Source organism: Mus caroli, unplaced genomic scaffold, assembly GCF_978045245.1.
Source record: "Mus caroli unplaced genomic scaffold, Mus_caroli_1 scaffold_14, whole genome shotgun sequence".
NCBI lineage: Eukaryota > Metazoa > Chordata > Mammalia > Rodentia > Muridae > Mus > Mus caroli.
In genome coordinates, this window is record NW_028227269.1 from 32,076,938 (window position 1) to 32,365,295 (window position 288,358).

The following is a 288,358-nucleotide window of genomic DNA, read 5'->3' on the forward strand; positions in this document are numbered from 1 at the left end:
GACAGTAGCATCAGTGTTTACTTACCATAGAGTAACAGTGTAAGCATCCAACCTCGTTTCAGAGAGAACAGTTGCAAGTTCAAAGTTGTCTAACACAACAAAGTCTAGTTTACTTTGTTGCATAGATGGCATTAATATTCAGCTTTGACAAAAATGAGGTTCTCAGATGAGGTTTCAGTGAAACTCGTTTGCATAATTTGTGCTCCCGGCATATGGATGAAACAATGCTTTTCTTCCACGTTCTTTACTAGTCACACTCAAAAAGCCAGAAATCGATGAGTTCCTGGATGAGAGGAATAAACAAAACAAAACCAAACAACCCCACCGGTATTCCTAATACAGAAGGCAAGCCTTTATTGTCAGAGAGGGTGCAAGGTTTTTTTTTTCCAAACTTTTTATCTTATGCATTGCTCATATAGAAACCATAATTTAAAGAGCAGCCAAGAAAGAAAACTTCCAAATTTTAAATAAAATCATTTAGTCTGAATTCCTATTATCTTGTGTTGAGATTATTTAACATTGTGTATTTTAAGCTGGTGGCAAGTTAAGAAAGGAGCTATTTCATCTTGTTATATAATGAAGACCTGGTTTGTGATGGTTTGAGGGAGTGTCAATGTTCACGTAAACCATTCTGTCAGTGCTTTTCCAGCCTAGAAGTCTGAAATGTGTAATTGGAAATCTTTAATTTAATTGATTCTGATTATCCATAGGCAAAAACAAACAAACAAAAAACAACAACAAAAAAAACCCCACAACCAACAACAACAAAATAAACAACAAAAAAACCCAACAATAAAAAAACAAGAACACCAAACATATGTGCAAAATTACATGGTTTTCTTCAAGATTGTAACATTGTCTCTTATTCCTGCTCTAATAGTTAATTGTTATATAGGGTAGAAAATATATATTGAATTTTAATTAAAATGTTATATTACAATTATTTTACTTTAAAATAAGTTATTTGTTATATAAGCTATGATAATTAACCTAAATTTATACCAGTATATCCTCCTGGGTTGAATTTAAGGCTTTATATCTCTTTAATCTGTAATGTAAAACTAAAAGTATTTAAAGTCTTGGAATCATAGGCATACCTTGGTGCATACTGAACTGCATCACCACAGTGGGAGAAGTGCAATATTGAAATAATTGCCCTTGAACTGGTGTTTTCTGAACTGAAGCATGACTGCTAGTCCTTGGATACTGTATCACGTCATTTAGAGCACTGCTGTTTCCTTTTGTGTGAACAAAGAGAAAAGTGACAATTTTGATATGCACCAGTTACAAGTGTAACCAGAACACTAAAGATAAATTGTGGAAGTCACAAATAAGCTGTTTTTAACTTAAATAAAAGAAAATTACCCTTTTTGGGGTGACTGTTTCCCCAAAAACATTTGTTTTAATTTTAAAAGGAACTCTGTTTCAAAGCTGATTATAAAAAATGAGGCATGTTAGACTGTTTTACTTAAGAAATATCCATTTAAAGCATAGAGTTTTATTTATTAAAACCTAGTAGTTTGCTTGTATGTACTAGTAATTACAGAAAATACTAGTAAAATAAAAGGCATTTAATCATTTATTAACTAGCAGTGAAGATTTTTATTGGTAGGAAGTGATTAGGTTTTGCATCATAGAAACATCATCTGAATCTTTATATCTTAGTTAGCAACTAAAATCTACTTTTCTATGCTTCAGTATAAAAACATTTAAAATTTTGGTGCATAAATATTATACAATATTTCCAGATTCTGTATCTAAAATATATTTTCTCACATTACATATTCAAATCCCAAGTTGATACAGGGTTAAAGTTATATGGGTAATAAAGTTATTGAACCTATAAGGCCCACTTCTCCATCCCCAAACATAGAAATAACATTACTGAGGAAGGAAAAGAGTATAGGACCCAAAGATGTCATTAACACACTTCTAATCCTTTAACTATAGATGCTTAAAAAGTGCCTCTTTACCAGCAAGGAGTCTGCTGTTCTATTCTGAGCTAAAAGGACATTTGACACATTTACATAGCAAACTTAGTCAATGTTTGGAAATGCTTTGTAGTGGCCATAGGCTGTGCATTTCCTTCTGTTGACCCGATTCTCTTCTTCAAATAAAGCAAATTAATAGAAGATGCACCACACAGGGTTGCTGCAGATGTGCACACACTGCACAGCTAATTGCTCTTATTTTGCACAGTCCAGTCCAGCACATGCTTTAATTTACATTTGCCTGAGTTAGCTTTTCAGTGAATTAGCGGCACTCTGCCACACACTAGATAGTAATGTGCTTGCATCACCCGATTATCTCAGATACATTATTGCCTTGAATCCATGCTCCTCATTTCCTTACCACCCACACCCATCCCTTTCCTCTCTTTGGAAGGCTGATTTGTGTTAAGAAAGGACCACCAAGCCATTCACTCTAGGCCATAACTAGCATTGTGTGTGGAGGACGAAACTCATGATCATATCACATTAGCTCTTCCTCCTGCCCTCTCCTTGTTTCTCTCAGTGCTTTCAAGAGGCAATAACTTCAAATACCTCGCATGGAAATGATAAACTGCCTGTTGTGCCTTTTCTTTGAAGGCGTTCTCCTGCAGAGTATCATATTTAAATAAATTGCCATTGAGTTTAGCAAGCAGCACAATCATGCCCATTGAGGTAGAGTCTTTTGATCATATTTGGTAATGCAATCAAGGATCACATGAGGATTCTCTAACAGGCCAGCCTTGCTGTGTGCTAAATAGGCGACAGGAGACAGGAGAGAGGGCATTAATTGCTCTGAGTCCCATTGACATAACAAAGCACACCTGCCTTCCATATACTCCGGCCCCTAAGGCAATCGGTCCATATACCACCAAAGACATTTTTTTTTCAGCTGATTGATCAGTAATTTTATAACAAACTACTCAATTAAAAAAAAAAAAAGCTGGAGTAGTCTTGCTGAAAACAAAGAGCAAGTGTACCTAGACACACACCACTGTGTGCTTTTATGCAAGGGAGTGCTCTTAATGGTACAGGACCCATAAGCTCTGGGTCTTCCTCTTTGCTGATTGACTACCCACTTACCATCTCCCCCATTGGTGTTCTGTCTTTCATCCCACTAATGGAAACAATAGCTGCCTACTTACTGAAACGATTGTCTTGAGGATCATAGGAGATAAGAGTTAAGAAGACCTTTAAAAGCAGAGCTCTCAAAGCATCTTACAAATGAACTGTTCTTACCGATTGTAGGACCATGTGTGGCACACGCTGTATATAAATAGTGAATAGCAGCCTGTTCTCATTGTCTCTTTGCAAGTGTTTTTGTGGTATTACTCTTGCTGAAAAAAAAAACAAACAAAACTAGAGCTTGGGTATCTTTCATCTGTAAAAAACACAGGGTCGCTAGTGGGGACTTGCTTGCTGAACATTAATTGAGGAAACATGGGGACAATGTTGAACTACAGCAGATGGGCTTAGAAAGAAGCAACAGATGTGGAAGAGGGAGCTTGGGAAGAATTTCCTGCTGTAGAGTCCAGCATTCTGACTTTCTGTTCCATCCTGAAATATGAATGAGACCGAGCTAACTGATGGTATTCCAAATCATTTCCTGCTGGCAGACACTTTGATGACCTCTTACCCTGCTAGCAGCTGCCACCCATGCTTGATAGGACAAGAAAAGTGAAAGAGAAATTTAAAAAAAGGAAAGAGCAACTAATAAAGATTTCTTTTCAATCCCTGCCGCCATCGGTTTGCGGAGGTTCCATTTTCCCCGCAGAATGATCCAACCCCGAGCACTGTTCTTCCTTCGAAAGGAAATGTGGAAGGTTAGTTCCAGGCAGATTCCTCGATTGTTTGTCAAAATGACAAAGAACTAAGGGTACAGAAAGAGCACAGCTTTAGTCCTACACTGAGAGTGGTGGTTGAAGTTATTTTTATAAATATTAAACAGTGCTTATTATCTATACATTCTTTTTTTTCATTTTTTATTTTTTAATTTTTTGGATTTTTGAGACAGGGTTTCTCTGTATAGCCCTGGCTGTCCTGGAACTCACTTTGTAGACCAGGCTGGCCTGGAACTCAGAAATTTACCTGCCTCTGCCTCCCGAGTGCTGGGATTATCTATAGATTCTTACTATGAATGGATACTAATATCTCTATTCCTTAATGGTGTGAAATATGCACCCACCATTGTACAAATAAGACAGTGAAGGTTAGAGAGGTTTAAATTACCCAGAATCCCTCATAATTAGTTGACAAATCCAGTGTTCAGTCTAAGTCTGTCCAGTTGAAAGGAATGTGTTCTCATTCCTACCCAAAAGCCAACAGTCAAAATGGTCCCTGTAGTGGAGGCAGAGAAAGCAAGCAAACTACACCCGAACAGCATTTGTATACAGTCTGCTAGAAGAGTCATCAGAACCCCACTCTGCTTACACTTCAGGCAGAACAAAAATAATAAGCTTTTGTTCTAAGTACAGCATGTGTAATGAAAAACTGGGTGGCATTTTATAAAGGAAAGAAAAATTACATGTCTTTTCTCAACTGTTTTTCTCATAACTTGACTTCAACTGACCTTATTAATCAGGACAATGAGGAAAACTTCACAAGGCCCATGAGTCAGCCCATTCTGGATTCTCTGTGTCAGCAAATAGCCTCAGAGCACAGCCACAGTATTTTCACACGGTGCATCTTTGGCCATTTATTGCAAGGGAGGTGGGGGGAAGAAAGGCAGCGTGCTTTGTTGTGCATTCAGGAACAGTTAAAGCCTGCATCCCCGGAGGCCGCTGGGCAGTTTTGGGCTTGGTGCCCACATTGTTAAAACTGTGTTTGTTCTCAAGTCTCTAGAAGGATTTTTTAATATTTTAAATATTCGTGTTTCTTCATGTTCCTTCTCTATTCTCTAGAGAAATTGTTTAAATCATTTGATTGATCTATTTTTAGGGAGCAACTCAGTTGTAACTCATTAGCAGAGAGACTTATTTCCCTCCAACTTTTATATACTTTATGTAGGTCCTCTTAGTTATGTTCCCATCAGTTCTAACAATTCAGAGTCCCACCCTCACCTGATACTTAAAAAGGCCTCGTCAATTAAGTAGTTTGTATATTACTAGGAGTCTTTTTTTTTGTCATCTGCAAAATAGTAAATGCTAAAAATAAGCTAATCCCTGTTCTTTCCTTTTTATGGTCAATTTTAGTGATTGAGTTTTAATATTGGAGTTTATGATTCTTATTGTACACAGAAGGCTATAAAAGATTGATGAACTGAACTAATGAGCAGGCTATGTGCACTGTCTTATTGCCCAGACCCTCGTGCATTGTAATTCTTGTTTCCTCGTGACAGCTAAGCATGTGTTACTATTATGCATGGAGATCAGTCATCTTGCAGTTTTCACACTTGCTACATGAGTAAGGAGGACATTTTCTATAGAACATGCATGCAAAAGAGATTACCTAGCTCTGTGATTAATCTTGTTGCTTAACTAACCCGTCTTATTCTGCTTTATTTCATCTCAGAAAATGAGACTATTACCCTTACCTTTTAATGAAAAGAAGGGACAGCATTTATCTGAACGACTTCACTAAGTCCTTTCCCAGGTACAGTTCAAGTTACAAAGTGTGTGTGTGTGGTGGTGGTGGTGGTGGTGGTGGTGGTGGTGGTGGTGGGGAGTGGTAAGTGTTGCAAGGCTAGAACTGGAAATAACATTGATTCCCTGGGATGAGGGTTTTGGGTTTTAGCTGTATCCTTTTACTTGGTACTTCTTACTTAACATGCAGTGATTCATTGCAAGCATATGGGAACTAAGGGTGGCACACGGGGACTAAGGGTGGCACAGAGGGACTAAGGATGGGCATTTCTCAAATGAGAACAGGGTAGCTGATTCTGCTTTAGTAGTAGTTAGAAGGTTTGTATTAGGTCAGAGGGCAACTTGCCTGGCCTACCTCCCTCATATTTAGGGACAAGCAAGCATCTCTCTATTGTTTGCTGGTGCTAGTGCTGGTGACCATATATGCATTTTACATTACTGAATTCTCCAGGACTTTTAGGCTTATAAAAAAAAAATAAACCCTCATACTTAGGAGTAAATCAATCTCTGGTTTGATTTAAGAATCTTGGCAAGTTTTAACAAATGTTTTGTAATTGTTGACATGAAGGAAAGACGTAGAGGAAGAGAAAAATAGAAGGCTTTGGAATACATGTGTGCGTCACTCATTTCAAGCGGGGACACTTCTGTTGGCTGGCAATATTCCTGGTGCTTTTGTGCATTGATTTCATACTGTAGAGCCAGTCAGTAGAAACCCTTGTAGTTCCTATCCTTCCTGGCCTGTGCAGGCAGTGCACACGTGGCCGCCTCTTTACTCCCTGTGATTGCCCAGCCACTGCAAACAGAATTAGTGTAAAGCATCCTTTGGGTGCTATGTATTGCCTTACATATGGCCCAGACTCCAGGCACTTGAACCTGCTATCTCGCTTATCAGTGTCACATGTAATCTACTCCATCACTCAAATCGCAGGAAACAATATGTTCCGCATTTGTACAAAATGTCGGGCTCCCCTGCAACTCCTGAGATCTGAGTTTGGAAGTGGAAATGACCCTTTCCATAACGAAGTTAAAACTAATGTTGTCAAGCACAGCATTATGGTTCGGAGAGAAAAGAGAAAAACATCCGACCAACATGCAGCAAAGAAGAGATTTATCAGCCCTCTGCGTCACCGAAGGCCTCCTTAGGAGCCATGTTGTTGAATCACATACCAGAGAATCAGGAACAGAGATAACTAACCTGAGTCTTAAAGGGAAACACATTTGACTGTTTATCCATCCAGGTTTCGTAATATTGTTAGACTCTGTAGTGATATGTCGAAAGCAGGATTTTTAAAAATGTTTTGTTGTGAAACAGTTCGCATACCTTACCATTCACTCCTTTACAATGTACAAGTCAGTGGTTTGTAGTGTATTGTCACAGTTTCAGAAGAGCTCCATCGTGTCAAAACCTATTCTTATACCACTTAACTATCAACATCTGCAACGTCAATTATAGGTCTATTGACTGGATTACCTTGGTAGTAAGTAAAGCATTACTTCTGGGTATGTCTGTGAGGATATTTCCAGAAGTGATCCACACATGCATTGGGACCTGAATGAGGAAACTAAGTCTTCAGTGCAAGTGGTTATCATCCCAAAGGGTGGGGACCCTGTCAGAAAAAAACAGTTAAACCAGAGGATGAATTCACTCTAATATGAAATCTCCCTCATCTCCGTTTGAGTAACCTGCTACAGGCCTGAAAGAGCAGAACTTGAGATTGCCTGGTCTTTGGACCTTTTGTACCAGCTTCCTCCTGTGTCTCCTGTACCATTGAGACTCCTGGTTCTCAAACCTCACTAAGACTGGAACGTGTTACTGAAAGACTTGTTTTTCAGACTGTGTAAGGCCTACTTTGAAACTTCCTCTAATTAACAATCTCACCTCTGTCTAACCACCTACTTCTCTATATCATTCTCCATTAACACACAGAACCCTAATCTTTCTCCCATGTCTCTTTTCTTCCCAACAACAACAGTTTCTATTGAATTGCTTGTTTTGACCATTGCACACAAATGGAATTGGGGTGTGTGTGTGTGTGTGTGTGTGTGTGTATTTGATAGCTTTCCCTTAGTGTGGTTTCGAGTTCTATCAACACCACAGCATAAGTGGTCCTGCAGTGTTTTCATGGCCACTGTTTGGATGGATCATAGTTTGCTCATTCATTTGTCAGCCAGTGCTGCTCAGTGTCCCAGAAGTGCTTCTGTAAACATCTATGATCTGTCTTGTTATTCCTCTTGGGTATATACTTAGGAGTGGGATTACCGAGTCTTATAAATTCCCTATGTTTAACAACGTGAGAATCTGCTAGAGTGTCTCCCAAAGTGGCTACCTCATTTTATATCCCCCAAAGTGCTATGTATATGAAAATTCCATCCCCCTCATTTCCTTACTAATGTTTGTTCTTCTGTGACTTTTAAATTCTATGAATTCTAGTAGCTATGAAGTGGTTGAATTTGCAATTGGAGGCTTATTATTTAAAGCAACATTTCCCATCTTTAGTGATTTTTTTTTTTTTTGCATTGAAGAAACATGTTTTCAAATCCTTCAGTCATTTTTCAGTTTGATCACTTGATCGACTACTGGGTTGTACGACTCTGTATGTGTTCAAGATATAAATCTCTCAGCACAGGTGTCCAAGGACAGCGCAGGTATCCTAGCTTGTACACGCAGAACGACTCTGTATGTGTTCAAGATATAAATCTCTTACACAGGTGTCCAAGGACAGCGCAGGTATCCTAGCTTGTACACGCAGAACGACTCTGTATGTGTTCAAGATATAAATCTCTCAGCACAGGTGTCCAAGGACAGCGCAGGTATCCTAGCTTGTACACGCAGAACGACTCTGTATGTGTTCAAGATATAAATCTCTCAGCACAGGTGTCCAAGGACAGCGCAGGTATCCTAGCTTGTACACACAGAACGACTCTGTATGTGTTCAAGATATAAATCTCTTAGCACAGGTGTCCAAGGACAGCGCAGGTATCCTAGCTTGTACACGCAGATGATTTTTTTTCTGGTTGTCTGTTTCTTTCTCCTTTCTTTATAGTGTCTTTTAAAATATGAAAGTTTTAAATTTTGAGCCTGTCTAATTTACTTCTATGTTTTTCACACTTATAACATTATGCATTTGTCATAATCCAAGGAAGATTTACTGATAAACTTTCCTTAACAAGTTTTTATAGTACTGGTTCTGATCCCAAATGTTCAATTTTGAGTTCAGTTTTCTATGTGATATGAGGTATAGAACCAAATTCACATACAGCTATCAGGCTGTGCTATGTGGAGAAATGTCTGATCATTATTATTTTCCTATCAAATGATCTAGAAACTCCTGAAAACCAGTTGGTGATAATCAACATTTCCCACTCATTTGATAGATATGACTATGCTTAAACCAGCTTTGCGATGTCTTGATTAATCCTGCTTTGGGTAAACACGAGTCTTCCCACTTGGATCTTATTTTTAAGATTGTTTTGTCTATTCAGGTCTCTTGACAAGCATTGCTGAAAGAAATCAAAGTATATTCAATAAATGGGGGAAATCCTACATACTTCCCAATGATGTACAGATTTCTGTTAGTTTGCTAGTAGAACCCTAGATGTACTCTTGGTAGAAATTAACAAACTGATTACAAAATCTTTATGGAAGATTTTTGGGACCAGAATAGACAAAACAATCTTAATTGCTTGACTGATTTGCCTTGCCATTGCATGCGCGAATGCACACACACACACACACACACACACACACACACACACACACACACAGAGGGGAGTGCATGGGGGAAGAATTTGAGATGATGACTGACAGCATCTTATAATACTAGATATGGATATGTAGTGCACAGACTCAAGATGAAAGTAAGTTGCCCAAGCATGATATCTTCTGTGGATGAAACAATAGTCAAAATTGAAACGTTTCAGGAAGTCTTTTTATTTTTAATTTACTGAATTTATTTTTTTCTAGGTTTTGCATAGAATAGAATAAGAAATATTATACAAAATAATGACATTTACTCTTTGGCTTCATGGAGTAGAAGAAAGGTGACAGTATATTTTGTGGGTTCTGACATTACATATTTTACTTCTTAAATAATTGTATAATTTATAGTGTCCATGAAATTAACTATTTTGATACAATTTTTTGTTGAAGGAGTTATCTTTGAAAGATTTCTTTTACATAGCAGGTGATCAGAAATTGTATGGAATATTACAAATATTTTTAACATTAATTATTAACTACGTGGTTATTTACAAATGAAAAAAAATTTAGTAATCGTAATTATTTCTACAAGGAAGTAACATAATTCTCCACAACATTAATTGTCTATATATTGCAATGAGAATAAATTATATGGTTAGCTTTCAACTTAGATAGAAACAATATTAAAGGTGGTTTAATATACTGGGTAGGAAAAATAGGCAAAATAAGAATGCATTGGGATTCCTGTAAGCCAGGAAGACAGGCAATCTGAGGTTAATAATTAGCTCCTTGAAGTCTGAGGTGACCACATTGTGATGTGTGTAGGTAGCAACTGGCAAAGTCTCTAGCTGGGAACACTAGAATAGAAAAGTGTGACTTTATGAATAAACTGAGTGATGGCTTGAATACTGAGGCCAGAGGACTGTGTGTTTGGGAATTAGTTTTTTAAAAAAGTACAAACCATGTATTTGACAACATCAGCGAGAGCCTAAGGAACAATGGAAAATATAGAAATCACATAATTTTTATATTTTGATATGATAGTACATATTCTTGGAGGGGAGCAAGATATAATTGTCTTAGTTCTTCTAGTTGGGCTAATAAGTTGCTATTAACACAGCAACTAAAAAACCAGCAGAATAGTCCAGTAGTCTGCATTTTAAGACCATTTGGAAGATGAAGAAAATAAAATTTCACAAATCTGAAGAGTGGCTTTTTCCAACACACGAGTGACAAAAATGAGAAGTTCAAAGTTTAGCAGGAAAGAATTCCTGCCTCACTGCTACACATAAGCAGAAAACTGTACAAATACAGGAAGCAATCATTGTCAGACATTGTCCGGCATCAGGGAAAGACTGCAGTCTTTGGAAAGCTAAATAAATAAAAGGAACCTTATAATACTTCCAGCCTCTGACTGAAGGAATTTTCTGGACATTGGGACAGGGGAGTGGTACCCACAAGGAGGACGATAGTCTTGCTGAATCCAGGGAAAAGAGATGAAAGCTCTGGGGGTGGGGGTGGTAGGGAACTAGCATCTATGTGGGATGTCTGATGTCTGTAAGTTATTACTAAGCTGTGCATATGAGATGAAACCTCATGAAGTCAGGCTGTGACATAATTCCTAGAAATCACAGAGGACAAATCTGACTCCCATCTAACCATGGAAGAAAGACCCATTGAGCATCTGGGTATTCAACACTAAATATTAAAACAAAACAAAACAAAACAAACAAATTGCACCAAAAGAGCAAAGATAAACTAAATGCCAAGTAAAAATCATGACAAAGTCTCACTCTTTATCATTTAATACTAATGGTTGAAAATCTGATGTGCAGCTAATCCAATTGCCAATAAAGTTATAGTTCAATACTTCATAAAGGAACAGTATGTTCATCAATGAAATAGCATTCGCAGCAGAAGGGGAAAGTAGAAGCGTACAGCTGGAATTATTTTACTTTCCATGTGCTGTTTTACAACACTACTTGAAGACAGATGACAATATGTTGAAGATGTCTACTGTAAACTCTTGAGCAACCGCTTAAAAATCAAAACAAAACAAAAACAAAGAGGTATTGCTGATGAGACAAATGCACAGATTATTTTCAGAGCTGAAAAATCATTTAAAACCAATTAAGAAGTAGAAAAAAATGAGTAAATAAAAGATAAAAGGAGAAGAGATGAATGGACATAAGTTCCACCATATGGGTGACTACATTCTCTAGAAATGCTCTCACTTCAAACGATCAGACTGTGAATATCAACTAAATGCACAGACCTAATAGCTGTGTGCACACTCTGAGAAGTTTCCAGCAATAAATGATGCTACTATGGTTGCTTTGCTTTCTCAGACCAGGGTTTTGCCTTTTAGTATTTAGTATTTTAGTTTTCTTTGTAAATCTTATTACTAATACACAATTTGTGAACTTCACACATACACACACACACACACACACACTATTGACATTTAACTTAATTAGTAAACCTTTCCCCTAAGTTTCTGGAAACGAATAGACTGCCATTTCCTTCTTAATCTGTAAGACATGTGTGTTCGTCCTGCTTAGTGTTGGAGGTCTTCATTTCTTTGAAATATATCATGTAGTTTGAGCATGGTCACCCCAAGCCTTCCTCTTCTTAATCTTCTCAAATGTCCTCTCCCCTTTTCATTCACCTCACTTACCATCATCTCCCTTCTCCTCTCCATCTCACTGCCTCCTTCCTTCTTCCTTCTTTCCATCTTTATCTTTTACACACGCACACACATACACACACACTTGTATGCATCAATCAAATTACAACTGTGAGAACACCTACAATATTTGTTTTTGTGCATTTGACTTTTTGGCTTAGTGTGATCTCTAGATGTGTCTGTTTCCTAGCAAAGAACACAATGTAATTCTTTCTTATGGGAGAGCAAGTCTCCATTCTGTACATATGCCATGTTTGCTATATCCATTTATCTGTTGATGGATATTCAGGGTGATTGCAGTACTTGGGTTTAGTGAATAGTGCTCCAATAAACATGTACATGAGGGTATTTAAATGGTCATAGTACCCTAGCATTCTTTAGGCATGCACCTGGGAATGGTTTACCCTCTTCATATATTAGTTACATTTTTAAGATCATATATATATATATATATGATAAAATATATATATATATATATTTTAAGATCATATATATATATATATATATCCCCTTGGCCATTTGTATTTCAGTTTTCTTTTTTCTTTCTTTCTTTTTTTGTTTTGTTGTTGTTTTTGACTGTTTGTTTGTTTTCAAGACAGGGTTTCTTTGTGTATCCCTGACTGACCTGGAACTCGCTCTGTAGACCAGGCTGGGCTTGAACTCAGAAATCTGCCTGCCTCTGCCTCCCAAGTGCTGGGATTAAAGGCATACGCCACCACTGCTTGGCTCCATTATCAATTATTATTGAAAAGTAGTATTAGTTGAGGTAAGTTGGTCTCTATAGTGGAATTTTATGTTCACTGCTTACATGGATGGTGGGGCTTAATTCCTCTAGTGTGCGTTCATTCTCATCTCTGTTATCACCTTTGCACGTTCTTAGGACGCTTTCTCAGAGAGTCTGTGATCACAGCTAATGTATATGTTACAACCATTTTGTGTGGTGGAAAGTTATGATGCAGGAAATGAGTGTCCTATTACCTTATGGTTATATGTTAACCTTGTAATGGGTCTGTGCATCTGAGCTATGACTTCATGGTAATCTCTCAGTGGCTTCTTCCATCTCCTAAGGCAAAGCAAGAAGTAAAGAGGGGGACAGAGGGGTAAAATGTCTTTCTCTCAGTCTTTTCCTACAGAAGAAAGAGAATACACCTTTTTTTTTAATTCAAAGTGTATTTCACAAAGTTTACCCATTACCTTCCCTGCCAGAGTCACAGGAGACCAAGAGACCTTTGTCTGCTTTCACCCATGAGAACCTGGCTCCCAGGTTTAAACCCACAAAATGAGAGGATCCTCCAGACTCTGCCTCCATGGTTTCTCATCCTCATGATCTGCCACATTCAGACTCCTGTAAACCATCAAGCTCATCATTGAATTGTAGCCAAAAGTTCTTGCTCCAATAGTTTCTGCTTCAGACATATATAGCTCAGCCATAGCTTAAGGTTTTCATGTCTTATCAGCCTTAGTGGTATGCTTTGCTTTTAGCCATAGTTCTGCAATAAGTCCAAGAAAAGACAATGATTTTCAAATTATTATCCTTTATTTTACAGATAGGAATGATGATTTAGAGATCCTTTATACATTGTATATAAAACTAGTGACCTATTCACTCGAATTTTTGGCAGTTATTATAACCTTTAATTCTAAAATTAGTATTTGATTCCTTTCCTTTAATTGTAGTTATCTCTTACCAATAATTTATTTCAAAGGTAATTTGCAATATGATGTGTAGCTTACAATCCTCAGATCTAACACCTCTTACTTTGATGTTTGTTTTTCTGCCTACGTTTGAAATTTCCTGAGCGTTCACGTGACAAAAGGGATTTGACTGAAACCTGAACCCTTGGGCTCTGTTATTGCTACAAAATTCATTATTTTTTAAAGCATGTGTGTTTTAAAAAATATATTTGTATAAGTGTTTTGTCAGCATGTATGCTTATGCATCATGTGCACACAGTGGCCATGGGGTCCAGAAGAGGGTGTCAGATTTCCTGGTACTAAAGATAAGGACAATTGTAAGCCACCATATAGGTGCTGGGAATCAAACCTGGGACCTCTGTAAGAGCAGCCAGTACTTATAACCACTGAGCCATCTTTCCAGCCCCAATCTTGTGTAACTGTGAGCCTCCTTTGTTGCTGCTCCATTAGGAAAATGTGTATCCTTATTATCACTCCCAGATGTAAGTGGCAGTTCTATGTTAACTGTAGAGAAGGAGGGTCCACAATGATTGCACCCACTCACAGTGCTCCTGGCATTGCTTAACTCTGTGTTGCTAATAGACTTGATTTTCTTGTATACATAACACCCAAACTTTTATTTATTTATTTTTTATTTTGAGGGCCCTTTACTTTAAAAATATAAAAATTATATTTAACTTTCCCATTGTCATTACATTTGTTAATTTAAGCATGTGCGTGCAGAGAATATGATGGGTGAGCCACATCTGTTCTGTTTGTTCTTTGAGATAGAATCTTCCTATGTAGCCCAGGCTGGCCTAGAACTCACTGTGTAGCCCAGGCTGATCTCTAATCCTGGTTACTCAGCCCCTGGGGGGGCTGGGATCACAGGTTTGCACCATCACACCAGATCTGACAAACCTATTTCTTTGCTAAGTTACCACTTTAGACCTGTTTGGCCAGTTTCGCTGTTCAGGTTATTTTTTTTTAATTAGATATTTTCTTTATTTACATTTCAATGTTATCCCCTTTCCTGATTTCCCCTCAGAAAACCTCCGTATCCCCCCATCCTCCTGCTCACCAACCCGCTGCTCACTCCAGCTTCCTAGCCCTGGCATTCCCCTACACTGACACCCAAACTTTTAAATTATTTAATTTCCAACCCCCCCAAAAAAGTTGATAACTTATTTATGAACTCAATAGAACCATAATAACAGAAGGTCAATTATACATTAATATATCCTGATGAACATAGATATAAAAATCCTTTACAAAATATTAGTAAATTGGTGTATGGAAATTGTAATGCACCATCTTTATGAAAGGCAAAGTTAATTTTATATTTGAAAACTTCATCAATACTCTTTGTCTTATAAGCAGATAACCCCCAAAATCTGATTTTCTCAGACTGTACCCTCCAAAATCCATTTGATAAAATTAAATATTGTTCAATAATACAAACAAACAAAAACTAAACTAAACTAAACTTCACTAAGCCGCCCCAGGTTCTCCCTTGCTCTGACAGGACTGTGTGGTCCAGGAGCTACTTGGCAGGCACATCTGGCCCAAAAGGAAGAGTCTAGAAGTTGCCCTCCATTGGTGGTGGGTTAGCTAGCTGAGCTGTGTTTGGAGGCTCGACCCTCTCTGGAAAGACAAGTTTTGGGGGATTGTCCCTGCACCAATGTGGAGCTCCTGGCAGCAAGAGCTATGCCTGTGTCCTGCAGTGGGGGGTCCTGCAGGGATGTCTTCCCTTCCTTCACAGGCTCAGTGCCCTCCTCCATCCTATCTCCCTGGCTGGTAAACCATTAGTCTTCCTCCCTCTTCCTCCTCCATCTCTGTTATATCTGATGCCCTAGTTTATGATACCCTCTTCCTCCATGTCTCACTATGCTCACCTCTCATGGTTGGGGGCTCTCCTGCCTACTCCTGGCCACCTGATACAGAGAAGAAGACACCCCAAGGTGTAGGCAGGTGGGTGCCTCTATGGTGAGCAAGTATGTGCTGGAGCATTGGGAGAGAAAGAAGCAGAATGGTTTGTGAACTATGAAGAGAGGCAGAACTGGAGACTAAAGGGTGATAAGGAACAGCCTGACGTGAGTAGCCTGCATTGCCATCTAAGGCCATGGTGATAGCCTTGCTCTTGCTGCCTCTGAGGTCATGTCTGTGTCTGTGGCCCTGCAGCAGTAGGGGTCTGTGTCGATGGCTATGGCCCATGTTACCACCAAAGGTCACGTGGATCCTGATGCCCCAAGACTGTGTAAAGTTGATTCTCTCCACATCCCCGGCAGCACTCAGGAGAATGCCCCAACCCCTTGCTGAATGTAGCACTTGGAAGACGGGACACTGCACCTTGCCTGAGTAGCACAGTAGAGCTGGGCCTGGTGTCATGGGCACAGGAGAGCTGGCAGGCTGACCAACTCAGCTACCACCTAGGTTCAGGGCTTGGAGTTGGCCAACCCCAACATCTACCCCATCTATGAACTACTGGAGCATGTGAAGGGACACTAAAGCTGCAGGATCTCCATGATACAGGGCAACAGCAGGATGTCCTGAAGGAGTTGTGAGGATCCAGCTTTGAGAGTGTAGCAGAAGCCAAATGAATGACTCGTTGCAATGAACATTGGCAAGTAAAGCTGTGTGGGCAAAAGGGTATATTGTGTGACACACTGTGACTACAGCTTTCATGGCAAGATATGTTTTGTTGTTGGTGGTGGTGTTGGTTTTATTGGGTGTTTTCTATTGAGGGGAGGTTGCAAGGGTGGAGGGCGGAGATGGAAGGATGGGGAGATGAGAGGTACTGGGATGGATGATGTGAATTCACAATGAATCAATAAAATGTTTTAAAAAGTCTTCCACTAAGTGGTTATAGAAATCTCTTCAATCGTAGAATAGTGTGTGTTACAAAGTTATAGCTGATGTACTAGTTACTTCTCCATTGCTGTGATAAAATACCATGATCACAGCAATTTACAGAAAGAAAGCTTGTAGTTCCAGAAGGGTAGGCATCTGTAATGGCAAGGATGTGGCAGCACGCAGCTGACAAGGCAGTTGCAGTGTAAGCTGAGAGCTGGTATCTTGAACCACAAGCAGGAAACAGCAAGAGCATCCTAGGAATGGCTTGAGTCTTTATCTCTCAAGGTCCACTGCCATTGACATAACTTCTCAAACAAGGCCACATCTCCTGAACCTCCACAAGCAGCACTGCTAACTGGGGACCAAGCATGCAAATGTCCAAAATTATGGGGCCCATCTTATTCAAACTACCACAGAAAGCAAGCAAGGATTTCTGCCATCAGGAATGTGATCCAATATTATACTAAATACCTTAGAAACTGAAAAACAGCAAGAAAAGGATGTAGTGCATATCAATTAGAACAAATGAGTGTCACCAAATAAACAAGTAAGCCACAAACTGAAGAAAAAGATGTCACGAATATATAACCAAAGCATTTGTATTTAGCATGTAAATAATTTGTATACTTAAACTGGAAAAAAGTTGAACACATGTTTTACAAACGATTTATGCCTCAGTACAGGGGAACGCCAGGGCCAAGAAGTGGGAGTGGGTGGGTAGGGGAGTGGGGGTGGGGAGAGTATGGGTGACTTTTGGGATAGCATTGGAAATGTAAATGAAGAAGATACCTAATTAAAAAAAAAAGAAAACAAAACAAATCTTGAAATGCACAAAAGGATACTGAACTTCATTTCTTACCAATAAAATATATGCAAATTTAAACCCCAAAGAAACATTTCATTATTCATTAAAAAAGAATTTGATATAAATTTTTATATGTTTTATATGTTTTTATTTGATTCTTTGATATTGCATACATGTACTTGGATCATATTTATCCCATATCATCTCTCCTTGCATCTCTTCTCAGACCACATTACCCTTCCAACTTCATGCCATATTTGTAAATTAACATTTTAAATAACCCACTAAGTCTGATTAGTGCTATCTGCATGCACTTGGGTGTACGGTTGTTCACTGGAGCATGGGCAAACTACCAGGGACCATTTTCCTGGAGAAAACTGACTCTTCCTGCCCAAATATTCCTAATCTGGGTCTTGCTGAGTTCCTTCTCCATCTATGTGGGAATTTAGCTGGCTTGATTTTGTGGGGAGTCTTGTTTGGGCAACGGCCTGCTGTGAGTTCATGAGTTCCATGGTCACGTTGTTTCCAGAAGACCAGGCTTGCTTGCAGTCCTCTCTGACCTGGCTCTTACAGTTTGTCCTCCGTCTCTTCCATGGTATTCTCCGAGGCTTGAAGGAATGGATGTAAAGGAATGTGATAAAGTTGACATACACCAGTACCTATCGTCTGACCAGTTGTGTATGTCTATATTACTTCTCTTCTACTGTAAAAAGAAGCTTCTATGACAAGAGATGAAAGCTATGGTTTGTAATGGTACTATACAGTAGTAATATAAAAAAACCCAAAACTATACTATCCATATGTAGAAAAGCAAGATACATTTCAACACTAATTGTAATGACTAGTTTTATGTCAACTTGACACAAGCTACAGTCATCAGAGGAGAGAGTGTCAATTGAGAAAATGTCCTCATAAGATCAGGCTCTAGGCATGCCTGTAGGGCATTTTTAAATTAGTGACTGATATAGGCAGGCCCATTGTAGATGGTGCATCCCTGGGTTGGTGGTTCTGGGCTTTATAAGAAAGCAGACTGAGAAAGCCATGAAAAGCAAGCCAGGAAACAACATCCCTCCACGGCCTCTACATTAGCTCCTGCTCTCAGGTTTCTGTCCTGTAAAATATAGTCATTAGAACCTTACATCTAGAATTGATTAAACTATAAATTCATTTGAATTGTAAAAGGATAAATTTCATGATTAATACCTGTTTGGTTGAGCAAGTGCAATGCATTCTCATGCTATTTTTAAAAGTTGTTTTGTATTTAGATGTGCTAAAAATTAAAAACAAATTTCCTGTTTTGCTTTTCCCTCCAGCACTGCAGAACACAAAGTCCCCCCAATGTGAAGGAGACAGGAAACTCTTTGGAATTATCTTTTCAAGATGACAGAATTTATTGTTTAAAAATTTTCATGGAGCATTTCTCTGGGTGGATACGACTTAAATGCTTTTGTGCTGCCAGCTCTTAGTTCTTGACATTGCTTTTTTGTTTTTTTGTTTTTTTGTTTTCTCTACCCTTTAGAAATCCTAGTCTATAGTCAGCATGGAGAGCAGTTTCTGTTTAGTTTTCACATTGTGGCATGAAGTTTTCGCATGTAGGCATGCAGGGTAAGTTCTCTAAATTGTCACTACAAAATAAAATTATTTTACATAAAAGTCATTGTTTGAACTGATGAAAACACCCATAGTATGAAAGAAAGGACTTAAAACTTATTGACGTCTTATAATATTGTCTTTAAATATTATTTCAAAAAGAAGGAAGCATAAAGAGCACAGGATATATCATACTAGTGTGAAAAGAGGGGGTACCCTTCCCTTTGAGTCACTGCAGCTTTACAGACCATGAGTATTGTTATTTTCACGTGAAACACTATTTATTATGATCAGGAAAGGATGCTAGAGGAAGATATTACAGATCTTCTGAGAACACATGTGAGGACGCTTGTCAATGGAAGAGTCAAATATGCAAAACTAGAAATCAAAACGATGTCTACACCAGCAATAAGTGCTATTTTCACTCCATTTCCTGTTTGCCTGCAAGGTGGCCTGCACATGGGCCATCTGTGCCTATTCTATTACTGTGAGGCTTCAGAGCTGGCAGTGTTAATCCCTAAACCACATTAAGGGTGGGTGTCAGGTATAGACTGAAAAGTTCATAAAATACGCAGTGCTCTGCTAGTATTTAGCTCAGACTGGTTGGCCCCACCAGGAAAGAATTCTTCCTTTACTCAGGAGCACATGAACATAGCACTCATGTGCCGATCGGCACAGTAATTCTGTGCTGGTGATTGAGTATCCCATGTGATCCCACGCAAGTGACCATTAGAAAGCATTCACTCTCAGGTACAAATATCCAGTAGTAGCTTGTTTTACTTACTATTTAATAGTGTAATTGATTGGGGAGCTCACTGATAACATGCACACCAAAATCATGTTAAAAATACACAAGTTCCATAAGACTCCATGCATGGAAGGAGGAGACTGTAGAAGAGTCGTAAGTCTATGGAATACAAATCACAGTTCTTCTTTTCTCATAGTATTAACCTTGTGTAGACACCCTCAGTAACTTTTACTTTCTTCTGTGCAGTTAGTTCTCATCACACCTGCTTGGAGAACTGGATAGATGATGCCAGTCTGAAAGCATCCAGGCATTGGGGTGATGGTGCACACCTTCAATCCCAGCAGTTGGGAGGCAGAGGAAGATGGATCTCTGTAAGTTTGAGGCCAGTCAGATTTACATAGTGAGTTCTAGGCTAGCCAGAGCTACAGGGTAAAACTCTGTCTCAAAAAGCAAGCAAACAAACAAAGAAAAAAGAAAATAAAAGAAGGTAAAAGGAAAAAAAAAAAACAGAAAACAGGTCTAAATGAAGTCTCTATTCTGTATATTTTAACAGGTATCACATTATCCATGCTTCTAAAATATTCTCTTGGAAGATGAAACTTTTATGAAATTAGGAAAGGGAAAATGTGCAATTGGGTGTGGATAATTAAACTAGAGCAAGGGAAAGTGAGCTGATGAGAGACTGACTTCATTTGTTTGAAGAAAGTGTTTGAAACATAATGATGTCCATGTTTAATGTTAGCAGAACATGAACAGAGAACTTAAATAGTTCTAGTGTTAGTCACCATTTCCAGTAATCCAAACCCCCTTTCCTTGTTTCATGTGGACAATCAAGAGTTTTCCCGGATTACAGACAGTGACCTTGAACACAGAAATAGATTAGCATGACTCTGAAGCGACCATATTGTGCATGTCATAAACAAGGAAAGTAATAAATTTAAGGGCAGTATGTGAACTATACTATGTAGAAAAAAGAAGGATCGCTGCAGATAGAATTAATGGGATAGAATTTAGGCTATACATGCAGATGTTTGATAGTCTTTAAAATATTTTGTTTGAAAAAGACTCTTTGTTTTGTATAATCACATACGCAATGAACTCAAATCTAGCTTCAAGAAAATTTACATATGTATATATATGTATACATGTGTATGTAGTGTATATTATGTGTATACTATGTATATATGTATCATGAATGTATTATATGGGGAGATAAAATATGGAATGTAAAAAAATAAATTAATTAAAGACAACACTCAGCCATTAACCAAGAAATGTTGTTTAATATTTCTTTTTTATATGAAATCTATTTTTGTCTCCATTCACATATGTGGTGTTTAGCTCTACTGTAAATTTTTAATGAAGACTCACCTGGACTGATGAAGTTGACTTACTTCCTTTTCTTTGCAACTCTCCTCTTCTGCTCTTTTTTCTCAAGTTGTACTTTGAGCACACTCTGTCATTATCTCAGTTTTTCATGATTTAATGCTTTGCTTGAAATAATGCAAAATAAATGCTCCATTCTTGCAAAATCTCTAAAACACTGAGATTAAAAACATGACTGGTCAATACTGAGCAAGTTTGTAAGCCTATCTCGGCCTATTTTGTCTTTCTTTTTAAATATGCTTTTACTTGAGTAAGAATAATTCACATCAGTCTCCCGTTATTTTTTTTTGGGGGGGGGGTGTTTGGTTTTTCAAGACCGGGTTTCTCTGTGTAGCCCTGGCTGTCCTGGAACTCACTCTGTAGACCAGGCTGGCCTCGAACTCAGAAATCTGGCTGCCTCTGCCTCCCAAGTGCTGGGATTAAAGGCGGGCACCACAACTGCCCGGCCCCTTCCTTTTTTCTTAATACCTTCTTCCAGGTTTCTCTCCTCCAAAGTCTCCCACTACCCTTCACTCTCAAGTTGATAACTTCCTTTTCTCTTATTATTTGTATATATAATATGTTATATAAACTATATATGGTTTTCCTTCCAGCAGTATTTTTAAATATAGCATTTAAATTAACTCTTTGAGAAATTCACACATTTATATGATATATTTTGATCATATATAACCTCAAGTCTTTTTCATTACACCTCCAGAAGCCATTGCTTATTTCTCCTCCCTTTCTCCTGAAAACTGATTTTTGTTTATCTCAATTTCTTGATGTCGGTCAGGGCATTCTTCCTAGAAGTGGGTTGGCTTCTTTAATATCTGTCAATATGATCAAGACTATGCACAACATACTTACAAACATGCCAACCCAATTTAGACAATCCTTATTAAGACTTTCTCTCCAAAATATTCAACATTGTATAAAGCTGATATTCAAAATTATCACAACTATAAAGAAGACTAAAATAGATTAACACCTGAAATCCATTGGACATTTATATTTTTAATGTTTAGTTTTTACTTTATTTTTGATTATAGATTAACAATGGATAGTTACATGTCATATATAGGGCTTGAAATTGATACTATACAATACAATGTAAAATAAGTCATTGAAGCTACTCAGTCTATCACTTGATCTTTTATCTGTTATGCAATCACAACCTAGTTCCTTAAACTCTCACCTTTCAATTTTCACTTGTAAGGTAGGAAAGCTCCACATGTGAGGGACAAGGACATGTCCCACCTAACATAGCACCTAACGCTCAGAACATTTTATGCTTACTGCCTTCTCTTATAACTTTCCAAGATAACATTTCAGATAGAAAGAGTCCTAATCAAATTGGTCAACCACTCTTAGTTGCAATTTCAGGAAAGCAATAAGACCAACTCCTTAGGAAGCATCAACATTATAGAAAGCAAGACTTTAGAAGAGTGAAAACATAGTTTCTTAGCCCATGGGAAAATGACCCTCTTAATAGGAAAGCGAAATCACTCTCCTAGGTAAATGTTATTTCTGGCCATTATTTATCACGTTTAAATGTAGTATCTGGAAGCTATTTCAGTGCAGCATTTCTCTCAATTGACTGTGTCCTATAGGTTAGCAGGAATCACTTTCTCCTGCTTGAATGATGTTATTTACAAAGCAAACAACAAACAAACCCCAAAGCTGAAGCACTTACGGGTCAAATGACTCCTCTCAGTCAACAGGCTTCTGTTTGACATGATTCCTACATTGTCCATCTTGATGAAGGTCAGTAAAGATGCTCTACCTGGTTTCAGAAAAATCTGGATAAATGAAGCCAAACCAAGTACAGAAAGGCATGGGATAAGCCAAGCTATCCAGAGTAACTCAGCGTATTTATAGCATTATGTTAGGAATTCATAGAGCAATTCACGTCTTTAAATACATTTGCTAGATTGGAGAAGAACAAATATCTAATGATGAATTCTGGAACAACAATGAATATCCATAAAGATTGCTCATTTTAAAAGTCATCTTATCAGTAGTATGAGGCATTTTGTACTATGACAAAAACATCCAGATATTAGAAAATATTGGCTGAGCATGAAAAAGTTTATGAGCACCCCTTGGCTGCTGCTACTCTTGTCTGCAGGCAGAGGGAAGCCTGGGATTACGTACAAAATAATTTATACACTAAAGTTTTGGATGCATCTGAGAGTAGAGCTAGTGTCTGCCCAGCTCTCATTTCCATGTTGTGCTGCTTTGTTCTTGTGACACGCTGGGAAGAAGCCACGGAGAGCAAACACTTCCTGCTCATCCTGATTTATGCCACTTTCATTTATCTGGCTAAGTGAATTGAACGTTTTCCAAGACTATGGCAGATGAACCTTTGCTTCAGAAGATGCTGCTTCTTGGCAGGCAGCCTCCACAGCTCAGCCCCTTCAGAGTTTACTCTAGTTACAGACAATTGTTTGGCCTGACCTCATGCCCTGTTAGGCATGTGGTATCTACTGTCTCATACAGGTATGATTAGAAAAGGTTGTTCATTTCAGGTCCAGTTACACAATTCTGAGATCCCACTGTAGGGTTTGTAGATCCTGTGTACAGGCATCTTCCTGCCTCTTGCTGCCTTTTCCTAGTCCATTGTGTGGGTCTCGATCCCTAAAACCCTTAGCTTATGCTTCCAGAGAACCTAATTTGAAACAAGCTTAATACAAATGTGCTGACTCTCTAGGTATCTCTATTGCTCACTCACTTTGATGGTTTATTTATTAGTATTTAATAGTGCCTGTTAGATAGAGTTGAGTATCTTGAGATGCTATTCTTAGTCCTTTAACACATTTGACAAATTTTATGTTCTAAAGCCAGAAGTTTTGGTTGTACAGTGTCATTATCAGAATTTCATTTTAGGTAACTTGCATATATGATGCACTTTTGATTAAATTACTCTACAGTTATTTAATTTTTTTCTGAGACAGAGTCTCATGTAGCCCAAGTTAGTATTAACATGCTATGTAGTTGTGAATGGATTTGAATTCCTAATCCTTCTGCCTTGTCTTCTTGAGTGCTGGGATTACAAGTATCTACCACCATGATCAACTTTTACTGAATTTATAATGAGAGGAACTTGACTATATTTAAATGTTAAAGCTACCCAACTTTCTGCTTAGGATTCTATAGAGTCTGGAATGAAGCTACTTATATATGTAGGGCAGTGTACATGCTAAGCACATATTATGCCACAGGGGAGACATACCTCCAGCCCTCATGGAACTGTAAAGTAGAATACAGAGATACAAACATCAATTTCAACAAAAACAGTAGAGTAGAACGCAACATCAGTGCCAAAGAATCACTGAGTGTCTTGTGCCAGCAGGAACAAGGACAGAGAAACTCTGCCCGACCAGAGGCTGGGATCCATTCAGGTCTGGGACAGCCCAACCATCTTCTGCATGAACCCGGCTGATGGCATCTAGGGCACCAGAGAACTCTCCACTACGCAGGACCCCTAGCACACCCAGGACCTCCTGATCACCTGAGAGCACGTGGGCAATAGAAGAAACAGAACTTCTTGGTCACGGTTCTGTCGGGCCTTCATCCTTAGCCATGAGGCAGAGCTGAGACCCAGATCCCTGGGCCCCTTTCTTGCCAGAGGAGAGTCAGCCTACAGGGAGGGTTCTGAGCTCAGGAATCAGGAGGTGGATCAGAGCTCCATACTTCTGGACACCTGCCCTGCAAGAGGAGAGCTTGCCTGCAGAGAGTGCTCTGACCACTGGAACTCTGGTGAGAGTTGGACTCCCAGGAGTGCTGACAGAGGCTAACAGAATCACAGAAGGATCAAGCTCCAGCCAGAGACAGATCGAACATTAACACCAGAGATTTCCAGATGGCGAAAGGCAAACGTAAGAATTTTACTAACAGAAACCAAGAACACTGGGCATCATCAGAACCCAGTATGCCCACCACAGCGAGTCCTGGATACCCCAACATACCTGAAAAGCAAGACACGGATTTAAAATCATATCTCATGATGGTGGTAGAAGATTTTAAGAAGGGCATTAATAACTCCCTTAAAGAAATAGGAGAACACTGCTAAACAAGTAGAAGCCCTTAAAGAGGAAGCACAAAAATCCCTCAAGGAATTACAGGGGAACACTGCTAAACAGGTAGAAGTCCTTAGAGAACTATCGGCAAACACTGCTAAACAGGTAGAAGAAACACAAAAATTCCTTAAAGAATTACAAGAAAACAAAGAAACAGGGCATGGAATTGAACAAAACCATCCAAGACCTAAAAATGGAAGTAGAAACAATAAAGAAAACCCAAAGGGAGACAACTCTGGAGATAGAAACCCTAGGAAAGAAATCAGGAACCATAGACGTGAGCATCAGCAACAGAATACAAGAAATGGAAGAGAAAATCTCAGGTGCAGAAGATTCCATAGGGAACATGGACACAACAATAAAAGAAAATGCAAAATGCAAAAAGATCCTAACTCAAAACATCCAGGAAATCCAGGACACAATGAGAAGACCAAACCTACTGATAATAGGAGTAGATGAGAATGAAGGTTTTCAACTTAAAGGGCCAGCAAATATCTTCAACAAAATTATAGAAGAAAACTCCCCATCCCTAAAGAAAGAGATGCCCATGGACATACAAGAAGCCTACAGAATTCCAAATAGACTGGTCCAGAAAAGAAATTCCTCCAGACACATAATAATCAGAACAACAAATGCACTAAATAAAGACAGAATATTAAAAGCAGTAAGGGAAAAAGGTCAAGTAACATATAAAGGCAGGCCTATTAGAATTACTCCACACTTCTCATCAGAGACTATGAAAGCCAGAAAATCCTGGACAGATGATATATAGACACAAAGAGAACACAAATACCAACCCAGGCTACTATACCCAACAAAACTCTCAATTACCATAGATGGAGAAACCAAAGTATTCCATGACAAAACCAAATTCACACAATATCTTTTCATGAATCCAGCCCTTCAAAGGATAATAAAGGGAAAACACCAACACAAAGATGGAAACTACACCCTAGAAAAAGCAAGAAAGTAATCCTTTAATAAAACTAAAAGAAGACAGCCACAAGAACAGATTCCCAACTTTAACAACAAAAATGACAGGAAGCAACAATTACTTTTCTTTGATTTCTCTTAACATCAATGAACTCAATTCCCCAATAAAAAGACATAGACTAACAGATTGGCTACATAAACAGGACCCAACATTTTGTTGCATACAGGAAACCTACCTCAGGGACAAAGACAGACACAACCTCAGAGTAAAAGGCTGGAAAACAATTTTCCAAGCAAATGGTCCGAAGAAACAAGCTGGAGTAGACATTCTAATATCGAATAAAATTGACTTTCAACCCAAAGTTTTCAAAAAAGACAAGGAGGGGCACTTCATACTCATCAAAGGTAAAATTTACCAAGATGAACTCTCAATTTTAAATATCTATGCTCCAAATGCAAGGGCAGCCACCTTCATTAAAGAAACTTTAGTAAAGCTCGAAACACACATTGCACCTCACACAATAATAGTGGGAGACTTCAACACCCCACTCTCACCAATTGATAGATCCTGGAAACAGAAAGTAAACAGAGACACATGGACACTAACAGAATTATGAAACAAATGGATTTAATAGATATCTACAGAACATTTTATCCTAAAACCGAAGGATATAACTTCTTCTCAGCCCCTCATGGTCCCTCCTCCAAAACTGACCATATAATCGGTCACAAAACAGGCCTCTACAGATACAAAAATATTGAAATTATCCCATGCATCCTATGAGATCACGAGGGACTAAGGCTGATTTTCAGTAACAGCCTAAATAATAGGAAGCCAACATTCACGTGGAAACTGAACAGCACTCTACTCATTGATACCTTGGTCAAGGAAAAAATAAAGAAATTAAAGACTTTTTAGAGTTTAATGAAAATGAAGCCACAACATACCCAAACTTATGGGACACAATGAAAGCATTCCTAAGAGGAAAACCCATAGCTCTGAGTGCCTCCTAAAAGAAACTAGAGAGAGCATACACTAGCAGTCTGACAGCACACCTATAAGCTCTAGAATGAAAGGAAGCAAATTCACCCAAGAGGAGTAGACAGTAGAAAATAATCAAATTTAGGGCTGAAATCAACCAAATGGAAACAAAAAGAACTCTTCAAAGAATCAACCAAACCAGGAGCTGGTTCTTTGAGAAAATCAACAAGATAGATAAACCCTTAGCCAGACTAACTAGAGGGCACAGGGACAGTATCCAAATTAACAAAATCAGAAATGAAAATGGAGACATAATAACAGAACATGAGGAAATCCAATATATTATCAGATCCTACTACAAAAGGCTATACTCAACATAACTGGAAAACCTGGATGAAATGAACAACTTCCTAGACAGATACCAAGTACCAAAGTTAAATCAGATTACCAATCTTAACAGTCCCATTTCCCCTAAAGAAATAGAAGAAGTCATTAATAGTCTCCCAAACAAAAAGAGCCCAGGACCAGATGGGTTTAGTGCAGAGTTCTATCATAACTTCAAAGAAGACCTAATTCCAACTCTACTCAAACTATTCCACAAAATAGAAACAGAAGGTACTCTACCCAACTCATTCTATGAAGCCACAATCACTCTGATATCTAAACCACACAAAGATCCAACAAAGAAAGAGAACTTCTCACCAATTTTCCTTATGAATATAGATGCAAAAATATTCAATAAAATCCTCACAAACTGAATCCAAGAACACATCAAAACGATATTCCATACTGACCAAGTAGGCTTTATCCCAGGGATGAAGGGATGGTTTAATATACGGAAATGAATCAATGTAATCCACTATATAAAAAACGCAAGCACAAAAATCACATGGTCATCTTGTTACATGCTGAGAAAGCATTTGAAAAAATCCAACATCCTTTCATGATAAAATTCATGGAAAGATCAGGAATTCAAGGCCCATACCTAAACATAATAAAAGCAATATACATCAAACCAGTAGCCAACATAACAGTAAATGGAGAGAACTTGAAGCAATCCCACTAAAATCAAGGACTAGACAAGGCTACCCACTTTCTCCCTACTTATTCAATATAGTACTTGAAGTCCTAGCCAGAGAAATTCGACAACAAAAGGAGATCAAAGGGATACAAATTGGAAAGGAAGAAGTCAAAATATCACTATTTGCAGATGATGTGATAGTATATATAGGTGACCCTAAAAATTCCACCAGAGAACTCCTAAACTTGATAAACAGCTTCAGTGCAGTAGCTGGATATAAAATGAACTAAAACAAATCAGTGGCATTTCTCTACACAAAGGATAAACAGGATGAGAAAGAAATTAGGGAAACAACACCCTGCACAATAGTCACAAAAATTATAAAATACCTTGGCATGACTCTAACTAAGGAAATGAAAGATCTCTATGACAAGAACTTCAAGTCTCTGAAGAAAGAAATTGAAGATCTCAGAAGATGGAAAGATTTCCCATGCTCATGGATTGGCAGGATTAATATAGTCAAGTTGGCTATCCTGCTGAAAGCAATCTACAGATTCAATGCAATCCTCATCAAAATTCCAACTCAATTCTTCACTGAGTTAGAAAGGGCAATTTGCAAATTCATCTGGAATAACAAAAAACCTAGGATAGCAAAAACTATTCTCAACAATAAAAGAACCTCTGGGGGAAATCACCATGTGTGACCTAAAGCTGTATACTACAGAGCAATTGTGATAAAAACTGCATGGTACTGGTACAGCAACAGACAGGTAGACCAATGGAATATAATTGAAGACCCAGAAATTAACCCACATGCCTGATCTTTGACACGGGAGCTAAAACCATCCAGTGGAAAAAAGACAGCTTTTTCAACCAATGGTGGTGGCACAACTGGCAGTTATCATGTAGAAAAATGAGAATTGATCCATTCTTATCTCCTTGTACAAAGCTCAAGTCTAAGGGGATCGAAGACCTCCATATAAAACCATAGACACTGAAATTTATAGAGGAGAAAGTGGGGAAAAGCCTCAGAGATATGGGCACAGGGGAAAAATACCTAAACAGAACAATAATGGCTTGTGCTGTACGATCAATAATCCACAAATGGGACCTCATCAAATTGCAAAGCTTTTGTAGGGCAAAAGATACTGTCAATAAGACAAAAAGGCCACCAAAAGATTGGGAAAGAATTTTTACCAATCCTAAATCTGATAGGGGACTAATATACAATATGTACAAAGAGCTCAAGAAGTTGAACTCCAGAAAGTCAAATAACCCCATTAAAAAATGGGATACAGAGCTAAACAAAGAATTCTCAACTGAGGAATACCGAAGGGCTGAGAAGCACTTGAAAAAATGTTCAACATCCTTAATCATCAGGGAAATGCAAATCAAAACAACACTGAGATTACACCTCATACCAGTCAGAATTGCTAGGATCAAAAATTAAGGTGACAGCAGATGCTGGCGAGGATGTGGAAAAAGAGGAACACTCCTCTATTGCTGGTGGAATTACAAGCTTGTAAACCACACTGGAAATCAGTCTGGTGGTTCCTCAGAAAACTGGACAAATTACTACCAGTAGATCCAGCAATACCTCTCCTTGGCATATACCCAGAAGATTTTCCAACTGGTAATAAGGACACATGCTCCATTATGTTCAGAGCAGCCCTATTTATAATAGCCAGAAGCTGGAAAGAATCCAGATGTCCCTCAACAGATGAGTGGATACAGAAAATGTGGTACATTTACACAATGGAGTACTACTCAGCTATTAAAAACAATGAATTTATGAAATTCTTGGACAAATGGATGTATCTGGAGGATATCATCCTGAGTGAGATAACCCAATCACAAAAGAAGTCACTTGATATGCACTCACTGATAAGTGGATATTAGCCCAGAAACCTAGAATACCCAAGCTATAATTTCCAAAACACAAGAAAATAAAAAAGGAAGACCAACATATCAATACTTCATTCCTCCCTAGAATAGGGAATAAAATATCCATGGAAGGATTTGCAGAGACAAAGTTTGGAGCTAAGATGAAAGGATGGACCATCCAGAGACTGCCCCACCTGGGGTCCATCCCATAATCAGCCACCAAACACAGACACTATTACATATGGCAGCAAGATTTTGCTGAAAGGACACTGATATAGCTGTCTCCTGTCAAGCTTTGCCAGAGCCTGGAAAATACAGAAGTGGATGCTCACAGTCATCTATAAGATGGAACACAGGGTCCCCAATGGAGGAGCTAGAGAAAGTACCCAAGGAGCTGAAGGGGCCTGCAACCCTATAGGTGGAACAACAATATGAACTATCAGTACCCCCAGAGCTCGTGTCTCTAGCTGCATATGTAAGAGAAGAAAGACCCCTTGGTCTAGCAAAATTTATATGCCCCAGTACAGGGGAACGCCACGGCTAAGAAGTGGGAGTGAGTGGGTAGTGTGGAGCAGGGCTGGGGGAGGGTATAGGGGAATTTTGGGATTGCATTTGAAATGTAAATGAAGAAAATATCTAATAAAAAAAGAAAAAAAGACAGAAGGAAAATACAAAGATCATTTATATTCTATACATAAGTACCCAAAATTATACAAATGCACCGCTATGTTGGAAAGTTACAATTCTTTTATCTTGGTAATTGATTTTTTTAAAAAACGGGTTTGAACAATACAATAGCATATTTAGTATAATACCAATCCATAGAATGATATATAAGAAAAGCAATATATTTTTTATACTTGTTTGGGAAAATAATAAAAACAACTCTCAAAAAATAATTATTGAATTATAGTGAAATGAATTTAGAAATAAATGGAAAAGAGGATTTTAATATTTTGAAATGACACACAGCTTTATTAATTTAGAGATTAAAGAGGATACATAGGAAATGAAAAAATATTCCTAAATAGAGTTAATGAGACTTTATGTATCAAAACATGTTGGATTCTAGGAGTGAACTATAATTTACGTAATATTTTTGTGGCAAATTTAAAAATAAATAAAGCAAAACTTAATAAATTGTGTAATAGGTAAGCAGTCTTTGGAAGTCACAGAATATCCTCAAAGAAAATACAAATAAATTGAACAGAAGGGCAGAAATAAATGTAGGTGTCAGCAGGCTATGGCCTGTGGTTTATAAAATGTCAGTTGTTTATTCTTTATAAGTAAAGTTTTATTGGTGTACAGGTCCACAGGGAGCAGACTTTATGCTATAATGTCAATGTTTAGAGACAGTGTGGTCTACAAGGAATATTTGGCACTTAACCTTTTATAGAGAAGTAAATGACTATGATTCCGAAATATAAATAAGTTTTAATCTCTTAAATGACCAAAAATAAACTATTACAGAGATTAATAAGAAAATGAGATAAGGCATAGATAAATATTATTTTAAATAATAACATAAACATGGATAGTATGAGACTATTATGGAGAACTAATATTAAATTTGAAAAATTAGTAGGAATGAAGAAATCTCTAAAAAGTAGAAATAATTTAACACATACCTATAGTCTTAACAAGTGTGTAAAGAAACTGGGCTCATAGTTAATTTTTCCCACGAAGAAAATACTAAGTCCAGATGTGGGTCACAAGCAAATTCTGTGAACACTTAAGAAACAATCCAGTCTGTAAACATTAGTGTATACATTATTCCAAAATAGCAATGAACAAGAAACACTTTCTTACATTTTTAAAAAGTTTCATGTATTTATTTATGTAAATTATGTGTGTATGTGTGAGAGGGAGGAGGTTTGTGGAGATGAATACAGTGCTCTCAAAGACCAGAAGAAGATGACAACACCCTGTGAGTGCTAGCCATCAAATCTGGGCACACCATAAGAGCAGAATGTCTTCTTAACTGCTAAGCCATCTCTCCAGCCTCTCACTTACCTTCTTAAGGAACTCAAGTATGTATGTACCCAGTCTAAATAAGAACATATGAAGAGCACATTACAGGCAAATCTACTTGGTAGCATACTTAGAAAAACTCATGTATACAAACACAATCTATGAGGTAAAATGTAGCATTAAATTAGTACGCACAGTAGAGTATGGGAGAAGGCTTTTGGGCAAAGAAGCGTCTTCTTGAAGCAAGTACAGGTTAACATAAAGACCCAGAACAAACACCAAGAATGGGTGACTATGGACTGACTAGCTGTAGGCAGGCCATCTCTATCAACTTTCTAGGGTTTGGGACATATTGCAGCAGAGAGGGAGGAAATGATGTAAGAAGTGTTCAATTTATTTGTATTTTCTTTGAGGATATTCTGTGACTTCCAAAGACTGCTTACCTATTACACAATTTATTAAGTTTTGCTTTATTTATTTTTAAATTTGCCACAAAAATATTACGTAAATTATAGTTCACTCCTATATGGCCAGGAATATGCAAACAGTGTCCTCTGGAGATGACATTGTCATTGTGTCCACAAAGTCACTTTGGCTGTGGTTACCTGTACGAGACCTATAGAAGACTGGACTCTTCCCCGTTTCATCACACAGGGGAAAGAGATTCTGAAGCTCCAGCCATCACTGAGGGACCATGTGTAGTTAATGGATGTTGAGAGTAGAGAAGGGGTGTGTCATTTTCTTCAGTGGAATTACCACTGATCACCTGTGCATGTTCTACCAGATAATCCCCACTTGTGCTCATGCAAATAGTCATAATTAAACAGATCACACGTGCACAAAAGATTTTAAGTCAGGAGGAAGACTTGTTGGGAGGAAAGGTTTCAATAGAAAAGGAAGGTGAGATAAGAGAGGGATTTAGGGTATGGAAGTGACCAAATTTCATCATATATGTGCATGAAATTGTTTAAAGATTAAAAATATTAATAACATTTTTAAAAAGTGAGTTACCAGCTATATGTTAATATGTAATAAACAGAAAGCCCAGATCATATGAATAGTTGGATGCGTTGGTTAATTTGGTGTGTCTTCTTGAAAGGGATATGGATTACCCAGATAGTTGGTCAACCCTTGGCCAAGAAAGAGTATACGATTCCCTGGAACTGGAGGTATAAGAAATTATTAATCACCACATTTCCATGCTGGGAATGGAACTTGGATCTTCTGGAAGAGCAGTATCTTAGTTTCATTGCTGTGAAGAGACACCATAACCATGACAACCTTTGTAAAATGAAGCATTTAACTGGGGCTTATTCACAACTCATATGTTCAGTGTATTATGATGTGTAGTCAGACATGGTGCTGGAGAAGAAGCTAAGAGCTCTAATCTGGATATTCAGACAGAGAGAAAGAGAAAGAGGCACACAAGGGTGATAACCTGGGCCTGGCTTGATTTTTGAACCCACCAAGCCTACCCCAAGTGACACACTTCCTACAACAAACCACACCTACTCCAACAACTTCCTAATAGTGCCACTCCCTGGTGACCAAGAATTCAACTCCATGAGCCTATGGGAGCCATATTTAGTCAAAGTACCACTAGAAGCAAGCACTCTTAGCCAGTGAGCTTATGCATCACTACAGTCTTCAGTTCAGTGTCTGGATTTAACAGGAGACACTTGTGAGCATTAAATATCCAAATAAAAGGAGACTACAAAATGCTAAATGTGTATTATAAATCATGATTATGGAGAGATTCTGTATTGAGGAATGGGCTCTGGGTATGGGAAGAGAAATGGGATATATAATTTTGGAAAGACTGGGAAAAGACCAGAGAGGGAGGATTAAATGGAGAGGCAGATGGAAGAAGGTGGAATGAAGGATATATGGGGCCACTTGAAGGGTCACTATGGAAGCCTACTACTATAGAAGCTTCCTAAATATATACATATATGAAAGAAATCTAAATGGAATCACCAAATATCAGAGGGGATAATGCCCCAACTACAAATCCTTCACCATCAATTTGAAAACCCAGTGCTAGAAATATAAGTTGTATTTAGTTGAGTCATTGGCCAAAGAAACCCTATTGAAACCCCCAGATAACTCAGGGGACTGGCAAAGCCACTGATTAGTCTCCTCAAACTTATGGTAGGGCTCTATTGCTGAAGACAGCACTTAGCTATCTTATGGAACATGGAAAAGTGGAGCTGGTGGCTAACTAGAAGGTACTCTGTACCCTACCAGAGGAGAAAGGTGACAATTGAGCTGCAAACAGTGTGGTTTACAACAGGGACATGCCTGTCGATATGCATGTAGGTTTCATAGTAGTATACATGTAGTGTGAGTAACCAAGTACCTCCTGTTTGGATTTAACGTCCTCTCCAGGAGAAGGGATGCGTGCTGATGCTGCTGGTGTGACCAAGAACCCAGGACTAGGTAAGCCATGGATCCAGGGGAAAATCAAAGTCCTATTGTTCTGCTAAAGGAAAAATGACTTCTAATGTGATTCTGCTCTACCCCTAAATCAGTGCGTCACTCAACCATCACCAGATATGCTTCGTCTCACAGTGTATGGTAACATTCACCTTACAGTATATGTTAACTAAAACAGACACTCACAATTAGACAATGTGCAAGAAATGAGAGACTTGGGAACACTCATTCCTAAAATGGATTGTTTTCATCAGACTCCTTCCATCAGGCCTCAGAGAGCTATGTGGAAGAGGAGGCTGGAAAATTGTAAGAGCCAGAGGGTAAGCATGACTCCAAGAAAACCATGCTTCAGAAAATGCCAACACAACAGGACTGACACAATATAAACCAACAGAGATTGTGGCTGTAACCATATGGTCTGTCCAGCTTCAAACAAGATGGATTCTCAGTGCTGGGAGGGTGAAATGACCAAAAGGACCCATGCTTAACCAAGAGGCTATCTTCAACTGACAATTGCTTGCAAAGGAAAAATTAGTTTTCTCCAAAAGAGTCTCATTGGGTATATTTACTACACTTAAGGGTTTTATCCATGCCCAGCAAAAGATGGCCAACACTGAACAGTGTTATTTTTGTAGACATTTTGTCTCATATTGCTTTGTTTGGAGGTTTGTCATCTTATTGATCTTTTGCTTGTATATTATAATTTCTGATTTAGTGTTTGCTCTTGTGTGTGTGTGTGTTATGTGTTTGTCTGTTTTCTAAAGAGAGAGAAAATTAAGAGCAAGGTATTGGATGGATCTGAAGGTGCAAGGATCTGGAAGGAGTTGGGGGTGGGAAGTGTGACCAGAATATATTGTATAAGGAGAGGGAAGACCAATGGGTGGATACTTCATTCCTCCTTAGAATAGGGAACAAAATACCCATGAAAGGAGTTACAGAGACAAAGTTTGGAGCTAAGATGAAAGGATGGACTATCCAGAGACTACCCCACCCTGGGATCCATCCCATAATCAGCCACCAAACCAAGACACTATTGCATATGCCAGAAAGATTTTGCTGAAGGGACCCTGTTATAGCTGTCTTGTATGAGGCTATGCCAGTGCCTGTCAAATACAGAAGTGGATGCTCACAGTCATCTATAAGATGGAACACAGGGCCCCCAATGGAGAAGCTAAAGAAAACACCCAGGGAGCTGAAGGGGTTTGCAATGCTATAGGTGGAACAACAATATAAACTAACCAGTACCCCCAGAACTTGTATGTCTAGCTGAATATGTAGCAGAAGATGGCCTAGTTGGCCATCACTGGGAAGAAAGGCCCCTTGGTCTTGCAAACTTTATATGCCCCAGTACAGGGGAACGCCAGGGCCAAGAAGCGAGAGTGGGTGGGTAGGGGAGCAGGATTGAGGGAGGGTATAGGGAACTTTCTGGATAGCATTTGAAATGTATATAAAGAAAATGTCTACTAAGTAAATAAATAAATAAATAAATAGACAGATAGATAGATAGATTTAAAAAGAATATATTGTATAATTTTTTAAATAAAAATAGAGTACATAAGCCTTTGCACATTTCTACAGTCTTGGTCATCATGAACGTAATCATACTGGAAAGAAAGTCTCTGAGTGTAAACAATGTGCTAGAGCCTTTCTGGTATGAGCTCCTCTCAGAACCTACAAAACTCAAACTCAGGTAACACAAATAACAGGAGTTTATTTTAATGAAGCTGCTGCTGGATCATGACTAGAGAGCATACTCAGAACCTGATGTTTCACCTGTAACACACACACCTCCTCACTGTGAGACAGAATGTTTTAGACCTGCCATCCCACAGTAAAAAACTTTTACTCAAAATTGTTCCTGTCTGAAAGAACTGCAGGAATGAAAGTGGAGAAATGGCTGAGCCGAAGAAGGTCTAGGGACATGCCCAAATTAAGATCCAGCTCAACGGATGGCACCAAGTTCTGACACTATTACTGACGCTATGATGGGCTTACAAACAGGTGCCTACCCTGACTGCCCTCTGAAAGGTCCAATAAACAGCTGAAAAAGTTAGATGTAGATATTTACACCCAACCAATGGACAGACCCTGGTGACCCCTGTGGTTAAGTTAGGAAAAAGCTGGAAGAAGTTGAGGAGGAGGGTGACGCTATAGGAAGACCAGCAGTCTGAACTAACCTGGACTCCTGGGATCTCTCAGACACAGATCAAACAACCAGGTAGCATAAACCACCTGATATATAGCAGAAGACTGTTGAGTCTGGAATCAGAGAAGATGCACCTAACCATTAAGAAATGTGGGGCCCTGAGAATGGGGAGGTCTAGTGGGATGAGGGGTATGCATGGGGACATCTTCTTGGAGACTTGGGTAAGAGGTGTAGGATGTGGAACAGTTGGAGGGTGGACTGGGAGGGATATAAAGTCTGGATTGTTAAAAAAACATTAAACAATGAATAAATAAAAAGGAAAAAGAAAATTATATACATATACATATACATATACATATACATATACATATACATATACATATACATATACATATACATATACATATACATATACATATACATATACATATATATATATATGGGGGAGACAAACAGAAAGAAAAAGAAAATAGAGTACTGTGTGATAAGAGGAAACTGATTTAATGTGTTTAAAATTTTATGAGCATAATTAATTTTGTTTTTGATACATCCCAAACTCACACTGATTGATAGAGAAATCTTTAATAAATATCTGTTTTGAGCTTTTAATGAAGAGCAAATTAAAATATTTAAGACAGATATGACTTTTAAAGCAATAAATGTAACGCTATCACTCAACCAGCTTTTAACATCCATCATTAGGATGTTTACTATTGTTCCTGGATTAATGTTTGTAACTTGTAAAAACTGATTCAGATAAAGATTCAGTGTGAAGCAGTGTTAAATCTTTATTTAGTTTGTTTTCTTCTCATGTCGTCTGAAATCACTTTCTGCCATAGCTGCTCTCCTTTCTAGTCTGTTTCCCCTTTGCTCTCCTCTTTTGTCTGCTGGCGTTGATGGGTTCCTTTACCAGCTATTGTTTCTTACCTGCTTATACTTTCTCCTTTGAAGTGTTATCCAGTTGTTGGCTCTATTTGCATCCATATTTTGCAACTCTAAGTTGCATGGATTTAATTGAAATCTTCCCAATGTCGAGATGCAGAGTTCAAGCTGTGTTTGGATATTTGTACACATATATATCTACTAGACATTTCTAGTGTTCACTGAAGACTAAGGATTCACATCTTATCCATCTAATTCAAAGATGAGTAACTCATGCTTCTTCTCAACCTCTATGCTTTTGCATCAGCATTTGGACATCATACTTGAGTACTATCTTTCCTTCCCACTATAGATCCCATCTAAGAGGGAAAGCACATGGCTATAATCTCAAAATTGACATAGAACTATTGAATCAGACTTGATGCCAAGATTATTTCCCTTTTTAAAAATGTTTTTCTCCTATAACCTGTTCCCAACTAATTACCCTAAAGGATCCTTTGAAAATGTAACTCAGAGAATGTGTCTCTTCTAACTGAACGCTGTGTAGTGGATTCTTTTCCATCTGGGTACAAATGAAGTCCTTGAACAGATATGAATGGCTTTTATAGACTGGATCCTTCCTTTTCCATCTTCACCTCTCTCTTGATCCAGCCGATCCACCTGCTTGCTGTTCTTCATACAATAAGGAACTATCTTTTCAGTGATTGTGTGACCCTTTCCCAAGAAATTGCCCTGCCGATGCCTTTATGTGCTTCACATTTTTTGGTCAGCCTTTTTGTAGGACTCTACTTTTACCAATGGGGGACAAATACTAACTACTGAGCATATTGATAAGCTATTATATGAACCATTGGCAACTTGAAAATGACTGTGGTAGGAGTATTTATCCCACGACATAATCTCTCTCAATTATTCACTTGAAATTGCATTGTTCACATGCTGTCCCCTCACTCCTGACACTCTTCATTCTACTCCATCTTTCTGTTTCTGTAGCATGCTCTATCAAACCACACTGTGTAGTGTGCTTGTATATTATCTGCATTATTTGTTGGCCAACTCTGCATATAGAAAATAAGGTTTACTAGGACAAAGGCCTTTAGCTATCCTTCTAGTACATACTAAATATCCAGTGAATATTAAAAAATAGCTATTATATACCTATAAGGTTAATGTGCTATATATTTCTATGAGATCAGTTACACTGTGTATTCTCCCTTGAAGATGGAATGGTTCCTGTCTAGTCAGGAATCTGTCACAATTTCCTTTTGTAGAGGACTTCATAAGAGATATTTTTCTACTTCTATCATGTTTAATGTTCCAAATAGATTTTAAAAACTGGTTGAGTGCATATTACCTTTAGCTTCAGAAGATATCATGCATATTTAAAAGGCATTTAACTATTATAAATTATTCTGATGACTTAACAATGTCAATACTCAGTTTTATATTTTAAAATAAATTTTATTAGTTTAATAAAAAAGAATGACAATAAATTTCAGTTGAATAAAAATGTAAAAAACTTTTAAGTAAAACAAAAACAAAGTAATTTAGTATTTTTATACCAGTAACTAGCTTATTTGAGATAACAAATACTTGAGTGAGTGATAAAATAAAGATAATGACTTCAAATTTGTACTAATAGCAAAATATTATCTTTAGTAGGAAATGTTCACTCATTGGAAATATAGAAAAGTAGTTGAGAAGTATTGAGACTATTTCATAAAGAAAATATTATTTATAAAAAATCTCAAATTTTGTCAAAATTCTAGACAGACAATGTAATATATATTTAGGTAATTATTCTACAGGTAGCAGTATGCACTTAGTTCATAACAGCATACAGTATGATAAACATCACTCTTGTTTTATTTGTTATTTATACTTTGTTTAAGGCAAATAATTTTCAATACCTGTAAGTACTTAGCTTCCTTGGTATTTACTATTTCAGACATGTAAAGTCTATAAAGTTTAAATAAAATCAAATTTTATAATTTCACTAATTAATTGATGGTGTTTTCACAAACAAAGATTAAAACAGATGTAATGTTCATTGTAGATAATTTCATGTAGGGCCTACTGAAAGAAGTGTGTGTGTGTGTGTGTGTGTGTGTGTGTGTGTTGTAGGTGTTTGTATGTCTGTGTGTGTGTGTGTACATTGCATACATTTCAACGATCTGTCCTCTGAAGTTATTTATTTACTACCAGCAGTTCTCAGTTTCAGTTTGTCTAGGTTATACACCTTAACATAGGGTTTAGCAGGCTTCTGACACTCGCTTCAAACAGGTTATTTAGCTTTTAAATAACTGTGGGCACATAGACATGACTAAGAAAATCAAGAGTGTAAAAGGCTGGTAAAATTCATCCATACATTTTAAAGCATGAAATAAATAAGAACAATCTGTCTATATTACTATTTTTTGACTGGGTGTCATTAATTTGGTTCCTGAGTTAGTAGAAGTGGCCTCTCTTTGGAGTGTGCCTTTAAATGTTTCCTGTTTGTCTTTCCTATGTTCCTTTGTGAAAGTACTGATTAAAGTCTTTTATACTGTAATTTTAGGTATCGTAAAACACCACATTACACACATCTAAATGACTAACATTTCTCTAGCTACAAATGAGAAAGCAAACATACCAAACTCACAGTACTCACTTTGCCTGGGCTCACATTTATGCCTTCTCCAACATCAGATTTGGGGATTTTTAAGCATGCAAGTTAACATTTTTCTTGTGGAATTTGTCTACATAAGCCAAGAAGTTGACATGAAATTGAAATGGCAAGATGATCTTTGAAAAAGACAAACAAATTAACATACCTAGCTTTTTCTTCCAGGTCCTTTGAAATTCAATAAAATATCAGAAAATGTTCAGGATTCTTAAACATGTTTCTCAGAGCGGGTGTAGTGATAGTCCCAAGATGGCGCCCGGGACTGCAGCCAAGTCTTATGACTTGCACCTGACTCCCTCATACACCTGAAAATAAGCCGTGTCCATCGTGAGAGCTGCGCAGGTGCACCATGATGTAAGATCAGGCCATTTGACGAAAGCCAATGAACTGAGATTACCCGGACTGGGCTGATGGGGCGTGGTTGAGGGGTTATATAAGGGATTGCGATTGGGGGCTAGAGAGAGATTCCTGCTTGCATGTTGAAAGGTTCTTGAATAAACTGCTTTGAGAAGAATGCTGTTTCGTCGCTCTTTTCTGCTGGTCAGAGACAGAAGTGACTCTAAATCTAGAGATGTAATCCCCCATTGCTATGTTCTTGACCTATTATAGTCACAGTGGGTAAGTCTTCCAGATGAATTCAGTCAGTCCCTGTGTGTAAAGGCCTATCAGGTCACTCCTCGAAAATGGAACAGATTGGTAAAAAACAGCTTATTTCTCATATATTGTCTCATATACCCAACATAAGTAAGTTATACTCTGCACAGAACTTCACTTCAGGATTCTCCTGTTTACAGAGCTCCATGGCTAAAGCTCTTCCTCTGATTACCTTCCATCGTTCCTGCCAGTATTACTACATACTCCACTTCTGAATGCTTATTGCTCTAAAGTATATCACAAAAATTTAAATCCACCCACTCTCCCAAGATCTACAGGATGTCTTATAAACAGATGCAGCTAGTTTTTAGACGTCATTGCTTTGGACTTTCTTTCCTCCATATCTCAAAGTATTAAGTCTAGCCCGAGACATAGGCAGAAGAACTTTAAGTTTGTTGGTGCCCATGATTAGGGCCAGCAAGCTTGGTTAAACAGTTTGTGATTTGGGGTGTGATATTTCAAAAGCATGTTCATGTTGTGGGTCATTTTCTGAGAATGATCAATTAGCATCAGAGCCTGCTGCAAATAAGTGAAACACATTCCTATAGCAATTACCTGCCTGACAATGCTAACCTTGTAACATAAACACCAATGCAGGTTGCTTGGAGTTGATGCTCACCAATTATGTCTGGGATATAGGATCTCTCCTCATCCCTTGACCATTACCATGATTCCCATGTTGTTTTCTCATCTTCATGCTTCTCATTTATTGATTATTATAGAGGTGGTATATCAGCAAGGATTATACCCACACAGTAGGCATGAGGAATGAAAAGAATGCAGAAACCTGTGTTGGCTAATTTTCCCCTTTATTGAAGAAAAAAAAAAATCCCTTCTAGAGTCCAGTCTAGCAGACCAACCAACCTTCTGTCTTATTTTGTTCTATCTTTTGCCACAAGTCTAGTTCCAGACCAATAAAATGAGACCTGTCCAGAGGGAAAGAGAGAGTCAGAAAAGTATTTAGGCAAACTCACTGCAAGTACCAAAGTCTCTGAGAACAAGACACTGAAGCCAATGTTTGAACAATGTCAGGTAACAGAAAAAAGATGGTGGATGTTGTGCAGGCAGACAAGGAAGCTTTGACCTCCACAGTTATGCTCAGTCCTCTTGAATTGTTTTTTTTTTTAATTAGGTATTTTCCTCAATTACATTTCCAATGCTATCCAAAAAGTCCCCAATACACTCCCCCCCCAGTCCCCCACCCACCCACCCCCACCCCTTGGCCCTGGCATTCCCCTGTACTGGGGCATATAAAGTTGGCAAGTCCAATGGGCCTCTCTTTCCAGTGATGGCCGACTAGGCCATCTTTTGATACAAATGCAGCTAGAGTCAAGAGCTCTGGGGTACTGGTTAGTTCATAATAATGTTCCACCTATGGGGTTGCAGTTCCCTTTAGCTCCTTGGGTACTTTCTCTAGCTCTTCCATTGGGGGCCCTGTGATCCATCCAATAGCTGACTGTGAGCATCCACTTCTGTGTTTGCTAGGCCCTGGCCTTGTCTCACAAGAGACAGCTATATCTGGGTCCTTTCAGCAAAATCTTGCTAGTGTATGCAATGGTGTCAGCGTTTGGAAGCTGATTATGGGATGGATCCCTGGATACGGCAGTCTTTAGATGGTCCATCCTTTCTTCACAGCTCCAAACTTTATCTCTGTAACTCTTTCCATGGGTGTTTTGTTCCCAATTCCAAGAAGGGGCACAGTGTCCACACTTTGGTCTTCGTTCTTCTTGAGTTTCATGCGTTTAACAAATTTTATCTTATATCTTGGGTATCCTAAGTTTTTGGGCTAATATCCACTTATCAGTGAGTACATATTGTGTGAGTTCCTTTGTGAATATGTTACCTCACTCAGGATGATGCCCTCCAGATCCATCCATTTGCCTAGGAATTTCATAAATTCATTCCTTTTAATAGCTGAGTAGTACTCCATTGTGTAAATGTACCACATTTTCTGTATCCATTCCTCTGTTGAGGGGCATCTGGATTCTTTCCAGCTTCTGGCTATTATAAATAAGGCTGCTATGAACATAGTGGAGCATGTGTCCTTCTTACCGGTTGGAACATCTTCTGGTTAGATGCCCAGGAGAGGTATTGCTGGATCCTCTGGTAGTATTATGTCCAATTTTCTGAGGAACCGCCAAACTGATTTCCAGAGTGGTTGTACCAGCTTGCAATCCCACCAACAATGAAGGAGTGTTCCTCTTTCTCCACATCCTCGCCAGCATCTGCTGTCACCTGAATTTTTGATCTTAGCCATTCTGACTGGTGTGAGGTGGAATCTCAGGGTTGTTTTGAGTTGCATTTCCCTGATGATTAAGGATGTTGAACATTTTTTCAGGTGCTTCTCTGCCATTCGGTATTTTTCAGGTGAGAATTCTTTGTTCAGCCTCTTGAATTGTTAATACTAGCCAATAGCACAAAGGCAATGCTTAAGGTACCATAGTGAATGGATGAGAACATACTTGAACCTCTACTTTCATCAGTTATTTAAGTTTCAGTTAGAATGAAAAAGAGATACATACAAACATTGATAACTTGATTTGTAAGGGAGCCTTAGTTCCACAATACAAATGAAAGTATAATATTCAGATCTTGGCTTTGATTCTTGGTTCTAGCATCTTTGAGCTATGGGACTTTGCAGAACGTTAAGCAGAGCTCAATGCAGTGAAGGAACACCTCAGTAAGGACCTATGCCATACTGTGATTGAAATAAGAGGGTTAGTGCAGAACCTGACATTTTAAAATGTTTGCAATTTGGGCCTTCTCATTTTCATCACACATCTATTCCAGGGCTGAATAAGTGACTAAAACAACCTCAGTTCATTAAATGTGTTGTACTAAAGTGTAAGGAGTGAGGAGAAACCATAGCATGCCATGTTCAAAAATTCTCTCTTCAGTTTAGATAGTAGCTAAATTAAAAAAATATATCACACAGCTCATCTGTCATATAATTATGATCCTTTGAAGTCAGTCAATACACATTTTCAATACATTTGAGACTTTATATGAATTAGGACTATTCCAGGAAATTTTGGGCATCTAGAGGTAAATGGTCCTCCTCAGGTCTTTGTCAAGCAATTGCATTCCAAAATTAAATTTGAAAACAAAAACCTACAAATAAATCTGTAAAGACCCCCACCTTTAGTCCATTTTTTTTAAAGGCCAGTCAGTGCTTTAACTCAAAGTTAACATATTCAAGAATGTCTAGGCAATCATTAAGGCACATCACAGAAACTGGTCACAGATGTAAGATAAGAAGCAAAAGCAAAGCAATGATTGAAAGAGCCAAAGGAGCAAAGGAGTTATGAGTTACATTTAGAGAGATGTGTGGTGATTTGAGCTGAGTGGTATATGATATATTACCTAAGCATCATCTATGCATTTTTTTGTTTTCCATTTTTTAAAAATACATAATAGTGTTGGTGCTGTTGTTCAGTGGCAGAATATTATTTTAGCATGAGTGAAGCCTAGTATTTAATGTCTAGCATTGCAGAAATGTGTTTGGGGAACATAAAATAACCTTTTAAATTAAACATACCTTACTATAGGAATTTTACTCATTAACATATGTGTGCACATGCACACACATACATATACACAAACTATTGGGACAAGAGTTTAAAACAATCAGGAAGCCATCATGTAGCAAAATCTGTGAACACCTATTACAAATAAGATACTATGTAAAACATTCTATTTACAAAACTAATACTAGGTATATAAGTTGCCTTCTCCCATCAATACTAACATGTGAAGTCTGCTGACCTTTTTGTAAAATAATTTCCTAGTGACTGTAAAAAGAACACAGTTGAAGGTCTAGAACACTTTAAGGGTAGAAGACAAAGTGCTAGAATTTTACTAAAATTAGAAAATTCTAATTATTACACATGTAGAAATATGAGCATATTATGGCATGGCTTTACAGCATTTATTACTCAGCATAACCATGTATCTTTACATAAATTATACTCTTGTCATCTATAACACTCAAGTAATTCATATGATCCCCATTTGAGAATCTTTCAACATCTTACCTTTTCTGTATAAGTGTTTCTAGTTCACTCATGGTTGCTTTGTTTTTGCTTTTGTTTTTGTTTTTGTTTCCAGTACTATTTTGCTACTTCCTATTATATCCTGAGACATCATTACCACTTGACTCTCTGTGACATCATCTGTCTTCAATCTTGACCCATCAAAAGGTTCTTTGTAAACTTGTTTTGGGGATCAAGGATAGCACTATTTCGGATAACTTTAGTCAAAAGTTGATTTTCAAATCTCTTCCACATCCAGCAATTACTGCTCTCAGTATACAGAACTCTGGAACCAGCCAATTCTGTCAGGCCATGCCTGCCCAACATCAAGCTACCCACCTATTCATTAAACCATCATGATAAATGCTGATTTTTCCCCTTATTGATATTAATAATTCTTTTTTTTATTTTGCTACTAGACTATCAAGGAAAAAATTCTTATTGACTTAATGAGCTATATATTGTTTTAATCTTCCCCATAAGGTTTTATATTCTTTTTATTTGTATTGGCTTGTCATAGCTTAAGCATAAATTAGCTGTACTGTAGATGGTGTACAAGGCATTTAATTTTGAAACGGCACTTGGATAACTGTCTGATCACCCAAGGTTGTAATCTTACATACAGAATTTTGAACAAAACAAAAATAGAATATTTTAAATTACTGATTAATGATGAATTACTTTACCATCTCTCAGCTTATTTATCATACATAGTTATTTTCATGTACTTTGTTACTATTAATATTGCATCAATATTGTACTCATTTAATATAGGTTGGTTTTACAATCAATTCTTATTTTGGGAATCAGTTGGCATTGTAGGGACCCTGTACTGAATACTAATGATCAACCCAAACTGACATAAGGCATTTAAAGTTTTGATGGGCTGGAGTCCTGGTTCATTGGTTAAGAGAAATACATACTCTTCCAGGGGACCCATGTAATATCTCATCACCACCTGAGACTTTAGTTCCCTAAGACCTGACATTTTTTTCTGTTTCATATATACATTCAGGCAAAATAACCATTCCAAATAAAACTAAAACTAACTTAAAAATTAAAAATATATGTGAAGATTTGACTTGCTTGGTTTTATTTGTTTTATTTAATATTTTGCTTAACTATTATACTGTATTTCTTTAAGGAAATTTAAGGAAAGTCAACATTCTACATGAGTTCGTTTCCACAAGTAAGAGTATACTGTTTGTACAGAATGCAGCGTTTCACATTTAGTACCGGTCATGACCCCTCAGCAGGAACAAGAAAGTGTTTCATGTCCTTGCCCAACGCCCCACCACCACCACCACCACCTTTCCTGGTCTCACAAAGGCAGAGTATGTCTCAGATTTTGTCCTTGAGACTTCTGTTGTGATTTTTCTTAAATAACTTATTTTGAAAAACAAAAAAATTACTTTTAAAGAAAGATCTTTGCTTTTAAATAGGAATATATATCATCTGTACTGGTAATATGCCTGGCTGTCATATCTAGGCAACCATGATGCTGTTAGTCCAGGGGACTGAGACCTGAAGTTGTATTGTATAACCTACAAACCTCTGTGACAACATTTTCAATAATATCAGGCTCCTGAAGATGATGAGCGTGCCTTTATTTCCACCCTGGGGTGCTATCTGTTTCAGAAAAGGGGCCAATTGACCTTTGTCCAGCCGTATAAGAAGTCCCATGTGGAAACTTTAGTTAACTAAAAAAACGTTTTTTCTTTCTTTCTTTTTTTTTCTTTCTCTAAAACTGCTATTTTAGTGCCTTTTACATTTGACTCTTAAGGCTGCAGCAGGGACCAGACTCCTCTCAGTCTAACTTGGCTCTCAGCAGTCACAGCTAACAAGTTAACATTCCTGACATCTCTTCCTTGGAGGAAATCTTCTGGGGGCAAGTGCTAAGGGAAGAAGCATTTGGTAGTCACGCCCCCAGCTAATGCACAATGGCTCTCTCTCTGGCACAAACTCACCTGCACAGGTTCCCCAGCTTCTGAGAACCTTGAGAAACCTGGCCGCTGCTTTCCAGCATTGTCTGCTTTGAAGGAAATCAGTCAGTGGTCCATATCTTCTTCTCATCTGAGAGGAGTAGATGGAAGTGGGAGTAACTGTTCTGTGATTGTTTTTCTATAGTTTGGTGAAGTTAAGAAGGAGAATACAACTTTCAGTTTCTAACAGGAGAAAGGTATAAATTGTGTCTCAGGTAGTAGGTATCCCTTCTTTGAACGTGTTTTTTCTTCTTCAGTGTTGTTGTAAAGAAGAAATACTTTTAGGTGAAGGACTGAAGGAGTGCTAAGGGTTTGCAATCCCATAGGAAGAACAATATCAACCAAGCAGAACCCCCTCCCCAACCCCCGAGTTCCCAAGGACTAAACCACCAATCAACGAGCACACATGGAAGGACCCATGACTCCAGCTGCCTATGAAGCAGAGGATGGCCTTGTCTGGCATCAATGAAAGAAGAGGCTTGGTCCTGTGAAGGCTCAATGCCCCTGTGTAGGGGAATGCCAGGGCTATGGGGCAGGTGTGGGTCAGTGGGTAGGAGAGCACCCTCATGGAAGCAAGGGTGTGATGGGAGCCTGTGGTGGGGAAACCAGGAAGGGAAACAACATTTGAAATGTAAATAAATAAAATAAACAAAAAATAATTTTAAAAAGACAAAAAGAAGAAGAAATATTTTTATTTTCTCCTGAAATGTTTGATGACCCATCTCATGGCTTTCTTTTGACACTTCATTTACATTTCTACCTTGCAGATTCTGCTTGCTGATACAATACTGCAGATAGGTTTATTTTTTACTGGATTCATGGCTTTTCCTTAAGGTATTTGTAGCATTGTTATAGGGTAGATAATTTTCTTATGAAAATGCAAGTATTCTCTAAAGCTGAGAACACACGGAGGCTAGAGGACTATGTAAATTTATCAGACTTGCCCAGTAGACTTTCCTGGGGAAACTGTATCCAGGAAAATAACAAGGCAAAGGGAAACATTAAAGTGTGGTGAGACGCTGCCTGTAGAATCCAGATCCAGCCTGGCTGAATTTCTACCAGATATGCCACCCATACCATTAACGGCTGTTGCTTTATTTATGTTCCCAGCTTCATTCTGAAAAATTGTTATGATGTTTATACACAATTTGCATATAATAATGGCACAATAAACAATTATACTTTGTGAGGAGTATAAATAGAATACATTTGTTTTCACCTTCCGAACTCCCAGTTCAGTGTCTTAGAACGATGACTCTTTTGGAAAGTCGAGTTACAGCTTGAACAGATATATGTCAGTAAGTTACTGGCAGCTGAGTTTTTCCAGGCCATACACCCTCAGTTTCCTAGCTACCTTAAGCATCTTCTAATTGCAGCCATTTTTGAAAAGTTTCAGTAAAACACACAGTTTCAATGTTGCATAATATATGTAACATAAAATTTAATCTAATAAACTGAATATTTTGCACATACTGTCCCCTGGGATGAAATATATTTAAGTTGTTATATATTATTGTAAATAATCTCTAGGTTCTTTTTCCCCCCATTTCTCCCTTCTGGATTTCTCTATACATTCTGCAAGAACTTCCCCTCTTATAGCTCCTCCCAACCATGCTCCTACACAGGTGTCTGTGAGTTTGACTACTCTGAAAACTCATTGAATTATACCATATGCATCTCTTTGACTGGCCTATTTAGTTAGCCTTAATATCCTTAGGAATTATTTATATCTAGTACTTGTCAAAATGTTATTCCTTACCAAACATTTTCATACCTCATGAAAGCCACGTAACAATCCAATTCATGGTCATACCATACCTCGTTTACTCATTCTTCTGCCCATGAATGCTTTGGTGGCATCCCCATTAGCTATTGTGAGTAAGATGTTATAAGCATTAGAATATGACGTCTTTGACATAACTTTATAGAAGTTGGTTTTGTGACCATTTCATGCATGTATGAAGCGCATTCTGACTCCTGTAACCACACAATCTTCCTCCAACTCCTACTAAACACAGACCCTCCCTACAAGAACCGTTCTCACATTTATATCCCTTTGGCTTTGTTTTCTTTTGTTAGAGACTGTTCTTTTAAATCTTTTAGGTCTGTGTCCAAAAGTGGAACAATTGGATACTATCACCAGAGTGTTTTTCACTGGTTACCCAAGGCTGCGTTTCCATCAATGTACAAGGCTTCCAATCTCTCTCCACTTCTTGGCAATACTTAGTACTTTCTCTCTTGGAGTATTTGCTTTTAATAATAGCTGCCCTAAAATGTGCAAAGGGACTTGCATTGCTTTGATAAACACTGTTGATAAGTTTCTTTACATATGTTTCTTGGTCAATTTTATACTGTATTTGAAGAAATGTGTATTTAAACTCTTTGCCTTTTTAAAAACAGTTTCTTTTGTTTTTGATGGACTTGGTGGAATCATTACATTTGGGGAGAGCAAATCATTATCCGATATTGACAAGACACAGGCTTTCAACAGCCACTAATTTCAGCAGTCCTGGAACCACTGTGTTCTACAAGCCAGAGTAGGAGGTTGTGGTGACCTGGTGACTAACAGAGTTCTAGCTTATATCTCTTTCATAATGCTTCATAAATGCAACCAATATACTGAGAGTTAGACAAGCGTCTATATTTTTTTCTTGACCTGTAGAATTCAAGACATGGAGGGGGACACATGAAAGCTCAGGAATTGGACCTACCTAGGAGGACTGTGGAACCTTCCTAAAATACAATCATATAAAGATAAATGTGCATTTATGAAATAGTTTTAATAAAGTCACCCTGCAGTGTTGGGGGTGGGGGAGGGGGCAGAACAGCAACTAAACACTGAATATTTGTATCACAAATATAGATAAATCCAGCTGGTACTGACATGGAAGCTTCCTCTCTGCGGGTTAGCTTGCACAGTGCTGGGAGGTCTATGTATGCCACTGAAGGAGAAAACTGATCATCAGTCTCCCCCAACTGAGAACCCTGCGAGCTACAGTCATGACTGACATGAGCAGATGAGCCCCTTGGTCCAGTGGCATGAACGTTATAGAATCAACTAACTACTTTCTGATAAAATCTAATCTAAATAGAGTTCATGAGATGGAACCTATTACTGAAACCATTTTGGGGAGAATAGTCAGATAATAGACTGTATTGGAGAAATTAATACTATTATTCTGCTAAAGGAGCATACTTTAAAAACAATTCCTAATGCCTAACCATTGTATTCATGGGTCAGGGCATCCTTCACCCCTCAGCAAATAAGCTTCCGTTTGCAGTAGACGGTGAAAAAGGAACCAGCAACTCCTCGACATGCAAATAAGAAGTGACTCACGAAGGCTCAGCGCAAAGAGGGACATTTATATCACACACTTTCCCAAGTCTCAAGGGTCTTTGCCAAAAATGGGCCAGAAGGAGTAGAAGAGCCACAGGTGGTGGGGTAGCTGCAATGGAGCAGTATTTTCCCAGCATGACGAGGCAGATAGCTACACACATGCACACCCAGCAACAGTGGTAGTATGCACGAGACCCGTGCAAGCTCAAGCCGGACAGAATCCCAGCAGACGATGCCAGGGGAGGGCACTAAAAACTGTGAGATGAAGTGCTGTTTGGATTTGATAGCTGCAGGAGGGAGAGAGGTGGTTTTTTCTTTAGTGAAACTGGTAGACCAATCTCATTTCAGGCCAGGCTCTACCATGAAGAGTTGGGCAACAAAAATATGACTTGATGTGTTCTAAAAAAAAAAGAAGAAGAAAACCTTGAAGTTGGGTAAGTAGGAAGCTGAGAGGTGAAAGGGTGGAACTGTCTGGGGTGAGTTTGGAGATATAGCAAATATTATCAAAACAAATTGTTGAAATTCTTTTTTTTTTTCTTGAATGAAGACATTTTATTTTGTTTTAGTCACTGTCTCTAATGTTAAAATGAAGACATTATTCAACCCGAGGCCTCCCCCCAGGTTATATTCTTCCCATGAGATATGAATTGACAGCCTGCAGTCTGGTTGGGTCTAAGCTTTCAGGTGCTCTAAGGTGCATTTGGATTCTGTCAGTAATTCCATGAAAGGAATTGGGTCACATCAATCACTCAACATTTAACAGGGTAAATTTATAAAAAATTTCAATAAATAACATATATAAAAGGTCCAAAACCTAAAATAACTTCATAGAAACTTGAAAAGTAGACAGAATGATCCCCCCTTTTTTAATGAATATTTTTTAATTAGGTATTTTCTTCATTTACATTTCTTTTTTTTATTACGCATTTTCCTCAATTACATTTCCAAAGCTATCCCAAAAGTCCCCCATACCCTCCCCCCACCCCACTTCCCTACCCACCTATTCCCATTTTTTGGCCCTGGTGTTCCCCTGTACTGGGGCATATAAAGTTTGCATGTCCAATGGGCCTCTCTTTCCAGTGATGGCCGGCTAGGCCATCTTTTGATACGTATGCAGCTAGAGTCAAGAGCTCCGGGGTACTGGTTAGTTCATAATGTTGTTGTACCTACAGGGTTGCAGATCCTTTTAGCTCCTTGGGTACTTTCTCTAGCTCCTCCATTGGGGGCCCTGTGATCCATCCAATAGCTGACTGTGAGCATCCACTTCTGTGTTTGCTAGGCCCCGACATAGTCTCACAAGAGACAGCTATATCAGGGTCCAATTCTTAAAGGACTAATAAAAATACTAATTTATTTTAAGTAAAACACCAAGATATTTTTTAGCACATAAATATAGATATGAATTTGTGGAGCACTCACTTGTCTTCTGCAGATCTTTGGCTGGTTTTCATAACTTCTGACAAGTTGTCTTGCGATATTTGCTGCTGTTTCTTTCATATGTGTGTAAGAAAGCTCCTAAGACATTTTCTCCTACTATCAAGCTTATGTGACTTTCCCCCACATTTAAAAGGTTTATTTTTAGAAACAAATGGATAATCTGTAACAATACTATATGGTCCAACGTGAATCCAATTCTTTACTCAGAACTTCAGTCAAACATTTAATGAATATGCTTGACTAATCCCAGTAATAAATTTTATGGAAATATTTAATATCTGCCAATTTGTTGACTTGACTCCACACACAAGTATATCCAGTCTGGTATCCTGAAGTGTTTGCACTAATGCCAAGCTGTGTGTCTAAGACTCTGTGCTAAGCATACACATAGAAACATTCTATAGTAATTATAAAATATACATTAACAAACATGTTATTATTCATATGTAGCAAGTGCATTATTTCCTTGTGCCCAAAATGGAAAGCTACAAATTACATCCAGGAACTCATCAAATCTGCTAGATGAATTATGTAATTCAATTTGGCAAAATTTTTGCACACAGCACAAATACTTTTCTTTGGTTTTCTTGGATTCTGTTCTGAGAAGGAGGTAGCTGGAAAAAAAGTGAAAAATTACAGGATATGATTCATAAAAAAAAATCCCACATCTTTTTTTGTGTGTGCTTGTACATTCTTTGTTGAGGGGAGATATTTTTTGTTCCATAGCAATGATTCTTTTTCTTCTTCATGAATTCATTTAGGCAGAGAGATATCTATACATGTTCTATACATAACACTTAAAGAGGAGAAGAAAAGAAAAGCTGGAACTAGCGGAAGAGGCGAGGCATTCGGCAGCTCGAACATGTAGCATATTCATTAAGTCTCCTTTTCACCAGAAAGGAATGCGAAGCCTAAACTTTAACATGGCCACAGCATGTAACTCAGAGCAAAGAAATGAAACCTCAGCTCTGTGTGCTCCTGCCAAGCTTTGGCCCAGACCTTTTACTCTCCAACAAGTAATGGGTAGCTGTTTTCCTGTCATATTTGGAGAAAGAAGAAAGTGATGTCAATGCAATCTCATCCTCGTTTCTGAGTTTAAGACAAGTAGCATTGCTTCCCTTCGTTTGCTGCCAACAGGAAGATTAAATGCACCCCTGCCCCCGTGAAAGGGCTATCACACTTCTCTTGGCAGAGGTAATCTTCATAGGATGCTATAAATGTCAAATAATTAGCAGTCCAATCAGTAGCTGCTTATGTGTTTCTGACTTTTGGTTTCTCTCTCTGATCCTCATTCATCACTTTGGTTTTTATGAAGAACTTTTTTGTAAATAGCTCTACACACACACACAGTGACACACATAGGCACACAGAGACACACATAGGCACACTGACACACACACACAGGCACACAGACACACACACAGGCACACACACAGACACACACACAGACACACACACAGACACACACACAGACACACACACACAGGCACACAGACACACAGAGACACACACAGACAGAGACACACAGGCACACAGACACACACACAGACACACACACAGACACACAGGCACACAGACACACACACACACACAGACACACAGGCACACAGACACACGTACACAGACACACACACACAGACACACAGGCACACAGACACACACACACAGACACACAGGTACACAGACACACACACACACACAGACACACACACAGAAACACACAGACAGACAGACAGACACACACACACACACACACACACCACACACACAGGGGTTAAATACAGATTCTGCTTATAAGATACAGTGAAATATTTTGTCTTTCTCAGTCTGGCTTGTTTTACCATCATGATCCTTAGGTCCACCCATTTTTCTGAAAAAAAAAAAAAAAAAAAAAAAGGACACATTTTGTTAGTCATCTGTAAACACATCTTCTTTGTCCATTTGTCTGTTGATGGGCATCGAGGTTGGCACTGTATTGTGACTTCTGAGGACAGTGCTGCAGTAAGCATGAAGTGAAGTGTGCACATCCCTTATGGTTTGCTGACGGAATCCTTGGGGTGTTGACCCATGGAATATGTGAATCATGCAGTTGTTCTTCCTGTTTTTAAATCCTTTGTGAGGCATCTTCACATTTCTTCAAGGACTGTGAGTTACATTCCTACCAGCCGTGCATAACAATGTGTTTCTCCTCACACTCAGGACAGAACTTGGTGTCATTTGCTTTGCTGATGATAAACCTATTGACTAAGAAAAGGAGTTTTAATGTTAATGCAGCTTGCATTTCTATTTCCCTAATGGCTAATAATGTTGAATCTTTTTTCATGTATGTTTTGTTCTCTTGTGCTTTTTCTTTTGAGAATTGCCCGTTCAATGAATTTTTCCATGCATGGATTAGACAATTTTTATTTTGCTGTTCAGAACTTTTTTTTTTTTTTTTTTTCGAGACAGGGTTTCTCTGTATAGCCCTGGCTGTCTTGGAACTCACTTTGTAGACCAGGCTGGCCTCGAACTCAGAAATCCGCCTGCCTCTGCCTCCCAAGTGCTGGGATTAAAGGTGTGCGCCACCAACGCCCGGCTGTTCAGAACTTTTAATTTTAACCACCTTGTCATAATTTCTTGCTGTGCTTAAAGTAAGCAAACGGTTCCCCATTCTGTAGGTTCTCTCTTTACCCCGAGGCCTTTTCTTTGCCTTTTCCAAATTATTACATTTCAGTTGCATTGGACATTTATTGCAGTTATTTACTGAATTATTGGAATAATTTTCAGTGTGTCCATGCCTATCCCTATAGTAGATTTCCCTGATATTTTCCTCTATTCGTTTTAATGTTCCAGATCTTAATATTTTTTATCCATTTCAAATAGATTATCATAAGGGGGGAAGTAGGGATACAGCTTTATCCTTTCAGAGGTGGGAATCCTAGTTTCTTCCACCATTTCTAATTTTTCCGCAATGTAATATTTATATTGATTATTTGGGAATTTCATACAATGCACCCAGATCACACTTCCCATTCTTCCAATGTCCACCATTCCAAACCCACCCTTACATCTCCTCCCACCCAAATCAAACAAACCAACCACCAAATCCATTTGTATTACCCATATGCTCATTGGAGCATGATCAAGCTCCCAGTGCCCAGTCCATTAAAGAGAACTGAGTCATGTGTTGCTGTCCTCCCCCACTGCCCCCAGTCAACTGCATCTTTATCACTGTATCCTTATCATTAGCATCTTTTTCAGTTTCTAAGGTCTCTTTTCAGTGGCTTCCCTGTCTAGACTATTTCTTAAGTGCTGTGTATGGTGGTAGGAGAGGGGTTGTCACAAAAGCCTTCAATTTCTCTCATTCTCAGTTATGAGTCTGCAGTCATCAATACCACCTCAAAAAACAAAACAAAACAAAACAAAGCAAAGCAAAGCAAAACAAAAACCTCTCTTGCCTATTACAGCTGGAGTCAGCACTGATCATGAACACCAGCTGGGCTTCGGCAGCATCACTGAGTATGGAAGTCCCTTGGGGAGACTCAATCCAGAAACGAACCACTCTTTAAGTCTAGAACGTCCTGGTGCTGCTCAGAGTCTGGGTGATTGTGTCGCGGGGCAACGAGTCTGGGTGCAGGGACCTAGGTGAGCTCCAGGCTGCTGCACACCACTATTCCCTCAGCAGTTCTGCCACTTCCCTGGCTATGTTTGCATTTTGTGTTTGCAGCCCAAGGGTAGCTCTAAGGCCCGATGTTCTCATCCTCTCAAACAGGGGCACCTCGAAACTCCTGGTATCCCAGGGATTAACTCTACTTGGCAATGACAAACTACTCTTGTGCGTGGGAAGCACACTGGAACCTCAGACCTCCTATCCAGAGGCAGCACTGGCCTAAGGGTGGCAACAGGGCCAAGCAGGTCTGCTAGTGGCCTGAGGACTGACCTCACTCAGCAGTGATATGCTCCTTTGTCTGAGGTAGCAAAATCCCCACCCCTGTCGCCACCTCTGCGTCTTTAGTTCCAATTCTCTCTGCTCCCTTTTCTCCAGTTCCATGAAACCCCTTTTTAAAAGCATCTTACATAAGACTTGCCTTTAAAAAAGCTATTGCAGAGCTACTCAGTGCTCTGCAGCCTCGTCCTCTGCCGCTGCATCTACCTTTGAAGCCTCTGTGGGTCTTTCAGACTCCTCAGAGTAACAATGTGGTTAGGTGGGGGCTGGTGGCCACCACCATCTTCAGTCTCTCTCTACCACCATTTCTTAAACGAGCTGTCTTTGCTCCAATATATGAATTTGATACCTCAAATTGTGATGATTATAGCTATGTGAGTTTAATCCTGGGTCCTTTACTCCACTGGTTTACCTGTCTGGTTTTATTCCAATTATCTCTTGTGTGACTTTTCCTGGGAAGAGATGTACACATGTCCGTTTATTCGATTCAGGGTAATAATGATAGGCCAAAGAAAGATTATACTGAATTTTACCTTTGAAAAAGTTTTTTTTTTAAACAGTGGGTTAGCAGGATCCCTGAATATGACCACCACTCACTGCAAGACTGTGTCAATTGGTCTTGGAATTTAACACTATGACACAATGTATATTTACAATTTAATTTTTAAACTTTTCATCAATTGTATCTAAAGAACGATGTGGATGGAAGGAAGGTATTTACCAATCTAGTCTGCTTTATTCTATAGTCATTTCTATAACTCACACCACCCTGTAGTCATAGTACACTGCTATGGGGATGCTTTATCTCATTTCCCCAGTCCTGCAGGGCTCAAAATGCATAGTGTGCACTGGTTATCCCTCCTTGGGATGAAAGGGGTGGTCAGTACACACTCCTGCCTACTACACCTGCCATTAGGGGTCTTTTCCTGTGTTTGTTTGTTTGTTTTGCTTTGTTTGCTGTTGTTCTGACAGGCTGTGCGACAGTACTGCACCTGTTAACTCTATGTATCAGCCATACCTGGCTACCCAAAGGGCTATGGGAGGAACAAGCAATTTTGACTTTGGATTGGTGGGGACAGTCACTTTTCTTAAGGATTGGCCACTGATAGTCATCTATTCACCAGTGGTTGGTTCCATTTGCTCAGTGGTAATTGGGCTCAGGGCTCTATTTTGAAACCATCATCACCAATGACAGCATACTGGGGCTTGAATTCAGGGTATCAGGCTTGTGTAGCAAATACAGTGAACTGTTTAATCAAGTCTTGTAGCAAATTCCCCAGCTGTATCTTAGGGAAATGTTTTAAACCTGTGTCCCCTAAAGGGATGCCAGGAGGTCTGGTTCCTTATCTCTGCTGCTTAGCTTTTTTTCTTCTTTATAATTTTTAAACTAGTTCTTTGAGATTTTCGTACATGTTGGTTATATTTACTTCTCCATTTCCTCCCATATTTGCTTCACCTTCTCTATCCAACCAACATTGTGATATCACACACACACACACACACACACACACACACACACACACACACAGCGAGTCCAAGTGATGCTGGCCTTTTATATTTGGATGTGGAGCATGGTGGATTGACCATGCCCCTAAGAAAAACTGGCTTTTTCCTCTCCCAGCAAGTATCAATTGCCAATAGGTCCTTGGCTAACATGGAACTATCAGGCCACCTTCCCTCTGCTATGATGGAATGTTGAACCCACCTCCCCTTACCAAGCTGGAATTTTTTCTGGCTCCAGCTTGCACAGATGTTGCACATACTGTCACAACCACTGTGACTTCATAGACGTAGCTGTCTTGAAAGAGAGAGAGAGAGAGAGAGAGAGAGAGAGAGAGAGAGAGAGAGTAGTCTTATTTAGGGCTGAGAATTTTGCATTCTCTTATTCTCTTTACCTTGGCCAGTTGTGGGTCAGTGTGTTCATAACTACCATTATGGATATAATTTATAGATATAATAAGACAGTAGGGTTCAATTAAGTCTATAGGAACTCATTTAGCAGAATACTACTAGGAAGTTTTGCCCTAGTGCTTATGACCTGTCTAGGCACAAGCTCTTCTCTTAACAGGTATGGTACCTGGTATGGGTTTTATCTTGTTCAAGATTTAAGTCCAGGTAGAAATTCTTGGTTACTCCCATGATATTCAAGCTACTATTGTTCTAATGGGGATGTTTTCCAGATCAATCATTTCTGTAGCTCACATGGTTCATAGCAGAATAAAATGATTAATTTTCTCTTCTTTTGTCTCATTTCATGGTTGTAAATATTCAACTCACGACCTTGTGAAGGTTAGCTAAGTGCTCTCTATTACTGAGCTACGTCTCCAGCCCTTTGTAGGAATTATATACTTTCCTTTAAATGTTTATCTGTGTGTGCATTTATATGTGTGTGATTGTAGATCATTAAAGCAGAAAGAAAGTCATGCGAAGGGCAGAAGAAATCCTAATGGAGATAGGAAATGAAGGAAAAGAAGGGAGAACTGAACTAAGGAAGAGAGGAAAGAGGCGGGGCCAGAGGTGGGTAGGAGGGGAGGAACCATTGAGTATAGTGACAGCTGCCATGGTGAGGCTCAGTCCATCCTATGACAAACTATCAAGCAAAAGAAAAGTAGAAATTTAAAACTGAATTAAGTTAAAAGGAATTTCAAAAATACAAATTTCATTGAGCATTTAAGCTTTGATTTGATGATGTTTTAAACTACTCCCCTAGCAATATTTCTGTGAGATTTAAATTAGAGAATATATATTAGCTTTTCTACTTTATTATTTTTAGAATGCATAGCCAAGAGAAAACATGAATATAAAAGAAGAAAAGCACAACACACTAAAAAGAATGCGCTCATAAAAGAAATTAAGCAGGTATAAAAATTTTACAATTAGAAAGCCATCATAAATATTACCTTGTTAATTTATTTTGATATATCGCTAAAGGATTCACTGTGATCACATCTTACAATTTTGAATCTTATTTTTTTTGTAAAATTAACAAAAGGAGATACATAAGGGGGTTATGCTATGTTTCATTATTATACCACATACCCTTTCAATTTGGAGTTCAATGTGATTTTTTTTTTGATATACTGAGAACTTTCCATCTTTTCCCCCTTTTCATTTCTTTTGCTCCCTGCACATCAGAAAGAAGATTTCTTGGCCTCTTTTTCTGAATCTTGCTTCTTGTTCTTAATACACTTGCTAGAAGAGTTTTCTTTCCTTTCAAAATAATTATTAAGGCATGTATAGAGGGACCCAACCAGGAGGAACAGTCAGAATTTGTTCTGCTAGGATCCCAGTGCTCGGAGTAACGGGAGTGTTTGGAAGGACTTCTGTCAACAGCACTAACGAGCACAAACACAAAGTGTTAAGTAATGAAAGAGAAGCTGTGAGCTTGTATTCTCAAACGGAACTGCTCATTAAATGAGTGGAGCCCTGGTTCTTATTCTTCTACTTCACTTTTGCTGTTGCTCTCTTTCACCATAGAAACTTAGAAGAAACAAAGAGCAATGAGATAACATTTTCTATTTGACAATCTGAGTAAGACAAAGGTGCTTACCATTGGCTACTCACTACATCTCAAGTTTACTTTTGTTAGACAAAATGCCTATATTTTCCCAGAAGGAACCCAAACCATTGTCCATTGGAAACAGTTATGTTTTGGAATGTTAAACATTACAAGGGGTTATAAATTACAAAAATAAGTGTTGGTCCTGAACTAGATTTTAAAAGTTTTGGAGTATGTGTTCCCAAGACAATTTAGAGTTCTTGTCTAGATTAAAGTAAGATGTTGAACACAGGAAGAAATATCTCTTTTGTAAGTTACTATACATCTATAGCCATGATGATCAGATTCAGTTAACTCCACATTTAATAAAACACCCAAGTTAGCAAAGGCTGAGCACATAGCCCATTCTAAAAGTTAGATTTTTCATTGAAATATTCTTAGGGTACCATCTTTTATGATTAGTAGATGAGACTAGGGAAGAATATAGACTTTTTAAAGCTGTAAAAATGTTGATATATCCTACTGGCTATAATGATGCTGAGCGTGTTAAATTTGTTTTCACCTGTAAATAGCCCATATAGTATTAGACTCATGTAACAGATAAAGAGAATTCTAGCACATCGTTCTGTAGAGTAACATGCATTTGAAAGGTTTTATCGCTCTTCATCTTGACAGTCAAACTACAATCAAACTAGTGACTGTAATTTGTTGTGTGAGACGGGGGTCTTCCACAATAGCCTAAATTGACTTGAAACTCATATGTAGTCAGGTTGGCCTTGAACTTGTGACAACCTTCCAGTCTCAGTCTCCAAAGTTCTAGAATTACAGGTATGTTACTAGCATGTCAGGTATTAACATGTTTCTGATTGACATTTTCTTCTTCTTGTTGTTGTTGCTATGAATTCTCATTTTATCCTAAGAGGTAATTGCAAGCAAATGTCCCCAGCTTTTAAGTAAAAAAGATTTATTTTTATTTTATATGCGTATTTTACCTTGCACGTATGGGTATAGATCATGTGTGTGCCATGTGCCTGAACGAGCAAGAGCAGAGTATCCAGATCCCTCGGAAGTGGAGTTACAGATAGTCATGAGCAGCCTTGTGGACCTGGGAAATAAACCCTGGTCCTCTGGAGAAGCAGCCAGTTCTCCCTCCCATTGCTGTGTTATACATATTTTTAGCCTCAACTCTCTGCAGTGCAGAAAAGTAGAGTAGTGTATATCCCAATACCTCATTAATAATTAATAATACCTCACAATTAATAATAATTTGTATATCAACAATATCTGTCACATATTTGTGATACACATTTTAATGGCAGGTGCCTAGGATGTAGAAACTTTAGGACTCAATTATTTCAAATAGCTTTTATTCACATAGGACTAGAGGAAATCAGTAGAAAACACAAAACAGGCATCATTGTTCTTCTGAAGGCGTGGTGACACTAACAACATCAGCCACCCTTTGGAGCATGATACTGTGTTTCCAAATACAAACAAAACAAAACACAACACAACAGAACAGGAGGGAAGCGGAAAGGAGGTGAACATTCCAAAGGCGTGTGCAACAATGGTGCTGTTATTATTTCTTCACTCTTTATTAGGCACTAGCTTGCACATCTGGGCGCACACCACTGGCAGAACAACTTCATGTTTGGCAATGCATACTTTTCTGTTCTGGATGACAGATTTTGATGAAAGTCAAAAAAAAATTAAGGGCAAAACAACTTGTTCACAGAGGAGAATCAATTGATCTTCTTACGTTAACAGATACAAGACCATGATACAAAAGACACATTCACATTACAGGAACCAGAAACTCCAGGTTATCAGCATTCACTCCAGCAATCCTGGTGTAGCATTTAATCAGCAAAATAATAAACGTTTTTGTTGCATATTTGCCTGAAGAGTCCAACTGATTTAAAATGTCAGGATATTAGTTTAGAATGACACAGACTGCCTGGCACATATCCTACACAAAGGTCTGTCATTTTGGATGGTACACTTGCTAAGCCCAGCTACCACTGGAAAGACAGTCTCATCTCACCCAGCTTCTGCACTGAAGTGAAGGTCTGCACTGAGGCTACTTATCCAGAAAGAGTTTGAGAACCTTCAATTTAAAAAGAGATAAGTGACTTCTTTCTCTCTCTCTCTCTCTCTCTCTCTCTCTCTCTCTCTCTCTCTCTCTCTCTCTCTCTCATCTCTCTCTCTCAAAAAAAATCTCTGCATACACAAAGAAGTAAAATTTCTCTTCAGATTATAAAGTTTTTAAGCCTTTTGTTCTTTTCATTTTTATTAAATGTTAGGTTAATAAAGGCATCAATTGCTGCAACAGCCATGTCTTCTGTTACAAAATGCTATCTCCATCAAAGAGCAGGGTGTACAGCAGTGAATGTAATGGCCCTTGATCCCAGTATTCTGGAAAGCAACTGACCTTATTTAGCACATGTGGATATATATATATATATATATATATATATATATATATATATAGTCATTTCTGCTTGCTCTCTCTCTCTCTCTCTCTCTGTCTCTCTCTCTGTCTCTCATAGTGAGCACATTATTTCACTTCCAAAGGCAGAAAAAGAATGTTAAGCCTAGAACAGACAGTGTGCCACTTTGACAGGAAGGCTGTTTTTAAGTTCAGAATGATCCACTTTCAGGTTTCTTTTGGACTATTAGATTTTAAAACATGCTTCCACTGAGACAAATAGAGGAAAGTCTTAAATGGGAAATAATAACAAAAACCAATTAAATAAATTGCCTTAATTGTAAGTGATGGAATAAAATCTATAAAAGCTTAAGCATGCTGAGTGGAGAAGGCTTTTCTTCCAGGAGACTCTCGGGATCACTCACATCACTCCCCACATGGTGTCTGTAAAGATACCCAGTGACCTCGCAAAGCTTTGTGATTGGCCTCTAGAAATAAAACAAGTCTGAACTATTAGGAGATACCAGTCCCATCATTTTTGAAGTTTTTGTGGGAAGAGATGCCTTATTTTCAAGGCCTCTGTGATTTCAGTTAAACAAATGAAACTATCCCCAGAGGGTCATAGCGAGAACGGAAGGCACCATTTCTGTTCCTCCCCCAGGGTTCTGATACTTTGCATTGCAGTTAGTTAGGCTGTTGTCACATGGTAGGAAGGAAGTGTGTGATTAACTCTTTCATATGTATTTTTTAAATCTAAACTACGACAAAGATGTCTGAGTGACTTGGCTTTGTCCGAGTGACAAGTCACCCTCTGAGGCCATGCCGTTGCTGGGGCATCAGGAGAGTCGTATAGTTGTGCTGTTTTGCTTCAATACCCGACTTCTAAAATGTATTTGCAAAGACTGAAGAGCAAGCATGGGGACCTGTGGTTCTGTAGCTGATTTTAAAGTTTCACAAGTGTACACCTTCTGAAGTATGATAACGTTTCCCCCTTTAAAAGGAAAAGGTCTTTTGTAAGCCTTTGGTATTTTTAAAGTAACTTCGCTAATTAAACACACACACACACACACACACACACACACACACACACACGAAAGAGAGAGAGAGAGAGAGAGAGAGAGAGAGAGAGAGAGAGAGAGAGAGAGAGAAGAGAGAGCTGGCAAATATAATTGAATTTCTCTAAAATATCAAGAAAATGGAATTTACAAGAAATTTATTACAATTATGCATCTAGATTGACTTAATTCTTATGCAATGTAAGTAATTTTTACCTAATACTAAGTTACATTCCATTTCAGATTTCCTATTTCAAAGGGTATCTCAGATTTCTAAGATGTTAAATCAAGTACCAAGCCATTTTTGTATATGTAATAAAAGTCTTACAAATTAAAATGGTAATCCTAAAAAAACCAAATGCATGAAAAATGTGGCCTGACTGTATAACAAAGGGGAGTTATGTGACTCTACGTGAGTGAGATCTTTCATCTTTGATTTACAGGTTGGAGTCCTCCCTAACTCAAACCACATTGTTCCATGTCTTTCATATCTTAGCCTCCCCTAAAACCTTGTTTTAATTAAGGTTTCTTTCAGATTTCGGAATAAAAGCATGACAATCTTCACTTATGGCTTTAATATATCCTTTGAGTTAAGAAAAATACATAAAAAAATCAATGTTCAAAAGCACTGTCAGATATTAAATATGCAAGGTATTCTACCTCACTGTCTTTAGGTGTTTTGAGTTATAAACTGAAATACAATTTTCAGAGGCAGGGGCTAACTTGTTTATATTTTACTTAGTAAGCTGTTTTTAATCTCAGAATTAAATGTCCTTTATTTTGAACCTTTGTTGGAAATACTACCTGTGCAAAGGTTAAGTTCTGTGTTAGTTTTCATGTGAAGGCACAATTCTTAGCTTAGCCCCATTCAAAAGGACTTCAGACCATTGTCATCTTCATTGACATGTTTCTAAGACCTGGGAATTCAGTGGCATCACTTAAACTATACCCTCTAAAATCGTTCCACAGCAGAAGATAACACGAGTGGGTTCACCCGAAAAGTAAACAAAATAAATAAAATACTCAAATCGCCTGAGTAATGGGGAGGTTGGGGTGAGTTTTCTAAAAGGGTGACAAGAAAGGCTGAGAAGGAAAGAGGAGAGAATGAGCGCCAGATAGAGCCACCCTTGAGAAGTTCTGTGCTGTGCAAGGGCTGCATGGCTCCCAAGAGATTCACTTCCAGAACCATTGTCCTCAAGGTGGCGCTGCATGGGGGTGGTGCGACCTCATTACCTGTCAAGACTGCAAGCTCATACACTGTGAGAACCTGAGACAGATGTAAATTTCCAGTAAAAGTAGACACAAAATACTGCCACATTGCCCGTAGTGTGCAAATTCCTTTTGAACTGTCAGATACACTGTAATATTTTTTTCCATCGAGAAAAAAAAGCCTCGTTGTTGCTGGGTGCTGGCGGTGCATTCCTTTGATCCTAGAACAGAGGCAGGAGGATCTCTGAGTTCCGAGCCAGCCTGGTCTACAGCATGAGTTCCAGGACAGCCAGGGCTACACAGGGAAACCATGGCTCCACCGCACCCCCCTCCCCCCTCAAAAAATAAAATAAAAGGGAAAAAGGAAAAAACGTCTTATCCCAGGTCCCTTCTGGACTTTTGCTAGGAGGGATTGAAGTGTATTAGAACAAAGGCAAAAAGTTCAAAACAAAATAAAAGTGTAACAAAGAGAAAAAAAAAACTCCCTACAACCCACAGCAATCTGTCTGTAATTCCCAGCGACTCACAGCTGAAAAGAAGTCCTGTAAACAATTTAAGTCTACTTGACAGTAAACTACACAGTAAGACACTGGTCAGAATGTCAGGAATGGGTACGTCTCAGGTTTTGCCCCAAATTTCACTGGCTGTCATAGCTTCTGAAATGAACACGATCGAATGCTGTATTGAAGGTTTCTAGCTCACACTTTGTATCTGGGAGTGGGTCATCAGCAGAAAAGCATGCTGGAAACAGTTTCTTCCAGTCCTGGTTACTGTAACTTTAGATACACAGTGGTTACATTTCAGGAATCTTTAATGCCCTTTCAAGTGCATCCAGAGAACCAGGGAAGCTGCTGTTCAGAATTTTGTGCCCAGTGTTTATGTTCCATCAAACTGTGCCACCCAGGCAGCAGACATGTCTGAGGGTGCTGGGGTTGTGTGTGGGGGGATACACAATGATGTCACACACAGGAAATATCGGGGGAGACTTGGCACTTCACAAGGCTGGCTCCTCTTCCATGGGCTCACCAGCAGTTCTGTAAAAATAAACAGGCAATCAGAATACGGCCCAAGAGTACACAATGGCATTGTAGACTTTCATGCACAATCAAAGCTGATTTTTCAGCTCTCTCCCGTGTTTATTTGTGTCATTCAGTTATCCATAAATAGAGTTTCTTTCCTAGGCAGTATAAACAAGTGTCAAGTGGAAAAACATTTTAGACCCAAGCAATCACTGGAAATGTTCCTGTTTATATTAAAACATGTCAGAATATTTTATAACTCTAGATTCCAAAATGTACATGTTTTGTGTCTTGGACAGTCCAATAATTTATTGAAAAAAATTAGCTATGATATCCTACTTTAGGAGTGATTGCAGTGATTTCTGGAACCATTTTTGCTAAGGCGAGTGAAAGATCCAGCTAGCAGCTTCTGGAGGAGGCTCATCCAGGCTCTGGGCTTTGCTTCTGTTCTTTCATAACTGGATTGGCCTTCTGCCGGAGGCATTTTAAATCAAATTCTGAATTTGATTAGCAAATTGCTGCTACAGACCTAACATTTTTATAAGAAACGCACTATGGTAGTATGTAAATCGTTTGTATTCGGCATCTTAAGTGGGGTGTTCTGCTCAGCTAAAAACCAAATCTAATTGCTTGAAAATTTATACTTGAGAGCTAACCTTAATTTACTAACACATTGAGAGCATTCTAAGGGAAACTTTTACAATGACTTTTAATTCAGTTAAAAGAACAAATTGTAGCAGGAATCCAAATACATTTGGCAGTTGGGTTGTCTAGGGAAGTTGGATTAGCGGGATTTGAGATGCTGAGATGACACGTTGAGTCTGAACTCCACAAGCTAATTTTAGTACTACAGTCTGTGAAACCCCAGTTTCAGGTATGAACCATGAAGAGCAAAGTATTCCTGACAAAGCTGGTGAACAGCAAAAACAGCAATCACAGCAAAGGAAAGTGCAGTCAACACCGGAATCCTTTGGACTCATCCCTTCATTATGTGTCATGCACATAACACTATGTCAAATGACACACAAATACAGTGCTATGCCTATGGCACCAGCAAGAATATAATTAGCACTCTGCAGCTCTCTAGGTGATAGGATAATAGGTAGGCAAATTGTGTTCTCTTGTCTACTCACTGGCTTTCTATAATGGATCACTTTCACATCAGGAAAACTTAGTAGGAGGGATGTGCAGTGATTACTGAGACAAGCTGGCTAGTTAGGCATGCTGGTTTTGCAGGCACAAAAGGAAAAGAGCCAAGATTTTAAGGAATCGTGAAATAACAGTGGTTCTTGGGCAATGTAGCATTCTTATTTTTAAATAAAAAAATTAAGAAAATAAGATACATTTTCCTTAGAATGGCAATCCAGACATTTTTAAACACATTTTTTTTTTTAGAAAACAAAGAGTAAAAATTACTCAGCATTATCTAAAACACCAAGTTCTAAAAAAATCCTTAAGTAGTCATTAAAAAAAGAAAAGAAAAAAAAATCGTTTCTTCAGAATGCCCAAGAATGTTCAACGTATAGAACCTGAGGATGTTTAGATGTGGTCTTTAAGTGAGAAAGACTATCAAGATGAGTCACAATTAGCATTTATCTCTATCTATACAGGCTAGTGCTTGAGAAAGAAAAAACCAAATTTAAAAAATATTTGAAAAAAATGATATATAAATATACAGACTTATTTCAATGTGTTAATTTGTGGATCAAAACTTGAAGAATAATCTAATCCCATTTCTAACCTAAAGCCACAGAGGGCTGATCTTTTCCCTGGATGAGTCCTAGACACCAGGACTCAGTGTGATTGGAATTCCATAGAAACGTCCCCCCTCACCAGAAATAAAAGATGCTTGCTGACTCTTGGTGGAGGAACATGCATTCTCCACAGGTCCAAAGGAGGCTTTGTAGATGTGAGCAGCCTTTTCACACTGCAATCTAATTACTGGCAAAAACTTCAGGAGTTCTCTCCTGAAGCCTAGAGATGTGTGAGTAGAATATAAAACTGTCTATTGGAAGAATCCTGTCCCTGGATACCTTTAAAATCATGTTCTACTAACTTCTTTATCAAAGATACTGTATTTATCACTGCCCATATTTTACTATGTCTGCATACATACAACTACCCCATCTCCCTTCTGTTACATCACCATGATAATACAGTACCTCACAAGTTAAAAACTGTCTTCACCTTCAGAGGGAATGCCCTGTGTTTAAGTCTTTACTCTGTCAATTTCTAAAACTTAACACTGAGTAACCCTGTCTCTTCACTCTCAAATCTCTTTTTAGAAAAAGGGTACTTACTTGTTTTGTCCTCAGGGCCCAGGGAAGCAAATGTGTTAAAGTAAGAGAACATGCCTTATAAACTGCTGAGCACAGAGCAATTGTTTCTTCTGCTCACAACCACCCTGTCTCAGCCTCCCTAGTGTTGAGATGGCAGGAATGTACCCTCACCCTATAGGTGTTATCTTTACCAAATCCTTGTCCCTAAACAACTATTTTATATGTTTGCTTTTTGAGCTTTAGCAACAATTAGCATGTGAGCTAGTGACAGATTGTCAGGCTTTTTATTTGTATGTTCCTTTGTTTTGCTGTGGTTTTGATTTCTGTTTTTTTGAGACAGGGGTTTCATGTAGCCCAGGGTAGCCTCAAATGTGTTATGCAGTTCAGGCTGGCCCCTGAGCCTCTGATTCCATGGCCTGAGTGCTGGAATTACAAATGTGTGCCACCATGCCTTGTCACAGTGACAGTGTTGAGAAGTGAAGCTTTGGAAATATGAGGGCTTTTCACCTTGGTCATCCACAGACATGCACATGCACAGTGTATCTCAACTAACAGTTATTCTCCTGGGTCCTATGGCCTATCCAGCCATAGGTTCCTGACCCTTTTAACTATGCTAGTTTTGAATTCTGTCTCATTGAGCAGACCTCAGATCCTTAGATCCTATCAGAAAGTGGTTGGCTGTTCCTATAACATTCATGTTTCCATATACCAGTGGGCATATCTTGTTAGGGTAGGCAGCAAGTCCTTGCCTCTTTGAATTTAAGTCCATTTTTCATGCAACAGTGTAGTTGGTTGATAGAGGTACCTCTACCTCTGGCAAGGTACAGAACAACGATGGGCTTTGATATTCAAGGAAGGAGTCCTTCATTCAGTCCAGCATCTCAGATTAAGAAATTTGCAAGGTAAAGAGAGGAAGGAAAGAGTAGTCTTGAGATCAGATGTAGTGAGTCTAAGTGCCCAGGGCTGTGTGGGCAGTGAGCACAGCACTGAACACCACAGACCACAAGTTCTGGCCCCTGGAGCGTGCAGCCTGCGGTCCTTCGTACAGTAATGAGTTCAATGTATGTAAATACATTTAATGTATGTAAAACCAGAATCCTACTGCTAGCTAGGTTTACATGCCTTCATTACTACTGAGCTGTGGCATACTTTAAAGTGGCCGTTCTCAACCTGTGGGCCGTGACCCTTTTTCACAGGGGTCACCTAAGACCATGAGAAAAATGCAGATATTTACATTATGATTCACTAGCAAAATTACAGTTACGAAGTAGCTTCAAAATAATGTTATGGCTGGGGGGTCATCACAACATTAGGAACTGTATTAAAGGGCAGCATTAGAAAAGTTGAGTACCACTTATTACAATTGCACAAACTCAGAAGACCCCAGTTTCTGGCAAAAGTACATGCTGTCGTCTCGTCTCTTCTGTCCTTTGCAACAGAATTGTGCTTCATGAATTCTATTTTCTTCCACTTCCACCTTTATTTTTCTTTGTTGTTTTCCTTCCCCAACAATTTAACACAAATAGGAGATATTCCATAAACCCTTTGAAATGTTTGGTGTCAGCAGGGCTGGTTTAACAGTTTTTTTTAAAGAGATATAACAATATAGCATTCTAAATTAAGACTAAAATCAGAACTTCAGCAAAGAACAAGTGTTCTGGAAATAGTCTCAATTTAAACTACCAGCCCACACATATCGCACAGGTATGTGAGAAAGATAGCAAGTTAAACAAGAAGGAAGGCCCAAGCAAGGAGGATTGAATCTCTCTTAAAAGTGGGAATAAAATACCCAGAGGAGGCAAAGAAAGAGAGAAAACTGGGTGAAAGAGGGTCAGGGAATGGGGGAGGGTGCAGGATCATGTGTGGGGAGAGACAGGAGAGAGAACCACAGAGACAGGAAAAGGACCAGAAATCTGCAGCTGCTGGGGTGTAGGGCACGATGGGCACTGATTTTCTATGAAGTGCTAGAGGCCTGGAGTGGAGTGGGGAGGTTCCTAGGAGTCAATGCTGGTGACCTTAGCCCATATACATAGCAGTGGGAATATGGAACCTGAAGAGGCCACCTCCTGTAGCCAGGCAGGACCCCCAGTAAAGGCATAAGGACACCAACCCACCAGCAAAAGTTTCAATCCAAAATTTGTCCTGTCTAAAAGAAATAGATGCAAGGACAATGATGGAAGAGAGACAGAAGGAATGGCCAACCAATGACTGGTACAACTTGAGACCTATCCCATTGGGCAAGCACCAGTCCCTGGATCTGGGTGTGAGGAGAAAGAGGGAAGTTGAATAATGGAGATAGGGTTTGCTTTTTGCAGAATGAAGTTGTAGAAAGGAAGGCAAGGCTATGTTTCTATTATTCACACTGCTGCATGGTACACTTCAAAACCATTGACATAAGTACATTTTACTTTCACCACAAAAAATAAAAATCATAGCAGTTTTATTCCTAATAGTCCATTATTGGAAGCAAGCCAAGTACCAATTCACAGGTAAGTGGATAAACAAATTAGGATATGTTAATATACTTGGTCTAATGTGCAGCTACAAATGGGAAGAATATTGATTGTCAAAGACATGGACAAATGTCAAAAATATTATTTTTAGTGGAGTGAGAGAAGCCAGATTACCAACTAGCATGTAGCATTTAAATGAAACTCCATTTAAATGAAATTTAAGAATAAGGAAAATGAGCAGATGGTGTTAAAGGGTGTTAAAAGGTTAAAGGGGGCTGACTGGCTGGGGAAGCAGTCAAGGCTGGGTAGAGTGATATACACATTCTCCATTGATCTTGCTGTGAGTGTTGTTTATATGAGAGTGGTATAGGTGACAATATCACCATTGGGCAATTAAACGATCACACGAAACATATAATTCAGTTACAAACTGTTAGGTTTCAAACCTGGGACAGACAGCTGCTCTCCACTGCCAGCTTCTCCCTCGATTCCTGGTCCCATTCAGTTACAGGGCCCTCCTGGCTGGCATGCCCTGACCCCTACTCTAAACTTCTCTAGCCCAGAAGCTGGGCTGGCCTCCTGGAAGCTGTTCTTCCCTATGTAATTCAGCCTTTGTGGTGACCTGGTTTTTTGGTCTACTCTGATTTGGGCCTCCTGGCCAGTGCACCTGGTTCCCTTCTCTTCCCTTTCCCCTTACCACTGTCCAAGGCGCAGGGTCATGTCCTCTCTGCACTCGTCCAGATGTTCCCGTCTCTGGCTATGCTTTCCCTTCTAGTCACAATAAACTTTCTTCTCCACCATTTTTAGAAGGCACATCCTTTCCTTTCTATTTTTTCTTTCTTTCTTTTTTTTCTCATTCTCTAAGTATACCAGATAGTTTTTGGAATACAGAGCATAATTCAAACAGAATAAAGTGTTAGGAGTGAGGTTTAAACTTCTAAGAGGGGTAAAATTACAGTAGAAGGTGGTCTTTCCTGTGCAGTGTGAGATGGAAGGCACTGAAGGACTTCAGCAACACAGACAGAGTTTGCTCTTACAGTTTTGTGTTTTAAATAACTTTCTTGTTAGTGCACAGAAAAAGGGTCAGAATGGAGACTTGAGAATAAGCAAAGTACTGGAAATATTTGGATAAGAATTAAGGTAGGTTGGAAAATGTGTTGGTAGTACAAATACAGAAAACAAAACAAAACACAAACTAAAACAAAGAAACCCCGAGTTATAGCCTCTATCTTAAATGTCACCCATGTAAGTCCTTTACCACAGAAAGTCTTGCTCAGTTGTAGTCAGAAGGACTGAGATGACTGAAGATAGGTTGCTACAGACTTTCAAGAGAAAGGAAGAAGCCACGGGCCAAAAAATGTAGACAGCCCCTTGAAGGGGGGGACAGGGGAAGGGAGGGACAGGATTATTTGGGATTTTTCCCAGGAACAACCAACCAACCAAACAAACAAACTAACTAACTAACAAGTGTGGGGAGGGGAACCTGCTGACACTGGCTAAAAGTGTGAAGCCAGCACCAAAATTAGACCTACTGAGTCTCCATCTTGTTCTAAATCATTAATCTTTTTGCAATTCTTATAGAAGCAGTAGAAAACTGCAAACTAACTTGGTATACTTGGCTGTGAGCACTTAGTTAGGCATGTATAAAATATTGAAATTGGGTGTCTAAAGAATGAGTGAACTCTAGGTTCTTCCCGCTCATTCTACACATCAGAGGACATCCTGTTATTACCTGTGTCACTTCCATCTTCCCTTCTGCCTTTAGATACAGTCCCAATAAATATGGCTCTTGAATTCCTTAAATATAACTCTCCATTCACAAATATATTTTATACAATAGCCTGCATTATATATCTTAGGTACGCTGTCTTTATGATTTAAGACTAATACAGAGTTGGGCTAGTCAACATGCTCACAAAATGGGGACTGCCAATTTAAACTAAGGAAAAAATATATATATTTGGAAAATGCAATATTTATTTGCTTCAGATGTCAGCAAATAGAAGGACTAGTGTTACTCAGGTACTAGTATAAAATGCTTTACTATTTTAAGGGTCTCTGTCCTCCAAATGACTTATTTATTTATACAGGAAATATTATATATGTAATATTTAGATACTTTTTGAGGTGGATTAGCTGACCACACATTAGGCAACAAAGTGAACTTACTACTAAGTGCTTATGCTTTGTTGATCTCCTGTTTTTAATAAAGCATAGTAGAACCCACAGATGTCTAGTTGTTGTCTAGATATTCTTACAGGTCACAAGATTATAAACAATCTTATTAGGGGAAAAACACATAGATTAAATCAAAAAAGAATTAAGAGGAAGGAAATGGTCAGATATAACCTTTGTTGGGAGTTTCCTACGTACCAGGTGTTGTGCTAACTTATTCACATACGTTCTTTAATCTCATGCTCATGTGAATCAGCTTCCCACTCCTAGAGCCAGGCCTTTCTCTTCCTCTAGAGGTGACAGCCAGAGTGAGCAGGAAGAAGAGATAGAACTCCAAGCTCTCGATGAATCCCAATATCCTCAGGGTTCTATTTCATTTTGTTTCCTGTCAATAACCTAAATGCTATTTTATAAAGGATGTAGACAGGACTCTAAAATTCAGAACTGGCACTGAATTTATTCCATGACATATTAGGGTAGGTTTTACTCCTGCTCCATAATTGTATAATGTACTGAAAACACATAACTGAGGCATCCCAAGAAGACAAGAAACGGGAGGGCATGTGCACAAATTTTTCCTCTTTTCACTAGGAAATTTCTAGATTTGAGCCCTTGTTTTGCGTAATGCTGTGTTGAACTAAGAAAACCAAAAGTGAAATGTATTTTGGAATGTTAGTCTATTTTAGATAAATTGGTTCTTAAAATAATGTGTCACAGAGTAAAACCAGAGAACTGCATAATTTGTCCCATGTCAACTCCTAGAAGCCTTAGAGAAATACTCCCAATGTCCAGGAAATTTGAAAGCCGTGTTTCTGTGTACATTAGATATGAACATGCATTAAACTGGCCTATGTGTTACATAAATCATCCTGTCCTCAGCTCTGTGGATGAGCTATTCAAAGTGAAGGGCTTAGATTTTAGTGAGTTCTCAGCTTATTGTACTGTATCTTCACAGAAAGATAGTTATTCCACACACTTCAAGCCTCTGAAGCAAACATTTCCTCATGCTGCAAAGATGATAGAAAGGAGCCAACAACTCTGGTGTAAGCCTCCTGTTTTACCAGAGGACAAGCCAGTACCCATCCCCCAGGTAAGCACCTCCACCCTGTCCACAGACCACCAATAATCCCTCAGTGCCCACTCAGGCTACTCCAAGACACACTCCCTGTCCTTGTCATCATATCTTGGCCCACAACTCTGGTGGAAGTCTTTTACCCCATCAGAGGCCAGGCCTGCTGCCTGGACCCCAGGTAGGTTGATTGCTGGTGGACTGCCCCTACTTCCTCAGTGCTTGCCAGCTCTCCTTTCATCATCACCACATGCCAGGCCCCAACTCTAGTAGAAGTATCCTTCAGGACCAAAGGATATGGCAGACACCAAAATTGCAGGTAGTCAGTCTACCTCAGCATTGTCCAAACTCTGTGCCAAGGCTACCACCACTGTCACACCCCTCTGCATCACTATGTCATGCCCCCACAACTCCTGCTGAGGACCTCTGGCTGAACCAGAGGCCACACCAGCTGCCAGAACTCCAGCCTCCAACTTGGGTAGAGACCTTCTACTCAACCAGAGGCCACTACTGCCAGAAGACCAGAGAGGAAACAGAAACCAGGTGGGGAAAAAACACCCATCCAATGAAGACAAGCTAAGAAATTTGCACCTAAACTTGTAATACCCAGATGCCTAGATATTAGTGTAAGAACATAATCAACAATGTCCTGAGCAATATGTCACCACCTGAGCCCATCTAGCCTACTACAGCAAACCCTGAATATTGCAACTCAGATGAAGCACAAAGAGACCTTGAAACCAACTTTATGAAGATAATAGAGGTCCTTAAAGGGGAAAACAAATAAATCTCTTGAAGAAACCCAAGAAAAATTAAACAAACAGTTGAAGGAAATGAATAAAACTGTTAAGACTGGATGATGAAAAAAAAAAAAACAGAAAAACTTAAGGAGTCCTGGAAATCTAGGTAAGAGAACAGGACCTTTGGATGAAAGAATCACCAACAAAATACAAGAGATGAAAGAGAAAGTCTCAGGCATTGAAGATATGATAGAAGAAATAAATACCTCAGTCAAAGAAAATGTTAAAGCTAAAAAATTTCTGACACAAAACATAAAGGAATCTGGTTTATCATGAAAAGGCCAAACCTAAGAATAATAGTAATATATAAGAAGATTCCTAGCTCAAAGACTCTGGAAATGAATTTTTAATGAAATCATTGAAGAAAAATTTCCTAACCTAAAAAGACATGCTTATAAAGTTTAAAGAAGCTTACTGAATACCAAGTAAATTGGAAAAGAAAAGAAATTTCCCTTGCCACAAAATATTCAAAGCACTAAAAACACAGAAAACAACAGCAACAACAAAAAATCATATTAAAATCTACAAGAAAAAAGGGCCAAGTAACATATAAAGGCAGACCTATTAGAATTATACCTGACTTCTCAATGGAGTCTCTAAAAGCCAGGAGGGTCTTGACAGATGTAGTGACTCTAAGAGGCCACCGATACAGGCCAGACTACTATACCCAGTAAAAGGTTCGACCACTATTGATGGAGAAAACAGGGAGTTTCATGATAAAGTCAAATTTAAATAATATTTATCCACAAATCCAGCCCTATAGAAGATATTAGAAGGAAAAGTAGTTAACTATACCCAAGAAAACACAGAAAATAAATAATTGCATACTAGCAAAACAAAAAAACAGACAGACACACAAACACCCACACTCTACCACCACTATCAACAACAAAATAATAGTAATTAGCAATCAGTGGTCATTGATATCTTTCAATATAAATGAACTCAATTCACCAATAAAAAGACACAGACTAACAGAATAGATACAAAAGCAAGATTTATCTTTCTGCTGTATTCAAGAAACACACTACAACATCAAAGATAGACATTACCTCAGAGTAAAAAGTTTAAAAGATATTTTCCAAGTAAATGAACCTAAAAACCTGGTGTAGGCATCCTAATATCTAACAAAATAGAGTTCAAACCAAAATTAATCCAAAAAGATGGGGCAAGACACTTCATAATTATCAAAGGAAGATTTACTAAGATGATCTTTCAGATTTTAACATCTATGCACCAAATGCAAAGTCATCCATGTTTGTAAAGGAAACACTACTAAAGCTTAAATCACACATTAATCCTACACACTGATAGTGGGAGACTTCACAAAGCAAGTCTCAACAGAGCCAATAAAACTGAAATCATGTCCTGTATCTTATCAGATAACCATGGATTGAAACTGAATTTCAACAACAGAAACACAGGAAGCCTACAAATTTATGGAAATGGAACAACTCCATACCGAATGATTGCTGGGTCAAGGCAGAAATAAAGAAAGAAATTAATAATTTCCTAGAATTCAATGAAATGAATACTGTAAAGTTATGGGACACAATGAAAATGGTGCTAAGATGAAAGTTCATAGCATTAAGTGCCTACATAAGGAAACTGAAGAGATCTAGCAAGAGTTGGAAAATACTAGCAACTCATCAACAAACTTGAGAGCTCTAGAACAAAAAGAAGCAAGTTCACCCAAGAGAAATAGCTGTAAATAATCAAACTGAAGGCTGAAATCACTAAAATAGAAACAAAAAGGACAATTAAAAAAAAATCAGTGAAATAGTTTGTCCCTTGAGAAAATCAACAAGGTAGACAAACCCTTAGCCAAACTAAGCAAAAGGTGGGGAGAAAATATCCAAAGAAAGAAAATTGGAAATAAAAAGGACATAATAAGAGACACCAAAGAGATACAAAGAATCATTGGGTCACACTTTAAAAACTAATACTTGACAAAATTGGAAAATCTAAAAGAAATGAATAATTTTCTTTATAGATGCCACTTACCAAAGTTATATCAAGATAAAATAAAAATGTAAATAGACCTTTAACTCCTAAGGAAATAAAAGCAGTCATCAAAAGTCTCCACCACAATGCCCCCCACCCCCCAAAATTCCAAGGACAGATAAAATTAGGATAAAATTCTACCAGGCTTTCCAAGAAGAGTTAATGCCAATATTCCTCAAATTATTTTACAAATAGAAACATATAACATTCATTTTATGAGGTTATGGTGGTAATCCTGATACCAAAACCACACAAAGGTTCAACAAAGAAAGAGAATTACAGACCAATTTCCATCATGAAGATAGATGCAAAATACTCAATAAATACTCTCAAACAGAATCCAAGAACATATCAAAAAGTCATCCACTATGACCAAGTAGGCTTCATTCCAGACATTCGAGGACTGTTCAATTTGCACAAATGAGTCAATAAAATCAAACATAAACAAACTGAAAGAAAAATACACAGCCATCTCATTAGATGCTCAAAAAGCTTTTGACATAACCCAACACTCCATGATAAAAGTCTCGGGAAGACTAGGGACCTAAGGAACATAGCTAAATATAATAAAGGCCATATATAGCAAGCCTACAGACAACATCAAATTAGACGGAGAGAAACTCAAAGCAATTCGATTAAAATTAGGAACAAAATGAGGCTGGCCACTCCCTTCATATCTATTCAATATACCACTTGAAATTTTAGCTAGAGCAGTAAGACAACTAAAGGAGATCAAGGGATACAAATTGAAATGTAAGAAGTCAAAGTATTGCTTTTGCCAATACTATGTGGTTTTTATATTCACAGAGGATACGATAGTACACATAGGTCACCCCAAAAATACTACAAGCAAATTCCTACAGTTGATAAACATCTTCAATGAAGTGACTGGATACAAAATTAACTAAAAAGAAAGAAAAAAATAATCAATAGCCCTCATATATACAAATGGCAGATTGAATGAGAAAGAAATCAGGGAAACAACACCCTTCACAATAGCCACAAATAATGTAAAATATCTTTGGGTAACTGTAACACAATAAGTGAAAGGCTTGTATGACAATAAAACTTCAATTCTTTTAAGGAAAACAATGAAAAACATATCAGAAGATGGAAAGTGTTCCCACATTTAAAGATCAGTACAATTACCATGGCAAAAATGGCCATATTATGAAAAGCAATCTACAGATTCAATGCAATTCCCACCAAAATTCTAACACAATTCTTTACAGATCTTTATAGAATAAGTCTCAACTTCTTATGTAAAAACAAACAAACAAACAAACAAATCCAGGACAGTTACAACAGTCTCATGCAATAAGAGAACATCTAGAGCTATCATCAATCCTGATTTCAAGCTGCAGTATAGAGCTATGGTAATAAAAACCACATAGTATTGGCAAAAGCAACAACAGAAACCAGCCAGGTTGCTCAATGGAATCATAGTGAGGATTCAGATATAAATTCAGACATCTAGGGATACATGATTTTTGATAAAGAAGTCAGAAATACACAGTGGAAAAACTGAACTATCTTCAAAAATGGTTCTGGTCTAACTGGATGTCTGCATGTAGAAGAATACAGATTGATCCATATCTATGATCCTACACAAAGCTCTATTCCAAGTGGATCAGAGACCTGAACATAAAACCAGATACACTGAAACTAATAAAAAGGAAAGTAGGAAATTAATTTGAACATACTGGCACAGGAGACAACTTCCTAAACAGAACACCAATAGCACAGACACTGAGAACAAGAATCAATAAATGGACCTCATAAAACTGAAAAGCTTAAATTGAAGGAATCCATCAATAGGACAAAACTTCAGCCTAAAGAATGGGAAAAGATTTTCATCAATCCTATATCAGATCCAAAATATATTTAAAAAACTCAAAAACTAGACATCAATAAACCAAATTATCTAATTAAAAATTGAGTAGAGATCCAAACATAAAATTCTCAATAGAGATATTGGAAATAATAAGAAGTGTTTAACATCCTTAGCAACTAGGGAGATACAAATCAAAACTTCTTTGAGATTCCATATTATAACAGGTAGGATAAAAAAAAACACAAATGACAGGTCATGCTGGATATGATGTGGAGCAAGGAAAACACTCCTCCATTCCTGGTGAGAGTGCAAACTTATATAGATACTATGGAAATAAATATGGTGGTTCTCAGAAAATTTGGAATCAACCTACTTCAAATCCTAGCTATACCACTCTTGAGCACATACCCAAAGGACAGGCCATCCTACCACAAGGACACTTCCTCAACTGTGTTCATTGAAGCTTTATTCATGACAGCCAGAAACTGGAATCACCATAGTTGTTCTTCAACTGAAGAATGGATAAAGAAAATGTGGTACATTTATATAATGAAGTATTACTCAGCTGTTAAAATGATGACATCAGGAAATCTGTAGGCAAATGGACAAAACTAGAAAATGTCCTTATGAGTGAGGTGACCCAGACCCAGAAAGACAAACATTACCATGTACTCACTTATAAGAGAAAATTAGCTGTAAGGTAAATGATCATGCTACAATCCACAGACCTAGAGAGGCTAAGTAACAAGGACTTTTCAAGTTGGCATGACATGAATCTCCCTGGGAAGTGGAAATAATAGATATTGGGGGGCACATAGGGGGTTGATGGGGATGGGACAAGAGCGATCCAGTGGGAGAAGGCTTGGGGGAAGGAGGAGGGAGAGTACTTAAAGAGGCAACAGGATTTGGTGCAGTGTAGTGCAGTGGAAACTCCCCGGAACCTACAAAAGTGACCTAGCAAGGCATCATAGTGCTGTGAGATACAGAGCATTAGCTGACTATCTTCTACAACCAGGCAAGGCTCCCAGAAGTGGGATTGGGACACCAACCCAGCCACAAAACCTTAGACCTACAAATTGTCCTGCCAGCAAGGTGTCCTGGGGTTATGTTGGCACAGAACTTGTAGCCAACCAATGACTGGTACAACTTCAGGTCCACCCCATGAGAAGAATCCTACTCCTTATACTGCCTCAGATGGCTCAGAGAGCCAGGATAGAAAGAAACATGGCTGCCAAAAAAAAGTCAATGAAATGATTTCCAATGATATTCAGTATACTTCAAGATCAGTGCCTAGCCCAATTGTCATCAGAGGGGCATCATGCAGCAACTGATGGGAACAGATGCAGAGACCCACAGCCAAACACTATGTAGAGCTCTGGGAACCAACCCTGCTGCCCTCCCAGAAGAGGGAGGAGGGTGTACTATCAAAGCTAGAGGGGCTAAAGACTTCAGGAGAACAAGACCCACAGAATCAACTAAGCAGGAATCATATGGGCTTAATAAAGAGCCAGAAAGAAGCAACAAACATGGACCCTGTATGGGTCTGATCTAGGTTCTTGGCACATATCTTATGGTTGTGCAGTTTGGTGTTCTTGCGGGAGTCCTAACAGTGGAAGTTGGGGTTATCGGTATCTGTGACTCATTTGCCTTAGCCTGTGACCCTTTTCTTCCTAGTGGGTGTCCTTGTCCAGCCTTGGTATGAATGAGTGTTTATGCCTAGTTTCAATGTAACCTATTATGCTGTATTCAGTGATATCGATGATATCCCTGGGAGGCCTGATTTTTTTTTAAGAGAAATGAGTAGATTTGGAGGAGAAAGGAGGTGGGGCAAGATACTGGGAGGAATGGAGGGAGGGGAAATGGCAGTCAGGATATAACATATGAGAGGAAAATAGAAAGATCCACTTATTTCTCTCTCTCTCTCTCTCTCTCTCTCTCTCTCTCTCTCTCTCTCTCTGTGCAGGGGCTGTAGAAACTACCTCAGAGTATGGATATGAGAGAGAAAGACCACTTAAAAGTCACTTTTAAAGGCAGTCCTAACAGATCAAGACTTGGTTATTTGACAGAAACATTTAAAGCCAGCAAAGCCCTGAAAAGATGTAGCAAGTTCTCAAAGAGCACACGTGTCAAGCCACAACATCCCTCCCAGAAAAGCTATCAAACCGAAGGAGAAATAAAATTTTAAGTTTTTCAGGGCAGAAAAAGATGATACAAAGGCTTGAAACTACCTCTTTCATGAGAAAGATAACCAAATGTGGAAAATTAAGTGATTTTTCACTGGCACAACAGACTAAGTTCAGATAATTGAACATGACTCGCAACAGCTCAGACTTTCATGTGAACATCTAGCTTTCACTTTTTGTTTCCAGCTGAAAAAGGAAAATGACTAGGCCAAGAATTCTGGAGTGCCAACATGCTCCTAACACTTAATAGCTGGTCATCCTGAAGTCACTAGGGGCAGACCGACCTTTCCTCTAGGATAAAGTTGAAGGCTGCTTCTAACTTTCTTAAAGTCAAAGCATCAAAACCCAAACAGCTACCAAAGCATAGCACAGATCTTTCAGGCATGTCTTCTTGGCAAACGAGAGCTAACACTCAGCACAACCTGCCTCAATCAAGCCGGGCCTTTTATTTTTTCTTTGACTCCCTCTCATGCACAGGATCTGAGCCTTGTTTTCCACTCTCTACTGACCCGCCCATCATTCCCTTCCCATTTAAGTCCTTGGCCACCTAAAAAGGACACATGACAGCTGTGTATCTGGGAACTATTCCTCGCATGAGCTCCCACTGGCCAGTTTCCCCTAATACTATATTTTTCAAGGCCCATAAGTGTGGTCGTAAAGATGAAATGGGTCACCCCACCCCCATTCAAGAAAATGAAGAGAAAATACTTAAAATGGTTCTTAGCCAGGAGCATTTTATCCCTTATTCACTAGTGGTAAATGAGTCAGATATGAGTTGGCCAAGAAAAGGGCCGCCTTACCCAGAATCTGAGTTTGAAATGAGTCATCTCACTCCAAACACCAATATATCGTCCAAAATAACTGGCAAGAATTTCCTATAAAAAGAATTTGCCTTTGCTCTTTTCCATCCATTTAATTTTGATTTTTTTTTCTAATTTTTCAATTTCCTGTGTGATCACAATATTGCATTCACAACAAAAGCCCAGGGGCATTTCCTTTATCTTTGCCTGCTGAGCAGGAAGACAATTCTGATAGCAATCCTTGGTCAGTCACTCCATCCCCCACCCCACCCCCATCTCTCCATCATCTCTTCCATGTGGGTCATACACAAATTAACTGAAACACACGATCTGGTTCTAGGAGATTTTTTTTCCTGCTCCTTTGTTGAATGAAATACAAAAACATAAGTCAAACCATTTTCCCCCTCACAGGAAAAGAAAATTCACAATTGGTATACTCTGTCTCAAAAGAATAAACAAACATGAAACTGGGCTTCCCCTCTGCCTTCCTGCTCATCATGACACTGGTACTCCCTACATGCCATCAGTGGAAGATTAGAGTCACTGTGGACCAAAGCTTGGTTCATTCTTATAGATTATCAGAGCCAAGCATGTGATTTACCACAGAAGAAGCAAATATGCTTGTAGAGGCAACTCCTGCCAACGTGCCAAGGTTTTTATATTGCTTGGGGTTCACAACATCTCATGTTATTGTTAATTATTCCAAGCTCTGCAATTTCATGGGCAGAAATACTTAGAATTCACTTCACCCAGGGTGGAATTCGCCTCATTTTTCTGTATTAAATGGCTTCTAAAGAATAGCTTCGCTCTTTTATAACCAACACTAACAGATGTTAGTTTCCTCAGTTTTATGGCCCTCAGATGACAGACAACTAACTGGTTTTGGCCTTGGGAATAATTGCAACACCTTTGGATTATGAACTTGGTTCAGTTCTTAGCTGGAAACAGCAGGGAGCTAGTTCATAATATCAAAAATGTAAAATACGTTTTCCCTTTCTCCAGATACTGCAAGAGAATGCCTTCTAATTCAGCAACACATCAATGCTCCCCACACTGAGAGTCTCCTCTTAAAGTGCTTATAGCAAGAGAAAACACAGACATACAAGTGAAATCTCTTATTCAATTTATCAACTATTTGGGCCCAAACAAGATGTTAAATCCATTATACTTAGAGTACCCAGTGACGGTAAGGAATCCAGACTGTTCACACTGGTGCATTTGGGGAGTGACAGGCTCCATGTAATTAGCAGTGCTGTTAACTGGTAGAAGGAGTTGGAGTTCCTTCTCAGCTTAAATGTGAGTGTGAGCCTCAGAGTTTCTTCTGTGTCTTGCCTGAAACATGTCCTGAGAAAGGATGTCACCTTGCAATCAGCTGTGGAAAACACCAGTATGGCTTATCTCGTGCAGTACACTGGGCAACTTACATTGTAAGGAAGTATTGAGTGAAGTGTGGTCACCATGATAAGAGAATGGGTAGGAAAATATTACCAACTCACCATGATTTCTTTAAAAGTAAATAAGTAAGTAAACAAGTAAACACCCTGATTTATTATCAATAAGTGTTTGATGTAAATCTATTTTATATCTCTTAAAAAGACAATGTGAAAGAACCCAGATGCCCCTCAACAGAGGAATGGATACAAAAAATGTGGTACATTTACACAATGGAGTACTACTCAGCTATTAAAAAGAATAAATTTATGAAATTCCTAGGCAAATGGATGGACCTGGAGGGCATCATCCTGAGTGAGGTAACACAATCACAAAGGAACTCACATAATATGTACTCACTGATAAGTGGATATTAGCCCAAAAACTTAGGATACCCAAGATATAAGATACAATTTGTTAAACACATGAAACTCAAGAAGAACGAAGACCAAAGTGTGGACACTGTGCCCCTTCTTAGAATTGGGAACAAAACACCCATGGAAAGAGTTACAGAGATAAAGTTTGGAGCTGTGACGAAAGGATTGACCATCCAAAGACTGCCATATCCAGGGATCCATCCCATAATCAGCTTCCAAACGCTGACACCATTGCATACACTAGCAAGATTTTGCTGAAAGGACCCAGATATAGCTGTCTCTTGTGAGACAAGGCCGGGGCCTAGCAAACACAGAAGTGGATGCTCACAGTCAGCTATTGGATGGATCACAGGATCCCCAATGGAGGAGTTAGAGAAAGTACCCAAGGAGCTAAAGGGATCTTCAAACCTGTAGGTGGAACAACATTATGAACTAACCAGTACCCCAGAGCTCTTGACTCTAGCTGCATATGTATCAAAAGATGGCCTATTCGCCATCACTGGAAAGAGAGGCCCATTGGACTTGCAAACTTTATATGCCCCAGTACAGGGGAACGCCAGGGCCAAAAAGTGGGAGTGGGTGGGTAGGGGAGTGGGGGGGGTGTATTGGGAACTTTTTGGATAGTATTAGAAATGTAAATGAGGAAAATACCTAATAAAAAATAAAAATTAAAGTAAACAAGTAAGCTGTACATGACCCCCAATCTATGTACATAGGAAAAGAAATTAAGAACATTGTCCTCTTACAGAATAAAACCAGGCTCAGTTCTCCTTCATTAGCATCCCCATCTCCTTGACAAACATCTTCCATCTCTATCCTTATGGACCTCAAGGAGACTCACATATGTATAAAATGGCTGGCCCTTGACTAACATCACACACAGCTTCTGCCTTCCTGTGTTCCCTTTGTTATAGCAGAAATTTCAAATGTTGAGAGAAAGAAAGGGAACATCTGGGAAAACAGAGATAAGGAGGAGGAGTTAGGTCCCCAGGCAACTCTTTCCACAGTGGTCTGCACTAAATTATCCAACAAGGAGTGATATTTCTCACTCTCGATCTCAGCGCCTTTCTCTGGGAACCATGTCTGGGGAACCACGTCCTCCAGGTTTGTTTTCCCAGGAAGAACGAAACAGTTGAACTCGCCACAGCCTGTATCATACACTCTGCCATCTGTGGCTTTGGAGAGAACAGGTAGAGGAAGCAGAAAGAAAGTTCCAGAATGCCAGCAATGAGTCTGGACATCACTGACCACCTCATTCCCTCATGCTGGATCCATACCTGCCATCTTCCTGAGCAAATGGCTGTTCCACATCTACCGTCAGGGAGGCTAGTGCAGAAACGGTCTCTGTCTCCTCTTGCAGCTGAGAAGCAGGCAGAGCACCGCCCCTTGCAGCAGCCACCATCTTGATCGACTTCCAATACTTGCCTAGAAAAAAAATCACATATTTTTGTAGAAACTTTAGTTAGATAATAATCACAATATGATTACAGGTTCAAGTCCTTTCATTATTGCGCTATAATTTGGTTTTTGAACTGCTGTGATTAAGTCCTTTTCAGGGGATCTAAGAAGGACAAGTGGTGAAGTACTCACATTCCTAAGCCAAGATCTGTGCCTTGCTTGGGAAACAAGAAAGAAAGGAAGAATCCATGGCCCAATGAACTTGTTAGCAGAATGACAGCTGTCCCTACAACTAAATAAGACTCTAGGCATCACTCCCTTTGGGAAACCCTCAAGAGACCTGGAAGTAGGATTTCTCCTGGAGAAAAATGAACAAAATAGTCATGTTAAAAATTGCTACTTTAAAAACCTTTAAAAAAAGGTTAATGAACAATTAACTTTTTTTTTTTTTTAAATGAAATGGGAATACCATAGAAAAAGAAAAACCCAGAGATGCTAGCTGAATTGAACGGCACCTTTGCCAGAACAATCAAGTCTGTTAGTCCTGGATGTTCTTTCCTTCTCAACCTCAGGGCGTGTACTAGAACAATAATTCATCTAAAACTTTATTATATGTTCTCGCTGATGTTGGAATTCTCTCTCTCTCTCTCTCTCTCTCTCTCTCTCTCTCTCTCTCTCTCTCTCTCTCTCCTTCCTCCCTCCCTCCCTCCCTCCCTCCCTCCCTCCCTCCCTCCCTCCCTCCCTTCCTTCCTTCCTTCCTTCCTTCCTTCCTTCCTTCCTTCCTTCCTTCCTTCTTTCCTTCCTTCTTTCCTCCTTCCCTCCCTCCCTCCCTCCCTCCCTCCCTCCCTCCCTCCCTCCCCCCTTCTTTCCTTCCTTCCTTCCTTCCTTCCTTCCTTCCTTCCTTCCTTCCTTCCTTCCTTCCTGTTTTTGGCACTGAGGAGAGTGGGAGGAGAGTGGGTCTTTTCTGGTAGACAGGCCAATTGGATAAGTTTCCTAGAGCAGGGCAAAGGTTAACAGCTACCAAGATTCATTTGATTTTGCTGATTTATGTTTTTTTTTATTATTGTTAAGTGTTGAGTGGTCTCAGAGACTCTTCCCAGACTCTAACAAGACTGCACAGTTTAAAAATCTTTCTGTGGGCTGACCAATGAGGAAAGAACTTGGCATGCCAAGGGTTTGCTTCTTTTAAAACAGGAAAGTATTGCTTGAGAGCAGAAGGCAGGCTCACACTGAACTGCAAAGTAAGCTCACAGATCTGGGTCCAGCTGTGCTTTGGGACGTCCTAACCATGTGTCTAAAGCTTACTGGGATTTTGTCCTTTGTTGCTCTAAGATATGGAAGAAGAATCAGTCTCTTTATCCACTCCTCACACTATCAAGATCTTCAGATGTAGGTACCCACTACTGTTATACTTAGTGTCAGCACAATTCTGACTACAGTCTAGGGAATCTCTACGCTTTTAAAACTTACCAAATGACAAATCTGCCAATAGATTCATAATCACACACACACACACACACACACACACACACACACACACACACACACACACACGGAAGTTAATGCTGCACCAGATTTCCCTGACTTCACATACCAATTCTGTACGCTAAAAGCCTCGGAGATTACAAAGAGGAAGAGAAAAAGCATAAATACGGTGATGGCAACATAAAGGAAAGCTGCAAGGGGCAAAAATGATGCTTAAGAAAAAAACCTGGAAACCAAGCAGAAGTCAATTTAACTAAATGGAAGAAGGCAGGATGCTGAGTGTCCCTGGCAGAGGACACAGGATGTTGAGTAGGTCCTGACAGCTCCGTGGCTTATTGAGGATCATTAACTGCTAGGTACAACTATGACATAGGGTGACTATTGAGTTTAATGAGTGAGACCCTTTGGTAGGAAGTGGCTAGTTAACACACTGTCTTAAATAAATCTGATATAGAGAACTTAGTTTTCTTTTTAAAAGGTGGCGCTGGAGAAACCATGAAAGACAGATTGACAGATATAAGTACTAAAAGGAAAGCCAATTTCATATCTTGCCAAAGTAGAGATGGAAAGGATTTCTAGAGTCAAATGAAGCTTTGGAATACGACAGAGGAGGTCCTGACAGGACCTTAAGAAGGAGGGTGCTTCAACTATGTCTGGGCTTATTCTTCAGCATCTATCTTTCAATTTTGAAAGTTATCTCTGATTGACAGTTCCAGTCTAAGTCTTAAACTTCTCTATATTACCATGTCATTATTATCTCACCCAAGTCAGAAATTACATATTCTACCACCAAAAAGATAGATCTGTATTGAGTCTCAGGAAATACCATCATTAAGTATTATTTTAGTACATGATATCTATGAAGTTAGTGTCCCACACATTTAAGTATAGACAATATGCCATATCTACAGTATCCAAGGGCTTGGCTTTTATTGCCAAACAGAATACATGTTTTTTCAAGAAGAGGGTTCTTGATCATGAAAGAAACAGACATATTTACATCTAGCAGAGGATGAAGAAAGACAACATGAACAATTATAGCAACTTTTTAGGAGATTTGCTGATAATACTGGTCATTTAAATGTTACATACATGAGTAGTGCCTTAAAGTGATGAGGCCTTTTAAGATGGCATTTAACATGTATAAAATATTCTGAAAAGTTAAGATTGAAGTTTGGCTTTTATCTAAATATCTGAGTTGTTTATTCAGAAATAACCCAAAATGTTCAATCTAGGCAAAGTATACAAAAAACAAAGGAAATATCACCATTAGTAATACAATGATAGGCCACTATCTGTATTCATAAAAGAGAAAAGTTAGAACATAGGCATATATAACTCAGACAATGAAATACATAGCTAGCTCCAACCATGTAAATGATGGGTTATGTTTTCACATGATGTATACATTTTTTCTCTTCAGAACAGATGTGCGAAAACATCATATCTAATGGCATGGGAGTAATTACATCATTAGCACATAAGAGAAATGAGCTAAGGTTTTGGAGTTCTCAGGGACCTGCAACTACTGGGGTGCTCACTCCTGTGGCAATAAAACTGGCAGAAGAGAGGGGTTTTCCATTAAAATTGGAGGAACACCATCCTTTTTTCAGTCATATCCTTTATCCTTATTCATTTTCCCACCATGTAAATCTTGCCACTTTTCAGCACTTAAAAAAAAAAACAAAACTATTTAGCCTTCACCATTCCGAATTTTTGTTTAATCTGGCAAGAGGAAAGTGAAGAATGAATTTATAATAAAAGAATAAAGTAGACAGAGGAATGCAGCCAGGCCAGAGCGGGAGGTAGGAAGTGCAGACAGCTTTTCTGGGTCACAGAGGATGCCAGGAGGGTCTTGCAGGGATTGTGTGCCTGGAGGAAGGGCAAGATTACTCTGGGTATTGGTCAACTGGAATTAACTGTGGTGGGAGTAACCCACTGACCTTGAAGCTTCTCCTATCAGAGCCCATCTTCAGTTTGAAACTTCTGGACCTGCCAAAGCTCCCCCTTCACATTGTGCTGGAAACCTTGGAGCTACTTGGGCATAGATTTAGATTTTACTTTCTTGCCATTTGGATGAGAGCCCTTCACCTTTACACACTATGTGCTCCTAGGGAGAAAGCTGGTTACTGACTTTGACCCTATCAGCATTTAAGGTTTATGATTGGCCCAGAACCATCATCCTCTGTACCTTCTTCTTTTCACTTGCAAGTTCTCCATCACCTCTTAATACTTATTAAACACCCGCTTATTATGGCTAACTGGGGAATTCTAGGAGTATCAAAAATATTACATAGGTATCAAAATATACTCTTAAAATTTGCCATATGAATTGAGTGACCAGTTAATGTTTCATACAAATTGGTACAACCTCATTAATGGGTATAACCCCTATTAATTGGTATAACTCCTATTAATGGGGAAAATTTTTGAAGCTAAAAAAGGACAAAAATAAAAATCCTATTTTATATGTCTTAATATTCATTGGCCAAAAAAAATTTTTTATGTGAAAGACCTAAAAAGTAGTGCTATTCAATTATAGATGGACAATTAAAATTCATTTGAAGAAATAAAATTTATGTAAGTCATATATATATCAAAGCAGAGTAACCGATATCTTTATTGACAACCTGAATATTAACAAATAACATAAGTAAAATGTGGTGCTTGACATAAGAAATGGTGCATAGGTTTGTGTATTTGCACACTGGATCCTTGGCTGGTAGTGCCATTTGGAGTGGTTTTAAAATTTTAGAGACTTTTTGCTGTGGTTATGACAGACTCTATCTCTCTTGAACCAAGGACCCAAATAAAACTGTTCTTCTTCAAGCTGTTTTTACCAGAGTACTTTAGCACAGCGACAGAAAAATAACTGACTCAGACTTATACTTCCTAGTAAATATTTACATTGCTGCTCCATTTATGGAGAGCATTTCTGTAAGGCTCTCTCCCTCATATAGTTGCTATCTACCAACACTGTTAGGAAGAATATACTTTGTGTTTTGATGGATTGTGGATATTATAGGCTGCTTCGCAACATTGCTTGCAACACTCCATAGCATTAAATGTTATAACTCTGAAGGTTTTTTTTTTTCTTCACTGCTGGATGCATTTGCTTTAGAAGGTTTACTTTCTATGCATTCATTTGTTTAAATGAAATATGATCATTCACTTGATACTCAGTGTCAGTTTATTCGCATTACTTTGCTAAGATATTCTGCGTTCTTAGATCTGAGGATTGACATAGTTTTCTTATTGCAAACACTTTCTTCTATTATGTCTTTAAATATGTTTCATCACATTCTACTTCTTTGGAATTACAAACCAGAGACATATTAGACCTGGTAAGGCTGCTTTACAATCAACACATCTGTCTCTTTCTTCTGGAAGGTTTACTCCTAATATTTCTTTAACTTCACTGCTTCTATTGAGTTGTTTTGTTTCCTGTAGTCTAATATCTGTATCAACACCTTGTGTTGCATTTTCTATTTATTTTACCAAAGAATGAATATATATGTGTGTGTTGTGTGTGTGTGTGTATACATATACATATATATATATATATATATATATATATATATATATTAAAGTCATTAGAATAATGAAGATAAAGCCATGGTGAAATTTCACCATGCACCCTTCTGTATGCAGATAGCCCAAAGATACAACACCAATTAATGGGAATGCCACCACCTGGAAATTCTGTTCTAGTGGCAATGCAGAAAGGCACAAGTACCGGGAATTGTGCAGTGGTTTTTAAAAGAGTTTATAATAAAGTTTCCATAAGATTGATAAATCCTATTCCCAGGTATTTACTCTAGAGAACTTAAAACTTGCACTTACACCAACATCTGCAGGTGAATAGTCATAGACCTTCTATATAGAGTTGCCGAACTAGACGTGACCCTGATATTTCACAGTAGGACAATGGATACGTAAACTGTGCTTTATCTGGACAATTGATGCTACTCAACAATAAAATAAACAAAATAATGATACAGTCAGGAAGAGGCATGGAGTTTGAATGGATTCAACAGTAAAGAAATAAAAAATAAAATCAGATGCAAAAGGACACATATCATACTATTTCAATTATTTTTTTCCCTCTGGGAAAGCTGAAACTGTAGAGTATAGAATAAGTTAATGGTTACCATGAATTTAGCATGATGGATGAGATGACAGTATACAGACAATTGTGGAAAGATTTTCAGAGAACTGCTGAGTTAATGCTATGATCCCCCACCCCCTCCCCTCCCTGCATTTGTGTGCAAGGCCACCTGCTTTGTCACTCCAACCACTGATCTGGAATTCAGGAGACTAAACTGTTTCTGTGTTATGCCTTACTGAGTGATCAATTACCTGTTTGCTTATACCTGCTCAGATCAGTGCTTGGGAATATTGAATACAAAACTAAATAAAATATGGCTTTTCACTCCATGTAGAATCAAAGGAAACCTATGCTCATTGATATATGATTCCACACATTTACAAATAACAATTATGCATACTTAGAGTGATACAACTTATTTGTTAATAAAAATGTAGTTTACTGTTTATAAATTTCTGAAAAAAAAAAGAACTAGGGTATAATAGGGAAACTCCAAATGGAAGACAGATGATGATGTGACTAGTTATATTATAAATGGAAAAAAGCATGCTGAAAGAAGAGTAGAGTTAGCCTAAAGAATTTTAAAAATAATAGTTTGAGTAGATGGTATGAGCCAAGGACACAAAGACTATCCTCTAATTTGTATAATGTTTGAGATGGTATAGATTAGCAATTGTGAAACTGCTTCATATGCATATGAGTTATATAAGTTGCTATATGACCCAAACTTCTCATTTTCAGGGTAAGGCATAGTAAATATGGAAAGATAAAAGGTGAGAATGAAATATATATATATATATATGTCATGGGGACATTTCTGAAAGAGTGCTGTTCTAAATAGCCAGAGCTATACTGATTTGAGTTGGGAGGATAATATTGGCTTATAAGCCAGGGACTAAGTATCTATGGGTTTAATAAAATTAGTTTTCAAATAGGGTAATGTAAGTGCTACAGATGACTAGATGTGAATACCTCCATGCTGGGGTGGTTCTGTTCAGGGATGTGGGACTATGACAACACAGATAACTAGGAGTGGAACATTCGTGACTTTGGAAAAGTGTGAGTTTTCCAGAGTTTGTTTTTAATGATGGGAGGAATTATATAGTGTTTGATTGTGGATGGAAGCAATGTCTCTAAGAACACAGATGGATGGCTGCTATTTATTCTAAGGAATGCTGCTGATATTTGAGGAATTGGAGTAAAGGTCAGCCAAAGGATAGTGAACATGGAAAGGCTGTTTGAACGGCAGAAGATAAGGCTGACCTGAGACACAGGGGATTGGAATTGGTTCACTTGAGTTTCATGAACAGAACTGTACAACAAATCCATCTCTTGGACACCTGTTTGTTTGGGTGCTGCAAATAGTTATTTGTAGAACTAATCCAGACTTCATATATTCTTAAGTTGTTCAGAGAGATGGACAGAGCTGTGGCGATGTAGACTGAAAGGTAAAATGCCATCTCATTTTAAAGAATATGACATTACAGCTATTCAGAGGACTCAGTGAAGGAAAGATCGGGATGATGAAAGAGGAGGAACAAGGACTTAAAAACTAGGAAGTAGCCCAGAGTCCTAGACGTGCAGTTCAAGCAGGGCATGTACGTGGCCTAACACAGCCATGTATCCATCTTTAGCAGTGACATGGTTGCCAATGCTGGTTTGTGATTCAGTTTTCAGTCTTCCCTCCCATTGGCTAAGACAATAATAGATGGTCATGTGTTGTTCTGCCCCCTCTTAATTCCTTTCTCATTCTCTATTTCTGCTTTCTTTTTAAAAATGTGGGGTGGGCAGAAAAGCCAGATTATTATTTCAGTAAGGCTTTATGAAGCCACTCACCATCCTTTGCTTTTATTATTATATCCTTCATATTTAACATTATAAATAATGCTGGATCACTCCATTCCTTACCTTTGCCTGCTCTCCCTACTGGTATGTGTCCCTATGCTTTAGATTTTATGAATCTAAGTGGGTTGTTTACTTAGTTAAAGTTCATACTTTGTTGAACCCAATGCTCCTGTGCACTGAAGGTTTAAGTGAGGAATACTTTCTTCCAGAAAAGAAGGTCACTGTCACTGGTTTCTTGTAGAAATAAAGACTTGAACACATAAAACCTTGTTTAAGGTGCACTAAATGCCTATCCCAACTCTTGCAAAGGACCCAGGAGCTTGCACATATGTTGGGTTCCATCATGTGCTCACATACCTTACTCTTTGTCTCAGTGTCACTGTCCACTGCTCCCTGGTATATCTCAATTTAGTCTGTTTTCCTTTCTCTATTCTGTTTACCCATGTCATAGAAAGTTCAGTAATATATTAAAATTTATTGTTTTACCATATAGTAACTCGCTTTAATTTTTACGTAGGACCTGTTAAAGATTCTTTCTCTTACACCTGAGACAGGAAGTTTTGCGGGTTCTGATTTTACTTAAAAAACAGGGTAGAGACAGATAGGTCAGTCACAGAGATGGTTAGATAGGATGAAAACAAACTTTAAGATCACAGAGCATAAAATCTTAGGTTTCCTGTTTCCTAGGAAAAGACCTTCAGCAACATGCCTGGCCTTGTGAGGTCTCTAGTGGCTATGGATGGATTGCATTGCAGAGGTATGTGGGGACCAGACAAAATATATGCAAACTCACAGCAAGTGCTCTTCCCTCAAGCCTGACCTTCCAGTGTTTTGCCTCAGCTAATGGGGTCCTAAAGGAATGAGAAACTCACCTGCTTAGAAATAGCTTAGAATGCTTTCTTTCCCAGAACACTCCTGATGTTAAAGACGGTTCAGCTCAGAAACACACATGATTTTATTTATTCTTTTGGTTTAATTAGTTTTGACTTGAAAAGAAAAAAAAAGTGAATGAAAGTTTTTGTAACTGCAGATGCAATTAGAAACCAATAAATTACCAAACCAAGTTATATCTCTAAGTGGACAGAAGTTTTTTTTGTTTTGTTTTGTTTTTGTTGTTTTGTTTTTGTTTTTGTTTTTTATAATTTGGGTGAATTTTAGTGATGGGGCTCCTCCACACAACACTCAGACTTTCAGTGTTTCAAGAGAATGGTGAATTAGAAAGTCAGGATCAACTTTGAAAGAGTCATGTGAACACATTTGACCTGGCTGTGATACAAATGAAGGTGGGTGGGGTTACCAGTGGAAGGATGCCTAACACTGTTTTTCCTCAATGAAGGTCTGCCTGGCCCTAGCTCTAACATCAAGGCCTCTGTCTAAAGCCAAAGGCTCTATGACAAATCACAGCTCACACCTGACAATAGTCAGGGCTTTAAACTCAACAGGGCAGGGACTTGAAATTCTGCCAAGTCTTGCATTTTTTTCTGATTAGATTTGTTTTACAAGTTTACCAGGGGGCTCCAGAGTAGACCCAGAGCTCTCTGGCTCCTTGGAATTTGGGACTGGGCTTCCAGACCTGAGTGTGGCTCAACCTCAATTAGTCTGGACAACTAAAATTCCAGTTTCTAAGTCAAAGTGATCCCGCCCCCACCACCACACACACCTAAGTATGTCACCTTTAAAACAGATGGGGAAGTGGGGGACGTGCACACAGAAACTGAAGCAGGAGGAGTGAGTTTACCTGTGAGCCAACAGAACACAGGCTTGGCAGGAAGAGTGTGGGACAGATCTGCTGGGTTCATGATCTGGCTTCTACCTACTCATTATTTGTGTGACCCAAGGGAACTAAGTAACGAATGGCCCTCAATGTCCTTAAAGTGGCAGTGAGATGAGTCTCACCTTACTGAGTTGCTGGGGAAAGTTAATTGTTAGATGGTGTTAGTGAGAGTCTGAGGAAAGCATCTGGCAGATAATGAACACTTAATAACTGGTATTTGAACATTGGCTAATAGCTTATAATATTTGCCTTGTATAAGCAATTTCATTCACTGGCCCTCTATAATGTCACTGTAGAAAATAGATGCTTGGAACAAAGCTAACATTTCCCAACACTCAAGACTCGGCAAAACTTGTGTCTTTTTTAAGCCAACTTTCCTTTGTTCCCTTTCAAGCCCCACTTCCTAAACTACTTTTAATTTCGTGAGGTAAATATTGACATCTTTTGCTTTTAGAATCAGAAAAATCTAAAAATCATTTGTTGTCTCCATGCCAACTAATGACCTTATGCTAACTCTATTTTAGAATAGAACCAATCAATAAGCCCCGATCTTAGTATAGGCACAGTAATATTTTAAGATTTACCTTTATTAATTTAAATTATGTACAAGTTTGGGTGTATATGTCTGTAGGTGGGTATGTGGTTTTGAGCTGCCTGTCATGGGTTCTGAAAACTAAACCCTGGTCCTTGGGAAGAGCAGCAAGTGCTCTGAACACCCCAGCCATCTGTCTAGCATCTACAGTCTTATAAATGGAGGCTGGATGATGTGTCATTCTGGCTTGAAATCAAATTTTACATCCCTGAAGGTAAAAAGTCCCTTTCCAACACTGTACCCTTTCAGTCTTCTCCCCTGGATCTCAGAAGAATGAAAATGGAGGAGAGAGGAAAAAGAAAGATCAGAAAAAAAAAGAGGAAGAAAATCAAAGGAAATAGGATGGGACAATAGCTCAGTGGAAATTTTGAGCGAGAGCAGGAATGTGGTATAAAGTCAAATTGCGAATCAACTACATGATGATTTACTAAGGTCATTGGAAATGTGGGAAAATGGCTGTGTTCATGAGCCCTTGAGGTAAATTATTAGGTAATTTCTCTAACATTAAGTGATATATGCAAATTCCTACTAGATGAGAAACAATCTGAATTATCTCCTGGATGTCTGATGGAAATGTGTCTTCCCTGGGGAAGGATGAAGTAGAGTATCTCAGAGATGGGAAAGGGCAGCTGAGATGGCATTGCAGAGGAGTGAGGTCAGTGGTTGTTACCTTTACAGCAAGCCTGTGCTTACTTTAAAACGCCATCTTCATTTCTTACTCTCCAGATATCTTTTGAACTAAGAGACCTGAATGGCTCATATTCTGACTATTCTCACGCACGGGCATTGGTGTTTCTTATTTTGTCAATTAAGTGTCTCTTATTGGAAACAATGTAAATAAAATCACCTAAATTAGCCTTCTTTTGTCACTGTCGATTTATCAGTATCAATGTTTTCTTCTAAGGATAGTTTTCAGAACTAGAGTATGAGCCAGAATAAGAAAAAAACAAAACAAAACAAAACAAAACAAAATAAAGGAACAGGAAAAAAACTTTAGAAGAGCAAGAAGAGGTGGGAGAAGTTCACTCAATGACACATGTGCCTAACAGAAAGCAGAAGCACTTATGATGAGGAGGAGGCATCAGGCAAACTTGCCTCATTGAACAAAGTCTGTTTCTTTCTTATATCCCTAAAATACAGAAGAGTGTGTGTGAATCTTTCTTGCCACACTGCTCAAGCACATACTTATTTTTACCATTCTCCTGCCTCAAAGAAAATCATCTCCCTTTACAAACTGGCTTAAAAGTTGGGTATACTTGGAGAGCGATATCCGTACTTTTTATTGTTCCTAAATAACACTCCACAGTGTGTTTCTCAAAGCTAGATAATAATAGCAATGTCTTAGTTACTTTTTCTTGCTGTGATCTGACACTACGACAGAGGCAACTTATTAAAGGCAGAGTTTACTTGGAACTTATGGTTGTAAGGGATGTATCAGTGACCATCACAGCAAAGAGCATGGCAGCATCAGACCTGCAGGACACTGAAGCACTAGCTAGGAGCTCACAGCTCATCCCTAAGAACCAGGCTAAGAGAAAGAGCTAACTGGAATAGCATGGACTTTCAAAACTTCATAGCTTGCCCCCAGTGACACACCTCTTCCAACAAGTCCGCATCACCAAATTCTTCCTAAACATTTCCATTGACAGAACACCAAGCATCCTAACACTGGGTCTATAGGGCTGTTCTTATTCAGACCAAAGCAGCAAGATTTACAGTAGGAGACATGAAAGTTGATCTTTTATCTATGTGATGTATTTGATAAGAACATATGGCAAAATTACAAAGACTGTTCCTTCCTTATTTTGACTTTTAGCAAAATAAGAAATCCTACTAAAACTCAAATTATCCAACACAAGAGAATGCTTATAGTGGAGAAAAGATAAAAGTGAGGATTCAAGGAGAAATTTCCACATTTCTTGTATAATTTTACTTCTTATTCTCCTAACCCCTCCCTGCTAGTAGCTCCAATTAGAAAGCTCCGATATCCCTCTTGAAACCCGAGGAAGTGGTTTTCTCAATGGTCACATGATTGGTGAACAGAAGAGAGGATTATAGAGGGATTCATATCATTTTAAAATTCACCACTTTGTGTTTTTCAACTTGTCAGCTCCAAACCACTAGATGGTGGCAGCAATTTTGTAAAAGAATCCCCAAATCCTTATGCACACATATATTTTCTTGATCCTAAAATCAAAAGACACTATGATTATCACATAGGAGGTCCACAAAGTTGGTTGTCACTTACAGAGGGTAGTCTTACAAAAAAATTAAATGAGAGGAGATCGTGTCTCTATACCTCAACTTCTCATATTTTGGGGTTTCACACATAAAAATCAGTATCACTTGTTACATGTTTTTAGAACTTAAAATTATACTCTTTCAAGCTGAATAAATTTAATTTTATGGAAAATTCAGCTCATGGTTTTCCCAGCCTAGTTTCAGTGAAGCTGTTGTCATGGGGCAGCATCACTATATAAAGAATAGAATTGGAAGACCCTGTGATCTAATGTGCTGTGGAGAAGCAAGGGAGATTTCAGGGTCACATTAATGCTATAAGCATGGATTGTGGGAAAGACACACACACACACACACACATACACACACACACACACACTGCACTCTTCTGCTCTGACCTGACTCTTCCCAGGCAATGCCTGTTTGTTATTTTTGCTGTGCAATCAACGGCCAGACTCAGGTCTGAAAACTGTGTCTTCCAAGACTGTCAGTGGAAAGATTTATACATATAAGTAGCTTGTGTCTTCAGAGCAGGGCTGACTCATCCTTGTGGGTTGTGAAGTAGGAAGAAAGGGTTTTTTGGATGTGCCTTGCTTGCTCTTCTTCATTTCCTTGTATGGTTGGCGGGCATAGTTATATTAAGCTACCTAAGAAACCTGATGTGGTCTAAATCAAGAAGAATGGAACAAGAAATTACTGGTAAAATAACTAAGTTTTTTTTTTTTTACATATTTGCAAAGCACTTGTGCAAGTCAATCATTGCAAATATCAGTGACACGATTTGTGCTGTGAATAGATATAAAGCCAAATAAGCACATATTATGGGGGCTTCCTCTTTAAGTCTGAATGTTATTCTTTTGTCTCTACGTCTCACATTTTTTATCTGTTTTTTCATTGTTAGACATGCAGGTTTTGATCCTATCTTTTGGCTATTCTGAATAGTGTTGTGATGAATACTTAAATGCTAATATTTTTATATCCCTTTAAAATTATTTTTGATAATATTCAGAAGACAAATGACTGGATCATATATATGGTAATTTTACTTTCAACTTTTAGAGGACAAAGAAAACTTTTTAAACTACATTGCCAGCCATATACCCCCATCTCTTTTCAAAAATAGTTGGTTCTTATATTTTTGGTTGTGAGCCTAGCCTTTAACGGCTGAGCCATCTCTTCAGCCCCACTTGGTTCTTATATACCATTAATTATCATGAGATATAAGTAGCCTATATAATCTATAGGGGGTGGGTGTGTTCCACCTGTCAAGATAAATGGATGCCCTTCTGCATGTTTATATCATTTTCGTCTTCAGCCGAATGAACAAACTAAGCAAAGATAGGACCACAGGGATGATCCTGCCGCAAAATACACAAAAGAAGCATGTGGCCAGGCAGTGGGCCAATGCTAATCAAAGCATCCAGCACCTGCATACTCTCAGCTGGGGGCTCTGTTCTCAAAAAGAAATCCACAGAAGGCTTGTCAGCACCTTGTTGTGTGTCTTGGGAAAGGACTCTCTAGGAACGTGCCTGAATGTTTCCCACATGCTAAAACCCACTTCTCAACATTTACATAGCTCCAAAGTGCAGCACGGAATCCTTCAGAACCTGGGCTAGGAGGTGGGATAAAACTCATACACTTGCTTTAGCTGAAAGGAGGACCCTTGTGGTACTCAAAGACACTTGTGAAGAAGGGTGCACATGTTAAAAGGAAGGCTACTTTTGTGGCCCATTTCCTAGGAATGAGGTTCGTGGTCTCAGAAGGACCCCATGCTTGAATCACTTTTCTGCTGTGAGCATCTCCAAATTCTTAACATAGTTCTAATGATGAGGGAGTCTCGTGTTTCTCTCTCTCTCTCTCTCTCTCTCTCTCTCTCTCTCTCTCTCTCTCTCTCTCCCTTGTCCAAAAGTTATATAGCCATGCTTCATTCTTTTCCATGCAGAACCAGAAATAAAGATTCTGGTCAAAGGTACATAGTACTCCAGAGCAGTTGGCATGAAAGAGTGGGATATGGATCACGGAGAACTAGAGGAAGAATACAGTCATGTTATATAAGAAAATTGAGTATTGTGCATTGAACTCGAAGCCTGTCATTTTACCTTTCCTAGTCAATATGAAGTTTCACACTTTAAAAGAGCCACTTTGCATAGCTGTTCCATGGATTTTCCTCATTTCTTTTCTTTATTTCAGTTTGAAAGAGCAGCCTAAAAGACATATACATAAACTTGGAACCAATAGAAATACAGTCCAGTGTCAGAGCACAGTGCTGAAGGACTGAGCCTGTACTAATTTTCACTTGTCCCCATGATCAGAATTCACTTCCAGAGTTATGTCTGTCTGACTGTCTGTCTGTCTGTCATTTCTCTACCTTGTCCTACTACCATTCATCCTCCTGCAAACCACAGTTTAAATCCGAGTTTGGGTGATACTTCTACTACTCTTTCTTAAAAGGTTTTTTTTTGTTTTTGTTTTTATCAGACCAACACAGGATTGGTTATATTGCTTGCCAGGCTCTGGACAAAAGGAGGGCTACTTATTCAAAACTTCCTATGAATTTTAAGGCAGCAACAGCATGGACCGTCCTAAGCAAGGGATCTGCATGTCCACAGACCAAAGGGCCCTGAAGCCCAATCATCCATGGCCAGACTATGAAATATAAGCTTTATTTAAGTAGTCCCTGAGGGACTGAGAGGGAAGGGAGAGAGCCTGGCTTTTGCACAGAGCATGGGGCTCTTGCTAGGAGTTGATGAAAACATTGGTTCATTATAACATTGAAGAATGTGACTCCAGTATCACCTACTCAGATCTACCTACTCTCAAGTTCTAAGCTTCCATTCACCTCAAGCCTCCTCTTTGCTGAAGAAGGAAGCTGTTTCTTTGTCATTGCCTCGGTGTCTCTAGAGAACATGAAGTTGCAGTTAGACATTGGATTCTCTTTCACTCACCAACTGGACTATAAAATCCATGTGGCCAGAACCTCCTCTACCCTCTCTTCTTTGTCTTACTCTCCCCGCTCTCCACCCTCTCTTTCCCTCCTGCTTTTCCTAACCTTTGTGCCTTGACAACTGCTCAGCACATAACAAAGCCATTCTTAAGTGCTGAAGACACACAAGAAGTGGTTCCTGTGAACACTCTGTGTGTAAAATGGCAGAAGAAAAAGAAAACAGCACACATGAACACTGAGTTCTCTTTCTAGTGCCAATAGCGTGTACAGAGACATTGGATCAGATCTGGATAAACCTGAGAGGGTTGTCATAGATCATCTAAAGAGTCCTTCTGAGGGATCTGAAATGGCACTTCCTGGGGTCTTCTGATTGACTCTCAATATGAAAGTCACAGTCCTGAGCAGATTGTCTATTAGAGCAGATGAGCATTCCCAAGCTTGTGTTTGGAGGCAGTCGGTTCCTTTACCTTAGTTTCATCCCAGTAACTTTGCTCTCTAATATTTAAATATTTATTTTTCTGTTCCTGAAAGTGTTTGGTCTTGAAAAACCAAAAAAGAAATTATCATCTATTCCATAGTTATATGTAGTTAATAAGCATCTAGTAGATGCCTATAGTGTGAGATGTAAGTAGAGGTTTATTTGAGTTTGTGTATGACATTATTGTCATCAATAGAATATAACCATTCTTTTCAAAAATCACACCCTCACACTCTCATCTCCTGGTTGTCACAGTACAAGAGAAGACAGGGACTCTTAGACATGGCAAAGGTTTCTCAGTGGTGTGGAAATTATGCTTCTATGGGAAATCAGCAAAGCTAAATTTATTTTGTGATCATCCTTAGAACCCACTTTTACCATTATGCATTTCTCTTTTTGATAAACTTCAGGTCAATCTATAGTGGGGGATGTTGACATCTGTGAAGGTAACTGTCTAATAAAAATGTTTGCCTTACCATGTTTGCCAAAGTGGGACTTTGTCATGATGACAATGTCTCATTCATTTTCCTTCCTTGCCAAACTTAAAGCCAAGACATAGTTGGCAAAGCCACATTTAGGAGATAACTTACTCTTAGTTAAAACTGTACTACACAGTCACATTTTCTGAATTTATTTCATTGTTTTAGATCACTGCTCAGTGGTTGAGATAATTTTAAGTACATAGAAAACTTAAGAAGTACAAGATTCTAAGAGTAGGTTCTGAGTTAGGATATCAGATAAGACTATCACAAAGCATAGCAAATATTTCAATAAAATATTTGTACAAATTAAAATAATTATGTTTGTACTTTTATTCCCAATATAACTTCAATGAATTTGACCTAGTTAAAGGTGAAGAACAAATGGAAGACATACTTTGGATGTCAATGGTCTTCTGTAAAGAAGCAGCTGCATTCGTATTCACAGACTGGTGGAGAACATCTTCCTCAAGAGGACCAGGCTGCAAGAACAGGAGGAGAGACCATGGCAGAACGTGAGAACTTCATAGTAAGTAGCACAGAAACAAAGCAAGTGAACAACCTCATCCTCTGCAGCCTGCTCCAAGAACTGATTAGCATTTTGCTGACATCAGGTCCCCAGGTGTAGTTGGTTATATTTTATGTCTTGTATCCATATAATTAAATTCCAAGGAGTTTTTCTATTGGTCTCAAGATTAATGTATAGAAGCCCTGAAGCAGGTGCACATCTGTGTGTCAGTCATTTAAACTCTAAGTTATTTGTATAATTTTCTAGGCTCCTCACAAACCAAATTCCATCATGATGGTATCAGCAGCTAAGGCCATGAACAAACTCTCAGGGAAGTTGTGTCAGATAGAGTGGACAGTCTATTATCTGTATTTCAGCAGTGCTTTTACATTTAATTGTCATAAACGTTAAGTACTTCCTGGTTGAAAGCCGTGAGACATTTGTTCCTTGAACAAAGAAGAAGCAAAAACTATATTAAAGAAGCCAGAGGAAAGAACAGCACAGCTCCGTGTATCTTCGACTTTATTCAAAAAACACACTCATGTCAGCCTCATGCATGGGACAAATTCCTTCTGTGCAAATCTATCATGATCTTCTGGAATTACACCGCTTTTTTTTATGGAGGAATTTTGCAAACATTGCCAGAAACGCAGGAGAGCTTCTGAGAATTTATGAAGCCTCTCTGTCTGATATCACAGATCCTAGACACATGGCTGAGTGTACTGTGAGGTGGAACAGTTGCAAAGAAAATAACCATCTAATTTTGGGGACACAGAAAGCAAGCAAACAATAGCACCAAGACATCAGACCCTAAAAAGCTGTTTTCTTAGAAAATTCAAGTTAATATCCTCAAATAAGATGTGGGCATGGCTAATAAGCACTGTGGCATGTCCAGGAACTGCTGTCACTAGACATACCAAAGAATAAACTCATCCAAGTTTCTTCATCTGGAGGAAGAAATAAAAACCCTAAGTGATTATAAACTTCCACTGCATATGTGAGTGAATCTCACCCCCAGGGTCTCTCTGAGTTGATTATTCTATACTTCAATCACAGGATTGAAAACAATAGCACCTTTCTTCCAGATGCCACGGGATAACAGAGTAGCTCAGGGATATTTATACATGAGTAAATTCACTAAATATAACTTTGTAGAGTGTTTTTCTTAGCTGCCAAAGAAAATGCTTTAAAACATCAAAAGGTCTGAGTGCAACACAGTTTAGTGAGGGGGGAAACACCACTGTACCTAAGTCAATGTCAACGAAAGGTTGTTAAATCTTAAATGCTTGTATTTGGTTAAAATCTTTCTTCTTTCTTTCTTTCTTTCTTTCTTTCTTTCTTTCTTTCTTTCTTTCTTTCTTTCTTTCTTTCTTCCTTCCTTCCTTCCTTCCTTCCTTCCTTCCTTCCTTCCTTCCTTCCTTCCTTCCTTTCTTTCTTTCTTTCTTTCTTTCTTTCTTTCTTTCTTTCTTAAAGCAGGGCTTCATATTGTATCTTTAAGAATATGTTATCCTGGTACCGCCTCTCATCTCAGAGGAATGATTGAATCCTAAGCTGAAATTCCCTTGGAAAATGCGTTCTGAGGGATTAGGTAGTCTTGAGTGAGCCACATTGCTCCTACACAAATTTTCCTTCCATACATGGCTTTCTCAGAACCTAGAGAGAAATAATTTTTCATAGCAATAAAACGTTTCGAAAAACCACTTCATGTTAGAACTTATACACAAGATTGGCACAATTAGTTCTTTCAAAAAACCTTCCTGAGACTTCAGATAGAAATGCTGATAAACAGAACTGTGTTGGATAGGGAGAGAAAACTAGAGGCAGATTACAAATAAATGTAAAAGCCCAGCTTCTGCAACTGGAGCACCCTGAGGTCTGTGGGCTTGTTTTTAAGTCCTGGGTAATATAGAAAGTATATGTGGTTCAGCATGTTGAGTATGAAAACACAAACACATATAAAACCACAATTTGGAGTCTTCAGTTAGAATCCATGAAGTTGTACCTACTTGTAAAAGCAACTCGAGAATTAAGGAAATTAAATTGATCATTTAAGCCTCTCAAACTATTTCCTCGCATGTTTTAGGTGAATGTCATTTGAGGGTTTAACCTTCAGTAAATTGCACCAATTTGTTTCATTTTGAATATGCTCGCACGGACAGGGCTGGATTCAGAGTGTGTGCACAATGTGGGCTCTTTATTTTCACCCAGTAGCTCTGCAGAGACGGCAATGGGCAGGACTCTCTCCATTGGCAAGGAAGCAAGCAGCATTTAGGGCTGTTTTCCTAAAATTAAAACCTTGTATGGAGGGACCACAGAATTGAGTTGTGTTCTTTAGAGAATTTGTTGACTCAATCATTCAGAATTATGGGTACTAAAACCATCTGATTGAAGCATCCACTTGATAAATATTTATGAATATTGGTCATTATTAGTAATCTAATAACTAAGTAATGAAATAATACTAAGTAAATAGTAATTTTTAATAAATTTGGAGCCAACGTGAGAATATAAAGTAAAGCTATGTTAAGTAGTTTGACCAAGAAGATGTAGCCAAAAATATTAGCTATTGAGACTGATCAGAATTAGTAAAAAAGATAAAAAAGAAATCTAACCAAACAGACCACTTCTGCATACAAATGTTTCAGAAAGATAAAACAGATCCAGGTGTAAGCATTCTTACACACCTATCACGGTTCCTGTCAAACAAGATCATTAAATAAAGCTAATTTTCATAAAGTTATTAAGATAAATTATATAATTTGACTACAACTCCTGGGTACACAATGCTAGTTATCATCTTTATTATGTGTAAGATATAATCATAACTATTCCTTACATGAACTTAGGCTCGGTGATAGAGAAACTTACGTTTCTACAACTTGGACATAAAATTGAGGTATTGTGTAGAAAAAGCTAAGGCGTTTGTTCAGTTTCGCCTGCCTGTCACATGATTTCAAAGGACTGCGACTGTTTTAAGACACCAGCTACAGACAATTAGCTAGTGAGCAAGGGAGACTTAGAGGCCATGGACCTGAGCTGTGCTCAGGAATGTCTGAAGGAATATGGGAAGGGCTGGACAGAGGAGAGGGAAATGATGCAATTATAGCTTAATTAAAAATAAATTGATAAAGAAATTTTAAAATGTTTTAAAAGCAATAGCAGGAATACAAATAGAATGCGAGTTTTAAAAGTACGGCAATTAAGCTTTAGCCCAATTTGGGGCAAATGAAATCTACACAGTGGGAAACATCAAAGTCACAAACATTGATTTAGGTGAATACTTGTTAATATGTCTAAAAATGTTTTAAATTTTAATATTCTGGTTCGTGACTTGGAATTATTCTAGATATGTGGTATATTTGATGATATATTTATAAATTATCTCTGTGTTTATTTATTATCAATTATTTGATTGAATTTTTTTTTTTTGATGTATGACCTTAGTAAAACTCAGTCTGGCCCTGGATTCATGAGCCTTCTACATTAGTCTCCCTCCCTTGGCATTATAGGTGTGTGCTACCATACTCAGATCTAAATTTATTTTCAAAATCTTTTGTAGGTAATTTTAGCTTTTAGAGACTTTTAAAGATTATTCAGAATTTTTATAATATGGAAGACTTCATCCAGGTTCTCCTCATGTTGACTAGTTACATAAAATCTATTTATATTTCTACTTTGTTCCCTATACTACTCTTCATATAAAGAGATATAATTGGTTTTTTTTTACCAACTTTTCAAGTAAATTTTAAATTTTCACAGATTTTAGTCAAGTTGTAGTTAACATTAACCTTGATAAACTTAATTAAACAGACATTAATAAAAATATTTGAATAGATTTGTTGTATACACAATCATATATAATACTAAGATATTTCTCATTCATCTTTAGTCTGTATGGTGTTTTTGTTACCTCACTGTACTGTCTAATCCTCCCACTGTAGTTTTGAGATAAAGAGTGAGAATACTGAGCACTTGTCATTTCAGAAAAATGTTTTTATATTCAGTCATTGAAACACAATTTTTAAAAAGTTTATATCTATTAAACATCGTACAATTGTAAATAAAATACACTAATCTCCTAAAAATTCTCTTTTATAAAATATAATTCTTTATAATGGTACAAATGAATAGGCTATAGTTATAAACAATGATAGAAGGGACTCTCACAAACATGATTATTTAGAAAAGGCATTCTATAATATATATGTATACACACACACACAACATTTCCTCTTCATAAAGTTTATAAATTGGGAATTAAAATATGGTGTTAGAAATTCTAAAATCAGTTACTTTTGCAAAGGAGAGAAGAGAGTGGGTCTGGATCATTACGAACTTAGATTATCTTGGACCTATTCATGTGATGTCCTTGTGATACTTCATTGAATTGTTCATATTTGTGCAGACTTCTGCATGTGTATTGTATTTTACTCTTTAAAACTTCCTCCAGAAACTTAACAGGAGAAAAGCTCTCTGATATAGGCAAGCAGGGACACAGACTGACTCTTCAGACCATGTCTGTTCCATTGTGCAATGATGTTCCTAAAAAACACGGTGAGAATGTCATGCTGCAACAATGTTATGCTCTTAGATACAGATCATAAGTTCATTGGCAAAGAAAACTGAATGTTTGCCTACAACAGTCAAACAACTCAGATGAGATCCAAAAAGTATTTGGTTGTAAGGATCAAAGGGATTATGGAAGAATGTGATGGCCAAGACCAAGAAGACAAGGGAGGCAAATCAGGACACACACTTGACCTTCCATGCTGATGAACAATTTATTATCAATTCCCCTGTGAGGAGGGATTGATACTTAAAACCCTCTCTCTCATCTAAATAATTGCCCAAGAATGACTGCAATTAGTTGTATATGTTTAATTTGATTGCATAAGTAAATCTGGTTATAATTTTATCCATACTGTGAATTATGAGTCAGTTATTTTAAAAATAGCCATTGTTATTAGTTTGAAGTCACTCATAGTTTTCACCTAATAGAGTTGGAGGGGTCGGAATCAGAGTGGATTCTGTTGACAATCAAGTCAATAGACGGGCAGGCTTAACTCTAGTGTGCTTAACTCTCACCTCTGAGTGGATAATCGAGGGTGAAATCAATACAGCACTAAAGAAACATCTCTGAACAACAGCAGACCCCATCAAGTCTTGTAGGAATGATGGTAGGACCAGGGTGGAAAGGAGAAACTGTGGCTATTCAGTTATTGATGCTAAGAGTATTCCTCAACATTACAGGAAGCAACAGTGGACTGGACTGAGATTAGTGGTGGCTAGTTTTTAATGTGTATTCTAAGTTTTGATCTACATATTTTATTTTTTTTTTGGTGAGTTTTTGCTATGTAGCCTCAAACTTGTAACCCTCTGCTTCCTGATTCCAGAGTTGACAGGCACTAAGCACCATCCATAGCTTCCTTTGAATTCTATTGAAGAGATTTGTTTTCCATGTCACATCAGTGATAGGCTGGTGGTATTCACCAAGTGAACAGCTTCATTTGGCTAGAGATGAGATCTGTGATAAATGTTCACCATGGTCTGTTTCAACCTGTCCCTGTGATGCCACTGAGCTCAGAGTGGAGTAGAGCTCCCCACAGCTGGTTTTCATAGTCCATCAGGAGATGTATAGGTTGTAGCATCACTGAGGAAGGTACTCGTTCACTGACAACATGAGCCAAGTTGCTCCTAAAGATGCTGTCCCCAGCAACTGAGCTTCTAACGCCTCCAAGTCTCACTTTAGTGATTTCATCTCTTGTTTTTATTGCAGTCACTGTTTTACTCCATGGTATAGGCATATCCACTAAAACCTTTCATATTCTTCACAGATATCCAATTGTGATGATAGTCTATTTCTCTTGCATAGCTATGTTGTTTGTTTTATTCTTCTCAACTTGGCCTTCCTACCATCAGAAACAAAACTAGAACATCCATTCAGAGTCACTTGCAAAATTCTAGGGAGCCCCACTGTCTTCATGTATGCTTTCCTATTATATAACATATCTTCTCCTTAGATACTAACTTGTCAAAGCCGTACTTTTGTATCCAAGGTCAAGGTTAAATTAAGCTCTTCTGTAAAATATTCCATCCTGCAGATAAAATAAATATCCCTGCATTGCATCCCTAGGATCTTTGATAACATTCTCATTACTCTTCTCTCATTAGTATTTCTGCTCACACAATAGATGTCTAATAAAAGGCAACAAATTAATGGACAGATAAGAGCATTCCATGATGTTTGGTTCCTTACAAAAATGCTTTCTTTTATTGGTAACTAAAATCCATGACGTGTTTAAGCTCACAACCCATATTTCTTTTAGCTTTATCTGAAAAACCCAGACAGAAATAACTCAGATGATTTGCAAGTAGTCTTGAGTTATCTGGACCGCAGAGCATTTCCTGAAGCAGATGGTTCAACTTCTCATACTGATCACTGAATATAAGAAACCAGTCTCACAGGGCATATCTATATTGGAAAGAATCTTCAAATAATGTTTTTTCCAAAACAATTTTATTCACTTTAGATTATCCGCATGACTACTTTTGGAGTACAGACAGGTACAAAATCTAAAAGAAGAGCATGATGGGAAATGTCACTCTGGCACGTCATACACTTTTTCTCATCCTCTACTCACGAATTGCAACTATTTAGGACTTGTAAGCATTCCCAGATTCACACCAATTCCCCAGTGGACTAAGCCTCAGTCATACATAATCTAAAAGATGAAAAAAGATGGCAAAACAATGTCTTCATGTAAAAAGCCAATGCAAACAACCCCCCCCCCTCAGTGAACAACTTGGACATCAATATCTCAAGGTTTCACCTTTGGGGTGGTTGTCAACACCCACTAGGAATCAGTTAAAGATGTCTATTTTTTTTCAGTGTCTTAGACCTCCCCATCCCCCAATTCATCTTTAAAAACAAAGGCAATCTCCACATTTAGCCACTGTGTGTGAAATCCCAGCCAAAGGGGAATGCAGCTGGATATAGTTTAGAAGAGACAGTAGTTATTTAGAAAAAAAAAAAAGAGGAGGAGGAATGGACAAGGAAGTGAGTGAAGAAGAAGGATGGATGGAAGGCAGTGAGCAAGGAAGGGAGAAAGAAAGGAAGAAGAAATTGAAAACAAAGTAGAAATCCAGAGCTAATGAGCAAGGGCAGTCTAGAGCCTCCAGCATCATCTCAAGAGCTTCTCTAGTTCTGAAAATATGGGTTTGCGTTTTTAAAAAAAAGTCCTCTCTTTCTCATGAGCTTGGTCCCACTATTTATTCTTGTATGTTCTGTGGCATTTGTAAGGTCCTGTTCTCACCTCATGACCCGAGCTTCTCACACTGCATATCCTCTTCTTTCCTTTGCTCAGTAGAATGTTTGTTTTTAGATTGGATTCCATAGGGATGAGAAATCCCTAAAGCTTTTCTCACCTCTAGGGAAGATTTCTTTCAGGGGAAGCAGCCTGAGGTGCTGCTAATTGGCTTTGTAGAACAGTAGTTGAAAGTGGCCTTAGAGAAATTGAGTATGTTTGCCAGCCAGCTCCAATACAGATGATTGAAATTAAAGTCTCCAAGGAGTATCACTGTTCCTGCCTCTAAATCTAAAAATGAGGTGGCTGTTCCCAGAGTTGTACCTGATGCTTTTCAAATCGATTTTTTTCTCATGTAGGTGTTTAATTTCTCATAAATTCCAACCTGGTGTTTTTAAGGGCTTCAGTTAAAAATATCTACCATGATTTGATTAGACTGATGACCCTCAGTTCTATAACGAAGCCAAGAAAAAGGATAAGTGAAAAGAGAGACTTCCAATAGGATTTCAAAAATCAGCCTCCTCCAGGAATTTCTTATACCATACTCAAATTAGTTTTAATCTAATAGCATATTATTTGACTGACCTTGTGCAAATTTCTTAAAAGAAAAGTTAGATATTTTGCTACGTGTATTTTTTTCATGCTGAAAGTATTTAAAAAGAAGAAAAGCCTGTTTGAGGTGTAATGTTTAAGTAGCATTTTCTTAAACAGTGATTTTTGGTACCCATTTTTGTCTACAAGTTTATGCAGCTAATGGTTTCAGCTGAACCTACAATTCCTTGTGGTTATATCACTTATTAGTTTGCTTATAATAAGATAGAAGAAGAAGAAAAGAAGAAGAAGAAGAAGAAGAAGAAGAAGAAGAAGAAGAAGAAGAAGAAGAAGAAGAAGAAGAAGAAGAAGAAGAAGAAGAAGAGGAAGAATTGTTTTGTTTTGCTGTTTTGACAAGGCCTGGCCAAGAACAGCAAGAAGGAATAGCATTTTAAAAGCTGGCAATATATTTCTGAACTCTAATCCTCTACACATGAATAAATACATCTGACGAAGTGCAGAGTCCCTCACAAAGGCCCTCTTGACCCTTCTAATTTGAGCTCAATTGCATGCTCATGGTTGGGAAGCTAGTTGGTTCTGTCAGTGTTTTAAGCTCCAGCTTCACTTCATTGTGTTATTTGTAACAGTGAAATCCCAGATAATAAGTCATAATTGCTCTATTAATCACTTGCAAGGGGACTTGGAGGGAAATTGGGATTTTTTAAATTGCAGTAATTGGCATCTGAAAGATGTCGTTTTTATTTTCTTATCCAGAGATTACCACATAAAACTGCAGTGGAAATTGCATGTAAGTTCTTCAGTTAAATGGTGAGGTATACTCAATATGCCTTATATATTATTTTTTTCTGCAGAAATGAAATTTAATACTTCACTGTAGTCACAATGACCTTTGACCTGCCAAAAAGCATTGAAGGCAGGCCTTGGATTATAAATTATATTGTCAATGAAAGTGAGAACTCTTTGTTTCTTGGGTTGTTTCAAGTATTACATTTTCATTTCCTCTTTCCAAATGAATTATAATGTACAACACACTTGTGCTTTTCTTCCATTTTTCATTTAAAAAAATCCTTCTTTCTTTTTGCTTTGTTCTTCTAGGTGTAGAGAGATCCACTGCAACGAAATTTACCTTTCATTGTTCAATATACCAACTTCATTTGTCATTCCTTTAGTATCCCATGGGAAAGCTATATCTATGACTATGTCCCTAGAATTTTTAGTAGGAAAAAACTGAAATAATTAGACTAAACTACCCTTTCCCTTTCTTTAGATTAGGATAAACAAATTTTAGACTTTGCTTAAGCAATTGAAGATGGCCAACCAAAGGAGACAAGATCTTAGCTAGTATATTATAATGACAAGATAAAACTTACTAAAAGACATCCAAAGAATTCAAATCGGTTAAATAATCACTATAGCACCTAAATAATTTCAGTCATCACTTCCTGACTTTTATTTATCAGCCATCTCTACAGCCATGTAGACAGATTAAGAGTGGCGAATAATGCTCTTATCTATAACGGTGTATCAGAGCCTAGTTTTCTTTAAAGTAAAAGATCTTTGGAGAGATTACACCATCTTCACCAGAGATGCAATTTTAAAACTGAGAATTTGGTTATATACAGAGATTATCAATAGTAAAGAGACCCATTTGAATGGGTGTGCTGAGAGAGCCACTAAATCTGTTCATCTGTGGGGTCACAGTGCACAGCTCATTCTGTTTTTTTGGCAACACCATTCTGAGACCTATCAAAGTCGTTAAGATTACACAAGTGGAGCCAGTCATGGTGGTGCACACCTTTAATCCCAGCACTCAGGAGGCAGAGGCAGGCGGATTTCTGAGTTCAAGGCCAGCCTGGTCTACAGAGTGAGTTCCAGGACAACCAGGGCTATTCAGAGAAACCCTGTCTCAAACAACAACAACAACAACAACAACATCAAAAAAACAAAACAAAACAAACCAACAAAAAAAACCCCAAAACCAAAACAACAACAACAAAAAGATTACACAAGTGATTAAAGAGCATGCATGATTGTTCCAAAAAACACTATTCAGTGGGCAAGCAGTCTAAGCTAACCATCCCCCAAATAAATACAACATTTTTGATACTCCTTTGTTGCTACCTCCAAAAAATCTCCCATTGTGTTTGACACCATTAGTTTATAACAATCACAAAAGGCTATATTTTAGACCTTTGATCCTGTGAATGAAGGGTGATTTGAAAGAGCAGCCTATTGTTGATGATACTTATTATGTCCTTAGAGCCTCCTAGCTAATGCACTTTCTAAAATTACACAACAAACAGCGTTAGGCACTTTGTCAGTCCTGCAATTATTTTTTTCAAATTAAAAAAAAAGATATGTACTTATGCAATAAATATGGTAAAGTAATTGTGTTGAAGCACTTTAGACTCATGTGGTAAGTCCAGCAGTGAAATTTATGCATTCAGTGTATGAGGGAAAAGCACAATATTTCATAAATACATATACAATATCATAAGTTTTTGTTAAATGACATAAAGCAAAGGTTTCAAGAACGGTTCTATGTATTGGACTATTTACTGGATGATAGTAATCAATATATACAAGCATTGAAATAGTTGCTGAGTTGCAATGAATTGACGTAAAATCTTGTCCTGACTTTGACACAAATGTCCAAGGGAATAAATAAGAAGCCTGCATAGTGATTAGCAGTTTGTGCTGTATGTTAGATTTGTGATGGAGACCTTTGACCTTTTAGATTCAAGTTCAGGTCTTAGATCTCCTGCACTCCAGCTGTATGGCAATTGTGGGAAAGATTCCTTATCACTCTCAAGAAGATAGGATAAAAAAAAAACTTAAGGATGCTGTTTAAATGGCTTTATTTTTCTGACTTAGCAACCCTACAGGAAATCTCCGAAACTTCTAGAAGTTTGATTTCATATTAAATGATTCAATATCCATTTGATTGGGTCAGTAGACAAAACAGTCTTCTTTCCAAGGGATTTCATTGCTCAGTTTTCGGCTGTGTAAATAATTTGATTGAAAGGAATGCAATGTGGATACTCTACCTGGAAAGAGAGTGTAGCATGTCAGTCAAAGCACAGAAAATTTTTGTGCCTCTATCCTTCATGGTGAGAGCTACAGAGAACAATTTACTTTCATAGATTAAATGATAAACTTTAAAAATACACATGCATATAAGTTTGTCATTTACTCCTTCTGTTCGCTACTGTTAATTTTTACCTCATTTCCTAGAAGGGCATTTATGCAGGCTTCCGATGCATCACAAATAGCTGTCAGATCATGTCCTCCTTCAAGAGCCAATGCCACACGTCCATTAGCCAATGTCATCAGTTGCTTTGTCAGATGACCAAAGCCTACCATAATAAAAACAGAACATTTCAAAGTGTTACATAAGGAAGGAAGCATGTTACTAGTATGTAACAGTGACTGAACGTTTATTCTGTTAGGGCGACTTCTTAGGATTTTCTAGTGCTACTTCATTTAACACCCAGATTATGATGTCAGTGTTGCATACCAGGGCACTAATGCCCAAGATCCCACGGATAAAAAACATCATGGGACTTGCACTGTTTCACCTGTCTCTTCACCAATAGACATCAAAGGCTCACTTAACAGGATGTGTGCCCATCAGATCCAAGCCTTGAAGAAGCTGTTAATGTGAAGTGGTGGTACAGCGCTTGATTAGGATGTCTGTGGCTCTACATTCCCTTCCCCAGATTCCACATGCACATGAGCACGCACAGACACACAGACACTGGCACGAGCACAGACACACACAGACACATGCACGCACGCACGCACACATACACACTCACACACACAGACTAATGCTAATGAGGTAAACTATCCCATCTGTCTGCCACGTGCTTCTTGTCTTCATGATTAATCTTTATAGTAAAAGGAAAGTTTCTAGCAGTACTTCATTACTGTTACATATGGCTCAACTTTTATAGTCTTTTATTATAAAATATTTGATAAATGCAAAAATGTATAAATGGCATCTATACATTAGTAGGCTACAGATGATTTGATAACAATTTCACTTGTTTTTCAAGAAAAGTGTTGTTGGCACTTCTGGTGAAACCCTGAGCATGCCATTTTCCAACAGCATTCGTTCCCCTCAGGTGTCAGGAGTCTGAATTAGCTTTTATTTTTGAAGAAGACCATAATATTTATTAGATATACAGGAATGTATTTAGCTTTTCAAATTCTATTGTTTAATTTGCTTGCGTTTGAACCATACACAAACAGCTCCATTTATTTGCAGCTGGCTCTCTCTATGCATCGTGTTTCTCAACTATGTTGATACATGACACTATAGTTCTTTGCTGTCTAATAGACCAATTTCTTTCACGGAAGAGATGGATTACTGGCATGTCCATTTTTCTTCCTATAGATATTTGTTATTGTTGCCACAAAACTTTTAGTTTTTAGTTGCTGTTATTGCAAACGATGCTGCCAGGAATATCCTTATGAAAGTCTTCTGGCGCACATATGTAAGAATGGAATGAAGTTGTGAGTTAAAATCTGTTAAGCAATCCCAGATTATTTCCAAAGGCCTATTACCAGCCCCCCACACTTAGATGCGGTCATGAGAATTGCAGATCTGCCACATCCTTGCCAACTCTTGGGAGACCTTTCTAAAAGGGTGGATGGACCAGGCCTCATTATTATGGCTTTGTTCTCTATTAGGGAGGAGCTATCCAGTTCTAGTTGGAGTTGGAGTTATCATTTAAACAGCTGTGGAATTTTATTTAATCCTCGACAGGACTGGGCTTTTCCTTTCTTCCTACAATTTGGAAATATTGTGTGTTAGAATGCCTTCATGAGTATTTCTAATATTAAGACATCTTTGCACTTATGCCATAAAGTAAGATGGCTTCTGATATATTAGTTCTTTGTATGACCTTAACAAGTAATCTAACTAATTTTCCTAGGAAGTTTGACTCGTGTTCATGAATGGGAATAATGTTTAGTTTCCCTTTCTTGTGTTGGTTATGATGAGTTGTGATAGAGCTAAAGTCCTGTCTTTGTTATCTGATCTAGAATGCTAGGCAGGTAGTTTTTCAAAAGTCTTGTAGGCTTGAACTCTCTGTGGCGAAGGCTTTTGACTATTGATTTAATTTTTGGAGGATTATAGGACTCCTCATGCTATCTGTGTCTTCTTCAATTACATTTTCTTGCAAATTTCTTCTATTATTTGTATGTTCAAGTTTACTTTAAAAATATATATTTTTATCTTTTATCATTTTCCAACTCCAATGGGATGTATGCATATCTTGTCACCGATATCTGTTAAATGCTTCATATTTTCCAATCTCTTTCTGTGGGATATTTTCTCTTTTTACATAGATTTTTTTTCCTTCATAACTATTTTGCCACCTTTATCTTTTCAAAAATTTCAAGTCTGTTTAGAACCTTTAACTTGAAGTGTTTAATCTCAGCAGTTCTATTTGTTCATATTTCATAATTCCAAACTATTTTCATAGTCTCTTGTTCCTTGCTTGTGCCTTTTATGACTGCATATTCTCTCCAGCATATTTTATTTGCTACATCTGAAATTTAAACCCTTTAAGTTTAGTTGGCTCTTCGGTTTTTGTATCAATTTATCTCTATAGCTCCTTGAATTTGTCTATTTCTGTTGTGTTTCCTTCTGTTTTTATTTTTCATCTCTTGAGCTCATATACATACAGTCTTATAGATGAGACATTTTTGACGTCTGGTGCAATGGACTGAGTGTCACCATACTAGCTCTTTCCTCTTGTTGATATTTTGGTATCCTAATTACCTTGGGCAGGGTGGAATTCAGCTGGTGGTATCAGCAGGTGGCATTAGCAGGTGGGCTTCTTGGTAATTAGGCAAAAACCTCAAACTTTAAAACACTGGAATCCAAAGTGTGCTCTAACAATTTTTGTTGTTTTATTTGTTTGTTTTATTGTTGTTATTTTTCCTGGCACTTGAGGCTACTAGAAGTTGTGAGTATGGGACCCTTCCCCAGAACCTATCCATGCTGGCTTTGTGCTATTGGCTTGGCAAACTGATTAAAAAATCAGTTGCCATTTTAAGCCAACATTCTATTTTACTTTATCGTCTCAAACTTAACTAAGACACCTGGGTTGAAATCCACATCTGTCCTTCAAGTCCAGTAGAGTGTAAGTGTGCGTTCTTCTGCTCAATGCTTGAGATCCTGTCATCTAGGATCCATTTTACTATCATGGATTGCAGAGCTGATTTAGGGTTTTGATTTGGCATATTTATCATAAACATCTACTGAAAGGCCTGATCACACTCACCCGGAAGTTACTTCATTTTTCACTTCTTCCCTTTCTCTTTCCTTCCACTTCTTTTTCCTCTTTTGGCAATGATAAATCAAATAGCCTTGTCTTTTTCTTTTTCTTTCTTTCTTTTTTTTTCCAGCAGCAGTTTTTCTCTTACATGCCCTGTCCTTTTGAGCTGGCCTTCTGTTGTTCTTGGTCTTGAGTCATATCCCTACCCATTATAGGTTCACACTCTTGATTGTTCTAGCATGCAAGAAGCATGCTCTGAAAAGTGAAGATTTGGGGATGGATATTCTAAAAAGACCAACATTTTGCCAAATTGGGACTTTCTCATTCTATATGTTTTTAACTCCTCATATACAAACCTGTCCAACTGCAGAAATAATTGCATAATAAATGCATAAAAATAAAAGTTGTTTCTGTTTGACACTTTATTTTATGTTTTCTTACCATAAAGAAGAAATACTTACTTTTAAACCAAATACATTTTTAAAAATTAACAAAATTTATTTTTCAGAATAGTCTGAAAGTTACCAAGAAATTGAGAGACAGTAACTGATATTCCTATCCTTTCCCTATCCTTTTATTAACTGATTTCCTATCCTTTTATTACTAGTTTACATTGGCATTTTACATTCAGTATAATTTCTAATTGAATAATGATGCATTACTGTGAACCGAAGTCGATGGTCATGCTTCCTACTTTGTGTGAAGCATGTCATATGTTCCCCGTCATAGTCATGCAAGAAAAAGTTACACTTGCCCGAAGGTCCCCACATGCTCCACCTCTTTGACCTTCCTTTCCGAAAGTTCAACTCACTAATCAACGGTCTTCTAGCTCTTCAGTTTTGCCACCGACTTGACGCTTGCCTGAACTGGAAGAACTTTCGTTTATTGTATTATTACTCTTTCTGAAACAGACAACACCTGGTTTCCCATCCTTGGACGCATACAGCTCATCATATTGGAAACACTCAGATTGATCTGCACATATCAAAGCCTAGACACTTGGAAGAGCAAATGTGCACAGAAGCTCAGGCTTTAAGGCATGCCTGGAGTGTTTTCCAGTCTGACACCTGTACTTCTCTAATGTATTACAGTCTTATATGTATGCATAAAAAGAAATTCCCAGAAACTAGTTGGCAGAGGAGAGCAAGACCCGATGGAATGGTCAAGTAGTAAGAACATGAACTTAAGCAAAAGCTGCTTCCATTTTAGGACAAAATCATAACAAACTATATCATCTAGAAGCTTAGAATGAATTGAAATACTCTATCACCTACCGTACAGATTTTCAGTTGTGGCCTAGCATTTGCTCTCAGCTATGAGCCATATGACATGGCTTCCTGGCTACCTCTGTAAAGCACTGGAATACTAAGCACTTAACTACAGTTTGGATGCAAATCAAAACAGTCACTTCATAAATGTCCCATATTCTTATATAGTTGGCAAAATTATTTTTAAGAGTACAGGATAAACAAGTCAAAATGGCAGTCTAGCTTTTCAGTGTCTCTTACTTCCTGTGGAACAGTTGATTATTTCACATAGGACACTTAAGAATGAGAATGATAGAATGAGAAAGATGGCTCAGCCATTATATGCTAGGCTCACAACCAAGATACAAGAATGAGAATGATGCCTGTGGCCTGTACCTTGTTACCCGAGGAGTGGCAAAGGATGGTAGAAGCACAGTGCTTAGAAATATTCTCTGCCTCGGTCAACATTAACAACACATAGTAATTCATTTCATTGTAGAAAAACTTTTAAAATATCCTAGACATGGTCACAGTTAGTGGTATTGTTGAGTATTCTAAACAGCGTCTTCTGTAACTTAACCAGGTCTTTGTTACCATTTTCAAAATAGACTTTTTTTAAAAACCCATTCAAGTCCATATAGTATATATTTCATTCTGAATGCTCATAGAAGTTGAGAATTCAGTGATAAAACTCCTGCTGAGCAAGTCAAATCACATGTATTTTGTTCAAACAGAGACAGAGAAATCTGATTTAAGCTCAGTTTTACCTTTGAGAATATAAGAAAAGTCCCATAAAATGCCAAATTTAGATGGGATAGTAAAAAGCCAGAGGAAACAGTGGAATGAAGCTAATCTTTGATCTCTGTCCAAATTCCTCTTTCTTTTACCTACAGGCTTTGTTTCCACTTACATGCTGCCCATGTGATCCCTGGAGTCAGAGATGGAGGCAGCTGAGCTTGGGTGCTTATGCATGAACAAATCAGCAGGCACAGCACAGAAATGAAATTCGTACTAACTCTCTGTCTAATCTAAGCCAGTAATTCAAGAAGAATCTCTCCGTCTTAATATCCCAAGTTCTTCTGTGTCCATTTCTCCTGTACAGGTATGAGACATCAAAATGCCAGCTGAACAGTGACCAGTGCCAAGACATCACTTTCAGGACAGGAAAGCTTTAATAGAATTCAGGCCTGTGCATATGAATATGTATCTGTTTGATTAGAAGCTAGGCCTTAATAACTATCCACGTGACTTTTGTGTCACCATGTTACTTCTAGATTCACCAATGATACAAGGGCTTTTCTCACTTTCTCACTTTTCAGAGCCATTTAGAGCTGAAACTGTATCTTAAAAGTCCTTCCTTGAGGAAAAGGGAGTACCCTGCATGGAGAGGGCTGGTGGGTTGAGTACTCAGATGTAGAAATTGGACAATATAACAAGGTATAGTGGGATCAAGTAAGCAAGGGCTACAGAGGTGAATTGGAATCCCACGATTAACCTGTTGTATTGGAAGAACTACAGAATTGAGGGAGAAACAACCAGAAGAGCAGGCCCAGATATTGATACCCCTGACTGTAACTAGCAAAGGCAGCTCCCTGAGACTGGCATTCATGAATATTGAATTCAATGAGAAAGATGAACTGTGAGTGTGTGTGTGTGTGTGTGTGTGTGTGTGTGTGCTTGTGTGTATGTGTGCTTGTGTGTGTGTGTGTGTGTGTGTGTATGTATGCATCTTTTCCAAGAGAGATTGGACACTACTTCTTTGGAGGTCCTCTTGTAGATAAAGGCATGACTAAAGTATTTAAAAAATACTATGCTATATTCTACACTATATCACTAGACTGTATATAATATAGACTGCATGTACCCTGGCTGATGTTTTTTAGAAAGGATTAACATAGTATGAAATTATAACTGCCAGAGTGAATGTAGTCTGAAACAAATCATTTCTCATAATAACCAGACACAGCTGGCTCAGTTGCTGTTCGCATCATTGACAGAATACCTGACAGGAGCACATTAAGAGAAGAAGGATTTATTCTGGTTCATGGTTCAGGAGCACAGTCCATCACAGCCGTAGAGGCAGAGTGGTAGGAGAGTGTCCCACAGAAACACGAGGCAGCTGTTTATGTGTGTAGGCTGTCAGGAAGCAAATAGCTCCTGCCGCAAGGCTAGCTGACCTATGACCCTTTAGCTCTGCCCCCATTGCCCTTTGTCTGACAGCTAGGGCCCATGTCCAAAAGGTTCTACAACCTCCCCAATCAATGTCATAAACCAGAAACCAGGTATTCAAACACAAGAAGCTGTGAGAAAGACTTCTCACTCAGTCTACAACAACTTAACTGGAAAACTACAGAAACCCAGCCATGACTGCTGAAGGGATTTGGAGAAGTACTTTTAATATAAAATCCTGTTTGGTTTGGTTAATATAGGAGAAGCAAATGTAATTTTTTTCTCCCTAAAGAGTATCAAATGAGCTGTAAATACGGGAAATTTTTGAATTATCAATTTCTGGGAGATTTCCTGACACTCTATGAGTCTTCACTTTGCCAAAGAAGTCATTTTGTGTCAGCATTTTCATGAGTTCAGAAAAGTTGTTTGAAATGGAAAGTTGCTCTTAAAGATCTCAAAGATTAAAACTTACATACATAATTAATAGCTAAGGTGTGAGACATCACACAAGACATCTCTCCAGTTGGCACAGCTCAAAACCATCACTCTCAGGCTTTCAGATCTTTCTCAAAATGTAGAGGCAGCAAAGGGAAACAGCCATAACTAGCTTTATTTTAATTTTCTTTAGAAGAAAACCAGTTTGAAGACAAAAATTAGTATATTTATTGTAGATCATTTGAAAAAAGGTAAAAAAGTAAAATAAAGTATCACTGCATAGAAGTTTAATACCTAAAATTCATGGCATATGCTATCATTTATTCTATAAAGATTGGCCTCTCATTAGATAAATAAATTAAATAAACAACGGCAGTAACACAACTTTATATAATAATAAACCCATGGTTCCACCAACCAGTGATGGTCAGTTCTACTTTTTTTCTTGTAGTTCACTGATGTTTATTTTATAAATAAAAGACAATCATATCAGATTTTCTAAACTGTTAAAATGTTACTATACTGCAAATACATCTCATATCTCAATGTCATTTCATATATATTAGTAAATCAGCCAATTTCGTTTTTATAGATATTTGTTATCACTGTTAAGTTTTATGTGATTAAAAAGGCAGCTCACATATAATAAAATTTGGGTCTTTCTGTGATGATTGCTGAGCTCCTGTGTATGGCTTGGGCCTTTCTGGGGTGACTCCTGAGCTCCTGTGCATGGCTTGGGACAGGCTTGCTCTTTTGCTTAGTGACCTCTCTCTTTAAACGAGGCTGTGGGGTGGCTATCATGGCTGAATCATGTGCAGGCAAAATTATCATGAAGTGCAGTCAGTAAGTCTTTTCTAAGTCTTATTCTTTAAGGATATGTGTGATGTCTGTTTGTTGTAAACAATTTGTATATTCTTGGGAGAGCTCAAAAGATACCCAAGAACCTCCCAGAAAGTTTGTTTTTAACATGACATTGTAAATGGCACTGGAGGTTTCTATGGAAGTCAAACCTGAGGGAAATGTACATAAGGCTGAAGTTGGTATTCTTTCCAACCTGCAATGTAGTTTGCATTTCTATCTTGCTGTACTGTACTAACAGAGATGGGAGGTGAGAGTCACCAGACAAACCCAAAGAAAGCACACCGTGCCATGTCTTGTTCAATTAATACAGAAATAATGACATGAAGTTAATACTTAGATAGGTCACCGCACTTAGTACTTACAAGGCTACAACTTTGCTAACACTTGCATCCCGTTCATTACAAGCCTTTCTTAGCTATTTGTGGGAAGCCGTCCCTATTAATCTGCAATTGCCATTACAAGATGGCACCGGTTTATGCTGTGCCTACATGGCCTAACTGGTAAACAAGCAATATGCGCATGTGCAAGAGTGTGTTCGCTCCAAGTCACTGTCCATCCTGGGGTGTGCTGAGAGAGCAGCCAATCAGGTGTGGACACGCCGCACTGAGGTGTATATAAGCAGCGCCTTTTGGGGCTCGGGGTCTTCCTTTTCATGCTGAAGCTAGCATAATAAATAATTGCTGCAGAAGGATCCGGTTGTTCGCGTGTGTGTTCTTGCTGGCGAGACAATAGCGCGCGAGAGCTATTGTTTTCTGAGGCTGTACTACAAATATATCAAATTAAAAACCCAAACCAACATGCTACTACAGCTAACCTTCCTCTATTCCGAATACTGCCATTTACCAGAGGTACTAGAGTGAAAGTCAGCAGTAGTGAGAGTCTCTGGAAATATTTGCACCCATTATCTTAAGATTCCTATCATTTTTGTGACTATTGCATGCCTAGATGCAGTATCAATATGCTCATTTATTAACAGACTAGTTTCATTGGGAGCCTGAAATGTTTGTAAAGATTTCATTAAATATTCCATATAGAAAAGATCAAAGGGGTCAAATGATTTTGCCCAAATTGATTTTGAAATTTAATGTTGCACATCAACTGACATAGTCTCTATCTAAAGTTATATCCAGACCAAAAAAAAAATTACTGAAGAGTATTTTTACAGTGAAGTCTAATTATACAAAGTGTAGCCATTTCCCTCTCTAAGCTCGTTGGTCATTAAGTTACCCTGTTGTTCTACAGAAAAATAGAGTCTTCAGAAAAATAGAAAAGCTGGGGTAGCATGTGGCTTTCTCATGTACTATGAGGTTCTCAAGCCAGACTTCAAAGCAGAATCTGATTGTGCAGATGGGAGGAATGCTTGCCACAAAAATACCTTTTAAGACTCATGGTGCTGTAATTCATATGGTAGGCACTTGTGATTCGTTCCTGATGATGTTGGGATCATTTAACTCACAAAACCATTGTCGCTACCATAAAACCCTTTCATCTGTGGCCAAGAAAGTCCATTTCATGTAAATGAAAAAAAAATTCATTAAAGTATCACCTTAATAATGGGTAAAGATATATTTTTCTGGTCATGTTTAAAATGCAAATCTATGAACATAGTCTGAAGATTCATTTCATGTTAAGATCTTTACTTATTTGATGTCCCAGGACTCTTTCCAAGTTCATTGAAACCGGAAATCAATTTTAGAAGAAATATGGAGATTATTATCATTAAATCTTTCAGCTGGCTTACTCCAAGCTGCCCTATAAATATTACATATGTTTTAAAGAAAGAATTTTCAAAAACAGTAAAATTCCTTTTGCTCTTCCAGTCCGTGATGCTCCGGGAAGTAAAATAAGTTTCCACTCTCAGTACTTTGGAAAGAAAATGGATATTTGCTCTGGATTTTAAACAAAGTCTAAAACAATGAAATATTTCACTATTTTATTTCTGAGCAATAAAATTATATTTAAGACTTCTCAAGAATAATCATAGTAGGAAAGGTTGACTGACAATTTTACTGCACATCAACTCATCTGTCTGTGATCTACTCATGTCACTTGTTACTTACTGTAGTGATATCTGCTGAAGCCTTTAGTGTTTCATGTAAACCTGATATGTCAAGGACACGGGATGATACAAATTCTTCTTGAATCTCAGTGTTCTCATTCAAAGACATAATTAAATAATATTTAGAAATCAATATTATGTGTGACGGGTTTTTTTTTTTGTTTTTTTAGTTTTAAGAACGAGAAAAATAAGATACTAAAAGAGGAATTATCAAGGCAAACCATCCACAACAGACATAGAGTTGGGTCCAGATCCCCAGAGAATACGTTTTTCACTCTTCCTTGACAACAACATTTGAATTAATAATAGCCATGTTCTCAGATAAGTCCTCTACCTTAAAAAGAGCTATTTGAGAGACAGTGCCTAAATACCAAATGGTCTTTTCTTTCTCTTTCCATTCATTTCTTCTCCTCCTCCTTCCTCATTCTCTTTCTCCTCCTCCTCCTCCTCTTCTACTTCTCCTCCCTTTTCTTTGACAAATTGTTGCTTTGTTGTGTTAAGTAAAAACAAACCAGCAGCATAGAAACATATTATTACATTTCCATTAAAATATACAAGTATAAAACCAGTAAGGAGAAAAAAATAATCCCAAGAAAATTCTTCTGGACACTGACCTTTGCCAAACCCCAACTGCCGCTTAAATTACCAACAACTAGCTTTTACCACTGTTTCTAACAGGTTATCAAATGCATAGGGTCCACTCTTCATTGATGCCCATATGTAAGTGATCAAATGACATGGGGCAAATTCAGATCCAGTTCAAGCTAAGCAATGATGATGCCATTACAGAAGTCTCAACGGTTCACATGGAACCAGAGACCCCTGAGCGCATCTCTGTGAATATCTATGGCAACACTAGCATTCTGGCTTCCAAGAACCAAAAATAATAGAGCCCTTCCCACAGGACAAATATCAGTTGACAAGAACGATGAGTCTCACAAAATAAATGAAGTGGCATGAGGCTTAATAGATAAAGAATGCAAATGCCTATGGAGGGCACATGGAGGCAGTATTACATTTGTAAGCGTTACATTTATAAGTCTTCACTTAAGTTTCCATTTCTAACATGATAATGGTAATGCTGCCTGGATCAGCTGAGATCATGCAAGCAGCATGCATCACTCAGCTCTTGGCAACATGGCCATTGGTTCATCCAAGCCCATGGGACCCATTCATGGTTTCAAAGCACTGCCAGATGAGTAGTCAATATTGTCTAAATGGCATCATGAAGCGGTTCTTTTATTCTCCCTGCCAACTGGGATTGAAGCATCCTCACTTGGATCCTTTGGCTTGTTAACTTTCTGTGGATTGTATCCCAGATATTCTGTAGTTTTTTGGCTAATATCCACTTATTAGGGAGTATGTATATAGCACAGGACTGCCTAGTTTGGCCTCAGTGAGAGAAGACACACCTAATTCTTGAGAGACTTGAGGCCCCAGGAAATATGGAGGCCTAGTGGGATATGGGTGTTTGTGGGGGTGTGGGAACATCCTCTTGGAGACATGGAGAGGAGGAATGGGATAAGCAACTGTCAGCAGGCAGGACAGGAGGAGGATAACAATTTGACTGTTAAAAAAAGATCAAAGGTAAGAGAAGATGATCGTTTAGTAACCATAGCTCTGAGATCACCCAGATCAGTACACGATGGCATACATCTCATACCCAGAGAATAAAGAAGAAGACGCACTGATAACCTTGGTAAGTGGGCGCCTGTATTCAAATTTAGTTGTGATGAGACTCTGTAGAAAGTCCAAGCCAATATCTACAGGTCACTTTGTCAAACCAACAAACATCAAACAAACAAACAAACAAACAAACAAACAAACCCACAGTGCATTACTCTTGCGTAAGCAGGAGTTGATGGAGACTAGGTGATCCCTGCAGTGCCTAGGACTGTACTAACTTCTGACCTCTACCAAGTTTCTGCTTAAGAGACATCCTTACTGTAGCAGGTTACCTACTGCAAATCCTTTCTAACCAACACACCTTGTTCTTGATGAGGTTTCAGATGATTAAGATGACATATAAAGTAGAAAACCCTAGATTTAGAGATAGCCAACAAGCTACCAGGAATGTCTAGGCTTAGTACCACAGCATGGTGAGTTCAATACTTTAGATGGTTCTCACATTTTCAGTATCAAGTTCCAGCCTTCCAAGGCACAACCTTACCTCCTCTGTCCACATTCTATCATATCCAATGCTCACTCTAAACTTGCACATAATTGCTAAATGGTTTGGTGAAAGTACTTTCATCAACAGTAGCCCACACTTTGACCTTCTATTTATGAATCTCCCATCTAGCTTTAAAGTAAATTGTAAGCAATTTCATGTCTTCTCTGTCCAATTTTCATACCATAATTTTTCTATAAAGTTCTTAATGTGTTTACCTTTAATGAGTCTTTAAACATCTAGAGTTTGGAGCCAAATCTTAGCACCTACCACAGGGCTAGGCAAGTAAATACATATAGGTTAATACTGAAGAATAAACTGTTAAGCACTGCCTGACTGTACACTAATGGTTAATGTTTCTGTGGAGTTTATTATAGGATAGCTTCCCTATTAAACAGTTTGCAACATGTGTTTGCAAAATTATGCAAAAGGAAATATATTTGCTCTTATTGTTGAGCCAAAAAATTAAGAAGTTGAGTATGCTGTTCAAGGTGAAATGTCAACAGTAGGATCTGAAATCTCTGACTCTAGAAGCCTTGCTTTGACAATAGTTTCCATTTTGCAATTGAGGATAGATAATTAGACTCAAGTGTATACTTTTTTGTGAAAAATAAATAAAATAAAAGTATAAAAATACTTTTATGGTATACTTGTTATGGAAAATTAGTCATGTGTGTGTGAGTGTTGTATACATGTGTGTTCAGATATGTATAGGGTACAGGTATAGTGTACATGGTGCATGTGTGTATGTAGTACATGCTGGTAGAGTCAGAGATTAGCCTTGCATGTCATTCCACAGGAGCTATTTATCTGTTTGTTGTTTATTAGCTGATTTTGAGACAAGGTATCACCGGACAGACATCAATAGGACTAGGCTGGTTGGTCAGGGAGCTGCTTTCCAGCACTGTGACTAATTCTACACCACCACATCTGACTTTTAAAATATATTGATCCTGAGGCTCAAACTCAGGTCTTCCTACAAGCACTTTAATGATGCAGGTATCTTGAACACCCTATTTCCTTTAAGGATGCTTTTTAAAGGATACTGTTGAAATGACAAGTAGAAAAATCTTAAAGATTGAGTATGGGGAATGAAGGATAAAGTGTTTATGGAAGAAAGTCAAACCAAAGAGACACAATATTCCAAAGAGACAAGTCAACCCCTTCTCTTCTCAGGCTATTGATAACAAAACCCCATAGTACAAGGAATCCCATTGTTTTATTTTCACATAGAGTAAACACCAGAACACTCTGTTTTCAAGGTGACTCAGTCAAAATATATGAAGGAATCCATTCATGTAAGAAATATTTGTTTGCCACCAGTAGTTCTTAAGCTAACATTTGAAGAGCCAACAGAACCAGGCTCATGTTACCTGATCTCACGCCAGCAATACACAAGTCACCAAGGGAAGAGCAGGTAATAAGAAAGTTCACTTGCCTTATCAGGTAGGCAAGTCACTAATGGCCAGAACATGGTGACATTCTTTCATTTGGCAGCAGGACTTTCCATCAAGCCACTTGACTAAATTAAAAGACATTGGTGCTGCATTCAAAGTGTCAATCTTTTCTGACTTAAATTACTCATACACCCATGACAAAAGCATTCTTGTGCAAGCTTTCTACTGCATTAATAAGTATTGAGAAACAATCTACTTGAAGTATTTTGTGTTATATATATATCCCCCACTCTATCAAAACCCTCTCATTATTTTTCAAATTAACCCTCAGATCTAGGTGCATTCCCAGTTCAGCACTGCACCCACCATTCACGGCAGTCCCCCCAAACTCAGCTCACCAACAATTCAGAGCAATGCACCCATTAGTCTCTTCTGTGCTTCTTATGGTTACTTCCTAATAATCCTTTAAAATATTTGGTATTTTTACATTAACATGTGTAGTGTGTGCAGCATAATGTCAAAAGATTATTTTCTTCAAAAAGCATAATTGACAACGTCACTACTGAAACTCATCACACATGTTCCTCATGAACAGGTGATAATTCATCTTTAGAATGTCAGAAAAGCAGCCACTATATTATAAGGGTTTGGGGAATGATAGTAAAGAAAAATAACTAAATTATTCAGATTATGACATTCTATAACAATTGGGGATGTATGTCTCTTTGCCAGAAACATTTGCTGGAATGTATTTCCCAAATGACCTTGGTTTTTTATTTCAAGACCCAAATACCTGATTTTAAAAGATAAGTACCTACCCTCAAGGCAAAACTGATGATTTCTTATTTTTCCTGTCTTAAAAAGAAGCTTAGAAACCCTCGAGATTGCAGGTTTCAAGAAACCATTTAATTTAGATTAAATTAGACAGCAATTGTATGTTAAATAAATATGAAATGGCCCTGGATATTTTTTAAAGATCAAGAACACTGTAACATATAGGCTATTATTACATATTTGTTATTGCTAATTTAAAAAGTAAATAACCATTTAATTGAAATATTTAAGGAACATTTGCAAAGGAAAACACAGCACTTAGGAAACCTTGTTAGAATCTAATAAGCCTAACAAAGTCATTATGAAAACAAAACTAGCCCAGTACAAAATAAGGAGCAGGAAGTGTACCATGTAAACACAGTCAGAATTCTCCCTACGCTATCTTTTAAAATGGTTGGCTCGTTCTTTATGTGGACATCATAAAGGCTTTGCTTCCTATATTGACTACCCAAGTGTTTGTTCTCTTTTAGGCTATTTGTCTTTGTCATCTTTTCTTTTTTCATTTTGATAAAAATAATGATCGCAGGACATAGGAAGTCCTTTTCATATACTATACACATCAGTGCTTTTAACGTAACTATCATAATTTGAAGAAGTGATAGTAAACATTGCCAACAACATTCTCCCATGCCTTTTAGGTCATGCTGTTTTATGCTTTTCAAAGTTGGAGGCGTGGGATATGAAAATGGTTCATTCTAGAAGTATTAAGACTCAAGTTATGCTTTCTTTGTGAATAAACCCCTGGTTTCAACATATGTTACTTAAGATACTGTAAAACTTGCACAATGTTACAGACAGATTATTTCACAAAGGATGGCAGTACTGTAGTTCAAATACTTAGGAACACTTAAGGGATCTGAAAGTTGATGGGATGGAGTGAATGTTGAGAGAGTGAAGTAACAGGACCAGATTCAGGCTGAGCAGATCAAAGATTAAGTAAAGTTGCTTGGACTTTGGCAACTAGCTGCATATGTACAAAGCAAATGAGGAAGCGTGGTCTGCTGGCCATTCTAGAATTCATAGAAAAGAGACGTCATGAATATCTTTCAACAAGAGTCAGTAATGCGATTAGGCAATGGAATTTCAAACCAAAGATATTCCCAGATGTCCTAGCGCAGGAGCAAGGATATATCAGGGACGGGTAGCTTTTGGATCCACAGCTCCTTAAGAATAGCAGTTCAGATTTTCAAGCAATACTTAAAATTTCATAATCTGAATATTATCAGACAGATCCAGAAGATAAAAATGTTGGGATTTTATTAAGGTATATTTATTAATATTTTTTAATTGAACCAAAAGTACAATAGTTTCTGGAAACAAAAATAACAACTGGATGTTTAAAATTGTCTAATTAGTCATGGATGACCACAGAAATTCAAACTGACTCTTACAGGAATGTGGCTCCTCTCAAAAGCTGTGTAGTTCTTCATCATCACTTTCGACCTCAGACAAATTCATTAGAAATTGTTTTTCTTAAGAGGTCCATCTGTTCTCCACTAGGTGGATAACGCCCTCCCCAAGACATTTGTTGATTGTTATTCCCTAAAACTCTCAACTTCTGTTTCTCAAGGAGTCTTAGAAAAGACTTGGAGTAAAACAGTATTTCTTAAAGTGGAATTTAACCTCTTGACTAATCAAACCCACATGGCAGTGTCTTAACATGTAGATTTAGAACCCCATCCCAGACAAAGTGAAGTTTGAGAACAAATCTCCAGGAGACCCAGAATACATCTGAGATGCAACCCTCTGCAGAGGCTGACTTGTTCTTCTATTGGCACCTCTGCTAGCACAGAGTTGGGAAAGTCCTCTGACTTTTGAAAGCCTTGTCTAGACATGACATCTGGGTTCAATTTTTTATATCATTTATATTTTTGTAATAGTCAAGAATTTCAGCCAACAAAGAGTCAAAGAAAAAATAAACAAATAAACAACAACTCCATGCAAAACAAACCAAGTTTTCTTTTATTACTGAGACACATATTACAGGAGAGTGTACTGCGACTACCCATTGGGGTTGTCAGTAAATGTCACAGCACAGTATCAACAAGCCCTTCAACGTTTCCCCATAGTTGCATACCAACTTCCTTCAGCTGTAGTCTTTCTTCCTTTTAACCCCATAAACGTTGTATTCTTGAATGGCCAAGGCACAGCTAATCTAGATTAATGATTCCTTCTTATCTCATGACTTTGACTTGAGATCTTCATCCTAATATTGAAATGTATTTATGTAGAAGAGGAAAAAAATCATTGGAGTTTCTGTCTGACTAGTGGAGGTGGTCTTTTCAGGTTTCATATCCCCACTGTTGGGCATTTTGGCTAAGGTCATCCACATTGAGTCCTGGGGGCCTATCCCATCGCAGGTCTCTGGGATGTTCTAAAGGTCTCACCCATCCCCACCCACTGCAGCTGCATATTTACATCCATTCTCCTGGCCCTCTGAGCCTTACTCCCGTCTCTCCCCATCCCCTACAAAACTTTTGACCCAAAATTGCTCCCACCTACAAGAAATGGAGGGACAAAAATGGAGCAGAGACTGAAGGAATTGCAGACCAGTGACCTGCCCAACTTGGGATCAATACCATGTGTGGGCATCAGTCCCTGACACTATTACTAATGCTATGTTGTGCTTGCAGACAGGAGCTTAGCATAGCTGTTCTCTAAGAGACTCTACCAGAAGCTGACAGATAGATGCAGATACTCACAGCCGAGCACTCAATGGAGGTCAGGGACCTATGGAAGAATGGGCAGAAGGATTAAAGGAACCGAAGGGGATGACAACCCCATAGAAAGACCAACAATGTCAACTAACCTGGGTCCTTCCTCTCAGAGCCCCCAGAGACTGAGCCACCAACCAAAGAACATATACAGGCTGGTCAAAGGTTCCCAGCACATACATAGCAGAGGGTTGCCTTGTCTGGCCTCACTGGGAAAGGATGCCCTGAATCCTGTAGAGACTTGATGACCCAGGATTGGGGGATACGCAGGGAGCACCCTCTCAGAGGTGAATGGGACGGGGCAGAACTCTGCAAGGAAGCATTGGGAGGGGGCCACTTTTGGAATGTAAAGAAATAAAATGATTAAGAAAAAAAGAAGAAAATAACAGAAAATTTCAGAGTTCTATATTTGCATGTTAAACTGGAGTGGTAAAGGACCTTTTTATTTTTATTTTTTTTCTATAAGGAAGAATTCTTCTGTGTTTTGCCTCTCACAAATTATAGTATTCAAAGAAACAATGTACTCATATTTAGCATTGGTCTTGCTTACTATGCTAGTTAGTCATACTGTGAATTATGAAACATAAAAAAACTCTCTTGAGTGACATTTTTGTTAACATTTGATTTCCTTTGGCTTATTAAAAAAAAATCTCTGCTCAACCAACTATGCAGGACCATATCCTCCGATTTTTGCCAACTGTCCCTTCCTGCTGTGGTTGTAGGGGTCTCTGTTTCTCCCTGCTGAGAACTGTTATTTCTCAAGTCCAAGACTTTTTCCATCCCTCTCCCTCCCTGGGAGCTCTTCCCATCAATGTGAATTCTTCCCGTCCCCACTTCACTAAGGCAAACACAGAACTCTGTATTTTCTCTCACATAGCTTTCCTAGCTCTTATCTTCAATCACACACTGCTAGTAAAATATTTCTTTGTAAACCAACTGGCAGAAATGTTCAAACTTTTGGGGCACAGTTATAGTTATTCTGGGACACATGCAATCTGCAGGCTATAGATTGAACACATCAGTAACCAGACTAATTAAATATACCTAATAGTACATCCTCTATTATAATTTTACTCCTCTTTCTCAGTTTCTCCCAGGCTTATACCTTAAGCATAGAGTTAATGACAAAATAGCTCAAAACATTCAATGATACATTTGGCTAGACTACTTGACATGGTACTCAACTTCCCTAAATGCTGTTGTTGTCAAAATATTTCAAAGAGGCTTTCTTTAACTCAGTGAACAGAAGAGATTTTGGAGTTGGAATTCCAACTCTTTCACTAACACCATTGTTATCTAATACATATTCTTCACTACTCATTTTTCTTCTATAAGTAGAAATAAAATTTCAGTATTACATTGAATTCCTGATCACAGCACCTACAGATAGCTCTATGCAAGGACATAGTGAATGCCAGTGAATATCAGGGAAAAGCCTGATTGCTTCTATTCCGCTGTCAGTTTCCCCTGTTCTTATTACCTATGGGTAGTTCATGACTCAAAAGCCAGCTCTGGCTGGGAATCTTAGCTCATGCTTGTCATCCCAGCTCTGGGATGGGATCACTGCAAGTTTGAGGCTAGTCTGGGCTGTGGAGAGTGCTTTAAGAAAGTCTTAGAATAGAATAAAAAATTGTAGAAAAATTAAAAGGAAAAATCCTAGACTCTAAAATGCTAAAGAGGAGGGGGAGGGAAGGAGGGAGATAGGGAAAGAGAAAAGGAGGAAAGGAAGAAATGAAGGGAGGGAGAGAGGGAGGGAGTAACAGGGATAGAGAAAAGAAGGGGATGGCAGGAAAGGAAAGGAGAGAGGGAGGGAGGAAGGAAGGAAGGAAGGAAGGAAGGAAGGAAGGAAGGAAGGAAGGGAGGGAGGGAGGGAGGGAGGGAGGGAGGGAGGGAGGGGGAGGGGAGGGGAGGGGAGGGGGAGGGGAGGGGAGGGGAGGGGAGGGGAGGGGAGGGGAGGGGAGGGGAGGGGAGGGGAGCTGAAGGGAAGGGAAGGATTTGCTAGGTTGCTCCCTCACCACTGTATTTAGATGGATTTCTCTGAGCACTCTACACTTTGCTGTTAAGTTTACTTTAATCAAACACTGCCTCGTCTATTATATAAGTCACTTGTTGTTTTTAAATTACTTGTAGGATTCCCATTCTTCACACACCAGCCAGTAAGACAGTGCAGGCATATTCAGTGAGCATTGTGATGCCTGTTTGCCTCCTCACACTGAAATCCAGAGACATCTGGATCAGATGGTGCCCAGGCAGGAGTCCTCCTCTTAGCCGACTACAGCATCCTGAGGATGGCTGGACTTGGAGATCATCACTCTGTATTCTCTTTGTTCTTTCCCAAGGAACTTTGGAAGATTCCATGTGAGCATGCTTTAAAGGCACTTCTGCTAACTTTAACTCTTTTCTCTCTGCCTTACATGCTTACAGAACAGGGCGGGTGAACACTATGCATCTATCATCTGCACTTGGGCATGATATACTCTCATAATATAATTTAACATCAACCAATATAGAGTCTACCCCATATCCAGGGAAGCATCTTAAAGTCCGGAAATAAACATTCTGGGATGCTCTGCAAGCCAGATGTGCGGGCTGTTAGATGGCATTGTGGAAGAAAAAAGAATAAACCCAAGCCCATTAAACTTAGGATATTCCCAGAGCGGCTTGCTTTTTTCTGCTCTTTGCAAAGTTCTGGCAGGAAGTCTTTTACCCCTTTTAACTATTTATCTATACTCTGCTAATATTGATTAGAACAGGAAGCCAGGGACATACTTGAGATTAATGCTGTGATATGCAGATAGCAACTTGTACCTAAACCAAGGAAGATATCTATGAATGTGTTGAAGCCAGTAACGTCTCTTCTCTCTCAGTCACATCCCACAAGTCACCATAATTCAATGCCACATTTACTAATTGTAATGTTGTCAGAAAGCCTTATTGGCACTATGAGATTCAGTGTCCTTCTTCCCTTGGTCATTTGGAAGGCTAAGTAATCTCGGTAGATTATAAGAGAACCATTTTTGCAGTGATGAGCCTGCTACACTCAAAAATCAGCCCCTGGGTCAAAAAACTCTGATCACTCTCTGTAACGCTCCAAGAAATGGCTGCCAAATTTCTGGCTCGTGACTGACGGTTCATATTCACGCTGGTGCACTTTCAAACACAAACCATCCCCAGCCTGTCTTTGTTCTTTCCAAGATGTCTGCTCCCATCATCCTAAGAAAATGCAAAAACAGTCAAACACAGGTGTGTGGGCGTGGCCTAACAACTAAGGTTCATTTCTTTTCCTTTTCTTTTTACTCTTTTGAGGGGAGTTCTGTTTTAATGTACAGGAAAAAGTCACAAAGGCTGATCCTAAAGCTTTGACATGCTCCGTAGCTGTCTGACATTCTTTCTGAAGTCCATGGGAATTCTACACTCCATAGGGTCTGGACTGTAATTGCTAAATGATGAAATATTCAAGGGAAAAGAGACTTAAAGTTAACTCGTGGGGAGGAAGAGTCCTACATGCAGAAAAAGTGATTTTGTTGTTGTTGTTGTTGTTGCTGGAAAAATGGATGTTTAAACAGCACATTTATTTCGTTTTAATTTCTGGGCTGTCAGACATCAGCTCTGAGGCCCTGATTCGGAACACATGCGGAGCCTCTTTGAAGTTCTGGCTGCTTTAAAAAAAAAAAACAATGGCAAAAAGATATAAAGAAATTAAACTGCAGCATAATCATAAACCAGAACCTCTGGGCTCCTGATGTACAAAGTTTCTTTCTTTCCAGGTTTTCTAGCCTTTGTTTTCAAATTCCTATTAAGAACCATGACTTGCATGCTTTTTTTTTTTTCCTCCTTAAGCTTAATATTCACCTACCGATTCAAAAGTCAGGCATTTTAATTTTATTTCATTCAACTGAAAAGAAGTTTATTGTGTCTTTTATAAAGCAAAACGGGAATGGGAAAATCCAGAGAAATTTACTAAGTGGCATCTTTTACATTTTTTTAAAAAATAAAAGCCATAGAAATATTATGTTTAGCTTTTAAAGAACCCAAATTCTCTTGGTATAAGGACAAAAATGTTAAGAATTTTGAATCAGGCCAAAGAAAATGTCTATCTGGATTCCATGTTCTAATGATAAAGGTTCAGATTTCAAGAGTACTTAATAAAAATGTTTAACATGCTTGCCACGTCTACCATGTTTAAAACACATAACCCCATATCTGCATGTCTAAATCATATAAACTGAATGAATATTGTCCCTGGTTTTATATATACAGCTTTATAAGTCTAAATGTGTATATGAGTTCTTCAACACTGAAATTGCCATCTTTATTTTCTATAATCTCTTCCAGGCTTTCTTTTTCTTAAGCATTTATTTATAACCATTCCAAATACACTATATTTTATTCAAACTCTTTCTTTTTAATAGTGCAACTCCTATTGCTGCGGTTCTTTGGGTCTACTGTGTTATAAATGAGGCGTATTCCAATAATTTAAAATCACCATTTTCTGATAGATTAACCACCAGTACAGCTATAATGGACATTTGTCATTTTGTTGTCAAATTCCACTCTATAGGCCAATATGTGCTACGAAGCCAAAATGACTATCCATGCACAGCAGTGTTCTGCTGAGGTTGTCTCAACTGGCTCCTGAGAACTGATTGCTGGATTGTTAGGAATATTGTGTACCAGGTATATAACAGTCATCACTAAATTCTGTATTTCAGAAGCTTGCAGTCTTCAGATAATATTTTAAAGGGCATGAGAAATTCCAACCTCATCACTTTCGGATTGCGGGAGAATATTTGCTAGGTTTTTATGTTCTAGAGTTATTTGTGTTAACTGTATCCAGGGGGAGGAAATTCTGGGTTTGCCATTGTACATCTCTTCTAAACTCATGCTAGTGACTTCCACGTTGGCAGCTTCACACTGGGTAGCTTGTATCCATCTATCTGAGGTTACAAAGAATGGAAACCTACTTCTCAGAGTTTTAGAAAATGAGAAGTCCAAGATTGAGATGTGAATATTTCTATGTAAATGATCCATTTTCTAGTTCAAGGTGATCAATTCTTGCTGTGTGCATAAGTCAAAAAGTAAAGCTACTCTGGGGCCTCTTGTATCAGAATGCCAGCTCTGTTTCTAGGGGTCATCCATCTGTCTATAGCTTGACCTTTCAATATTTGTCATTAGGTTCCAACATGTCAATTTTTGACAGACACAAACACACTCAGTCCACAGCAGCAGGGTGATTTTTTTTTCTCTTCATCACTAGAAGAGTTTCTTTTTAATGTTCACCAGCACCAGTCATTAACTAACACCTACTCCACCCAAAACATTCATTTACAATCCACAGAGATCACCTTATTTTAATGGCATGATCTGAGTATTTCAAGTATGGGCTGAAGGTAAAATTTTTGTTTGTTTGTTTGTTTTTGGCTTTTTGTTATGTTTTGTTTTTTATTTTTTTATTAGATTTTTTAAATTAGGTATTTTCCTCATTTACATTTCCAATACTATCCAAAAAGTCCCCAATACACTCCCCCCCCCACTCCCCTCCCCACCCACTCCCACTTTTTGGCCCTGGCGTTCCCCTGTACTGGGGCATATAAAGTTTGCAAGTCCAATGGGCCTCTCTTTCCAGTGATGGCGAATAGGCCATCTTTTGATACATATGCAGCTAGAGTCAAGAGCTCTGGGGTACTGGTTAGTTCAGAATGTTGTTCCACCTACAGGTGTGCAGATCCCTTTAGCTCCTTGGTTACTTTCTCTAACTCCTCCATTGGGGATCCTGTGATCCATCCAATAGCTGACTGTGAGCATCCACTTCTGTGTTTGCTAGGCCCCGGCCTTGTCTCACAAGAGACAGCTATATCTGGGTCCTTTCAGCAAAATCTTGCTAGTGTATGCAATGGTGTCAGCGTTTGGAAGCTGATTATGGGATGGATCCCTGGATATGGCAGTCTTTAGATGGTCAATCCTTTCGTCACAGCTCCAAACTTTATCTCTGTAACTCTTAAATTTACATTTCACATGCTATCCGGAAAGTTCCCTATACCCCCCCCTGCTGTGCTCCCCTACCCACCCACTCCCACTTCTTGGCCCTGGTGTTCCCCTGTACTGGGGCATATAAAGTTTGTAAGACCAAGGGGCCTCTCTTCCCAATGATGGCTGACTAGGCCATCTTCTGATACATATGCAGCTAGAGACACGAGTTCTGGGGGTACTGGTTAGTTCATAATGTTGTTGCACCTACAGGGTTGCAGACCCCTTCAGCTCCTTGGGTACTTTCTCTTTTGTTTGCGTTCTTTTTTGGTAGTTACTAAATAGTCACATGAAGATGTACAGCTCTCTACTTCCCTACAGGTTGAACCTGGGCATGCTTGCTCAACTGCATAGTCCTTAACCCCGCCACTGCCAGTCAACACAAGAACTTCCATCTTTCAGCTTCATTCTCTGTGTTTTCAACTTCTCTTTTACAGAGAACAAAGATATATTTTCATCTATCTGGAAACCACCTCTCATATCTTTAATGGGAACATACCTGCTGTGTGATGTCAGCAGGAATCGGGAAGGCTAGTATAACATTCCTCTTCTGTCTGGCATTGAATCAGCTCCATGTGGTCCAAGTGCAACAGGAATAAAATTATACCTATTATCTTCTTAAAGGGTGGGGGGTTCAAACTGTGCATTGCTATGTCATTATCCTAGAATTTGGGATTGGTGTCTAGAAGGGAGGTACAAAGAATGTCAAGTAGCCTAATCCCTTAAGCATTAAATAATCATCACACAGATTGCCAAACTCCCTCCCATTCTACTTAGATAACAACCTCCATCTAAAAGTGAAAAACAGTTTTTTATGCCAAGTGTTTCAATCCTGCTCTTTTGATATGAGTGACTGTATTGAATGCAAACAGACTTTAGATATAATAAATTAAAATGTCTTTCTCTGGAAGGGATGTGGGAGAGATTTGGATAGCAAGTGGAGGAAGTTTAACCATGTGTTGAAAAGGTGAATTCATACACCTTTGCAAAGTCTTTGGCCTGGTCCTCAAAGTGGCTTGATTCCTTTCATACTCAAAAGAGAAACACAAACTTTAAGGAGAGAAAATACTCATTTGTAGGTATCATGGACTACTAAAGCCTCCACATTCATTTTCCCTTTTTTTAAAGAAGGGGGTCTTATCCTATGAAAGAACTGGCTTAAACTCTCCAAAATCTTGGGCCTTCCAATTAATTATAGGTATATGGCACTCTGCTTGCTCTACACCAGTGGTTCTCAGCCTGTGAGTAGCGATCCCTTTGGGGTTGACTGACTCTTCTCACAGGGTGGCCTATCAGATATCCTGTATATCACATATTTACATCATGATTCATAACAGTAGCAAAATGACAACTGTGAAGTAGCAGTGAAAATAATTTTACGGTTGGGAGTCACCACAACATGAGGAATTATATTAAAGGGTCGCAGCATTAGGAAGGTTGAGAAACACCGCTCTAGACAGTACTTTAATGGTTAATGGTTTAATGCTATTTGTGGTGCACGGGTAAGATGATTCCTAAGAATATTGTGTAAAGTTGGCTATAGCATTTTCCTAGATGCATGAGCTAATTTTCATGATTTATAATAGTTCTACCTTAAGTCTGCCTGGTTTAGCAGAGGCCTCTCTCAGTGCCACTTCTCTGCAATAGAACACTCTAATTGTCACTAGGATCTTTACAATGAGTGATACCCTCATTTCTCTTCATGAAACCAAAAGATGAGTAAGATTTCTGAAGCTTTGCTCTATTCACATTTAAAATCAGATGATGTGTTGCTATGGAGACGTGGCCTATGGATGTCAATTTTCAGTTCAATGCCTTCCTCTTCCCATTGTATGCTAGCAGCACCCTCTAGTTGTAACAGTCACAATCTTCCCAGACCTTGTTGCCAAAAATCCATGGTGTTCATAATTTACATATAGCTAAGAACCACAAATAAAAAAAATCCATTTGACACATAATAGATTTTTATGTCTCCTATAAATTGATGAAGAGAAATCTATAATAATATTTTCTCTACTTCCTATATACTTTTAGTTCTTACATTTTAAAATATTACCTCATTTGATCATCATTAGAAGTCTAGGAGTATAGGACTTATGTCTATTTTTTTTTACGGATAAGAAAACTGAATGTAAGAAAGGAAATTAATTTCTCAAAAACTACAAGGCTATAATGACCTAAGTCTATCTAAAGTCCAATATTTAAACAATAGCTAGTGAAAAGGTAAACTATGACGAGGTAAAGGTACCATAAATATTGAGATACTTATTCTTTTTGGTATCTTTAAGAATATTTATCTCTAAGAATCTATCTAGTTTATGAGGTACCAGCATTTAAGTGGTTTCTGCATAAAATTTTTCTACTATTGTTAAGCGACAATGTAATTAACTGGGTCTTTTCCTTTAAGAAAAAGTAGAATATATAGTGAATGTGAAAGCAAATAATATACAATTATACATGGAATGCATGCATAATAAAATATACTGTGTGTTATACACAGCTGTGAACTTGCTTATAATCAATCCAAAGTTTCCTTGGGCACATCCTCACAAGGTTCATCACCATGTGATGATGCTAAACACGACTAGACCACCACCCTCTATTGCCACTTTGTTCTTCTCCTAAGAGTAAGATGCACTGTAAGAATTCCACATGTGGTTTGTAGGTTGTGCTGTGATGAATTTTCTTTCTGGAATTATCTGATTGCACATCACTCCACTGTATAATAAAAAGGACTGTTTTTCTACCCTTGGTCAGGGATCTTCTCAAAAGGAAGTGTTGTAATGACACCACAACTGGATTTTGCTGGTTTGTTTGTTTGTTTGTTTGTTTGTTTTCCAGGCTAGGGGAGAACCAGCTTCTCGTTAGGTTTTCTCTGTCGAATCACATCACAAAAGCTAAAAGGGTTCATATTCCCAAACAAGAGTGCTAGGCGGTGATGTGGTACCTACTTTCAATATAGTAACGAATGTTGAATTAACAATAGAAAGTGTACACGTTTAGGACATAGGGAGCACATACCCAATGTGTAAAGTTCAGATCAGAGTCGCTGATGTTTCATTGTTTTGAAAGCGAACACTCAGATTCCTCTTTACTAGCTATTTTGAAATATTCCATTGGCTGTTGTCAGTCATCATCATCCTGATATCAACAGAACATTATAAGTTGCTCCTTCCATCCAACTTCACCCCTGTGTGCATTTACCAGACTATCTTCATCTTCCACCCCACACCTTCCCGGGCTCTGAAAACCAGTACATCTCTTTGAGATGAAGTTTTTAGCTTCCAAACATAAGTGAGAACATGTGGAATTTCTCTTCTTGTGCTTCATTTATATTTTCTGCCCATATTGCTGCAGAGTGCAAAATTAACTCCATTTTCACAGATGGATAAAATCTATTGTGCATACATACCACATTCTTCTTTTTTTATCATTTCACCAATGGAGATCTGGAGTAATACATTGTTGAAATGTATCATAGCACCATGGTGTGTGCATTCTCTTTCATTCTCTTCAAGGAAACCTTCAACACTTGGGTACATGCACTTTGAAATTCCCATTATTGCTTACTTAGTGACAAAGACATTTGGCAGTTATCCTGCTCACCATTCTGCCTGGAAAACATTTCCCCAATCACAGCCTTCTAGTAAATTAGATGAGAGCTTCTCTCCTCCTCCTCCCTAGAATGATTGTATTTCCATTTGAAAAACTAAGAAGAAAGAAAAAGTATATTTTGTGTTCTGAATGAATCACAGTGCTGCAGGACAGATCTCCATAGACATTAATTGATTTGTATTGAAACTTGTCTATGCTTCTTGTGATTTCTAAAATGCTACATATGCATTCCATAGTCCATTCTTTCTCATATAAGTGTTCTTCCTACCAGCCAATGTCCTCTCCTTTTCCAAGTTTGCACATAAACTCCCCTATTTCTAGGACATAAGTTCTTGATTGTCACTGCTCCACATGAAGGCTTTCACCAACTTAAGAACTTTAGTTAAGATGCAGTGAATTTGTGATCATATTAGCTCCGACTCTGTCCTTGCTGCCTATGGCCATTAAAGTTCACTCTGTGTGTCCATTAAAAAGTGGTGAGATTACAGTATCTTTCGGTCACTGCGGAAGCTGCATGTTAACAAGGTTGCCCAGGTGACTCAATCTAACTGTATGTGGATGGAAATGCACATGAGCGCTTAAGAACTATCTCTGCAGAGTTTGGGGGCATGAGGCAGCAGATGGATGGGCCTTCCGTCTTCTTTCTTGAGTATGTTCTTTTTCCTGTTTATCTGCCTTTCCCCCACCATGAATAAACCCTACTTATAACAACATCGTTTGCTAGCGTTACTTTGTCAGTTCATACATTTGTAGGAAGGAATGAAACCATATTTTCTTTAAATCTTAAACTATACTTATAGAATTACATGTAAAAGCTACTTGGGAGAAGAATCCAATGGTTATTTCTAATAAGGCAAACAATCCCACACTAAAAACAAAAAAACAAAACAAACAAACAAAACAAAACAATACAAAACAAAACAACAGCAACAACAACATAATTTGGGGATGTAAAAAGAGGAACCTGTGGACATAGAAGAAAGGAGAGCTGAGTGAGGTGCTGAAAGGCTGAAGCCTAAAGTGTAAATGGTGCGGTACTTTTAGCATTGCTGTGCTCCACATCTCTTTCCTCTATGATAGGAATATTTTTAACTTCCCACTATGACCAAAACTTGTAGGTCAGCTTTTTTGTGAAAAAAAGTAAAAAGCTTTTAGTGTACTTTTACAATAGAGTTGAATTTCCACAAGCTCCAAATGAGATTCTATCTCTGTCTCAAGAGGCTGACAAGAGAGGAAGAAGACCAAAGGGCTTCTTATTTCTTATTTTAAGTGTTTAGCAAGTAAGAAGCTCAAATAATTGATAAGCTAGTGCAATGTTTTAAGGATCAATGGACTTTAGAACAAATTCATCCCTCCTACACACTTGCAAATATACAATAAACTCCTCAAGGGTGAATCTTTACACTTTTTTATTCCAGGGTGCTGACTTTCATACACAGAGGTGTGCTTTCATTTGGTAGCTTTTTCGTTTTTAAAAATGTTAGGTATGTGAAGAACTAGATGTTTTGTAATCGTGTCCTACATTTATTATAAGAATATATAAAGTAGAGGAAAATTTTGCTGTTTAGGTCAATTCCTACCACATCACCCTAAATTATATAGATACGGTAAATGCATATTTTTATCATGGTATTTTAAAAGTGTGTGCTTGTTCCAATAGTTGGGTGTTTGGGGAAAGATAGGAATTTTGCTTGCTGCAATTATGATCATTGAAGCTATAGATATTCACCAGAATCTCTGATCCCAATAGGAACCGGCATTCTTCTGGTACTAGGGCCTTGGCCAGTTGTGTGGAGGTCATGGAGAGGTGAACAAAATATGAGGTATCTGGCTCCAATTCCTTTCAGAACTTTAAAGTGACTCCAGATTAATAAAATGGAGAGGTTGAGAGAGGGAACAGCAAGCCTGACTACAAAGATCTCTAGGCAGACAAGCCAAGTGGAACATTCTTGACTGAAGGTGACTGACAGCGATGGAGGAAGAAGTCTGAAGAATGGAAGTTCTGTTGTATCAGTGTAGAGAGAATAAATGAAAACATTTGGCAGAAAGATAACTGAAAACATGGGAATACATACTTGGCCAAATGGATGAAAGAAAGAAAACCTATTACACTCTTTGCGGATATGAAAACTCACCCTTTCCATGGTCAAATCCTGGCAGCCGTGGGATAACGACAACAAGGAAATTAAAACGGCTAAATACAGAACTCAACGGTTATTCGCAGAAAGTGGAAGGCAGGAAATTCCATCATGGATCTATTTAACACTGGCCAGAAGAATATATAATAAGTAAGTAATAGAAGGTGAAAATAGGCTTCAAGTTGAAGGATATGTGTTGTCTGATGTTGGTTGTTCTCACATGTGCCATTGCTTGGGCACCATAAAAGTGTCTATTGTTATCACATATATTTGTTTATTTTATGTGTGTGCATGTGCTTGTCACAGAGCATGTGTGAAGGTCAGAGGAAAACTTGCTGGAGATGGTTTTCTTCTTCTGCCACCTGGATCCCAGAGACTGAATCATTAGGCCTGATGGGAAATGCCTTTACCCATTGAGTCATCTAACCAGCTCACCATGCAAGTATGTTATATAAAAGGTAAAAAAAAGGAGAGCTGTTATATCTTCACAGAATGGAGGAAACTGGGGATATGAGAAAGTAACAATTGCCTACAGTGATCTCACTAATAAAATAATCGATTAGGATCAAAATGAATGTTTTCTGTTCATAAGCCTTGCTGTAGTTACCATCAGAGTACAGTCCCGCCAATCCTCAAGGCCTATCCTGCCTCACACTCTGATCAATAAACCTCTCTGAGTGAAGCAATAATGTGTTATTGTTTGCAAATTCCTCATGCAAGAAAATTCTGGAGTATATTTGCTCAAATTCCCCTGAACCACTGGGTCATGTTTTATCTTATCAGATCAACCTTTCCTATAAGACCTGGACATTTTCAGTGAAGTTTGTTTTGTTTGACTCTGAGCACAGTGCCACCTGTAAATCAGTGTTGTCTCCACCAGTGATCATACGCCTAACAAACACTCAAAGGAACGAGAGTAGGTGGAGTCCTGGAATGAGAAAGTCCCCCAGCCTGCCTTGCCCCCTGCCCCACCCCACCCCCGTTTCTAGGGCTGAGACACACTTTAACTATCAATGTTGTGAAATTTCTTGCTCCCAACATTTTCTAATCCTTGGATACTTATTGAAAGCTAAATGTGCTTCTTTTGCATATGTACAGAACTGATTACTTAGCAAAGTGGTTGAAACCTAGGAAAAATAAAAAGGGCAGCACTCAACTGAAGCAAGCATACTTTTTCTTATTGCTACAGTTCATTCCATTCCCACCCCTGCCCAGGTCAGTTGTTGCAGTTGCTCACAGGCCGTTCTATTAGAAATGAAATATTGTCAGAGGGGGGTCTCAAAAAGTGCTTTATCTTCATTATATTGAAAATTCGATTCCAAATGAAATCTTTGGGGAAATCTTTTTACTGACATACTTTTCTTTCATGGTTTTCTTTCAAACGTGGGGATTTTCTCCTGCCAAAACCTCATTTCTCCCTCTTTCTCTCTCTCTCTCTTTCTCTTTTTGGCTAAAGGCTACCTTCTGCAGACTTCATTTCTCCCACCCCTTGGTGGGGCTTACCATGATGACTCTTCCAAAGACAAGGTAGAGGAGCTTTACACTAATCCATATTTGAATGAGCTGTTCTGGGAGGAAGAAGGGCCTTTGAAAGCATTTCATTAAACTGTTCTCAAAGCCAGTGCTGAGTTTAGAGCCTTAAGAGAAGGCAGCGTTAGTGTCTCCCCACCAAGGCAATATTCCATGTTTTTGTCAAGCTCCAGGAACATTGCAAACAAACAGGATCCTCCCAGATTAGATCCAGAGGCCCTGACCCCCAGGGGCTATCACCTTGAGAGCCTCTTTATTGCATAGCTCAATGATGCCCAGACTGCTGTCTCCACGCAAATCAGAACAATTACACGTGTAAAGTCTCTTCTGTCGCTTCCTACAGTTACTGAAAAAGTAGAGAGAAGCAAAGCAGGTGAGATCAGACAGAGTGTGATGAAATGGAATGTGGCACACAATACATGACTACCTCCTCCTGCCCTCCATGAGCCCGCCCAGCAGACATGAAAACGAAAAGCCACTTGCTAAATGCAGTAGAACAGAATGGTATATGTGGAGATCTGAACATTAGCATCAAATTCAAAATGTTTGCTTGACCCTCATTTTTATGGTTATTATGAAAGCCATCTTATGAAAGATATACAAAAATGGTTAACAGGAACCAAGGTGGAGGAAAAAGAGTATATTCTTGGCCATGTTTTCATAAACTAAAATAGCAAATGAAGAGGATTCTGATGGTCAAGTGTTTAAGTCATTTTCCTTGACCATAGATACTAATCTGTTGGGGGCATATAATGTGCCTACAAAGTGATTATAACCGTCTTGCTGGAAACAAACTCTTGTAAAATCTCTATCATATTGCTTGCTCAACAGATACAGTCCAATTTCAAGCGTTTCTTTTCTTTCTCCTAACACCAATAATACATATAAATAACAGGGCTTTGGAAAAAAATAACATATTTATGTTTTCACTTTGGAATATTTTAGTGCTGTCCCCACAGAGGACAGAATATATTGCTCACAGGCTTATAGAGAGAAATACATACACATTAGGTGCACATGTGTACACGAAACATTCGATCTGCTGTGGTATTGGAGCCCTGGGAATGAAACACTAGTGGAGAATCTCTACCGGCTTTTATTAGATGATCATGATAAATGTCACAGAACTTAAGCAATCTTTGAAAAGAAGTCAAAATGTGCCACAAAAATTCACTTGATTGTGCCAGTGGGAATATTTCCTAACATAGTACTAAACTTCAAAAACAGGATAAGCATGTGAACTGAGCTAGGGGTGGACCCATCTATTTCTTCCCAAGTCCATTTAATTAATTCATCAGAAAAAAATGTTGGGAAAGTTGTGGCTCTCATTAGCATGAGAAAAGAGCGTCCAGAGGTGTCTATGCACTGGCCCCTCCCAATGCTGATTTTCCCAGGCTGGGAAGTATTCGTGCTTCCTATGGCTTCATGTCACCAGTCTCCAACTCAGATTGTAACCTCAAGATGTTATCTCTGGGCTGCTCAGATAAACAGCCCATTATGTTTTTATGGTGGGCAGTTCTGAATCCTCCGGGAATTAGAAGGTAGTGGTAGGAGTTTGTGGCTCCCTGCTGAACTATCAAGGGGTCCCTGGAATCTTGTCCGGACTATGTCTTTAAGCAAACACCTCTCACATAATGGTATTCTCACACACTGCCTCCTTGGCCATGGACTTCAAACACTGAGGTCCACAAAGGCAATAACCTTTAATATAACAGAGCCAGTCAAGTGGGAACAGACAGGGCAAAGGTAAGGCGTCTTGAGGTTGGCATTTGTGTGTTTAGCCACATGGGGTGATTGGGGCCATCTGTTCCTCAGTTGGCTAATGTGCTTCCATTCCACACCACTCCAGGATCAAGAACATCCCATGCTGACTTGGGTAAGCTTTCCCAATCAGAGTGATGCATATTCTGCTAGTCTACTTTTGATCTCTAAATAATGAAAGGATAAGTAAGTAATTTTATATGTGTAAGGTGGCACAGTGTGTGTGTGTGTGTGTGTGAGAGAGAGAGAGAGAGAGAGACAGAGAGACAGAGACAGAGACAGAGACAGACAGACAGAGAGAGACAGAGAGACAGAGAGACAGAGACAGAGAGAGAAATTTGGGACATAGGGTCTATGCCTTGAAAGTAAGACTCAAAGCAAAACTCAGCTACATGTTTTTAACCCTTTGTACAGGAGAAATCCCCCTCTGGAAAACTATGCAGTTGAAATGCTTTATTTTTTGAGTAGTTTATTCTTCAATTAGAGAAACACTGAGCGTCATATACAAAAGAATACCTTTCTCTCACTTTCTGATAATCGTGTGTGTGCTGTCCTCTCTTTTAGGGAGCGTCTCAGCTCAGAGAACATCTTCTCCAATCTAGAAGTTTCCAGGTGTGGAATAGAAGCTTACGTTGTCTTTCTGTTAACATTTTCATACCTAGGATAAACTTCGCATGTGTGTTTCAGGTCATAAAGAATATCATGCTAAAATTAGTTACAATTAACGTGGATATCTGTCTTTATCCATACAGTATGTTAAATAATAAGCTATATCAAGTTGTTAATGGCTCCGGCCATGATTTTAAAAGAAATTATCCCACTAAATTCATGCCATGTGTTCTGTAAGCAAGGTAGCTATCATGGATTCCAAAGGAATAATTAAAAATTTATTAATTTTTATTAGATATTTTCTTTATTTACTTTTTACATTTTTTATTAATTTTTATTAGATATTTTCTTTATTTAACTTTATTTCAAATGTTATCCCCTTTCCTAGTTTCCCCTCTGAAAATCCCCTACCCCCTAGCCCCTCCCCACTCCCCCTGCTCCCCAACCCACCCACTCCCATTCCTGGTCCTGGCATTCCTCTATACTAGGGCATAGAAACTTCACAGGACCTTGGGCCTCTCCTCCCATCGATGACTGACTAGGCCATCCTCTGCTACATATACAGCTGGAGCCACAAGTTCCACCATGTGATTTCTTTGATTGGTGGTTTAATTCCAAGGAGCTCTGTGGGTAGAGGAACACTCCTCTATTGCTGGTGGGACTGCAAGCTGGTACAACACTCTGGAAATCAGTTTGGAGGTTCCTCAGAAAATTGGACATAGTTCTACCAGAAGATCCAGCAATACCACTCCTGGGCATATACCCAGAAGATGTTCCAACATGTAATAAAGACCCATACTCCACTATGTTCATAGCAGCCTTATTTATAATAGCCAGAAGCTGGAAAGAGCCCAGATGTCCTTCAACAGAGGAATGGATACAGAAAATGTGGTAGATTTACACAATGGAGTACTACTCAGCTATTAAAAACAATGAATTTATGAAATTCTTAGACAAATTGATGGCTAATCCTAAGTGAGGTAACCCAGTCACAAAAGAACACACATGGTATGTACTCACTGATAAGTGGATATTAGCCCAGAAGCTCAGAATCCTTCTTGGAATGGGGAATAAAATACCCATGGAAGGAGTTACAAAGACAAAGTTCAGAGCAGAGACTGCAGGAACGACCATCCAGAGACTGCCTCATTGAGGATCCATCCCATAAACAATCACCAAAATCAGTCACTATGGCAGATGCCAACAAGAGCTTGCTGACAGGAGCCTTATATAGTTGTCACCTGAGGGCCTCTGCCAGTGCCTGGCAAATACAGAAGTGGATGCTCATAGTCATCCATTGGATGGAGCACAGGGTCCCCAATGAAGGAACTAGAGAAAGTAGCCAAGGAGCTGAAGGGGTTTGAAGCCCCATAAGAGGAACATCAATATGAAAAATTATTAATTTTAATTTGGCTAAATACTAAGATTAAAATTTGTATATATTTGAGTCCATGGAAATTGGAAAGCTAGAGGCTGGTGAGATGGCTCAGTTGTTAAAGCAGGGACTGCTAATATGAGACCTGAGCTGGATCCATAGAATTCGTATGGCGAAAGGAACTAATGAATCATCCAAGATATTCACCAACCTTGACACTGTCATGGGTCTCAGGTCAAACAACAGAAAAGAGTGGCACTGAGTGCATATGAGGTTTGGGGAGAGAACGTGATTTCCAGGGGACTTGGTTCACTCACTGGAACTCACAGCTCTTTACCTCAATCCCATCTGAGCTCCACACAGGAGGGGACATTATTGGTGGGACATCCAATTAGCATTTTGATTTAGAGAAAGAGAAATCTCTATTTCATCCAAAAGTTATGTTTTCAATCAGTGAAACCATAGCAAATATATTCTGAGATTAAAACATGTTTTTTCATTAATAACAGTTTACTTTGTGGGGATTCCAAACCCAAAGCCATACTTTGGAAACTTGCCCCACAAAATAACTTACGAACACAGCAATCTTCATATTTCTTGGTATCAACATCCTTTTCTTTTTAATTTAAAATAAATTTTACCAGTTACATAAAGACCAAAATTATACATATCAGTGGTTGCCATGTGATGTTTAAATGTGTGCACACATTATGCAATTTATATATTAGGTCAACTCTATCTCCTCAAACAAAAGCGAACTGTTTCAAAGTCCTTTCTTTCATCTAACCGTGAACTACACAGCTCATGGTTGTTAACTATAGTCTCCCTACTATGCAGGAGGACATTAGAATTTCTTGCACTATCTACCTGTAACTTGCTATCATTAGTTGACCTTTCTCGATTCCCATCCCCTTCCTATTCACACCTGCTTCTGATGTCTTCTTCAACAAGGAAAACTACCATACAAAATACACCCTTTGCTAGAATCAGAGAAACAGTGCTTTAAAACTTCAAATCATAGCAGGACATATGAAAATACATTTGTTTAATAGCTACTTTTAGCATTTAATTTTACCCATTGAATGCATGTAACAACTAGCAAATAAAAATTTGGATGAGACTAACTCTAAAAATGTAGAGAGCAATTGCCTGCTGTAGTTCACCCTGTTACACTACCAAAGCAGACAGTTTAAGTAGCCCCTTCTCCAGCACCACAGGGTCAAACTCGATTTGACATTCAACTTTGATTATTTAATATTGTGCAGATGATGGAGGCAGGAGATAAATTAAAGATTGGCAGCTATGTGTTGCACCTTTAAATAATTTGTCAGTGACATATAAATGGATTTTAGAAATTGTGATATAAGCATATTCTCTCCCAAGTGTAATCTAATACAAAGGAAAGGTGGGGTGGAGTCCAGAGTCTTAGCAGAACTCAGGTTCTCTCTGACCCTCAAGCTCTACTTGGTAAGTCATCACTTGGGAGACATTCTCAACATCTACCCAGTGAGGGCAAGCAACATGACATGTTGTCACACTTACTTAACACACTGCTGTAAACAAATGCGCAAGAAAACCCACTAAGTCAATTTCAGAACTCTTCAGTCATACAATATTTTCCCACAATTAATTTTAATAGAAAATGTTAGTAAAAACATGATCTAGGAAATACCAGAAGAAAAAAAAAAGTTAAAAGTCGTGGTTTTAAATTTGAAGACTTTAAAATTTTAACATTGAGCATCTGGTTTCTGAACAGAATGAATGGATGTTACTGAATCTTTATAATGTTATTGTTTCTGGAGTGAGCTCAGAATACCTTCTGTTTTCTTGCTTTGGCCTGGGCACTGCAAATGAATTTTTAGCATTGGACAGGCTAGCATTTAACTCTCTTTCCTGTCATTTTTCTATACATGCTTCTTTGAATGAAAGTCTCAGGAACAAAACTTATGCTCTCCCAGAGCCGTCCTGAGGCAGTGCTCTCCATGATGAGCCACAAGTCCTCAGGAGTGGCCTATGACTAAATAATTTTTACATAGGAAGACTTTTATATGTAAAAATAAAACCCTCGGACTTAACTGGGAAATGATTAGTTTGACTTAGGAGTTTCTTGTACTTTGGAAGATCACCTCAAGGTTAAAAGGGAAAAGACTAAGGGCGTCTGGGCAGTTTTAGCAGCACAAGTGAAATATAACACCAAACAGGATGTCTCTGGTCCCTTTGAACTTGAGGCTTCCCATAGACCAACGCTACTGATTCTTTGGTTACTTATGTGGTGCCTGACATCCTGGGCACTTTGTGAAGATAAGCTCCTACCTCCTGCTATTACGGATGATGGAGAATGAGGTGCCTGGCTTGACTGAGTGCTTTATCAAAGTCATTGTAAACTTCTGGGAAATATACAGATTTTGCTTGGATCACAACATAGTTTGTCTTTTTTGGGTGTGATTTTTTCCCCCTATGATTGACCATCAATAAATCTTCACCCCAGGGGGGGGGGGAAACAGAATTTTTACACATTTTTATGTCAAGACTAATTGGGTTTTAGGAATCATGTTAAAGATGCATTTGTAAATAGGGATTCTGTTCATCTATTCTGGAAACAAAATTATACATGAAATAAACTTTAAATGTATGCCCAACTAATTGTTTTCGTATATAACATTATCATAAATAATGGAATTTCCTACATATGAAAAAAGAAAGTATTGTCTTGAGTTTTACTTTTTTGCTTGAGTCGAGTCTTTATTCTCTCATTTCAAAAGTTTCTTTGATGGTTTGAGAAAACAGATGGGCTTTTTTAAGGCTGTGTAGAAAAAAAGAGTACAGAGTCCACACCAAGGACAAAATCATCTTTCCTGTCTAGAAATATATTTATTTAAGAATTATATAACCATAATTAAATAATGCCATGTCATTACAAAGCTTGTATTTAAAATTTGCAACTGAAAAGCCATGGAAACTGGGTAGCACTAGAGCCTCGGATGGAATGCAAACTCCCACAGCCCCACAGAAGAAAAAGACCCAGCATTCCTGCTGGAGTAGCACGATATGCCATCCTATCATTTCCCAATATTAAATTTAAGTGACAATTAGTTGTATTCATCAACAAGGTCTAGCTTCATGAAGAGATAAGACTCACTGAGATGTATGCAGACCTAGTAAAATCTAAAGTTTATGGACCGAGATGCAAGTCATGAACTGTTCATCTGATGGCACCTTGTTATCTTCACCTGTCATCATTTGCATTCTTCCTTAACATCCACCTTGCATCCTGTGGTCCTCACCACTGCCTCATATCTTTCTAGCTCTGACTCTGTTGTCATGGCTGCAGTAATGTCAGCTTCTGTTGGATGGCAGAAGGGTGCATGCTGCCAGTGAGCCTTGGCCTCTTGTGGGCTCCTCCTGTGGCCACTGTAATGTTAACTTCTCATAGCCTCCATCTCTAAGTCACTTCTTAGCCTGAGCTTACCCCCTCAGTGATCTCAGCAGGGCTTATAATTTTGTCTGGCTTAAGATCTATCCTGAACTCAAAATGCATCCAATTGCCTTCTTGACATATTCACCAGGATATCCAAGGGGTATCTTAAACTTGGCATTTTCAAAGATAAATACCTTATTATCATAGTCAAACTGATTCCACACATTTTCCTGATCAGGTCATCAGCAACTCCTCCCTATGCAGTACATGGATCCCAACCCTGAAGTCAGCATTTACTCCGACTAACCCTAATGGAGTTTGGCCAAGTAGCACTCAGTCACCTTCACAATAAACCTAAGTGTACCTTTCTCTCAACACGCTCTGTCACCCCACCTCATGCTTGCTCCTGTTCCCAGAGCAATAGACCTGCCCCAGGCTCTCTGTTCTTGCCTTTCTAAGTCTAATGACTCCTCTCTATGATGGTTCCATCTTCTTGTCTCATCCTCTTCAGCTTTGCATGTGAATGTCATCTGTAAATGGAGCCATCTCTGATCACCCCTTAGAAAATCAGGATTCTCACTTCTTTAATATACCTAGACTGTATTCTCGCCTTAGTCTTTGTTAGCTGAACAAAAACTTTTATTAAACTGGTTTTTTTTTTCATTCTGTTTAGAGTTTAGTTACCAGAGTCCTCCAAAAGGTCGTTCTCCAATAAGGCAAAATGTTCTGCATCGGTGATTTCTAATGTGGTAGTAGATACCTTTACATGACTACCAAGTCTTTGAAATAATTTAAGTTTTAATGTAAATGGACACATGAGTACCACATAAATAATCTAAATATAAACTGTGTGAGAGCACAGCTTACTAGGTTTTATTTTCAGAATGATGTTGCTCCAAATCTACCAGTTCACCGGGCGCACAGGAGGTGTGCAATGTATGTCTGTGAGAGAAGACTTACTCATCTTTATTTTTCTTTCTGGCTTGATTCACTCACTCAAACATCATCAAACTCATGATAATTATGAGGAAGAAAGCAGAGTTTTCAGTTAACTCACTATCCTAAAGCCAGCCCGTTTTGCAAAGGATAACTGTGAAGCTCTACAAGCTGTGTCCCTGCAGTGAGCAGTTATCTGTCCACTGTTTGCAGCATTATCTCTGCTTTCCACTGCCTTCACCATCTAAGTGAAAGGAAAGGCAAGGACACAGTTGCTGGGCACTGAAGTTGCAACTGTGGTGACCTTCTGCTGTCACTACCTGAATCACATAGATAACAAAAAAGATAATTTTGTTTTCTCAATCTTTTTACCCACTTGAAACTCTGTGTATGCATTCAACACTCAACTTCAGAATAAAACAAAATGAGAAGAAGTAGATAGGAGGAGCAGCAACTGACTACAGTCTGGAGACAGAAGAAGAATAATGGTATTTAAAAACAATGAGGGTCTGGTGTAAACAAGCTTCTTAAATTCAGCCATCTGATGACCCCTATGCAGGCGAAAGGAAGCTATGAATATCAGGGCAATCAGCTTCTGATTAGCACCCCATATTTAAATTCACAAACCAGGTCTTATCAACCATCCCATGCAGATTTTCATAGCCTTGTATGAGCAGCTCAGAATATGATCCACCTTCCTTTGCCTTCTACATCCTCTGAACACCCAGTCCCCAACATGGGGATTAAATCAATGACCTCTCGTGGTCAGTAAGCACTTGATCACTGAGCCTTCTTATTACATTTTAAAGCTTTGGAACAATCTCACTTCATTTGTTGATCTTGAACTCACGAATGCTGTGGCTCAGTCCTGGTGTCTGAGTCTCTCAAGCAGTGTAACTATATGATACCCCTGCACCACTAAGCCCAGTGTGGATTTCTGTTGGTGTGGTCACTCTCAATTCCCTGTACTGTGTGTCCTTCATTAACCAAGTCCCTGTGAGAGAGATGATGATGGGAGCAAATTGGTACTCAAGGACCAAGTTACTTCTACACAGTTTTGCAAGTCAGGGTCTAGCTTCCTCAAGGGGGAGAGAAATTTATGCTTTCTATATACAAGGCGTCACTCTGGGTCAGAAGAAATACCAGTGGAAATGTCAGAGAGAGAGAGAGAGAGAGAAGAGAGAGAGAGAGAGAGAGAGAGAGAGAGAGAGAGAGAGAGAGAGAGAGCAGTTTGTCATATGAGCATAAATAGGAAGTACATTCCTGTTGCAAACCCCAGCTGTTCATAGCTCTGGCTGTTTTTATGCTTTTGTTTCCTGCTCTGTAAATGGGGTGTCACAGTAAAGCTGCTTATCTGACGATCTTGTTACAAAGAATAAATAGGAGTGATTGGTTTTATTCTACATTGTAAGCATTTATTACCAGTCTTGTGTCTCTTGCTACTCTAGAGGGAGAATTTTGCAGAGCTGTATTAATGAGCCGAATGCCTCCATTTGCATTTGAAGATGACCAGACAGGGTTCTTTAAACAGTCAGCTTCTTGGTGCCTGAAGGAAGACTGGAAAGAACACTCTCTGCTGTTTCTTAACACCACAGTGCATGCTCGCTGAGTTTCCTTTATTTTTCATTTCTTTTTGGTTTCTGAGTTTATTATGTATCCATGGATTACCGCAACTCGCTCTGCCATGGGGGTAGGCTGGCCTTGAACTTGCTGTGATTTGCCTCTCCTAGCTGAGGCCAGGAGACACACAGACGTAGGTCCGGGAGATGATAATTTTCTCTAATTGTTTTCTACTGCTCCTAGGAGTAAAATGAGTTATTTAACCTAGGGGAGTCTGAGGTAAGGAGTAGAGAAGTGAAGGTAAAGAGTTACTCTTCATGTCCTCTCTTCACCACATCAAAGTCATCAAACAGACCCCTAGAAGTATCCACATACCCCAGAGAAAGTGCGTCCACCACCCAGACCCTGCTAACTTGTCACAACTCCGGTGTTTGTTTTGTGTGTAGGTATCTCTAGGGCCAGATTAAACAAACAGACATGGCTAGTGTGCGAGTTTTCCACTTTCAGGGGATGACTGTTCTAAACATTTGGTGATCGATTCTGTTGGCCTGAAAAGTTGGTTGAAATTGCCCTTCTACTTGCCAAATACCTGAAAGCACCCCTGGAGGCTATGACAGCAGGAGCTGGACCAGAATGCACTGGAAAGAAGAGAAGCCAGACTCCCCAGCATCCTTGGGCTATTATGTTGGCCTGGTACTTACTCTCTGTGAAGTCGGCTGCAGTGATTTACTCTAGTGCCTGCAGTGGTGTCTTTTCCTAATTGCTGAGCTCATTTTGCACCCTAGTGCCAAATAGTCCCCCAGAGACTACTGAGTAAAACAACAGGCAAAGTTCCAGTGACCATCACAGATCCTTAATGAAACTCAGCTTTTAAAAGCAGACGACCTTCCTGGAACAGCCCCAAGTAGCAGACACTCCCATTTTCTTTAGGCACTTTGGTGAAATTAGCTCCATTTAATAAAAGATTCCTTCTGTTGGCTACTTGGGCAATGATATGGTTTTAGGGACTCTTATATGTGCCTTATTTAGATAATTGTACTAGAGCAAAAAGAGGAATACAGTACATGACGGACAGTACTATGGGGATGGGGGATATTTTTGACTAAAAATCTCCTCCAAAAGCTGTTTATAGTAGACCCAGGAAACTGCAAATAAGTGAACAGAGCTTGCAACCTACTTTGAACCTGAGATAATAGAGTCTAAAGGGACCACTAGATATTACAAGTATGCACTGTGAAAGACAGATCAGAGAGACTCACCGAAATACCACAAGGTCAGGGTTGGAAGGAGGTCGAGAAGCACAATAAATCCCGTGCTGTTACCTGGGCCTGACTGCCTGCGCTGCAGAATCTTTGCCTGTCTGTCACTTCCCCCACCAATGCTTTCATCTTTCTCTTTCAGCTGCACTTAAAATCACATGACAGTGCTGCCAGAGAGAAATACATATATGTATGCATGCATGGACACACAAAATCTCTTTGAAAGACTCCAGTAAACATCTTTCCTTTTAGTTTCAGAAAGCCATGCTGGAAAAGGCCATGAATTATGCTGGCTATAGCATAATCCCTGGCTCAACAACATATCCCCTCTCTTTTATTCCTTGTTTATATCCTGAGCAGTAAAAAGTGGCTGGTTTCCTTTGACATGTCTATGGTCATGTTTATCAAATGAAGAAGTATGTTGTATTGAGGGGTTATCACTAGCCTTCAGTATTTACATGTGCTGGTCTAGCAAGACTGATTCTCTCTTATGCAAAATTGTGAGAAACCTGTGCTGTGAACAGATAAAGGCTTCAAAACTGCAAACTCAGGTAGTTCGGGCTTTGGTCAACAGCAGCTAATTATTTGTCAGCTGGCCTGTAAGTTATTCTGAAGCATTTAACAGGTCCACAGTTTCGACTTGAGAAGTTAGTTGGTCACTGGTAGGACATTTGCTCAGCATGTACAAAGCACTGGCTTCTAACTTTAGCATTTTAAAATAGGCCAACAGGTTGCTATCAAGACACAAACCTGATCAGTATGATAGGCCATGTCTATAATTCATGCTACATACATGCTTGAAGCAACAGGACTGTAAGATTGAATCCACTTAGGCTACATAAGGAGTGCAAAGCTAACCTGATGAATGGAGCAAATCCATCTCTCAAAATAATGTCTCTTTGAAAATCTGAGATTAGACCTATATGATGGAGTGGTTACTTAGCTTCTAAAATGCCCTGGGATCTCTTCCCAGCACAGTAAATATACAAACAAACAAACAAATCAAAACAACACACTAGCCTAGACATAGGTAACTCCACTGCAGAAGAGTGGTATGCTATTCGTACTTAAACTTGTTATGATCCGGGTCTAAAGCATTCTCGAGGCTCATGAAAGCATTGGGACTGTTTAATGGTGGCGGACGGTTGTTTTGTGAGTGCTAAATGATACCTTTGCAGAGTGGTTAGTCTTAATCTTTTCTAATCTTCACAACTCTGTGTAATAGATAATTTCATTTGGGAGTAAGGAAATTCAAGTGATTAAGGCTAACTAAAAGTCCAAATACTTTGTCTAAGCTGACACATTGGAAAGACATCAGAAATAAGTCCTAAAGAAAGACTCAGTGGAGCCTGCTTTAAGAAATTAATTAACGCTGGGCAGTGGTGGTGCATGCCTTTAATCCCAGTGCTTTGGGGGCAGAGGTAAGCAAATCTCTGAGTTTGAGTCCAACCCAGTCTGCAGAGCTAGTTCTAGGACAGCCAAGACTACATAAAAAAAAAACCTTGTCTCAAAAGACCAAACCTACCCTCTAAATAAGTAAATTAAATTAGAAGAAAGTAATAATTAATTAGTTTAAGACCAACCTGATTTTTTTTTTCGTTTTTAGAGACAGGGTTTCTCTGTATAGCTCTGGCTGTCCTGGAACTCACTCTGTAGACCAGGCTGGCCTCGAACTCAGAAATCCACCTGCCTCTGCCTCCCAAGTGCTGGGATTAAAGGCATGCGTCACCATTGCCCGGCTCCAATCTGATTTATATAGGGAATTCTAGATCAGCCAAAGATACACAGTGAGACCCTGTCTAAAAAGATAGCTAATGATGTATATCAGCAGAGAAGAGAGTCAGGAGACAGGGCCCTGGGTAAGAGCTGCAACCTGGGTAGACTGTGTTCAACTGCTCTGCTGGAAGATAGAGAAAGCCTCATCAGGCTGGAGCATAATAAAGTGAGAACAGAAGATGTCAGCCTGGGGTGGATGGGGGAAAGAGGCCCATTGTTGTAAGAAGTGGGCAGTGCATGCTGCTATATGAAAATAATATTATTAAGCTGTGTGTTGGGGAAGGGGCTCAGACATGGGTCATCCGTGGCACAATAACACAGCTTGGAAAAGAAGTATTGTGTTCTGCTGAGAGTGTCCACCAAAGCAGAGTGAACAGAAAGCATGAAGACATTTTAGTAAAGATCATATTACTAGGCATGCTACAAATGCAAGCCTTGTAATAAAGCAGACCTTGTGAACTTTGTGGTTCTTATCCCAGGCCTTTTCATTTGGCTTTATTAGAATTATGGCTCCTCTACACAAGAAATACATTTATGCTGAAAAATTCCACACACTGAGAAGTGATACTGAGAGATGTACAAACTTATATTCTAGTTGAATCCATACAATTTATTCTGGGATAATCTAATAATAATGTTCTCATAGAGGATGGGTTTGGGAGATGGAATCAACAAATTTAAATGGGGGCCTGTACTTTACTGCCTATTTTATCAGGTTTTTCTCCAGGTTCCCTATGGGCATGAATTCCATTAGTTATGATAGAAATAAACTGTGCTGATGCATGAGTAAATATCAGAATGGTAGTTCCGATGTGTGGTAAAACTCGGGAGTGTTCAGCCCTTTGAGCCAGCTTGCGTGGCTCTGTAACTTTGCCTCTTTCTTCCTGTGCAAGGAGGCTCCCTCCTTGTATCTGGGCTTCTGTTGCTTATTCTTGGAGTGGATAAAACATTGGTAGGCGTGTTCGTGGGTTTCCACATTGACAATTAGTTTTGGCGGAGGTGACAGTGACAAATATCTGGTGAGTTCTGCACATAGGAACTGCTGTGAGTGGTCTCAGGGAAACCCATTCTTTTGATACTGAGACCCAGGGAGGGCGACAGGACAATCCCAGCGCATATGAGTGCTCTATTTTCTCAAGTGCTAACTGCTGGGCTTTGTACTGTGGCTCCGTAGATTTCTGGGCACATTTTCAGTGAGATAATATCTAGGTTAGATAATTGGAGATCTGGGTACTTCCATTCTTGTCCCTTTCTCCTGTGTGTGGCCTTTGGAGTACACAGCAAATTGAAAGCACAAATTGGACTCCTCTGTAGCATCCTCTGTAGAAGAGTCAGCTGTGGTGCTGACATTTCTTGTATTGCTCAGCTTTGAGGATCCTCTTTTGAGTGTATCACAGCTTCCTTGACTTTAAGCATTTCTTTTTGTCTAATAACTCAGTCTTGTTAGTTGTCATCTTGCAATATGGCAAACAGCAGCATCTTGTCTTTTATGAGCAATGTAGACTATCTCATAACGTGTTATATTGTGCATTTAAAAATGCAAGCAATTCTAAGATCAGAGTAAGTTCATTTGTGAGAGTTCTTTGTGTCAAGGGATCAAGTGCAATTTATGGTATCCAATCCAGTACCAGTTTAGATTTCATGGACCAAAAGAAACAGAAGTGATTCTTGGTTTGAAGTTTGAGGGGGGAAATCTTTGAACATAACGGACAAAATATCTAGCACTCTCAAAATCATGACATTGGCTGGTCTGAGGATTGTCACAATTCCCAGTCTTTTGTCTGTGACCATGAATCTCAGCATTAGATGTGATAAACGGAAAGATTCTGTTGGAGTAGAGCTAGAGAGAGGAAGTTTTCCTCATTAAAAAAATAATTACAATTAAGTGTTTCAAATGTTTTGGATACTTTCAAATATTAAAATTTCATCATCATTTTGATAATTTAGGATTAAATTTCATATAGGATTATACAAGCATATTGACACATGAATTCTGACATCTGGAAAAAAAAATTTAGTGTGCTTAAAATCATTCTTATCTTAGCATTCTAAGATGCCATTTATACATTTTCTTGAGTCCTTATCTTATGGATATCTAAAATGCCTCTATATGTAACCAACATGAATATAATTTGTATTGATTCTAGTTGAGAAAATAGAAATAAAAACACATAAAACTGAATTTTTAACCAATTAGACCCCAAACTATAGACCATTCAACTCTAGACTCCACATCTTTTCTTTCTCCAAGGAGCCCATTGGTTCTCAAAGCATGGCCCCCAATCCAAGAGCATCAGCAGCACCTGGAAACTTGGAAATGCAAATTGCAGGCTCCATTCCAGACCTACTAAATGAGAAATTCTGGGACAAGACCCAGCACACCTAATAAGCTCTCCAGGTGAGGCAGATGCCTGCTAGTTTGGAAACCATTAAACCAATTCATAGAGGCTCTGGCCCATGAGACCACTGAGGAGAATGGTCCTTTGGGTACAAGGAACACATTTATCCTCATAACTCCCTTGGTTACTTATCAGCTACATACAGGTTGGTCAGTAATTCTTGGACACATAGTTACAACTCATTCACTTATTACTGCCATAGACCTGTGACATCACTTACTAAATTGTTAGCCTGTTCATTGGGTATTGATCTGACATTTGAAAGGAAAGAGAAACTGTTATGGTTTGGAATGAAGTATTTCTCAAAGGATCAAGAATTGAAGGCTTAGTTTCTAATAGCGTGTTGGGGGAAGGGAGCCTTAGGGAAGTGACTGGATCATAAAAACCAATGACTTAGGCAATTAACTAATCCATCAGTGAACTCCTAAGTCAATGGATTATTGGAGCATACAGAAGGTGAAGCCTGATTGGAAAGAGTAGGTCACTGTATATGGCTTTGAGGAGTTCCTTTCTTGCATTCTCTCTGAAGGCAGGGTGTCAGCAAGAATCCGTGCTCTGCTGTGTCTCCATGATACATAGCAGTGCTGTGCATAAACATGGACTGGAATCTCTAAAACACCTTGTTTTCTTGGGTACTCTGTCACAATGATGGAGAGAGACTAATAGTGAAGCCAGAGGTTTTACTGCTAGTAGTCATCAACACAAAGAGTACAGCCCTTTCTTATGGAACTTTTGAAAGCAGGAAGGACAAGTATTATCTGAGCTAGTAAAAAAAAACTCAAGTAAAACATATATTAATAAATACCCTGTTAATATTATTTCTTTATTTCTTTATTTTTTTTTTTTTTGGTTTTTTGAGACAGGGTTTCTCTGTGTAGCCCTGGCTGTCCTGGAACTCACTCTGTAGACCAAGCTGGCCTTGAACTCAGAAATCCGCCTGCCTCTGCCTCCCAAGTGCTGGGATTAAAGGCGTGAGCTATCACTGCCTGGCTTAATATTATTTTCAGTTTCTTCAAAATTGAATCAATAGGAATCTGAACAGGAATTATAAAATTGAAATCTACAATTTTAGCATGGCTTTTGGCTAGTATCTAAAAAGTATTTCAAAGCATAAAATATTATACTACATATACTATAAGATGCTACTTACTGTGGCACAAAATAATTGTAATCATTCTTTTATATGCTATCTTATCAAAATAATAATACATTGCTGGTCTGACACTGAAATGTCACTAAATGGAAATGGTATCATAATTTCACACATGTTAAAGTGTGAAAAAGTTCACATTAACATTAGTGAAATACTGTATAAACTTTAATATAGATTGCAGTTGGCAAACTGTTTCAGAATGAATTCTACTTATACATTTCTCTTCATAAGCAGTGCTATATGGACCCAGTTATAGTACAGGTACAGCAATTTTGGTCTTCAAAGTTAAGCAATGTTATCCTAGGCTAAAGGTGGTTCTATGACATCAGTAACTAAGCACAGCAAGTGGAAAATATTCTGCTAAAACTTGGTTTTTTAATTGTCAGAGGGAGCAAAGGAACAGGCAATTGGGTGAGAAAACAAAGGGAACTAAAATTAAATATAAAGAATTCATTCACCTGAGTAAATCTCTTGGTTGTCATTACAGAGAAACTAATTCACCCACTTAAGATATGCTAGTCTGATGCTGATATTTTCCTTAATCAACCCTGTTGATTATTTACATTAGTTCTTACATGTAAGTGGATTATGTTGCTACATTTTAAAATGTCCTATAAATCCACTTCCATGTCTTTACAGGGGCTGCGCAATTGTTTGAGACTTTAACACCGCGAGCTGCTGCCATGCGGCAGAGTTTAACCAAAGCCCCACACTCTGACTGCTTGTTGCAAGAAAACCTCATGTTCAGCAGGGAGCACAGCCTGCACTCTGTAGCTTCACAGAGCGGCTTTTCTGATTTGGAGAATTTCATTCAATTAACAAAGTCTCTGTTGTGTAGATTTTATTTCATTTTCTATATTTTTATAATTCTGACTAAATTTATATACCAGAGATATTTTTGGTAACCTTGTAAACCTAGTAGGAAATAATATATAAAGGTGGAAATAAAAAGCAGATAAGGTTATGGTTTGGTATTCTTTAGCACTGTAAATTTCATAAGACACTTAACTTTTTTAAAATTCCAAATTCAAATAACTGTTAAATTTTGCTTAGAGACTTCAGGGAAATAAAATCTAAGAATATAATAATAATAATAATAATGATAATAGACTATAGTATAAAATAAAATAGGGTATGCTTTAAACTTATTACTTTATTCGATCATGAGAACACAATTAGATAATGCAGAGGTACATAAGTACAGTGTCTTACAAACACTCCACAATTCCCAGCAGGCATTTATGTTACAGCATCAGTGATGATCACACAACCAAGATGAAATAAGTTTCATCCTTTAGTCAGGAAATAGCCTTTAAGAATTTGTGGTCATCTGAGTGCCAGCAGCATTGGCTTTGGGATTATTTTCTTCATTGATCTTTTGGATAGTTTGTTGTTTGTCAATAGATGTATTATGGAATTTTTTGATAACTGGATACTGCAATTCCATTGTCTTATTTATTGGTCCTCACAGTTTTTCTACACTCTTTAGGATTATATATACATACATACATACATATATATATATATATATATATATATATATATGTATGTATATATATGTATATATATATATATATATATTCTCTGCACACAGACAGAATTTCTCTTTCTCCCTTCTGATGCAGTTGACCTTTGTTTCGAGCTCCTGTCTTACTGTTCTGATTAACACTTCCAGTCTTAGGTTGGACAGAATTGTCAAATATGGCATCATTTACATTTTTCCTATCTTAAAAGGAAGGCTTTTGGCTTTTCACTATTGTATATGGTCTGACCTGAGACGTTGAGAGTTTTTACCATAAAAGGAGTTCATTGTGGGGATCTAGGGAGGCGATCATATGACTTTGTCCTCTACTCTGTTAGCATGGTAGGCCACATTATTTTATTTGACTGTACTGAACTACTCATACATCTTTAGATAAATCTCACTTCACCCTGGTGAAATAGCTTTTTAATATGCCTATTGAATTGAACTTCAAATATTAGAGTGAGGCCCTTTTTCCTGTTTATTGACAGTTTATGGGTAGTTCAATTGTTTAAAATGCATAACAGTAAAGTATTTATTCTGTATCTTATTAAAATGTCAAGAGTAGATTTTTCTCCCTCAATATAGCAAAACAAAATGTAAAGTGTTTAAGGAGGCAAGGACTAACACAGTCTTGCCACAAAAAAATAATTGTTTATTTTCTTTCATTGACATAGTATCTGTCCAAATGCCTCTGGATTTATTACAAAGGGGTCACGCACATAATAAGAAAATGTGAGATGCAGGCACTTGGCTTATTAAACTGACTTTTGTTTTGTTTTATTTTATTTTATTTCACTGAGACAGCATCTCATGTATTCAAGCCTGCCCTCCAAATCAACATGTAACCCGGGATGATCTTGCACTTCTAATCATCTTCCCTCAGAGGGAAGGGCTAGGTTCATAAACATGTCCTTCTGCCCCTGGTTTATGTGTTGCTTAGGACTGGGGATAGGGGCCTGTGCATACTAGGGAAGGACTGTAGCAAGTGAGACACTCAGGGACTACAATGATTTACATTGAAGCAATAATCAGCTACTATTTACCCCAAATCTGGGACTGTTTTCTGGAACTTCTGACCATTCTTCTATCCTTTTATATATGAATTTAAACCTTCTTAAAGGGAACTATAGTATATATGTTGCATATTTTGTATTCCAAGAGAGTACTTAAATATCAAGATTTAATTTAACTTAATATTTAGAATGTTTGAAGTGATTTCAATAATAAAATTCAAGATTATTGACATACTAGTGAATTACTTATTCTTTATAGATGACATTTCTTTAGATCCTCAATAAATTACTTTTTCTAGCTAAGAAAAAACTTATGTGGATATAATGGAATATGCTTTAAAGGTATCTCATTTGGAAGGATCACATATTTCAGTCTAGCATGGCACAAAGAAATCCTGCCACTCCCCTCTCTTACACACACACACACACACACACACACACACACAAAGAGAGATCCTCTCTAGTAATTATTCATGCTTATTTAATATTTAATATTTAAAGAACTCAATAATCTTCTAGTCCTGTTTTACCTAGCAAGGATGTAAATAAATTTATCTCACTAATTAAAACTATCAGATGTTAATAGCTAGGGTAGGCAGTTTGTCCAAGGCCCAGAGTTACAAGCATATCATGACTTCCTCATTTAATTCTTAGAATTTTTTTCAATACCATTCACAACAACAGAGAATATTTAGAAGTCACAATTGTGAAGAACAATTTTTAGAAATACTGATTTGTATTAGTAAAAATATTATGAGAGATCTGTATCTGCAGTTCAAAATGAAAAAGAAGTGGCTGTGATCAGAATTGCCATGGTTAATGAACTCATTTACAGAGCAGTGAGGCTGTAGAAAATCTATATCATCAGCTTCACTTCTGTAAAACTGGTGTGGACCATGCCATAGACACTGGACTAGTTTTTGAAAACTGCAGAATCATGCCCGAAAGCCGCTTCAGAAGATCGCGTGGTGATGGGGAGGTTAGGAGAGTCGGTACTGACCCCTTTTCCCCAGGTCTTACGGTTGTTGAAGCTTGTTTGTTTATTTGTTACTTTTGAGACAGGTTCTCACTGCGTAACCCTGGATTATCTGGAACTCACTACATAGAGCCGACTGGCTTCAAGCTCACGAGAGTTTCTCTCCAGCCTTGGCCTTCTGAGTGTGGAGATTTTATCAGCATATGTCACCATACCCAGCTGGTTTCCTACAGTTTTTTACCCTCCTATAAAGGGATGCAGCAGAGAAGTTGGAGGTTGGTATTAACAATTACAGATACTCTCCTCTCCATCCTTGTTGTCCGTGGGCTAACATTCTGTCATTAGAAGCCACAGGCTTCTCAGTTACAGATAACTAAGACACAACTGGCAGATAGACTGTTCCCGGAGGCTGAATGCTTTCCTTTAGAGAAGAGAAGAAGTATACAATAAAGAACACAGTTAAATGCCATCAGAGTCTTTATAAGTAAGGAGAAAATTGGAGATTTTTTTTAAAAAGTGCAATTTATGGTAGATACAGAGCCGCTGAAGAGAAAGGCACAGTAAAAAAGAGAAGTCAATTGCATCGAAACGTATTTTCTGGCTCAGTCTATTTTTAACTCTGGACTAGCAAAATGAATAGATGAAGGGTACTCTAAGCTTCAGCCATCCCTGTACATATCAGTGCCAAGATGCAGCACATGCAGACATTATAGGCAGATGGCCTCAGCCAACACAGTCTGCATATCGAATAAGTTTCTTCCTTTGTACTTATTTGCTATTTGGATCAGCACTCAACGTTTTAGAGACTGTCTTTTGGAGACTAACTAATAAGGAAGCATTTGTCCCTCCCAGAGACTAACTCCCAGGGAGAGATGGGTCCACTGAAGCAGGTACGTGTCCATAACCATGCTTTCTCCCTATCATACCCGTATACCTCGGAGTGAGGAGGGGATTAACAAACAGCAGAAAAGTAACTCTCAATCTAGGAGACAGTAGGAAAGCAAGTCTCTGAGATATGCTACCTCATTTCTCCTTAAAATTCAATAAAAGTGATGCTGTATTACCTGGGAAAATCCAGAAGTACGCGGTTCTTATTAAGACAAAAAAATTGTATAGGGTTTTAAAATAATATACAGTCTATCAGACATGCTTATCATTTTAGTCCCAAAGGAAAAAGATTCTTATTCACGTGTCACAAGCAGTCTGCCCACAGGAGTGCACTACTACATACCAAGGAAAACAGAGAGTGTGGACATCTAGGGGAGAGAGAAAAGCAAGCACCACTTGGAAAACAGGGTTGAACTAAAGAGCTTTTAACTTCTGAGGTGACAGCACCACAAAGCCAGGAACTCTGAGGTGACAAATCACCTTGGATATGGCACTGCTGTCACGGTATATAACTGTAACTATAATTATGTATAAAAAAATCTTAACGTCTTAAAGTATAACACAAAGACAGTTGGATATAAACCAGAATACTTAGAAAGATAAATGGATAACTTCAATGTCACATTTGGTTCTGGGCTCAGAGCAAAGAATGCCGCTTTTTGAGATGCAACCTAACCTTGGATCTGGATGTAAGAAGAATATAAATTCTAAATAAATGCTTATAAGCTCCATTTTAGAACAAAGTTTTCAATTGTAGCACAAACCAAACCCACCCTTCATGCTGTAGTTTCGCGGTATAACCAAAACATGAAGAAAGAAGAAAACAGCGCTCTGGGAATCCCTTTAATGTAAAAATCGCCTCTCGTATTTAGGCTGAAACATTTGTCATTGAACCAGGATTTCTTCTTTTCTTTTAAAGTCAGGCAGCTATTTAGATGTTTAAAATGAGCAAAATCCATTGTTGTTTTGACTTGATCTTTCTTTTCCTTTCAAAAATACAAAATAGAGTACTGTAAAAATCCAATTCGATGTGCCAAGGAAATAAATTTTCAGATGTCTGAAACGACAATATCCTCAAAACAGCTCTCAGATCAAATCGTCCAGTGTTTTACTTGGAGCAAGAACGAGTCTAGCCAGAATTGAAAAAGTTTAGTTGAATATTTGTTTTCATATAGTTTAGTCACAATTTACTTCAAATTTGTACCCCATTTTCAACTTTATTCTGGGACTCCACACTTGGAGGATGACTTCTGGCATGGGGCGTTGAGATCTCAATTTTAATCGCCTGTCTGTCAAACTGAAGGGGAATGCATCAGCATGCAGCAAGCCAGTGCAGAGCCTGTTGTGAATCTCTGGAAAGCTGTGCAGTAACCCCAGGTCCCACACAGTTGAGGTGGTGACTTCTATAGTGAAGACTGCAGCCACCCTCAGGTGACGCATGCAGCTTCTCAGTAGTGGGTGCTGGTGTTCCTGTTGTCCCAGATGGCATTTGTGGGTTTGGCCCCACTAGGAGTGTTTGAATGCACATTCCAATTATTTTGTATATGATGGGATGATTTTTTTTCCCTTAGTGAGAAGAAATCCAGTGCATGGCTCACTCAATGCCAAGTCAGTACAAATCCATGAACTCTATTTTAACCCCAGGTATGAAATCTGCCTAACTGTTCAGGATGACGTCTCCTGCACTCTGCATTCTAAGACACCCCCCCCATTATGTGCTTTCCCTAGGTAATAACAAAGAGTTGACCAAATAGCAATGGTTAGATATTGATAACCTTAGGTGTGTCTGCTTCTGTTAGGTAGTAAACAGTGGCGAAGAGGTACATGGTCTTCTTGGGTAGAAAAGAGCTAAGGAGGAAAAACAGGCAGGGACCAGGAACTGATGAAGGAAAGCTGGGAGTGTTCTATATTCAAATGAATGTGGGGAACAGAAAGCAATAAAATGTACCCTGTATAAATTCACATACATTAGTAGATTTAAAATATTGAAGATTTCACTGCTTTCTGATTGATAGAACTTGGGTCTGAGGTCCTGAGAATGAACTACAGGCAAGAGGTGGGAGATTTCAGTGGTAGGGGCTGGTAGGAGGCTTTTAGGTCACTGAAGACAGGCTCTTGAAGAGAATTATGCCAGCATTGTGCCATCCCATCTCTTTTTGTCACTTTCAATGAGATAAATGGTTATACTCTGCCACTTGCTTCCCACCATAATGTATGGATTCATCACGGCTTCCCAACAACAGTCCCACAGTCTACAAATTCAAACTCTGTCAGCTGAAACAAACCTTCCCTACCTATTGGATAAGTTGGTTATCTCAGCGATGAAAGCTGATTGTCACTACTGAAGCAAAAAAAAAAAAAAAAAAAAAAAAAAAAGGTGTTGGAATCAGTGTTTCTAGTATCTGTAACCAAAAGAGACTACATTGTTATTATTTTTTAGTCTGCTTTTTAATGGGACATTTGAGATTTAAAACGAAATTTCCCAAATTTAACACAACGATTAGTCCCTTCTCCTTTTAAGAGATGGACAGGTTAAACCTCCTCCGCCTCTTGGCAAGGAAAACGACTCTAGGAGCAGTGTTTTTCCTACACCTGAGGGAGCTGTTTGGCTTTAATGAGATGGGCTTCTTTCCCCTCATTTCTCTCTTACTTCCCATGTGTCTTGTATCATTTGAGTTTCTTTTTTCAAAATAAACCAGTCGCCAGCCTTGCCTCAAATGAGGTTTATCTGCAATGGGAAGACTGACTTCTCTTTGAGGTAACTTCTGAGAGCAACATCACCAGGAGAACCATAAAGATATTTATTACAAGAAAACACCTCCGTATTCAATTTTAGCAAACTCATGAATTATCTATATTTTGTTGTTTGTGCACAGTTGCCTGCCTTAATATGTTCTCGATAGACAACAAGGCACCAGGAATCCTGGGCAAATAATAGAGGTTAAAAATAACCACTACCTAACAATGTTACTGGAATAATTAGAGTGCAGAAATGCTCTCATACGAGTAGCCAGCTCAAAACAAAGGTTGGCATGAATCTCTTTCTTTGGTTCTTTTCAAATTAATATAGCACATTCATTCCAAACACATCTCCCCCACTTAAAGCAACTTGAGTTGTTTTCATTTTGTCTGCCTTTCAACTCCCCCAAAGCATACAACACTGGATACCATCCACTGTGCAGTTTTACAGGTTTTTTTTTTTTTTTCTTGCTCAGTAGGTACACACAGTGCCAAAGTATATTTATATGCATGGACTATAGATATGCTTTGCTTTCATACACAGAGCAAGAAAATTGTTCTTAAAGAAGATCCTCTTTCTAGCTAAGTTCCATGGTGTCGTAGTCTTCAAATGAAATAAAATATAAAATTCGTTTCCTTGTTGGGTAGTTAGCGACTATGGAACACAGCCAAAAAATTTGTCTCTGCAACCAGCAGAAGAGCAGCATTGACCTCAGAGACTCTTGGGATTGCTGAAGCACCATGGAGTCTGTATTTTGACTGGAAACACATAACATTATTGCTAAATACCTATTTCCATTTCATGTACAATGTGGTAAATGTAGCAACTATGTTCTTTTTGCGAAAAGCTCAGTAGCTCCTCTAGACTTTTGAGTTCTCAGATCAGTTGATGTACTGTAAACAGAAGTCATATCATTTTAGTCTTTAAATGAAAACTAAGACTCCTAAAATACATGAAGTTTCTAATATGTCTATCAGGTTAACCATAGGAAACCCATTTTTGCTTTTCTTCAATGAAAATTTCTCCAGAGACATGAAACAGCCATAAATATCCCACCAATCATTTTCAAATGTCTCCCCAAAGCTTACTAACTCATGTAAAAAGTAGTAAAGATCTTAAAGATCTAAATGGTGTATGGTGTCAGAGCATTTCATGAAGTCCTGAAAGAGATACTTGCATTTTGCTGTCACTTTGTAACCCCCGAGGGGAGGGGTATGGCCTTCCAATGCATCAAATCCAGCAGAAACCAGGACCATATCTGGATCAAACTCTCTGGCCACAGGCATCACGACAGTCCTGCACGGTGAAAAGGCAGTGGTCACTCATGGGAAAGGTGGGTACCTAGAAGCCCGACTTTGTTAAAATGACTTGGCACAGTCTCAGTCACTTCCCAGGAAAAGAAGGGGGGAAGTGCAAACTGGATTCAAAATTTATCACTTCCTTCATACGCGAACACTTCCTTTTTATTCTTCTTTGTTTTTTGTTTGTTTGTCTGTTTTGGGTTATTTGGTTTTTTGGTTTTTTTTTTTGTTTGTTTGTTTTTTTTTTTTTTTTGTAGTTTGAGACTGAGAACACCACAGTCTGCAGGTACATTCTAAAGCATGTCACAGCACAAGTACATCTGAAGCTGGTTTATCCCATTGCCTATAAAAAAAGAAACCCCTGCTTCTTCCAAAGGAGGCTAATGTTTTACAGAGGAAAATTGACGCTTTAGAGAGAGCCTAGCTTGCTCTTGTTAGTAAAAAAAATTGGTATAAATTTGAACTATAAATTTCTTTTGGGAAAAAGTTTGCTTTCCCAACTTAAAAAATATATATATATATTTTAAAATATTTGTCATGGTAGGGGGTGACTCTTACAAAGGAAAAACACAAAATTCCCTTAATAGGATCCAGATTATGACGTCTAAGGGAGTCCAAGGCCAGGCACATGAGGAATGCAGCAGCCTTGTTGCTGGCTGCAGCCCCTGCTGGCCCCACTTAGACACATCAGCACTCACCTCTCAGCCTCCTCAGGGCTCCGACCCTTCCCATCCCTGTTAGTTTTGAGAGAAAATGATTGCAGGAACTCAGGGGAAAAAAAAGTTTATGAGGGCTTGAAGCTCAGAGTGCCATCATAAAAATTCAAATACCTAAGTCTATTTAATAAAACGAGGAAACAGCACACTATTGTGAATTTTACCAGTAAGACTTCTGTCTGTGAGAAGTAACTAGAACAAGTGTTCTAAGAATAATCCTGAGGTAGTAGAATAATTAGCTCTTTGATTTATTTTTTTAAAAAACTTGAGATTTTTTTTGACGATAATAATATATCAGTCTTACCTAAAGAAATTTTGATTGAATGCCATAAATGAGAATTTGGAATTAGAAAATATCTAAGTGAAAGTTATCTAGAGAGATATGTAAATTAACTCAACCCTTTTTCCTATAAACCATTCTGCTACCATGCAATGCTGGCTGGCCATCAAGCTTCCATAGTAGTCCTCTCAACAGCTGGAAAAACCACCTAAGTCTGAATCCGTCATTAATAAAACCAAGTAAAAAATATAACTCCACTCATTATGTATAACTTTCTATTTTTTTCCAATAATGCTATGCATCTTTAGTGTGGATCCATGATCTGATGAAGAGATTAATAATATTCATTTCTTCAACAGTAAGTATCAGCTCTGACATTGCTTTCATGGAGTATCATGTATAATCATTCACTGAGGCCCAGAGTAAAATGACCATGTGCTACTAAGACATTGCAGTAAACCCTCTCAAGGAATCCAGACTCTTCTCTCAAGTTCCTCTCTTTATTTCGGTGGGTACTAGACACTTCCTTAGCCCATAACTGGTCTGGTTTATTTGTGATACAGTCAACACATTCACTTTGCCTGTCTTTCTGGATTCACAAATGGTTTTCAATCAAGCTCCACCTCAGGGAACTGAATCGTATGCAGGTCTATTCATTCCAAAAATAAGATGATGAAAAACTTGGTGGGGGAAAAAAACCTACCTCACATCCCAGTTGGCTTCAGTTCTTAACTTATCACAGGCTGGAATCATCTGAGAGAGAAGCCTTAACTGAGGAATTTCCTAGATGAGACACGGCCATCTCACGGCCAGAGACATGGGCATGTCTCTGGGAAACTGTCTTGATCATTAATTGATGCAGGATGGCCCAGTCCACCATTGATGGCACCATCTCTAGGCAAATGGTCCTGGGGTTGAGCAAGCCAGATAGCAAGCAGCATTCTTCCACAGTTTCTGCTATACTCCCCTGACTAGAGATAATGCTGCATGGATACCCAAGCCAGCCATCCTTCCAGTTCATAACCTAACTTCACTCATGAAAGGACATTGGCTTGTAAGTGTAGGATGAAATAAAGCTTTTTTTTTTCTTCAAGTTGCTTTGGCCATGGTGTTTGTTACAGCAAAAGAATGAGAAGTTGGATACCATGTTATCTGGTAGAATTTTCTACTTCAAAGTATACATTCTTAATACTGTGGTTTCTCTTCAGAGCAATTCTTAGGCTTTAAAAATAATACATTCTTAGACTTTTGTTCAGAATGGCAACTGTTTGCTGAATGAACTATCTATGTGTTTCTGACTATAGAAAGTTTGTGTGATGTTCTAATGCAAAATATTCTGCAAATTTTCTGTTAAGCTAAAGAACTACATGGCAACAACTGGTTACAGAGAGCAACATTGGTGACCTTTTGATCATTAATTTCAACTGGTACACATTGTCTACTTTGTTGCAAACACTGTAATGGCTAAAAGTTATTCAGTTTCAATTTTAAGTATTTTCCTATTGTTGACATAAAACACTTTTTTTTTGCCTATATCTCATAAACAAAACTAATATTTCCCAGATCTCTTTATTTTGATAAATTAAAAAAATATTTTATGTGCACAAGTGTTTTGCCCATAGCATGTCTGTGTATTGCTGTGCCTGGTATCCACAGAGTATAGAGAGGGTGTTGGCTCCCATGGAACTAGAGTTAAAGATGATTGTTAGCTACGATGCTCATGCTGAGAATACAGCCCATGTTCTTGGAAAAGCAGCTAGTGCTGATCCAACCCTCCAGCCCCATATTTTGTATCTTTTAAAGAGATATTGCAGAAGTTTTTAAGCTCTTCTATTTATGTTGGCACAGAGCTAGAATATCTACTACAGCCTGTGTCCCCTTTCCAAAACTCCTATTGAAATTAAATACCATTGTTAGAGGATGGATCATTGCCACTGCCGTGGGAGTGGGCTCCAGATGCACAGATGAGGTTGCCAAGTTTCCTCTCTGTCCTATGCCTATTTTGTATGTCTTTCCACCATCTTATGACACAGCATGGGAGCCCATACCAGACACCAGCATTACAATCCTGGACACTATATTCTCCATAAGCATTTTCCAAATAAATCCATGTTCTATATCAATAATAATAATAGTAATAATAATAATAATCTGTTACAACAATACAAACTTTACTAAGGCATGTATGAAAGATGAAAAGACTGTTATAAAAATACGGAGTAGAAAAGGCAGTATAATTTTTCTTGAACAAATTCCTCAAAGGCATTTATGGGGTTTGTTGTTAAAGACAATAAGCAAAACATATATGTCTGTTTGAGTTATCATACATTTCCTAGTAATCATAGCAAACCAACAGCAAAAATCTGTCATTATAGAGCTAATGTGCTATTGTCAGTTTCGAATTTAAAAAAATAAATAAAAAAAAAATCCATGGAGATTCTTGAAAAGTTATTGACTTCAGGACATTGCCACCAAAAATATGATATATCTAGGGAGCACTATATCATGGCAAGGGAACTGTCAGATGAGATGAGGGGGTGCTCAAGGGCAAATGGATTGGAGCAGAAAAGCCTGGGGTGGCTGAGGCTGGCACAATTCCACAACCACAAAAGGTAATGCTAACAGTGGATTATAAGCCATAAAATCAGATAAGTAGTCATGAGTTCATAGAATAACAGAGCTGTAACTGAGCAGAAAAGAAACAAAGAGGAATGAATTATCAACTGACAAATGTCAAGAATTCGAGAATTTAAGGTAAGAGAAAAGTCACCATTTGAGTACAATTTTTAAAAAAAGAACTAAAGTAAGAAATATTCACAGATTCTATGCATTTTTTCACATGAAAGGATACAAAAGACACATGTAAAACTCAACTATTGTGAAAACTTCTGAAACTCTAATATTCTTTAAAAAATTAAGTGTCATATAAGAAATATTGAACAATGAGCACCTCCCCATCTCATCTGACAGCTCCCTTGCCACCATATAGTGCTTCCTAGATACATCATATTTTTGGTGGCAATGACCTCATGTGGATGTTGGTGACCTCCAAATACCTCTCTTTGCTTTGCCACTCAGACACTTGTATTTTCTAGAATGTTAATTCCAAAGTAACTGTTATCAGCAAATTAACTATTAATTTAAAAAAAATTTGCTGTCGGGCAGTGGTGGCGCACTCCTTTAATCCCAGCACTTGGGAGGCAGATGCAGGCAGATTTCTGAGTTTGAGGCCAGCCTGGTCTACAAAGTGAGTTCCAGGACAGCCAGGGCTATACAGAGAAACCCTGCCTCAAAATAACAAGAAAAAAAAAAAGATTTCCTTATTTAATTTACTTTTATACATAGATGCTTGCAAGAGTTTGTATGTTTAACATGTATGCAGTACCCAAAATATCAAAGTAGACTGAAGTTTCAGAAACTCCAACAGTTACAGATGTGAACCACCATGCCGACACCGGCAACTCTCTGAACCACTGAGCCATCTCTCCTCCCTAGCAAACAGATTTAAAACACAATTTGAGGAGAGAAAAATGGAAGCTATTTAGAAAAATGAGTTAGAAAAGGAAACTACTACCAGAACTTGATATAGAAGGAACTAGAGAAGAGAGGAGTGATATTTGGCTCCAAGGAAATACTCAGCAAAGGAATAGATATAGAGGAAGAAAAGAGGCAGAGCTGAGAACAAGACATTAAAGAAATATGGTCAGCAAAGACCACTAGAAGATGTCCAAACATCCTAAGAGCTTTTTCTCCTGCTAACGGCCAGGATGATCATTAAGATAGTCCTACTGTCCATCCTACACTGCTTAATGACTCTTCTTTAATGACAAGCGTGCATGGACAAACTCTAACTCATGTGGATGTCGGGGTCCTAATGAGGATGTCAGTGACCTCATGAGGATGTCGGTGACCTCATGAGGATGTCGGTGACCTCATGTCTATGCTGGTAACCTCATGAAGATGTTGGTGACCTCATATGGATATTGGTGACCTCATGAGGATGTCAGTGACCTCCTGTGCATGTCAGTGACCTCATGAAGATGTTGGTGACCTCATGTGGATGTTGGTGACCTCCAAATACCTCTCTTTGCTTTGCCACTCAGACACTTGCCATTTTCTAGAATGTTAATCCCACAGTAACTGTTTGACATACTCATTAGAAAAAAATTAACATCATCCAGTGCCTTCTTAAGTAGCAATGGGAAATAAGCATATTTTGGCTCATAATGAAACGCAAGAGTATAGAAAAACACATTAAAATAAACATATAAACAATTGGATATAAACATATAGTTTAGCCAATAGATAATAGTCTCAAATATATATACAAATAAAATATCATATATAAACCCATAACATGTACACACACACACACAAACACAAACACAACTTAATGGTAAGGATTCACCATGTACTTCAGGCTGATCTGGAACTCACAATGTACATACCATTTAGTTCTCTCAGTGCTATGACTAAATATCTGACAATAAACAATTTAAATATGAATTGTTTATCTTCGCTTACAGATGGAAATTGTAGTCCACTATGGTAAGAAATCCTCATGATAGACTCTCGAGGTTTCTTGCTCACATCTATGAAAATCAAGAGGTAAAGACTGCACAGGAAGCCAGACTAGTCTGTAAACCTTATGGCCAGACAACTGATTATAAAATTAAAGAGGAAAAATAATGTCTTTGCAGTATTATAGATTAAGACTCAAACACATACAGGAGACTGAGTAACCAGGAAGGACAAAACCACCACCAGCACCACCACCAACAACAACAACAAGCCAGGAAGAGGTACTTCAGGGAATTTTATTGACTATTTTTCATCAATATTCATAAGGGAAATTGGTCTGAAGTTCTTTCTTTGTTGAGCCAGGGACCCCAAAGGAGAGTCTATGGGAAAGACTGAAGGAGCAGAAGGGGATTGCAGTCCCTTAGAAAGAACAATATCAATTAACCAGATCACCCAGTTCTCCCAGATCTCCCAGGGAGACCAACCAAAGAGTACACATGCAGGGAACCATGTCACCAGCTGCATATGTAGCAGAGGATTGTCTTATGTGGCATCATTGGGAAGGGAGGCCCTTGGTCCTGTGGTGGCTTAATGCTAGAGTGATGAGGTGGGAGTGGGTGAGCACCCTCATAAAGGCAAAGGAGATGGGGGCGGGGGATAGGATGGGGTGTTATGGATGGAAAACTGGGAAGAGAGATATAATTTGAAATGTAAACTAATAAAATGATTAATTATGACGATGAAAAAAAAAACAGGGAGAAAGTTCACCAGCAATGAAGAATTAGTGTGGACATTAGTGAAGAAGATTGACAGGAAACAACAAACAAAAACAAGGAAGATAGGTCACTGAGGCACATGCAACAGCATACATGTGGCCACACAGAGAGGCATGTGGAGCCTGATGAAGAGCACTCGCTGTGGAATACAGGTTAGAGATGGCAGAGGAAGCTGTGGGCCAAGGGAACCCAGGCTCTGCCTGCTGCTCAGGAAGAATGTGGCAGTCTCTTGCGAGGCACAGTCATTGCTCTATGTCCCTGACAATTTGAATCCATTACTCCAAATCTTATGGAAGGATAACCCGATAGGGGTTCCTTCCCTGTGCTTTGCTCACTGTGGACACGTGATCTGCATCTCCCTTCCTAACAAGATACTCACACAGGAGGTCCTCATAAGCTGCTGAGTGGCTGATGGCAGAACACCTTGCAACTCCAACCCATTCCCTGCTTCCACTTAGTGGATTTTACTACCCATTTTTAGCATGAGCTGGGTTCACAGACAATTCTGATTTCTTCATATGTCAATTGAGAAGAGAGAGTATCTGAACAATCATGCAGTCTGTAGCCATTACCACCCTGAATGCACCTGGTTTCAGATGGACAATAAGAACTAGGGTAAAACAGAAATTACCCAGAAGGCCACAGGAATGACTGATGTGGGTTTGGGCTTGGGTACACAGAGACTCACTGAAACTGACAGTGCACGGGTAGGGACGATCATGTGAAGGGAAGAGCAGCTGCGGATAGAAGAGCATGTGCAAATGCCCTGACTGAGGCTTGAAGATACTCAGAGAACTAGAAGATGCTACTGGGGTAACACAGAGCTAAAAGTACAAGACTATTAGATATGGCAAGAGTCAGATATCTGGTAAGGAAGCCACAGTGGGTGGGGCATTGGAGGCTACTACAGTGCTTTAAATGTAATTTTTTGTATTATTATTATTATTCCTTAATCTTCCTTTACAGCTGCTACCCAGCTGTCACCCCCCCACACACACACACTGCTCGCCATCCCATACCTCCTCCCCCATCTCCAAGAGGATGTCCCCATCTCCCTCACCCCCACCCTTAGACCTCAAGTCTCTTGAGGGTTAGCTGCATCCTCTCACTGAGACCAGACCAGGGAGTCTTCTACTGTATGTGTGTCAGGGGCCTCATATCAGCTGCTATATACTGCCTGGTTGGCGGTTCAGTGTCTGAGAGATTTTGGGGGTCCGGGCTAGTTGAGACTGCTAGTCTTCTTGTGGGGAATTTAATTCTTATTAAACAAAAGACCCTGAAAGATTGGAGAGGGCCATACCATATTCCCATTTATGTTACCTCAAACAATGGATTTCATTCCCATGCACGGCTCATATACAATGGCATACTATATTCATGCATATGTGAATCACAGATGAAAAGTCGTGTCTACATTTTTTGTATATGTAATTGTAGGTCATGGCTTAAAGGCATCAGATTATAGATTAGATATTCCCAAATGATACAAGGTGTTCTGTTTTTTTTTAAATGTTTTTTTCTTACAAAATAAAGTACACATGACAATATATATAATTTATATACAATTACTTTCATGTACCTATATTTGTACATGACAGACAAGGAACAACATTCTCAGGAAAACTCTTCATGACAGTCTACACTGGGACAGGCAAAGAACAGTGCTGCATCACATTTAGATAGATGCCTGAAACATTCCCACCCTCTCTGTCACCTTTGGACTACTGTGAAAACACTGAGGGGCCTCTATGGGGAAGATCACTGTGCGGCAGTCACTGAGCACACACAATATGGCTGCTGTTTACAATCAGCCACACAAGCCCTGACTCAAGTCCTCTCTTTCTAGTCATCTTATATTTCCTACCCAACTCCACACACACACACACACACACACTTTCCTAAACACATAATGAATACCCTCCCAAATACATCCAATACCTACTCTCCTCTCAATGCATACACACTCAACACATGCACCCCAAAACATATACCCAACAACCTCTTCCACATATATATGCTTAGCACACATTCTTCTTGAGCATATATACCCTCATATATGTCCTCAACACACCAAATTCCCAACAGATACCCACACAATACATACACTAAACACATAGAAATGCCCAATATATGCATATACATATTCCCAACACTCCCTATCACCCCACCCCAAATGCTCCCCACTACAAGAATACTCCAGCATAAACTTCCAACACGTAAACACCCAGAGTGTGTGTGCGTGCACACACAAACCACATACATGATTTCTTTTGTACACTCAATGCTGGTTATTTCTGACTCGATTTTCTATCCTTGGTAACTCCCTTTTTCACTGTAACAAATTTATTAAGAAAGTTCATTGTCTACACTTAGGAGATGCATCTAGAAACTTACCATCCTTCCCCCACTCCCCCGAACTATCAACATCCTCGTCCTAAATGGATTCAGAATCATTTTTCTCGTTCAGCTTAGATGGCTCCCTCTGCCTCATTTGGAAAGCAGCTCGCCAGGGCAGCATTTTTGGACAGATCTCCATCATCCCCCTCAGGGCAAAACAAATTTTTAATGACCTACATATCCCTGGACAGTAAGCCAGTCCAACACAGTTTTGACTCTGTCCTCCTGTTCTTTGCCAGGACACTAATCACAAATATGCCTGACTCACCATGGCTAAAAGAGTGTCTTAACAGCCTAAATAATGTTTTGTGGCAATATGCATTAAAAACTTTCTTTTTTTTTAAAGACTAAATATCATCCCACTGGATGTAAGTACTGTATTGTCTTTTTCATCTATCCATCCATTCAAAGATAATTCAGTCGCTTGCGATGAAGAACTGGGACTTTGTGTGCTAGAAGTGAGAATAAAAAGTGGTGCTAACACTTCTCTAAGATTGACAGCTCGGTTTTACTTCTGTCTCCATACAACTCACATGCCACATACCTTTATTTATTTATTTATTTATTTATTTATTTATTTATTTATTCATTCATTTACTTACTTATTTGCTGACTTGCTTGCCTACTTACTTACTTATATTTGATGTTCATTATTTATGTTCTGGTGCCTTTACTCACTGCAAAAACCTATTCCCCAGAGACAAATAGGGACTGCTTACTGATCAGAAGCCTAAGTAACATATGGGAACTAGATAACAAATAGCTGTTTAATCAAATCTCAAATGGAATGCCTTCTGTCATGTTTGGTTTCTCTTTCCATTTATTTCAGCTGAAGTTTTCTTGATTCCCCCACTCTTCCTTGGGCTAGGATATTTCAGAGATAACATTTGTAATGGCTGCTTCAGTAGAGGTCATTGCCTTTTCTTGTGGCTTCCTTGGATGCCAATAGTTTTGGTTTTTGGGTTTTTTTTTAGTATGAACATCAGAAGTGTAAAGCGCTACTAGCCCAAAGTCAAAATAGGAGAGCTAACTGTCAGGATACATAAGTGCTTGACCTACTCATGTTATCTATACATTGCACTCACAAGGGGCAGGAGTTTCAAGCATGCTTGATTCAGAGCACAGACCATGCAGAAGCTGTGGATCTCACTCCTCCAGACTCTATAACGTGTTGCTCTTGCCCCCCTTGTCTTCCTAGATTCCATTTCTGTCTCCATAATTCTGCTTAAAACAAATTCCCACTTGTACTTTCGTACACTGACCTACATACTTTTTCGTTTTATTATTCCAACTAATTATTGAACTAGGAAAGCAACAGTCCCTAATAATATTGTTTTGATGGCTTTGGAACATGCATGAAGGAGAAGAGGGGTCATAACAGGCTTTCAAGAAGGGGTCAAGTTCCCCAATGCTTCCCAATGGCTGCCACCTCACAACTGAATTCTCTGGTTTCCTTGTGTAATGTTCCTGGGTTAAGATGCTTACATTCCAATGAACACATCCAGATTCTGTTCTTGGTGTTACTTCTAATTCTATGGACTTAGTAATTGTCTTTGCTTTCTCAGTGAAGGGCAGCAAGACTTACCTAGATAACCTATCTGTGAAGTCAGCTCTAAAACGTGAGTGCTTTTGATCCCAGAGCTACTATGTCACACACTTTCCTTACGTTTTGTTTCCTGAAACTCAAGGTTCTCTCTGGTCACATTTGTGGGCTCATGCTTCCTAATTTGCCCTCATCCTTCCTGGTTGATGTTAGATTCTGTAGACAAGCTCCGCCACCATCAACAATGAAGGTAGCATAACTGCCCACAGAGGACACAATTTACAGATGGCAGACTTATTATAACAACATATTCTGTATTGAAATTTTGGAATATATGTGTGTATCCCTGTATATTCAATGTGTTATAGTTTAGAAAGTATACTCTTATCATAATAGTCTTCAAAATGACATTTGGTACATTTATATTGCTTTAGTACTTTAAAATAGCAGTGCTAATTTTGAACTCAATGCTTTTAAAAGAGTGAATACTTTAAATGACTAAACGGTTTTACTTGTCTGAATTGTGCCATGTAACCATAAACTGAGAAATTCAGAGATCTTACTTAATAGACAACCCAACTGAGAAAAGAAATACTTTCCCAAATGTATCTCTTTCTGGTTCTAGGCTATTTCCAGAGCATATAATATTATTATATTCCTGGTAGCATATTTGGTATTCTACTGCATAAAAATGATGCTGGCTCTCTGCAACATTTTACACTTGAGTATAGCAAGCTGAGAAAAACTACAGATAAGCACAACAACAACACAGCAATGCACAGGCTTTGCTATTGTCAAACACTGTACTGGTATCTGACCTACAAAAATCAGTACACCAGAATAAGAAACTATGAGAAACATGTTGAGCTTGGAGTTTTCAGAAGCCATAGGAGAGCTAATACCGAAATAAACATTCTTCTGCTGAGAAATATACAATATAAGGTATTTTAATACACATGTATATATAAACTATCTGTGCTGTGGACTTCTATTTCCATCATTATTGAACAAAAGTATATAAATATCATGTATTTTAATATGCCAAAAATGTGGCAATAATTTCACAACAGTGGTTCTTAAGAAATATTTTGTTATGATTCCAAATGTGGGCCAAGCAACTTACAGATGGTCTTACATAAATAGCTTTATAAGCATTCCTAAATCAATCCTTCAAATCTATAAAGGTGAGGGCTTGGAACGAACAGGCATCCATCCTGTGTTCTTACACAATCCAGTTTAAAACAACTCAAATCTTCAGTCCCTCGTGGTGAGGGCCAAGGTCTTAACCAATTTTAGCTTGATGCATTATTTTTAAAGACAAATGTATTTATTTATGTATTATGTGTACATGGGTGCTTTGTCTGCACGAATGCTTTGTATTGTACATGACCAGAGTCCTCAACTCCTATGGCTGGAGTTACTGATGTATATAAGCTACCATTTGTGTGCAGAGAACTGAATCACAGTCCTCTGGAAAAACAGCCAGTGTAATTAAGAAAGCCATCCTCCTGGCCTCTAGATTTATTTATTTATTTATTTATTTATTTATTTATTTATTTATTTAGGTTTTTCAAGACAGGGTTTCTTTGTATAGCCTTGGCTGACCTGGAACTCATTCTTTAGACCAGGCTGGCCTCGAACTCAGAAATCCACCTGCCTCTGCCTCCAAAGTGCTGGGATTAAAGGCGTGCACCACCACTGCCCGGCTTCCAGATTAATTCTTAAAGGGCATAAAAAATTTAAGAAGTCTATAGAAAAATATTTATAGAAATAAAATAAAAAATTTCAAATTCATTCCCTTAAATATATACCAAATATATAGGCAAGGGGGAAACATGAACACATTCAGAGAAGAACAGAGACCATGTGACATGGGCAAGAGGGGCAGAGCAAGCTCCAGTAACATGTCTCTTTCCAAATCTTTGTTTATTTTCATTTCGATAGCAACATGGTGGCTGTAAAACCCTGCTATAATGAACAGAAAGTAAAGCAGAAATGATAGTAAAAACTTCTTAACTGAAATAGCAGAGTATTGTTCAGAAATCCTGGAAGTTCTGATTTGTTTGTTTGTTGGCATGGACTTATATCAGGAAAATTGTCCACCTCTGTGTAGTAAATTTTCCTTGCAGTGGGACAATAAGATGACTGTGACATGTGACCTTTGGAAACTTAATTATGTGCCCATTTCTTGTTATTACTTTCTTTATCCAAAACAATCCCTACAGAGATTTTACTACCATCCATTCAGTCCTAGGATTTCTCTGCTTTCAGTGGGGGTGCCATGTAGGGCTTAGAAAACTTATTGCATTTCCCATCACCCCAACAACAGCACAAAATATTCTTTTTGTAAAGTTTCAAATGGGCCCCTCTTTGGTCTTTCCACAAGTGATTGCCTTCCATAAAATATTATTACATGAAGCCAAAAGACCCTGGCTAAAAATTAAACTTAGGATTCCAATAAAATTGCATGCGTGCGCGCGCGCACACACACACACACACACACACACACACACACACACACACACACACACACCAGAGAGAATGTTATTCTTTATGTTTCTTCTCAAAGAGAGAACTTTGTAGACAGAAAAAGAAGGAAAAAGAAAGGTCAGCCTTCACTGTAAGTAAATGTTCTGTGGTTTACAGAATTCACAAAATAAATTACAGCATGACATCCTTTTCAAGGAACTGTTTGTGTCTTTGGAAAAAGTGTGTATTATTTTTGGTGAACTCTATCTTTTGATGTGGCCTTTCTGAGGGAGTCAGCATCATCAGGTTTTTTTTTAAATAAAATTGAATAACAATGTGAGGATGAACAAGACAAAAGGCAACCTCATTTAGTAACTAAAATCCTTCTTGTTCCCTGAGGCATAGCCAGAAAGAGATGAAGAAAGAAGGCCTGCTTGGAGCTCTGAAGTTCAGAGAAAAGCTGTGTCCTCCCTCAGTCCTGAGAGCAGGGTATGACCAGGGACCTCAGATCTCATTCAGAGCTAAAATGGCAGGGGGATAGATAGAACTAGTCTCCAGAGAAGAGTTCATTTTTGCTGAGGGCCAGTCCTAGCAACAAAAACTTATGAGCCATTTTGACATAGCCCAATGTGCCACTCATGGAGTTTTGCTCTCAGTACACTCTTTACAGTTTTGTCATGCCCACCACAAACTTGGTATTAGACAGTTTACTTGGAAACATGCATTTTATTCATCTATAAATCTCACAATTTATAGGTAAGGAAATTGAGGCTATTGTGAGGCTAAGAGACTTGATTAATTTAATCAATCAATTCATTGGAGTATGATTCAAACAGATTTATCTTAAGGCAATAGATGTGTATTCTGAACCGTGATGAGCGTCTAAGCGATGAGACGGTATGAGGCTAGGAGACATGGGTGCTCCTCACTGAGCATGTCAGTGCTTCTACAAGGTTCTAAGCAGAACTGTAGTTTCCTATTCCTTGGGAGATGACAGCCATTAGGTTCCAAATTATTTCTAGGCACAATAATTATGAGTTTTCTATAGTGTTGAGGCAAAGTAGTTGATATTGATTAATTTAAAAGATTTATCTTGTTATTAATTTTGTGTGTGTGTGTTTGTTTGTGGTTTTATTGGAAGCCCATGAGTGCAGAAGTTACCAGAGGCCAGTACTGACGTCCTTCAAGCTGGAGTTACAGGCAGTTGTGAGGTGTACTTGGCACCAAACTTTGATCCTCTGCAAAGCTAATGAGCAGGTGTTTTAAACTACTGAGCCATCTCTCTAGCCCCTGAGAGTTACTATTTTTGGAAAATAGAGAAATATTTAGTGAGCCTACAGGTTGCCAACTGGTTTCCTATGAAAACAGTTGCTAAATACACACCCAAACATTCCAGATATAAAATTGAACATTCCCTATTTTAACAAATATTCAGAAACCTGGCTTTCAATATCTATTTTCAGTTTTTCAAAATTTGATGCTATGGTGATCCATGATGTTACTATTGTGTTATTGTGACATGTGAAGCAAGCTGCCCAGCAACTGTAAAACATGAGACTCCAGTGGACTAGATGGCTCAAGAGTTAATTTTCATGCATGAATGTTTGCCTTATGACCAAATCATCTTCGCAGCCATTATCTGGCATCAATATAGCCTCATATTGAAAGATACAAGTAAAGGCTGGGAAGATGACTGTAAAAAGGGCTTGCTAGTTAAGCATGGGGACCCATGTAAAAGCTCTGTATGGTGGCAAACATCTGTAACCTTAGTGCTGGGGAGGCAGAAACAGGTTGATAGATCCACACAGGTAAATGACATATCATGATTCAAGGAGAGAGACTGCTCAGAAAATAGAGAGGAGAGGAAGAGGCCCAAACGCTGGCCTCCACATACATCCACATGCACATGGGTGTGCACACCACACACACACACACACACACACACACACACACACACACACTCACACTCACACTCTCTCTCTCTCACATACACACACAAACACACACACGTAACATACATTCATCCCCACACATGTTATGGACACATACATAAACCACACACATACACATGTGCACACACAGAGGCATACACATCCAATACACACACATATACACACACAAACGCACACACATGTGGTCATGCAAAGAAATGTGTGAAACAGTATTAATAATCTTGTCTTTCCTATTATTTCCAATACATTGTATTAATAATATTAAACTTGACCTATTAAACTTATCTCATAGACTTTTAGTGAGTTTCAGGTCATAGCTAAGGAAAACATGACTTTAAAGGAAGAAAGGCAATTACCCACTGAAAGAAAGTAATTCCAGATGAAGAGAAGAACATCCTCCAGTCACGGAATCACTGAAGCTATGAAGGAGAGAGGAAATGGTGAGCTTACATCACTGAATCCCGACAGTGAAGGGTGATGTGTTGGAAACTAGCTTGAGAAAAAGGAGAAAGAAAAACTAAAAGTGGAGCTGAGGATGGAGAGACAAGGGGCTGGACAGGGATCACAGGTCCTTTCCATCCAGGAGTCACAGAGCAGGATGAATGTGATGCAGGAAAGCTCTATGAGCTGGGAACAGAGTCACCTTCATTTAGACAAGAATAGTAACGTCCACTGGGAGGAGAGAAATATACTGACACACTGAGAGGAAAAATCAAGACCAGGTCAGATGAAATGGACACAAATGGGCAATTTCAAGCATTATTACCACCCCCCCCCAAAGTTTTAAGATCAGATAGCTGGTATTTAAAAAAATTCCAGCAAAACAAGAAAAAAGGAACAGAAAGGTGCAGACATAATGGAAAAAATTTAAGTAAACAAAGTCATATGGCCAGAGAGAGGAGTTAACTGTTAAGGGCACATACGGCCCCAACGTGGGGTGGCTCGCAAACCCTGTAACTCCAGCTCCAGGGATCCAGCATCTCCTGCCCTCAACAGGCACCTGCCCTCTCCCCTCTCAATTATAAAGAGTTGTCATGTACCAACCAACCATTCTGAAGAATTCAAATCATTCTTTAAATTACAATTACAAGTGGACATACCTGTTAGGATGACTGGTTATTAAATATTTGAAAAAGGATTCACCTTATTGGTAACAAGAGAAATATCAATTACTTTAAAAGAATATCACAACGTTCATTTTCTAATTCCTTAAGATTAAGAACGTCAATATTTGATATTGGGAAAGAAGACTTGAAATTAGAATGCGCATACATTACTGGTAAGATACCATCTTTTGTGATCTTCCTGGAAGTCAATTGGACTATCTGTACCAAGGAACTTATAAAGATTATCATAGTTGTTGGCCAACTACTCAACTTGGAAGCTCTTTCTTTGAGGTGGGTGTGGGGTAAATGTAAGTGATAAGGAGTGTACATCTGCTCAGAATTTAAAGTAGTGGGAACTGAAGGACACTTTGCACACCCACGTTAGGAACCACACCCTGTGGCTATTGTGAGTATTTAATCTGGCTGAAATAGCAGGATGCTTTGAGGGAATCTGTTTGAAAGAGTAATCAATGGCCAAAGGAAGTGGTGATTCTGATCTAAAAATGCGGAGTCTAAACAAATGTAAACCAAAAAAGGAAATGTGTGAAATTATTGTGGCGTTATAAGTGAGGTTTTACTGTTGACTCTTTTGCTGTATTTTCCACAGGTTTACTAATGACTATGTACACAACCTTTAAAATTTGTTGTAGTAAATAAAATTGTAATCATTTATCCATTATCTATGAATAACTAGAAATTTTTTTATAAAAATTTCATGTATGGACTTTTGCTTACATGTATGTACACACCTGGTGCCAAGAAGGTGTGAGAAGCTAACAGAAAGCCAAGAGAAAATATCAGATCCCCTGGGACTGGATTTATATATGGCTGGAAGCCATCATGTGAGAGTTTCGAATTGAACCCAGGTCCTCTGAAAGAAAAGCCAGCGCTCTTAACTACCGAGCCACCTTTCTAGGCCCCCACATTCTTTTATTGTTCTCTTTTACTAATTGTTAGGGGTGAGAAAAAACGTAACTTCCAAAAGTGTGGGAGAGAACAGAAGTTCTTCAAAGATTTAAAACAAAATATCCCCCTATTTTCAAAGTTTAAACTTCTATTAAATTATGGTATACTTTTCTTCTAGCAAAGACATAGCACCAGATTATTTCAAATGGCTTGCAGACAAGGACAAACTGTTCCCGAATTGCATATCTATCCTGAACCAACAGTCGAGATACCAAAATTCCTAAAACAAACCCTACAGTTTAATATTCCATTACATTAAGGTTGAATATTTATCAAATTTATAAATATATGATCGACATGGAAACATTATAATTACTGTATTCATCTTGAAATCATTATGCTGTTATTTCATGAGTGATGCCTCATTATCTTCCCGTTATCATTTTCAGAACCGTAAGGTTATTCTTTTTAGTAGACCGTATTTGAAATATTAACCTTTTTCCTATGATTTGAACATAAATGGGCTTTTGTGTTATATGCTTCATCTTTAGCTGGTACAACTCTCTTGCAAAGTGGTTGAGTCCTTAGGAGGCAGAAGACAGCTGAGGGGAGTGGTTCACTTGGGAAGAATGTCTTTGAACATTTTGGTTGGTTCTTCATCCTTCTCTCTCTGCCTCGTGTCTGCCATGGTGTCAGAAGCCACTGGAATATGCTTCCACTGACATAATGTTCTGCTCTGTTACCCATCTGGAACCAACAGGGCCCGGGGCTATGAGACAAAACCTCTGAATTCTAGATCCCAAATGAGAACTTTCCTGTGTGAACTGTTGCTGTCAGGTACTCAATTCCAGCTAACACAGCTAACACAGCTTTTGTTACTTTCGACAAATCCTTAGACATAATGAAACAGCGAGACAGAGGAACCTTGTACACTACCAGGGGAACAGAAGAAACCAAAGGAGGAATAGTAAAATGAATAAACGTTGAGCATTATACAATAGAAATCAGGCAAGGTAAAGATTTCAAGGAGGGATTTAAGTGTTAAATTTAAGTGAGACTAAGAAGGACGGTAGCAAGCCAAGGAAAACCTTCACAGGCTTGAGGTTTGCTAAACAGATGAAGAATGACCATGGCTCTGTACATGGGATGATGCCTGAATTACCAAGTACAATGAGCACGTCTCAACATAGATCTGGGATTCAAAGACTTCACAACTATGCTCATTTACAGTCCATGATATATCCACGTGCAACCCAGTGAGTTCTACTAAAGCCACATATACCTTCTCAGACAATTCAGATGTATCCTGTAGAAAAGGGATATTTAGTTGTAGCCTTGAAGACATTCCTTCTGGAGCCTTAGATCCTTTGTCAAAAACATAATATTAGTTATAGAAAATGGTACACAGTAGGTGGTAGGCCCTATTCTAAGTGTTCTATGCAAATATATTAATTACATTGTACAAAGAATCCTAAAGATGTTTCCCATTTGGCAGATCAGCAACAGTGAGGTAGTCTGTTTAAGTGACTTGAACTATACCGTACAGGGAATGGAGGATGGAGGGACTGAGGTTTGAAAGCAGGCAGCCTGGGTCCTGAGCTCAGACAATTTATGTAATTACACAGACTGTTTAAGAGTGTGACAAACCAGAAAATTGGTTTTCTAATTAGAAATAGTTTACACCTGAATTTGAATTACATCTGATTATATTATTCACATTACCCAGAATTATGATAATGGGAAACAACTGATTAAATCACTGTTCTGGTTCCAAGGATACATGCACATGCACACAATATTCTCTATTCCCTGCATTTGCAGTACAAAGTACTGAGCTGAAATCAAGAAAGGGTAGTAGATTATTTATTTGGCAAGCATGGGCTTCTTGTTGCCTTCCTCACGTTTAATATAAGAAAAATGAAGGACATGTCCACACTATTTCTATAAACAATCATGTCAATACTCTTCTTTGTAAATAGTGGTAGTGCCAGAGAGAAAGCAGGCGGGAAGGCCAGCTGTTCATTGTAATGATGTTAGCTCTCGAACATATTCGGGTATTCAGGTTATTTTAGAGATTGGACCCACAATTTAAAAGTTATTCATAGTTTCTTGGTACCTAATTGCCTTTACCTATGATTAGTATCTCTCATGAGCCAAACATTCTGCATTTCTTCTTTTAAAACTTACAACAACATATACTCCCAGGAATTTACGTGTGATCCTAGCTGAGACTCCTATCAATGTGGGATATGGAGCCTGTAATGGGGCAAGATTTCCAATGGAGGGATTGGGACATCAACTCAGGCACAAAACCTCCCTCCTACAATTTTTCCTGCTTACAAGATGTGCGGGGATGAAAATAGAGTTCAAATTGAGGGAATGGTCAACCAATGAAACTGGTCAAGTTTGAGACCCATGCCACAGCTAAGAGCCCACCCCTCACACTGTTAATGCTACTCTGCTATACTTGCCGCGAGGAGCCTAACATAACTGTCATCAGAAAGGGGAGAAAGGACTGTAAGAGCCATAGGGACCAAAGACACCAAAAGAAAATGTCCAGAAACAATTAACCTGGGCCCCTATGTATTGTCAACCAAAGAGCAAGCAGGGGATGGACCTAGGTGCCCTGAACATATGTAGCAGTTATGCAGCTTGGTCTTCATGTGGGACTCCTAACAGCAGGAGCAGGGGCTGTCTCTGACTGTGTTGCCTGTCTTTGGGATTGTTTCCCCCTACTAGACTGCCTCTTCTAGCCTCAATAGGAGAAGATGCTCCTGGTCTTACTGTAACTTGATATGTCAAAGCTGGGTCATATCCATGGGGGGGGGTCTCCCCTTTTCTGAAGAAAAAGGAAGGAGGAATGAATGGGAGGATGGGAGGAAGAGGGATGGAAGGAAAGGATAGAGGAGAAACTGCAGGTGGGATGTAAAGTTAATTAATTAATTAAAAGCAAAATAAAATAAGGATCTGAAGGGATGAGCAGGATTCCATGCTCATTATTAAAGTCCCACTCTGAAGACACAGCAGACAGATGCTGGGTCTGTCTCAAAAGCAAACATCAGTCCTGCTAATGTGGTCTGTGTTGAATTCTTTGTAATAAGACATTTCTAGTAGGGCAGAGTCCAGGTCAGTAGAGTTGGGTTGAAATGCTTGTAATTGTTTTGCCCCTGATGTTTCTCTGCATGGATTCCAGCAGCGAACAGGATCACAGAATGAGTGTCTCCATTCCTGTAAAGGTCTAGGTACTTTCAAAAGGGGAAACAGAAAACAAATGGGCAGTGGGATCAGCTATTTATGCTTGGTTTAATAACATGACCTTGATTTGGTTAAGAATCATGTCTTTTTCTTTTGTCCTTTCAGTATTTTGACCTATTCGAGGGACACAGTTAAAGAATGGCTAGCAGGAAATTAAGGAACTAGTAACTATAGCCTAATGAAATTTATCATATTAAGAAGTCATGAAACCTCAAGTCAGTGGAAAGGCACTAGACTTCAGCAGGTGATTTCTAAGCACAGTGGGTACCTGACATGAGGGCAGAATTGGCACAGGAAAGTAGAGACACGCTCATAGTGAAGACATGAGATGTAAGAGGTCTCAATTTGGTGGGAATGAGAACAAAACCATTATTGAGAAAGGCTTAAAATTTTGCAACTATTATCTTGAATAGAGAAAAATGCACATTTATGCTGTCTCTAAAAAGGGAAGACAACAATCAATTAATTAATCAAGTTTTATACTCCCTTTAAAATAATACAGTGACAAGAGAGGGGAAAGAGAGAAAGAGGGTGAAGGAGAGGGAGAGGGGGGAGGGGGAGAGGGAGAAGGAGAGGGAGAGAAAGAGGAAGAGAATACATACACATGTTATTTTGGGGAGTTTGCATTTAGAAATACTGCTTTATGTGACCAAGGATAAAGGACGTCCTTGACTGGACACCTTACAGATTTGATTAGACACCACACAGCTTAGGACAGACAATGTTTAGTAACAGAAGTGAAATATACACAGAGCCAGGGAAGGGGAAATGAGCTTCTATGACTGAGCAGATTTTAAAGTAGGAGGGTCCACTTCCTGTGACCTGTCTACAGGGTAGAGATAATGTACACCTGTTTTTTGGAAAGTAGAACCAAGGATTAAAGGATCCAGTCTACCTAAGGTTTCCTACCTCTGAAATGCAATGCTAGTAACTTAACTACCAAGTACACTTGCTTTCCCATTATCTAATGATCCTAACAATGACAGCACAAGACATTATCATTTTGGGGACACAGTTGGGCTTCCTTGATGATTTCATAGATTTTCCAAATTAGATACAATGTCACTAACTCTTCTGGACAGTCAGTAACAACGGCCATTGTTTTGTGTTTGCTTTGTTGTTGTTGTTTTTCTGCTGTGACAAATTATTTATTCACTTTTAAAAGGGCCACACTCCAGCACAGGCTAGCCTGGGACTCACCACTTACCCAGAGGATGCTCTTAACTTTCAGCAATCCTTTTGCCTCGGCCCCCAAGTAAATGACCATACTTGGCTCCTTATCTATTTCTCAAAACCACACTTTGATCATTTAGTCTTCTGTTAGACATTTTGTATTCCCTATGCTTCCATAACTTTCTCCACTTGTTAGATTCAACATTTTGCTCTCACTTCCCCTCCTTTTGCTTTCTTCCCTTTTTCTTAAAACAATCATCTGAAGTATCTCCACTGCCCCCTTGTATCAGCTTCTGTTCATCTTTTTGTGTAATTGACAGTGGTCTTATTTTCCACATTGTAAGATATCCTGACAGCCCCGAACACCTTAATGACCAGCATCAGCACCATCACCATCCCTGCCAAGACCCTGTTTGGCCATTATGTCTTTATACCAACTCAAACATCCTTTTCTTTTCTTTTTTTCCTTTTTTTTTCGTTTTATAAAAAAAATTACAAATTTAATGAATAACTAATTTTTACCATAGCAACATCATGAAATACTTGTTAACATTGTAAAGAAAAACTATTTAAATACACAAAAATATTGATTTTTTTTCTTTTCTAAAAATTAGGTATTTTCTTCATTTACATTTCCAATGCTATCCCAGAAGTGTCCCACCCCACTCCAAAGCAAGAAAGCAATCCTCCAACAAACCTAAAAGAAGACAGCCACAAGAACAGAATGCCAACTCTAACAACAAAAATAATAGGAAGCAACAAATACTTTTCCTTAATATCTCTTAATATCAATAGACTCAATTCCCCAGTAAAAAGACATAGACTAACAGACTGGCTACACAAACAGGACCCAACATTTTGCTGCTTACAGGAAACCCATCTCAGGGAAAAAGACAGACACTACCTCAGAATGAAAGGCTGGAAAACAATTTTGCAAGCAAATGGTCTGAAGAAACAAGCTGGAGTAGCCATTCTAATATTGAATAAAATCAACTTCCAACCCAAAGTTATCAAAAAAGACAAGGAGGGGCACTTTATACTCATCATCCTTTTCTTTTTATTAACCTGACACACTCTTGGTAGGGATGGCAAACTGACACACTTGCCAACTACATCACATTAGATAAATTTCTGGAACATTCCTGAGATATACTCACATAACAATGGGCAGATAGTCTTCCAGTACCCCCTGGAGCTCATGTCTCTAGCTGCATATGTATCAGAAGATGGCCTAGTCGGCCATCAGAGGAAAGAGAGGCCCATTGGTCGTGCAAACTTTATATGCCTCAGTACAGGGGAACGCCAGGGCCAAGAAGAGGGAGTGGGGGGGGGAGGGTATGGGGGACTTTTGGGATAGCATCGGAAATGTAAATGAAGAAAATACCTAATTTAAAAAAATAGGAAAAAAAGAAAATATCTAATAAAAAAAACAAATAAATAAATAAAATAAAAATAAAATAAGAAGAGTAAGTAAAAAAAAAGAAGATATAATTTTTATTGAAGATATAATTTATTTCCTAATCTTGACTTCTAAATCTTGTCTTCTTAAAACAGACTACTGTTTTCTGATAGCAGAGAAAATTATGATCATACATCACATGTCTAGAGAGTAAATTATGTGCTTCTTGCCTAACTCTGGTTTCACAAGATGGATGAATTATAGTTCAGTCACTTATGATTATCTTTTACCACGTATTCTCATCAGACATATAACTTCTGAGAATATTGACAATCAACTTATTCTTTTGTAAAAATTAATTGATGTAACTAATTCAATTTTGTAGGATTTAATTGCAATAACATGTCTGTAGGGACAGATCATGACTGCCCACTAGAGAAGTCTACAAGTTGACAAGTTTTCTGTTGTTTTCCAGGTCCGTTGAAAGGACTAGCTGTGCATTAATAGAGAGGCAATTACAAACACTGGGCATTAATCATAAATTATAAAGCATTTAAGGGGGTATATCAAAACTTAGGTAGTACATGTCTCATACTCAACATAATAAGAAAGTATTATATAGTCATACAACTTAGCATTAAACTTATTAAAGGTGTTCTGAATTTTGGATCATGACTTGAAAAGTGCCAAGTGCCGTGGCTTGAATGAGATTGGCCCCTACAGGCTCATAGGAAATGGCATTATTGGGAGGTGTGGCTTTGTTAGAGTAGATGTGGCCTTGTTGGAGGAAAATGTCACTGTGGCTTCAGAAGCTCAAGCCAGGCTCAGTGCTCCTTGTTTCCTGGTGCCTGCTGATCCAGATTTACAACTCTTTGTTACAACTCCAGCACCATGGGAGCCCATGTGCCCGCCCCCACCCCCTTCCTGCTTCCCATCATGTTGGCCATGGACTAAACCTCTGAATTGTGAGCCAACGCCAATTAAATGCTTGATTCCATCAAAGTTGTCATGGTCATGGTGTCTCTTCACAAAAACGGAGTCAAACTTTAAAAAGCCAGACAAGTAATGTCAGCACTAAGTCTGCTATTTTGGCAATGATTGTCAGCATCTCAGCCTACTGTTACTAATCACAACAGCTACCGAGGACTCTCAGAATCCATAACAAGGCCATTTCCACCCCACCCCCACCCCCAGTGAACGGAACCTGACCCAAATCACCTGTCAATTTTTTCTGGTATGTATCAGAGTCATCCATTTATCTGCTTTAACAAGCAGAATCATCCAGAAGACTGGGACCTATTTATTTAATATTTTTAAAAGGAGGCTATGATTTCCAGGGTATTTTTTTCTGTTTCATTTCATAAACATAAATAACTCTCGTTAATATGAAGCAACTAACACATGACCTGCACTAAAGCAACTCTGTACTATAGGAGGGAAGTTAGCTTCTCTGGTTAACAACCAGTTTTAACAAAGGCTTGCAATGTGTTTACGAACAGGTGCAGACATTTCACACCATAGAAGATAGAAAGCTCTGTACTTCCACATAACCGCCTAGTCTCCTACCCAATACTGACATTTCCCCCTGTCCTTTGGATTGCTTTCATTATTTTGCTGGTCGGTTCCCTCGTGTTTATTTTATGTATATATGCATGTATGCATAACCACCTCCACATGATATGTGTACCTTAATATACACCAGAAAGAGAAAAATCCTTTACTTTAATCTCATCACCCTGAGCCCTCACATGAAAGGGCACCCAGTTGAATTTTTATGTCAAGAACATGTTCCTCCTGGGAACAGTTTAAGAAATTCCCTCCTCTCACAAATCCTCCATGTCTCCTTCAAGACATAGAATAACCTTTCATTTTATCTAAGGCTAATTATAAAGTACATTGTGTATTGTTATATCTCAATGAATGGCAGAACAAGTCAGGAAGGCTCCATGAACCCAAGTGCATTTATCACAAAACCAATGAGGCTTCATTGCCAAAGTCCCTCACTAGCATAGACTTTTTCAAGTCACGTTACCTAATTTTTGTGTTTGTGTTTCTAATATTGCGCACGATAGAGGTCAAAACTCCAGGGAGAGTGCCCAAGGAGCAATCATAGATAAAGCTGCTGCTATGTTAAGCTAAATCATCCAATCCTGACTTCTCAGGGCACACCTTCCTTTTACATACCAGCAAAAGGAAGGGCATGTCTAAGGCTTTCATTCTCTGGGTACACGCTAGTACTCCATGCTCTGCCTGTCCTGTCTCCAACAGGACTACTGCATACTTGGGCATTTTCCATACAACTCACAGTTAAGTACAGAGTGGTTACTTGTTCCTAAGGCTGTTTTATGTAAATTCATACCCCTTCAAAGCACCAAAAAAACCCCACACCCCTTCAAAGCACCAAAGGCTCAACTGAGATTGTGATTAAGGTGCCAGAACAGAGCTATTTATTTATTTATGTACCTTCAGTGCCATGCTGGGAGACCTCTGTCTGGGAGACAGGTTTCCTATATCCTTAGTCTCCACTGTGTTTTCTCCACCTGCCTTAAAGGAAAGATGCCTTTGCTCAGTGGCTGCTTTCGCAGCCCTATTTATAATAGCCAGAAGCTGGAAAGAACCCAGATGTCCCTCAACAGAGGAATGGATACAGAAATTATGGTACATTTACACAATGGAGTACTACTCAGCTATTAAAAAGAATGAATTTATGAAATTCCTAGCCAAATGGATGGACCTGGAGGGCATCATCTTGAGTGAAATAACACAATCACAAAAGAACGCACACAATATGTATTCATTGATAAGTGGATATTAGCCCAAAACTTAGGATACCCAAGATATAAGATACAATTTGATAAACGCATGAAACTCAAGAAGAATGAAGACCAAAATGTGGACACTGTGCCCCTTCTTAGAATTGGGAACAAAACACCCAGGGAAGGAGTTACAGAGACAAAGTTCGGAGCTGTGATGAAAGGATGGACCATCTAGAGACTGCCATATCCAGGGATCCATCCCATAATCAGCTTCTAAACGCTGACACCATTGCATACACTAGCAAGATTTTGCTGAAAGGACCCAAAGATAGCTGTCTCTTGTGAGACTATGCAGGGGCCTAGCAAACACAGGAGTGGATGCTCACAGTCAGCTATTGGATGGATCACAGGGCTCCCAATGGAGAAGCTAGAGAAAGTACCCAAGGAGCTAAAGGGATCTGCAACCCTATAGTTGGAACAACATGATGAACTAACCAGTACCCTGGAGCTCTTGTCTCTAGCTGCATATGTATCGAAAGATGGCCTAGTCGGCCATCAATGGAAAGAGAGGCCCATTGGACTTGCAAACTTTATATGCCCCAATATAGGGGAATGCCAGGGCCAAAAGAATGGGAATGGGTGGGTAGGGAAGTGGGGGGCGCTATGGGGGACTTTTGGGATAGTATTGGAAATGTAATTGAGGAAAATATGTAATAAAAATATTAAAAAAAAAGAATGAATACAGGAAAAAAAAAAAAAGAAAAGTGGAAGACAGTCTAATGAATCAATCTAAGCACCCAGGAAACCAACTCTCAGCTGATGTTTCATAAAGGAAAGAAAGTAGAAAATGGTTTCATTTCATAAACACATTTAAAAAGACCAAACTAATTACAGGCATTTGATCTTAATGGAATTTTAAAAAACTTGATTGGATGATGTAATAGAAGCCATTGCAATGACCAACATTTCAGACAAATTACATCATGTAAATTCGGGTCTTAACCTTTCATGTGCACTCTTTGAAAATTAAAAATATAATTTAGTGGGAAGGCAAATAAAGAAAGAAAATTACTAAAGGATGATGCTAATGATAAATAGCAGAGAAAATGCAGGGGCAGGTGCTGCAGCCCAGATGGTCCTGCTGGAAAACTGGTAATAGAGAAGTCAGAAGTATGTCCCTTAATTCATATATGGACATCCTGTGCCATGAAGAGATGCTATTATGTGATGAAGGCCTTTGAAGGTAACTAGCTAATGAGGCCACAGCCTCTAAGAAGGGATTAGTTCTTAGATGTATGAGTTGTGCCAGAGAGAGACCTAGTCCCTCCAACTTTGGAAAGGACTCAGAAACCTGTTTTGTGACCTGTTAGATGCTCAGTTTTGGAGAAGGTACCATGAGGTGCTGAGAAGAGGTATTTTTTTTTATTTGTTTTAGGATGAAATGTTCTATAGATATCTACTAAATCAATTTCACTTCTTCTGTTAGTTTCACTGTGCCTCTGTTTAGTTCCTGTTTCCATGATCTGTCCATTGCTGAGAGTGGGATGTTGAAGTCTCCCACTATAATTGTGTGAGGTGCAGTGTGTGTTTTGAGCTTTAACAAAGTATCTTTTATGAATGTGGGTGCACTTGCATTTGGAGCATAGATATCAGAATTGAGAGTTCATCTTGGTAGATTTTACCTTTGATGAATATAAAATGTCCCTCCTTATCTTTTTTGGTAACCTTAGGTTGAAAGTAGATTTTATTCAATATTAGAATGGCTATTCCAGCTTGTTTCTTGGGACCATATGCTTGGAAAATTATTTTCCAGCCTTTTACTCTGAGGTAGTATCTGTCTTTGTCACTGAGGTGGGTTTCTTGTATGCAACAAAATGTTGGGTCCTGTTTACATATATAGTCTGTTAGTCTATGTCTTTTTATTGGGGAATTGAGACCATTGATATTAAGAGATATTAAAGAAAACTGATTATTGCTTTCTGTTATTTTTGTTGTTAGAGGTGGAATCATGCTTGTGTGGCTATCTTCTTTTAGGTTTGTTGAAAGATGACTTTCTTGCTTTTTCTAGGGTGTAGTTTCCCTCCTTGTGTTGATGTTTTCCATCTATTATACTTTGTAGGACTGGATTTGTGGAAAGATATTGTGTAAATTTCATCTTGTCATGGAATATCTTGGTTCCTCCATCTATGGTAATTGAGAATTTTGCTGGATATAGTAGCCTGGGCTGGCATTTGTGTTCTCTTAGGGTCTGTATGACATCTGCCCTTCATAGTCTCTGGTGAGAAGTCTGGTGTAATTCTGAAACGTCTGCCTTTATATGTTACCTGACCTTTTTCCCCTACTGCTTTTAATATTCTTTGTTTTTTGCAATTGGTGTTTTGACTATTATGTGACGGGAGGAATTTCTTTTCTGGTCCAATTTATTTGGTGTTCTGTAAGCTTCTTATATGTTCATGGGCATCTCTTTCTTTAGATTAGGGATTTCTTCTATTTTGTTGAAGATATTTACTGGCCCTTTAAGTTGGGAATCTTCACTCTCTTCTATACCTATTATTCTTTTTTTTTTAAAGATTTATTTATTTATTTATTATATGTAAGTACACTGTAGCTGTCTTCAGACACTCCAGAAGAGGGCGCCAGATCTCGTTACGGATGGTTGTTAGCCACCATGTGGTTTCTGGGATTTGAACTCTGGACCTTTGGAAGAGCAGTCGGGTGCTCTTACCCACTGAGCCATCTCACCAGCCCCTATACCTATTATTCTTAGGTTTGATCTTCTCATTGTGTCCTGGATTTCCTGGATGTTTTGGGTTAGGAGCTTTTTGCATTTTGCATTTTCTTTGACTGTTGTGTCAATGCTTTCTATGGTATCTTCTGCACATTAGATTCTCTCTTCTATCCATTGTATTCTGTTGGTAATGCTTGAGTCTATGACTCCTGATCTCTTTCCTAGGTTTTCTATCTCCAGGGTTGTCTCCCTTTGTGATTTCTTTATTGATTCGATTTCCATTTTAGATCCCAGATGGTTTTGTTCAATTCCTCCACTACTTGTCATGATTCCATCTCAATGGTCTGAACACTTTGATGAAAATAATGTTTCTTTTCTTGCTTTTTCACTTATATAATTTAACCTCTAGGAATATCCTGAAGATCTTAGCGCTCCTGCACTAAAATGGATGTGCTTTAAGGAAGCAGCTAGGAACCCTGCTGACTCAGCTTTTGGATAGACATCCTATCTTTTGAATAAATATCTGTCAACCACAGCTGTGGTTTTAAAAAAGCTCAGAACATCTGTATATCTAGAAATTCTATCTTTAAGGATAAAATGCCAATAACACTCCATGGTACCCAGAGGATCTACTGCCAAAGCTGTGTTCTTTTTTTAAGCAGGGACAGTAATGGATTCTAACATTTACTGTCTCATAGGGACATGTGTTCTCTTCATATCATGCAGAATACTCACAAGGCAAGGGTCACTTGATACTCTCTTCTCATTGACTGACAGACAAACCATTCTTCCTGTTCCTCAGCAAAATATCATGAATAAAAATGAGGCCTTAAAAATTTGTAAATCCATAAATAAATCTACTCAGAAAGCCAATTATATGGTCACACTGTAATCTGTTGTTAAGTATAAACATTTTAAAAAGAAATAATCCACATTTTTAATGTGTTGTATCTGGTCTAGAATAAAGACAGGGATATGTGTTTATATTTAAGCTAAAATTAAATATACAAAGAGACTGCAAAGTATCACCAATTTGCTCTAATTTTGAATGGCAGTAACTTTACCCTAAGAAAACTCACTCAGTGGTTTCACAGAGATAGCAGAGGAAACTGTCCCACTTGTCTCTTGTTCTTCACTTATTCACTTTGTCTCTGCTTCTTCCTTCATCATCATGAGTGTATGATATCTAGGAACTACTGAAACACAATCCATAGGACATGACAAGATCATCCACAGAGCATGGTCTCTCAATGTGCAGCATATGCGATAGTGCAGTACACTAAGTCTCAGTACACATATTTTTTATTAGATGGTAAGATTCTTTTTTTTTCAAGATAGGGTTTCTCTGTGTAGTTCTGGCTGTCCTGGAACTCACTCTGTAGACCAGGCTGGCCTCAAACTCAGAAATCCACCTGCCTCTGCCTCCTGAGTGCTGGGATTAAAGGTGTGTGCCACCACGCCCAGCATATGGTAAGATTCTTACAGGTAAATTCTCTTTACTCATATCATATTTATTGGACAAATAATGAACTGCCTAAAATTTCTATCATGTTTTTCCCATCTGTCAGGAATTTATGCAATGTTTAAAGAAATGTTAGTTTCAAATCTACCTATAAGTATGTTAAAGTGGAAAGCTGACAGCATCTTGGATTCCAATTATCAAAGAATTTGAGGAAATGATTCATGAAAGTTTGTCTGTTGATAGCTATTTTTACAAAGAGATCTTTTTAATTGTTGAGAAAATGTAATATCCCTTAAACCTCGTACTTAGTGATTATAGCTTGGAAAACACACTGACATATTTGAATATAGTTATTAGTGGGCTATTCAGTCTTAACAGGTTTCTTGTGTCCCTCTTATCCTACTTTAGCTGATGTCTTAAACAACAGTAGCAACAATGAAAACATATTGGCCAAGTGATTTAAATAGCAAAAATGTACTTTCTTAGATTCCTGAAGACAAGACATGGGGAAGTGGCCTGCTTAGGGTGGTTGGTTCTATTGGGGACCCTCTTCATGGCTTGGAAGTGTTTACTCCCCAAGCCTTTCCTTGATCTATGAATTTGTTCTGTGAACAAGCTCTCCGCTGTAGTCTCTGACAAGGGCACTGATGGATTCAATGTAGGGCCTGGCCCTTAGAACCACACGTAGGCCTTACCACCCAAAGGTCCCCTCTCCAAGTGCCACATACTGGGTTTTAGGGATGAGCATATGAATGGTGGGGTACACAAACATTCAGTGTACAAGAGTACTTACTGGAAAATGAGTTAGTATTTCAAGTGAGCTGAGGACACTATGACTCTTACGTTTTCTGGTCCAAGCTGGTCTCATGATCGTGATTGGAAAAATTCCGTGAAGATTCTCTTATATTTCTCTAAGAAGAGAGAGAGGCTAGAGAGTAGGTCTTAGCTCTGTCTTCCTAATGCTGTTCTCTCTGCCTGCTTACTGTTTACTTAGGGGCAGCTATACACCATGGTCTTAGAGAGCTCCTGTTCTGTAGCCCCTCTACACAGAATACTCAGAAAGAGGGTCTAATTGTCCACAGGACCATGCATATTATTAGAACACTTTTATCATGTTTACTTAAAAAATGCAAAAAACACTTAAGTCTGATGGTATCACTCATGGATTGACTACTCAAAGATAGGATAAATTGGGCAGGAAATGATTGGAGATTGCATATCCTGTAGCCTTCCTAGCACAAGCAAATCTCTGAGAGCGCTAAGAATGGATACTTCTTTATTCATGCAGATGCACACTCTGTCCTTACCAACTGGTGGCAAGTAGTGATCCCATCACTACTCAGTGGGTCCTGGAAAGGGGGCTTCCATTTTTTTTTTCTATTTGGCTCCCTGATGGAATGGGAGGCATTCTCTTTTGTGGAACCTCTTTGTGAGAGAGTCTGAAAATGGGGATTTCATTCTGTAGGCTCTCCTGAGGGGTCTTCATTCCTTGGGGTGTCTCCCAGCACAGGAGGGCTCCTCACTGATTTCTCTACTTCAAAGGTGCATCAATAATAATCCTCCTTATTATAGATTCCGACCTGGCCTGCTGCTATGATGATTAATTGGGAGGCATTGTCAAGTTTTGGTTTTCATTTTATTTTTTATTTGGTTTTGATGTATGGTGTGGAATCATTTTAACCCCTAAATAAAAATTTTCTCTTCTGCTGGGGGAGTGGGAAGAGGCATAGTGAAAATATTTAGAGAAGTAATCATTTGCTTTAAAAATGGAAATTGGGCTTCTGTGTTGTGAGGAATGTATGTACATAACACTGAAACTTAACACTGGTAAATGATCTGCCTACCTCAAAGTGAAGCTGCTGCCTTCCTACAGTGGCCTTTAACCCTGCCCTTTCCTCCAATCTGAGAAGAGCTGATGTTGATGGAACATATAATGGCCCCTTTCCTGTGTAGTAAAGTCAGCAATAAAGCTTAGTAATTAAGGGTACCAGGGAGGCCCAGCCCAGCAGGCTAGCGGTGTGGCGAACACTTTCAGAACTTCAAACAATATCAAAGTCACTGAGAAACGGGCCTAGCTCAGTTCTGGTTTGAATTAAGCCTCACTTCCACACGCACTTTTCAAATCCAAGCTCAAACAAGAAAGCCAAGGCCTTCTGGATTTCATTAGAGCCAATTATCTTATCTGTTTCATCTCAGGCCTGACCCTAAGGCTGGCAAACAGCTATTCAGTGCATTTGTGTGGTTGTTTGAGAAAGCCTCCAGTCAGCCAATGGCCCGAGGACCTGCTAATTAAAACACCGTTGCCCCCCTGCCTCTAGTGATTAAATATTTTCAAGCTTTTGTAAATAATTTTTCCATTCTTTGCCCCAAGCCTCAAAGGTCCAATACATGCAGTAATTTATTTAGTTTGTCAGAGAATACTGTTGGAAATAGGGTCATAATGGGACCTTTGGAAACTTTTATACGTCTTCATACTTCTGAAAGTGACAGTTTATAAACCAGCCCAATGTGTATACTGTTTCTGATGTAATTATGTCCTAATGGCCTTTCTCCTTTTGAAGTGATATAGTGTATAACAGGCTTACATTTTGTCAATAATCATATTTCCTCAAATGTCTACTTGATATCTAGAGTCAGAATTTAATGAGATCATTTAGGGCCTAGAAATTGTATCAAGGTACTTCGGCTTTTCATTTTTTGCTGGAGGCTGGGTCACAGCCCCAGATTAGCTCTGGAAGAAGACAGCTAAACAATGAAAAGGCCTCTTACTTGCTGTCTGTGAGGACCTGGTGGCAAACACTGAACTTTCTCCAGAGTCAAATCCTAACAAATTCCCAAGCGACCAATGTGCCGGTGAAGCTATAAGAGAAGGGCTATTCAGAGAGAAGAACCTCAAGAATTAGAATCACTGAATTCAAAATACTCCTGGGCCTAATGTGTGCTGAGAAAAAAACCTGAGCTGAACACAGTTTCCTGGCAAACAGGCTATGAAGAGTCCGAAGACAATAAGGCCTATCTCTCCCACTCAGATATACACTGAAACACAAAAGGGCCTGGTAAACACTCCGAGAAACTCACATACGTCATGGCCTCCCATGATCCTAGGGCCATGTGCAGAGAAGTGTATGTGACTGGAAACAAAATCCCCTATACCAAAGGCAGACAGAGCAGATGACCGAAGACAGACACCGTTCTCGTCTCCTGGCTGGGCCACAGCCATCCTCAAGTACTGCTCTTGAAGCCAATCCAGTCCACCTTTTATTAGAGGAAAATAAAAAAAGGAGAATTTTGTTTGTTGTTGTTGTTGCTCTTTTTGAAGTATTACAAGAAGAAATTTCAGCTCATTAGCTGCGTCCAGTGTGCATTAAACACACCCATGAAAAGGAACTATTCCGCCAAACAGCTCTGCCTCTGTTGTTCTTAAAGTGACACTTTGGTCCTATTCTAAATAATGGGCTTTTAATAAAAACATTCACCAAAGGCAAACAATTAAACAATACATAAAGCACCAGGGGGCAGCCTTGTGGTTCAGTTACAGTTAGAAGTCCTTCCCAAGGAGAGCATGCGGACATTTTATAAGACAATACACTTCACCAAAGATTCCGAGAGAAGAAAATTTCAGGTTGTGTCTCGTGAGCCCTTCTTGATCCAGGATTTTGTGTTTGCCCTTGACTATAGCATGAAGCCTTTCCTACCTTGTAGCTTCTCAAGCCTATTGACCCTATTGGATCTTACATACGATCACTCTTCCACAACAAAGACAAGATATTGAAAGAGGTACTGCAAATTAAGGAGCAATGGCTTATCATATAATTGTTTAACTTTACATCTTCAAAAAAAAAAAAAAACCTTCAACCGAATGGAATATATTAGCATACCTTGGGCAGAGTTTATTTCTCTGTAGAAATTAATGTGCTGCATAAAGAGGTTGATACAACTCACCCTCACCTTTTCAACCTGCTGGGTCACCGAGCGTAATTATATTTGCTGGAGAGATGATGCATTCCTGAAATGGTATTTTCACTGTAGAATTTCTGAACACACAAAAGGTTAAAGTGGCAGAAATGTGTCTGGGGTAGGGACTGGCAAGCATTAAGTCAGACTGGAGCAGCAGAGCATCTAAAAGACAGTGTCTAAAGCTGGAGGTACAGAGGAGAGAACCTATTTCAACTCACACCCATCTTATTCCATCTCAGGTTTTGAATAAGCCACATTTAATTTATTTATTTATTTTGCGTTTGGCTCCTGTTTCATTAAAAATGTTCATTTGTTTCTCAAATTCAGTCTACATCGGTAACTTCAATACTGCTATTATTTCATGAATGTGTGACCCAGCCAAAAATTCACATCCTAAGGAAGCCAACATTTTGATTTTAAGTGCAATAAGGCATATCCTTTTATCATCGAAGATAATATATGAATGCGTTTTAAAAGTAAAATGTCCTCAATTTGAGATGTGGATAGATTTAAAATTCTGCTGAGCTTCAAGACAGACTCAATCATTAATCTCTCTTCATGGTTCCTGTATTATGAAATATGAGCCACTATGGTAGGAATGCTTTGTACCATCTTTCTCTTGCAGTTCATACACACACTGTCTTCCATGTGGCTTTCCATCAATCTGTTCCTCTGAATGTGTTTAGACAACCAGCACCCACTTCTGCTGTGCCCACAAGAAAGATGGGCAGATTTCTACCAGATACAAGACTAAGCCTTTGCCTTCCCAAGGGGTGCCAGAGGAGTTTAAATGCCTACTTAAATGAGAACAGATGTTGATTTGCAAGTTTCATCCATAACATCAAATCATGGGGATAAAAGATGGAAAACTGAGTCCACCATCCAGGTGTTTGTGCCCCACAAATATTGGAACTGTCCCTGAAAATGCTGCCACTACATCATGTGCATCTCTCAAACCTGCCTGCCCTTCAGGCTCCCAGAGAAGAAGAAATTTCATGAGTATGATTTCCTCACTGGAGGAAGTCGATGAGTAAATTCCCCATAGTAAATCATAATATTTATTTAGTTCTCAGAAAAGGACTACAAATTTATATTCATGGTATATTGTAATGCTCTGTTTTTCCCATGTTAGTTATCATCCCAATATATCTAGTTTTGGCAAGCTTTAGATGCAAAATCATGGGATGAGAAAAGATTTTTTTTTTTTTTTAAACAGACACACTAAGAATCAAAGATATTGTACTGTGGGAGCTGTTGGCTGAGTGAGTTTGGTTTAGGCCAGACCAGAGCTTTCCCTTGGCTATAAATGCAGCAAAGTCTTCAAATAGTCAATAGAACTTTGAAAGCAAAACAAGACGAAACAAGACAAAACAATGGTGAAACATCATCATTTCTACAATATATTAATCTTTCATTCTAGTTATATCACAGATACTGCATAACAGTAAAATCATTTAACATGTCAGTCCAATGAATCTGCTATTTCTAGCCTGGAAAAACCTTCACAATAATGTTTTGCAGACTGGATTTCTAGTCCCGGTGTCTCAGGGATTCTCATATACAATGGGAGGATTTTATACAAGATGAGAGCTTTGTAATTCAGTTTTCATGTTAAAAATGAAAACATATCATTGTTAAGCACACAACTGACCTGTCTTATAAAAAAAAACAGTTAAAGAAACATGGTAGTTAAATATAGCCATTCTTTTAACTACCCCTTATTACTTGGAAAATTGTTTAATTATTGTACAAATTCCTGAAAATTTTAGGCTTTAGAACTCATTTAGGGCAAAGAAAAATATTTTCTCTAATTTTTAATAGTAGATCTGACCCTTTAAAATAAATTTTAAAAGTAAATGATAGCATTTGAATTCCTTTTAGAAGTTGTCCACTAAAGACACCATTCATTTCCAACTTTAGGACATCAAGATAATTTCTGGTCTCTGTTAACTTGAGCTCCATACTGTCTAATAATATCATATCTCTTTGATGCTCAGCTCGAAATCACGTTTGCAAGCTTTGCGAGGAAGACAGGTGTGCAGAAGATCAATTTTCTCTCAGGGTCAAAGAGCAGAAATTCTAAGGGTATCAAGAGACACACACCTATAGAAATTGTAATTTTTTGATGAAAATTGGTACAATATGTTGCACAGATGAGAAAAATGCTCTTATGTTTATTCCCAGAGCAAAAGAGCAGGTAGAGCTGACAAGTTTCTAAGGTTTATTCTTCTGGATATTTTATGACTGGTTTTGATCAAATTTCTTGAATTATCTCAACATTATGCATATAGAGAAGAGAATATAGACAAGGAATAAAACTGTATCTTGCAACAGTCATAAATTTATACATAGGGCTTTCTCTTGAAGTAAAATATTAATAGATGAAAGTCATTACTGCTTTGTTCCCCGGATTGATTGACAAGTTCAGATTTGAGCCCCACATCGTATTTATTATCCAAGACTTTCAGAAAAAGAAAATGTGGGCTTGATTTGTAAGCTATGATAAATAGCCTGGGAAAGGAGGTAGCAAGGCCAACTTGATATGTTCAGTATTTCATATTGGCAATTTTTTTCTTGAAATTTTATCCTCATTCCTAAAATGTCTTGGGCATCCTTGAGAAAGAACACACTATCATAAGCATAATGTATTTATTTGTGACTGATGGTGGAGGATTCATTCCAAGACAGGGCAGCATCAACCACAGCTATTACAAAAAAATTAAAATCCCCAAATCATTTGAAAGTATTGAGACTGATCTTCAAATGACAACAAATCATTTTTTCTTTCAAAAATGGGATTAAAAGTGCATCTATCATTCTGTATTCTACCACAGTTTAACTTGTTTTAGGTCTTATGACATGCCTATTATTAAAAATAACCTATGTGAGAAGAACATGTTTCTTTTCGCAAAAAAAGAAATATCTATTGTAAATAAAAGCCTTGTGATCAGAAAGGATGAAGGTCATAGGGGTTTGGTGTGATTTGATAGATGTTCTTACTATATCAAATGGAGACACAGGGAAAGCTCTTAGACATATGTGAAACAGAGGAAGTAAAATCTAAGAGGAACTTTTCAAATTTAAAATATTACTATCATTACCCACTTAGGTGCCCAAGCATTTGAAAACAAAATCTCACTATTGTATGATTTTGTCACCTGTACTTTAGTCAGAGGAGCCACAGTTTGTCATTTGGGACTGACAAATACAGCCTCAAAACTGATGCCACATGGCCTGGCCAGCAAAGTGATGATCATCATTGTGAAGCCGTGTGACATCAAGAAACCTAGATCTACTCAACAGGTTTGGTATCTTCACTTGGAAAACCATAGCATTTTTTTAAAAGTCCCAAGGATTTTGAAAACAAACATCTGCCAAATAATACAAACTCAGTGCATGCTCTATATAGCTATTATTATCATTATATTCTTCTTGTCCCACTGGTATTGTTCTCTATTAAATTTAACATTAAATTATATTAAAATAAGAACAATACCCCTAGAACAATATTTACTTAGTTGTCCTTAGCAAAGTGGGGAAACAACATGTAGGCATTAACTTATGGTCTTATTTAATTTCTTAGAAGAAAGTAACCTTTTCTTCAGTCTGTGAAAGTAACAAGGAATTCTCGAAATAGTCTTCTAAAATGAATTATAAAATGATGACGAGTTTGGTAGAACAACAACGAGAGTCAATGAGATGTACTCATTTATGTATCTTGCTCAAAATGATCTGCTGTTGATCTGTGGTAAGAGCATACATTCGAGGCCAACCATTATTTAGTAGCTGTCAGATGAGTGTGTAAGCTAAGAGTATGGCAGTAAAACCTATTCTATTTTTATAACCAGCAGAGGAATCATGGGTAGACATTTCTTTTATTTTGAAGACCTTGTCTCAGAGACAGTATTGAAAGTTTGAATGATGATCTCAGAACAAACCAGGTATCTGGTACTGCAGTTTTACAATAGTAAGCCTTAAACTTGTTTATAAAGTAAGCAAATAATTAGATGCTGAAGACATAAAGAAAGAGACAGAGAGCGGTAGAACTACTCTTGCATCACCCAGTGTCTTGACAGGTTTAACTAAGCAGCAAGAAGCTGCCCTTTTAATACCTTTAGCTGGTTATTTGGCCAATGATTCATGACAGAATACATGACAATTATTTTTATGAAACAGTTACTTCTTAAGTCAAGAAATGGGAAGGTGGTGTTTATAATAATACTATCAAGGTTTATAAGACAAATTTTTATTCCCTAGAAAAGATAACTCTCAGATCTCACTGTCAGCATGCTGAAAAGACTCAGTCAAATCCAGTTATTCTTAGTTGGCTTTGTCTTGAGATGACTTTCTCTGTACAGCTTATGTTTCCTGCATTTGCCTTTTGGAAAGTCTCATCGATGGCAAATATTCATGAAAGTAGCTACAAACTATAATGCATTGGAAAGTTTCATTGATGGCAAATACTCGTGGACGTAGCTACTTTCATGATACAATGCAAATATAACATGTTAACAATGTGAATAACATAGTTTGTTGAAATTTCTTAAAATTAAGATATGTTTATATAGATGGATGACTCTGAGTCCCTTGCTCAGTTATGTCCTTAGCATATGCCCAATGAGCTCACATTTCAGGGGCTGGCATAGACTCTACTCATCTGTAGGTGCTTGATCCCTGTAGAAACTGAAATTTGCAGGAACTTACGTCCCATATAGCCTTTTTATAAAATGGTGTTATATTTGTTTAAAACCATTCCTCATTTGCCTATATACTTTAATCAATCAATCAATCAATGAATTTTATGGTGGCAGGGATCAAACTGTGGATTTGGCACAATAGACAAACAGTCTTCCTCAACATTCCACCCCTAGCTTCTACCCATATTCCTTAAATTATTCTTGGATGACTTATAATACCTAAAATAATATAAATTCTATAAATCCTGTACTGTTTGGAGAATAAGACAAGAAAAGAATCTATCAAAATGATTTGTAGAGTTGCTTTCAAATATTGTACACTTACTAAGAAGTCCATGGATATGGACCATAGGAAAGGGGAGCTGGAGGTGAGTGAAAAAACAATGTCTGAAAAATCATGCAATTAAATATACAATTAAAAAAACTTTAACACACACACACACACACTTTTTTTTCAGTTTTTTGAGACAGGGTTTCTCTGTATAACCCTGGCTGTCCTGGAACTCACTTTGTAGACCAGGCTGGCCTCGAACTCAGAAATCCACCTGCCTCTGCCTCCCAAGTGCTGGGATTAAAGGCGTGAGCCACCACCACCAGGCTTTTAAATGGACTTTTCTTCTAGGGGCTGACAATGTCCCTTCTAAGAGCTGAAGACTACATAAGAGAAAACCAATACCAGACATGAGATGTTCTCTTTTGAGTTGTTAGTCAGGGATGTCCATGGAACTCCCACAACATAAAGCCTATTGTTATTGCCCTTCGTTGATCCTAGATGTAGACAGTAAGTCCCTATTAATGAAGATACCATGCATTTCAGAAATAGAACCAAGAGGCCTCTGATGTGGAACTGACCTGAATGCCCTTTCCTTAAGGACTTTTATATTACAAGAAGATACTCTGCAAATTCCCAAAGCAAGGAGTCAACCAACAGTCCTACCCAATTATGATGGCTGTGAACCACATCACTGACCACCAAGGCATGCTAACCTTATGGTACCTAACAGTAGTGGCACACATACTTTGGTGGCAACAATCAACTCTCTAATTGGACTTAGGACCTGTTAAAAAAGATGGAAATCATGACTAGTAATGAAAACATAGCCAAGTTTACAGGGCGAGTGAAGTCAGGTATGTTGCATAAGAACCTATGATTTGCTAAACCAGCATAATCACAAACTATGTTCTAAATATTTGTCATTGTACACATATCATCCCCCATGAAGGACACTTCTTTTTGCAATAGATGGAGACCACAACAGATAACCACAACCAATCAAAATGCAGAGTTGTAGAGCTCAATCCCAGTAGATACATCTATAAAACATTTCCTCACCTAAGGCTCAGGAAATATTTTAAAAGAGAGGACAGAAAGATTTTAAGAAGCATAGGAAAAGAGACTTTTCTGTGAGAATGAATCTTCTAGCAATATCAGAAGCCACACCCATAAAGTCTCACTAATATGACTGCTCAAACATGAGCTTAACAAGGATCATAATAATGGACATACCAAAGTGGAAGGAGAAAGCTCATGAGACCCAAACCCTAAATGATAGGCAGCCAATGCATGCTGACTAAGGGAGAAAAGTCTTCTTCAGGAAAAGGTACAACATTTGCTTATCCAATACCAAATGGTCAACCCTGAAAATACATATGTGAGGGGCAGTATGCAGACTGAGATTGCTATATTTAATCACACACACACGCACACACACACACACACACACATACACATATACACATACACACACATATATATGTGCACATAAAAACAATTAGTGAAAAAAGGCTACGAATTTGAAAGAGAGTAGGGACAGATATATGAGAGGGTTTGGAGGGAAGAAAGAATTACAGAGAGATGATGCAATTATGTTATAATCTCAAAAAACAAAAACTGTAAGGAGGTGAATTGTCACTCATTTGTTAACTAAAATGGGCAAGATGTCAAGTTCTGCCACTATTTTCCTTTTTCACTGGCAGTTGTTACATGGAAGGAAACTATGTAGAGTTGTCTTGCTCATTAAATATGACTATGTGTGTAACATAGAGACAGCATTAGCCCACTAAAAGCAAACAATAGCAATTTTAGTATATAAAATAATAAGTTCAATAATAATCCTTCATAAAGAATTAGACACTTTAAAATTTAATGGGACTGGTGTTTGTAAAGCATTGTAAAAATTTTAGGATCATAGATCACTGTTTAAATGATGGCTTAAATGATCCGTTGGTGTTTAGTATGCAGCCTAATAGCTCTAGAAGAAAAAGAAGATATCTGGCATTCTCTAAGCAAGTGGATGGATGTTCAAAGTTACAGGTAGCATTTTCAAGCTTTTCTGGGCTCTTTTAAACCTGAGTCTTCTCATTCTCCTGTCTCTGCTCTGACACAGGCAACTGGTCTCGTGGATGAACTCTGTGTCTCAGTCAGGAGCTCTGGGTAGGCTTTGCAGCAGAGGGCTCCTAGAAGTCTTACAGTTTGGAAATATTTGCTGTACTTTATCACTCCTCAGTAGCTAAGGACATAGGAGAATAGCAATGTGGCAAAGCAAACAGGCTTAGAGCTTAAAGCAAAGTTCTAAGTTCAGATCATAGCTCTTCCAGTTAGCAGTACAGTGAAAATTTTACTTAGCCCTAATTCTTTTTGTTGTTGTTCTTTGTTGTTTTTTTGTTTGTTGTTGTTTGGGATAGGGTTTCTCTGTGTAGCTGTTCTGAAAAATCCCTTTGTAGACTAGGCTGGCTTCAAACTCACAGAAATCTGCCTGCCTCTGCCCCCTAATGGCTGAGACCAAAGTTGTGTGCTACCACCGCTTGGCTTGTTAGCCCTAATTCTTCTAACGTTTCTAATCTAGGACCTGGAATATAAGACTTCATTGTAAATATCTATAATTGGCTCATAAATGGTAACCTTGGAAACACATCTTAGTTTAGCACAAATTAAATTTAATATTATTAAAAGTTTCTAAAACACTTATGAAAAGTGTTAGCTTTACCCTTCAATTATTTCAGAGGTGATTGATAACTGCTTGGCACAAAATAATAAATCATCTGCAATAATTTAGCTATTTCATTTTTTAAAGTGAAGTACACAATAAATGTGGAAATGCTTGTCTATGCAGAGTTTTCATCTTGTCATAGAGAAGGGACATTACAGAAGCCATAGAGTAAAATACATGGTAAATGTTGATACAGTCCATCAAATTACTCTGAATATGTTCACTGGGAGGAGGCTTTCCTTGCAGATGCTTATCACAGCTAAGAGGCAATGAAAAATCAAGGGAAGAGAAAATACACTGTATACATGTTCTCCTACCTCCTCTGCCTACACTCAAACATGGATACCAGAAACATTTGCCATTTAAAAGCTGGGGAAAAAGAATGGTCTTAAGGTTAGACTCTATTTTTATTTATCATTTTTTAAGCCAGAGACTGTAAAAAAAACCACCTGAGGTAATCAACTTGATGTGGGGAATGCTTATTCTGACTAAGGATTCCAAAGTTTCCATTCATGGTCATTTGAGACTGTATTAGTTCAGAACATCATGACTGAAAAGAAGAAGAAAACTGTTCACCTCACGGAGCTCAGGAGGCACCAAGAAAGAAAGGAAACGTATATTATAACTTCAACACACTCAGAACATCCTAACTTCTTCTCAGAGCCCTCCCTATCTCCTGAAGTTCCACCACCTTCCAATGGCACCCTTAGTGTGGGATCAGAATTTTAACAAACAAACCTATAAGAAACATTTCAAAAGGACAGCAATATACATGAATGCTAATACTACACTGGAGTATAACTCATGAGACTGGGGAGATGCAGCAGCAGATAAATGAAGACCAGAATTCAAATCTTACATAAAAGTCAAGTAAACATGGTGGACCTCCTGTAACCCTATCACTAAGAAGGCAGAAACAGGCATCCTCAGAGCAAATAGAGATAATTTGTACATTTGTGGTGTAGCAAAAGGCCCTGTCTCAGTAAATACAGCAGAGAGTCTCATAAGCAAGATACTGCTCGTCACTCAGCCACTGGCCTTAACACATAGAAGCACACATGCATAGACTTACACCCACAAACATATAAATAGGCAGATACATGCATGCCACATATACATTTAATAATGATAAAAATAATTACTGTTTAATTATACTATATATACATTATATACCTGTAATAGTTATCATGACACATATATGTAGCATGTGTGTATGATATTAATTCTGACTCAATGCAAATTTTTGAATGCAAATTGATGATGATAGGTAGATAGATAGATAGATAGATAGATAGGTAGATAGATAAATAAATAATAGACAGTATCCTAGTTACTTTTCTATTGCTTAGATTAATGGCTATAACCAAGGCAATTTATAAAAGAAAGCATTTATTTTACATGGGTTTATATTTTTCAGAGGGTTAGAATCCACAATGATATAACATGCATGGTGGTAATGATAATGTATTGATCCTCAAGTAGGAGAACAAAATCACTAACTCAAAAAGAACGAGTCTTTTAGAACCTCCTCCAAGCCTACCCCTTCCTCTAGCATACTTCCTCCTAATCCTCCCCAAAGAGACAACAACCAGATACCAAGTGTTCAAACATACATATGAGCTTATAGAAGCCATTCTCGTTCAAACATCCACATTCTATTCTATTCTATTCTATTCTATTCTATTCTATTCTATTCTATTCTATTCTATTCTATGTCTGGCCTGCATAGACCTATGGCCATACCGTAATGCAATATGCATCTAGTCCAAGTTCAAATCTTCATAGTCTTCATCTTGGAGTCTCCAGCACATCCTAGGCTTCATTTTCAAGGTGTTGGGTAATGGCCTCTCAGAGCCTTTTGTTCTCTCAGGGCTGCAGGGGCTGATCTGCAACATGCTACCTGGCCTCAAAGGCTCCTAAATTGTAGGGGTAGACTCTACATCTAGTGAATCCTTTATGACTCTAAAACTAGACCCACATAGAGGATGCTGCCAAATTGGTCTGCTGACTTGAGGATAGAGCTGACTTGAATCACATTTGTAAAGGATTTTCTTTGTTGTAGCTTTTTAGGAGCAAACAGTTTCTCTAGCCTTTTCCTTTCACAAATTGAAAGCTAAGCTGGGTAGCACCTTGCCTCGAGGGCATCCACACCTCCCTTTATTCCATTTTGTATAAGACCTCTCCCTGAATCTCATCTCTTTCAGCCCAAGTCTTGGCTCCAACATTAGATCCCCTAGTTCCCTTTTTCTCTTCCAACTGTTCATTTGGTGTTTCTTTTTGTTCCATTTGTTTATTTACATTGTAGATCTGCATACAAGTGATTACTAATAACCATATGACAGAGTCAATATTAGGCCGTCTGGAAATCTCTGCCAAAGAAATTAATTCCTTACTTTTTAATTTAACCCCAGGCAAATTCTTAGGGCAAGGGCCGAGTAGTCCCGTCCTTAGCCCTCTAGCCAAGCAGCTGTTGAAGTCTTAACTTCTCCTGAAGTTCCTTGAGCAGGGCCTCCACAGTCTAAACAATCTCATCTCTGTCTTCAAGGCTCCAAATAGGCTGCCCATTAAGCCCTGCTTACAGCATCTAACTGCTTATCTAACCGCTTTTCTTGCCTGAACTACCAGTAAGTCTTTCACTTTCATCTAGAAAACTGCAAGGTCATGTCTGTAACAGCAACCCTTTGCCAACTTCTGTCTTAGTTATCCTTCTATTTCTGTGGTAAAATATCATGATCAAGGTAACTTATAATGGAGTTTAATTGATTCTCCAGTTTCAGAAGGTTAGAGATCATGATGGTGGAGAAGAAGTGCAGTGGCCTGAAAAGCTTTGAGTTTACATAGTGATCCACAAGTAGGAGGCCAAGAGAGCTAATGCATAATGGTGGGTCTTTTGAAACTTCTTACCAAAGTGACAAACCTCCTCCCACAAGGCCATACTTCTTAATCCTCTTCAAGCAGACACTAACTGGATAACAAGTATTCAAACATTTGATCCTTCTGGGGACATCCTCATTCAAATGACCACGGACAGCCAAACAAATACGTAAAGCAGGGTCAAAGACTGTATGAATTATGACACCTTCATCGTCTACCCCAGGTCCCTCCCTGCCTTTGAGGTAACAATGATAGAGAACCTCCTGACTCCAGACCATTCAGTCCTCACTGCCTGGTATGGATCTACCTTCTTCCCCACACAGCCAAGTTCCTTTGTTCCCTAGCAAACTTCTCACACTTAACAGACTGAGAGCAACAGTTCATACTCTTACCTGATCTTTCAGGAAGAGGAAGACCTCTCTGCCTAAGCCATGTTGTCTGTAGAATTGTCGAACATCACTTCTCTAAGAGTTTCACTGCCTGAGAGCAAGAAAGTCTGCAATTCTGATCACCACAGCCCTTTGCACACAGCGCATTTAAGAAATACTTTTTGAATGAATTGCTTACTCTTTTGACTCATACATAGCAAAGTCCCAAGTATTTCCAGGCATAAACATTTAAGATAGAATAGCCATGATAGCGTTTTCAACTCATTGGGATTGTTATAGTTTAAAATCTAGTTCCCAAATAACTATGAATATCACACGCTACAGTTTTTAGCTCCTGTAGTAATATATAAGGCGGCGTTTGTAATTAAACTCAGATAACATTGAATGAACTGGAGAGTTTATAACAGTTTACTAATATGTCTATAGAAGAGCTCGCATAAAGCACCTTTTCTGATTCATTTACTGTTTCAACCACAGCATAATAAAGCACACTTAGTATCTGCTTGTATATTATTGAATGACCTTATGTCCAAAGGAAACCAACTCATATACCATTTATTTTCTTGATGTGGGTATAAAGAGGAACAAAATGAAAATTGCCATTCACCACTGCCCATGCAAGATTCACTTCTACATTGTGCTGATAACTTAATGTACTATGTAAGCATATTAGCTTTATATGTGTTTTATGTTAATAATATTATCATCACAAAGTCCTTAAAGTTCCTTCAAGATGTAACTTTTAAATAATATTTTTTAAACTCCCTGCAAAGTAAAGCAAGATTTATTTACATACAGCCCATGCTTATAGTATATAAAATTGTTTCTGTTTTTGTTCCTCTAAGTATTGTGAACATTTTTCTATGCTTCCCTCCCCTCCAAATATACATCTAAAAATGTAGGTACAATTTTCCTTTGTATCTCAAATACCAACTGAAGCACTGTTATTCTATAGTAACTCCTTTTCTATCAGTTCCGTGGTCTTCTTATCTACTGAGAAGTGACCTTTTTCAATAAGAAATGGGAGAATACATGGTACAGAGAAGATTGGAAACTCAGCAGCGTTGTGTTTACTGAATCTTCCCCGTAATTCCCCTTTGCTCAGATATACCATAGATGACCTCTCTTCTCGGGCATTTATAAATGGTACATTGCAAAACCACAAATACATCTCTGGTTTATTTTCATGCAGATGTTTAGTTTTTACTTTTAACTAAACAAAAGATGTAGGAAGTTACACAACACCAGTGGTTTAAATCTCCTGGAATCCAGCGAGCTGAGGCTCATGTGGAGATAAAGGAAGATTTCTTCTTAAACAGAGCTTTCCAAAATCATTGTATGTATGTATGTATGTATGTATGTATGTATGTATGTATTTATTTATTTTCATTCCAGAAAAGAAATGCTCCCTTTAAAACTTCACAGAGGAGAAAGAAATGGAGATGAGGGAAGGCAGAGAGACAGTGACAGAGACAGATCATGATAGAGAAAGAGCCAGAACACAAGCTTTTAATTTCTTCTTTCTCTTGTTTGAATTAACTGTTAAGGACCTTTGCTTAGTAAAAGCACAAAAGACAGAATTTACTCCCAGACAAGCTGAAAACAAGCAATGGGCTAACATTTTAACAAGAGCAGGAAATATACAAAAGTCTTTTGCTATTAGGTGGGACAGCCCAGGCCAATGCAATTATTTGAGAAGTCCAAAGAGAGTTTTGTTTGGAAAATGCTTACTCTACAAAGCTCCACAGATACTAAAGGTCTTCTCTGACCATTGAATATGCAAATGTCTATTTTAAATCACTTCACTTACTATAATGGGCAGAAGTTTCCAGACAAAGTCAAGTAATAATACATTTTCCCCTTTTGGAGTGACAGGGAAGCAAGCCTTGGTCACTGGCCAATATAGCTGTGTAAATGCAACTAGGGCTTGATAACCCTGATTTTCTTACACATGACTTTGTAGTGACACTTTGCCCTAGAAATTCACATTTCTCTTTCATATTTGGTGTTTTCTAGGATGAGAGAGAAAGAAGTACCAACCTGAACGCTTCAAGGTACTCAACATCTCCCATAGGGGGGTCAAGGCCACCTGTCCAGGCAATGTTTACATTGTAGCCTTCTCCCAGACCTACTCCAACCTGGGGAGAGAAAAACACACCACTATGGGTAAGGACCGGGAGGAAAGGAAAGAAACAAAAGGAGGGGGAAGGAGCACATGGGAGCTCTTGAAGTAAACATCAAACACAGCATCAAATCAACCCAACTCCGCTTGACAACCAGTGCTCTGGGTTATGCACTTGTTCTGCGCTGGTTCTTGGTCCTGTGGGACGAGTGGGTAATCTGGTGTAATTTAAAACACCAGCAAAGGACAAGAAAATTAGGGGTAATCACGCAATGCAATTACCTGCGAGATACAAGTAAAAGCAGGGCTCTAAAGAAATAAACCGAACCTCATTCGGGGCTCCACTGCCAGGGAAAAAGTTCCCTTCATCATAGCGATGGAGTGAAATGTACAGGATGCTGGGGTCAGCATAAAAGGCCTGCTGTGTACCGTTTCCATGGTGAACATCCTACAGGGAAAAGAAAACAGATGACAAATTCCGTCACATCTGACTCTGGAGACAGCTCTCGTGATTTCTTGTTCCCTCTCTTCCTACCCCACCCTTCTTCTCATTTTCTGTCTTCTCACCCTGTCTTTCTCTTTCTCCCTTTCAGGCTACTTCTACACCACCCCCTCTACTTCCTGAACTTTCAGGCAAATTACCCTTTAATGCTCTTATTTTTTTTTTAAACTGGCTTCTAAAAATCAGGAAACCACAGCGAGCATGCCCTGGAGACTCCAGATGAGCAGTCACTGAGAAAGCCCAGTCCTTCAGTACAATTAGATATTTATACACCGGGGCTTTGTACTCTTGCTTCAGTGATGGAATCTTGCATCCTGTTTTATGGAGGAATTTTATGACTTATTAACTGCCAACAGTTCATAACCCCTCAGGCTTAATTAACTAGCCTCATTGGCCTCTGGGAAAAAAAAAAGACTAATGTTTAAACTACAAACTAGTCTTTTTCAGGAGGATCTCTGGCTCACAGAGCATTTTCACAATTCTTGATAGAACACTAAACCATACTGTATGCCTTGATTTGCCAAGTCCCACCATTAAGGTCAAAGGCTTTGCAACCAGCTGAAGAAATTGGCTTTCTTGAAGCATTCAATTCAGTTAGCAATCCCTCAGCAGTTAGAGTCACTTCAACAAAGATGCTAGATGGGAAAAGGACTTCATAGTACATGTTGCTAGAATCAGGACAGCAAGAGTAGAATAAACAGGGGCATGAGCTCATTAGCTGGTAAATGATTTGGGCCAAAGCAGGAAGATGGCACAGGGATTTATGCAAGCCAGTTCAATCTGTCTCCCCAATACTGATTGTCTCATGGCTTTTCTCCCAGCTTCTACCCTCAGGTTTCGGGCTTTCCCACACTTCCACAACTTCTTATTTTAAAAAAATTCCTATTATCAATAAATGAGTAAAGAATTTATTGGACACTTGATAAAAATTCAAAATTCGATAGTTCTTTTTTAATATAGATACATGTCATAATTGACATAACGAATGGAAATAATAAAGAGAGTAACAATGTAAAAATATCCTCATTCAAAAACTAAAGTGTTAAGAACTTCAATTACTGCATTAAGATTGTCTGGAGAAAAGATACAGACAGGCATTGATCATATTTTATGCAGAGAAAATTTTACACTACTTACTTACATAGTTATAAGATCTTTGGTATTTTGTAGCTATTTAAATATGTTGGATTTTATTTTATATCAGTAAGATTTACAGTTTTCCACAATGATTTCTACCATTGTTAAGTGAGCACGGTATTAAACACCTTGGATTAAATACTTAAAAATTACAGAGGGTATATGATATTATCTCTATTCTGAAAAAAAAGACAACTGATGTTCAAAGAGTTTCCATAATTTACTAAGAATCTATAGACAGTTCATTGTTAGATAGTTCTTGAATCTATTTATTACTGCAAATGCTAAGTTAAATTGTATCCTTATTTTTCTGATCCTCTTAGCATGGTCTTGAGGTGAATTTTTTTGGAAATTGACTATCCTCCTTGACACTGACAGAATCCCTTTCTTCTCCAATCTCCAGCCCGCAGTTCCACTGGACACTTCCAAAGCCTCATTCCAGTGAATGCTGAAACCTTTCACTGAGCTTGCTAGTCATCTTTAGGGCATGATAATTCCCTCCTTCCTTTGCATAGCACACACTCCCCATGGAATCAGAGAATCATACCTGCTCAGGCAGGTAAGAATCATCTCAGAAACTTGTTCTAGCTAAAGACAAATGCATCAGATATACATATATATGTATATATATATATATATATATATATATATATATATATATATATAACTGAAAATTTACTAATTCCTGGATTTCTGAATATTCAAAATAGAGGGAAAGACAATACAATTACTTTATGCAAACAAGAATGAAACAATTGTAGTCTCAATGTATTTTGTGCTAGCAACTAGATATCTAGAATATGTTTAATGAACCAAACCAGAACAGAACAACCCTTAACAGAAACAACCATAGAGAGACATCTCTGCTTCCTTGTCAGCAGCAAGAGTCAGGGTTGCTTGGATATAAACGAGTCCAGAAAAGCAGAAAAAAATCACACTTTGATTACTTTTTTTCTCCAATGACATTGGGAAAGTTAATTTAAAAAATGGGAAATAAAAATGATACTTTGTCCCTGATATAAAATATTCTGCTTTTCAGAAATGCTTGAGATGACTGTTCATGGATACATTTCAAGAAATGCACCTAGTCCACAGAAAATGAAAAATACATTCAGGGAGACATTATTAATAAAATACCGAAATTCATTCTAATCCTTAAGCAATGCTAGATTCTGTATTTATCTGCCAAGTACTTACAGATAATATGTGTATACATAGTCTGTTTTAGCATTACACACAGCATGGTATACTGTTATACCATTTGCTACGTATTCCATTTTTCTTATCAGGAAACATTCAAACTAGAAACTGCTTAGGAATTATCTGAGCTTGTTTCTCCATGGCAACAAATACCTATTAGACTAAGATAAGAACCCTTTTTATGCCTATATGAAATTAGCATAAAAATGAAATGAATCATCACAGCCTTAAAATAGACCTTGCATCTAAGATATACTTAGAACTGTGAAAAATGCATGTCAATACTTTACTAGTTAACACATACCCTATAAAACAGATCAAGCATAAGAATTTACAATCTCTATGTTTTCATTCTTATCAAGAAAATGGCTGTGAATAAATCATATGTTCTTCTAGTTAATATCATCCTTTATAATTATTTATTACATAGAGACAAAGGTCTAAATGGTTTTGATCACTGATGTTGTTTCCTAAAATATAAAAACATTTGAAATAACCTTTTCATCATAAAGGAAAAAACAAAACAAAGCTTAAAGAGAATTGTGTTCTTTCTAAATTTCCTTCTAGGTCACATACCCCAGCACTTCTATCACTTGGACAGAAAAGCCTTCTTCGTGGCCACACTCCCACCCTGAACACAATGCTGTGCTCTGGGAAGTGGAAATACAAGTTCACCGCCACCACACTCTCCATACTGAAGAGCACATCAGAGAGAGAAGGGAGTAAACAGACTTTACACAGGACTGGAATCACACCTGCCTAACATGCAAAGCACATCTGGATTAGGCCCAGTCCCAGATGGAAGCTGAGGCGCACCACTGGCTTTGTATTTACTTGGATGTAAAAAGGTCCAAAGTAGCAATTAGATGATGGGGTGACACTGCTTGTTAAGAGCCCTGGAGCCTGTGTGGCTAGGGGATCTGAAGGGATGAAGGTGTTCCCCCACTGAAGACCTTTCATCTCTGTAACTTGTGGAGCAGACCTATTGGTCAGGGACAATGGGTGTTTCAGCATCTTGTGGCACTTTAAAACTTCCTTCTCCAGCATCTGGAAGAAACAGGGATTTCCTCAAAGTACCCTGCAGCTGTAGAGCTTGGAAGACTGGAAAGTAAGAAGGTGTGGGCTGGTGGTGACCTCAGAGGTCACCCTTTGGTCAGGACTTCATACACTGAGAGGATCTGAAACAAAAACTTCTCATCTGTTGGAGCCACTGGGGAATAAGTATCATTTATGTACTGGGTAGTGGAGTAAAGTCACATTCAAAGCTCAACAACTTACAGAAAACTGACTTCTTAGAGCCAACAAGTCAATCTGATCAAAATCATGTCAGATTATTGCTACAGTCAGACCCAAAGACTATCAACTCAATGAGTATCTATGCATATGACTAGCATATGACTCTGAAGTAGGAAATGAACAGCTAACCAATTACTTTGCCTGCCTCCCAAATTCTTAGCTCTTCATTTGCCATCTTTTCTTCAAAACTTTGGGCTTCTATTGCTAGCCTAGTACTTAGAAAACTACAAGAATAGATTTATTTTAAAAATGTAATATATTAAAATTCATGCAAAACTATTAATTACTTAAAATTTCATTTTGAATGTATATGAAAAAAGAAGTATGGATGTCTTTATGCAAAGTTTCAAACACTCTTCATGGATATATCTCTAACCTTCAACACAGCCTATTTAACAGTGAACTATAACGAAACTAGTGAAACTTAAGTATGTTTAGAAAACACATGGAAAATTAGAATTCAATATTCTTCATACAGAAGTACCTGCAGAAATGTTACAATAAACCTATTTATTTAATCAAGTGACTGTCAGTCCTCCATTTTCTAAATTCTACATTTTCATCTAAACATATCTTTATGTGTCTTTGATAGTAGTCTTTCCACCTTCTGTGGGTACCCACTTAACTAAATCTAAGGGCTGGAGGCTGATGCCATGACTTCCAATAAGATTTAATTATGAGTGCAGATATGAACAAGATTTAAACTATTAAGCCTTGTACTTCAAAAAAAAAACCTCTAGCATATTTTGCCTTTAAATCTTTTATCACCTGCAAAAATTAATTAAGTACAGATGCAGCAGGTTTGGCTTGGATGCCAGGGTTCATTTCCTGTCTATACTTTGTCAGACAACCTATTACACCTCCTGGTGAAGTGCAGGCAAACTGAAAAGGGGGCTCATAAATCACCATTGGCTTTCCCTCACCCTTTCCTGGGTTGGTTCTTTTTGTAAGGGGCAGATCTCCAGCTCATTATTCTTGAATACGTTTTAGACAAGCTGCCAAGTGTCATCTGCATTTAAACAAACCATTTGTTAAACAAATCATAACTATTGTGTAAGAACTCATCCTGCTAAAATGCAGGAGGAATCCAATACCTCTCACTCAGGGTTCCTGCAGGGAGTCATCCCAGACTGGCATTTGAGGCTAGAGATCTTTTCACAGTGACATGTTGACTTGTTTTAATAATACCAGTGTTGCACAATAAGGGAGGTACACAATTGGGAACCAGGGGGAAGTGGCCAATTGGTAACCAAAGCAACTCCATTCCTTCCAGCACATCTGACTATTTAAAGTCTATATTCTGTAGGGAAAAGTAAATTCAGGTTCTGTTGTGCTATTTAACTGTGGAAGTATCAATTCATTTAAGGATCATAAAAGTTGCCCCGATCTGCGCCTTCTTCTCATTAAATTGCAGTTAACACCATGAAAGTGAAACGTGAATGTTTATGGTTAAAGAACTGCAATCCCGGGTTTAATGAGTTTCCACATTCAAAGGAAACACACCCTTCAGTTGTTTGCAAGTGCTAAAAGCAAGACAACCATATAGAGAAACACACATCGATTCCCTTTTATCTAGAGTCACTGAAAATGCAGCCCTAGCCAGGCATACATACCAGATCTACAATCAATATCTTGCTTATATTTAGTTGGTCTCTCAAGTATTTGGCGGTAATTGCAACTGAATTAAAAAAGCAGAACCCCCTGCGGAATAGAGAAGAACAGAGAAATAAGAAGGCAAATCATCCAGGAAAACCATTATAAATAATGTTCAGAGCATTTTTTTAAAATGCTATATGATCTCTGAAGCCATAAATCTGCTTCTGGGAGTACCTCTCGAGAGTTTTCAGTCCATCTGCAAACAATTAGAGGCTTCAGCAACATGCACAGGGCAGGTGACTGCCAGGAACCATGGCACTTGAAGATGGCAGTGGGCCCTGGTACTTACATGGCTGCAGATTCTTCCGCATGATGGCCTGGGGGCCTCACAACGGCAAACCCATTCTGTAAGCACAAGATAGGTTTTCAATAGCATGGGCAACGATACCACTCGGATCACTACAGCGCCTGTGTTGATAGCATCCCAGACACACAAAGAAGTCTGATGTCTTTGAGACACACCCAAGCTCATTTCCTTGCCCTTATCACCCTGTCACAGAATCAATTGAGACAAAATAGAGGATTACGCGACTCAGATCATGCATCATATAGGCCCATACTGAGGCAGGGGGTTGGAAGTTGCACAGGGCTGACCGACATTCATCTCAGCTGTTAGACTCATGCCATTCATTTGCAAGAGCAACCTCTTGTTTTCTAACATCAACATCATACAGAGAGAAGAAATTCGCTCTTGGTGCAGGTTTGGGTCAAAGTTCAGAAAGACCAGGAAAGATCCAAAGTGAAAATTCCTGACCTTGCTCCCCTCAATGGTTATTTCCACTCCAGTGTCAGCGAAATGATAAATTTACACTCGCACACGCACATAGACACAAAAGAAACCCCGGAAAGGTGAAAAGGAGAACAATGGAAAGCCCATATTTCTTCCAGTCTATAAATTTAGCTTGGATGTTGTCCAAGGCTTGCGAGTTTATTGGATTCTCTAAGTCAATTTCTAGCCCAAGTTCTGGAATTTTATAAAGAATTCCAGAGCTGAACAGCAGTCAGATATATCCATGATCAAGAAATGCCTTAACCCCCAGGTTAGTGGGCATGCATCACAGTGAGCTGACGAGACTCCAGCACAAAGGCAGGGAGCTATAAATCCTTGAAGGCTGCGCGCTCAGGAGCGATGGGTTGTCTGGTGTGAAAAAATAATCGTTTATCACACAGTTCACAACACTTTTCACTTTAGTATGATTTGGGGAGCATGCTCAAAAATGAATGCTTCCTTAACACACAATCCATAAATTTATAAAATAATTTTATTATACCTCAAGAATATTTCCTTCTAAATCTTTACCTGAAATCATAAAGGTATCAAAAAGTCATTCTTCCTTGATCTTCTTGTGTACAGTTAATCTTTGTTATAATCATCTATATCCAATGGGTAAAATTTACTATGTTTTAGTGAGTTTACATAATAATCACTTAATGACAAATTAGAAGTTGGTATAATTTAAATGTATCTTCCTGTGCATGGGAAATGTCATCCTTAGGACAACACTAGTATGAAGTAGAACTGTAACATGGTGGTTTGGTCATGAGGTCTCTGTCCTTATGTACAGATTCATGCTTAGTCGAGGGGTGGGTTAGAAATGGGCAGAGCAGCTTGATGCTGAAAACGCTGTTAGACTTATTCTCTCTCTCCTGCCTTTTCCTCATGCTATGACTGAGGACTTGACCATGTGCTGGCATTGCAGGCGGCCAAATCGCCTTTATCATTTATATATTAATCTGCACTATTTTGTTATGGCAACAGAAAATGGACTAAGAAGGAAAACAATATCACACTAAACTCTAGGGATGATAAACTCGTCTCCCACCCTCCTCTTAAATCAGTTATACTTTCTCTAGCCCTTATTATAAGAAAAAGAACTATGCATGGGTCATAAAAATAATCAAACACTGAAATGAAAAGATTATAAGTTGCTAAATAGTTTTAGAATAGAGAATTCATTTTTAAAAAAAATCACGATAAACTCACTAAAAGTCACTGAATGAAAGAAAGCGAATACAAGGCACGAAAATGCAACACACACACACAGACATTTCCAGGAGGACTGCCAACATTATCTTCTTCCCTCTTAGAGCCAAATATCTGAACAAGGTCTGCCTTTTGCTTTATAACTTTCTGTAGTAACTACTGTCATTATGCTTCAGTTTTAATAATAATAAAAAAAGCTGTCTTATGTAAAAGGTAACGTTTACATAGTATGGAAAAATATGACCAACAAACAATATGTATTGAATGTTATTATGAATGAAATAAAAAGATCCCTCAATGATAAAGCATATTTTACCTTTCTACTCTCTGTTATAAGGAAGTCACACATCCATGTGATGATTGTAGAAGAAAGACAAATAAAACAACTTTTCTGTATCTGCTAGGATACTTGGAAAAAATTTATACTCCTTGAAATACTAAAGGATATTTTTTCCCAAATCAAATGTATTAATTGCATCTAAAGCTTCTATGTAAAAGGTCATATTTAATTTACAAGTATAGAAAAATAATTATCTAAATGATCAGCTAATATTCTGGAAATGGTGAATAAATCGGAGGCCACTTAACTATGTAATATGAATATTAGCCTACCTTATCAATAGATTCGCAAGGGTCCTTCAATTTATTTATTCAGAAAATAACCTACTAATCCCCAATGTCCTTAACATGGCAATGACACCATGGTGGCCCCATTATTTCAGTTCATAGGCCAGTAAATTCTCTCTCCTGGCTCCATTTAATTTTAGGTCACGATCCACTCCTTCCTGATGATTTTATTTTGAAAAATTACTCAAATTTGTGATCTTATTCTTATGTCCACTCCTTGGATATTTTGCGTTGCTGTCTTATGATGCAGCACCTTGCACACAGGTACAAGAATTCTGCCAAGAAGCCACACACTCAATCCTTTCTTAAGGATGCTGCCTTTGTAGGAGTTGGTACCTTGCAATAACCATTCAGTATCCCCATTTTTTATGAAAAGAAACTAATCTCCCACGCCGCATCATCTTTCCAGAGAGAACTTGAGCTGACCTCCCATTTCTAATTCATTGACCTGATTTAATTTCACAGCACAGCCTTCAGCCACTACCGTGTCCAGTTTCCCCAAACCTTGCTGAGATTTTTAGGCCATTGTTACGTTTGCTTCTTTCCACATACAGTCACCCTGTCCTTTCTTCCTGCCCACTCGATTTCCCCATGTAATCACTCACTCTGTGGGAACAAAGTATCAATCAGTTTTCAAAGTTCTGGAGACTTCCTGACTGAGCTCTAGCAGGGCTTTCTTGTGGTCATTGCTTAGCGACTTCTTACCACTGTCTCCACACAGCCTTTCTCCTGGGTCCTAACAGCAGATAACTCTGGTGTCCTTTTCATTCAGTAGAGGGTACCAGCCCTATTGGGATAAGGTTCTCAGAACCTCATATAATATTTATTACTGACTTATGTCCAGTGACTGGGAGCTAAATTTTCAACACACGATCTCTGAAGAAAAACATACATCCAGTCCTTTACACGTTTTCAATCATGTTGTCCCGTTCCCCTTCTTATGGGCTCAGGCAAAATTACAAGTCTGATAAGACACAACTCACACCTGCTCTCTCCCAGCATCTATCTAAGCACACATAAAAGCCAGATGTCTGCTTGTCCTTTAAAGTTATAATCTTCAACTCCAAGTACATTCCTCAGGACGGCTGGAAACCACAGCACATTCCTTTATCAATGAACCAACTGTCCATGACTCACATGAGTCAGTCTAGCTGGGTTTTTTTTTTTTCTTTTTCTTCAAATTTTCAATAACCCCTTGCTAACTTTTTTAACTCCAGCTGAGAAGTTGTTCTGATTTCATCTAGAAGAAGAAAAGCAAGTAGAATAAAATTTTCACATTCTCCAAGTGATAAATCTGCTCACCTCCTCTCAGCAGTCTTTGCTGCTGACCCTTCTATCCGTTTCCCTCCCACTCCTATCCAGGCACAGCTGACTGTAGCTCTCCTTCCTCTTTGTGTTTCAACCTTTCGCTACTTGAATAATTTCAATTAGAGAGATTGTTAACTTTCTCATCATAAAGAAACAAGAGAGTAAGTTAAAGAATATATTTATCTATTTACTTTATTTACATTGCCCCCTCCACCCCAACCCTATCCTTCCTCTCCTCCCAGTCTCACTCTTACAAATCCCTCCCCCCCATTACCTCTCCTCCTAAGAGAAGGAGAAGCCTGCCATGGTCATCATCCCACTCTGGGACACTAAGTCCATCCTCCCCAACCTGGCATTCCAGTTAGGAAAAAGGATCCAAAGACAGACAACAAAGTCAAAGAGCCTCAGCTCCAATTGTTAGGGAACCCACATGAATACCAAGCTGCCCGTCAGCTGCGAATGTGTAGGGAGCCTAGGTTCTGTCCCTGCATCAAGAGACAGAAATATAATGGCCAATATGATGCTAACAGGAGTTGAGACTTTAAAGGGGGAATTCATCATGAGGGTTCCTCCCTTTTAAAAGAGACTAACTTCCTGTCTAGAGAGGCTTCCTGTAGCCATCATGTAGGGCGGTGGCTGTGCACATACAGCCTGGTCCCTAGTGGAGCAAAGGTCTGGAATCCCGGTGAAACAATTGGTGGTGACTTCCACCAGCATGGGAGGCAGGTGTTCAACCTGTCAGGTAGCTTCAGCCTCCCACAGCTCTGCCACCCCCCCCCAACCCCCACCCCGCCCGCAGAGAGGTATGTGGCCTCTCTGGGGAGCTGTGAAAACACATAGGAGCAGCACCAAGCCCTCCCACATGAAAATAAGGTTTCCCCGAAGCTCTCAGACCAAACCAATGAGAATCTTACTCATCCCTAAACTATATATCCTATCTGGGAGGATTGGGGGTGCAGGAACTACTCCATCATCCGAGCCTTTTGTCCTAAGAGCTGGAACACTTGGGAAGAGATCTGCTCTCCTGAAGTACCCGCCCGAGGCACTCCTCACTGGCTAGTCAGCCTCTCGTCTGCCTAGCCCAACCTGACTCAGTGCATGGTGACACTGGGTTTCTGAGTAACCTGGAAGGCAAGGCAGAGATGGAGGTGGAGCTATGGAAGCAACTTCCCCTCCCTGTCCCCACTTGCTTCCTCCCTTCCTCTGTAGCTTTGCGGGAACCTTTGCGGGAACCCTCGCGCCAGGTCTGGTCAGAGTTCTCCATGGAAAGCCTCCAGTACTCAGGCCCACACTTCAGTGTATTTGTTCCCCCTTCCAGCATCTTGGAAGCAGAAGGCAGCTCAATTCAAGGATGACAACCCTTGGATTGACTTGGGCTTCCAGGACCTCAGAGCTAAGAGAAGGCATATCTATACTCCTTGCTCTCCTCAGCCTGTGGAATCTTGCGTTAGCAAAAGCAGAGGAACATGGTTTTACATTTCGGGTGGGCACTATTTCTGAGTCATCTCCATTTGTTCTGATGCGTCACTTAAGGTGATAACTGGACTTAGTTGCTTTGATTGGCTTTGATTATTGTGATGTGTATGCATAATATCCACACAAACCACGCCGTCTTCTTTCTGCTTGTCACCTTGTTCTCTAATCTGATATGATGTTTAATCCATAGCAAGAGGATGTGCCTAGCACGTGCAAGGCTATGCTTTGGATCTATCACTGAAAATGAATAAAAGAATAAAAATATATTCAGGGTAGACAACGGACTGTTTTATCTACTGAGCCTGTTTCTCCAGTCTGGCTTTGGCTTCAAGTTCTTTACTCTCACAGAAGTTAGCACTTCAGCTTTTTGCAGGTCACCATTAGAGCTGCTATAGGAAGTCTCATATTATTTTGGAGGTCACCTTTTAGGGTAGATTTCCTCAGAAATGCAGGAAATATTTTTGTGCCTTATGATAAATAAAATCTTTGTGCTCTGTTTTCAATGTGAAACGTACCTCACAGGCACTTGTGTGCAATACTTGGGCCCAAAATAGAGCCATCAGCTCTAATTGGGTACCGCAGTAGAAAAAAGGAGGCAGGGCTTAGCTGGAAAAGTAGGCCATTTGAAAGGCATCTGATTCCCGACTCTTTCCTCTGCCTTCTTTGAGTGCGGGGACTTTTCTGAGCCCAGCCTTTCTTTCGTGACACTCTTCTTTACCGTGGTCTATGTGGTGATTTGAATATGCTTGTTCCAGGGAGTGGCACTATTAGTCCGTGTGGTGATATTGGAGTAGGTGTTGGAGGAACTGTGCCATTGTGGGGGTGGGCAATGAGACCCTCCTCCTAACCATGTGGGAGCCAGTCTTCTCCTAGCAGCCTTCAAATGAAGCCATAGAACTCTTAGCTCCTCCACATCATGCCTGCCTGGATGCTACTATGCTCCTGCCTTGATGATAATGGACTGAACTTCTGAACTTGTAAGCCAGCCTCAATTAAGTGTTGTCCTTCTAAGGGTTGCCTTGGTCAAGGTGTCTATTCATAATAGTAAGATCCTAACTAAGACAGGTTAGAACATGGAGACAGAGCCATAACTATATGCCAAATAAAACACTTAATTTAAAGTAAATTGTTCTTTTTGAGGACTGTCAAAATGACAAAAAGATGATGAACACATTTTGGTTTGATTAAGTAGTCTGAGAGTGACTTCAATTGAGAATATTAATATTATAGAAATATCTAGGTACTCTGAACTTCTTGACAAGTAATTCATTTACTATTTGTCTACATGACTTCATATCTGGCACCAAAGACTTGTTTTATGTCATACTATAAAACAGGATTTCCCTTGATTCTAAACATATATCACTTCAATTTATATTTTCCAATTAGCCTTTTTAATACTGTACTTAAAAATAATAATATACTAATCATGAAGAATAGCTATAAAAACAAGTATGGCCATATTGGCCATACTATAATCCCAAATTATTTGAGAGGCTGGGATAAGATGGAGCTAGCCTGGACTATATAGTTAAATTCTGTCTATACAAAAAGAATGAAGAATAAAAGAAAAAGAGAGAGAGATGTGAAGGAGGGAGAAAGGAAGAGGAGGGGAGGGAGGGAGCTAAGGAAGAAAGGAAGGAAGGATAAGGATAGTGTACATCAAAAAGTGCAGGGATTTGTTCTTTTGTACTATCATGGTTATGGTAAGAGACAATGATTTTGCTGGCTGGTTGGCAGAGGGTTGCAGGAACCTTTAATCCCATCACTAAGGAGGCAGAGGCAGGTGAGTGGGTCTCCATGAGTTTAAGGTTAGCCTACTCTACTGAGATAGTTCTATGGCAGTCAACACTACACAAAGAAACCCTGTCTCAAAAACACGAGAGAGAAAGAGAGAGAGAGAGAGAGAGAGAGAGAGAGAGAGAGAGACAACACTTGGAGCATCTACAGTGTTTCCAGTTGATCCTTTCCCTTTTAATCTTTGAGTATTTAGATGGTCATAGTAAAAATTAGCAATGTTTACTCCATACAATTTTGATTTATTTCCTGTTTCTTTTTTTTTTTTTTTTTTTTAGTCCCATGGAACTTCTTTTTAATTTACATTTTACTCAGACTGGTGAAGACCAAGTCATTAATCTGACCAAGTGCGCTCGCGGCTGTAGGCTGATGCCAACTTTACAGTGCTAATATTGTCAGCTGAGTGACCTGATTTTCTCTTTTCCAGTTTTAAATTCTCTGTAGTTTTGAATGTGACTAATAAGAGAGATGTTACAGTGGTTTATCCCTTTTAACAGTAATCATTTACATTTTAAGTTCGGAGTACAAGCATGCACTTGCTTTGCTTTTGGTGTTTCAATTATAAAGGAAACTTTTCAGTTAAAGCAAAGAAATAATGTGGGTTTTGGTGTCACTGTGTAGAGGAATATAATTATCTGTCCTATATAGCCAGATGACATTTATAATATTGCCTATATATAAAAATGTATTTGAGGAAAAGAATTCTAATCATTTCAGACTAGCCTATTTTTACAATTGATAAAATCTACATTTTTTTTTCTGGACAAATTTATCAAAATGTCAAATTTATTTTTGTCTTCCTCACATACAGAGTGAAATTTTCTCTGGGCAAATAAAGGGAAGTCAGTAAAAAAATATACGAAAACCACTTTCAACATTCATTTCTAACTTCACATAAGCTAAGTCCATTACTATGGTAACTGCGGTGGTTTGAATAGGCATGGCCCCACCAACTCATGTGTTTGAATGCATGGCCCATAAGGCACAGCACCATCAAGAGGTGTGGCCTTGTTGGAGTAGGTATAGCCTTGTTGGAGGAAGTCTGTCACTCTGGGGACAGATTTTGAGGTCTCATATACTCAAGCTAGGTCTAGTGTGCATACAGTAATTTCTGCTGCCTACAGATCAAGATGTTGAAATCTCAGTTCCTTCTACAGCATGCTTCTACAGTTTGCCTGTATGCTGCCATGCTTCTCACCATGACTCTAGTGAACTAAACATCTGAAGCTATAAGCCATTCCCAATTAAATATTTTCCTATATAAGACTTGTCATGGTCATGCTGTCTCTTCAGAGTAATAGAAACTCCAACTAAGACAATAAGAGTAGGCATTAAAAATTTAAAATATGCAAAATAACCTGACTATTTTATTTGTATTGCTTATAACCATTGTCTCATAAGTGGCGAAAATGCACACTTACATTTATGTGACACTTCTGTGGCCAAGTAGGTAGTCAAGGAATGGTAAAATGCTACCCATAATTCCAAAGTGTGTTGAGTGACATAGGGTTCAAAGTCATGAAAATAAGAGCCCAGCAATCACTGGTAAGATTACACAAGAGGCACAGACTACATGTTTCATTCAGGTAGCATGGAGCCTCCAACAGAAAAAATGCATGTTAGTTATGCACATGCCAAGGAAAAAATTAAACTAATGCCCTCACAACACCAACATATCTTATTGGTCACTCTTTTATTTTTTCAAGATTGAAGTAAAAACATGATGGATGCACATATTTTTTGCAAATCTCTAATCCAATTTTAGATTCTTCATTGATTATTTTAGATAGAACTATATTTTGAGGACACAGCAAAATGCTTTTTGCATAGCATTAGCCATATAAACTATCCAAATATTGACTGAGTGTTTCATACCAGCTGATTCAGATGTGGTTTTCAGAAGTTCCATTTCAGCACACTGCTAACTGAGAACTTGGTCCTTACCTCCTGATCTTACACAGTATTACTGAGCTATTTCTAGATGTTCTAAAATATCAGTGTTCAGTGAGGGAGTGTGTATCCAGACCAAGCACAGCTTGGATAAATTTTGCAGAACGTATTTCCAAGTATCATTCATGTGATGGTTGACTTATTACCTCCAATGCATTGGCTGAACTGGAGACTGATAGGCCATGCTTGATGTGGCTGTAATAAATCACTGGAAGCCACAGGCCCAGCGAAATCTAAGAGATTATACTGAAACAAATGACTTTGCAACTCACTCTTTAGCTTTGCCGTCCGTATGGGTTGTGGGGCTTCATTTTTTTTCCAAGAGAGCTTGTTTCGAATATTTAAACCCATGGAGATACTCAGTGATAACTATACTCATCCAATATGTCTATGGATAAACCATTTGATTATGATATTTTTGGGAAGTGACTTAAAGCAGCCAGTCCTGAAATATATAATACTATGCCAAGATGGTCATGTTTTCTTCTCTCATATTATCTTGATCATATGTAACTTTTTAAGAATATCAATGAACTTATTTTGTATACCAATCTTTTATTTGGTGAAGCAGAGGAAAAGAGAGAAAGGGAAAGAGGGAGAGAGAGAAACACACACAGACACACGGGGGGGGGGAGGGAGAGGGAGAGGGAGAGGGAGAGGGAGAGGGAGAGGGAGAGGGAGAGGGAGAGGGAGAGGGAGAGGGAGAGGGAGAGGGAGAGGGAGAGGGAGAGGGAGAGGGAGAGGGAGAGGGAGAGGGAGAGGGAGAGGGAGAGGGAGAGGGAGAGGGAGAGAGAGAGAGAGAGAGAGAGAGAGAGAGAGAGAGAGAGAGAGAGATTTCAGCCCCTTTATTTGAGTTACGTTGAATAAAGCACAAATTATTAATCATGAGTCTTGTGGAAAGTCTATTATAAGTCACTTGAATTTCTTTAATCTGTGTTCCCATCCAAAATAGCACTTGTACTACTGGGATAGGGGAAAGAGATTTCATTCAGTGACTCATATGATACTAAAGAGAGTGACATGGGATTTTACTCTTTAACCTAACCTGAAAATCCTTCATTGGAAGTTTAAATGAAGTCATTGTTGATACAACTGCATGTAAGGTTTTGGCCAAGATCATAAACAATTATTGAAAGAAACACCACTTCCCTCTGGTCAATCTCCAGTACTTTATTAGGGGAGTTACACAATTAGAAACCTACTCTATCAGAGATAGAGAAATAAGACATCCCTATTCTGTCGTGTCTTCTTCCCACATTCATATTTACCTTGTCAAAGTAAGCAGCGATGGAATCAGGTTCTACTCTCAGGAGTAACTCAGACATAGCCATGTGGCTCATGAATTGCTAACTCACCTACAATCTCAAGTTGCCCCTTATGAATATGATACTGCTCATCATGTACATAACACGCATATATCACTTCCCATAAATATCCTTGTTCAATACCAACTATGGACCCTGGACTCACCCTGAGCTCTTTCTCTTTATTTATGCTAATTTCTGCTATGAGATATGGCTTCATGTTGATTACATTGTAGCAGCAATTTGATTTCTAGTTTTAATTGCTAAAAGTTAAACTCCACCTAGACTAATAAAATAATTTGCATTTTAAAGTTCATGGATATTAAGCTTTCCCTAACATGCAAATATTTATGAAAAAAAAGAGTACTATTGCTCAATATAAATATTCTCACACTATCCAAGACATTTATAAATTTTACATCCAAATTATTCAATTATACTCAACTTCCTGCATTGTCTGATACTGTACTTTAGCAGGGTGCCTAATATTTTGGCTATATATTGGTACAGCACTTAATACTAGCTAACTTAGCCTTCAAAATACTTTCGAAACAAGATGAATTGAGCTTAGAATCAATGTGATGCATCTACAAACTTTGAAGAAAGAAAAAGTTCACAAAGACTGTCTTAAGCATACTAGAATCTGGAACGTCAAAGGAGATGGGGCGCGTTGCCAAGAAAACAATGAGGGACATATGGGAATCACATTTTGTTTCATTGAGTAAGCTCAAGGGAGCCAGGAAAATAGGAACCCAACATTAGCAGTTTAACTGGATGGTGCACCCTAAAGCATGTGCCCAGATGGCAGCCCTTCTCCCTAAGGAATCCTGAAGGAAGGGGCATGATGACAGCACTGGAAGACAGGGTTAAGGCAGCCTGGCATCTGTGGTCTGTAATGCCCACAGCCTTGAGTCTGGAAACACTGTGGCCTCACAGGGATGAAATGCACTCATGAAAACCAGGCTTCTGGTAAGGAGACAAGTCATCTGATGATGCTCATGTTACATGTAATTTAAGTTGAGCCTTTACGAAAATAATAACAATGGATCCACTATGAAGAAGGTCTTGGGAGGGAGGAAGCCATCAGGATGTGGAGCTCGGTAAGGCAATAATAACCTACCAAAAGCAATTTGTTTAGTTTATCAATCAGTGGTTGAATTTGACTCATAGCCCAGCAGTTCAATTGCTGGATATACATATATATATATATATATATATATATATATATATATATATATACATATACATATATATATTTTTTTTAAACATGACTGGTTCTTGGACCACATTAACCAAAAACTCTCAGGTATTTTTCATCATGTAAATAGAGCTGTATTATGAAAAACTTTAGAGGGGAAAAAAAAGGAATTAGGGCAAAATAATTTTGCTGGGTTTTTTTTTCGGAACTTTATAAAGAAGGATGAGCATGTCCTTCTAGGGAAGTGACAAAACAAGAATAGAGATGGCCAAGCCCTGATAAAAGATCACACTGGGTAAATCAGGATAACAGTCAACAAATGTCACAGAATCGGATTTCTATTACCATCGGATTCTGTCAACAGCTGTGTTATTGTTTTTTGGTATCATTCAGTTTATACAAACATTTTTGGTAAGTTTAATGAAATTTCAGTATTGTTATATCTGGTACCAAAACATGTGGGTGATTTTCATTTTGATTACCTCTTGCATTGAATTCTCATTGTGTGTGACCACAGCCTATAGGAAAATAACTACCTAGAAGTAAGTTTGAGCAATTACTTAAAGTTAGGTGATTAAATAAAAGTTCTAACCACAGATTTTTAAATCTTAGAGCATTACATATGTAATAGTGACTATTCTTAAAGAATACCAAATGACTTTTCATTTTTCATGGAGTTTGTATGTGTGTTTGAATATGTGCTTGTATGTGAAATTTACCATTATACAAAATTCCAAAGGCTGTAAAAAACTTACATTCTCTGAGTGTGCATGGTATGTCCTATTCAGATATTGATATAAAAAAAAAACAATTTCTTTTTCAGAAACTAAAAAAAAAAAAAAAAAAAAACTGCAACAAACACCTGCAATAAATCAGTAGGGATCACATTTAACGCTATCAAAAATAAAACAAATTATCTTGGAACATATGTTTTTATCATATTACTCGTTCCATATTCTAAGTACTGAGAAAACTATAACAAAATACTAGAAAGCCTTGTATTGGAATGCTAAATTTGATACTAGAATTTGTGATGAAATTTGTTCCCATCTGAGTCATTTTTCAAGTCTCAGAAAGGCTTTTTACTAACAGTAGTGTGAAGTAGATTTTAGTGAGAAAACGTCTGCCCAAATGAGGATAATTTGGCCTTTGCCTTCACTAATATACAAGCAAACAGTGAAAACTACAAACTAAAAACTGGAATATTAGCTATCAGAAAAACAGACTGGTAGGAAGGAAATCTGGAAGGAACCAGACCGCACAGCCAGGTGATAATTTGGAGCAAGGAGTCTGATTGACAGTCAGACTGGCCATTAAAGTCTCCAAGATCTGGTCAATGTTTGCCACTTTGTCATTTCTCAGAGATGCTAACCAGTCTACCATGGCTTACTGAACAACTTTGCAAGAAGTTAGAGCAGGCAGACAGGAGAAGGTCCTGAGGCTGCTTCTGCTCACAGGAGTACCATTGTGAGTAGAGGCTGCTTTTATTCTCAGATATTTTGATAGACACCCGGAAGTAGCCATGCAGACACTCTCTTAGTAATATATTTGTTTATTCTTTCATTTGAGCTGAGGAATCAAAGAGAGAGAAAATTAAATGTATTTCCATCCTAATCATTGATAATGGGTCTTTTGTGAGTCTGAAATGAAGAATTTTCTTTTCTTTTTTCTTTTCTTTTCTTTTTTCTTTTCTTTTCTTTTTCTTTCTTTCTCTCTCTTTCTCTCTCTCTTTCTTTCTTCCTTCCTTTCTCTCTCTTTCTTTCTTTCTTTCTTTCTTTCTTTCTTTCTTTCTTTCTTTCTTCCTTCCTTTCTCTCTCTTTCTTTCTTTCTTTCTTTCTTTCTTTCTTTCTTTCTTTCTTTCTTTCTTTCTTTCTTTCTTTTTCCTTTTGGTTTTTCGAGACAGGGTTTCTCTGTATAGCCCTGGCTGTCCTGGAACTGACTCTGTAGACCAGGCTGGCCTTGACCTCAGAAATCTGCCTGCCTCTGCCTCCCAAGTGCTGGGATTAAAGGTGTGTGCCACCACTTCCTGGTTAAGACTTTTCAAATAGGAAGAATGTCAGTATCCTCATCCATATGGTTTTGTTCTAGAATCCCATGCCTGCTTGGAAGAAAGAGAGATGAGCAAAATTTTCAAACTCTAGAAGTTAACAACAAATAACTGAATAAATAAATAAGTGGCTAAAATCATCATTTATGATCTTGGGACAGAAAAACTGTCAAAACTAAACTTTAAATGAAGAGACTTTCTAGCCTTTGCTGGTTTCATGAAAGACTACGCCTAGCATATAATCAAATATCACAAGATATGCAAAGAAGCAAACAGTAACAAAAACAAGATGCATCATCACCTGAAAACGAGGTACAGGCCAATTTCAAATATTTATAAATCCTAGCACACAATGTTTGAGAAGATAGATATGGTGAAGAGAAGAAAATTATAAAAGAGAGGGACCCGCGAGGAATCTTAACAGTAAATAGTATGATGTAAAGTAAAAAAAAAAATAAATAAAAATAAAAAACATTTGCAAGGGATGCAGAGCAGTCAGGAAGGACATGAGAGAAGCCAGCAACACAGAACTTAAAGACCGGTAGATGGAATTATCCAAAAAAAAAAAAAAAAAAACCAGAGAGGAAAGCAAGGCTGAAGACAGTAAACAGAGCTTTTGGTGTCTAATGGAAGAACATGAAATAGTCAGGTGACACGCACAGGAGTCCCAGATACAAAATGCAGATGAAAGTGCTCAAAGAAGTATTAGGTAAGATTTTCCAGACTTTATAAAAAACAGCAAACCACTGACAAGAAACTCAGCAACCGTCTAGCAGAAATACCAAGGAACTCATTCCCCATCTAAAAATCTGTGGACTATGAAGATGAACAATTTTAAAGATAGATGCCAGTAAATTATTGCTTTAAAAGATCAATAATAAAAATGACAATGACAGCTCTGACTTCTCAAATAAAAAGGAAAAAGGAGATAACTGTGGAAGTGCGTTTAAAGTGTGAAATAACTGTCAATATAAAATTCTAAGCCAAAGGCTGTATTCAAAGGAAACACCCCGCCCCCTTATTTTCTTATAAATGAAAATGGTGTCGATAGACCTGCAATGAAAAGAATGTGGAAGGAAATAGTACAGGTTGGTCAGAAATAGTACCAGATGTACATCTGGCTGTGCCCTTGTGGGCACAGAACACTGGGGAGATTATTTATTTCAGCTAATATCAATGGTTATTTTTACTTAAGTGTTTATACAAATCTTCTTCCCTGCCCCCTGTCCTACTCTCTTCTCTCTGCCCTCTTCTCTTCTTTCTCTCTCTCCCTCTCCCCTTTATAATTCATCATAAAAATGTTAAACATTTAAAAATCATTAGATGTTTAAGGAGTATTGATGATAACTTAATGTATGTATATATAATTGGTGTAAAACTAAAATATATAATATAATAATATGATATATCAGGAGGTAGAGAGAATTACACCATTATATAATTCTCAAAAGTATGAAAGATTTAGGTTACAGACGATAGTGATTTGACCCTAGAAGAATTAGATTACATGTGAATTTTAAAAGATAGTTTGGAAGGAAATAGCAGAACTAGAAAGACACTGAATAATAGAATTTTAGTCATTCTGTATCTAAGATGTCTGGAGGGAAATAAGACAGTATTTTTAATGCATTAAAATATATAAAATGTAGCTGAAGCAGTGTTAACAAAAAACAAAGTTTTTTTTCTCTTTAAAAACCCCAAATCTACAAACATAACAACTTCTTCAATTGTTGAAAAACAATAACATGGAACTCAATGTAAGCAGAAAAAATATTGAAGATAACACCAATAAAATAGAAAAGATAAAAAAACCAACAGAGCAGAAGTTGTTGCATAGAGACAATCTGTAACATTATCACAGTTGGAAAGAGAACACTAACATTTAGTCTCTAGTGAAAATGTTAATCTCTTTCAAAAATTGTTTTTACTCTCATAAAGCACACATATGCTTAATGTATGACACAAGAGTTTTTAAAGTCAACTCCTTATATAAAATATTTACATATGGTCAATATATTGTTGGAAAAACATCTTGGTGGTGATTTTATTCATGAGAGAACAACATAGAAATTAATGAATAAACTGGGTAATGTTCATTCAGTAAAGTACAACTATATACAACTACATTGGCACATCACTATAATACCATACTAGGTAAGTTAAGTCACAGAAATTTTAATATATATATATATATATACATATATATACATAAATATATATACATATATCTCACATACATTATTACATTATTACTATAGCTGCCACATAAGTGAAGTTCTACACTGGAAAAGAAAACAGGTTATGATGAGAAAAAAAATTAAATTGCCATGTATACTGATTTTGAGGGAATTTTGGGAGAGATGTTTAGATATTTTACAACTTGTGGTGCAGGTAGGTAAGTCATTTTATAAAACATATTGTCTTAGTTGGATTTCTGTTGTGATAAAACACTGACCTAAAGCAACTTGGGGCGGAAAGGGCTAACTTGAGTTACATTTCCAGTCATATCTCTCCTTCATGGACGTCAGGGCAGGAAATCAAGGTAGAAAGCTAGAGAGAGAAACTGAAGCAGGACCATGTAGCAGCATTACCTACTATTTTGTTCCCATGTCTTGCTCAGATTGCTTTCTTTTACAAACCAGGCCCGAAACCCAGGGCTAGCACCACCCACAGAGGACTGGGTTCTTCCATATCAATCATCAATCAAGAAATATAGCACAGACACAGTCATGGCAAATTTAATGAAAGTAATTTTTTAATTGAGACTCCCACTTCTGAGGTGACTCTAGCTTGTGTCACGTTGCCAAAAACAAACTCTCGCACATCCCATGTGGAGTTCTAATCAATAGGAACTGCTCCTATATGAAGGAATCTACCTCGAATTGGGGGTGATTGGCTATAGTTAAACATTTTGCCACTCTTATGGAGAAATCAAACTGCTATTGACTTGGAAGTTTTACCCCTGCTTGCTAACATCCATAAATCTACACATTTCTGCTGGGTGGGGAAAATAATCAGTGGGTCTTAACCAGATGTGAACCTTGTGAGCTATAACAACACTGGCCTGACGAGGTATGTCCACCGGTGTATTGCTGCTATGAATGTTATGGGTATAACCAAATACTTTCTGATTGCATTTAAATCCTGCTCCATAAGACAGAATTCTTGCCTGATACCATGGGCTAAAACCCCATGGTAGATTAGGACATAGGCTCTAAGGGAGTGCCTAATACTTTTATTCTTCTAGATTGGCATAGTATTATTTTGCACCTAAAGTACTTTTTATATCTGTACATTAATTCTTCTCTGTAACCACAGAGGCTTCTTTTTGCAGTAAATGGTGACTAACAGGGAGGACCAAGGTCAAGTGCAGAAACTAGAGACTATGTAGTACTCAGCTCTACATGGGGCATTTATATCATCCCTGCCCCTCCTCCCCAAAGCTTAGGGATAATCATGAAATAGAGGATGGGAAGGTTATAAAATCAAGTGGTTGTGAACGTGTGTTGCAAAACACCCTTTGCTGCACATGAACGCTCAGTAGCTATGATTGCATGCACGAGACCTATGTAGTATCAAGCCAGACAGAATCTCAGTATGGATGCAGGAGGAGCCTATGAAGTTGCACACCAATCTCAAAGTGTATTGGCAACTTCATGCTGAGAAAAAGGCAGTTTCTCCAACCATGTGGCCCCTGTGGAGCTACCCCATCCCCATATAGGGAGTCAATTTCCCAGGTCTGTGATTTGTCATACTTTTGAAAAATAAAAGTTTTATTTTGATTAATGTTTAAGTCATCAATTTCAAATATCAGAGTCACACCTAGTGAGTATTTATTTTTCAACTCAAGTAAGAGGTTTTATCTTGTGATTCCAAAAGATAAAGCAGAGAGACATCAAAGATAAGAAAATAGGAAAACATCATAACTGAAGAAACTCCTAAAATCTATTGGGAAGAGAAGAATCCCAGAACAAAGGATTCAAATATGAAGAAAACTGTCAGACAAGAAAAATGATAAACATTTGGACAGATCAAATAGTCACAAATTAATTGATCTTCTGAACTAAAACACAAGTATTATTGGAAATAGATCCAGTTATGCAATATTTATAAGGGATAGATCCAGCTGTGCATGGTGGCACACACCTTGAATCAACCCAGAAGGGAGGATCTCTGATGAGTCAAGATAGTGGGTTACCGGATACCTGGAGCTATGTATACAGACTGCATCCCCCAAACAAAAGAAAACAAAAACAAGAGAGAGAGAGAGAGAGAGAGAGAGAGAGAGAGAGAGAGAGAGAGAGAGAGAGAGAGAGGAGGGGTGGGGTAGAGATCTAGAATAAAATAGTGGGGAAGTTTTAAAGTAAAATTACAGTAACTAATACACCAGGTTAAATCTAGAAGAGGTAAGAAAAGTTCACTCTGACATAAGAACATTATATAGATATTGAAGGCAAAGAGATTTAGTCAAGTAATTATTAAACATAATAGTCACGTAATTATTAAAATCGTTTCTAAAGGGATATAACAATGTTATATGAAATGACAAGTTTCAAAATATATAAAGTAAATATTAACTATTAGAATAAACACACAGGTCTGTCATGATATTTGGAATCTTAAACCTGATACTTTTAAGTGGCCACCATAGAATCCTGAAAGGATCATATAATACCATATGGAACAGTGAAACAAGCAATTTAATACCTCACGTTAGCTAAATACAGTGTCTCATACCTGGGATTCCTCTACTCAGAGAAGTGAGGAAGAAGAATTTCTAGCTTGAGGTCAGCCTCAAACACAGTGAGATACACAGTGAGATCCTATCTCCCCAAAGACCAATCCCAAACCAAAACAAATAAGATCTTGTTAATTTTTAATTCCAGCACATAGAAAGATGAGGCAAGTGGGTAGTTAAACGTTTGAGGCCAACTGGATCTACCTAGTAAGATCCAGCTTAACCTGGAATACAGTATGAAACATTGTTCCAAAACCCCAATAAAATCAACCAAACAAAAAAGGAGTATGTAGACAAGTATACAAAACTTAGATTGAATGCTTAAATATAAAAACCATATCTTTTAAAGTAAAATAAAAGAGAATATTTTGGTGGGTTCATGGTTTGAAAGTAGACTTTAAACCAGACAGGAAAACAGGAAAACAGAAACAAACAAAACTCAAAAAAACCAAAAAAATTCCTGAAATTGTCATTTTAGAATATCTAATTTTCAATAATAAGACATGTCACCAGAAGAAGAAAGTTATTACATGCAAGTATGATAACACATGCAACATTTTTTTTTAGTGTAACATTTTTAAATTTTGCTAAAATTGAACTGGAAATATAAAATGGGGAAAGAAATGCAAATTGTTTTACATTAAAGGAAGCTTGAATGGAATATAAAGTTTAATCCCATGTAGGGCCCTGTGAGCACACTTAAAACTCTTTTAAGATGGCCTCCTCTGCACACACACACACACACACACACACACACACACACACACATACACACACACACACACATGCTTGAGTAGCACTAAAGATCCGGGAGTGAAAGGTTCAGGAGCCTGTGTGTGCTCCTGGTGTGGACCCATATGGTAGACAGGTCTTTAGAATCTGTTTTCTACATGTCGTCTTTTAATTTTTTTTTAAACTATTGCTATTGTTCTTCCATTTCTAAGGTCTCTACAGCTTCATTGACTTTCCTTGTGTATTTTCTCTTTATTTTCTTAGTCCTTGCCTTATAGATCACAATTAACACGTCAACTTTTAACCATCAAGTTTAAACACTATCCTAGTTTCCAAAATATTCAAAGGCTTTGTTTCTTTTTGTTGTTGTTATTGTTGTTGTTTTGTTTCTTATGTAATCCATTTTGGATTATCTCTTGTCCTAATAATCAGACAGGTTGTGTCTTCATACATCACATACCAGTTATAAACTCAGACTTAGAATATTGTTCTATATAGTCCTCATTTAAGAGTATCAAACAATGACCAGGCGGTGCTGGCACAAGGCCCTTTAATCCAAGAACTCAGGAGACAGAGGCAGAGGTAGGTGGATCTCTGTGAGTTAGAGGTCACATGCCACCTGGTAGAGTGAGTTTCAGGACAGGTGGCAGAGAAACCTTGTCTTGAAGAAGAACAAAATAGAAAAAGAAAAAAAGAAAAAGAAAAACGAAAAAATAAGAAAAAGAAGAAAAGTAAAGGAGTTTCAAAAATGAACCCATATTTATACTATAATTTGTAATGCTTGTATACTTATTTTTATTTTGGTAATTTTGGGGGATTCAAGTCATTATGTAATGTTTTTTTCATTATATTCTTAGAAACTCCCTTTAGTAATTTTTTTAAAAATAAAGCTTGTTCCTAGCATGAAATTCTCTTAGCTTTTGTATAGCTTCAGCCATAACTAATTTAAAGTTTCTATCTTCCAACCTCCCTCTGTCCCTCCCTCCCTCCCTCTCTCTTCCTCCTTCCTTCCTTCTCCCTCTCCCTCCCTCTCCTTCTCCCTCTTTCTGTCCTCCTCCCTCCCTCTAAGTCTTTTTATTTCACCCAGCTGACTCTGAATGCAGAATCCAGGATGGTTTCTATCTCCCAACCTCCCTCTCTCCCCCTCCTATCTCTCTCCTTCCTCCCCCTCCCTCCCTTCCTCCCTCCCTCCCTCTTCCTCCTTCCTTCCTTCTCCCTCTCCCTCCTTCCCTCCCTCCCTCCCTCCCTCTCCTTCACCCTCTTCCCCTCCCCTCCCCTCCCTCCCTCCCTCCCTCCCTTCCTCTCTCTAAGTCTTTTTATTTAGCCCAGCTGGCTCTGAATGCAGAATCCAGGATGGCTCCTTCTCTCTTCCTCAGCATAACTGACTGGTACCAACATGCCTTCTGTACTGGCTATTTTTGTGTCAACTTGACACAGCTGGAGTTATCACAGAGAAAGGAGCTTCAGTTGAGGAAATGCCTCCATGAGATCCAACTGTAAGGCATTTTCTCAATTAGTGATCAAGGGGGAAAGGCCCCTTGTGGGTGAGACCATCCCTGGGCTGGTAGTCTTGGGTTCTATAAGAGAGTAGGCTGAGCAAGCCAGGGGAGGCAAGCCAGTAAAGAACATCCCTCCATGGCCTCTGTATCAGCTCCTGCTCCCTGACCTGTCTGAGTTCCAGTCCTGACTTCCTTTGGTGATGAACAGCAGCATGGAAGTGTAAGCCGAATAAACCCTTTCCTCCCCAACTTGCTTCTTGGTCATGATGTTTGTGCAGGAATAGAAACCCTGACTAAGACAAATTGGTACCAGCAGAGTGGGGTATTCCTGTGACAACCTGACCATGTTTTGGGGAGGACTGTGGAAGGACTTTGGAACTTTGGGCTTGAAGATCCATTCATTGTTAAGAGCTCTGTCAGATGTTGTGTAGGAGCTTGGAAGATAATGCTAAGAACAGTGCAGAAGATGGAGGCCTGGTTTGTGAAATTTCAGGGGGAAAATTAAAGACTCTCTTCAGGGCCATTGCTGTTTTTATTGTGAAGATTTTGTAGTTCTGGTTAGCTGGGGCTGAAGAATCAGCTGTGATTAACAAGATACCAGAACTCTAAAGCAAAAACTTTGCATTACTGGGACTATTGATGCTGGTTAGCTGGAGCTAAGAAATTAGCAGTGATTAAGAAGAGACCAGCATCGTTGAGGTGACATCTTCTGGGAAGTGTTTTCTGAAAGCACAAAGAGGCTGTGTTCCAGAGATAGGCAAGGTTGTACTCCTTCTGCAGTGGGACTTGGTAATGTGTAAGGGTCACCCAAGTGGTACTGGTTTTGAAGGCATGAAGGGGTCACACAGCAGCTCAGGCTAGGCACTGTGAGAGGCCATGGAAGGCCATTGGTGAAGGTGCAGCCCCAGTTGTAATTGAAGGCCCAGGACTCAAGGGGTCACTCAGTGTTTTGGAGATGCCAGTACCACGAGATGACCACCAAGAGCAGCAGCAGCAGTGGAGTACAGGCATCTGGAGCCCAGAGGACGACGTGTGTGCTACAAAGGGCATGGCTGGAGAAGTGACCCAAGCCCTTGGAGGAGCCCAGAAGATTGTGAGTTGGATCCCAGATGTTGGACGGTTGGAGATTGATTTTTGCTTTGATTGTGACTGTGCCCTGATATTTTCCCTCTTGAAGGAAGAAACTGTTTTAGTGGAGCCCACAGTTAACTTTTAATTGTAAAAAGACTTTGGATTTTAAAAGAGATGGATATTTTAAAGAGATTGAAAATTTAAGAATATGTAAAGACTGTGGGACTTTTAAAGTTATTTAGACCTTGGGGATGAATAAGAATGTAAGGGTTGAGGCTTACTAGTGATGTGTTTGTGTGTCAAGTTGACAAGGGGTCAATTGTACTGGCTATTTTTGTGTCAACTTGACACAGCTGGAGTTATCACAGAGAAAGGAGCTTCAGTTGAGGAAATGCCTCCATGAGATCCAACTGTAAGGCATTTTCTCAATTAGTGATCAAGGGGGAAAGGCCCCTTGTGGGTGAGACCATCCCTGGGCTGGTAGTCTTGGGTTCTATAAGAGAGTAGGCTGAGCAAGCCAGGGGAGGCAAGCCAGTAAAGAACATCCCTCCATGGCCTCTGTATCAGCTCCTGCTCCCTGACCTGTCTGAGTTCCAGTCCTGACTTCCTTTGGTGATGAACAGCAGCATGGAAGTGTAAGCCGAATAAACCCTTTCCTCCCCAACTTGCTTCTTGGTCATGATGTTTGTGCAGGAATAGAAACCCTGACTAAGACACCTTCATTTTCTGGAAAACTATTTTAGTAAAGATAGACCTTAGCTAGTGACCTTTTTCTCACTATAAGTCACCACTGCTTCTGGGCTTCATAGCTTGTCATGAGATGTCAGGCATTAAATGAATCAAGGCTCCTGAGCACAGATGAGTTAACTTTCTCCTATAATTTTCAAGTTTATCTTTGGCTCTCAACAGTTTCATTATGATCTAGGTGCAGATTTCTATTAGATTATACTACTTGCTGTTCACTGAGGATTTTTTTTTTTTTTGAGTATGATTAACTCCTAAAAATCAAATTTGAGGAATTCTTGGCCATCATTCTTAAGTCTTTCTGAAATGTTCTCTCATCCATTCTTAGAAGTCCTATCTTGTGTCGATTGGTAGATTTGATAATATCTTATTCTGCTTTTTTGAAATTCTATGTATTTTCATTTCTATTTTTGAGACTAGACACTTCCAATTTGCTATATTCAAGCTTAAGTTTCTCTGTCTACCTGTTTATATTTTATATTAAGCTCTCTTGGTATTTTAAAATTTTACATTAATATATTTTTAACCTCATAATCCTGCTTGGTCTTAGGTTTATTTAATGTATTTTAATTAATATTCTTTGCAGGAAATTACCTACTTCACTAATCTTTTAAAATGACATTTTGTTCTTTTTTAAAAACATATTTAAATTATGTTTGTCTGCTAAGTCTAGGAGCTGAGCTACCTTTGGTACGCACATTACTGAGTCTTTTATTACCTTAAAATTTATTGTTCTTTGCCTCTCTACTTGTTGCTGTTGTGTTGTTGTTATTGTTGTTGCTGTTATTGTTGTAAGGTAGACTTTTGGGAGCTTGCTTGGAAGTTCTAGCAGGGGAGTGCAGCTACTTGTATACCCTTGACCAAAGATGGTTCTCCTATATTCAGTGTAGATCATGCAGCTTCAGTAGACACGGGTAGTAGGGGGTGAGGGACAAGGGTGATGGATGGGACACAGGCACATGGAGAGGTGAGGGAAGGAAAGACCACTGGACTAGCCAACCTTGGTGCTGGTGATCAGTGGGTGACACATATTGCAGCCAGCTCTTTTCTAAAGGGGCCTGGAGGAGCAGTAGATCTAGGAGAAAGGGAAGGAGGGCATTGGGAAGAGTGGAGGGAGAAAAGACTGCATCGAGATGTATTGTATGAGAGAAGGAAGAATAAATAAAAAACACAAAGAAAAGTAAACTTTTAAAACAGGTGTGATGGAGTCTCTGAACATTAGAGCCCCACCTCTCTCTGGTGTTGTGTGGGGGGTGTTATTTTAGTTGATAGCTGTTTTGTTTGGTAGTTTTCTGAACTACTTTTATAATGTCTGTTTTCTATGCTGTATGCAGCACAGACTTTGGCTTTGTTAGCTTAGTGGCCAGTTAATGCCTTAGTCTTTGTGATGGTGACCATGTGTATGTAAGTGTGTTAGTGTATCTATTTGGGCAGCTAACCTTGCCCTCCACTTCCTGTTTGAGCAGATACTCAAAATCAGCTTGAATTGAGAGTTTCGGGCATCTGTAGGTCTTTTCTGAGCTTGAGCACAGCCCTGGGTATACACATAGCCATGTCTTGTCATTCTTGTAGCCTGCTAGACTGTCAGGAGTCTGGTGCCTATTATTTACCATACAGCTGTGCATCCACTCACTTGAAGGTTCTGGATTGCCTTTTAGTTTCCAATAAATGCTTTTGAGAGAAAGGGCTTTAATACCGTGCGATTCCTGCATTATTTCAAACAAGGAATAGCCTTTTAATCTTATAGGGAAGGACCAGACACAACAAATTAAAGGCATCTCCCTGGCAATCAGGTTCTAATGGAACGCCATCCTCATTACAGCTGTAAAGCCTGCCAAATTCTTGGCCTTCTTGGAGAATGAGCATTGCTATGTGTTAGAGCTGTAGTAGTCCTGGGAAGGCAAGATGGGGTGACTTAAGAGACCACAAAGCTCACTGTTCCCATAAGGATTCAGTGAATGTGCTTTTAACATAGGTTTCTTGAGTTGATGTAAACCTTTTGATAATCTCCAGAGTTTCAAATATATTCATCCTGATGAATTTTACCAATTTTGCTATTGCCATGGCGTAAGCAAGAATTTACAGGCTACAAAGTGGTACTTTTGCTAACGTTCTTTTAGCAAAACTGCTTTGGAATTCCACATGGTGCTACCTACTAAAATTTTCTATGTGGCTAAACTAGTAACTGGACATTCTTGTAATGCATAGTTTAGAAAAGAAAGCATGTTCAAGTGTCCATGCAGTATTGTTCAAAGAACAGATGTTGGCTATAACAAAATCAGCACACAGAGAATGAACTGAATATTTTAACGTAAAGGAATGCATTATTACTCAAAAAGTAAGTGAGTCACAGGTACATATCCATATGCACACAGCTCCACAGTGTGATTTTAAAGGAAGGAGAACAAAAGCAGAATACGCAAATACAATTCTACTTGTTATAAAGCCCAAAATGTTCTAAACTATCAAAAAGTAAATGAGTAATGTTTTAAAATGCAATAGATGGCTACACGTGGTTCAGAAAGACAGGAATGATCTATCTGTGAGCAAATGTTAGCTTGATCAGTATTCTTTCTGTGTCCTGAGGCAAAGGAAGGAATGATGGAGAGCTTGCTATTTTACTGCCTTTTGAATTTAGATGGATTTATTTGTTTTAAAAAGATTATTTTTACTTTAGTTGTGTGAATGTTTTACCTGTACATTTCTACGTGCATCATATGCATCTTTGATTTCCACAGAGGTCCAAAGAGCGTGTCAGAACTCCTGGTTGTGAGCTGCCACTTTGGGGTTGGGAACCAAACCCAGACCCTCTGCAAGAGAAGTTGCTGGCCTTAACCACTTAACCATCTCTCTAGCTTCATCTTGTTTTTCATGTGTATCAAATAATTATAGCAACAAAAAAAAAGGACTAAGTCACTTATTTGTACTACAGGAAGACACTAATGCAGTGGCTGGAAGAAAACAGAAGGTTCTGAAGTTTAGACTTTATTATGTGCAGGATCTGAAAGGATTGGTTGATGTCTTTAAGGCAGGTATCCTGCCAGGGGTATTTACTTCAAGGGGACTTAGTAAGTATAGGGCACACCACAAGCAAACTGACTTTAGTAGTCACTCAAGGAATGTTAACAGTGACAAGACATGGCAGTATGTACTTAAGCACAAGAGAGATCGTCTGTTGGACAGGTTGGCATTTGTTGTCATTTCTGAATAAATGGTGGAGGCTACTCAAGCATGTGCAACATTTTCAAAGTCGCATCCAAATAAACCCCTACAGGAATTCTTGAAATATACTTACTAGGTATTTATTTAATGAGCTTAGCAAGTATTCACTTTTAGCGGTATTTCTTCATTCCATGTTCACTGTCTATAATGCTCTATAAATTCAGTTTAAGATACCATTTGCTCACAGCTAGATCATTCCTGTTGTTCTGAACCACACATAGCCATCTACTGCATTAAAAAAAATTACTCACTTACTTTTTCATAGTTTAAAGCATTTTAGGCTTTATAAAAAATTGAATTTTATTTGTGTAATCTTCCGGTATACCCAAAATTCCAACATTTTCAGAATGTGTGTGTCCCTTGCTACTGAAAACTAATTTGGGAATCTGTAGATCTGAGAAAGTGTGTGTGTGTGTGTGTGTGTGTGTGTGTGTGTGTGTGTGTGTGAGAGAGAGAGAGAGAGAGAGAGAGGATGTGTCATGCTAAAAACCCAGTAAGGTTGGAGTGTTTCATCATTTTCTCTCTACTCCGCTGAGCATTTCCATTTTGTACTAAGATTATACCAGTTTACTGCTATGGTTTGTGGCATGTGCTATATTTAAATGTTAATTTGAAGCCCTTCATCTTTGCTGGATTCCCTCTTGGAATGCATCTGGCTCATTAGTCTCCCCATGCAAGAAGGACAGAGCATCTCAGAAGTGAGCGGAATAGTCCATGTCAAGTGAATGTTCAAGGTTTGGCCCAGGTAACTTTATCTTTGTGGTTTTTCTTTTCTCTGTGTGTTCTGGAATAATGCTCTATCTCTTATAGTCCCTATGGCCTCCCTCTGGCTCATCTCTCAGTTTATCACTTATCCAAGGCCCACCATGCTGGCAAAAAGCTCTTAATTATTTTTATACTTTCTAAGATAAATATGTACTATTTTAAAAGAGGTAAGATTATGCTATGCCAGTGGTACTTCATTAGAGTTTATATTTTCTAGGAAAATGGGTAAAACGTGTGAGAACCAAATACAGAGCAAATGACCAAAAAAAGTGGATTTTAAATTATTTTCCATTTGTTATACATTGCCATAGTATTACTTAACAGTGTGCTAAAATAAGCATTCCCATTGCTTCCTGGGATCAGAATACAGTAAATCCACAGGCCATGAACACAACACCCTTATACTGCAGGCCTACTAGGCTGGACACTGGCACCTGTGACAGGTAAGTAGAGGGCACTTCTGGTTGACTAGGGGTTGACAAATGTAACTCTAGCTTAGTTTTTTTTTTTTTTTTTTTAATTTTCCACAGTGTCTACAAGTCATTTCTGTTTTCTATTTTTCCAATGTGATTTCCCTGTTCCCAAATCAGCAATTATCGGGGGTTCATTCATGCCTGGCAACATGGAATTGGTGCCTATTATGGTCCTGTATTTTCTTTCTTTCTTTCTTTCTTTCTTTCTTTCTTTCTTTCTTTCTTTCTTTCTTTCTTTCTTTCTTTCTTTCTTTCTTCTTTCTTCCTGTCTGTCTGTCTGTCTGTCTCAGTCTCTCTCTCTTTTCTTTCTTTCTTTCTTTCTTTCTTTCTTTCTTTCTTTCTTTCTTTCTTTCCTTCCTTCCTTCCTTCCTTCCTTCCTTTCTTCTTTTAATCAGAAAGATAAATTAACTCTAAAATTGGTAATGTTCACCAAAGAAATTTGAACTTTGATTTGAAATATGTAATTATTTTGTATACTGAAGCTACATAGTTGAGACTCAAACCTGATTTTCTCATCTGCAAACAGCTCAGTGTCAGCATTGTGAACAACTTGCAACCTCTTCAGACCTGCTTGGTAGCAGGTCAGGAAACAAAGCCCAGAGAAGCTATGAAAATCTGCAAAATGTACAGGAACAAGATGAGGAGCCTGGGCCAACAGACCCTTTTTCAATATCTTCTATACTTTCTTCTAAAAGCATGCCTACTGTCTGTTTAACAAGGAGGAAAAAGGGCATCTGTAGGAATTCTTGCTCTTAACATAAATAAAACTGTGTTAGTACAGCTGGTGGTCAGTATGTCTGCAGTACAGTGTGCTGACACTTTGTTTGTAACTGGCCATTTGAAATGATTACCTGCTAAAAATGGAATTATTTGTTTCATTTTCATCACTCACAAATTTGTGTATTCAGCCCAGTCTAGGTTTTCTTGCCTGTATGAATTCTAATTAAGAAGGCTTCTAAATTATCAATTAAAATTTCTCAAACTGAAAGCAATTAGGAATCGTCAATGCTAATATAATAAAATCTCTTGACATCAAATGTGGGTATGGCAACAACACACTTATACATTGTAATATGTAGTCAGTCTATCGATATCCACTTGAATCCTTTAGAAAACAAGATTCTCAATTATTCTTTAAATATGTCAACTTCTCATAATACATGGCATCACTCAAATAAGAATAATTATCCCCAAGCCATTACAGGGGACAGCAAAGCCTGCCCAGAAAGTTGAATCTTTCTGACCTTTTCATTTATCTTTTGCAAAGATGAAGTCTAAAAATTAACTGCTACATTCATTAATGGCTGCATTAATCCCCTAGATGAGCAGTTAATGTCCAGAGGCTAGATCTTGTCAAATGCACACAGGCATGTCTTTTAAAACAACAAAACCTCCACAATATACCTCATCCAAAGCTCATTTCTATAAATTCTGACCCCTGGGAAAGATGACACCACAGTTTATGATGCTGCCCTACATTTTAAATCACAAGATTCTGGCATAAATTGAATAAAAAATTCATTTAACATGAAGAAAAAGAATCCTTTTTTTGATTTTACCTTAGATTTACAAAACACAAGGTGCATATGTTGCTGGTCATTATAGATTTTCCCTCCAGCCAGTTGCTAAAAATACCAGATCAATCACCGTAGCAGATCGCATTATGAAGTGTGTGAACTAGTGCATTAAAAACTGTGTTAGCACCAACGAAGTTTATTGGGGTAGCTACATTCAAGACACACATGGCGGACCTTTAAATAGCACTGTTAAAATACCAAATAAAATGTCAATGTCTGTCAGGTCTCTGGCTTTTATAAATTGTTTAGACTGGAAACGTTGGGGTTTGGACATTGTTCTTTTCATAGGATGTAGAAAAGAAGAGACCATAAAAGAAAAGAACAATAAAGCATAGCTCATTTTTGAAGTTCTTTCATGGAAAAACATACTCTGGGTCGTTACTCCCCTAATCAACAATTTCCTTCTCCCTCTCAGTCCTTCCGTTGTCGTTGTCGTCTGGTATTTGACTTTCTCCCCTCCTCTCTCTGGGTGGTATTTTCAGCTTATACATACTACTCAGTAACCAGAGTTTTTAAGTCACTTCAAAGGAGACCGTATGGATTGCGTGACAGATTTTACGCACGCATGCACGCACGCACACACGCACGTATGCACACATAGAGAACATGGTATTTTAAACATGGACCCTGGTTTTGCTTACCATTTCTATGGCCTTACAAATACACCAGTATGATCTGAATACAGAACATTCTGGAGAGAAGGAAGGCTCTTCAAGCAGGACGGTCACCGACTATTTACAGAGTTCTGCTCACACCTCAATGGTCATCTCCTTGGCCTCCTCCCTCTGTCTTCTTCCCTGTATTACGCCCCCCCCCCCCCCCCCCCGCCGGCCGTTTCCCAAACAACAACATCTCTGTTTCAGCAACTTCTCTAGACTTCCCACACTTAATGCAACCCAGACCTCACCTTCAGCTCTCCTGAGGCCACTTTGGAAGCCAGCTCAATGACACAGCCAACAGCCATGCGTGCAGCACCGGACGAGTGCAGCTCATTCCAAATGGTGTCACTGTCCACCTGAGCAAACAGGCAGCAGGGTCCAAAAAGGAGAGAAAAGGAAAAGAGAAGAGAAGGGTGAGAAGGAGGGTGGGGGAGGGGATGAGAAAGAAAAAGCAAATCTGTGAGGAAGGGCTGGCAGAGTAACAGCCTATGTACAAAAACATTAGTCTTCCGTCCTGGCCAGCTGAAAAGGCCTTCTGGACATGGCTTTGCTTATACTTTTTCTCTGCACTGAGTTCTCCAATGGAAACACATTCCTGCCATGCCTCACTGCCATTCCCTGTTTAGATTTCTCATTACAAATAGCATTACATAGGCCAGATCTGGCTTAGGGACAGACCTACTAGAAACCAGGCACTGGCAGTAGGTAAAGCAAAAACCAAGAGCACTTAGTTATACATAAAAATCGGATTTGCAAGTGCTGCAGGGAGAGAACACTCCTCCGACTGCAGGTTTATCGGGAGCCAAAGACAAGGTTTAGACAGGTACCAGTAGCTGGCCACGGGTAGGAAGTAGTAACCACAGCTCAGCCCCAAGGATGCAAGGGCTGTGTAGATTTCTTGCTTAAGACGTTAGCTAGAGTGAACTGGGATTTGGATCATGATGGAGAGGTTTAATTCTTCCCAGAATGGGTACTGTTTAGAGCCTAGTTTCAGCGCAAACTGGATTTCCTAAAATGCACAGCTGCCTCTGTCCTTGAGTACCATCATGGAAGTCCTTGCATTCTTGAAATGTCGTTGGTTCTCCCCCCCCCCCCCCATAAGAACATACATATTGAGGATATTAAACGTGCAGTCATAGTGGTTTTGACTGTAATATTTGTTGCTTATTGTATGTATAAAGCATTTTAAAACATTGAAAAACCAGCACCAAATGATGGGCAGCTCTGATCTCAGAGTGTGTGAGTCACAGGAAGTATTTAAGAAATGAGATTAAATGTTTATGAACATAAATATCAAGCCTTTGTGAGTGGGCCAAAGAGGATATCCTGTATAAAACCAAGCTTTTACTTCAAAAAAAATTGAGAAAAAGTCAAAGGGCTAGTCACATGAAAAACGGAAATAAATAAAAATAACGCATATTTACAAAGCCCTAATAGGTTTCCTGAGTAATATCATTTATCTATTCTTTTCTCCTGTGCTCATTATTGACTTAATAAGTCATGGCAAGTTCTCAACAATACAACCAAAACCACAGTCATATTGTTCTCAAGGAGTACTGGACACAGAGGTATCCAGTAGATGCTTGAGGTTCTGGCCTCTTTCCAAATAGCTGCGTCTCCAAGCTGTCAATAAGGAATAAAAGAAACAAACAAAACCAAAAATCATGAGAACTATATAACCACACAGACAAACAAATTTGCACACAGGAAACAAGGTCATCTAAACAGGATGGCTATAAAGACGGAAGGGTATAATGCCAATCTGGTAGGGGAGACACCCTGGTCTTTTTTATAAAATGTGGTGGGTTACACTAGTTAATCTCTGCACCCCAGATTTCTTATCCATGAAAATATTTTAGGCATCATCTGATAGCTCAGAGGTTAAGAGCACATAATGTCCTTTCAGAGACTCTGAATTTGGTTCCTGGTAACCACACAGCATGCATTCACACAAACACACACACACAAAGCTGTTGTAGGATGCTTTTGAAGGATACTGTATGGTCTAAAAGCATTCAGCTGAGTTTGGAATCAACCTTTTAGTTACAGCAGCAACATCTGCTCAAGAGCCAAGACCCTACTGAATGAACGAATGCACTCACTGACCCTCTTAAAGAAAAGCAGCATCTTTACTGCTATAAGCAGGTATTTGAGATTCATGAGGCTATGGTCTCAGCACTCTATGCTGAAAAATAAATCTTGGGATTGACTTTGTGTTAAACAGTTTATAATCAGTTTTTATTTATATCACTACACACCTTCAGGTGTCACAGTAAAGACTAAATGAGTGAGATTTTTTTTTTTTTTGAGGAGTTAAACAAAGACATCACACTACATTACAAAGGGACAATATGGTGCCTGGAGTATCACATAGATTCTAAGCACCTTGTTTGTTAAATTTGGTATATATTCAAACTACTCATTTCTATATATTCTTAAGGCAGTTGAACATTTCCTTCTAAAACATTAAATATCTTATTGGTTAGAAATATTAGCTGTTCTCTCAAATGAGAAAATGTTGAATTAACCACAAGACTAAAAGGACTTTGGTTACCACAGATACCTTCTTCCTGTTCACACCTATTCTGCTTCCTGGAATATTTTGTATTGATGATAAATATGATGTATCTGTGCCATTAGTGTTAGTGCATAAAACAGTAGTGAGGTCTATTTAGTTAAAAGCTGACTTATACCTAAAATGAGTTATAATTTGGGTCTACTTTTGTAGTAAATTGTTGTTTTAAAAGCATGATCAATGGATTCTTGAGATTTATTACTCATATTCAAGTTTTGCTTATCTCCAAACACATCCATTTTTTTGTGAATCTATGGAATTCCTCACTCATTCATTTACTTATACTTAAGTAGATAGGATATTTATATAAGAACTACTTGAACCTATGTTTCATGTATCGTTTATAATTAAGTGGTAAAAATAAGCAAGCTTCATAGACGTAAGCAGACCACTGACTTCTATATAAACAAGGACGTTTCTTTTACTCAGTGATTCAGGTGTAACAAATCACAGGCTGGATAATTGACATAGCACAAGTAGATTTACCACAGTTAGGGTTTTTTGCTTACAGATAGCATGAAGGGATATTCTGTTGCTGAAAAGTTTACTTATATTGAGAGAGGAACCCATTTCTCTAGTTTCATTTAGTATTAATAATTTTCTAAAGGCTTATTAATCATTATTGTGCATTTTTCATTCAATATGAATTTTGAAGGAGTTTTAGGAACACCAAGATTCTATCCCAAAAGTTTGTTAAGTACAAACACACTTCCATGACATTATGTTCCAAACACTGTTTCACAATCAAATTAGCTACCCAACATGTCTCACATGTATTTCCATATCTTATAAGATCTCTCACAGAATAATTAGAGGTATTGCTTGTGAACATCTCCACCACTCATGACTCTAGCATAAATACGCATACCTACTTCCTGTCTTTCACAATGGCAGAAAGTATTTATTCTCCCTTTTTCTCAAACTGAATGGAGAAACTGCCAACACTTTTGTCCTTTATCAATGCTAATACCAGGAGCATCATTTCCACAAGGGCACTGTGATTTCAGCTACTACAGGATTTCTTAACAAGATGGTTGAGTTCACCAACCGAGGATGTATAGGAGATATCCAGAGCTATAATGGATGTGAAAAGAGCAAGAAGACTTGAGATGGACACATTGCAGGGCTAGGATCTGAAGCAAATGCAATGCCAATGCAGTAATGGCAGAAGCAGAAGTTAGAGAGCCTAGCCTTGTTCAGTCTGGGGCTTTAGCTTATGGAAGTTGAAACACCATGACAGAGTTTACAGTGAATGAAAGATAATGTAGGATGTAATAGAAAGTAAAGCAAGAGAGAAAAGAAATTGAGGCAGAGCAGGGAGTCACTCTGGTGGACACATTAGCTACTTAGCATGATCTCAATGGGATTATTAACACATTCAAGGGAGATACTTACAAAACAGAATCACTCTATCTTAAAAACATGTTTGATTATTTTTCTTTCCTTGCTTTTGAACTTCTTTATCCATCCACCAACTCACTTACAAGAATGTTTGTGTATGTATAAGTGTACACTGTATGTATATTAGGGTGTCACTAGTTTGGAATTCAAAAGGGAGATTTGGATTTATATGTAGAAAATATAGTGACAGACATTTAGGAAAGTATTGGTGCCAATGCTTATTAATACCAATAAAAATATAAATTAAAATTTTATGGCACAAGAAGATTTTTCCTAATTCTGTCACATATCAAACATTATATTTGTTTGTCCCATATTGTCTATGTTAATGGGTTCTGCTCCCTGCTTCCCTAATTGATTGTGCAAGAATGGATTTTTGCCACCTGTGACTCTCTGACACCTACCTCATGTCTTGGGTTGTGTATGGGAAATTATGGGAGGAAGAAAGACTTAAAAGCTGTCCTTCTGCTCCTGAGAGATGAGACACAAGCAGGCCCAAGTGTATAATGGAGGCTGTGAAGTAGGGAGCAGCATGGGGACAAATGAGACGGACAAATATTCCAGGTAAATTCACAAAGTGGTTATAGAGAAAACACTCTGCATTCACACTTGATCATGTGCAGGGATACCTATACTGAACTTTGGATACTTGTTGATAAGAAGCTTATAACAAGGTCAGAAGGCGACCAAGGGTCACCCTGCTGCATTTCTAAGGTGTGCTCCCTGTGCAGTGGGAATGGAAGTTCAAATGCCGACGATCAACTGAGGCAGGACGGGGACAGAGCCTACTGAGTAGATTAACTACAACTTGCTCCAAATGGAGTTCATAATGGCAACTCAGGAGAGCCTAATATGAGGTGAGGTAAAGTTGCTGAGGCCCAGGAGTTCTGCCAAACTTCCAGACTGCAGAGAAATCAGAAATCAAATATCAATCAATAGAAAGCTCAGCTTCAGATACACAAGACCAGAAGTAATCAGGTTGCCAGGGAAACCTGAGTGTTCAGAGAACAGTGTGAGGATTCAAAGGCCCCTTCAGGTCTCCACCCTTCTTCAAGCATCGAAATGTCACCTCTAGAGAAAATAAAACTCTAAGAGACTGAACTATTGCTTCAATAGGCTTAAATAGTTTTTATCTAAAAGAAGGGGTTAAAGGTGGAAGAAACTGATATATAATTACTTGGGAAGATCAGTGTAACTGGGAGAAAAAAAGAAGTGTCCACTTGGGACTGTTAAGAGAGTATAAACAATGCCCCATCTTGTTTTCCTTTTCAGTTTTGTTTATTTATTTTGAGGCATGGTCTTGCTAACGGTGTCAGGTTGGCCTGGAAATCACAATCCACCTGCTTCGACCTCCTAAGTACAGGGTTTGGAGGTGTTTACTATAATTGCTAGCTTTAGCTGGGTGATCTTATTATTACCAGTGTTAGTACTGCATCTTGTGTATTGATGTACATACTCAGCAAGTCCTCTAACACTGAGCTACACCTCAGCCTCTCAGTGGCAGAAAATTACTTGACTGTATCCCAGGGGAATATATCTACCCAGGTTTTGAACTGAGCCTCTAAAGGCTATTCCATGGGTGCAGACAAGTGGGGTGTCATTGTATATTGCTGGTAATAGAACAATACTCAGAAACCATCCTCCCAGATCCTCTGAAGTATTTGACAAGCTTTCTTTTGTATGTCATTTTAGTAAATAGTATATTTTCACCTTTGACATACTTCCTTGAGTCGGATGTAATGTCAAGGTGTGGTCCAAAATAAACTCTTCCTTCCTTAGACTGCTTTTGGCAGGGCACTTTTATTTCAGCGATAGGAAAATCAAATAAACAAAAAAGAAAAACACACAAAGATATTTGCTGAGAAATGGTAGAACTCTGATTTTGGGTGAGAGTCCTTTGACCTTGAACCGAGAACAAGATTTAGTTATCTGCTGGGGATGCACAGTCTCTGTCCTGGAGATGCAATTGTAAGGAAGAGAGAAAAAAGATTGGAAGGAAAACTATGGCTTAGTAGGTCAGAAGAATAATGTTCTTTGTGTTATGGTGGCTGAAATACTTAAATAAAAAATATAATGGGCAAAATATTTACTCTTTATAAAAAGAGAAGATGATGTAGAGAATGCTGGTATCAGGTTTTTTTTTTTTTTTTGGTTTTTCGAGACAGGGTTTCTCTTTATAGCTCTGGCTGTCCTGGTGCTCACTTTGTAGACCAAGCTGGCCTTGAACTCAGAAATCCGCCTGCCTCTGCCTCCCGAGTGCTGGGATTAAAGGCGTGCGCCACCACGCTCGGCTTGGTATCAGTTTTTAAGTGCACCCTGAAGAGAAGGAGAGGCCACCCTTTCTACATCTCTATGGGCCACAAAGCTAAGGGCACCTGGAAGGACAGAATCTCACCCTCTCATCAGCAGCGGTAAAGCAATAAAGGAAAAGGCAAAGAACAGGAGATGGATGCAAAGTCCTGCATTCAATCCACTGTGCACGGTTCATGTCCCCCAGTATCCGAGGCTTTTAAAATAAATAGGAAAATTGCATATACAAGAAATTCGAATAGGAGAAATAAAAGCCAGTAAAGAACTAAACAACTACCTTAAGAAACATCCACAAGCCAGGCATGGTGATCCTCACTGTAAATCTCTGCCTTTGAGAAGCGAAGACAGGAGGACTGGCATGAGTTCAAGGCTATCAAGTAAAACTGAACCTCAAAAATGGGGTGGCAGTGGGAGCTCAGCAGTTAAGAGCACCGGCTGTTCTTCCAGAGGACCCGGGTTCAATTCCCAGCACCCACATGGCAGCTCACAACTGCTTGTAACTCTAGTGTCACAGGGATTCTAATGTCCTCTTCTAAACTCTAAGCAGCAGAGTGTCAGGCATGTGCATTTAAAGGCAAAATGCCCATATATATTATATATCATATATTATATATAATAAAGATGTGATCCTCAAAAATATAAAAAATAAATAAAAAATACATACACACACACACATACATATGCAAACAAACCCAGCTACTTCCTAATACTACCCATATCTGAAAGAGTAACATGTCCCACTCTCTGCCTGTCAGTTAAGAGAATGTACGATTAGAGGCTAAAGAGCAAACTTGCCTATGGAGCCTGGGGAGTTGATAAGGCTCATTCATTCAGTCAAAGCAGAACAGCATCAAGGAAATACAGACTGGGAATCTAGTGTGGATTGTTTATATTTTCAGCAGTATTTCTACATTCCCCACCTCTGAAGTTCGTTGGTTCCTGTTATTTGAAAGTAGAGATGGCACTAGTCATGGTGGTGTATTTCAGCTAACAGGTATTGAGAACTTATTATGGTCTGTCTACCTAGTCTAGCTTGTAAGTTTTCCAGCCATCCATCACTGATGTAAGTACTATTACTAAGCAGATTCATAAACAAAGTACATAAAACAAATGGTGATTCCATTACTAACTAGGGAAACTGCAGTGAGGACTCAGGACACTGGATTGCTTAACTATATTGATCATTATGATGACAAAAATTAAGACTCCTTATTAAAGAAGTTTCTAATCAGATTTGCAGAATCTAAAAAAAAACTCCTTAACTAATTCTTATTACATTCTGTAATATCCATGTATTTTATGTTTAAAATAATTTAATTTTACACTGTCAAGTTTACTAAAATATTTTTTTAAAAATCAAATGTTTTTGGCCACTTGAACCTGGCATATTTGGGGTTTCCTATATTACTTGTTTATTTTATTTACTTATTTATCTTTGTCAACATATAGCTGGGATTCTCAGCGAAGGTGATTTTATTTCTTCAGTCCATCTGTTGACCTCTTGAAACATGCTTTTATTGTTATGTCTGAGGGACATTTCTGTTACTGGATTCTGATGGGAAGAAGGCGAGGAAGATGTGCAATATTCAAATAGCCACAGGGCAGTTCTGTGAAAACTAATGTTTGTGAACTACCCAAGGTTCTTGAAATAACTAAGAAAGTATTGTCTTGAAGAATTCTAATTGTATATGTGTATATGAAAGTAATCTAAATGGAGTCACTAAAGATCAGGGGAGAGAAAACCCCAGATAGTCACCTTCCATCATCAAATGAAACATCAGTGCCAGGACGTGGGTTACATCAATTCAAACTGTTGACAAAAAAAGACCCCCATGAACAACCCAGCTATTGCTCTCTCAAACTGAGGGCAAAGCCTTATTTCTAAAGAAAATTCTTACTTAACTAATCAAATACAGAGAGGTCAAGCTGATCCCTACCCAGATCTTTCACCTCTACTTACAAGTGTTCAGAGGACTGGAAGGTATTCTTCACACTACCAGAGGTAGAAGGTAAAAACCAACCCAGCTACAAACCTTAAAATCGGCACCAGTGACCTGCGATATTCTGTTGCAGTTTTGTGGGAGTAACCAACCAATGTGTGATTTGACTTAAGGTTTACTCCATGAGATAGAAAATCAAACCCAATACTTGGCCACTTGACTGGGCAGGAGCCTGGGTCTAGCTAGGTCAGAGACTGAGGGGAAAACAGATACTATTCTTCCACTAAAGAACTATAGCAACGAAATGACTCCTAAGGGCACTCTGCTGTTCTTGTAGATCAGTGCCCTCTTCAGCTATCATCAAAGAAGCTTCCTGCTGTACAGAAACCACAACTACACAATGTTCAGAAACCTTGGAACACTCAGCAGTGAAAGGGAGGTCACCATCTTTCCCTGCAGGGCTCAAAGAACTCTAAGGAAGACAAGGCAGAAGGAGAATAAGAGCCAGAGGGAATGGAGGACCCTAAGGAATCACGGCTTTCTAGACACGACAGGCCTGGTGTACATATGACCTCACAGAGACCATGTCAGATTTCATGGGGCCTGCATGGATATGTACCAGATGGAGACCTAGAGCTGAAGGGGAAACAGACACACACTATAGCTCCAATCTCAAAACTAACCCAGAAGTTCTCTTCAGTTGGCATCCATTTGCAAAGCAGTCTCACCTGGGTATACAAAACATACTTGGGAAGGCCTCCTGCCCCATAGGAGTTGGCCAACACAAAATGAATCCAGTGGTAGTTGTGGAGTTTCTATGTCTCGTGTCTCATAATGCATAGTCTGGGCTTTTTTTTTTTTTCTTTTATATTCTTGTCTTTTTCTAACCTTACAGGTTGTACTAGCTGGTTTTGTGTGTCAACTTGACACAAGCTGGAGTTATCACAGAGAAAGGAGCTTCAGTTGGGGAAGTACCTCCATGAGATTCAGCTGTGGGGCATTTTCTCAATTAGTGATCAAGGGGGAAAGGCCCCTTGTGGGTGGGGTCATCCTTGGGCTGGTAGTCTTGGTTCTATAAGAGAGCAGGCTGAGCAAGCCAGGGGAGGCAAGTCAGTAAAGAACATCTCTCCATGGCCTCTGCATCAGCTCCTGCTTTCTGACCTGCTTGAGTTCCAGTCCTGACTTCCTTGGTGATGAACAGCAGTATGGAGGTATAAACTGAATAAACCCTTTCCTCCCCAACTTGTGTTCTGGTCATGATGTTTGTGCAGAAATAGAAACCCTGACTAAGACACAGGTTTTTGTGCTTCTATAGTATAGTTTCAGATTTTGTAGGGTTTTTGATTGGGGGGGTATTTCTGTGTGCACAAGTGTATGCATCTCTGCATCTGTATGTGTTTCTTGTGCTTTTTACTTAGTTCTTTTTTCCTCCCTGTTTGTTTTGCCCTATTTTGATTTATTTGTTTGTTGTTTGATTGTTTTCTAAAAATAGAGATAAGCAAAAGTATAAATTTGGGTGGGTGGGCAAGTGGGAGGATCTGGGAGGAATTAGAATAGGGGAAACTATAATCAGAATATAGTGTATGGGGAAAAACTATCTTTAATTTAAAAAAATAGAGTTCTATTGGAGGAAAAGTAATAGAGAGACATTATGACAGCTTAGTAGCTAAGAGCACTTTTGATAAGCCTGTGATATGAATTTGACCACCAGAACTCCCATGGTAGAAGGAGGGACCCAACTGAATTGACAGATTGTTCCCTGATATCCACATCTGTGCCATGCCTGTGTCCCCCACCCCAGCACACACAAATAAAAAACTACATGTAATAAAAAACATTCAATGAATCACCAGCTCCAAAGTATCAGTGCTGCTGAGCTGGAAGAATCCTGCCATGGCATACAGAGGCATACAGAGGCATATGAACAGGGGTGCTGCCTCCCCCAAAGTGGAAGCTAGAAACTCAAGGTTATCTTCTTCCTCTAGTAAACGTGGTCACTTCCACAGTGTGTGCTTTATACACAGGCTCCTTCCATGATCATGGCATCCTCACTTTTTTCATTAGCTCCACTCCTTCAATTATCAGCTGAGGGCTATGTCTCTTATGTCTCCCCTCTGACCCCCCTTTAGCCTCCTCTCTTCAGGTAGGGATGCCAAACACATAGTACTAATTCCATCTATTCCTAACAACTGCCCTTGTCCTTTCCCCTTCATCTCTCAGCCCGGAGCCCAGACTCTGATCACCAACTCCATCCATCCCTTCCATTCTAGGATACCTCCTGTCTAAAGAAGGAGCATTATATCCATACCAGCAACTTCACCTACACCCTCCACCCCTACTTGTCTGAGGACCAGTTGCCTGGCACCTGGCTTGCAACTCCTCTTCCTGTCTTTTCTTGTCAGGTAGGGATTTTGGCTGCCCATGCCCTACCTCACCAGCACTCATTGCCGGGGGAAAAATCCTAAGCACTTCTCTTTCTCCAGTCTCTTATAGAAGGTCAGCCTCTGGGCTTAAACATCACATTTAGCCTTGGCTGAAGTGAAACTAGTGATACTACACTAAAACACCAGCACTGAATTGTCCAAAGACTGAACTCAAGCTGAATACTTTCAGTCCATTACCTGACAAGTCGTGGTAATATTTAAGAGAGCTTCAGACATCTACTCAAAGGAGAAACAAGATTTACAAACCATGAAGCACTACCAATAACATAGCTCCAGAATGTCTAGAACAATCCCAATTCCTATCCTGAATAATCAAAGCAACAAGTCCCTACCAATAATTCGTACTCCTATGGTAATGTTTCCTGAATAAAGCTACTTAAATGGCACACAAAACCAATAATTTCAAAATAAGAATAACAAACATGGGCAAGGACTTTAAAGATGTAATGAATAAGTGCTGAAAGTGAAAACTGTGAACATATAAATAATTGAATAATATAATAAAAACAATTCAAGGTAAGAAAACAGAATCTATGCAGAGATAGACGATCTGAAATAAAAGTCCAAATGAAATAATGCTTCCAGTAAAAAAAAATAGGAATTCCATAAAATTCAGAGAAGAGCTTTGAAAATAGATAAAAATGGAAGAGAGATTGTGTTATGAAGATCAGCCAGAAGAACTGGATCAATCAAGTCCCACCCCACTACACACATACACAAATCCAAGAAGAGAACATGCAGGAACTCTGATACACTATAAGAAGACAAAACTTTCAAACAATAAATATAGGAGAAGAAGGCGAAGAAAAAGGGGAGAAGAAGGGGGAGGAAAAGAGAGGAGGGGATAAAGGGGGGGAGGAGGAAGAAGAGAGAGGAGGATCAAATTGAATGCAAAAACTAAACTAAAACCTATTTATAAGACCCATGGATCCAGCCACATATGTAGCAGAAGAGGACCTTGTCTGGCATCCATGGGAGGAGAGGCCCTTGGTCCTGTGAAAGCTAGATTCCCCAGTGTAGGGGAATTAGAGGGCAGGGAGGTGGGACTGGGTAGGTGGGTGGGGGCACATCCTCATAAAGGCAGGAAGAGGGGTGGTGGAATAGGGGGTTTCTGGGGGGATTGGGAAAAGGGATATGTAATGTAAGTAAATAAAATATTTGAAATCTAAATAAATAAAATATCCAAAAAAAAAAAAGGAACAACAACAACAAACCAAAAAAGTACCTCTAACTCCCCAATCTAATAATAGAGACACTTAATCAAGGGTCAGGAAACATACAGACTATCAAAAGACAAGACCAGAGGTAAAGCTTCTGAAGTTGTATAATAGGCAAATCACTAAATCCGTGGATCCAAGAAAGGATATTGAAAGCCACGAAAGAAACAAGTCACGTGAATGGAAAACCCATCATAATAACAGCTGGTTTTTCTTTTCGTGTTCTCTTTTTAAAATGTTTTTATTGATTCTGTACAAATTTCACATTTCACATGTACCTCAATCCTGCTCACCTCCCCATCCCTTAATATCTGCACTCTGGCCTTGTAACCTCCCACAAAATAAAATAAAAAAAACAAAGACAACGACAACAACAACAAAACAAAGTATAAAAAGCATCTTGTGAAAGCCGCAGAGTGTCACACTGTATCACACAGTGTACCCTTCTGTCCACACACCTTTACTTTTGAATGTTTATTGTAATGAGTCTTGGTGTGGATTAAGCCTCTGTCTACTGCTATACTCTCAATACTGGATTTTTACCAGAACTCTTCTTGGATATTTTATTGTTGCCTTGTGTCGTGGAGACTCTGCAGCCATTCCACATTCCAGCAGTTTATAGATGATATAGATGTTGGAGTGGGTCAACTCAAAGCCCTGACTCTGTGCCTGGATTGTAGCTGAGTTGGGAGGCCACCAGCTCTCCCATACTCACAACATCAGAGTGAGCTCTCCATCAGCATTCCAGCTAGCTTACCCAATGCTACAGCCAGCAAGGGGCAAGATCATCTCTCCTGCTCTCATCCCCTGAGGCTAGTTACCAACACTCACCACACCAAAGCCTGATCAGTGATGTCCAGTCAAGGTGCAGGGACCTACTCTCCCAGGTGCTGAAGCAGGGAGGAGTGGAACCAGCTCTGCAGAACCCTTGGACATCATGTCCAAGGCAGGCAGCCCAGACAAGGGACTACACATGGTCTTTAGTGCTAATATGAGCTATAGACACGGACACAGAGCCATGCTACTGCATGCCCATGTGCACAGAGGACCCTGGAACACTTAATCTGAAAAACAGGTTAAACATAAGCAAGAAGGTACAAGAAAGAAATGAACAATTCCAGAACATTGAATCAAAATAAGTATAATAGAATATCACACAGCAATAAAATAACAAACAATGTACATTGTTCAATAATAAATCTGAATATTAATGGCTGGACCTCTTCAATAAAGAGAAACAGATTAATGAACTGGATTGGAAAATGGGATCCATCTGTCTATGACCTTAATGAAACATGACCAATGATAGGCATAGCCATTTACTCTAAAAGGATAGAGAGGAATATTTCAACCAAATAGAAATGCTTTAGAATTCTCTCTGATACCAGAGAGTAGCAGTGAGATCTATCTATTCACTGGTAGAGAGAGAGCGCCTGGAAAATGTTGGCTCAAGCCCAGTTTGCGTTCTCAGTTTATATTCCGAAAGCACAAGGTGGAGATAACAAACAAGCAAGTGACATTTTCCAGAAGCATCTGTTGTTGGGTAGCTTGGGGGCCTTTGCTTTTCAAACGCACATGTTACAGTTGGCAGGTTCAAGCTCTTACGGTAAGGTTGCTAAGGGCAAGATTCTGTTGCAGTGCAGCTGTTTCTCCAGGTCAATCTGTTCTAGGTAGCAAGGTAAAACCATGCTTGGCAATAAGGAATACAAGCAGTGCTTTAAGTAAATCACTACACGAATCAGTAAGTCAGTATCTCATAGGTGTATGTCTCTCTCTCTCTCTCTCTCTCTCTCTCTCTCTCTCTCTCTCTCTCTCTGTCTCTCTCTCTCTCTGTGTGTGTGTGTGTGTGTAAAACCACATTTTACCTTATAACTAAGAAACAACCAGGCATAGGAATTCTATTATCTGACAAAATTTCAAGTAAAACTAACCAGAAGAGTTAAGAAAGGCTACTTAATTTTCACTGAAGGAAAACCCCATCAATAATATAATCACAACACTAAACACATATGCATTAAACAAGGAACACCCGACTTCATAAAAGAAATACAATATTTAAACCTAAAGACAAACACAATGAAAGGGGGTGATTTCTTTTTTTTTTTTCTTTCTTTCTTTCTTTTTTTTTTTCTGGCAGCAAAAATTTTCAATTTATTAACTTAAATTTTATGTTGATTTTTAATTTATTTTTTAATTATGTATTTATTTCATTTACATTTCCAATGCTATCCCAAAAGTCCCCCACACCCTCCCCCACCCACTCCCCCACACACCCACTCCCACTTCTTAGCACTGACTTTCCCCTGTACTGAGGCATATAAAGTTTGCACGACCAATGGGCCTCTCTTTCCACTGATGGCCAACTAGGCTATCTTCTGATACATATGCAGCTAGAAACATGAGCTCCAGGGGGTACTGGTTATTTCATATTGTTGGTCCACCTATAGGGTTGCAGATCCCCACAGCAAATTGGGTATTTTCTCTAGCTCCTCCATTGGGGGCCCTATGATCCATCCAATAGCTGACTCTGAGCATCCACTTCTGTATTTGCTAGGTCCCGGCATAGTCTCACAAGAGACAGCTATATCAGGGTCCTTTCAGCAAAATCTTGCTAGTGTATGCAATGGTGTCAGTGTTTGGAGGCTGATTATGGGGTGGATCCCCAGGTATGGCAGTCTGTAGATGGTCCATCCTTTCGTCTCAGATCCAATCTTTTTCTCTGTAACTCCTTCCATGGGTGTTTTGCTCCCAGTTCTAAGAAGGGGCAAAGTATCCACACATTGGTCTTCGTTCTTCTTGAGTTTCATGCGTTTAGCAAATTGTATCTTATATCTTAGGTATTCTAAGTTTTGGGCTAATATCCACTTATCAGTGAGTACATATCATGTGAGTTATTTTGTGATTGGGTTACCTCACTCAGGATGATGCCCTCCAGGTCCATCCATTTGGCTAGGAATTTCATAAATTCATTCTTTTTAATAGCTGAGTAGTACTCCATTGTGTAAATGTACCACATTTTCTGTATCCATTCCTCTATTGAGGGGCATCTAGGTTCTTTCCAGCTTCTGGCTATTATAAATAAGCCTGCTATGAACATAGTGGAGCATGTGTCCTTCTTATCGGTTGGAAAATCTTCTGGATCTATGCCCAGGAGAGGTATTGCAGGACCCTCCAGTAGTACTATGTCCAATTTTTTGAGGAACCACCAGACTGATTTCCAGAGTGGTTGTACAAGCTTGCAATCCCACCAACAATGGAAGAGTGTTCCTCTTTCTCCACATCCTCGCCAGCATCTGCTGTCACCAGAATTTTTGATCTTAGCCATTCTGACTGGTGTGAGGTGGAATCTCAGGGTTGTTTGATTTGCATTTCCCTGATGATTAAGGATGCTGAACATTTTTTCAGGTGCTTCTCTGCCATTCGGTATTCCTCAGGTGAGAATTCTTTGTTTAGCTCTGAGCCCCATTTTTTATTGGGGTTATTTGATTTTCTGGAGTCCACCTTTTTGAGTTCTTTATATATATTGGATATTAGTCCCCTATCTGATTTAGGATAGGTAAAGATCCTTTCCAAATCTGTTGGTGGCCTTTTTGTCTTATTGATGGTGTCTTTTGCCTTAAAGAAACTTTGCACTTTTATGAGGTCACATTTGTCCATTCTCCATCTTACAGCACAAGCCATTGCTGTCCTATTCAGGAATTTTCCCCCTGTGCCCAGATCTTTGAGGCTTTTCCCCACTTTCTCTTCTATAAGTTTCAGTGTCTCTGGTTTTATGTGGAGTTCCTTGATCCACTTAGATTTGACCTTAGTACAAGGAGATAGGAATGGCTCAATTCACATTCTTCTACATGTTAACTGCCAGTTGTGCCAGCACCATTTGTTGAAAATGCTTTCTTTTTTCCACTGGATGATTTTAGCTCCCTTGTCAAAGATCAAGTGACCATAGGTGTGTGGGTTAATTTCTGGGTTTTCTATTCTATTCCATTGGTCTACTTGTCTGTCACTATACCAGTACCATGCAGTTTTTATCATAATTGCTCTGTAGTACAGCTTTAGGTCAGGCATGGTGATTCCACCATAAGTTCTTTTATCCTTGAGAAGAGTTTCTGCTATCCTGGGGTTTTTGTTATTCCAGATGAATTTGGAGATTGCCCTTTCTAATTCGTTGAAGAGCTGAGTTGGAATTTTGATGGGGATTGCATTTAACCTGTAAATTGCTTTCGGCAAGATAGCCATTTTTACTATATTGATCCTGCCCATCCATGAGCATGGGAGGTCTTTCCATCTTCTGAGATCTTCTTTAATTACTTTCTTCAGAGACTTGAAGTTCTTATCATACAGATCTTTCACTTCCTTAGTTAGAGTCATGCCAAGGTATTTTATTTTATTTGTGACTATTGAGAAGGGTGTTGTTTCCTTAATTTGTCTCTCAGCCTGTTTATCCTTTGTGTAGAGAAAGGCCATTGACTTATTTGAGTTAATTTTATATCCAGCTACTTCACTGAACCTGTTTATCAGGTGTAGGAGTTCTCTGGTGGAATTTTTAGGGTCACTTTTATATACTATCATATCATCTGCAAAAAGTGATATTTTGACTTCTTCCTTTCCAATTTGTATCCCCTCGATCTCCTTTTGTTGTCGAATTGCTCTGGCTAGGACTTCAAGTACAATGTTGAATAGGTAGGGAGAAAGTGGGCAGCCTTGTCTAGTCCCTGATTTCAGTGGGATTGTTTCCAGCTTCTCACCATTTAATTTGATGTTGGCTACTGGTTTGCTGTAGATTGCTTTTATCATGTTTAGGTATGGGCCTTGAATTCCTGATCTTTCCAAGACTTTTATCATGAACGGGTGTTGGATTTTGTCGAATGCTTTCTCAGCATCTAACAAGATGATCATGTGTTTTTTTTGTCTTTGAGTTTGTTTATATACTGGATTATGTTGATGGATTTCCGTATATTAAACCATCCCTGCATCCCTGGAATGAAACCTACTTGGTCAGGATGGATGATTATTTTGATCTGTTCTTGAACTAGGTTAGCAAGAATTTTATTATTTTTGCATCGATATTCATAAGGGAAATTGGTCTGAAGTTCTCTATCTTTGTTGGGTCTTTCTGTGGTTTAGGTATCAGAGTAATTGTGGCTTCTTAGAATGAGTTTGGTAGAGTACCTTCTGCTTCTATTTTGTGAAATAGTTTGTGAAGAACTGGATTTAAATCTTCTTTGAAGGTCTGAGAGAACTCTGCACTAAACCCATCTGGTCCTGGGCTTTTTTTGGCTGGGAGACTATTAATGACTGCTTCTATTTCTTTAGGGGATATAGGACTGCTTAGATCATTAACCTGATCCTGATTTAACTTTGGTACCTGGTATCTGTCTAGAAATTTGTCCCTTTCATCCAGGTTCTCCAGTTTTGTTGAGTATAGCCTTTTGTAGAAGGATCTGTTGGTGTTTTGGATTTCTTCAGGATCTGTTGTTATGTCTCCCACTTCATTTCTTATTTTGTTAATTAGGATGCTTTCCCTGTGCCCTTTAGTGAGTCTGGCTATGGGTTTATCTATCTTGTTGATTTTCTCAAAGAACCAGCTCCTCATTTGGTTGATTCTTTGAATAGTTCTTCATGCTTCCACTTGGTTGATTTCGCCCCTGAGTTTGATTATTTCCTGCCTTCTACTCCTCTTGGGTCAATTTGCTTCCTTTTGTTCTAGAGCTTTTAGGTGTGTTGTCAAGCTGCTAGTGTGTGCTCTCTCTAGTTTCTTTTTGGAGGCACTCAGAGCTATGAGTTTTCCTTTTATAAATGCTTTCATTGTGCCTCATAAGTTTGGGTATGTTGTGGCTTCATTTTCATTAAACTCTAAAAAGTTCTTAATTTCTTTCTTTATTCCTTCCTTGACCAAGGTATCATTGAGAAGACTGTTGTTAAGTTTCCATGTGAATGTTGGCTTTCTATTATTTATGTTGTTATTGAAGATCAGCCTTACTCCATGGTGATCTGATAGGATGCATGGGACAATTTCAATATTTTTGTATCTGTTGAGGTCTGTTTTCTGACCAATTATATGGGCAATTTTGGAGAAGGTACCATGAGATGCTGAGAAGAAGATATATCCTTTTGTTTTAGGATAAAATGTTCTGTAGATATCTGTTAGATCCATTTGTTTCATAACTTCTGTTAGTTTCACTGTGTCCCTGTTTAGTTTCTGTTTCCATGATCTGTCCATTGATGAAAGTGGTGTGTTGAAGTCTCCCACTATTATTGTGTGAGCTGCAATGTGTGCTTTGAGCTTTACTAAAGTTTCTTTAATGAATGTGGCTGCCCTTGTATTTGGAGCATAGATATTCAGAATTTAGAGTTCCTCTTGGTAGATTTTACCTTTGGTGAGTATGAAGTGCCCCTCCTTGTCTTTTTTGATGACTTTGGGTTGAAATTCGATTTTATTAGATATTAGAATGGCTACTCCAGCTTGTTCTTCAGACCATTTGCTTGGAAAATTGTTTTCCAGCATTTTTCATTCTGAGGTAGTATATGTCTTTTTCCCTGAAATGGGTTTCCTGTAAGCACAGAATGTTGGGTCCTGTTTGTTTAGCCAGTCTCTTATCCCATGTCTTTTTAATGGGTGCTTGAGTCCATTGATATTAAAAGATATTAAGGAAAAGTAATTGTTGCTTCCTATTATTTTTGTTGTTAGAGTTAGCATTCTGTTCTTGTGGCTGTCTTATTTTAGGTTTTTTGAAGGATTACTTTCTTACTTTTTCTAGGATGTTGTTTCCATCCTTGTATTGGTTTTTTTCTGTTATTATCCTTTGAAGGGCTGGATTCGTGGAAAGATAATGTGTGATTTTTTTTTGTCATGGAATACTTTGGTTTCTCCATCTATGGTAATTGAGAGGTTGGCTGGGTATAGTAGCTTGGGCTGGCATTTGTGTTTTCTTAGTGTCTGTATAACATCTGTCCAGGATCTTCTGGCTTTAATAGTCTCTGTTGAAAAATCTGGTGTAATTCTGATAGGCCTGCCTTTATATGTTACTTGACCTTTTTCCCTTACTACTTTTAATATTCTATCTTTATTTAGTGCATTTGTTGTTTTGATTATTATGTGTCGGGAAGAATTTCTTTTCTGGTCCAGTCTATTTGGAGTTCTGTAGGCTTCTTGTATGTTCATGGGCATCTCTTTCTATAAGTTTGGGAAGTTTTCTTCTATAATTTTGTTGAAGATATTTGCTGGCCCTTCACTTTGAATATCTTCATTCTCATCTACTCCTATTATCCGTAGGTTTGGTCTTCTCATAGTGTCCTGGATTTCCTGGATGTTTTGAGTTAGGGCCTTTTTGCATTTTGTATTTTCTTTGATTGTTGTACCTATGTTCTCTATGGAATCTTCTGCACCTGAGATTCTCTCTTTCATCTCTTGGATTCTGTCGCTGAAGCTCGCGTCTATGGTACCAGATTTCTTTCCTAGGGTTTCTATCTCCAGCGTTGCCTCACTTTGGGTTTTCTTTATTGTGTCTACTTCCCTTTTTAGGTCTAGAATGGTTTTGTTCATTTCTATCACCTGTTTGGATGTGTTTTCCTGTTTTTCTTTAAGGACTTGTAACTCTTTAGCAGTGTTCTCCTCTATTTCTTTAAGTGAGTTATTAAAGTCCTTCTTGTTGTCCTCCACCATCATCATGAGATATGCCTTTAAAACCAGGTCTAGCTTTATCGGGTGTGTTGGGGTGCCCAGGACTGGCTGAGGTGGGAGTGCTGGGTTCTGATGATGGTGTGAGGTCTTGGTTTCTGTTAGTAAGATTCTTAAGTCTGCCTTTCACCATCTGGTAATCTCTGGAGTCATTTGTTATAGTTGTCTCTGGTTAGAGCTTATTCTTTTCTTGATTCTGTTAGCCTCTACCAGCAGACCTGGGAGACTAGCTCTCTCCTGAGTTTCAGTGGTTAGAGCACTCTCTGCAGACAAGTTCTCCTCTTACAGAGAAGGTGCACAGATATCTGGCGTTCAGACTTGCCTCCTGGCAGAAGATGAAGGCCCGAAACAGGGCCTGTCCCAGAAGGTGTTAGCTTCTGTAGTCCACACTCTCACCTGTGCAGACTAGTCTTGGTGGGATCTGGGAACCAAGATGGCTCCTGCACATGCTCCAGCAAAGCCCTCCCACGTGGGGTGGACACCTCTCCTCTGGCAGGGAAGGTGCCAGGATGTCTGGAGCCCGAAACGGGGCTTGCCTTAGAAGCTCTGTGGCTCCTGCCTCTCCCAGAAGCTGTTAGCTTCTGTAGTCCACACTCTCACTTGTGCAGACTAGTGATTTCAATATCCCAATCCCACCAATAGATATATCAGTTGACAATAAAACTAAATAGAGAAACTCTGGAGTTAAATGACATCATAAATTGAATAGATTTAACAGATATCCATAGAATAATCTATCCAAACACTAAAGAACATGCCTATGTGTCAGTAGACCAGGGAACTTTCTCCTAAATAGATTATATACGAGAACACAAAACAAGGCTCAATGTAAAAAATTGAAATCATATCATGCATTCTATCTAACCACCAAGGAATAAAGATGGTATCAATAACAATAGAGATGACAGAGGGTACAAAAACTTATCAAAGCTGAACCACACACTACTGAATCTAAACTCGGTGAAGGAACAAATCAAGAAAGAAAATTTAACATTAATAGGATTCAACTAAAATGAAAACACGACATAGAAACATAAAATGAAAATGCAAATCTTATAGGACACAGTGAAGGAAGTCCTAAGAGTGTACACCACTATGTGCCAACATAGAAAATAGTAACTGATCTCAAATGATCAACTTAGTGATACACAGGAAGACCTTACAAAAACAAGAAAAACCAATGACCCAAAAGTACATGGGAGGGAAATTAAAATCAGGGTTGAAATTAATAAAACAGAAATGACATATACTACAAAGAATTGATGCAACAAAGAATTGGTTATTTGAAAAGATCAACAAAATTGCCTTTTAAACATTAGCTTCTTACCATCACTTTTATTTGGAACACAACTGTGATGGCTGATCTTGGTTGTAAACAATTCCTGAGAATTGTCTCCATGGCCTGTGGCCATGTCTATGCAGTAGTTTTGATTGCTAACTGAGGTAGGAGGGCCCAACCCACTGTGGGGAGAACCATCCAACACCAATAGTTGTCAAAAAAAAAAGTGCCTCACCGTCATGCCCGTAGGTCAAATTGATGATAGCACCTCCTAAATTGAGGTCCTGTCCCTAGGTGACTCTATAGTTTGTATTAAGTTGACAAAAATTTACCTACTATGAATGGGTATAATATTTAAAAGGCCAGAGTTTCCACTGGTTCTTAAAATTCTATGATGAATGAAGACCATGAATTGGAATGATAAAACCATGAATGAACTCAAGATTTTTTTTTAATGACATGAAATTTCCCCAGCACATTTTATCTTTAAGCATTTGTAACTCTCAAACCTTCTGAGAAGCACTTAAGAGTCCTGGGTTCATTGTCTTTTTTTTTTTCCATTTACTGCAAATTTGGCAACATAAGAAGGGACAACAAAATTAAATTGTGATAGGAAGAGAACAAACCAAACAGAGCACATTGGTTGTCTATAGATTTGCTAGCACTTTCTTGGCTCAGTAGGCAATGTATCAGTCTCTTACATTAATGTGTTAAGGAAATACATAATGCTAAATGAACAATTTAGCATTCTTATAACATAAGAAATGATAAAATTATAAATCTCTTATCTCAAAACATTTATTCAAACCTAGAATAAGAATAGTCAAAATGTTATTTAGCCTGCGATTATTGTCTTGGTTGGCCAATTAATGTAGACATACTAGGGACAAACATGCAAGCTGCCTAAAGAGGCGCCTAAGTAAGGGGGTGTGGCCTAAGAATACCAGTGTTCAGATGAATGCTATAGCCAAGATGTGTCCAAATGTATCACTTCCTGTAAGGCAAACACTTGGGGTGATGACAAGCCATCTAAGATCTGAAGGTGTCTATGTTCTGCCTAAAAGAGCAGTGGCTATTGAGTTTCAAATAATTTCTTTCTTAAGGAAAAGATAGCTTGCTAATTCAATAGTAGTCCTAGTTGTTTTACTATCAAGTGCAACATTTTAATCATTAATATTGATCAGGATTAATATTTTACAAGTTCCAGGCCAGAGTAAAACAAACCTAGCTGTCTTAAATATTTGTGTTTATGTATATTCAGTTATTCATTGACTTATTTTGCTGTGCTGGGGTTAGAACCCAAAATATGTTCATGCTGGGCAAATCCTCTCCCACCAAGCTATCACCCCAACCCTCGGAATGCCATAATTTTACAGAAAGTTTTACACTCTCTAAAGTAGAGAAGGCAAAATACAGCTTGGATGAACTAACTGGGTTGTTTCCTGTGTAGCCAAGATCAAAGCTTACCCAGGGAGACTCCCCAGGGTAGGGCATTTGGGGATCTGACCTCCAAGTTCAGGGGGGTGTGCCCAAGATTTCAGCTTCTACCTCAGGCAGCCACTAGAGTTGAATAGGAGAAAAAAACAACTAGGGTTTATATTCTTTTCTTATTCTGTCTACCATATCCTTAGTGACTAGAAAGGACTATCTTCTATAAAATTATTGCTGCATAACAGACAGGAACTACAATGTGAATACATATATGTCTGTCAGGATGTAATGACTTGAGAAACCTGAATTTCACAGAGAAAGAACATTCTTTCCAAACTGAACAAATAAAGAATATTTTAGTAGCACACACACAAAACCAAGCAATGCATGTGGAATTGAAGCATTTATATTTTAAGTTAGCCCTAAGATGGCTACTTTACCATGTAAGTGAGAATGGCTCTGGGTCTGTCTAATGGCATTTGATGAATTTGTATCTAGAGATTTTCAGACCCCCAGGACTTGAAATTATCAGCTTCAAATATACTTTTTAAAGAGATTATTGCAGGGAATCCCCCTATTCCTGTCTAGTGGTATCATTGCTAAGAGCATCATTCACCTAGAGTAACCAGAGCTTAGGTACTATATTGACACAAATGACATGCACCTCAGGGACCATCCCTCCCACTCTCAAGTCACTCAAACATCGGCAAGTTCACTCAATGGTCGAATTTCCAAGGAAAACCGAGATGATACCACCCCCATCATAATGTTGTCGTTAGCTTTAAATTCATCAGAGCAGGAAGCATGTTCAGAAAGTGTGATACAGTGCAGGAGCCCTAAGTACTCAGTAAACGCTAACACATTCACACACACACACACACACACACACACACACACACACACACACACAGCTTTGGATTTGGGGTCTGACATTACTTTCTACTTAGCAGCACATCAAAGGACAAGAGTCATCTGCGATGACGCTGGAAGCCAGAAACGACCTCCAATCAGAAAGCTCCATGTTTAAGCAACATATGGATCTAGTTCGGCCGGAGTTTCCTGAATGAATGTGGGCCTCTGCAGGCTTTCCAAGCATACTGAACAGCGCTCCATCACTGGCCCTGGAAACAAAGCTAATGGCCTGCAAAGCCGCACGTGATAGAGATTAAGCTACCTGTCCTGAGTGGATGTGATGGTATTTAAACCGGAGAGGGAATGACTTAGAGGAAAAGGAATTTAGGCACCGTCTCCTTTGTAGAATCTAAATGTGGCCTGTTGATTTCTTTTGGAAATATTTCCGGAGTTAAATATAATTCTACTGTGCCTGTTAACAAAAGGGGTTTCCTGTGAGGTGGGCATAAATAATGTGGTACACGATTGCTGCTTCGACACCTTGAACATTTCATCCTGCAACCCGGGTAATGGAACTCCTCTGCTGGCGCTAAGCAGTTCAGAGAGCTTTGCTGTTCTGCCTTGCTGCTAGGGCCATGGGCATGTCTGAATAATTGAGTTTAAGCTTAAATAATGATCAGATGCCCTTTGAAACCTACTGACAGACACCAGACTCAACAAAGAAGCAGAGGTTTTTCATCACAGAAAAGACTTTGGAGGCGTGTTACAGAACAGCTAAGCATCTTTTAAATCTTTGGATTCTCTCAGGTAGCCTGACTCTTAAAACAGCTATCTGCTGTGAGGGTAAGATATCTGCGCAGAGCTTTTTGGTTCGGTGATGTAGAAAGGAAATCTATATTTTTAGGTTGTTAGAGTAACTCTACTTCATGTCATATTTAAATACTGTTTTTAAACTTTGGAATAGCTTATTCTGTTTTAAGCTCTATATGTTGAGTGAACTGGCAGCTACAAATCAAATTAATTCTTTCTTTTTTTTTCCTTCCTTTTTAGTTAAAATTATTACTTTGTTTCATTTAATGGATATTTGAGAAGCTTAATATTTTTCTATTCTGAACTCTTCACTCTTAGGGTTAGATTCAGAAACACTAATAGTTTTGTTTCTGGCCATGAAGACAGAAGGGGAGGGAGTAGAAAGGTCACAGAAAGGAAAATCTAATTTATTGGCAGCTCCAGTGGAGGATAATAAAGTCAAATGTATCATCCTATAAAAGCTTCGGGCAGCATCTCGCAAGTCAGAGGTAATGCTGGTGTGCCTCCTATGTGCTACACTTTACCCATTTTAACATTGCACAGTGCATGACTAATTGCTGTTGCAAGAGAAGGATCTGAGCTTTAAAGAGATTAGGCAACTTGAACATAAACAGTTAATAAAAGACCTGCGATATTTCCTAAGTCTGGTCATCATATTGTTGGAATAGTGTCATCCTCTCTGACAATAACCTCCCTAATGTGTCTATATTTGGAGACAAGGTCTTTGAAAAATTCCATAAGGTTGGATCCACTATAAGGGTGTATTGCAAAGTGACTGATTTTTTTTTAAGGAAAAAAGATACTAGACCAAACACATATGAACAATCACACGGGCAAAGAAGGCACAAGAATACTGCTACCTGAAACACAAAGCAAGAACCTTCGGAAAAACTAGGCCTGCCAACATTCTCATCTTGAATTTCCCACACTATGAACAAATAACTTTCTTTTTAAGCCACCAGTCTCTATTATTTTGTTATGACAACTTTAGCTAGACGAACAGAAAGGTGAACTTTACACATACTTAATGCCTGTTTGTCCTGTAACATCCTTATTAGTAATATACTATGACACTTTTTATAAATTCCCTAAGCACAAGAGTGTGGCTGACTTGTTGTAATCATCCTATCTTCAGGACTTGACACATTCTAGAGGCTTAATCAATTCTCTTAGGACAGTCAGATGATGAATTTAAGCAAAGCGGTCTTATGCTCATACTTTTAAGGTCAGAATTTTAATGCAACTGAAAATCTATAAGGATATATATATATATATATATATATATATATAATCTCTCCTATATATAATCTCTCCTATGTATATAATCTCTCCTATTCAGGTCCTGTAATACATCTGCGATTTAGAGACAAGCTCCTCTCTCTTCTGTAGTTAGTACAGGCCAGGACTTTAACTCTCACTTGACCATGATTTGTGCTTCACTTTGTATGTCATGACACAGGGTCCTTTCACTAAACCACCTCCATTACACAGTACCTACCTATCTGGATACTCTATGGACATGTATCTCCCTTGCCTGCTATAAAATTACTTTTTCTAGTATCTGTTTCAAAAAGAGACATACTATCTAGAGTATAAGTCAACTAGATCCCTGCTGATGAGCTAGTGGAAGCCCTATATCTGATCTCTGATGATGAAAAATAAATCTATAAAATCTTAATTTCATATAAGGGCAATGGTAATACCATTTGTGAATTCCAGAGAAGAGAACTGTTCATGTCTCCTTTTGCTTCTTTATCAAAGAACCTAGGCCTAGAGACGTTGAATGGTGTACTGGCTTGCACTCTCTTAGAATCCTGGCACTGAAGGTTAGGGACCCTGCTTGGGCAATGATTACCAACAACACACTTGTGAGACATGCAGACTCTCTGGCCCTATCCAGTTCTGCTGAACTTGACTCTACACTCTGAAGTTGGAATACACTTTGAAAGCAGTGGCAACTCAAGGTTTTGGATCCAAATTTAGTAATCAAGGCCCCTGTGCTCCTGTACCCTCACTGGGTTTTCTGGAACCAAAGCCTACTGGCTCTTATCCTGGATTGGCTTTCCCATAGTGTCATGATATTCATGGCAGATCATCTGCTGTGTCAAGTCAGTCCTCAAGGGTATAAGCTAGCCAGTCCAAAGCACATGCACATCCATTTGCACTCTCCTCCATGCTCTCCCCCTCCTCCGTGAGCTATACCTATTTCTTGGGGATGGAATGGGGTGAAGGTGTTCCTTCTAAGGTAGAGGAGCGGCACTGCATTCCACAGTCAGCTGCCATTACTAACCTATATCGCATCATACTTGATCCTCAGGACAGTCATGTAACAGGACTGGTGCATAGCTGAAGAAACTGAAACTCAGATCATTAAACTAATAATCTGCAGTGCCTATGAATTAGCAGCTTTTTGCAATAGGAGGTTGGAAGAACACATCTTAAAATCATCCAACTATTCAGGAGTCATTCTGCAGTAACTTTGCTCCACTGTGAGACCTCTCTAATTAGAAGTCACTGTCATTTATTTCCTCCCTTGGATGATGCCGAGAGTCATAATTCTGGGCTAAGGAACTCTTGCATTCCTAGCTGAAATCTTCTTCAATCACCTCTACAGCCTGTAAAGATGTGCATTCTGTCTTCCCAAAAGATACAATGCAGAAGCACTTTCAGTGTACATATCCATGTCATGTTGGATGCTCTGTTGAAACCCCAAGACTCTGGAAATGGAGCTGAGATGGATTTATGATGACAAGAGATGGAAAAACCACATAAGTTCTCACTTTTGTTCAACACTAAGGGGGGAAGACATGATTGACAGACCATTCCCTTGGAATCACTTGTATGTTATAATGCCCTGACACCTTAGCTTCTTTAGTCATGGTGAGATGAAAAAGAAACAGAGCAGCAATGGGGAAGACCAGGAGGCTCCCAGTACAAGCGTAGAGATGATGAATGAACACTGACTGATATTCCATATGGAAAGAAGGTGTGAACTATGGCCGACACTGGAAGACAAGGGGATGCTGAGAGCCTTAATGCTCAACCACAGACCATTCCAAGTGAGACTGGCTGCTTTCTGGAAGCTCCACTGACCTTGAATGTGTGATTTCTAGTGACTTCATCTTCAGAAAAATATCCCTTTGCTCTTTACTGGCCAGAAATAAAGGGCGAAATGTGTTTGTTTTGGCAACAGGGCTGCCTCTTGACACTTGAAGGATCTCTACTTATGGATACTGGCAGACTCATAAGAATGTTAAACAGTATACGGATTCTTCTAAGTTAATAAGGCCAGGCCAGGAATCTGACCATCTTTGCCATTATTCACAGTTTCAATGAGGTACTGACCAATCCTGTTAAGACTGAGTTAAAAATCGAGCCAAGAAACACCATTTTATTGTTTTCTTACTTTTTTTCATCTCATCTTATCACACACACACACACACACACACACACACACACACACACACACACACACATGCTATAGCTCTATTTTCATAGAGAGCAGCTTAATATAATTAAGCTGACTCAGTAGGTGTATGGAATAGATTTCCTCTGTGTCATATCAGTGGTTTGGTCCAAGGCATAGATTTCCCAGTGTTTGAGTTAGGGTTGACACACTGTGTATAAAACACACAATTCTCTTTAACCCCAGCTGATGATGCATAGATTTAGTACTTCACAGGGGTTTTAATAAAGAAGAAAATGCTCTTGGCAGAAGAAGTAAATGTGCTTTTCTTGTGGCTTGGGGTATTTCATTTGGGAAGGGAGTGTTGACAGTCATATGAGGTTAAAATTATGGTGAACTGTGAGTGCATAGTATTGGGATTAAGGGCTAAAAGTCAGGCTACCTCTATCCCAACACCCCCTATTTGTGTGAATCAAGTAAGTGGCCCCTCTGAATCTTAGTTTCCCTTTTTATTGAACACTAAGTCTTTATTGCATCTTTAGGAATAAGGTGCCTGAGTCTATTGTGAAGAATAGATTGAGGTGGGTTATCATTGGAAGCTTCATCTACATAGTGGTCATTTTCTTCTGTGAGGCTGTGAATTATCCATGTTTCAAACACTAATATGATATGTTTCCTAGGCTCCTCTGTGGACTCGCCTCCTCTAAAACATATTTATCTCCTTTTTAATAGATAATATCATCACCAAAATAAGTCCCCTGGGTACAATTCCAGCTAAAGCTAAATATTAGACAGAACAGAATCCTAAATGACTCAATCAGAAACTGTACTGATAATGTCCTGGTATAGAAGATGATAAGGATAAAGACTGGCATCTGACAGCTTAAAGTATTCCTAAAATTCAGCCACCAGCATTTGTGTTCCATAGAATATGTTCCCACAACATAAAATTAGACATTAAAATTGACAAGTCAGGAGCTGGACAGATAGTTCAGTGGTTAAGAACACTTGTTGCTCTTACAGATGTCATAGGCTCAGTTCCTGGCACTCATTTTCCATGGCTCATAAATACCTGTAACTTCAGAGGTTATAAAATCTCATATTCCTCTGTTCTCCACAGGAACCACTCATGCATATGGTGCACATACATGCACCCATACATATACATACATATTAATAAGTCTATTTTAAAAATTGAGATGTTATCTCTTAGACCAACCCTTTAGTTGCCCAAGCTCTTACAGCTCAGATACAAATAAGGAGGGAACAGACAGAGACAAAATGACGTCAATGCATAACAAAAATGTCCTCTAAGAAGCCACAAAATTACACATGTTATATGTACTACTTGCAAATGTTGGGACATCTACATCGGACTTGAAAGTGGGCAGCTATTAGAGGACAGCATATAGCTTCAGTATAGCTTCAGCATGACAGTTTAACTTAGAAAGTGTGTACAAATAACATCCCTGGAGACTGGAGACCGAAAGCCCATTCTCAGAAAATGGGGTCACTCATGCAGGCAACATACAGCCCAGTACTGCTTCTAACTCCTAGATCTCTGAACGTTCAGGTAAGTGTATTTGCTTGTGAGTCCTTCCAGACAGCTCTGGCCAGATCTTTAAAGATCCTAGGATTTCAAAGTGTATTTATCAATCCTTCATACTGGTCTGGCATACAAACATGCAGAAATTAAAAGGTAATCCAGCTACTTTGGGTTTTGGACAAACAACAACTAGACAATAATAACAACAGCAAACCCTTACTACAGTTGTTCATAACTTAACAGTGGAGATGGGAAAGGCTCTCCCAGAAGTCTGGGTATTTGTGACCTTATTTCCACCTTCTGAGTCCTTATTGTTCTTATTCTATTCTCAGTACAAGTCTCTATTCTCCAAACTCTTTTTTTGAGTCAGTCACACACACACACACACACACACACACACACACACACACACACACACACACACACACTTAAACTCATATACATTGTTTACATTCCTCCCTCACTATTTTTTAACTTCCACTAGTATTTTTCATTCTAGTTTTATATTTTATAAAACTCTTTGGTTGTAAGTCTAGCCTTTAACTGCTGAGCCATCTCTCTAGCCTTAGTTTTGAAATATTTCATTTTATGTTAATTAAGGCAAAAGTTGTATTTCACTAAAAACTGGAAAAATACATCTCAGAGATAAACCAGATGAGAGCAGGTGCATCCTGAGTGGTGTGGCTGTGGACACAGAGACAGATGAGAACATGGTGCATCCCAATTACGTGTTAGATTCAGTTTTGTTACAGATTGTCTTTCTGACATTGAAATTGTTGGAGATAGAGGCATAACCATGGGAAACTATGAGTTTGATATTTTGTCATCCAAATGGCAATGCTGAGCTGGGTCCCAGTTGATCATACCCCAGGCTGTCCCAGATTTCTTTTCTCTGAGTAGTTGCCTTTGCTTTGTTTGATTTTCATTTTTCCGTGGCCTTACATTTGTCTTGAGGGTCAGCGGGGGGAAATGCGATGCTTCCGTGTTTAAATGTAGTCAGCATGCTCTAGTTTTCTGAGTTTTTATTCCATGGTTCTATATATGTTCTTTCATTAAGTAATTATTTCATGCGCATGAGTGTTTTGGCAGTGTGCATGCAAGTGCACCACATGCGTGCATTGGATTTCCCAGATCTGGACTTAAAAAATGGCTGCCAGCCAACAGTTGGGTGCTGGGAATTCAACCCAAGTTCTCTGTAAGAACAGCCTCTGCTCTTAACGGCAGAGCCATCTCTCCAGCAACACAGCATGTGTTGTAGTTTGTATAAATGTTAAAATTCATCAAATCAGTTTACCTGCAGCAATCACAGAGTGTAAAGCTAAGTTTATTTTGGTTTCAATGCTTATAAAAGTTCAACTTTTACAGCAAATAGTAAGTAATGTTATGATGTTCATACCCCACCACTATTATTGGCTGTATACAATTAGCATAATCTATATAATACCAGATCAACTACTTGAATAAGAAATTTTGCTACATTTTTTTAAGTTCAGGGCAGTGCGAGCTCTTGGAAGAACTTACATGTTGAGACAAAAACTAAACACTTTCAGTAAGACAGTCTTACCAATTTCACTCTTTCCAGGTGTTGTAGGTAGCCTGCTAGTATCATTTGTACCATGTTTAAAAGTAATGAAAACCCAAATACAATTAGGAACAGGGGACATCAAGAATGGACAAGATAAACATGACATGTCTTCATGTGCTTGAGGGAAGGGTTCATGACGTTTGTGGATACAGCAACAGAGGGAACGCATATAGTTAAACCAACTCAAGCACTGACTGCAAGCCAGCTTCGACTACGTTAATGTTAGAGAATGAACATTATCGTGATTAGTACATGTGAGCACCAGATGCCACCCTCTTTCTCTTCCTGCTGATGTAATAAAATGCATCGTGCTGGAGGAGGGTAAGGGGGTGGGAGTAACACACAGCGAAATAGACTTATGATAAAAGAAAGGGGTTCCTCAGTCAATATCAAAACCTAAGGAGCCTCCAAATGTTTGGCATGCTTAAATAGTAAGTGCGATTGCCAGTACCATGAAGTGTCATTATAGCCAGAACCATTACGGCCTGGTGCTCCTCCACTACTCCGCATTCATACCTTTCCCTACACGCAACTCACATAAACATTCACTTCATAGTGCTTAGTGCTCTCGCGGATTTAGCTCGTGACTTTCTGTGTAAGTCCTATGCCCATCTTCTTCCTTTCCAACTTTGGAAGCCTACTCATCTGTACTCCCACAGATCCGGCCACCAAATCAACCACAGATCAACCAAAGTCGGCCACCACAGGTCCAGAGTAACTGAAAAAGTTGTTCTTACTTTATTAATCTTTGCAATTCCTGGACCTTTCCCGTTCTTTGGGCATCATCTGACAGCAAGCACTAAACCTTGTAAAACATCAATACTGTTTCAAAGAAAACAATTCTAGATAATAGTGATAAATCTCTTTACTAGATGAGGCTTTCTGTGCTATTGCATTTAAGTGTATGTCCGTACATTTGCTCACTAAATCATTCCTTATAATTGTAAAGAAGACTCAGGGGAGTCCCCAAAAATGGCTTCTTATGAAATTTTGTTCAGAGTTCTTGGGTAGAATAACGTAGTGAAATACCAATGCTGTGTGGCAAATACAATCAATCAGGGTGGGGTGCAAAATAGCAGATTTCCTTAGGGTTTCTGTTTGTGATAGTTGTGGATATATATATATATATATATATATATATATATATATATATAAATACATATAAAGAAATGTATATATTTAAATAAACATATATGTACTTTTGCATATAAAAGGAAGAGCATACATGTCAGCTCCGAGACAAGGAAAGAACATTTAAAATATTTTATCCAAACCTGCCTTCTGTTTAGTATTATTAGCATAACCGGAATGTCTGCGGGAAACCTCAGACCAATTGAAATGTGCCTTCAACCCAATCGCCCGAGGCACACAATCATCTTTCTTCCATCTGCCCATCCCTAAGTAAAATAAAATAAAATAAAATAAAATAAAATAAAATAAAATAAAATAAAAACAACACTTGTAAAACCTTAAGTGTGCGACACCTAGGTGTCACCATATAGATTGCAGACACATAAAAGTTTGTAACAAAGCTCGATTGGTGTTCCCAGGGTCAGAACCTTGCCGCTGGGCAAGAGGTCTCAGTTTAACCACACCATGCCTCATTTTCTGGCCCATCCAGGACCAGGTTCTGTCTGTGCACTGTGCAGCTCCTCTCAAGGGTTAGGGTTTCGCTCTGCCTCTTCCCAGTCCCTCCTCTTCCCACCAGCGGCCGGAAGCTGCCCAATAGCCCTTTTCCTGCATCTTGCCATGGAGGTGGGGTGGGGAGTAGTCTATTGTAGGATAAAAGTGGAATTCTCTGCTGTCTACGGGGCTTTCCCCAGGGAACAGAGCACGAAACCCAAACTTATATAAAATCACATCCTGTTTGCAAACATCATATTCCCTCCGCTTCTCACTAATCGGGTCCCATAAACCCCAGCGCAGCTTGAGAGCCCATTCCTCATCTAAACAAATGCCATAAGCTCCTTTATACTTTTACAACCATGTCAAAAAATAATATTGCCTGCCAATAGTGATGTGATTGGAGTTGCCTCCTCGGAGCCATAAAAGAAGCGCAGAATCTGTTATCAATTTCTCTAAGTGTACCGGGGGAATTATGGGTCGATTCAGTTCCAAGTTATAAATGACAACTCAAAAGCCACAGAAGCGTTTGAAGCTGGGAGCTGATGACGACATTATCATAAAAGCCTGCTCGTCCTTGCGTTTGTGGGTTCCCCCCACCCCATCAAGTGAAGAGGGGGTAAAGTAAGGCTGAGAAATGACTTCAAGATTTCTTCACACAGCAGCAGGTCAGATGGGATGGCCAAGAAAATGATCACTATTTTTAGCGACATACCCTGAGGAGAGAGAACCAACGTGGTCCTGCTCTGGCTATTGTTGCCAGATCCTCTTAATGATGTCTTTCACTGCACAACAGCCAAGGCTCAGAATTGGTGAAACGCTCTTTCAAATGGTGGGTTTTCTTGCAGTGGAAGTACTTCATAATTAGAAATGAATCATACCCTGGTAACTAAAGAAAACGAGACTCAAGCACAAAGAAATTTGGAAACCTGACGTTGTCCCTTAAAACATTGTTCTGGGGAGCACATTTTTACAGTGTCCTCAGTGCTGCTTGCCATGAGCTGGCTGACCAGGACTCCAATTACCACAAGCAATTCTAGAGGAAGCTCTAATAAGAAGCAGAGACTTTCTGATTTCATAATGTCCGAGGTCATCTCCTCAAAAGCCAATTAATCCATCAGCATTCAGTAGCTACACATTAAACCTAGAGACAATGAAGCTGTGTATTCAAAGCAATGACAATTTTCATTATGGATTGGCCATCATCTTAGGTAATTTGAACCAGAGGAGTTTTTTTAAAGACAAAAACAATTACCAAGTGATTCCAAACCTCCACGATGCATCCATAATGCTAAACTGAGCTACTCCAAATTCATACTGCCTGTCTTCTGTATGTGCTGTGTTTGGGCTTGCTTGGATGGAGATGAAAATATAGGCTCATTGAAATCCAAAGGATCTAGAGTTCTTTCTAGGGCTGCATCAAAACTAAAGATCTAAGGTAGGAAGATGGCTCAGGTATGGCCAAGAATATGATTTGATCCTTTAAATTAAGAATTAATAATAATAATTCCAGGCCCAAGATAGCTCAGCAGATAAAAACACTTTTGGACAATGATGAACTAAATTCAATTCCCAGAATTCATAGTGAAAGGAGAGAACTAACTGCCCAAGGTTGTTCCTGACTCCCACAATCCTATCTTGTACCCCTCCACATACACCATAACTGGCAAAATTTAAATATAGCTGTGAAAACACACAAAACTACTGAATCATATAAGTTTGCCACAGCATCAAGTTTAAAGCTTAGCTCTGTTGTATATGCATGCATGCAAGCACGTGTGTGCATGCATGCATGCATGTGCAAGCGCGGGTGAACACACACACACTCACACACACACACACACACACACACACACACACACACACACACACACACACCAGGACCTATCCAGAAGACTGAGGAAATTTTGATAAACATAGTGTCCCTCTCACGTTCTCTCCAACCTTCATCGGGGTTAGCCGGTTTACCTCATATGTCTCCTCCTGCCATTGCCCACACTAACATTGGTCAGCAGTACTGGCACCAAACCCAATCAGGGTTTTATCTGGGACTAAAAGTAAAAAGGTCCCTGCTGTGCTTCATGCTGGGAACACAGCCAGCAGAAGGAGCCTCTATCCATTCTTTAGGTACTTTAAAGAACTTACTGAAATCTTTCTAGCTGAAGATTAGGTTAACTTGGTATAGGATTGTGAAGGCCAATAGGGGTACTTTGGGACAGTGAGCCTCGGGTACATCCCAGGTTATATTTTGAATGGGTATCTCAAGGATCCACCTGTAGTTAATGTGTCATGAATTAAATAGACGTGTACCGGAGTAGTTTCATTGCACGTGATTCTTTTAATAGCTTTGATTTCCTTCCTACCATAGTTCCTGTGAAATAGGTTTGTTTCTCATTTTGCCCCATTTACAGGTAAGCACTCTTTCTCTTAAAACGACCATTTGGGATATTATAGCATACTGGCAAAGACAATGCAAGCCATTTCACAAGTTATTTACCCTCTGCCTTTTAAGAATGATCCTGCAAGCTCCCAGCACCACAGGGATTTTGCTATAACTGGCCAGTACACAAGTGAAGTGATGCCTGTTTTGTGTCAAGGATCAAATAGCCAAAGTCACTGGTAAGCTGCTAAGAAGTAGGCCACACCAGGAACTGTGAGGCTGCAGGGGTAGGGGATAGTTAGCAGCCATCTCTTAAAGATGAAGCCCATGGAAGAACTTGAAAAATTGCATCACGGAGTGCACGTGTGAGTGTGCACATCGATACTTGGAGCTCTTCAACCATTGGCTGTGTGATGTTCAAAACTTCATGCCACTTTTCTAGAAATTCAATTAAGTAAAAATTTTGGCAAGTAAGCCAAAAATGATCTTAGTAATTCTGGCTGTTTCTGGACTCGAGGGATGAGTGTGATTAAGAGAACTGGCTGTTCTTCCTCAGGACCCTTCTTAAGTTCTCAGCACCACATGCCGGCTCACAACTCTGTGTAACTGCAGTTCCAGGGGACCTGATGCCTTCTCCTGACCTTTAGGTCACTAGGCATGTGATGCATAGACCTATGGACAGTGGCAACACCCATACTTACTTTTAAAAATGACTTTTACATTTGGCTTGCTTTCCAGAACTCAGTATGATAACCTATCCAGTCCAGTTGGATATAAATCAGTGTTGGCATTTTATTTCTTGACTGGTAGGACCGGGAAAGAGGAGCCATTCCTAAGTCAGGCATCATTAAAATGATAAGATGAATATCTTGGAAATTTTTTGTATGAAAATAACAAAGAATTGTCAAAAACATGATTTTTGTTCTCTCTCCAAAATCCACAAATCTTACAAGATTTAAATGTCTTAGTCCTTGGAAGCCTGACCTACAGTTATGTTGTCCCAACATGACTTGGCTCTCTGTGTTACAGAATGAAGGTTTTTACTGGTAAGGGTTAACTTTAAAGGCAGGATATAGGTTTTGTTCTAATCTATAAAAAATTAGACATTTTTTCTTCATATATTGCTGGATCTGAACAAATCTGTCCTAGAAATGTGATATAAGTATCCTGGGTCAAAGGGCTTTGTTCAAACAACAACAACAACAATGACAACAACGACAACGATGACAATGACAACAACAACGACAATAGCAAACTCTCAAAGGGTTCACAGTGTGTCTCATAATGTAAATCATTTTGTGTAGATAGTTTGTTCCACTTTTACCAGCTATATCATGCACGTGCATAGCTGATGAAATTCTATGGAAAATCGGGTCCTGCTGCAAATTTACTTAAAAACATCTCTCCTAGGAATCTTTCTCTAGCCACATAAAAGCCCAAGAATGCTGAACACAAGGAACAAGTGCCTTAGCACACAACTCGCATGGTAAGGCCTCACACTTGGCATAGTTCTACCCTGTCATCATCTCAAAATTGTTAAATCTGTTTTGAACAGGAAGCTTCGGACTTGGCAATGAGATCAGTGATTCACACAGCTCCTCTGAGAGACAATCCTCAACCCACCTCCAGAGATAAATCAAGGGAGAGTTTTTGTAAGCGTGTGTAACTTTAAAAGCCATAGACAAATCATCCTTACCCCGAGTCCACCACAAGGCAACGAGGAAAAGAATTTTCGAGACTCATCACCTGCATTGTACAAAGATAAGAAACATAAACACTATGAATGCATTGGTCTTATAGGGTGGGTATTTATAAACATATAATATGCCATGTGTAGTCATTACTTCACTTATTAGAAAATTAATTAAAATATAGACCAATCAGTGTTAATTTTCAGAAAATATTGCTTGTTTATACGCAGGAACAAACTCAAAGCAAATGCAAAGAAACAAGAAAAACGAAAACAAATATAAAATTGATCACCTCACAGGATGAAGTTTTGCTTGTGGTTTGAAAATTCTTCATGACTCCTAAGGGACCTTTGCAGTCCCAGGTGAAGACCCTGAGCATTGGCCAAGCCTTCTCCCTGCTTCTTTCTCTGCAGAGATCCCCTGATCCTTCCCAAGATTACTGCATACTTGAACTCCATGGCTGGATGTTCTCTTCCCGCCAAGTCCTTGTTGGGTGAGCAGTAGTGAGTTCTGGATTATGGAAGTACAGTGCGGGATCTACCTTCTGCCCACCTACCATGATCTCAACTGTAGCAGTTTAAAAAGGAACACTGCATTCCTCAGAAAGAAAACAATCGTGTTTTGTTTTGAGACCAAATTCCGTTATGTGTTGCTCTTTGGCCTGTAAATTACTTTGTAGCACAAGCTGCCCTTGAACTCAGGGGCCTCTAAAGTGCTGAACCACCACAACAAGCTCAAAAGAATTTTAAAGCTAATACAGCAATGCTGTTCATTATCATTTTAAAAATTATAATTCATGAAACGTAACTCAGCTACCTACTGAGTATTTTTTTCCAACACGATGGTTCAAGCTACAAGGTTTACGAAAAAATGTACTGCCATTTAAAAATTCAAATATCAAATACTTTTTAAATGTGCAGCCTTAACCTTTCTTTTTAATTTACTATATTACAGATATGTGTTTGGGAAGATTGTTTGTATGGGCACCATGTGTAAGCTTGGTACCCACAGAGCCCATAAATGGCACCAGCTCCCTTGGAACTGTAGCTACAGGTGGTTATGAGACATCATGTAGGTGTCTAAACTGGGTTCTCTGCAAAAGTAGACAGTGCTCTTAATCACTCACTCTCCCACCCAGGAACTTAGTATTAATTTATACTTTAGAAATCTGTATGCATATTTACATATGCATACCTCAATCTACCTAACATATAAGTAAGATCTAGTATATCATTGGCCTCTCTGATGTTTGCAATTAAAAAAAACCCACATAATACAATAAGAGAGAATAATAGTTCCATAAATACAAATAACATCAAATTTAACATATATGCTGAAATATTAATTGACACACTATTTCCTGGAATTAAAATAGTGTGTTCATCATCATTGGTGGAACTGGATACAAACTCACACTTCACGAAAGTTCTTCTGATGATCAATCAAATGCCAATCAAAATTGAAACCAAGTTTGTGATGAATTTCATATTATCTGAGTACAAGTATAAAGAGGCTATATTGTCACAGAAAAAAAAAATCAGCTTATTTTGAAAACAATAAATTTAATGAGTTGGTATTTTAATGCAATAATAGACATGGAAATGATAAAGAAAAACTCATGAATAATGAAAACATCTTATTAGGTAGACAGATTCCCCCTCAAAATCAAAACAACTGAGGGTATACACCAATGACAGAGTACTGGCCTAGAATGCATAAAGTCTTGGTTTTAACATCATCCTATTAAAACTTCAATACTGGCACTGGTCAAAGATATTTAAAAAGAAACAAGCAAGCAACAAAAACCCCAGAAAACTTGGGAACAAGAGAGAGGCTTAGAAAGCTGCAAAGCATGGGAACCAAAGTTCAGGCCTCAGAAGAGAGAACGGACTCCTGTAATGTGTCCTCTGACCATAGTACCATGGCACAAAGTTACTGACACATATAACTGTGTGAGCACACACACAAATAAGGCAAGGGCTTCTGCCAGGTGTTGTAGAAGGTAAAAATTTTAAGACTGTTATCCTTAACAAGGTTATCCATGTATTCCTGAGATTTTTTTGCAACAGTAAATTCGTATCTCAAATGTGAATTAAAAGCATTTTTAATATCTGAATTCATTGTTTATGAGCAATTAAGAGAGGTAAAAGAAAATGTTGTAATGAAATAAAGTATTTCAAATAAGTAATCTAAAATTGGATCGAGCTCTAAGGGAAAAGGGAAATAAATTTATTTAGTGATGTTTAAATCTTATTTAATTATATAGAGATAGATATAAGGTAAGTCATTGATAATTTTAATTTAGTTATATGCAAGAAATGTTTGAGTTACTTCATTTGCTGAAATTATTATTTCAGAGAACTGTATTAACTTATCTTTGGACTGAACTCTAACTAGCTACAAGGCAATAAAAATGGCAATAGAACAGGGGCATTAGTGCTATGGAAAAACCTCTACTAGCAACTTTGTACAAGGTCCAGAGTCTCTAAAGAGATAAATAGGTAGTCACATCATTATCTAATTATTTTGTAATCTATAGATGCCCTTCAAGATAAAGACTGGTAGCTCTGGTCATATTGAATTTTTATTTAAATTCATGCTTCTGATTTTAAAACAAATTTTTGAGTTAGAAATGACATCTCCCATCTTGTTGGGAGGGATTAGGGAAGTCCAAAAGTTACACTGGAGCAAATGGAATGGATAAATGGGACAAAGCCTCTTGAGTCTGTGTTTCTACAAACAGAGCAGCACCATTCTGGTCTGCTGGAAACCAAAGAATTATAAGCTTCAAAAATTTAAATTCCACAAAGAGTACAAAGTAACCTTTTAAAAGAACCTGGCAATCAACTATGATCTGGAGCTGAAAGAGATCAGCTGTACTTTTCTTTCTCCAGATAATCTCAAGGAGTTCTAAAATATTGCCAAAGTTGGACAGAGTGGCTGACCTTAAGGCTGCCAAGAAGGCAGCATCCCTGTGCTACCTGCAGTAGGATAACCCATATTGAAAGTGTTGCCTTGATCACCAAAAGATATCTGTAATTCTTAAATAAAACTGATGTTCTCCAAGTTCAAACCTCACTTCATTAATAAATGGCTTTGTTCTCAAATCATGGAATTGTGGTTGCTAGGAAAGACTACACTGCACGTATCAATTCATGTTCATTAATGTTTACTGTCTGAACAATCCTAGTGTAGCCCTAAATCCAATGAAGCCCTAAAGCAGGCTTGATTAAACTCTACGAACACAGTAAAACTAAATGGGGAAGGTTGAACTCTATCTTTATCAAATTAGAAGAGACAGTTCTGCTTAAATAACTGAATGTGTAGGCATTAAAATGTTTGGGATAGAGTTTCTATGGTTAGTTAGATGGCATTATTCATGTTAAAATTTTAAAAACAGAACAGCTATTAGTATGCATAGCAAAAAAGCATCTGTATGTAAAGCAGATGCTTTTATGTAAAGCATCTATATGTTCAAAGCATGATTTCACCCAAAGAAACAAAGAACTTGGTATGGTTGTCAGGCTCTTGAGATGCTGAGAAGAGAGGACCAAGGGTTCAAAACCAACCTGGATTTCATCAAAATAAATAAAAAGAACCAAGAAAAATTATTTAAAGCATAGATGTTTGCATTGATTAATTTGCATTTGGTTATATTAAAAATAAATTTAATTGTTTTAAATTTGCTTACCATAACCAGTCTTGAGAAAAATTGGTTTTCTTTCCTTTTTTTTTTCCATAAAAACTGAGGAATCTCTTTCTGTTCGCCTTTCTGCTTCCTTCTCCCTAAGCTCCTAGACCTATCCTGATCCATACCCAGGCAGGGACACAGACTCACTAGTAAAGGCGTCTCTTTAGAGAGGCTTGTCGCTCCTTTAAGAAGACTGCACACGAGCAACAGTGGATATCGGTTGACTTCTTGCTGCTTCCCAGGATGGTTACCTACGATGTGCCATAGACATGCTCTGAACTACCCAGGACCAGTTAACATTTTGAAATAATATTGATTTAGGTTAAAAAAAAGTTTGATAACTTGAGAGGGATTAAATAGAATTCTTCAAAGGAGAGAGGCAAGTTTTAAAGTGTTTCTTTTAAGTTAAAACTGTAAAATACAATTATTTCAGCATGTGTTTCCAAGCTAGGTATTGTGACTCAATTATAAGAGCTTATGAATAAAATATAATTTTCTACTACTGTTCTGCCACTAATACCTCTACAAAATATCTGTCATTTCAATGTACATATTCAATTTCTTCAGCTTAAATTTTATTTTAAAATCTGATAAAGTTTTTGGGAAAAGCATACATTGAGACAAATTATAATCCTTGGCTTTCTCCTTGCACCATTTACTATAATACTGAGCTTCTAGAAGAATGGCATACATTTGATGGATTACATTAAGGCCTCCAGTCAATCTTCAGTGTATTGAGCTCAGAAATAAGAACTGGAAGATAGAAACAAAGGAGAAGGGAAAACGAAATTCTCATAAAGACCGTGAAGAGTTCTTATCACCTTTCCATGTAAAAATATAAGCAGACAAATTTGGTAACACATCTGATTGCAGCTCAAATAAAGTTAAATTTAAAAACAAGAATTAGACCCTCTGCAGTGTCATTTTCAAATGCAGAATCTGGACTGGCTTCTATTTTACACAACTCATTCCAGGCAAGAACTGCTGGAAAAACTGATTTTTCTGTCACACTGCTTGCCAAGTATTTTGAGCTGACACCAGCATTGACTAATGGCAGTGCTGGAATGTGCTGTTCTCAGTAGAACGGAGGCCTGTACAGACCTAAGAGTGTCCTGGGGTCCAGCTTCTGTCCATCCAGGGGGTTGGTGCCGTACAATAGTGAGTGATGTTCAGAATGAACAAGCTGTATTTCCTCCAGGCTGGCTTTTCGACCTTG

The 288,358-nt window shown here is 38.6% G+C and overlaps 2 protein-coding genes across 2 annotated transcripts in view; both read right to left on the bottom strand.

Annotated features, from left to right (window-relative positions):
* Positions 1-61,363: 61,363 nt before the first annotated feature.
* Positions 61,364-210,030, bottom strand: LOC147001218 (histone deacetylase 5-like). The gene is made up of 6 exons (XM_085830304.1): positions 209,841-210,030; positions 165,730-165,848; positions 110,901-111,034; positions 99,712-99,796; positions 83,251-83,398; positions 61,364-64,583 (listed from the first exon to the last, which is right to left on the bottom strand). Exons 2-6 carry the CDS (start codon positions 165,836-165,838, stop codon positions 64,544-64,546), a joined length of 516 nt encoding a protein of 171 aa, XP_085686430.1. The 5' UTR covers positions 165,839-165,848; positions 209,841-210,030; the 3' UTR covers positions 61,364-64,543.
* Positions 210,031-287,813: 77,783 nt separating this feature from the next.
* Hdac9 (histone deacetylase 9) overlaps positions 287,814-288,358 on the bottom strand; it is a 623,166-nt gene continuing 622,621 nt past the window's right edge. The window contains exons 16-17 of the mRNA XM_085830292.1: positions 288,244-288,358; positions 287,814-287,895 (exon numbers count right to left, since the gene is read on the bottom strand). The exon at positions 288,244-288,358 is cut by the window's right edge and continues 6 nt beyond it. Of these exons, the coding sequence (XP_085686418.1) occupies positions 287,849-287,895; positions 288,244-288,358 (162 nt within the window). The 3' untranslated portion in view covers positions 287,814-287,848. The remainder of the gene's footprint in view (positions 287,896-288,243) is intronic.

What these genes read in the sequence shown, in the direction of transcription:
- LOC147001218 (XM_085830304.1), bottom strand. Translation starts at nt 165,838, where the DNA reads ATGCCTGTGGCCAGAGAGTTTGATCCAGATATGGTCCTGGTTTCTGCT. An exon ending in TTACAAAGTGACAGCAAAAT is followed by an intron (nt 111,035 to 165,729) that starts GCAAGTATCTCT and finishes TTATTATGGTAG; the next exon opens with GCTTTGGTCATCTGACAAAG. An exon ending in GAAGACCATTGACATCCAAA is followed by an intron (nt 83,399 to 99,711) that starts GTATGTCTTCCA and finishes TTTTTTTTCTAG; the next exon opens with GCAAGTATTGGAAGTCGATC.